Source organism: Podarcis melisellensis (genome assembly GCF_964234715.1).
Source record: "Podarcis melisellensis genome assembly, chromosome: 5".
Taxonomy (NCBI): Eukaryota; Metazoa; Chordata; class Lepidosauria; order Squamata; family Lacertidae; genus Podarcis; species Podarcis melisellensis.
In genome coordinates, this window is record NC_138537.1 from 28,672,739 (window position 1) to 28,912,891 (window position 240,153).

The following is a 240,153-nucleotide window of genomic DNA, read 5'->3' on the forward strand; positions in this document are numbered from 1 at the left end:
TGCAGTGAAAGGACATGCTTAGGAAACAGGTGGGAAACATGTGTATATTGACACACAACAATTGCACGTGCATATATGTGCATGCAGAATAATCGTCTGTGATGTCACAAATGTGATGATCTAAATGAGGGGCTGTGCAGACATTGTGTAAAATATTGCCATGCTTAAAATATCTTTAATGTGCATTGTAGGCATGTGTGCATTACATGATAATGTGCATTCAGTGCTGGGTGCAGGCACTTTTTTGGGGGGTGCTGTACACATCACGTCATCCCTGTCCCACACTAGCTTGAAAACTATATGTACAGATGACACAGATAGTAGCTGCCACTTTATATTATGTTGTTGCCTGAAAGTGTGCACAATTGCAAACTTCTGTGCACAAAAGCATGCTGCGAAAAAATGCCCCCTGTGTATTTCAAAAGTTATGTGTGTACATAGCCTGAGAATGAGGCTATGAACCTCAATGCATTTTACAAATGGAATATAAGCAGCCAGTCTGAAGCAAGTATCACTGAATTCAACAGAGTTAATACCCGGTAAACTATTCATGGGATTGTATTCATGCGGATTGTAATAAATTGGGTATTATGCCATATAATGCTGTTCTTGGGTGTGTGGGAAAGAGAGAGAGAAAAAATGTTCTGAGTGCACCCAGCTCAAGGGGGACAAACGATTAGTAGCTTAATGATTTACTGGCAGAGCACACAGCACACACACACATGCTTCTGGCAACAAAGTAAGTGTCATCCCCTCCCCAGGCTTGTGCTCTGAGCTGGACTCTTAGAACAACAACATAACCATGTCTCCACCCACACTTAAGTATGCTTGCTTGCACAAGCAACCCATGACTTCTCCTACACAGAAATTGCTGCTGTGCCTGTCTCTTCATGTCCCTCCTGGTCCTGGGGACCACAGAACAGGGGGTTCTACCACTCCCCCTCTCAAGAACCATCACTTCCTCTGTTCCTGGCACATCCTGCCCTTCCTTCAGCCCTGGTTCCTGCCCCGCCTCCTGCCCTGCCTCCCCTGGCTTCTCCTGCTCAGTCTCTTCTCCTCCTCCCAGCCCTGGCTCCTGCCTTGCAGGAGGCACAAAACCCTATAAATCACTGCCCCCTTCCCACAGGTCAGCCTCTGGCCCCATGGCCTCTGCCACCCATTCCTCAGTGACTTGCCAGTCCCTGTCAGAGAATGGATCTGCACCTACAACTTGAGGTTTCCTAGGTGACAGGGACTGTCAAGAAGACCTCCTGCACTCCAGAATTTAACAGGTTCAAATATTTTAGCTTGCAAACACACCTACCCGCCCAAAAAATGTCGCTACCTCTCATTTGCATACCTAACCTGGGGAGAAAACAGCAAAGACCTGATGAGGAGAGCGCAGTAGAGGTTATATTTTATGAGAATCCTCCAGAAAACAATCTCTCAAAGGACCTGTTGATGGCATTTTACCATTGTACTGTGGAGAGTGTATTAACTTATGGTCTGTGTGTGTGGTTTGGGAGCTGCACGGCCAGGGGAAAAACAATGCTGTCCAGGGTTGTAAAGACTGCAGAGAGAATAATTGGGTGCACTCTTCCCACCTTAGATCAAATCTATGCTGCCAGGTGCCATAAGAAAGCTGCAGAGATAGCGCAGGACAGTGGGCACCCCAGAAATTATCTCTTTCAGCTTCTGCCTTCTGGAAGAAGGTACAGGGTTATAAAGACCAGGACTAGCCGCCTGAGAAACAGTTTCTACCCAAATGCAATTCTGGTTTTAAAGACAGTATAAGGAGTCTCTCTTTATAGGAGTATATTGTATTTTAAAATGGGGTTTCAGAGTTTTTAGGGGGTTTTGAATGTCTTATGTAGATTTTTCAATTTCATTGTTCTGTATGGGACAGTGACAATAAAGATATCGTATCATAAGCCATATAAATGGGGCCACTTCTAAATTGGCTATTATTATTATTATTATTGTTATTATTATTATTATTATTATTATTATTATTATTATTATTATTATTATTATTATTTCATTGTTCTGTATGGGACAATGACAATAAAGATATCGTATCATAACCCATATAAATGGGGCCACTTTTAAATTGGCTATTATTATTATTATTACAAAGCCAAAACGGTGGGCTTTAAACTCAGCAGGATGGTCCAGATCAAATTTTCCATTTCATCCTTAAGCCTGTTCGATTTGATTTCCTCTACTTTAAACTATAGCACTATGTTACTGTGGTGCTAATCCTTTTTCCTGCCTTTTACTATCCTGAACCACATGAGTCAAAGTGCTGTCAGAGGGTGGGGGGGAGGTGAACTGAGGCACCTTCGTTGATTATCTAAAAGGATACCGGTGTTTCCAGCAGTTTGGGCATAAATTAGAATAACCTGCTGAGAAAGAGATTATTTGTCTTGAGCGCTAGGTGGATAATAGAAGATAATGCAGAAGAACTGGGCATTTGCTACCTATTTAGGTATAAAATGCCAGACAGCTTGCTACTGGACTCACAAGAAGAGGATCAGGTGGTAGTCCTGGGAGCATATTAGTGTAGCTTGGCTTGAAAGATAAGTGCATTTTTAGCCGATGAGTCTGCCAAAAGGACTCCTCAATCCAGTAAAAAGTGATTGTCAATAAGATCCCAAGGCAGCATGATTTCCACTTACTTCTCATTGATTTTTACAATCAACACTATAATCAGACCATTAAAAAGAACAGGAAAGGATGAATCAAGGTAGCTTTTCCTGGCAAGTGTTCTCTAAAAGAACAATTGTGTGAACTGCAATTCAACATGCTCCGGTCTTAATTCCCATATTCTAGAATATGCCCTAAAATAGTCATAATGGAATAAGTTGTGATCTAGCATTTCAAGTAATCAGCTGGGGTGACCTTTACAGTCCCTCTCAGTGATCCAGAGAGGCCTAGCTTTTGAGGAGCCTAGTCACAATTTTAAAATGTTTTTTAAAAAGACATAAAAGTGTGAGTGGTTTCTTGGAACTAGCATATGAGTTATAATGTCTTAAGAGGTATCCAAATCAGTGCCATTTTGAAAGTTTCAGTCTGCCATCTTGATTCAAAATGTTGTCCAAACATAGAACAAAACCAGCTACTCAATCTTTGGAGCCATCATGCTAAATTTGGTGATGATAGTTTAAAAGGTGTCCAAGTACATAGAGCATAGATGGACAGGCAGACAGACAACATTGCAATATATATTAATTAGCACTGTTCTGGCATTGCGAGTTCTAGATGGATAGTGTATTTTGTAAGTTTGGAACCCATCGTGCCCCAAATTGGGTGAAGTCACACCAAAGTAACCTTTTGTTTCACCATCTTGATTCAAAATGGCACCTGGCATCTAAACATTGACAAAGACTGCTACACGCACCTCAGAAACCATTGTGTCATGTTTGGCAGCAATATATTGACAGGCAGCCGAACCTGTGCCAAAAAATGGGTGAAGTCACCTCAAAGTCATGTTTCGGTCTGCAATCTTGAATCAAAATGGTGCCTGGTATCCAAATGTCCATGAAGACCATGGGTCCCACCTCATGCTGAGTGTGGAGACAATAGAGGCTTCCAAACTCATAGAGAACAGACAGACAGGCAAATGGACAAACCACTTTCTAAAATTTATATAGCTGACCATAAGTTTTTGTTGTAATGTTTATACTTTAGTAAGCCACTAAAGAATCCTTATGTGGCAAATAAGTAATAAATAGAATAAATCATAATATAATAATTACTGCCTTTAAATCTTGGGGAGGGGAAATTGAAACCATGGTATATGGGTGATTCTGATAGTAGCCAAAGAGAGAGACAATCTTGAAAAAAGGAAAATGCCAAAACTGCTGCTTTGACCCTCAACAAGAGAAGCAGAAAGAAATATCAAGTTAACCTCGTGCTAAGAAACTAAAATGATAGATTTCCCCAATAGCAATCCCTTTTGCATTCCACTTGAGTTTATTGTTCAGATACCTCCTTTCCCCACTGAAAAATTGTACAATTTGTTCTCCCATATATACCTGTGAATATGCTTTGGACGTTGCCCCAGGATCATTTTTCTTTATAACCACCTTAAAGAGTTGCCTTTCAGTGCCGGCCATGGATGAAATTGTAAGAAAGGGGAGAGAGACTTTGAATTTCCATAATAATTCTCTCAGTGTTGTATGTTTTCTCAACAGTTTTGATTGGCAATATTGCAGTACATCTCACAGATTGCAAAAAAGAACAAAAACTTGTGAAACTGAACCTGTGAAAAGGAAAGGAATTTATGGCATGAATCATTTTTTAAAAATGGCTCAAAAGGCAACCTTTTCATTCAATAGTTACTTAGTGAGGGTCCACAAATCTGTTGCAACAATTCATAATATTGTCTAAGCCAGGGCTTATTTTTGGCCAGAACTCACCAGAACTCAATTCTGGCACCTTTTTTTTCTAGAAAAAAAATAGCACTGGTCTAAGCCAAAATGGCAGCCTGGCCATTTTGATTCCAAAATCCTTGCTTGGAGGGAAGCTACCAGGAATAATGTATTGATCTCTGGATGCTTGCCGCTAGACAGATTAACCTCCAAGGTAATTAAATAATGTAAGATTTGGGTTTCTTTCTCACCCAAGACCTAGGTGGCTTTGAAGCAGGAAGTGGTGGCAGCCTCCTTGTGCATAAATTAGATTAAGCATGCTCCAGTCTGGTTTTACATTGCAGGCCATCTGTAGTGGCTCTGTCACATCCCTGTATCAGCATCTCAATTTTGTTGTATCTTTTGGGTCCCCAATATAAGATATACAGTATAGGTATACCTTCATTCTTCCTGTCAAGGATAAGAAGCTGATTCACAAAGCTAAATATGAAAGTCAGAAACTTGAGTCCATCCTTTCATGCTGTTGAAACTGCCTAAATTTCTATGCCAATGCCATTTTCACAGTTCATTTTCATGGAAATTAACCAGCCCTACATGGAATGTTTTCCAATACTGGCAACATCCTAGTCACTGATATCCAAGGCTGCTCTGAGGACAGATAAACAACACAGTTGAGTTTCTGAAAATTTACACAAGAGGTTCTCATTCTCACTGCGTTTCTGACTTTCTCAAGAGAGTTACTGGCAGTTATGAGATACAGACATGAAGCTAAGGAATACAGTAAGTCTAGGATTAAACTGATCTCAGAGAGGCTTCTGTATCAGAAAGCCATGCCCTTTTTATTTCAACAACAGCAAGCTATCGAGACTTGGAATAAAACCTTCCTGGTTGCAAAATATTAACATAATGCAAATGGATTGCATTGACATACCCTCCTTCTCTCCCCTCCCTGCCAAAAAAAGCAAAAACGATGGCCAAGGAGGTCTCAGTTGGAAGCAAGTCTCTGTGTCTGTCATTTCAGTTTGCATTTTACAGGAAGCCTCAGATATAATGGTTGTGACAAGCCATTGCAAAAGGAATAAGCCATCTCTCAAACTTATTAAAAGGAAGATATTTATCTTCAGCATCATGCTAACTAATGAGACATGTATTCCCACCCCCCTCCATTTTTAATTATATGCATCTGGGTCACTCTGCTCAGAGATTTCAAATTAGTAGAAAAGTTTTACTGTGGAATTCTCTGCAGACAGAAGAACAAGCAGCGCTGGTCCTTCCATTTGGTAGAGTGAGGCAGGAGATGCTAGGTGCTGCAGGGAATATGCTGGAGAAGCCTGTCTTTCTGACCACTGCCTGACCACTCCATCTTTTGACATCCTTGGATCATTCCAGGTTGTCCAATGTGTGTCTGTATCAATTCAATCTGACAGAATCCCCCATCTACCCAAACTGGTTTGTTATCTTAGATTCAGCTGGATCCAGTGCACAACAGTAGCCTTGCTTGTTCCTGAATGGGGTTTGGATCTGGCATAACTTTTTGCCACCATTATTTACACTAGCTTGTTTCATTCCATCTTACTGCATATATAGGATTACTCCCTATTTCAGGAAAATATTTGTCACTTTCGTTGCTCAATCAAATAAACATTTTATACTGCTGCTGAAATTTTCCCACTTCTGTGCATGCCCAGATTCCAAAAATTGCACCTGCACAGAAGCGATTTTCGACATCTGGGCATGCACAGAAGCAATTTCCAGAGCTGCGGAAGAGAGTCCCCACATTGCACTGCGCCGGTTTAGCACAGCACGCGGGGACTCGCTGAGAGGGCGGCTCGGTTTGGGGTTGGCTCATGGGCCAGTTAAGCGACCCTCATGGGCTGCTTCCAGCCCATGGGCCTTAGGTTGCTGACCTCTGATGTAGTCTGATCTCCCAAAAGCTGTGTTATGTCTATCTTCTCAAAGGAATGTTGACTGCTTTCCAGTAACATCTAGCAGTAATTGTGTGAGCAGCAGCATCAACAGCAGTGAACTATTATACTCACTAAAAGTAGCTGCACATTTGAATGGCTAACTAAACCATTTAAATGGATGTCAAAACTGGAACATCAAGTGTACTGTGCTATTATGGTCAGAAGGTACAATATGTCTTTTCCACAGTACAGCGTGAGAATGGTCTGGGTCACACATCATTGTAAGCCAAGCTGTGGCTTACCAGAACCATGTGGATATGTTGGCTCCCTAGCTCATACCTTAGTCCTGCCCCAATGCTCCCAAACATTTTGTCATGCCCCTGAAAAGAAGCTTCCAAAAGTCCAAGACATGTAGTAAAATGGCCATGAACTTTGGTGAATTGGCCAACTGATTACGAACCTCCTTGCAATGGGACTGGAGGCTTATAAAACATGTGCTTTAGTTGGGTTCCAGAACTCAAAAGTAAAAGATGAGTAAAAGGGGTAAGAGAAAGAATTGTGGTCCATTGAATGATCCACACACACCCCTTGGAAATTTTAGAGACAAAACCATATGATTCTTCAAAGTTTTATTACTGGAGACCCTAGTATCAAATTATTATCTACCATATTTTTCGTCCTATAGGATGCTCCGTCCCATAGGACGCACCTAGTTTTTTTGGGGGGGAAATAATTTTCCCCCCTTTATTTCCCCCCAAAAAACCAGGTCGGGGAACAGTGGTATGGCGGCGCTCCGCCTCCCCGCTGTCCCCCGAGCTTGTGTGGCTGGCCCTGGGGAGAAGTGCGCTTCTCCCCAGCACCAGCCTCCAAACCAGGTCGAGGAACAGTGGGATGGCGGCGCTTGTGGGGCTGGCCGATGTCTGCCTGAATCGCGGGGCGCTCTGCTTCAGGGCGCCTGTGCGCCGGGCGGCAGGCTGCTATCCGCAGTGTGGGGAGCCCTGCTGGAACTCCCGCGGGCTCCCCAGGCTTGATGATAGCTTCCTGAAGCCTGGAGAGCGAGAGGGGTCAGTGCGCACCGACCCCTCTCGCTCTCCAAGCTTCAGCGAAAGCCTGTATTCGCCCCATAGGACACACACAGATTTCCCCTTCATTTTGGAGGGGGGAAAGTGCGTCTTATAGGGCAAAAAATACGGTATTTATGTCTTACGTAATGAAGCACAAGAGATCCTATGACCTTGTTGGAGTCCTTCATGCAGGGCAGGAAGAATCTGTCAATTTTGCTTTCTCATTTTCCACTCTCAGTTCATCCTATTTCTACACCGGTTTCTGAATTTGTGAGAATTTGTACATTTTTGTGTGCATTTCCCCCAATATACACAACTTGGAAAGAAATTGTCTCTCGTATAATGCATTTCCAGGTTATTTTCACCAATAGGTGTATTCTTGTGCACACTTTTCCCCAATGCATAACTTTTGACCACATTTTTGAGTTGGAAAATGTCCAAGCAAAACCATCTAGCCTACAAATATTGGATTTTTAATATTTGTTGGATGGATATTTAACACTGACTTTTTTTAATTCGGTGTGGTTGTTTCTGTATATGTAAGCCATTTTGAAAGGTTTTTATCCTTAAAGGTTGCTTAGAAATATTAGAAAGAAAGAAAAATGAATGCAATACTAACCATGTCTACTCATAACAAAGTCCAGCTGAACTCAGTGGAGTTTACTTTGGGGGAAGTAGGGTTAAAATAGCACCCTTAAACTTTAAATTCTTGAGAGTTGTCAGGAGATGACAGATTGATGCTTATTACAGATCTCATTGCTTTTGCATCATCTTCTCCACAAGTCATTAGATTTTTCTATTTAAAGAAGAGAGAGAGGGGGAGGATAATCTCAGTGTTTCCCATCCTATCATTGTTTGTTTGTTTGTTTGTTTGTTTGTTTGTTTTTGTTTAGAGCAACAAAAACAATGAAAATGAAAATATGTTGCAGTGGGGACAACTGTGGAGGTCACAGCAATAGACATATGACAGCAATAAAACAATTTTCTTAAATCTGCCAAGACTGAGCATTACATAAACCCATTTCCTCACCAGTTATCTCCTGAGGGAGCAACAAGCAATTTTAAAATGGCTGCACTAAAGTTAAACAACTACACAACAAAATAGTGACTTTATGAAGGCCACTGTGGAAGAACTTGTTTCTACAGTTGCTAACACAAACAAAATAATGAGGCCTTTTCATTTCATTCCCTTGAAGGAATTGATATAAAAGAAAGCTTATACAAATATTGGGTGAACATACCGGTATTTTGCTTTATCTTATACTAGTAAAATGTTTCATGGTACTCATCCAAACAACATGAAGAGGAACAAGAGAGTCCCAGCTCGTACCTTCTGAAGATTTGATCTTAAATATTTATTAGTTTAAACTTTATTAAGAGCTATAAATTATAATGGGTATATTCTATTAATTATTGCTCCACTGATAGTTTACTTCTGGGACAATCATGGCCACTCTCTCTCATTTGTAATAATGGTGGAGAGTAATGGTTTTATTCTGTTGTTTCTGGAAGATCCAGTAGTAGTTCAACAATATCTTGAGGGCCACAGATTTCTAACTTGTTGTATAGAGCTTAGTTTACTTTAGGTGAAGTAAAAACTTGGAACTACTGTGGTATTTGCTTTCAAGTAATGCTTTGTGTGTGGGTGTGATTTTTATAGGGACCACAGAACGCTGGTAGTTGAGAGAAACCATGATCTCAATTAATATCACCCCCTTTTGCCATTAGTGAGATGAAGGTAATTTTTTCCCATTGGTGTTAAACATCCCTTCCCCACATGCTCTACATGAAGGCTTCCCTGCTGCTCCTAGGATTACATTTTAATATCTGCTGATGTGACTACAAGCCACACAATCAACGTAACATGCAGTTGGGCCCTGAATGAGTCACTCTGACTATAAATTAAAACTTCAAGGGCTGCTTCCAAGTGCTGCTGTGCCTGTTCCAGGCCTCTTGAACTCTGAGGGAAGTCAAATTAAGAAGGCCGAGGGCAGCAATCCCCAGAAATCACTGAATGCCAATGTTCTTTATTAAGCCCCTGACCACCCATGAGCTCGTCAAACATAGTGATAAACTGACGGTACATCATAATCACCTTGACGCTAAGCGGATATTGGTCCAGTTAATGCCTAGATGGGACACCCACTGATTACCTGGTGTGCATTGTACTGAATTCCGTGATGGATGAAATGTGGGGTGTAAACATACTTGGATATTTTAAAAAGTCACCTGTTGCCAAAAGCCAAATATTCATAATTCCTCTAATACAATGCCGTATAACCTAATCTCATGATAGCTCTATGACAGTTATGGAGAACCTGTGGCCTTCCAGGTGTTGTTAGCTACAGTCCCCTTCATCCCTGACCTTGGGCCATGCTGGCTTGAGCAGAGGGGTTGTGAAAGTCTAACAAAATCAGGTGGGTCACACCTGTTGTACGTAAGTGATGGGCTTGACATTCAAACAGCTTTTGAACCGCATGCTGCCTTTTTTAAAAAAGAGTTTGCTGTTCTGTATTTAGCATTTTTTAAGTGTGACCAGATATAATTTAATGTTTGCTAAATCAACTTTTTCCCTCTTTCTGCTTTTAAGCGCTAAATCTCACCTGCTATTTTGATCAATTTCTAAACATCTGCGGAAACAACTGTGTGTTCAATTACCTGAGTTGGACTGGAAAAGAAGCTGGCAAAATAAAGATTCACTTCAGGTGTCAAACTCAATAATCAGGAAGGTAGCATCTGGAAATGCTTCTTTTGCTGTCTTTTACTCAATAAGAACCATTTCAAATGCAGCCAGTAAAAAAAAAATACATCAAGGCTGGCCATGTGGCTTCAACTAATATGTACAAATCTGACAACCTGCATTTTGGAGCTAAATCTCCATGTCAATATCTTGGTCAATGAATTGTCAGAGAAATTTTTTTTGAACAGGGATGAGAACTTGTGGCCCTCTCCAACTCCCATCTCCTTATACCAATGGCCATGGTGTCTGAGACTGATGAGGTTTGCAGCCCAGAAACATCTGGAGGGCTGCAGGTTCCTCATCCCTAGGTTTAGAACCAGGTGCTGCTAACTAATCTCCCTCTGTTCTACTGCTGCACCAATTGCTTATACCATTGAAAACCAAAAGTTTTCCATCAGGAACATTCGTCCTAACTAACCTACAATGGCAGACATGATCCAGAAAATAAATAAATATTAAGGGTTGTATTTAACTAAGTCCTGCTCAAATTAGACCCCCTAAAATTAATCAGCCCAAGTTCATCATGTCCACTAACTTCAATGTGTCTACTCTGAGCAGGACTAGTATTGCACACCACCCTATGTATTTTGAACCTAAGTTAAGTTAGAAATAGCACCAACTTTTTGGAATTAGGGGGTTTGTTTTCCTATGTGTGAAAACTTTTACCAATTTTAAGCTCAGTTAAGGTAAAGGTAAAGGTACCCCTGCCCGTACGGGCCAGTCTTGACAGACTCTGGGGTTGTGCGCCCATCTCACTTAAGAGGCCGGGGGCCAGCGCTGTCCGGAGACACTTCCGGGTCATGTGGCCAGCGTGACATCGCTGCTCTGGCGAGCCAGAGCCGCACACGGAAACGCCGTTTACCTTCCCGCTGGTAAGCGGTCCCTATTTATCTACTTGCACCCGGAGGTGCTTTCGAACTGCTAGGTTGGCAGGCGCTGGGACCGAGCAGCGGGAGCACACCCCGCTGCAGGGATTCGAACCGCCGACCTTTCGATCGGCAAGTCCTAGGCGCTGAGGCTTTAACCCACAGCGCCACCTGCGTCCCCTCAGCTAAACCTGTCTCCAAAGTTCTGGTGAGTTTATCTTAATTAGCTCACCCCAGTGTCAGACGTTCCCAGTCTTCACTGACACTGGTCTCCTTCCGACTCCTGCAAAGTAAGTTTGGAACCAGAGATCATGACAGATGAGCATAATAGAGAACTGATGGAAAGCTCCTGTGGACAGGACGAACATTAGGAAATTTGAGGTGACCAGCACAGGCAGCTGGTTTTGAGTGTCATGAAAGGGACAGCAAATGTTCGGGTTTTTAAATGTATCATCATTATATTTTTACTGTCGGGGAGAGGTAGACGCGATTAGGATTTTTTTTGCTTCAGATGCCAAAATACAATGGGTGGCCTTGTGCACTAGACACAATAGCTTTGAAGGGAACATCATTTAGAGCTCTGTCTCAGGTGGCAAAATATCCTGAGCCAGTCTAGATTTTCACCCTAATCTAGAAGTCTGATTTTTCTCAGAGCTCTCTGAGAAATCCCCAAAAGACCAAGCCCATCTGATCTGAGATGTGGAGATGTGAAGTTGGGTTAACCCCCATTACTAGAGTAGCAAGACTTATATCTGAGGAGACAGACAGAGGATTGTGCTGTTTATCTCTCATGGAAATAAATGAGATTTCAAAGTGCTTAACTCATACGACTTGATCTGATGTATGTAACATCAGAAGACATTTCAGCTGAATTCAAATGGAACTTATTTCCTAGCGAGCACACAGCCTACACTATGTTAGATAAAAATACAATTGTGCAGTTTGTGCAGTACGAGGAAGAGAAATGTCATATGTTTTTATGCTGAAGAACTTCAGCGTAAAATAAAGATGCCCACTCTCAATTCCATTTATATTGCAAAGGGAAAATGATACAACGCTGGGAACAATTTAAGAACTGCACAATAAATCAGTCAGATCCTGTATGAATAATGCAAAACCTTTGGAAATGTCATCATGGAATTACATGCTGAAAGAAGCAACATTGTTTGGATTCCTGATCTCAGGGTGCAATAACAGATATGATGTTATTCCAAATGTTAAAACACAGCACATTTGGAGGTTGGCACTCGCTTCTGGGCACCGACTTTTAAATCAGATGTAGAACCTGGCTAGCCCAAGACATTTTTTCTACATAATGACAAGGTGGCACCCTTCTCTATTCCAACTGGATTGCCAGTTGAATCTGATTTCAATACTGGTGATGCAGTAACTTCCTCCCCTACACCTGAGGGCAGCAAGCAGGCTGTGTGGTGTGCACAGCTCCATCCTCTAACAGAAGGGAAAGCTTGGACTCATGGAAAACAGTTGGTGGGCTGCCACTGCTGCCTGAAGTGGTCACCTCACTCTGCCTAATGCCTGGGCTCACTCTGGTCTGGAAGATATTAGAAGTTAGTTATGAGAATCACAGAGGCAAAGGATGTGAAGAAAAGAAGCCAGGTATGTTTAAATTAAAGAAGAGAAAATTAAACACATGTGGCATTTCAAAAAATTGGCATCTAAAAGAAGAGGGAGAGATGGTCTTCTGCGAAAGATTAGAAGGCAGAACCAATTGTTGGTTGATCTCACTTCTATATGAAGAGTGTTACTTGCACAATATTACCTGCTCTACATCCTAAGATTCCTGGGCAAGTGATAACAATTAAAACACAATGTTGAAAACAAGGTACAATCACAAAAATGAAGTGGGTCCTAAATATATACTCTCGGATGTCAAAAGCTAGGGTAACGAGGTACATCCTCAGCATTCCCCAAAAGCTGTATAATGAAGATACCAGATGTACCTCTTTAGGGAGGGAGTTCCACAATTTAGGAACTGCCTCAGGGAATGTCCTCTCCTGGGCCACCGCAATTCAAGCTCCTGAGGCTGGTGGAGCAACCATCTGTGGAGAAGGAGGCAGTCTTTCAGGAATTTAGGGCCTGAGTCATTTAGAGCTTTAAACACTAACATAAGCACCTTGAATTGGGCCCCAAAACAAACTGGCAACAATTGCAGCTCTTTTCAAAACAGGGATTATGTGAGAACTAAATACGGAACTGCAACCAGCAATCTGGCCACTACATACTTTACTCAAAAGCCCCTGATGACAACTCCCAGGTACCAGGCAAGTGGTAGAATTCCTCCCTTGATATTTTTTTTAATCTTCAGCAATAAATCCAGGTTAATGCATTGCAAACTACAGGATAATGCAATCTATAGTGCTTCCCTCTTATACACCAAACCTTGATTGCTCTTTAATTAAGTCAGTTTATGCAGAGTCAGCCTTTGTAGAATGAAGTTCTCTAGAGAAGCCTGTCAGCAGATGGTGCTGTTATTACAAGTGTGTTGGTTTTAAACAAGAGAAACAGACCAAGGAAATGACCAAGCACTGGAGTGAGGTGGTGGAGGAAGTAGGCCGTTAACCTTTAAAAAGAAAAAGTTTTGCACAAACAGGAGACATTACAAAAAGCGCCCAAAGGCACAAGACCATTCGAAAAAATACATCTTGATTGGAAAGTCTTGTTACTAAAAGCTTTGGAATGCTAAGGTCCATGCTAGCAAATGGAATGAAGATTTTAGAATGCTTGTTGAAAGAGAAAACAGTGCTAAAAAGACAACAGAGAAGGTGCCTGTGATATGCAGTGGGAGAGAGTTCCAATGGGTATGTGCCACCAACTTAATGTGGAATTCCAACATCATGCAGAACAGATTTCCAAGATAGGATAGGTATCTGTTGGATGCCCTTTCCTGCAGAGCTCAGTGATCAGTTGGGTATGTAGGAGATGAGATGGTCTTTTAATATTGCTGTGTTGATGTTTATTGAGTGGTTGTATGTTATGCTTTTATTTGTCTGTTCTGTCCATGTTGCCTAGGGATTGATTGATTGAATGAATGAATGAATGAATGCATAAATAAACTCTTTTTCTTGTGTACAGTGTGTATTTTTGGAGATGCATGGGCTCACCAGATATCAAAGCTTAATTGAGATGGTCCTTGTTTTGACCACATCTGTCAGGTTTGGAATCAGAACACTCTACACTATCAGCATTTTGGGTAGGAGCTTGTTACATATTTTTCTCAACTGGTTTTATTTTCCTGAAGGTAACATTGAAAGGATGCTTTTTCTTCTTTTTAGGAAGTTATAAAGGAAAGTTTCTCTCTCTCACAGGTCTTTTGCTTTAATTTACTTACTTTTAAAATAATAATAATTGCAATTGCTTTTCCTTTGAAAGAGAAATGCTGTCCTAAAACTCCCACACACATCTATTTCCATCAGTTTTGCCTCAGGCTATTTACAAGGGTGAAAAAATACTAATAAAGTATGACTCTTGCTTTGTAATTATGAGGGACAATGGTTATTTCTGAAAGTTTTCCGTTCCAGACAGAATGGTTTCACACCCACACATTGAATACGCATTTGAGGCCCATTAAAAAATTGGTGGATAACATTTCAGGCCTTGGCTGAAATTGTAAGCGAGTCTCGCAGGTGAAGTTAAAAGAAATCACTATGTTTTGAAAGAGCATGTCTGGTTTTTTCCGAGAAAGAGTGAGGGCTAATATTGGTACTGGCTCCCTATTAACTGTGGTTAACAAACTTGGAAGGGAGTCGCACCTGTAGGCTAAACAAAGTTCTCCTTAAGCTAGGAGATGGGAGCTCTTTGGCTTGGTTGGCTATTGTTCCCTTGTTTAAATGGAAGCTGATCAGGAGCAGTGATTGGCAGTACACAGAATCGGATGTTCTGTGGGGGGATCTGGTCCTACATGGTGCTAGTACAACCCCCTCCCAACCTTTTTAACCCCTATTTTATATTTTAACACTGCGTGGTCTTTGGAGCAGCACAGCGCATATCAGCCTGATCTAGAGACCATAGGGCAGATTAGGGCTTGGAGGTCAGAGTGGGGTCAACGTACAGCCCTAATTTTCATAGCTTCTCTGAGCACTTTTCATTTGTAGCATGCAGCATTTGGAAGACAGCAGAGAGGCAAAGAGATTAAACAACAGCTGCCGTGGGAAGGCAAAGCCACCTACTGTTTTGTTGTGCCCATTAAGAATATATAGTTTAAAAATACATAAATTTGTCCCATTAGGAAAGAAGTCTCCCCTATGTATGCTGTACGCAGTGCTCAGTGCGACACTTCAGTAGCTCACATGCTGAGCTGCTTCTTGCTATCTGTACACCCAAATGGTTTCTGAAGGAAAGCTTCAATTAAAATGGTCATTTTCAAGGACACCTGCTGGTGATCACCACATAGCACTGGAAATGGAATTATTAGAGTAACTTCACTTTCCCTCCCATAGGATTCATATGCAACACTTGGGAGTCTGGAGAATTTTAAAATGTCTGAATTGTTATTATGAAGGCCATATGTCCTACTTTAATGAAGACATTCCTCTATTTGAAGAGTTGGCAGAAGACAGTCCTCTGTGTGAATGTGTCCTCTTATTTGAAGTCCAGGTTAAAGTCCAATCTAGTTTAAAGATGAAGAAGTATAAGAAAGGAAAACAAGGACCTTAAAGCTGCCCATCAACCATTGTTGCTGCTGCTGCTGCTGCTGCAACACATGAATTAAGGAAATAATGACAGCCCCTCAAATAGAGGACACCTTCAAGTAGAAGACTGCCCTTTGCCAAGCCTTCGAAGTGACTAAAAGCAATAATAAAATGCAATAAATATGATATAGACAATCCAAGTTGAATTTAATCACCTGGACAGAGGACTGAGCAGGTACACAGATCACCTGGTCACTGTCTTCCATTGTGAAATGTATTTCTATTTAAATTATAGTAATTATTTCTTAATTTCTATTGATACATATAATTTAACACATGCTGATTTTGTGCAAATCTGTGTCCTTTTTTGGCCCCTGCTTTGGTGATGTGCTTCCTCTTTTTTGATGATGCATAAGTGGCCACCCTACATGTTATCAGTCATTTTATACATGTAGATAATGTCTGGTGTGCCTCTATTGGCCATTTCAGGTCATGAACCTATCCAGATTCTTTTAGGTTCACATTTAGAACAGTCCCTAAAGCAGCTGCCTCTGTAATGTGCACTTACTGTAAACAACATTCAGTCTGAGTCTAGGGTTTGCTCTGCCCAGCTGAATGACTGTTTGGCATGAGCTCAATGATAATTGCACCAAGCCTTCTGATAAACTCAGACTACAACAATAGCTTAGTCACATGCCTCCATGCTACTGTAGTCGGATGTCAAGTGATTCTCCTGGCTCTCGTTCCAGAAGCAATGGCACTGATTCCTCCTACGTGTATGTAAGAATTGAAGCTTTATGCAAGGCTTATAACAATTCAGGCCAGGCAGCCAGCACAGATCAGCAACGGCACAACTAAAAGTTCAAAAATGACACAAGGAGTTCAGGACCAGACAAATGCTGCAAAGATGTCTCAACAACTGATTATGCCCCTCTCACTGGCATTTAAAGGGAAATCTCTCCCAATAAGTCCAGTGCGCTTGGAGGAATGCACTTCTCTGAGTGGGGCTGTGGTTCTGTTCCCAGTGGTGGAGATCATGCTAGGTTTTATTTTGGCAACAGGATGTGAGTCAGCAGTCCAGCCTCCCCTCCTGATTGGTTGAAGCCTTCCTGTTTCTATGGAATCCTTCCGCTTCTTGGATGGGACCTGACAGGGAGCCAACCAGACTGCCTCATGAAAATACTTCAGCATTTTAGTGTGAATTTCTCCCAATAGAAATAGAGTTGTTTGTAGTTTTGATGAATATAACACATTTTGTTATGTTTATTTTCACCAATGTGTTTATTTTTATACACCATTTAACCTAACACATGCACTTTTGTACACCTTTCTTGGCTGGAGAACTGCAGTGCAAAATTCAGAGAAGTGTGAATTATGAAGGATGGAAGTGTGAATTGGATGCATTCAGCTCCAAATGCTAATTGAATTGAATTTCTACCCCATCCCTACTTCCAACTAATATTTCTGAAAGATACTGGGCATAAAAGGTGTCAAGCGTAAGCTAAAGTTAGATACCACCAAAATAGAAGGTGCATCTGTGTCTCCGCCCCCCCCCAAAAAACCTTTAAGTTAGAATCTCCTCCATCATTTCTCCTTATTAAAACATGGCAGCTTTTTAGTGGAAGCTGTTATCATAGAGCTTTCTTTTTAATCTATTTCAGTTTGAATACTGAGTCAACCCTCTTTGAATTCAAGTGTGCCCGGCACAAATCAAGCTATGTTGCAAAACATGTGCCATTACATGGACTAGTAAAAGCTGTAGCGTTGGTTTGATATCCCTATGATGTAGATGCAAATTGAAAATTTCACCAAACACACAACAGTCAGTTCTTATGGGCATGAAGATTCTGTTATCTTACCCTTTATGAAGAGCTCTTGAGCAGCTAAGTGTTCTGGGTCATCTTTATTGAATGAAACATTAATGCTTTCTATAAAAAGCTGAGTAACAGGACGGAGATATATTTTTCGGTGCCTTAAGTGAATCCCCTAATAGGATTTGCTGTTTTACAGCTCTTTGGAAAGCAAACATGCAAATCCAGTTGACGAGAAGTTGTTTCTTTCTCTTCTTCTTACAAAGCAAGTCATTCTGATCACGTAATGCAGTTGAGAAATTCTAGAGGCGGCTCACAAGTGCATTGATTTAATATTTACCTGAAACCTTTCATCAAGGAGAATAGAGACACTGCTGGGCATGGGGACCTGGGGAGAAATCTGGCATCGTCCGGGGCTAGGTGTGGTCGCACACTGATAGGTAGGAAGTACCAAAACCGGGAAGCAAATTAGCGCTACTAGGAATGCCTTTGGGATTCATCTCTCCATCACCACTGCTGTGGACTTTTCAGTGCCTCTCTGTTTCTTTCCTTATTCTACCCCACCCCTTCTTTCTGCCCCCCTCTCCTTTCTTAGCTCTTTCTGACTCTTTGTTGTGCATTTTAACTTTTTTAAAACTTCACTTGTCCTCCCCTTTTCTTGCCCCTTTAGTGATCCTCTTGCTAACCAAAGCTCCCCTTGACCCCCTTGTTCTCTTCCTTTCACCTCTTCCTTGCTTGCCCCTTTAAGTCTTTCCTTGGGTCATTTGTTGTTGCTTATTTTTCTCAACAGGGCCCCATTGTTTGAAGCATGCAAGAACCTAGTGCTGTGCTGTATTTCAGGAGAATGGTAGTTCAGGAATACGATTCAAGAAGATGTCTAGAGAACGACAACTCTACAGTTGAGATAGGTGGTGTATGTTTATACCTTGGGTCAAATGGAGCCAATGGGGCCGGAGGGGGGGTGTCAAATGCAGCCCTGCTGACCCCTCTGTCTGGCTCTGCTTCACACCCAACTTGTGTTCTTTTGATTGGCTAGAATATGTTCTTAAACTCTGATGATGCTTCTTGCCTGCCTGGACGGTGGATAGAGAGGGGTGTTTAGAAACTAGCCTTCATTGCAAAGGTGACATTTACAGTCGTTGCTCTACTCCCTTTTAACTCTGGACTCACACACCATTGGAATGTGGTCCCTGGGAAAGCAGCCCCTGGGCTGAAAAACTCTCCCTATCCCTAGTGGTTTTTTTGTTTCTTTTTAACAGAAGAGAGGATATCAAAAACACTTCTGCAAAATTCAGATGAAGAAAACTCTCCCCACACATGTACGGTACCAGTTTAATCATTGGTTATTTCCCAGTTTCTGGTTATTAAATGAAAACCAGCAGTCAGATGGGGGTTTTGAAAAGGACTGAGCAAATTATTGAGTGCATCAATCACTGGTAACAGAGCCTGTTTCAATCTGGTATTTAGCTGTTATCCAATGATACTTGGAATGATTCCCATGGCTGTGTATATTTGATGGATGCACAAAAACAGTGTCATGGGTCAAAGTCCTCTATTAGATTTTGCCCCCCCTTTTAACCCACGTTGCTCGTGATCAGACTGAACAGTTTGCTTCTTCTCCCCACCTAGTTATTAAAAACATTGTGATATCGCCGCTGCTGCATTGTGTGGCAAATCACCGTTTAAATCCAAGAAAATAATTTGCAATGTCATGTGGGGAAGGGAGGAATCCTGCTGTGTCGATGACAAGATAAAAATGCATTGTTCTTGCCATTAGCCATAATACCAACAGCCGTAACAATAGATTTTCAATTTCAAATGATAAGAAAGCCGCAGAATGAACGTTAGGCTTACACCCACTGAATATTTCATTAAGCCAGGAGGTGGCCCAAGGTGTGTTCATCCATAAATTTTTGTTTAGCTTTAACAAATGCCAGCACAAAAGAAGCTGCCTTTTAAGCAGACTTTGGGTCATTATTAAGAGCTCTCTCTCTCTCTCTCTCTCTCACACACACACACACACACAAACACACACACACACACAGAGAGAGAGAGAGAGAGAGAGAGAGAGAGAGAGAGATTCCATTGGTCTTATTGCAATAATTCTGGGGTAGGCATGTCTCACACCGCTTTAGGCAAGAAGACAAGTAGTGGAGTAGATCTTCACTGTCACCTCTGCCAAACATAGTGCTGCAGGTCATTAGGTGTTTTTTCAAACTCTGCCTTTGGGTAAGATGGCAGATGGCTTTAGCTGAAATCTAAGTAATGAGAGCACTTCTTTTTTTCCCCCGGGGAGAATTTACTTCCAGTTATTAGCTAATCCTCCAAACCATGCTGATATTTGAACATAGAGTACCAGGAGTAATTTTGGCTGAAGCTACAGAATAACGATTAAAAAACCCAACAAAAAAGCACAACAACCTGTTTTTACATTCGCCCTTACCAGCCAAATTCCTGGCCCCAAAAGATAATTTTCAGAAATGTTGGCGTGCTGAATCATTACCTAAGATTTCTGCAACCAACTTGTTTCTGCTACTTTGTATCCAGTGTAGGCATCAGGGGTGCCAACATGAATAATTATTAGGGGGCCCAGGTAAACCCCCAACCACGTAACACGGCACTCCCCCATTTGAATGGCAATGTGCAGCAACTTGGGGGGACGGCCCCCTCGAATACTTTAGGGGGGAAGCTTGAAGGTACCTCAACCCCTAGGTGTCGGCTCCTATTGTAGCCATCAAAGTCAAAAGTTACAAATACAAAGCTGAACTCTCATCACAATCTGAAACATGTCAGTTAGCACCCTATCTAAGAAAAGCTGAGGATGAAAATTTAAGAACACCCCAAGAGAATAGCTGCAATACTTCTTCATTGAGCAAGGGGTTGGACTTGATGACTTTCAAGATCCTTTCTAAAGATCTCACTGCAGAATTTTTCAGAAGTAGTTTTGCTTGGAGTGCCTTGCCTTAGGAAGGGAGGTTCGTCATAAAATGTGAAAGACAGACATGTCTCTGTAAAGATACAGGGATGTTGTTGTTATTATTAGTAGTAGTGATAATAAATTCGATTTCTTACTCTCCCTTCCTTATGAGGTCCCAAGGTAGGTTACAACAATTTTTAAAAACAATATTAAAAACAGTTGGAACCTGTTAAAATCCAGAGAAAGGGGTGGATCCTAAATTATACATCTCAGGTGTCAAAGGTAAAAATGGTAAAACATCTGATGGAAACTACATCATGAAGGTGCCAGATACACTTCTTGGGGATTCCACAGTTTAGTGGCTTCCATGGGGATTTCCTTTCTCCAGCTGCCACCCCTGAAATTCTGAGAGTGGGGGAACTGCCATGCAGGTGGTCCTTTGATCTTAACTCTCAGGAGGGGTCTGTAGGAGAGAAGACTCTTTTTCAGATATTTGGGGCCCAAGTCATATGGGGCTTTTAACGCAAGCTCTAAAGCACTGCTATTATGTGAGGATAATTGTGCCGACCACATGAGCCATCCCTTTCTGTTCTGTTATTTTAACACTTCATGGCGTTCAGCATGGCAAATACTTACGTACGCACCTGTCACATGAAGTGTGAATTGCCCCCACGCTTCCCTGCAACGCTGAATAAAGAACAGGTACTAATGTCATCGCTGGAAGTGCACGTATGCCATGTACTGTGTAGCCCAAAGTGCTTTCCTTCAGGTGAATGTTAAGCTGTTCTTGCACAAGCCTCTTGTCCGTTCCTAAATTAGCGAGGTCACTAAGCCGCATTACATGGTTCATAGGCTATCGGGCTGCTATTTTGGTGGCCAGAATAGAGCTTCTGCACTGTACACTCAGCCAGCACTGCTCTGATTCCTGCATTTTACAGGTTTTCTGCAAGAGCCTGCTAGTCCAGCATCCTGATCTCACAGTGTCCAACATGATGCCTGTAGGAAACCTGCAAGCAGAACCTAAGCACAAGAGCAGTTTCTAGCAACTGGAGTCTAGAAGCATTTCTGCTTCCAATCATGGAGGCAGAGCATAGACAACATGGCTAGTAGCCATTGCTAGCCTTATCCTCCATGAATTTGTCAAATCCTCATTTAAAGCTGTCCAGAATTCAGCATCATTGGTGATCCAGCTGTGCCCCTATCTGGACAGGGGTAGCCTCTGTTGGAAACACGCTCGGGAAGGCCACCAACTTCCCAAGGCACCGGGGCATTTCTCCGGTGGTCCTCCCTGGCCGTAAATCTCCCTCATCCGAGAGACCAATAATAAGCAATCTCTCCCTCTTGAGAGGAGCACGATCATCTTCTGGCATATCATAGCAGAAGAAAGAATCAATCGTAGTTCTAAAACTACTTTATTTACAGTCTATATATACAGAGAATCCATCAGCATGACTGTGCTCTTTGAGCACTAGTACAGAAAAGCATCACATTCAGAAGTGAAACTAACTTCCAACAGTACTGAGACTTCCTGTCTCACGCTCTCTCAAGACACTCACATGATATATACAAAACATAGTGCTACTGCTGGAGCCGCATGGATGGATAAAAATCCTAACAGCCTCACCTGTCTTCTCTGCTCTGGTAACCTCTAAATTAGATTACTGCAATGCTTTTTAAGTATGGCTGCCTCTGAAGACATTTTGGAAACTTCAGCTGGTACAGAATTCAGTGGCCAGGTTACTCACTGGGTCAAGACAGTTTGAGCATGTAGTACTGGCCCAACTTCACTGGCTGACAGTTAGTTCCTGGACCCAATTCACAGTACTGGTTCCGACCTATAAAGCCTTAAAAAGCTCAGTACTGCAGGACCACAAGGACCACCTCTCCCCATAGGAACCAGTCCAGACCCTGCAACCATCACCTGAAGAGGATGTAGGTTAGGCTTGGCCATTGTGAATGAATGGCCCAAGGTCATCTCAGCTAAATGGCTGAATGGAGGGTTGAAACTTGGTCTCCTTATCTTTCCTCCAACACTTTAGCCAAATGAAGTCTGATATTTTCTGAAGTTCTTTCCAGAGAATATGAACTTATAAATGACTGTAAATTAAAGCTGCGTATACTCCGGCAATTACACAGTGTCGTTTTTATTTCTTTATTCTTAGCAGATGTGTTTTGAATGAGGAACAACCTTGGTGACACCCCGAGTGTAAGGAGTTTTCGTCTGGTGGGAGGAAAATTCAAAATTGTAAAATGGATGGCATTTAAGCCCTTGCAATTTCATCTCAAACAACATGATTTTGTCTATTGAAGCACATCTTAAAATGGCACTAACCCATCGTCTTTTTATCTGCTAATGGATGGTAATGTCTTTGGCGCTGGTGTACTTTGTTGTGTGTGGGATTTGCAAATGGTGACAAATTGAGAGTAGTGTGGGAAGTGCTAACCCCGCTGACCTCTAGTGACTGAGACCCTTCTGCAAACTCAAAGTTTGCTCAGTTGTATTGATATGTTAAAGGAAGTTAAAGTAAACTTGTTTTTAAACAATGGATTCTGCAGGGAGATGCTCATTCCATTCTAAGCCAAGTGAAAATGTGTGTGGTGTCATTTTCAGTTGTGACTCTTCCAAAAACCACCAAACTGCATTACACGTAAATCACACTTGCATAAACACTGGTCCCGTTTTAAAGTTTTCAGTCAAAGCTATACATAAGCCTTTACTGAAACTGTAAGGTGGGATTAAGATGGATCTGATTTTGTTGTTGTTGTTTAGTTGTTTAGTTGTGTCCAACTCTTTGTGACCCCATGGACCAGAGCACGCCAGGTACTCCTGTATTCCACTGCCTCCCACAGTTTGGTCAAACTCATGCTGGTAGCTTCGAGAACACTGTCCAACCATCTCGTCCTCTGTCGTCCCCTTCTCCTTGTGTCCTCAATCTTTCCCAACATCAGGGTCTTTTCCAGGGAGTGTTCTCTTCTCATGAGGTGGCCAAAGTATTGGAGCCTCAGCTTTCAGGATCTGTCCTTCCAGTGAGCACTCAGGGCTGATTTCCTTCAGAATGGATAGGTTTGATCTTCTTGCAGTCCATGGGACTCTCAAGAGTCTCCTCCAGCACCATAATTCAAAAGCATCAATTCTTCTGATTTTTATCTTGCTTAATTAAGCAATTTTTAAACAGCTCCTGTTCTTCTGATATTGCAGTAATGTTAACTAACTTGTTTTCATTTAGTGAAATAGTTCTTTCAACTTGGATTACTTGAATTCCAAAATGCTTCATGAGTAGCTATTGCTTAACAAAGTAGACTCTTAAATACTTCAAAATGTATAGAAGTAAGCAAAGCCCCAGCACTTTTGAGATTATCTTCATGTTTTAAATTTATTGAATCTGTGACACCATCCCAATCTTCCATATTTAAATAGCCACAAAACAGAAAACACCAAAACTTGGCATTTAACATTATTGGAGTATATTCATTCAGTTCAGCATAACAGGTTGAGGGAGAGAATTTTGGAAGCTAGTGATTCCACTAAAGCAAGGACATTTGACCTATTAAGATGTGCAGAACTTTACACAGAAAAAGACTGTATAGACTCTAACAAATCTTCTATTAATACTTGGCAATTTATGGCTGTGATGCTATTTCCAACTGCCTGGTAGTAAGCCCCATTGAACTAAATGAGACTTTACAGTAAGCACAACTAGCTGATTAAGAAAAGAAAGTATGTGGAAAGGACACTCTAATCAATAAAAATGTTTTCCAGAATATTGTATCTCATTCCAAAAGCACTATTACATTACATGGAAGACAAGATAGCAAGAGGGGACCTTCTCCGAGTGCCCCCTCTATAATGAAATTCAGAGGTTCTTCTACAAGGAAGAGGACATTTTGGGCAGTGCATTGGTCGAATGCTCACCTTGAAGAGGCTCACCTGTCATCATGCAATGAGTCAGCTCAGCCCTTTCCTGGAATAACCTCTCTCAGGGCTTTACATTAGCCTATGCCAGCAGACAACATAAGAACCTGGACCTGAGTTGTCTTGGCTTCAGAAATGGTCCAGATGTCTCCAAAGTAGAGCTATTTGCCTCAGACTGTTTCTATTTTCTTACATTTGTAGCCAAAGCAGCATTCACACAGTTCCTAGGTGGTTACCCAGCCAGGCATTGAGTGGACAGGAACCTACTTAGCTTCAGCAAAATGGCGGCCTCAAATCATAGCCTGGAATGCATGGCCCATCCAAGACTTTTACAAAGCCCTACTCCATACCACAGCTAGATCTCTACCCTTGTTGCTCTGTAACCTAGTAATATTGTCAAAGTTGATATAAACTGTAACATCCTCATTCAGGCTTAGGAGAGAAGCATTACAATACCACAGGGCTTATCTATATGTTTTCAGCAGTTAAGCTGTCCAGAAGTCAGATGGATTTGTCAGTGATGGATAACCAGCGGGGACAACGGATGCCTCTGGCTCATTACTAGAGTAACCCTGTCATCAAAGTTTAATCAGGTTACGATAATTTACTGACACTAAAAGAGCATGCTGTGGTCAGGAACAAACTCTCTCAGGATGACCAATTGGAATCCGTCCTGGCTTGGATGCCTAGAAACAATACCAATTGTTTTTGAAAAGTGTCCCTTGTTGCCATCTGTATTGATGTGCTGGGCACTGCACATGTTGAACGCAAAGACGTAAGTAGGTAAAAAGGGAGTCATCATAAATATGGCTTCTCCATATTCTTCCACATACTTCTAGTAGGTTACTTGCCCTTTTTAGTGTGTCATTTTAAGTGCTTATTGAGGAATTGAAACAGTGGCTTCATAGTATGACTAATACACTATCCATTCCTGGAGGCAGTAATTAGCACTGTAATCCTGTCTCAGAAACTGGCTTTTAGTGAAATCTTGCTTTGGTCACATCTAAAGTGGCAGTCCATAATAAAATAGGAAGATTTTTACTTTTCAGTGCCAATTCAATTGTGAATTTCCTCTATCTGTGCTTGAGGATGCAGCCTTATGGACACGTTCGATGCTAGCAGTTCGGTAATTCCAGGAAACCAAAACAAAGTGCAGTTTTGAAATCAATGTTTAAAATCAGTGTAGTTTTGAAAGGTTCAGTTTGCCACCTTGATTCATAATGGTTTCCAATTGTATCTAAACACAGAGGGGGGAAACTACTCCTTGATGTCCAGGACATTATGCAATATTTAGTTAAAATGAGTATCATTTTGAAAGGCTCAGTCTACTATCTTGTTTCAAAATAGCATCTAATTGTATCCAAACATAGAAACAACCTGCTCCTTAATCTCTGGAACATCATGCACAACTTTGTTTCGATATATTAAAAAGTGTCCAAATGTATAGCGGACAAACTTTCCACAATACAATATATAGTAGATGTAACTTGATTTCCCATATTTATGCTTGAGGATGCAGCCCTAGATCATAGCAATCAAGACTTTTTAAAATTCATTGATCATAAACAGTGCCTTGATCTGAATCTAGAAGATATAGTTCACACAGTACAATCTCTGGAGAACTGGATTAACAACCTCGGAGAGACTAGTCTCTGCAAAGAGGCAAATTACCATGTTTGGCATCAGCTGAAACCTTTAAGGACATCAATGGCATGGAAAGGTATGCACTCTACATCCATCCACTTTGAAGACAGGTATCATTATGGTGTTGGTGTCCACCTTCAGAGGAACAGTGTGAGCATGGAGACCACTCATTGCTCATCTTCAAGATCTGAATGCAAGTATTATTATTATTTGTGTGCTTTTTCATTGGCTTCTTGAAGGCATTTTAAACTAAATTCAAATCCAAGTGGGGTAAAGACACTCCCATCAGAAAATACAGTATCTTGGGGCGGGGGTGGGACTGTAAGCATAAAAATATTTCCCATTTACCAAAAAACTAAAGTTGAACCTACATCATCATATTTATTAGAAATACTTTGGCCATATTATGTGTTACGAACAAGCAATGTACCTGGAAAAATAAGCCCATAAATAAAATCAGTACCATTTTTAAAGCACGTAAGTAGCTTTTTGCAATTACAGGGAAATGTGCCGCCTCCATTCATCATGGCACAGCAAAGCAGCTGAAGTTGAACTTTGCCTGCCAGACACCGAAAACCAAATCTTGAGATCACAAACGCACTCATTAAAAAATGATTGCAGGCTTGCACAATTTATCAAAAAGCTGAATTGTGGCCCAGTAGCTAGAGTATGGGAACAGCTATTTGAGAACTACGGGGAATTCTGACTCTTAAAGGCAGGTCTACCCTACAAACAGACATAGCAGTTTAAATATAATGCCTTTCCTCAAAGAATCATGTGAATTGGAGCTTGGTAAGGGTGCTGAGGTGGCGCTGTGGGTTAAAGCCTCAGCGCCTAGGACTTGCCGATCGAAAGGTCGGCGGTTCGAATCCCTGCGGCGGGGTGCGCTCCCGCTGCTCGGTCCCAGCGCCTGCCAACCTAGCAGTTCGAAAGCACCTCCGGGTGCAAGTAGATAAATAGGGACCGCTTACCAGCGGGAAGGTAAACGGCGTTTCCGTGTGCGGCTCTGGCTCGCCAGAGCAGCGATGTCACGCTGGCCACGTGACCCGGAAGTGTCTCCGGACAGCGCTGGCCCCTGGCCTCTTAAGTGAGATGGGCGCACAACCCCAGAGTCTGTCAAGACTGGCCCGTACGGGCAGGGGTACCTTTACCTTTACCTTTAAGGGTGCTGAGAATCCTCTGTTGGACCCTTCCTAGTATAAAGAAAGGGAATGTGTTGTAGGTGAATTTCTTGCTGAGACTTGTAGTTAAAAACATAACAAAGATTTGGGAGGAACAAGAAAGCCATGGCAGTGCACAAGTAAAAAGACATCCCAAATTAGCTTTTAGCACTGATGCAGAGGATTCTTGCTGTCCAATGGCACTTTTGTTTCTTAGAGAAATAACTTAAAGGTAAAGGGACCCCTGACCATTAGGTTCAGTTGCGGATGACTCTGGGGTTATGGCACTCATCTCGCTCTGCAGGCCAAGGGAGCCGGCGTACAGCTTCCGGGTCATGTGGCCAGCATGACTAAGCCACTTCTGGTGAACCAGAGCAGCGCACGGAAACACTGTTTACCTTCCCGCTGGAGTGGTACCTATTTATCTACTTGCACTATGATGTGGTGTCGAACTGCTAGGTTGGCAGGAGCAGGGACCGAGCAACAGGAGCTCACCCCGTCGCGGGGATTCAAACCTCCGACCTTCCGATCGGCAAGCCCTAGGCTCTGTGGTTTAACCCACAGTGCCACCCTTAGAGAAATAACTTAGAAAAAAAAAACACAAACCATCCATATTACATTTTGTGCTTCTTTTGGACCTAGCTTCCTCAATATGAACAATTCATAACAATTATGAACGGGTGAAATCTTGTGAGGAAAGCTGCTATTGTATGAGAGCAGTCAGCAATGTTACAGATGGAGATGGCAGCTTTCGTGACAGCAGGTTTCATACCGCATGAACTAAAAAAGCCAGAGAAATGGAGAAAGGAAAGGGGATGGTAACATGCACATGATCCAGCAAAAATGAAGCACTTGCTTACCAATCACATTAACCGCAGCTGGTTTTTTAAAAAATATGTATAAGGGCATTTATTTGTGCTTTTGTGGAAGAATAAAAAATAGAGACTGTGAAACAGAACGTGTGAAAGATGACTGCAAAGAAGCTGTGTTGCACAACAAAACTGTTTGCTGTAGCCTTGCTGGCAGGTTCCAATGGCTTTTGTGTTGAGCAGCTAGAATATGGCTATGACTTCTGGCCATAATGGCTATTGGAGGCAATATGCTGTGAATCACAGGTGGGGAAAGTGCTGTTGCACCCAGATCCTGCCTCTGGTTTCACATGGGTATCTGGTTGGCTCATTGTGAGACATTGGGACATTGACCTGATCCTACAGGCTCTTCTTATGACTTTCATGTTTCACATTAGGCAAGGCCAGGTGAAACCCAGCCACTTGCCTTTGCGGGTTGGGGAGTGAGACCATGCCTTCCTTTCCTCCACTCGTTTGACCTCTGATGTCACCAGATGTTCGTTTGATGAGCCTAGCATTCAAATAGAGGATATGCACATAAATTTCAGTTCAGATAAACCCACATTGCACAGGTGACCCCTGGATTTTATTCTGGAGATGGATTTTGCAATCTGGGCCTACTACACACACTGGATTTTAGGCACTTACAAATGTTGCCCCACATGTCAACATCCACATGCTTTTTGTCATTTCAGTCAGACTGAACTGTGCCCAAATTTCAGTCTAGCAGTTTTAATAGTTTTGTCACGATCTGAGTTTTCAGGCTTTCGGAAACATCTGCCATTGTTAAGAAACTGATAATTAAGTTGCAAGAATGGGAATCCAGCTGCAGCATGGCTTTTCAAAGAAAATAAGTCTCAAAATATTGGCAGTTCTCTGCAGGGCATCTCTCCCCCCCCCCCTTCTAAATGGGAGCATATATTGAATATATCCTATTGTGCAAAGCTTTAAATTGTTGCCTGCAGTCCTGTCAGGATCCCATTGCATGTCACAGAAGTCCCAATGGCTTCAAATGATCGCAAAGGCTATGTGTGCAAGGGCTCAGCAAGGCCTGTGTTTTTCTGCAGCTTTTATTGGGTAGTACCGATATGGCTGCAATAGAAACAGAGCATACACCAAGTATTGAGTAGAATTATACAGCACATTCAATAACAATATATCACAATTTACACTATTTACATTGAAAGAATTAAACAAATCTACCAGAACCAAGGAACCCAGAACAGGATTTTATTTCTTTGGGAAATAAAAGCCATTTGGCATTTGTATTCCACAACTGTACTATAATTAACTCTTTCCCCTCTCTGTCCTCCTTTATTCATATAGTACAAAATGTAATGTACTATAATTAAAGCACCTAAATGCATATCCTTCAACATTTCTCTGATGAAAATAGGGATGTCCCATTCCATAAGGATGATTTTACTATTTATACCCCACACATCTTACAGCCACTCTGGGCAGCTTCCAACACATATGAAAACATAATAAAATAGTAAACATTTAAAAAACCTTCCCTATATAGGATTGCTTTGAGACGGCTCGGGGGTCAGATAACTTCATACCCTCCAACATTTCTCTAATGAAAATAGGGACATTCTGAGGAAAAGCGGGACATTACAGGATCAAATCAGAAACTGGGACGGCTTTTCTAAATCAGGGATGTCCCTGGAAAATAAGGACACTTGGAGGGTCTGTAAGTGTAGCCTGACCCCATGCGTGCTTATTTGGAGGTTTGGGGGATCTGAGTTCAGTGGGGCTTTCCCCCCTCCCTGTTACATACAAGGGCTGAGCAAGATACCCTTTGCTACCTTATAGTTTCATTCCTACACACATTCATTTCATATCATTCATCTAGCCAATTCTGCCCACATTTGACAAAGGGCCATAATCCTTTTGAGCTAAATGGAGAATTGTGGTGCCCGTATTTATTTATTACAGCTATATGTCGCCTTTCCTTCATTTTGCTCAAGGAAATTGTTACGGAGGGCTTGAAAGATGCACCGGTTAGGAAGACAGACAAGAACTGTATTGTGTCTCTCTCCAACAATAGAAATGACACCCAACTTCATCCAGGTACAACTAAGTCCAGTGCCTCCTAGTTTTACACACACACACACACACACCAGCCAGCCACCCAGTTCGGGCATTTATTATTTATACTATATTACATTTATTTTACCACCTTTTTTTCTGCCAATGAGCTCCAGGTGGTGTACATGGTCCGTCCCCCCCAATTTCATCCTTACAACAAGCCTGTCAGGTAGGTTAGGCTAAAAGATGGTGAGCTGCATAACTGAGGATTAGAGGTGCAGTCATACACTGGTATATTCAACACGTGTACAGCATTACACAGAATCCACACTCCATTTTCTCAAGCCCTTTAGTCCACATGTCGACTTAACCACGTGTAAAGGTAAAGGTAAAGGGACCCCTGACCATTAGGTCCAGTCGTGACTGACTCTGGGGTTGTGGCACTCATCTCGCTTTATTGGCTGAGGGAGCCGGTGTACAGCTTCCAGGTCATGTTGCCAGCATGACTAAGCCGCTTCTGGCGAACCAGAGCAGCACACGGAAACGTCGTTTACCTTCCCACCGGAGCGGTACCTATTCATCTACTTGCACTTTGACATGCTTTCGAAATGCTAGGTTGGCAGGAGCAGGGAACGAGCAACGGGAGCTCACCCCGTCGCGGAGATTCGAACCACCAACCTTCTGATTGGCAAGTTCTAGGCTCTGTGGTTTAACCCACAGCGCCACCCGCGTCCCTTTAAACCACATGGAGTCATTCGCAATAGACTTGTTCATGTTGCACTGGACACAGAGGCACAAGATCCCTGTACACAGTAACCTAAAAAGAGCATGCTGGATCAGGCCAATGACCCATCTAGTCCAGCATCCTGCTTTCACAGTGTTCTCAGTGTTCTCACTGCTTTCACAGTGGCCAACCAGATTCCTGTTGGAAACTTTAAAACAAAACCCACATACGAGAACACTCTCCCTTCCTGTGGTTTCCAGAAACTGGTTTTCAGAAGCATTACGGCCTCCAGCTGCGGAGGCAGAGGATAGCCATTTTGCCTGGTAACCATTGATGGCCCTTATCCTTCACGAGTTTGCCTCATCGCCTTTTAAAGCCATCCAAGTTGGATGCCCATGAGTTCTAGCATCAGCAGAGAAACTTTTCACAGCCCCCTTTCTCCATGTCACTTTCACACACACACATCACAGAAGTGTTTGTACAAAAGTGTGTACACTTGTCGATTTGCACGGCTCAGCTATTGTGTATACAAGCACGACGACCGCACACTCACTGAATGTTTGCATGTGAGTAATTGTAAAACTCACTGCAGATGGTGACAGCAGCCACGAAATTAAAAGACGCCTGCTTCTTGGGAGAAAAGCAAAGACAAACCTAGACAGCATCTTAAAAAGCAGAGAGATCACCTTGCCAACAAAGGTCCGTATAGTTAAAGCCATGGTTTTCCCAGTAGTGATGTATGGAAGTGAGAGCTGGACCATAATGAAGGCTGATCGCCGAAGAATTGATGCTTTTGAATTATGGTGCTGGAGGAGACTCTTGAGAGTCCCATGGACTGCAAGAAGATCAAACCTATCCATTCTGAAGGAAATCAGCCCTGAGTGCTCATTGGAAGGACAGATCCTGAAGCTGAGGCTCCAATTCTTTTGCCACCTCATGAGAAGAGAAGACTCCCTGGAAAAGACCCTGATGTTGGGAAAGATGGAGAGCACAAGGAGAAGGGGACGACAGAGGACGAGATGGCCAAACTGCGGGCGGCAGTGGAAGACAGAAGTGCCTGGCGTGCTCTGGTCCATGGGGTCACGAAGAGTCGGACAGGACTAAACGACTAAACAACAACAAATTGTAAAACTGTCAGCGAGCTGCTGCACGCCCACTGCAGGCTCGTCGAATGTAACGCTTAAACACCCTTAAGGAGGACACTCGTACATGCCTACAGGCTCCTCGCACGTCTCAGCGTAACGTGTGAACAGCCCTAACCATAGTGGCTGACCCACAAGGTCACACCCAGTGAGCTTGGAGGCCCGGAGTGGGGATCTGAATCTGGGTGTCCCACTGGCCTTCAAGCTCTTCCCTCAGCCACCAGCAGCCTCCAGAGCGGCTCTTGGCGCCAGAAGCGAGCGACTCCCATGTGGCTCCTTCTGCCTCCTCCTATTCGCGGGAGGGAGAGCCTGAAAAGGAGGCGGGCGCGGAGAGGGCGGCAAAGGGCAGGGCTGTGGTGTACCGCGTACTAAAGGCGGCCAAGTAGGACGGGGGGAACTACCAGAAGTGGCGGAGCGCTGTCTGCCTTTGCGTCTCCTCCTCCCTCTGCGGAAGAGCATCCCGCCCTGCTAATGGCTGGGAATTCCACGCTGAAGGTCCCTTCGAGGTAAGAAGGCGCGCTTTCCTCCGCGCCCGAGCCCACCTCTCGCTTCTTCCCGCTTTGTAGCCCTTTCTGCCGAGCTGCCTGCGCGCGGGACCCTCCCTCTAGGGCGCCCGAGGAGGAGCAGCAGCAGCCGCCGCTGGATCCGCTGCTGCCCCGTGCCCTCCTCCCGGGGTGAGGGTGGCAGGGTTGGGGAGAAGCTCGCCTCCCTCTCGCCACTCCTGGCCAGCAGCTCCGGAGGAGGGTTTGACTTTAAAAACACGCAAGACACGCAGACACACACACACACGCACGCTCGCTGAAGTGCTCAAGTGTCTTGCGCGCTGCCTGAGGCGTTCTTCAAGGGCGCATTTGGAGATCCGTGACCGAGACCAGCTTGCGAAGGGACGGTAAGGGCTCCATGCGTTCATGGGACAGTCGCAGGAGTTGTGCTTGAGTGTGTGTCTGTGTGTTTTGTGCAGAATGACGAGCGGGTGTGGGGGGGGGGGGGAAGCATCGAAAGCTCGGCCATCTTCCGAATTTTAAACTAGCTGCTGCCCAACTCAGCCTTTCCTTCCTTCCTCATCTCCAGCGCATAAATAAGGTTCTTGCTGTTCGCCTGCGTCGAAATCCTTCCTGAACACGCGAGCGAGCGTTCACACACGAAACACCCAGCCTGGCATTGCAAGTGGGACGGTTCATGAGAAGAGCTGTGTTTCATTCATGGTTGATCATGTTGCTCATAAATGCAGGAGGAAGCTTTGCTTTTCAGAGGCTTGAGGGAAATGTGACTCTTGGCTGCAGAGCACGTGGAAATGGAAGGAATTCGGAACAGTTGAGCAAAGCCGTGGTTGTTACATGTGATATGTTTGTTGAGAATGTTCTCTATGAGGAGGTGAGCCCTCCAGGAAATGAATAATAATTAGGTTGGAAAATTGCTTCTTGCCTTGCATGAGGTATCAGAGAATACAAGCAGTGGACAGCTTTCCTAGTAATACGTCTTTTGGGGGGGGGGGGTCTGTGATCTTCCTGCGAAATTATTTCCATGAATGGGATTGGCTTTCTCCTGGAGGACTCCTTTTGAGACTGCTCTAATGATATGCCCATGTGCCAGAGTGAAGTTAATGTGAATTTTGATGTGCTTTAAAACTGGGCAGGCGAAAATGACAACACCAAACACACACCTGAAATGCCATCAAGTTCTCTTCTTGCTTTCAAGTCTGAGCGTTAAAAAAATATGCGAGTGGCATTTTGGTAATAGGAACTGATAGGATACTACCCTGGCTATTTATCTGTGCCACATTTTTTATTGGATGTAGAAACCATAAGCAGCATTGCTCTCAAAAGCTAGCCATCGCCATGTAAACAATCTCTTGTGTTGAGTTTTAGTAGCACACACATTCCCAGGTGTGAAGGGCACTGCAGCAATCATGTTTTCTTGGGGATCTAAGGGAATGCATGGTTTAATGTGTCATTCAGAATTAAGCAGGTGGAAGTGATCTAGGTTTTCAAAGTCAACATCACAGAGTGTCTCCTTTTGAGTATTTTCTTAAAACGACAACACCCTTGTGATTTTGTGATAATCTATTTTTCGCCTTAAATGTTTTGTGCAAATAGTATTAAGGACACAGATAGGAAGCCAGGCACTTTCTAATGCATATAAAATGCAATGTTAATGTTCATTACCGTTTGTTTTGTTCCACACAATATATTGTTGCTGGCCTACATACATCTCTCTCTGACCTACATACACAGGTTGTGAGCACAACTGCTACAAGAAGCAATGGATTTATGGTGTATCCTTTTGGCTAATGAAACAGTTTTCACTGCTTTAGGCTAACCCAGCTCATCTAGCAAATATATAAAATCGTTATGCAAGGTTAATGGTGTCGTGGAGGTGCGGTTAAAAATAAACAACCGGACATCTTCAAGCCTCTTCATCCCTTCTTAATGGACAGCATCTGTCTCATTCATACACACTGCAAGTAGCTGAACAGAATACAAGGGCAGCAGTCCTGTGTGTTTTGCAAAACATGTCTCATATTTGAACAGCAGAGGGTGTAAATTAAGAGTCAGTTTCCACTGTGAGAACAAAACTGATAAGGGGAAAAATGGGATATGGTTGCTGCAGGCTTTTTAATGGCTTCCTTTTTCAATATGATTTAGCTTTTTCATTTTGACAAACCAATATTTGAAAAGGCAGTTTAAAGACTAACAAACTGCATTTGCTTATAACCAGTGAGATCTCTCTTTCATCATTCCATCACAATTCCTTAAAGCGAAAGAAAATTAGCTTTGTAGTAAAACAACTCCAGAGGTAAACAGAAGATAAAACCATGAGATGCCTATAAAGAGCTCAAGGAGGCTGTGCTACTATGGATTTGAGAGATTATGTTAATATTGCTGTTAATCGCTAGCTTGTTAATAGGATCAAGAACCTTCCCACTTATTTCAGATTGTAGGGAGCCCTAAGCAAGCACTATCTCACTGGTGTATTTATGTGTGTTTTGTGTCCATGTCTGTGTCTGCCAAAGCACACACATGCCTTTGTTGTGCATTATGGTTTTAGCACATGCACTGTGTGTACACATGAAAAACATAATGTATGCAGCGAGACTGAGATACGGCATATTGTGCTTATTAACCACTGTACTTCAGTTCAAATCTCAAACAGCTGTACAGTGGTACCTCGGGTTAAGTACTTAATTCGTTCTGGAGGTCCATTTTTAATCTGAAACTGTTCTTAACCCGAAGCACCACTTCATTTAATGGGGCCTCCTGCTGCCACCATGCCGCTGCTGCACGATTTCTGTTCTCATCCTAAAGCAAAGTTCTTAACCCGAGGTACTATTTCTGGGTTAGCGGAGTCTGTAACCTGAAGCGTATGTAACCTGAGGTACCACTGTATTCAGAGCCATTAAGACTGCAATCCTATGTTCATTTGTCTCAGTGGACTCAATGGGGTTTATTTATGAGTAAGTAGACATTATGGAATTTCAGTGCAAGGCTGCAATCCCAAGAAAAACACTTGCCAGAGAGTAAGTCCCGTTGAACTTAGGGGGACTTAATTTTTAAGTCCCACCAATTCCCATGAATCTGTTTAAGGTTAATGTGCTAGTCCCTTTCACATCATTGATGTCAGGTTAGGGGTGAGGAACCTGTGACCCTTCAGATGTTGCAAGACTACACCACCTCTTATCCCTAACCATTGGTTTTGCTGGCTGAAGGTAATGGACAACAACATTTGGCTACCCCTCCCTTAAGTAGTAGTTGAAACAATTTCTGGCACGAGAAGGTTGTTGTTGATCAGGCTTCTAGAATTCTGCATTCTCTCATCTATGTAGTTTCACTCCTCGACATTACTGAAATTCACTTGAGTCACATTTAAATTTTACAACTTCCTGTGCTTGCTGTCATAGAAAAAGTGCTTCTACTTGTCTTGGCAAAAATGTAATTGCATGATAAGCCCTAAAAGTGAAACGATTCATCTCCCTATCCATGCCCCTTTACGTGAAGATACCATATCACTCTAAGGCAGTATAAAACATAATCGGATCCACAAATCAGTAAAGTTGCAATAATTGGATTTAAGCAACTTGTGTCTGGGTGTTATGACTTGCTGCACCACCTGGAATGTGAGGTATAAACTGCTTCTCCAGAGCAGTGTCACAAAGGATGATTTTATTAAACTGCTGCTGCATGAATGTTGTGGTAGCATAATAGACATAAATCGCTGCCAGGGAATTAAAGTCCTTAAATCTTACCGTGTTTTTTAAGTCAGCGGAGTAGGGACACTGTCCCTGTCACACAAGTATTTTATCCGCCAAATCCTATGCAAACATCCTTGCACTAGTGCAGTATCACAAAAGTATGATGTTGCACGGGTGCTGTGACATATCCAGCATGTTGCACAGATGCATTAACACTTGGGTTGGGCTATTTCTTGGTATGTGCGCGTTCCTCTTATTTATATTATTTTATGCATATTTATTTTGATTTGTATGGAAAGTGTGCAATTTGGTTGTGCACTTTTTGATGTTTTATTTATTGTTTATGACTACTTTTGTTATGTTTGTAATTATGTGATTTCCCCCCACGTTGCATGCCACCTTAAGCATGGTTTTTACTGGAAAGACAGCATTCTAATAATAATTTTTTAAAAAGATTGTGGTGTATGTAAGCAACTTGCGACAGAGCACATGCAACTGTGGAACTGACAGGTTGTGCAAAATTTGCACATATTAGATATTGGGGGCAGGAGCGGCAATACCTAGCACAATCCTACGTCAACAGGTACAAAGAATTTCTAGCTTATACAACTGCAAAGATGGGCCCTCCAGGTGTGATTGGACTTCAGCTTCCATCATCTGTGACCACTGATCATGCTGGCTGGGGGGGGGGGGCTGATGGGAATTGGAGTCCAGTGACCGCTGGAGAGTCACAGGTTCCCCATGCCTGTCCTACTGGAATGTTGCAAGAATGTAGAGCCGAAATGTAACATTTCAGAGCTGAGACAGAACTCTGGAGGCTGACTTACTTGTACCATGCAAGCTGGTGGCCAATACCAATAAGACTGGGTTCAACAGATATAGACATAGTTCTTGTCAGCTGCTTCTTGGTGTCATTTAACTCAGGTGTATTAAGATAATCAGCTGCTCCATAAATGGTCATCATGGCAGAATGAGCCAACAGTTTCTCCCATTTGTAGGTTAACTGCCAAGCACTAAGCACCCAGTTGTTAAGAAATTACAGCTAAAAATGCCATTTAATCGTGGCCTCACTTTGCAAGCTCTGGTAAGTGGCTCTTTCCAGCGTGCCTCATAAATCATACTTAATGATGTAGTGTTGTTAAGTCCCTTTTTCACAACATGAACTATAAGAGCAATTTGTTGTGAAATTGATTAATCACGGGAGAGCATATAGCCAATTGTTGGAGCAGAGGAGGTAAATCAAGCTTTGCAGCATTTGCTTTTAGAGGTTAAGCACTGAATGCTACCTTGATTTAAGTAAGGTATGAACTAATACATCCAGATCTATAATTTAAATAATTTATTTAATTTGGTGCGTAAGCTAAAATAGATATTCATTTATTTAACATGTTTATAGCTTACCCTTCACCTGTTCCAGGGGTTCCTAAACTCTGGTCCATGGGCCACCTGTGGCCTGTTGCCTTGGTTCAGGTGGTCCATGGCATGTCCTTGAAGAATACTTCTGATCTGAATCCTGTAATATTCTATGGAATTCAAATAGCTATAATGTCCCTTAGTGTCCTGAGCTGTTCATAAGGACCTTGTTTGTGAGGACTGTTGCGTGTCATAATGGAATGCATATCTCTCTTGTCCATTGCATATCTTTTGTGTCTGTTCATTTGGGGATTATAGGGTTCACTTGTAAAGCATGGCGTTGCTCCTAAGGCTCCTTGGGGAAGATGGGATTTTATTGCCAATAGGTAGGAGTAGCACGAGACCCTTAACCTCAGGGTTGTGGGTTTGAGCCCCAAGTTGGGCAAAATATGCCTGCGTTGCAGGGGGTTGGACTAGATGACTCGTGGTCCTTTGCAAGTCAACACATCTTTGATTGTATTATTCTATGTTGCGTGTCTAAGGGGCTCCATGGCTTCATGTAGCCTACCAGCAGAGCCTGTGATTGGAAAGCAGTGTCTATATTTGCAGTAGCCAGCCTCAAAGTTGCCTGGGAAGATCAAGTGATTGCTAAAAACCACTCTAAAAATTGTAGCTCTGTGTGAGGAATAAAGATTCCTAACAACTCTCAATACCCTTAAACTACAGCTCCCAGAATTCTTGGGGAGAAGCCATAAAAGTGCTGTCATAGTGCTTTAGATATATGGTGTGAATGTGTCAAGAGAGAGAACAGAATGGCAGAAAGAGAGAGATAAAGGAATGCTTTGCTTTGGCCCTGCCCAGAGTTTGCTTGTGGCGCTCTTGAGAGAAGAAAATGTTGCCCACTGCTGGCATTAGATTGCCAAATAGTCTGACCTGGTGTGGCAGCTTCCTATGTCAAGCATTTAGAGCCAGCAAAACTATTGTTCTATATCTGCAGAATCTGGGTAGGCAATAACTTTCTCTCCATGTGGCCAGGCTTGTGCTCTCAAATTATTTTATTCCTATGGTGTTCAATTTCAACCCCATTATAAATTATAAAGAAGTGGGATATGCCGGAGGCTGTTTTCTTAATGGAATAATTGCCTGTGGCATCAAACCGATAACAAGCTGTATGTGTAGAGTTTAGCTTGATAGTTTAGGAGCAGAACTGCAGGTGGTCATAGAAACAATATCTTATTAGCTAGGAATGCATAGATAATCAGAGTGCAAATTAGAGGCAGGTGTTCAGTTGTTGTCCATCTTGCCTAGGTTGCATTTTGTACTGACCTCTGGCCTCAGCTGTAGGACAAAGAGATTGCAAAGGAGCTGAACACTGTGTATTACTTCCTTTGGATTTCATTGTGGAAGATAATCCACACCTGAAGCATTTATTTCCGGGGAGGGTAGCTGAGGAACTGAAGGAGAAGTGAAGAGACATGAAGTTCTGGGGCTTATAAGTAGACTACAAAATTAACAAGTCAGTGGATCCAGATGGCATCTACCCAGGGTTCATAAAGAGCTGAAATATGAAAATGCTGACCTTCTAAGAAAAATATGCAGCTTGCCATAAAAATTGGCCTCGTTGCTGAAAGTCTGAAATGTAGCCAGCATAATGGCTGTATTTGCATGTCATGATACGTTGCAGATCCTCCTAGTGGTGCAGCAATAAAACTGATAGCACATTTGCAAAGCTAAGCAGGGTCTGATAGGGTTTCAGATTGGATGAGTATTGCATTGCGGGGGGTTGGACCAGGTGACCCCTGTGATCCCTTCCAACTCTACCATTCTATGGTTTAAAGGTGAAGGTAAAGGGACCCCTGACCATTAGGTCCAGTCGTGGCCGACTCTGGGGTAGCAGCACTCATCTCACTTTATTGGCCAAGGGAGCCAGCATACAGCTTCCGGGTCATGTGGCCAGCATGACTAAGCCGCTTCTGGCGAACCAGAGCAGCGCACGGAAATGCCGTTTACCTTCCCGCCGGAGTGGTACCTATTTATCTACTTGCACTTTGACGTGCTTTGAACTGCTAGGTTGGCAGGAGCAGGGACCGAGCAATGGGAGCTCACTCCGTCATGGGGATTTGAACCACCGACCTTCTGATCGGCAAGCTCTAGACTCTGTGGTTTAACCCACAGCGCCACCCGCATCCCTCTATGGTTTATTATGCGTTAATTTATCATGCCTGCTTTGCTCCTTCCCATTCATGTTGGGAAGCAATAAACTGTCTTAGCCTTATGTGTGAACCAGGGGTTGTGGTTTGTTTTACTCCCAAAAAAACAAAACAAAAAAAAACCCACCACCAAAAACGTGGTAGTTCTTGGTTTACCAACTGTGGTTCATTTGAGCAGAGCAAGCTACAATCTCTGGTTTGGATGTAACACTCAGCCGGTGATCATGGCTTGTTTTCTCTGCAGATGACATCTTAAGGCAGCCCTGTTCAGGGAAGTTTTTAATCTGTGATATTTTAGTGTATTTCTGGTTTTTGTGGAAGCCGCCCAGAGTGGCTGGGGAAACCCAGCCAGATGGGCGGGGTACAAATAATAAATTATTATTATTATGAGTGGGAAGGAAAGGGGAAGAGTAAACTGATCACCATTGCCTTGTGCCACAGTTTATGTATATTGGGATGTGCTAATCCAGCCAATGCCAGCTTTTTAAAAGGGATATATGGGAATCCATGAAATTACAGGTTGGTTCGCTTAAATGTTCATTCCGGGTGTATTAGTGGGAAGCATGATTAAAGATGAAATTACTAAGCATACAAAAGAGCAAAATTTGCTGAGGAAGAAGCGGCGTAGCTCTGCAGAGGGTGGCTCGATGAAATTGTTCACTCAGCATGTGGCCACATTGAAAAAACAAATTCCATGCCAGGGATTATTAGGGAAAGGGCTGGCAGAAAAGCTGCCAGTACCATGCCTTTATATAAGTTTGCGATGCAGCCACGTTTGGAATGCTGCATACACTTCGTTCAGCCCATCCCCAAATGATGGTATAATGTTCCAAAAAGAACAAGAAAGGATCCCCCCCCCCCAAATGATCCAAATGTCCTCCATGAAAAGGCTGCAGCACCTGGGGCTTTTTTTTACATTTAAGGAGGAAAGTGACTCAGCAGGGGAGGAGATGGTAAATGTTTAGGAAAAATTGGTTGGGGATAACTTTCCCCCATCCCCTGTCTCATAATGCTAGGGATCATCCAGTGAAATTGAAAAGCAATAGATCCAGGTGAGGCAAGAGAAAGCGCTCCTTTGCACAATGCAGGCTTGATTTATTATGGGATTCGCTTTCGTATGCTTTGATTTCCACTGGCTTAGAGGGATAAAGGAAACTCATGGGATAAAGGAAACTCAATCAACAGCTATTAGTAATGATGGCTTTGTGCAGCCTCCAGACTCAGAGGCAGTATACCACTGAATACCTGATGTTTAAGATCAACAAGGCAAGTGCTCATCTGCTTTCAAACCCAGCTTTCAGGCTTCCTGGACTGAAACAGCAGGGCTCTTACATTTAGTCTCATATGAATATAGGGCTGATGTTTTAATTTTGTTGTTGTTTAGTCATTTAGTCGTGTCCGACTCTTCGTGACCCCATAGACCAGAACATGCCAGGCACTCCTGTTTTCCACTGCCTCCCGCAGTTTCGTCAAATTCATGTTGGTAGTCATCCCTTAGAGAGAGTTCAAACTCAGCAACATTAGTAAAGAAAAACATTTTAAATATGTCACAACACTACCATCAGATGGCACTGTAGAGTTCCTTCTTTTGCCAACGTGAATACGCATTTTCCTGAATTTTTTTTTTATGTGTCTAGATCCAGCCCTGCTGCGCTGTGTTAGAGGAGTCAGAATAGGTTGTGCATCAGTGAATCTTCTTTCTATCGATTTCAGATGGCCTCACTGTCCTTTGTGGCTTTCCACCTATGCCAGTACCAGTTGAAGGCACAGAACAAGTTGAGCAATGTATGTTTTGTTGCCGTTTCTAGAGTGATACATATTATTAAGCCCATGAACACACCTGGCTCACCTTACACCTTTGACTGAAGGAGGAATATAAAAGGCTCTTGATCTTCTTTCAAGAAATGCCAGTGAGTTAAGGCTGTGCTTGCTTATTTTAAAAAAAGATCTGATAGCTTGTGAAGCTGTGTTGAAACATACGCAGCCAGAGCTATTTGTAATCTTGACATTTTAACTTGGAAACACCATTTCTTTTTAAGATTATGGTGGAATGGAATTTTTAAGATTTTGGTGGAATTCAAAATATGATTGATACACTCAGTTGGTTAGAGTGTGGGGCTGATAACACCATGGCTGCAGGTTCAATTCCCCTGTAGGACTGCTGCATATTCTTGAATTACAAAGGGGTTGGACTAGATGATCCTTAGGGGGCCGTCCAACTCTACAATTCTATGATTCTATCATAGTTAGAAGGAAAAAAAGAAAGTGTGGAGCGGGACATTGACTGGCATGGAGTTGCACCACTCCTTATTTATTTGTAACATTCAATATGAGCTGCTTGTCAGCCCCCCAAAAAGACCCCAAGCCATCTTGCATTGAAAACAACAACTCTTCAACCCCAAGAAAAATCCCAAAAGATCTGATGTTCAGGTTTTACTTGTGCTCTATGGGTCATATTTGGGGTCAGAATATTAGTTTTTAACTAATCTTTGCATGTGCAGGGGTTTTCGTCCAAACCTCTGGAGAAGATTTCAAGGTGGTGCAGGGACCAGAGAAGAAGTTCTGTTTCAGCCAGGCTGTTACTTGCCTGACAGTCCCAGGTGCTTCATTTTATAGTTGCCCTGTAAAAGAGGCTTTCTTGAATATGTTTGAAAATCGCATTGCTTAATCAGTCACACGGGCTTAGTACTGTTTCAGTTCTGTTTTAAAAAAAGCAAAAAAGCATCCCTTTTAATCCAGAAGTATGCCATCAAGATGAGGTCTCCCTTTTTTATTTAATGAAATAGAAGCAGGCATTCAGGGCCTGGAAAAGAAAGAAGCAAAGAATTAGTGTTAAATTACGATTACAATGGCACAACTTTTCTATTCAGTGTTCTCTGTTCTCTGTGCTTTCCAAGATGATGTGTAGCTGAAAGGTGGTATTTCAGCAGGTGTAGAACTCTGACAAAGACAAAATGCTTCTGCAAAATCCCATTAGGAGCACCTAGTGAAGGCAATGCTACATTTTTTAACAGAAAGCTTGTGTAAAGGTTGGTTTAGCCTTGACCTGTAATACCAGAAGGGCATATCTTTTTATTACTTACATTCTCTCAATTAGACCACAGACGTACCCTTGAGAACAAGCGTACAAGAGCTGTAGTCTGCGATCTTAAAATCTTACAGAATTGGGCCGCAGCTAACATTTACATTATGCATGGGATTCACATCCAAAACAAATCATGAAAACATTTGCTAGAAGTATTTATAGCTGTCATTTTACTAACCATCTGTGCCTTCACGGGAGTATACACATGGTTAGGAGCAAACAAAGCTCATGATAGCGGTCGGTCTTAACTTTAAAATCACAAATGCAACTGCGGAAACACACACATTTCATTTATCCAGACCTCAGATGTCTATATCATAGAGTCGGTGTGTTATAGTTTATAGTTCTGGATATAAAATTGAGAGACATGGGTTCAAAACTTCACGAAGGCTGCCATCATAAACACCTTTCCTGGGGATTAAGTCCCACTGAGCTCAGTGAGACTTACTTCTGAGTAAGCATGTGCCAGATTGCACTGTTAGTCATAAAACTCATCCAGTAACTTCACCAGCCATTATCACTTAGCATAACCTACCTCACAGGGTGATGTTGTCTTATATCAAACAATTTTATCCCTAGAAAATGAGTTTGTTTTTCTAAGCTGGGTCTCCTACCAAGCCACCTGGAACAATTTGCTTTCCTGAGAACAGAAAGAGGAATTCACTTTGAAAGGTGCTTTAGATAAAACTCTCATAAATAATTTGTTCTGCTTACAGCATACATTACCTTAAGCTGAAACAGTGCATGAGTTAGCACACTAGCTTCCCTCCACCCCTTAGATACCCGAATTTACATTCTGTTTTACCTAAATAAACCTTACCAGGGACTTTCAAAATTAATATTTTATTTTGCCCTATGGTTATTCGGAGGCTCTTGTACTCAAAAAAAGTCTACCATCTAAAAAAATGATTTGGTTTTGATACAATGCAGAGGAGAGAAAACATACTTCCCTGCATAAAATAGAACAGACATGCATAGGTCTACTTTAATTTTACTCATGACTGTTGGAATATCCAGCAAACCTTGTTCATGTAAGTAGAAAGAAAGTAGTGTTTCCTTGGAATGAGGGACAGTGGAGACTGTGGTGTCTTTATGATATATGATTTATTTATACATATATACAACCTGCAAATCAGTTTGCTCATACTTTCTGATAATGTTCTGCAATTGCTGCAACCTGAGGAATGCACTCAGTTTAACACTATGTGGCTATTATAATTCTTAAGGCAGCTACTGTCACGGTCTACAGTTTTTAATCTTTTAATTATCATCCATAACCTTAGCATTTCAAAGAAGGAACATTGCTGCACTATGAAAGGGGATATCTTGATAAAGTCAGCTACTGAATCCCAGTGAGAATAGTGCTCTTTTAGAATTAAAACCAAGATACAATGGATCTTGCCCTATATCACATGCATCAGCGGAAAATGAGATTGAGAAACAGCACAATTACTTTGCAGACATGGAATTACAATTTCAGCTGAGTTCACTGTTCTAAGAACAGTGACGAGTTCACATCTACAGACTTCTGAGGGTTTTATAAACCCAGTTCCGATGAGGGTCTTATAAGGCCCAGTTCCAATGTAATGGGGAACAGTGGTTTTCCACTGTATTAATTAACTATGACAGGTTTTGAACTCTTGCACTCGCCTTTTCCCACTTTGCCTTCTTGCAGGTCAGAGGAAGAGCTTATAAGCTTTTGTTTCCAATTCCCAGGTCTGCTTGCACAACTAAACTCCTCCTGTGGGACAGTCCCATTGCATGGACAAACTTCTTTGAATTACACCCACTGATTTTTCATTCCAGAGAAAGCTGTATCACCTCAAATATGTATCTTTTATTGGATAAATTATATTGTGTTTGCATTGATGAGTAGTCTGAGACAAAATAATTCCCTGCCACTATTCTCTAGTTACAGTATCTGGAGAGGAGGAGCAATGCTGTTAGGATCCAGTGGAGCAAACAAAGAAATAGTTTGTAGTGAGTTTGAGTTTGAAGTCAGAAGCAGAGTGAGTTGAGAATTCAGAGCTATGATTTTTAGTATTTTTTTTTTGCTATCTACTTATTTTGTACATCAAGCAACCAAGAAAACAATCTATGTGGTCATTTCCCCATCTTTTGGAATTAAGAACACACTGTCTTAAGAATTAAGAACACACATGCAGCTAATCACTGCCTCCAAACATCTGTCTAGCACTTTAGGCACCACTGCTGATTCAGATGGAACAGAGAGATAGAGTTGGATATCGTCTACATACAGTACTGGTGACAGTGCACTTCAAATCAGAGACAGAGAGAGATTTGTAGAGCTGGAAGGGACCACAAGGGTTATCTACTCCAACTCCTTCCAGTACAGGAATCTTTCACCCAACTTGAGGCACGAACCCACTGCTCTGATATTAATAGTCTTGTGATATACCAGCTGAGTTATCCTGACTGTGTCTCCTGATGACAGCTGCCAACAACTATATGTAGACAGTAAATAGTATGAAGGACAAGATGGAACCCTCTGAGATGCCATAGGAAAGCTCCCATGTCCTTGAACAGTGCCCATCCATAACTTCTTCCTGGAAACAGCCCTTGAGGTAGGAGCAGAACCACCCACAACCTCCAATTCCTTGATACCAAAAGCTGCTGAGAAGCTGAGAAGAATGAGCAGGGTCCCATGACCAGTTCTGAAGCCAAACTGAAATGGACCCAGATAATTCAGCCTCCACCAAGCATACCTGAAGCCACCTTCTTGAGTATCCTGACCCAAAAGGGGATGTTTGCCCTTTTGTTAGAGAAAATATACAAAAGCATGCTCTGCTGGTCTACAGTTCTGCATTAAAAATTGTTGGATATGATTCTCCTACAGCTTTTATTACATTACATATAATTTTGGCTTTAGGACAGTGATATTACATCTTGTTATATATAAGCATATAATAGCAATACTATAATTATGTCACAGATGATTAGATGATTGCTTTTTGAACCTTTGCAGGATTATAATTATGCCAATTATGCCAATGGTGGAACTATGTATTATGAGATGATAGGTTCAAAGTGTATGACTGACAGTCACCCTAATGCAGCAAGAGAAATCTGCAGTTGAAAGTGGGCTTCCGCACACAAATCTTCCTACAAGCCACTCCACTCAGTGAATGGTCAGCACTATCAGTACTGGCAATGGTGACCAGCTGTTGTGGAAGAGAGGGAAGCAGATGCCACGCTCTGTTCAAGTGGCCATTGGGTCTCAGGCATCTGACATACAATCAACAATGTCACTGTTTGTGTTGATGGGTTGGGGTCATTCTCTCATCCCTTAACACTTATCATGGTCACAGCCCTACCTGACATTCACACTTTGAAGTTTGCATAGACATCTACATGCATAAAGCAAAGTGTTTTGTTTCCATTCACATGACCCAATTACCTTTGTTTTTCAGTGTGCAGGTTCCTTGGATTAAGCCTATGTATGTTGGGTTTCATGCATACATATCCCCTATGCATGCTAAGCCTAATGCAAGCATAGGCAAACTCGGCCCTCCAGATGTTTTAGGACTACAACTCCTATCATCCATAGCTAACAGGACCAGTGGCCAGGGATTATGGGAATTGTAGTCCCAAAACATCTGGAGGGCCGAGTTTGTCCATGTTTGGTCTAATGCATAAGCAAGGGTCGGGATGCAATTTCCCACTTCATATAGGATTTGAGATCAGTGTTGATGTGTTCACAAAATATAGGTCTTTTTTTTGCAATCCTTCGGGTACAAATTGTGGCCTTCCAATATTAATGCTTTAAATTCTCCTTGGGACTATTTAGTTTCGGATTATGCCATTGACTAGGAAGCCTATCTTTCTCTATTAGATACTTTACATATTATATCTTTCTTTGCATATTATATCTTTCTTTGAAATTCCACACTTTGTGATGCATTTATGAGAGATTATTGGGGACTGGAAGTATGAATGATAATATAAAAGATAGCTAAGGGCAGCAAGTGTGAAGCAGTGGACAAAAAAAAAAATCTAATTGCATGAATGTTGTACCATTGTGGTTAAAGTTGCCAGCTTTTAAGACAACATTTACTATTTAACAAGCGTTTGGAATGAAGAATATCTTTGACATCTTTGACACTTGTCAAAAAGGGAGTGTCATGAATAAATATGCAAAACTAACCACAACTTCCTAACTGGGTTGACATTTATGGTAATCGAAACAAAATACAAAATTAAAAAATTCCTTCCAGTAGCACCTTAGAGACCAATTAAGTTTGTTACTGGTTTGAGCTTTCGTGTGCATGCACACTTCTTCAGATACGGCTACCTACCTGTAATTAGATTTATGGTAATGTTAGCAGTCCTAAGAAGGATGTGCCCAAAATTGAAATGCAGAATAGGAGCTTTCATTATGGTCAGCTATGAGGAAACCATTTTGAGCAGCCTTAGCCAATCTGGTGCCCTCCAGATATTTTGGACCACAACTCCCATCGGCCTCGGCCAGTTTTGTAGTCCCATGCATCTGATGAGTACCAGGTTGGCGAAAGCTGATTTAGAACATTTTGTCCAGAAACTGCTCAAAGGGCCAACAAACTGCACCTACACAGCTTCAAGTCAATCCTTATTAAGAGAAGATTGACTCCACAGAGTGGTGTTGTAAAGAGCTTGGTTTCTCAGCTTGCATGAACAAGTCACATTGGGCGCGCATTGAGAGTTGTTTGTCGAAAGAAAGGAACACTTCCATTGCTCACACAATTAGTCACAGCACTAAGAGCAGCAGGATACTTACTTATCCCCATGGCTAGAGAGCCTAGATAGCATCACATTTTTCCAGCGGTGTTAAATGAGCAAGGATACAGATTGCTTAATCAGGATGAGCAATAGGAAAGTGGATTCTTTATCAGCAAGGGAAGCTGAGCCATGGAGACTTTGCACATCATAATAAGGGCATGTGATACTAATTCCAGTGATTTGTCCTAAATGCTCGAAATACACCATATGTGTACATGTTGCCTCAACTGGTCTTACAACAAGCTTGTGAATAACCTTTCTAAGTCTAAGCAGTGATTTCATAAGCGTTGGAACTTGGCGTGGGAATATCCTCCTTGGGTCTTGGGTCTTACCTGTGAGGTTACATTAACTTGTGGCTGACTGGTACACCAGCAGTGTAAAAATTAAAAATGTTTTGTTTGGTGGTAGCCAATAAATAAGCAGGGAGACAATATACAGCCTTGTCGTACTCCTTTCCCAATTTTGAACCAATCAGTTGTTCCATATCCAGTTCTAACTGTAGCTTCTTGTCCCACATAGAGATTTCTCAGGAGACAGATGAGGTGATCAGGCACTCCCATTTCTTTAAGAACTTGCCATAGTTTGCTGTGGTCGACACAGTCAAAGGCTTTTGCATAGTCAATGAAGCAGAAGTAGATAATTTTCCCAGTACTGTAGTGATGTATGGAAGTGAGAGTTGGACCATAAAGAAGGCTGATAGCTGAAGAATTGATGCTTTTGAATTATGGTGCTGGAGGAGACTCTTGAGAGTCCCGTGGACTGCAAGAAAATCAAACCTCTCCATTCTTAAGGAAATCAGCCCTGAGTGCTCACTGGAAGGACAGGTCCTGAAGCTAAGGCTCCAATACTTTGGCCACCTCATGAGAAGAGAAGACTCCCTGGAAAAGACCCTGATGCTGGGAAAGATTGAGGGCACAAGGAGAAGGGGACGACAGAGGACAAGATGGTTGGACAGTGTTCTCAAAGCTACCAGCATGGGTTTGACCAAACTGCGGGAGGCAGTGGAAGACAGGAGTGCCTGGCGTGCGCTGGTCCATGGGGTCACGAAGAGTCGGACACGACTAAACGACTAAACAACAACAGCAAAGCCAATAAATAATATGAAGCCACAATGTTTCCTTCAGGGCTTGTGGTGGGCATTCCCACCCACCCAGTATACAGATTGCAAGGCTTGAGCCTAGGCATATTAACTCTCTCTCTCCCCCACCCCATGTGTCATGCTCCCATTTCTGTTCAGCTCCCCTATGGCTGTTATCGTTAAAGAAAAGAACACATTTAATGCATTCACGAATTTAATATTGGGAGTGTTTTGGCCCTCGGGCTCTTATTTTCTCACTTTCTCCAGTTGTTAAAATGGATACTAACTTTTTAAAGAGATGGCTTTTCCACAAAATTGTTTCTTACATTTAAAAATTGCAGCCTGGATATGTTCTCGTGTTGTCAGAACGGTGTGGGAACGTTTGACTGACAACAGCTTGCGCTCCAACACTCTTGCCGTTGCTGCCAAGGGAAAGGGCAGTAGTAGAGGATTTGCTTTGAATGCAGAAGGTCCCAGGTTCTGTCCCCAGTGTCTCCAGCTAGGGCTGAGAAAAAATCCTGTCTGAAACCTTGGAGAACCTCTGCCATTCAGTGTGCAGATAATACTGAGATTGTTGGACCAACGGTCTAACTCAGTATAAGGCTGCTTCCTTTGTTCTTAATGGAAGAGCTGTGTCTGTGTGCACATGAGACTGCATTACTGGATCAAAGTGCCAGGCCTTGGAAACTGGCTCATGGTCACTATTACAGTTGTTAATTTATTTTTACCCAAGTTTGTGCCGTGTTCAGTTGCAGTCCAGTCCAGCGTTGGATGTTCATACAGAGAGCCTGCTAGTCACAAAGCAGAAAAATGAGGATGCATGAAGAGGAGCGTCAAAATTCTGCACTTCTAATTCCTTCGGAGACCAAAGATAGCAACCCTACTTCACCTTCAGAGGGTCTTAACTTTTGTCTCAAACAACTCATTTGGCCCATATCTTATCATATTATCTGCTGTACTTCTGGCCAAGTGGAAGATGTATCTGGATTTAGAAGTTATATAGCCATGAGCTTCAGCAGTGCAAGATATATCTCATTCTCCAGTGACCCTGAAAACAAGAGATTTAAATGTCACTCTGATCTTCAGACTGAGATGTGGCCTGCTTCTTTCAGTGTCACTCACAAAATACACTGACATTTTGGGTTTTCTGCTATCATATTGCTCTATCACTTCATATTAATGCAAACTTTTCTCTTTTTTTCTTTTCTTGACTTGCTGTTAAATGAGTTCATTTGTTATTTAAATCTGTGGTAGAAATTATCGGAGCCAGAGGTAGCCAGCCTTTCTGGGCCTGTGGAGACAAACCCAAGAAGCTATCTGTTGGCTATTTCAATGAGAGAAGGGGTGGGAAAGGGTAGCCCATGGGCTCTGAAGAAGGTCTTTGTGGGAACATATAGGCCCACAGAACCTCGTCTGCAACCCCTGTGCATATACACGATGGCAGATAGATGACTGTTTGGCAACATACCTTTAAATGTAATATAATGCATGTTTTGTTTCTTCATATGTACCTCTTTTCAGTTAGTTTGTAGCAGTGCTTTTTCTGGGCGACACACAGGGGTATGCATACCCCTAAAGATTTTGTGGATCTAAGTTTGGCCTCATTGAGGGGCAGTATTTCAATACGAGTAGGAAAATGAGAGTAGCCCTAAACATTTTTTTTAGGGGGGGAAAGCACTGGTTTGTAGAATATTAAACTACAAGAAGCAGCAGCAACACATCTGCTCGTTGGTTGTCTCTGCATCAGTCCTATGGATTGACTTAAGCAGCAGTGGCACAATCCCTCAATTCCACTATAGAATAAAAAGTTTGATCCCGATCTTAGAGAGATAGAAAGACATTTATTCCAATCTTGGTAGCTTTCTTGGCTCAGGATTCTGTACAAATAGTGTAGGCTCTTAACTGCCCATTGCAAAAGGGTACCTGTCCAGTTCATATACTTAGCAGAAGTATAATAAAGGGGGGATCTGCCCTGTTGCAAGGGAATGTTGCCCCTTTAAACCAGTATTAAACCACTTAGGAGTTGCTGTGTCAGACCCAAAACCCACATAACACCTTTTAATTTTTATCCTGTTCTGTTCTGTTCCGTTCTGTGCTGCTTTATTACCAAAGCCACTAAACTGTTAGCTGTAAGCCAGGGCTTAATGTGAAATAGCAGCATTCTGGTTTGCACTGCTCATTTGTTTCCACCGGCTCTTCCCTTTGAGGAAATAAAACAGAGTGGCGGCTTAGTGTTACGTGTGAACCAGCACTCATTTTTTTTTTTGTTTCTCTCGTAGCAGACCATGGACAGAAGCCAATGTTTATTTTGGGATAACAGATTGTGGTTTCTCTGAAGGGAACAAACCATAACGCTTGTTCACAAGTAATGCTAAGTTCTCCTGATCTCCCCCACTCCCCGCTTGGTCTGACATGGAGAGGAGAGGGGTGGGTGCAAATCATTCATAGCAATCCATGATATATTTTAAGCCATGGTTTACTGTTACATGTGAACTGGGCCTCAGCAGGCCATTTTATAGGATTGAATCAAATATGTATATGTTTGAAATAATGGTAGAAAAAATCAGAGTACTAAAGAACAGATAAACATTTATTTATTTATTTATTTGGTGACTTGTATTGTTGGAGCGTGTTTGTTCCTTGATTATGGTCAAACAAATTCATGGTATTTATCATCTTTCCTCATAGAAAAGCAATTCATAACTTTTTTAAAAAACCTGTATCGGCTTATATTTAAGTGTCTGTATGAACAACATACATTTGTGTCAAGGTAAAAAGAGCAAGTAGCTGTAATGGTGGTAAAGTGTGACACTGAAATTCAGCATATTGGACTGTGATAAGAAATGTGAAACATTTCTCACAGCCTAAAGACAGAAAGTGTTGTGACTACCACCAAGTCTTAAAGGCCAAACTAGACATTACGGGGGCAGTTCCGTATGTTTACCTATGGCACTGTTCCAGTCATGTAAAAGGTGTGATAGTTTGGTTTTTTTTTAAAAAAAGGCATGGCCAGGAGAGGAGTACAGAACTAACCTTCCACTTTAGCCCCTTTTAAAGTGTTTTAAGGCCATTTCCAGAATCTTAAAGTTCAGCTGAGGAGAAAAGCACTTGGCAGACAAGCTGTGGGGAATAGAGCTGCAGGAGGTGGAACCATTATGAACTTGTCCACACACCCCATTTTTATTTTAAAACTGAATCTCATTTTCCTTTCTACGTGTGGCTGAGTTCCATATTAAAACAGGTGGAACTGCTGCTATGCCGCCAAATCACATCCACACCATATGCTTAAAGCACCACTTTAACAGTCATGGCTACCCCACAAAGAATCCTGGGAGCTGTAGTTTGTTAACCATGCTGAGAGAAAGGAGACCTCTTGCGAAACTACAATTCCCTGTACTCTTAGCAAATACAGTTCCCAGGATTCTTTGGGGGAAGCAATGGCTGTTAGAGTGGTGTAATGATGCTTTAAATGAGTGGTGTGGACATAGCCCTTGTTTGGTCTGTCTCATTTTTATTTTGTAAATGGAGGTTGGTTTGAGGCTTGGGATTGCTACCGTAGTGGGGCGAGGGAGGTATGGCGGTGGGGGCAGATGTCATAGGCGAAGGGGATTGAGATACGGATATGCTCGTACCCCTTCTAATCTGCGCCCCATCCCGAGGGACGAAGGTAGGGTGAACAAGGATTACTCACCTCCGTCACTGGTGTTGTGCAATGCCAGGTCTATAGGCAACAAAACCGCCACCCTGCGAGACTTCTTCACCTCGCACGGGGTTGACCTGGCTTGTGTGACGGAGACCTGGGTGCGCGAAGGGGAAACTGTTCCATTACGAGAGATGGCGCCCCCGGGTTTCTCTGTCCTCCACCAGTCGCGGACTGTGGGCCGGGGGGGAGGGGTGGCATTATTAATCCGAGGAGATTGTTCTTTCAGGGCTCTACCGTCGCCATCGATCCCCGGCATTGAATGTGTTGGCCTAGTGTGGGGCTCCGAGGAGAGCTTGGCTGTCTGGCTGGTGTACCGGCCACCTAGCGCACCAGCAGCCACCCTGTCAGGCCTGCTGGAGGCGGTGGCCGGCTGGGCCTTGGAGTTCCCTAACCTATTGGTATTGGGGGACTTCAACACCCATGCTGATGCCATTCCCTCCTCACAGGCACTGGACCTGGTGTCTTCCATGGCGACACTAGGGCTCTCCCAGTTTGTGTCGGGCCCCACACATCAAGCAGGCCACACGCTGGATTTGATCTTTGGCGCCGGTATAGATGTGATCATGTCTCCTCCAATGAAGGTGCCATGGTCTGATCACTACGCACTGAAAGCCAGGATTGATTTTCCACCCCCACCCTGCTTAGGTGGTGAGCCAATCTGGGCTCGCCCGCAGAGGCTGATGGACCCTGATAGATTCCGTCAGGCCTTGCGGGACCTTGCTCCCCCTGGCGACTCATTGACTGAGCTGGTTGAGAGCTGGAATATCCAACTCCTAGCAGCCATCGATGAGACCGCACCTAGGCGCCCTCTGCGACCCCACAGAAACCGGGCTCCCTGGTTTACCGAGGAGCTTCGGAAAATGAAGCGGGACCTCAGACGGCTAGAGCGAGTATGGTGGGGTGCCCGTGACGGAGCCTCAAGAACATCTTATAGGGTTTTTATGAAAACCTACGAGATGGCAGTGAAGGCCGCTAAGAAGTCCTACTTCTCGGCCTCCATTGCCTCCGCTAGCTCTCGCCCGGCGCAATTATTTAGTATAATTAGGTCTTTAACGTCCCTTGAAGGACAGCCAAATTTAAATAACAATTCGGCACACAGCTGTGAGGCATTTGCGAGCTTCTTTGCGGAGAAGGTCCTGTTGCTCCGCCATGACCTCCCTGCCAATTTGGATACAATAAAGGAACTGGAGGCCCCTCGACTGTCCTCGGGTCCAGTATTGGACCACTTTGACCGGATATCCCCAGCCGATGTGGACAGACTCCTCCAAGCTGGAAAGCCCACCACCTGTCCCCTTGACCCGTGCCCGTCTTGGCTGATTAGAGCATGTCCAGACGAGGTGCGGGCCCCCCTGGGGGATATCATCAATTTGTCCCTTGGCACTGGGATATTCCCAGGGGAACTGAAGGAGGCAGTGGTGCGTCCGCTCTTAAAGAAAACATCATTAGACCCTTTAGATCTATCCAATTACCGCCCGGTTTCGAATCTCCCATTCCTGGGTAAGGTGATTGAGAGAGCGGTTGCTGAACAGCTTGGTAGGTTTCTTGATGAAACATCGGCTCTCGATCCATTCCAGTCCGGCTTCCGTGCTGGTCATGGGACCGAGACGGCTCTGGTCGCCCTAACAGACGATCTCCGCAGGCAGCTGGATCGAGGCGGGTCGGGGCTGCTGATTCTTCTGGACCTGTCAGCAGCCTTCGACATGGTCGATCATGAACTCCTGGACCACCGCCTTGCCGACGTGGGAATCCAGGGCACAGTCCTTCAATGGCTGCGCTCGTTTCTCTCTGGTCGGGGACAGAGGGTGGCACTTGGGGGGGAATTGTCATCGCGCCACTCCTTGGTGTGTGGAGTGCCTCAGGGTGCGATTCTCTCCCCGATGCTTTTTAACATCTTTATGCGCCCCCTCGCCCAGCTTGTCCGGAGTTTTGGGCTGGGTTGCCATCAGTATGCCGATGACACCCAACTCTATCTGTTGATGGACGGCCATCCTGACTCGGCCCCAGATACACTGACCAGATGTCTGGAAGCTGTGGCTGGATGGTTACGTGGGAGCCGGTTGAAGTTAAATCCTTCTAAGACAGAGGTCCTCTGGCTGGGACGGAGCGATATGGGACTGAGGGGGCAACTCCCATCTCTTGCGGGGGTGCAATTAGTGGCAACATCGTCCGTTAAGAGTTTGGGTGTAATCTTCGATAACTCCCTCTCTATGGAGGCGCAGATTACAGCTATAACAAAGGCGGCATTTTTCCATCTCCGCCAAGCTAAGCAGTTGGCTCCTTATCTCTCTCGCCCTGACCTAGCCACTGTGATCCACGCGACGGTCACCTCCAGACTGGATTATTGTAACTCGCTCTACGTGGGGCTGCCCTTGAGACTGACCCAGAAACTCCAGCGGGTGCAGAATGCCGCGGCGAGACTCCTTACGGGGTCTTCGCTGCGAGATCATATCCATCCGGTATTATACCAGCTGCACTGGCTCCCGGTGGAGTACAGGATCAGGTTTAAGGTGCTGGTTCTCACCTTTAAAGCCCTATACGGCCTAGGACCCTCGTACCTACGGGACCGCCTCTCCTGGTATGTCCCACAGAGAAATTTACGGTCTGCAAATAAAAACATCCTAAAGATCCCAGGCCACAGAGAGGTTAGGCTGGCCTCAACCAGAGCCAGGGCCTTCTCGGCCGCGGCTCCAATCTGGTGGAACGCTCTGTCACAAGAGACTAGGGCCCTGCGGGACCTGACATCTTTCCGCAGGGCCTGCAAGACAGAGCTGTTCCACCAGGCCTTCGGTCAGGGCGCAGCCTGACCCCCCTCCTCTGGCAATCGGCAATCTACACAGAATTTGCTTGATGGTTGCCATTAATTTGATTTTAATTTGATTTACTTAATTTTTATAATGAATGTTTTTAGAATGTCGGATTATTTTGATTGTTAGCCGCCCTGAGCCCAGCTCCGGCTGGGGAGGGCGGGATATAAATAAAATTTATTTATTTATTTATTTTATTTATTTGGCTGGGGAGAGGGAAGTTGTCATTTCCCCCACTTCCTGATTTCCTCCAACAAATGATCCAACTATCACGGTAGTGAGTTTGACTTTTGCCGGCCATTGCAAGTAAGGATTTGGAGACTCTGTTGAAACATGGTGCCAGAGATGAGTCAGAGCAGCTGAGAATAGCTCAGCCAGCCGTGGAAAGCTCAGCATCATTATAAAAGAAGTCAGAGAAAACAAATGAATGACTAAGATGAAAAGCATTGGCAAGCAAGACATTTTGCTGCCCGAGGCAGAGTAGCAAATGGTGGCCCTTCCCTGCCCATTTTCACTCAAGGCCAATCAGATTCTTTCTGCGCCTGAAGCAGAAAATTCTACAACTGCCTCTCCTGCTTTCTTGCAAGTAAAAATGCAGTTATGATAAATAAAACCACCAGCTGTTTTCTGGCCCTTCGTGATACCAAAATCAGCAGTCTAAGGTGGTAGCCTCACTCTGCCTGGTGGTTGGTCCAACCCCCACCTGGAAAGGTAAGATGATATGCAAGGGAGTTCTGTGGAACAGATAATCAAAGGGCTTTAAGCTTGAAACAAGTATTTGAGAAAATTAATGAAGGGGCATAGGAAGAACAGAAGTTGAGCTCTGCTGGATCCAGCATTATGTTCTCACAATGGCCAATCGGATGCCTAGAGGAAGCTCACAGGCATGGCAGGAACACAGAATCACTCCTCCCCATTTGCTCCCCAGTGTATCAGTATACAAAGGCATTCTGCATCTGATACCGGAAGTAATATCCTGTACAGCCATCATTGCCATTGATAACCTTACCCTGGTCCATGAATCTGGCTAATGCCCTTTTAAAACTATTGAAGTTGGGGTAGTGGATTCCATAATTTAACTATGTACAGTGTGAGGAAGCAATTCCAAAGAACTTTGCTGACTGGTCTGAAGTTCTAGCGCTATGGGAGCTGTAGAAAAATAAATAAATACAGTGGACGCTCGGGTTACGAATGTGATCGGTGGGGGAGGCACGTTCGCAACCCGAAGCATTCGCAACCCACAGCACCACGTCTGTGCACGCACGGATTGTGATTCGACACTTCTGCGCATGCACAAAGTGCAATTTAGCACTTCGGTGCATGCGCAAGCGCCGAAATCCAGAAGTAACCTGTTCCGGTACTTCCGGGTTCGGCGCGGTACGCAACCTGAAAACGCACAACCCAAAGTGTCTGTAACCCGAGGTATACCTGTATCTGCTCCTTAGTTCCCCTCTCACCCCACCCCCCATGTAAACTTGCTCTCCAAATACTCCAAAGGCTAGGAGCAGAGCATCCTCAAACAACGAAAACACAAAGAATGTGGGCAGAGCCCTCTGGCAAGAGCCACCTCTGCAGGTTCATCGTGGACGTCGTGTGACCATTATGTAGCAACCGTGAGTGTATGGGGAAAGTGCCACCCACAGCACCAAATCAGTGGAGTGGGTTTGATGAGGGCAATGATTTATAGATTTGTTCCATGGGCTGCCATCATGAGTTGCTAATCCATCAGTAGCAACATTTTATGACTGGCGTCGGCTCTGCATGACAAGCTGCACCTGAGGATGATAGCTCTGGACTGTCCTCTATGTCTGCAAATTCTGGATTTCACGCTTGCAACATTGTTGCACCACACCACATTAACAATGATGAGGAAAGCCTGCTTGGGCTCTCTAGTCCAGTCATTCCCATTGCACTTTTTGTTGTTGTTTTGTCTCTGAATAGCTGTACAGTAATTTGTCTTTTTTCCCTGGTTGTGAATCAGGGGACTGGGATGAGGCATAGCAGCTTTTGCTAACCTGGTGCCCTCTGGTGTTTTGGGACTATGAGCCAGTAGAGCTAGCTGGCTGGAGCTTGATTGTAACATTAATCCAAAATATATACCAGGTTGGCAAAGGCAGAAGCACAGCATGAAGTTTGTTTGTTTTTATCTTGGAATCTGTCAAGCTGAATGAATGCTGCCATTCCATATCAGCTGCATCCCTAGAACTGTGCTTGAGGAGGAAGAGAACACTTAATTGTATTGTTGAAGGCAGACAGATGCCATTATGTCCAGCTAAGGTCTTTATTCTCAGTTTTTAAAAGGCACCAGGGAGTTATTTTAGAGCATACTTCCAAAAGCAGCAAAATGAACCAGTCAATAGACTTGCGCTGCTAACCTAGAAAACAGCAGGGATTGAAGTGATCTGTGTTGGGTAGGACTTAAAAATGAAGCCATATTTGATTTATTTATGCCAATGAGTCACTGAATGATTTTCTCTCTTCAGCAACTTTGAATCTCCACTGATGTATGAAGTTTCAGAGCACCAGAGCAGTGGCACAGATAGTTCAGGAAGCAGTCTTGGAAGCTCGGTCACAGCATGTAAGAAGGTAACTTGCATTATTTTTAATCAGATTGCATTATTAAAATAAACTTTGCATTATTAAAATAAGCTCACGTTATTCTTAACCAGCAGGTTGACTGTACTGCTGAGCTGTTGTCTCAATAGTGCTTGAAGCCCAAGCTGTACGGTAAATAAAAAATATGAAATGGAAAAATCGGCATGAACATCTGGATATGGGCAAAAAGGATTGCAAGTCTTGCATTGGCTGGATATTCCAAAAATGTTTGGTGTCTTGTGTTTATGGACAGCCTGATCTTGCTGTGCTCCTTTTGCTGTAGAGACAAACTGTGGCTTGTGCCAGCGAAACTCTCAAGAGCAAATGGTTCTAGGAAAGTGAACACAGATGCTCCACCACTGGAGTTTCTGTGACTGGGTGTGGACAGAAAGGGTAGACTTGAGTTGAAGGGATGAATTGCCCACTCCATATATGTCTGGAACCTCTGAGCTGAATCATACGTAAAATCAGCTTGATTGGAATGGGTCAAGCATTAAGTGTACTTACCAGTGATAATATTCACAGCCGTTAATCTTCTATTTTCAGTTAGCTGAAGTAAATAAGATGGAAATTGATTTCCTGCAGATATCCTTCTGAGAAAAAACTTGCTAAGTGGGAAAAGCTCCAAATGTAATTAAGATTTAAGATTAAGACAGGCAATTGAGCTAATATCTCAACTTGTACTCCACATTTCGAGTTCAGAAAATAAAAGCAAAAGGAAGCAAGGCCAAATAGACACGTGGCAAACTATGGGTGAGCTCTAGAGCACATAGGGATGTTGGGTTCCTTGCACCATCACTTCCCATTACATGCTAAGGAGCACCCATACCGCATATTTGCTTTATTTGAGTCAGGCAATGGATGAAGCATTTTATTAATTTTTTTGTTTTCTTACATTTATATTTCACCTTCCTTCCATCCATCGTGAAACCTAAGACAGTGTAGATGTGGTACTCAGGTAAGTCTTCAGTCTGGGCACTGACCAGACTCGGGCCTTCCTAGCTTCAAGGTGGTGGTGGCTTCCTATGCCTTCATGTCATGCGCTGGACTCACGTTGCTCACGTCCAGGTGCAACCAGAGAAGATCAGTGGAGGGCAGAATCTTTCTCTCATTTGGCAGCTTCTTTTAAGACAGCTCAACTGAGAGCTATAATAGTGTCTAAGCGAATCCTCACAGTGGATTCAGGTTATGAGTCATATCTGCAGCTAGCTTTGCTTGAGACTGAGAATTCCATTTTTTAAAAAAAGCTTGATATTGGTCTGTACTGTTTTGTTAGCTATCTACAATTTGTCAGATACTTGAACAGATTTTCTGCTGACCCATGCACATCTCTGAGGGCTTTAGTTTCATTCTGACAATATGAGGCCCTTCTTAAGTTCTCCTGCCTGCTGAGGTGAGCTGACTGGCTTATCGGAGAATGGCCTATTCCGTGATTTTGCCCTACGTACAGAATGCTATTCCTATTTCAGTTTGTGGTGACTGATCCTCGGGCCAGTGTTAGAAGCGATGTGAAAACCATTCTATAGGACAAGCTATAGATCTCCAAGTCCCCCATACTAGACCTTACCTGTAGATAGTTAGTTGTATTCATGCAGGTTTCCTAAATTTCAGTGCTAAAGATGTTGGCATCTTAAAGCTCTTCAATCTCGATTGAATTTTTTTCCAGCTTTTGAACATTTTAACAAGCTTCAAGTCTAGTGGCACTGTGGTCTAAACCACAGAGCCTAAGGCTTGCCGATCGGAAGGTCAGCAATTCGAATCCCCGCGACAGGGTGAGCTCCTGTTATTTGGTCCCAGCTCCTGCCCACCTAGCAGTTTGAAAGCACGTCAAGTGCAAGTAGATAAATAGGTACCGCTCTGGAGGGAAGGAAAACAGTGTTTCTGTGCGCTGCTCTGGTTCTCCAGAAGCGGCTTACTCCTGCTGGCCACATGACTTGGAAGCTGTCTGTGGGCAAATGCAGGCTCCCTTGGCCTATAGAGCAAGATGAGCGCCGCAACTCCAGAGTCGTCTGCAACTGGACCTAATGGTCAGGGTTACCTATAACTTTACCTAACATTCCAAAGTGAAACATGGACAGCATTGCAGGGGACTGAACTAGGTGAGTCTTGGGATCCCTTCTGAATGTACAATTCTATGATTTGATGCTCTGGGAGAGGAACATTCTAAACCCACACTGGGAGCACATACATTTCCTTATGAGGGAGATTCCCAAGCTCCTTTTCTGTATTTTACAGGCAAAGCATGGAAACAGCAAAATGTGGCCAACTTTGACCCCTGTTTCAGTGTGGGAGACCCATTCTGTTTTTACTGCAGCCTCTTGACAGCTCATTTAATATTCTTTGTAACCAAAAATAAATATTCCAATCCACATAAATATGATTCACCTGCATTTTGACAATAGCAGGAATTGATGTAAATTGAAAGGGTTATTATAAGATGTGTTAACATGGGAAACGTCTCTGAGTCCTCATCATAATCTATTACAGTCCATCAGCTTCTCTCCACACATTTTATTAATTTAATGGGTTTCTTTCATTCTTAAAAAAAAAAGTAGATTTATCATTTGCAATGGACTGGCACTGGCAGAGAATAAATTACACATCCCATCCAATTCACTTTTTTTAGCATTTGATTAGTTATTCCTGACATGAACGGTGCCTTTTAGGCAGCGTTCAAGGTGCCAAAGATCAGTTCACGGTCCCCATTTCAAAAAATGCTGAGAACAAGCCACCAAGCTCTCGTCTTGTTTTGCCTGTTTTATGCTCATCTCTTTTTGATGAGCTTTAATTAACTATAGCAATTAAGACATCCAGGCAAAAACATGCTGCTGTCTCCTGTGTGGAGCAGAGCCCCTTTAGAGCTCCATTACATATTAAAGCTGCGATTCTATACTGGTTTACCTGGGAGTAAGCCCATTGAATTCAGTGGGACTTACTTCCAATAGACATGTGTAGGATTCATCTGTAATATTAGTCACTTAGAGAAAGATGAGGTTATACTGAATTTATGGGCTGCTTTCCCTCCCAGGCAAAAGTATTAAGTTTTCATTGCATGTATTGTTAGATACTGTTTGTCTTCACTGATTGACAGTTGACAACACACTGGATAATGGTGACAGTTTAGTCTAGACAGAAGTGGCAAAGGGTTTTTGTTTGTTTTGGGGGGGGCAGTGGAGACATTGTCACTTAGACTTCTCAGCCATGAATTCTCTTAACGATCTTGGAAAAATAACATTATGGATACTCAGTTTTCTGTTTGTGGAATGGGAAGATAATGGCCTACCTCATACAGTTTTTGAGAGGGTGGAGATGGGATTTTGATCATGGAATCATAGGGTTAGAGGTGTCCACAAGGATCATCTAGTCCAAATCCTTCCTCTTAATCAGGATGTCACCTTTCTCAAACATTTCTGAAATGCCATTGCATGCTCAAGGAAGCAGATTCCAGAGTCACCTAAGCATCCCATTTCATTGCTTCAACTACAGTACCTGGGATTTGAAATACAAATAGTATTTCAGCAGGAACCCCCCCCACACACACACACACACCTTTTCCCAGGTCTTCTGAAAAAAGCATCTCATTCAACTGATCTATTAATATGAAGAGAGGAGTTAAGGGATTATATTGATTATATTAAGCAAACCAAGACTGAATCAAGCCTTTTCCTGTAGGTTTATGTCAAGGTTCGGCCTTTGAGTTGTTCAACTTTGCTGGTTTGTTTGAGATAGGGAACCATTCTGCCTCAGAAATAATGAAAGATTTTATTTGGATGCTCATACTCAGATGGGATTGTTCTACTGATCTCTCTTGAAAAACCCTTTCTTGCCTCAAACAATTGTCTCAAATTTTTGTGGTTAAAAATCCCCGGGGTGCGATGAACGCGATACTGTTTTGTGCAAAAATGCCGACAGTGGAAATTAATTATTTGGTTAGGCAATACCATCGTCAATTTGATATAGTAAGCCTTACACTCTAGATAGCTTTAAATGGGGGAATTGTTGTTGTTGGAGAAGCAGTAGCAGCAATTGTTCAACATGCCCTTCTGTTTGAAAACCTTTTATTGGACCATAAAGGCATGGCAATTTTTCAGAGTAATATCAGGACAATAACAGAGCAATGCTAACAGTGAATGACACCACTCAGCCTACCACTTCCTTCCAGAAGATAAAAGAACCCTGAGTCTGAATTAGGGGGAGGGCTTTAGCTTAGTGGAAGAATAACTGCTTTGTGTTGCAAAGATCCCAACTTCTCATGGTAGGGCTTGGGAGAGGCGCCATATCTAAAGCCCTGGAAAGCCACTGCCCACTGGTGTACATAACAATCTTGAGCCAGATGGACCACTCTCACTTACCTGAGAGTGAGCCCCATTAAACTGAATGGGACTTATTTCTGAGTATACATGCACAAAGATTGTTCCTGCTTTCTGGAGACAGGAGGAGGGCTGCCCAAAATACATATGTTTCACCAGCTCGTATTCTCTTGACATTCCCCTCCATCCCTAAAGAGTCAGGTCATTTTGTTCAGTCTTAGCCAAGTGTAGGTACCCTGAAGGCAATGAAGGACTGAGACGTGGTGGGAAGGCAACTTAATTCCTCCCTTCTCCGCTTCACCTTAGATAACCTTAGTGCAATCTGATTGCCATTCGTTAAATATCCTTGAATCCTCGTGGAACAGTTCCACTTGGGAGTTACCTGCGTATTACTGGCGGCAAAAATAATCTATCATTAGGGTGCCTAGGGTGGCATTTGACATGATATGAAATGATGGGGGTTGGCTGTGCCAATCATTTTCACATACTCTCTCAACCTTGATGTCGAATGTAAGGCAGCACTTAGATTTAAGCTGCTTGGAATTAATATTCTTAAACAAGCCCCTCTAACTTGCTTCTGGATCAGGCTGATGGCTGTCACCATCAGGAATTCACCCAGCCCTGTAGCACCAAGGAACAGTCTCAAAGCAACAGGGCAGCAATTCCTTCCCATTGCATGTTTAAAAACTGAATACCGTATTTTTCGCCCTATAGGACACACTTTTCCCCTTCCAAAAATGAAGGGGAAATGTGTGTGTGTCCTATGGGGCGAATGCAGGCTCCTTGGCTTCAGCGATAGCAACGCCATCCTCCTGCAAAAGCACACAAAATTCCCCCACCTCCTGCAAAAGCACGCAGAAGCCGCACGCTCTTTAAAGGGTGCGCGGCTTCTGCTGGCTTTTCTACGAGTGGGGGAGCCGTGCACCCTTTAAAGAGCACGCCGCTCTTGGGGGCTTTTCCCCGAGGAGGGACAAACGACTGACTGGCCGTTTCAGTCCCTTCTCCCTCCTGGTCGAAAAGCCCGCAGGAGTCGCGCACTCCTGTGGGCTTTTGCGGGAGGTGGGGGAATTCCGCCACCTCCCGCAAAAGCAGGAAGAAGATATTGGAGTAGCGCACAGGCTGCGTGCAGCCTGTCCGCTGCTCCCAGAGCTGCGGGGGGGTGTCATATTTTTTTTCTTGATTTCCCCCCCTGAAAACTAGGTGCGCCCTATGGGCCGGTGCGACCTATAGGGCGAAAAATACGGTGTTTCACATATTTTGTCCCAAAATCTGATGTGTTGTGATCGAGGATGAATATATATATTTAAAGGGACGTATTCAGCTTAGTTGGCTATCATGAAAATCCTTATAATTTTATGTAAACGGCATTGTGCAAACGGTGGGGAAATACATCTATTTTTCATTAGGATTCCAGTGTACCAGGTAAAGACTGTGTATGCATATTAGCATATTTTGCAAATAAAAAAAGTTGCCAAGAGCGGATTCAAGGAGCAAATCCCATCATTCTTGCATCATAAACTGCTTTATTATAATGAAGTCAAACGACTCAGCTCTCCTACGCAAACAGGTAACAAATAACCTCATCTTATTTCCATTACCATGATTGGATGAATAGCTGACCAATTATCTTCCGGCACTTACTCCATGTTGATTGCCTATTTTAAACAGGCATTCATTTACATGAATTAACACATGTAGGTCCATGCAAATTGCTGCTTCCCTGAAATTAAGCTAAAAACATTGCTCAGTACAGACACTTGGAGGGAGATAATGAATAGCATTATGAAGTGTTTTTCAGTAAGTGTCCCTGCTGTGGCTGTTACTCCTTTAGTTAAATCAAGATTAGAGAACCTGTAGCCTTCCAGACGTTGTTGTCAAGCTATAGCTCCCATCATTCCCAGTTGTTGGCCATGTTGGCTGGCGTTGATGGGTCCAACATCTGGAGGACCACAAATTTCCCACTCCTGCTTTACACCATAGGACCATATATACTCCTATGTGGAAAGGCAGACTTTTTTCCATGGGTGGGGGAATGTCATTTCTAGTGAGAAACTGATTATGAGAGCTAATTTTGCTAAGACCCCAATATACTGATGTGGTATCCGACAAAATGGCCAGGTGGAAGTTTCATAATTATTTTGCATCCATCTCTTAATTACCATGCTGCTAATGCAGCAAAACAATGCAGGAGGAACTTACTAGTTACCGGTCTCTACAGCCACAGCAGGCGCTGTGATTCTCCAGCGGTTTCACTTCACCCCTGGAGGCGCACTCCATTGTCTTTCGAGACAGACAGGTGTGAACAATAATAATCTCTTAATTATATCTATGTACATGGATTTCTCCCCAAACTATTATTTCATACATTTCAGATTTTCCCATGCCAATTGATAGTTCAGGAAGGCTTTCAAATCAATCCCTGCCCCCTGCTGTACTCCAGACAAAGTGAAATGCATGAGAGAGACAGTTACATCCCTTTATGCAAACAGCAAAGTCGTTCTCCAAGTTGTGGATTCTTGTGTAACCAAAACACTGCAGCAATATATATTTTTATATTTTTTAAATATATTTTTTTACAGGAACCATTTGCTTGTATTATTTGTATTAAGCACGAGTCATCCCGATAATTTGTGCCAAAAAGAATGATTACATGCTTATTAGTTCAATTTATTCAGTGGGACGTACTTCTTGAAAAGGCATATATAAGATGTGCCGTGAAGCTGCTATGCTACCTGTACTTACCTGGGAGCAAGTCCCATTGAATTCAAAAGGATTCCAGTGTTCAAACGTATAATTGCCTTCAACTAGTGAAATCCCTACAGAGAATGAACTTGCATCACATTGTTTATATCTTACTAGCACATAATGTGCAGTTCATTTCCCATCACAGTTCATGCATATGAATGTTTATGTACATTTCCAATCACTTTAATATGGTGTTATTTATTGTGCTTATTTTCAAAGGTGGCAAATGGCATCCCATTCACATTACAGAATCAGAGCCTAGAATAATAAGTATACTTTATTACAATATGCTTAGCACCAAATATATGTGTGGTGTCACTGCCTGCAATTTTGGGCTAATGTCACCGTTTTTTAAAAAAGAGGCATTTCAATGAAGCGTGGCTTTAAAAGGAGGGAAACCCATTTTAATGCAAAATGAGAAAATCCCTTGCATAGAAACATATAATGATCTGGAAAAAAATGATTTAAAGGTGTTAATGCATAAAAAAGTTTTGTTTTAAAGAAACAGGGACTGAGCTCTCTTTGCTTAGTTTGGGTTTGAAAGTGAGCTTGGGTAGGCTCCACGTTTGTGCTAAGAAAAGCCTGGCCAAGAAGTTCAGTCCTTGAGGACACAATGAGTTTTTGTTTTGAACACTAGCCAGATGATGGACAAGCAAGGCTGAAACATGAGAAAGATAGAGCTGAAAGCAAATGAAACCATGGTTTAGTAAGCTAGGAATTTAACATTATGCTTGCACATTTGCCCTTCTTCCCCATCCCTCACTCCTTCCATGGTTTTAGGTCTCGTATAATGATTACTTTCATTTTTTTATTACATCACAAATGATGTAGAAAAGAGTTTTAATCTTGGATTGTACGCTACAATCTGAAACCATGCTAATGCCCTAATGTAGTTTGAAGTCCAAGATTAAACCACAGTTTCCCATGTCAGGTGCTAGTTTAAAGTAATCACAATGAGGTGTCAAAGTCAATGTACAGGAATTGAAGGGAAGGAGCAAGAAAGGAGCATGCAGGCACAATGATTGTTCCGAGTTGAATAAACCATGTTTTATTAAGCCAAAATATTGTTGCATTCAGATGAGCCCAATGGCAGCGTTCAGATACGTGAATTGTGCTAGTCAGAGTTAAGAACCTACATGATGGATTGAGCTTCCAAAGTGAAATTTTGGAAAATAAGCCTTTAAAACAAAGTTTGACTTTACACCACCAGTTTTGCTGGTGTAGGTTCTGCTGGGTTGCCACATCATGTCACTGAGCTGCAAGAGAATTGGATTTTCTCTCCTTGCCCTGCCTCACCCCATCCCTTTGGGGGGGGGGACTTACCTCATTAAATTGCTTGATGACTCAAACGCAAAATTGATTTGAAAACTTCCATTGATGCAGGCATCCAGGCTTCATGACTTTGAAGGAAGGAGGACTATGAAATCTTGTGTTTCCACAGGTTCTCTGCAGTAACAGCCTGCTAGAATCAACAGACTACTGGTTCCAGAATCAGAGGACACCATGCCGGATTGGCATCGTGGAGGACAAGTTGGAGAAGAACTATGCCTCTGTAAGTCCTTGAGCGATCCGAACCCTAGCAGGAGAAGAAATGTGCAGTCAGAACAGCGAATAAATCGTAAAACTGAAAATGTATTGGCTTGTTGTTCGAAAACCACTGCATATTAGCAAAAACACAGTCAACTATTTAGGCAATCAAAAATGAAATTTCACAACTCAACTGCATGTTTCTGATTTCTGCTATCAGTGCTGGCTTACATGAGATTAGAGGATTACAGGGCAGGAGAGGGAGTGGCAGGTGAGATTGATCTCAAAAGAGAAGACTACCCAGAGTAGAAGGGGAAAGGTGTCAGTAATGTGGCTTTTGTTAAGATGAAACTTATATAGTATCTTGGCCGCATTCAACTTTTAAAATGTTACTTTTAGGGCTGCTTTTCGTATTGCATTTCTCCTCTAATGGAGGTTGCTCTGTAGAGCAGGCATCCCCAAACTCGGCCCTCCAGATGTTTTGGGACTACAGTTCCCATCATCCCTGACCACTGGTTCTGTTAGCTAGGGATGGTGGGAGTGGTAGTCCCAAAACATCTAGGGGGCCGAGTCTGGGGATGCCTGCTGTAGAGCGATGCATGTTTATAACCAAGTATAGAGAAATTGTAACATGAAGAATGGTTATTTGGCTAGAGAGCTAGTTAAGCAACCATAGGTATACCTTTGCAACATTAATATTGGTAAAGAGAACTGTACGTAGAACAGAATTGACTCTTCCCAGATTACAGTACTTATTTAAAGATGCTTTCCTTGTGCAGGGAGGGGGAACCTGTAGTCCAACTCCCTTAAACCCCAGCCAGCATGGCCAATGGGCAGGGATTATGGGAGTTGTAGTCCAGCAATATCCGGACTGCCACACATTTCCCACCCGTGTCTTTAATGCTGTGTTCATGCTATCTCTGAACCACCATCAGTAGCAACTATGGTTACTATAGGAATAACTTAATAAGGCATGCATTTTGCTGCCCACTTTTTAATCAACAAGAACAATTTGGTTATAATGGGGAGTGGAAGCAAGCTGTGCATCCCACAGGTCTGTTTGTGTTCTTACATTGCTTTCAAGCATTGTTCCTAGTACTTGGCATGCCAACTGAGAATTAGTGGTGTGTGTAGTTACTTTATCTTGCAAGAGTGAGTATGAGTCAAGCTACCCTTTATTTTTTATATTTTTTTTTTTAAAAAGCTTTGCATCTTTGGGTCTTTGTTTCCTCCCCAAACCTAAGCTGTTATTACTAGAGAGGTATTTTTAGTTTAATCCCTAGCTCAGTCTTTAAAACACCTTAATTATATTCTGCCAAGGAAGAAGAATAAGTTAGCTGGAGGTTAAAAGCGTGGCAGTAATAAGCCACAGCCCTTTCCCAAATATGGTACATCAGTGAACACAAGGCCTTTTAAACGCGTGTCATCACGTGGCCTTCTCATTAGTAAATGTGAAGGAATACAGCCAAGATACAAGGTCCTCTCTGTTCCAACGTCGCACATGTCCCTTATTATTATTAGATCACAAAATTGTTTACTAGCCCATCTGCTTCACACATGCCTGTGTTAATCATTTGCTGCCTGTAACAGGGAGAAAATACCCAAATTGTGCAAAGCTTCCCTGACTCGTCGCCTAGAGACAGTTCTTACCTGCTTAAGTGGCCAAGCCACAGCTTCCGTATAATTCTGGGTTGTTTCCGCTAGCAAAGGTTCTGTGTGTCTCATTCCATGGTGTTGTGGCAGTGGTGCTATCCTCCCAAAGCTGGAGTGACTTCATGTCAGCAAAAGATTCTCTCCTGGGTGTCTGTAAAGGAGAGCCCATGGCTACGGCTCAGCCTGGCCCCATACATAGTCTCCCGTCCCAACAGATGATCAGGGTGTTGTTTACCTGCTGTGCCTGTTTCTGTCATGCAAGACAATATATATATGCTTGGTGTGGTGATTAACAATATCAGGTTAGGAAGGTGGAGTAAAGGTATAGAGTACTAAGTGATCTTAAAGGTAAAGGGACCCCTGACCATTAGGTCCAGTCGTGACCGACTCTGGGGTTGCGGTGCTCTTCTCGCTTTATTGGCCGAGGGAGCCGGTGTACAGCTTCCGGGTCATGTGGCCAGCATGACTAAGCCACTTCTGGCGAACCAGAGCAGCGCACGGAAACGCTGTTTACCTTCGCGCCGGAGCGGTACCTATTTATCTACTTGCACTTTGACGTGCTTTTGAACTGCTAGGTTGGCAGGAGCAGGGACCAAGCAACGGGAGCTCACCCCATCGCGGGGATTCGAACCACCGACCTTCTGATCGGCAAGTCCTAGGCTCTGTGGTTTAACCCACAGCGCCACCCGCGTCCTCAGAAGGGGGAGACTCCACTTCAAATGACTGCTCAGCCAGTGAATTCCCTTGCTCCCCTCTCTCTCACACTTACTCGCTAGCCTGCTGAACAGAGTTGCTATGAGGGAGGAGGAAAATATTTCTCCCTGATCTTTGTTGTTGAAGTTTGCATTAAAATGTAAATATTGCAAACTCTAATACATAAGTAATCAAATAGTGCTTTCATACCCTGCTTCCCTCCCCCCCAGTCACCCAGTGTGAAAAGGAAAAAGCTGTTTAGGACCAAATTGCACATTATGCTTAACATATATCGGGGGGGGGGGGAGAAGTTCTTCATTTCTGCACAGATTTAAATCTGTGTTGTTTAAATACAGCCTCAGTTGTTATTGGGACCATAAAATGCAGAAATTTGGCTCTTCCTTCCCCAGCTGTGACCCCCCCCCCACACTCCATAAAACTCCTGTCCCCAGACTATGTGAGTTAGTAAAAAGGTTCCAACTGGCCCCAGTGGAGGTTATTTTACTAGCCTTCATAGCTGTTTAGGAGAAAGGCAATGTTAGAAACTGAAATATGAAAGCTAGGAGCTAAATGGCACCATAAACCTAGGTTATGGGCACAACAACAGAATGTCTAGGCACACTTTTTTACAACGAGAATACAAAGCTGAAAATGAATGAACTGCAGCTAAAATCTTATGTTCATTTTTCACCTGGTCTAGTTCTCATCTGAAGACTGCAAAAAAAGCAATACTTCTCCTGCTGTCCCCCTAATATTCTTTTGAGGATCCTATCTCCAATCTACAGAGAGTGGCTGGAAGTGGAGAGGCAGAAAAAGGTCCTCCTTTCCTTCCAGTAGTGGCAGTTTCAATTTGAAATCTTAGGCGCAGTACTGTACTCAGAGCTCAGAAACTGCCCATATTAATGAAATTCCCTGTCGCAAAACACAGCTAGAACGATGGGAGTTTTGAATGCTGGGGAAAGGACAGTTTTTAGCTGGTATCATAGATGGGAACAGTACTATTAACAATCAGGTTTTCCCTTGTGCCTATAAATAAAGAAAGTTGGAGGTGTAGCTGCCTTAAGCATAATGCAAAGTTTGACGCCTAGTTCTCCTCTCAGGCACCTTAACTGCTGCTGAGTCTGGACAGAGCCAAAGTTACTGCTGCGTTTCCCCTTCCTCACTTCAGGCCATGGCTTCTGTTTAAAAACAAATGGTTATCTCATAAGGCTTATGGAGAGCAAATAGATCGGCACTGCATAGACGTGCCCTGCTTACCAGACAAAAGATATCTCTTGGGCTGTTGCAGCACAAGTCCCTGCCATGCTTAAGTGACAACTCATGAACTGGAAGCTTATGTTTTATCTGTTTTAATTTATTGTCGCCCGACTGTGTTCGGGATTGTGGGAAATATCCCAGCTGATCCAATAATTGCTATTCTACCGGGTTTGTTCTCTTGCTCGTTTGCTCTTGCCTGTTACGGGTGTATTTGGAGACCACTTTTGACAAATCCGCTTAGTAATAAATAAATAGGAAACTTGCAAAAGTGCTGTTAGAAGAACTGGGCATATAGCCTGGGACTGGCAAGGCTGTAAATGATGCTCCATAGGGCCAGGTGGTTGATGCGGAGCATGATGGGTATTTGAAGATGCTGCCTTTACTTTGCACCTGTGATCTATCACAGCCCTTAGAAACGGAATCCCCAATGAGTCTTCAGCTTGATGTTGCTTATGCATTGGCACAATTGCTTGCTATCATGAGTCCAGGGTTTACTGTGACCCAGATGACGTCAGGTAGAGAGAAATGGTGCCTTGCTAATCATTAGCATATTGTACAAAAGGGTAGCAGATGGCTTGCATGACATAAATATTTATTGGCATATTTTCTTTAAGTTTAAATCACAAGTGACAATCAATTTAGACCGAAACCAAAAAGGAGTAATCCTTAATGAGAAGAAAACATTTACAGCTGTTTCTGAAGCAATGAAATCCGAAGAAAGGGACTCTTGGCAATGCAGCCAAGTAGTTAAACTAAGGACAGTTTTTAATGTGCCTATAAAGCCACTAGGATATTATTTTTCTTGCAGGCTCTTGAAATATAATTGGCACTAAGTGTCAATTACATTCTTTTCTGAGCACTTTCCAAAATGTGGCAAGACACATAGTGGTGCTTCTTGAAAGTAGAGGGAGTAGAGTGGGAAATCTGACCAAATCTGGTGTGTGTTGCATTAAGGCAGCAACTTCAAAACCTTCCTAGGCCAAAGAGAGTAAACATTCAGAAAGCTTTTAACTATTTAGAGCACTTTCCTTTTTTTGAATTGTGGATGTGTTTGCTGCCCTGGGCTCCTTCAAGAGGAAGGGTGAGCTATACATGCAATAAATAATAATAATAATAATAATAATAATAATAATAATAATAATAATAATAGCCTTTGCCCAATCCAGTGTCCTTCAGGTGTTTTGGCTAAAGTTATACCACTAGGACATGGAAATCTGCATCATGACATTTTTTTCTCCCCAAAGGGCAAACATTAATTGGGTGAGGAGGAAATGGTTAAATGCTTTGTCAGACTTCTTCTGTCAAAAGGAGAGCTATTCCCTGCAGCTGCCATGTTTTATCACCCTAAGCTATCACCCTAAGCAGAGGAATGGGGAAAGGAGTGTGACAGCAAGGACCATGTGTTTTTAGAATGTCAAGAGACGGGTGGCAGGAACGAGGGCATGACAGTTTCCATGTACTTCGTAGGATATGGTAACAAAAATGAAAGAGAGGAGAATAGCTTGCAAACCAGTTGGCATTACCTAGGGTTGTCATATTTAAAACAGTGAAAAAATTCCGGGCAGAAAAGTTGTTGAGCTTTTTTGGGCAAATTCACAAAAAAAAATGCCAATTTTGAACTATTTTTATGGGAAAATGGCAAAAACTGCACTGCCAACATGGGCTGCTATACATCCAAATTTTCCTGGAGATTTTTTCTCCAATTTCCACCCAGACACTGCTGCCGACTGCAATATTCCAGATATTCCTGGAAAAGTCCAGATGTATGGCAACCCTACATTGCCTGCTATTTGAGATGAATAATGTTCTCTCCAACTTGCTTGAATCATAGAGTCAGCCCCTGCAATGCAGAAATATGTAGCTGTCCCTTATGGGGATCGAACCTGCAACCTTAGCATCAGCACTCAAGCTCTAATCAGCTGAGCTATCCCGTCTGAAGAATGCATGTAGGTGGTTCGTTTCATGCAGCACTCACCTCTCACACATATTGTCTCTTTCAGATTTGTTGAGCATAAGGTGAGGCGGCTGAAACTGGCTAAGTCATCTAGTTAGCTAGCAGAGGAGGAGAAGCCTGTTCTAGAGATAACATCTACAGTGTTGCAGGAAATGATCTTTACAATTTAATAAGTAACTCTATTGTTCTTATTTAAAAATCATTTATTAACAGAGAAAACAGTATACCATCAGGTTACTCGTAAGAGTGTAAGAGCAAGCTGTTTTGCTCTCAGCAGGAATGTTTATATTCCTATGGTTCCTGCAATTTAATGAGCAGGTTAAGAAGTAAATAGAACAATTCAGGGAAGGGGGATAATCCCTCGGTTATTCTTGTTTTTATTACATTGTTGTCTTGTGAATTTCATTAAGAAATAACTCCAAAATCCACAACAGGGCAATACCTTTATTAGGAACAACCAAAACGTCAAAATAGTGGCATGCTTTGGAGTTCTGCAGAATTCTGTATTAGGCAAGATGTTATGCAGAGCTGGAGGTAGAAGGATAAGGAAATGTCTTATGACATTCAAAAAGTAGGCCTTCTCGGGAGTGGCACCATTCTACATGCCACAGAATGTTCATGAGTCAGAAACTGGTTCATTTTAAATGCCCCCTGAAGTCTTGGTTGCAACGTTCTGCTATACTTATGAATCTAGGTGCATATTATGAATCCTAGATGCATGTTGCTATGATACATGTAGTTTATTTGTGGTGATGATGATGATGATTTACAGTGGTACCGCAGGTTAAGTACTTAATTTGTTCCGGAGGTCCGTTCTTAACATGAAACTGTTCTTAACCTGAAGCACCACTTTAGCTAATGGGGCCTCCTGCTGCCGCCACACCACCGGAGCCCGATTTCTGTTCTTAACCTGAAGCACTATTTCTGGGTTAGGGGAGTGTGTAACCTGAAGCGTATGTAACCCGAGGTACCACTGTAGTGTTTAAACATCTTGGGAATTCTGCCTATTGAGCCTATTGAATGGAATATAAATATAATTAAATAACTAGCAAAGAAGTTCAAAACTTATGCTAGATGTTGTAGCCATGTGACCAGTTTATAGCCTCAGTTCCAAACTGCAGATTCCAGACTGAATAATAAGGGAGCAATCCTATTGCAAGATTCATTGGGATGAGTGGGGTTAGGATCCAGTGGGTCTCTGGCTGAGCTTTGCTGTCCCTCACCCTCAGCTGAGCCAGAAATATGCTAGCATATCTCCCCCATCTTGGCTTAGCTGCTTCAGCTGAGCCTGGTGGATCTTAAGCCTGAAAATGGGGCATTTCAGTGGCATGGTGGGGGCAGAACAAGAGTCAGGAGACTTAGCCTGGATCCTATCTGTTCATCTCAGTCATGTGACCTGCCAACCCGGTCTAAGATATGTCAGCAAAAAAGGTGGTGTAACTCCAACCGCTATCTGTTTTTCCGAGGCACGCTGCCTTAGTGCTTCTTATGAAGTCTTTTCAATGGTGCTTCTAATGTTTACAGGGTAATAATATTAGCATTCTCCTGTTGAATTCCGGATGCCTCCTTTTATGGCAGGACACTCAGAGGACCTCAGTACTCTAGACCTCCAAGCTCTATATACGCAAGTGTTCTCTCCACTTCCATATTGGGAAGTGATCCAGAGATCCTGTTCCATGGTGCAAGATTCCATGGGGGCATCAGAGCCCCCTTCGTGCGTATCTGTTGTCCTTGTAAAAGTACATGACTGCACAACCGGAGAAACTTGCAATAAATTAAAACGGGTCACATCAAAACAAGGTGCCAAAAGATAATAAATATCCCACTTGAGTGGCTCTTTTCCTGTCACAATATACAGTATTGTCTTGAAACCCCATAACTGAAGTCAAGGTTCTGGAAGTGCTTCCAAGAGAAACTTCAAAATGTCTCTCGTTTCCTCATTATATTTTCAGTTCCATCACCGTGAGCATGATTTTATGAGATGAATGAAAGGCCATTTAATCCAAATGTTTTCATTTCCACTCTCTGTAGCTGTTATGTGTATGGTTTTCCCCCTGCCAACGAGGTTTTGGCATCTATGAAAATTACCATGAGATGCACTCCATCAATTTCTTCCAAATAATTAGTCTGAATATGTTCCAGTGAGATGGGTTTCATTTTCTGTAAATATTGTGCCTCTGTACATTTCTTTGTTGACATGTTTTGCTTAAATAAGTCATCCTTGCATTACTTGGCATTATGTAGTCTCTCTTAAGAGCTATATTCCTATCCTGGAATACGCAAAGCTCATGGGGCACGGGCATCTTTTTTTACCTATCAATTATCTACAACTCAGGGTTGAGTCACCTGTGAACAATATCATATAGCCATGGGACTAAAGACACAGTTTCAGTGATAATGTGGGTTCTGTATAAGTGAGCAGTGGTGAGAAAATGGCAAAGTCCTGCCAGTGCATGGGGGCAGTTTTGCATAAGATTGTGCCTCATGGCATATTCATATGATCATAGAACGATAGAATTGTAGACTTGGAAGAGATCCCAAGAGTCCAACCCCATGCAGTGCAGCAAACTGTGCTCACAGCTACCCCTGGGTGGGCTCGAACCTGCAACCTTCAGGCTGTCAGTCAGGCATGCTGACCTTTTGAATCCCCGAGTCATGGTAAAACTTTTTAGCATTTTTGGAATTCGGAAGTTGAAAAATTCAGCTCACCCAAATGGTCACGAGTGATGGGAATTGTATCTTAAAACATCTGGTGTGTCCCAGATGTTAGGGTTAGGGAAGAGAAACAGTAACTTGAAGCTACTAAAGGAAGAAAAGATGGTCACACACAGTGCCCATATATGACACTTCTGTATACTTGTATACTTCTGTAGACATTTGATGTACATATATTTTTAAGTTTAACCATAAGAGGGGTCCGTGGTATACAAATATTCAAGCCATATTGTGGTTATTAAATTGAGATTAGTTCACAGTTTCCCTTTTCAGACACAACAGGAAACTGTAGTTTAAAGTATAACCAGACCATGGTAGAAGTCCCAAAGCTGATTTGCCAGGCTGATTTTCAGCCTAGTAAATCATGGGCTATTGAGCTGAGATCATGATGTGTAATTCGTTGTTGGAGTTACAAAAAGTTTAGAATTCCCATGCTCTTTAGTTCTCACCTTATCAGTGTTGTTTCTTCTCCATTGTTCTTAAACCCCTATAGATATATGTACGTTCACACCATTTTCTTGGCTCTCTTCATGCATTTAATTAAATAGGTTGTTGCCTCCAAAATCTCGTGATATTATGAGCTATTTCATTTTTAAGCAGTCAAAACTACCCCCCTTTTTTAAATATAACAACTGACTTTTCATCAAAATTAGGTACTATTTTAAAACCTCCTCAGTCAAGCTAAGTGTGACAGGTGCAGACTTTGCCTGAAGTACAAATGCTGACGTACTGTGCCTCTGGTGATTCAGCTGCTCTCTGCAGTTTGCCTCAAGGTTTAGGCACTGTCTCCTGATGACAATCCTCTGGAATATGAGAGATGTTGATATGGTGTATCTGCAACATGTAGCTAGCAACCATTAATGCTGTGAGCTGCCTTGGGTCCTGAACATAAGAAGAGCCTTCTGGATCAGGCCAGTGGTCCATCTAGTTCTGCATCCTGTTCTCATGGTTGCCAACCTGTAGGAAACAGGCAAGCAGGACTTGAGCACAAGAGCACTGTCCCCCACTCCACCCCTAGTTTCCAGCAACTGGTATTCAGAAGCATTACTTCCTGGGCTGATATCCACTGATAGTCTTATCCTCCATGAATTTGTCCTATTGTCTATTTAAGCCACCCAAGTTGGTCCCCATCACCGCCTCCTGCGGGAACAAGTTCCATAGTTCTACGTACTGTGTTAAGAAGAACGGTGTAGAGCAGGGTTTCCCAAACTTGGGTCTCAAGGTGTTTTTGGACTACAACTCCCATCATCTCTAGCTGGCAGGACCAGTGATCAGGGATGATGGGAACTGTAGTCCTAAAACAGCTAGACACCCAAGTTTGGGAAACCCTGGTGCAGAGGGTCTAGGAAAAGCGGGTACCGGCCTGCCGTCAACATCTCTGTGGCCTCGCCCCTTCGTCTCCTGAACATAAAGTCTGCTAGATGATTCTGACATTGTTTAGCTGAATTATAGTGCCTGCACACTGCTGCTATTTTGTGTGTGTGTGTGTGTGTGTGTGCGTGGAGGGGAGGAATACAGGTGCACACTAGAAATGCAGGCATGCGTCATTAAAGTGAGTTAACTGCCCTTTTAGTGTACAGACTTTTTGTGGTTAGGAAAGTGACAGGGGAATGCGCTGAAAAGTATGAGGTGAATGAATGATTAGCAAGACGACACGTAAACACCCCACAAGCAAATCAGGATCAATGCTCTTTGTTGCAAATCAGAACGAATGCTCAATAAAGTTTGGGCGTAATCTAACCACTACATAAGTTTTGTGCAAAGCTCATCAGGATGGATGCTGAATAAACAGAGCTTCTGGAGGTGGCCCTTTGGTTGAGAGAATCACAGGGAAGGTTCTTACTGGGTTCAAGTGAACGTGGTTAGAATCCTGCTTCAGACCTTCATGCTAAGCAGGTTGGGGAAGAAGCTGGAATGTGTGGGGACATCGTGGGTGGGCTTGCATGCTCTCTCCTCACTGTAAGGGCACGTGTATGTGTGTATTGTAATGCCTAAAGAAGACTTTCAGCATACTAAAATATTTTTTTTTTTAAAAAAATTATTCATTTTTCAAACACATAATAAAAAACAAACACAACACAAAACAAAAACATACACAACATTAAACATATACCAACTTCCCCATACCACCCTTTTGCTGCATCCTTATTCCACAATTCTTTAGCAACCCTTTAGTCAATTTATCTATTTAGTTCCCTTTCATTAAATCTCCTTAAACTTATTAGTTACAGCTGTAATTCTCTACTTCTTACCCCTTGACATATTAACACTCCTCAATTTTACAACAGTTTTTAAGATATGTTTTAAACTTCTTCCAGTCCTCTTCCACTGTCTCTTTCCCCTGGTCTCGGATTCTGCCGGTCATCTCTGCTAGTCCCATGAAGTCTGTCACCTTTGTCTGCCATTCTTCCAGAGTAGGTAGTTCTTGCATCTTCCAATACTTTGCCAGAAGAATTCTTGCTGCTGTAGTAGCATACATGAAAAAAGTCCTATCCTTCTTTGGCACCATTTGGCCAACCATGCCCAGGAGAAAAGCCTCAGGTTTCTTAGGAAAAGTCCACTTAAAGACCTTAATTTCATTATAGATCATTTCCCAAAAGGCTTTAATCTTTGGGCAGGTCCACCAAAGGTGGTAAAAGGTACCTTCAGTCTCATTACATTTCCAGCATTTATTATTGGGCAAATGGTAAATTTTTGCAAGCTTGACTGGGGTCATGTACCACCTGTAAATCATTTTCATTATGTTCTCTTTTAAGGCATTACATGCCGTGAACTTAACACCAGTGGTCCATAACTGTTCCCAGTCAGCAAACATAATGTCATGACCGATATCCTTTGCCCATTTAATCATAGCTGATTTCACCGTTTCATCCTGTGTATTCCATTTCAACAGCAAGTTATACATTCTAGACAAATTCTTAGTATTGGGTTCTAACAGTTCTGTTTCTAACTTTGACCTCTCCTTCTGAAATCCTATTTTCCTGTCCTGCTTAAATGTCTCATTTATCTGATGGTAATGTAGCCAGTCTCGAACTTTGAACTTTAGTTTCTCATAACTCTGAAGTTTAAGCTTCTCACCATCTTGTTCTAGGATTTCACAGTATTTTGGCCAATTAGAATCCATATTAAGTTTTTTCACCGCCTTAGCTTCCATTGGTGACAACCACCTGGGAGTTTTACTTTCCAACAAGTCTTTATATCGAATCCAAACATTGTATAATGCTTTCCTGACAATATGGTTTTTGAAACTTTTATACACCTTTACCTTGTCATACCATAAATATGCATGCCAACCGAAGTTATTATCATACCCTTCCAAATCCAAAATGTCTGTATCTTCAAGAAGCAGCCAATGTTTCAACCAGCAAAAAGCTGCCGATTCATAGTAGAGTCTTAAGTCCGGCAGGGCAAAGCCCCCTCTATCTTTTGCATCAGTTAAAATCTTAAATTTTATTCCAGCATACTAAAATATCACAAGACAAGCCACACTTTCCAACATGTGGGTGTGTAGAAAGGGGTGCAGGGTTTCTTTTTTAAAGTCACACATATTAACCCCCCCCCCAAAAAAAAGCAAATTTATAACCACAGCTGTGTGAAGAAATCAGTTTGTGTGAGGTGTTGATATGAGCTATAGCTGGATCAGAATGTTACACATGTGTATATAACATTATATCCTCAGAAATGGATCAAATAGACATCACATGTGCTTTGTGTATTTCTTAAATGATCTAGTAGCTAGGAGAATTGTCTAGCTAACCCTTACTCTCAGGGAATTTTACTCACAGGGATATTGTTGTGAGATAAATTATAAATAATATGATAGTGAAGTGAAGCGTGTGCTAAAACAATGGACTGATTTTAAAATGTGGGTGTTAAAGTTCAGCTATGGCAACCTTTCCCTGAATTATACAGTGGCATTTAAGGTTTCAAGAGCATATATTTAAGTTGTCAAATTAATTGAATTGATGACTTTAACGCAGGTGAGCAGGTTGACAAGTGTTGATGATTCATGACTCGCAGAGGATGCTTATAGCTGCTGTTTTTACAGACCTTTGATACAGTATGCATGTGTTTAAAAATAGGCAAAAAGTGTGGAAATAATAATTATCACCTCAGCAAAGCCTAACACCACCAGAAAGGGCAGACAGATCTACAAGGCAGATACTACAAGCTTGTGGTTGTAACACTGAGAACACGTCTCAACGTGTCTCATTGAGATTTCAGAGATTAAATGTGATGTTAAAATGAAAAAATAGTGACTGTTAGCAAATCATGAACCTTTCTCAGTTGACTGAGACAGACCCATTGGCACCAACAGAGTATAATAAAATTCTTAAATTTAGTCACTAAACTACCACTTCTGTACTACATCTGACAGTCTTAAGTACACACTAATTATACAGTAAGTACACAAGAGGTTTCTAGAATGTAACACGTGTCCACAGGTCCTTGTAGTGTGTCCTGTCAGTGACTCCTAGAAAGATTAACGGGACATTATGCATTTCTGTTAAATTACAGAGTTCACATGTGTAGTACCTTAATATCACAATGGTGTTCATTTATAATCCCAAAATCAAAACAAATAAATTTTAAAATTCAGCATATTCCAGCAAAGCTTTAAGATCCAGTTTTCAAACAAATTGGAAATATTTTGCTGTCAAAATATGTACTGTTGGCAGGAAAAGGTCCAGTATTAGATGCTGTTGTAATACCGAGTTGGGGGAAGTACAGAAAAGAAAAAGTTGGATGTATACTATTGAATAAGTTCCGTCAGTGGGTGCAGGGCAACTGAAAGATGTAATTCATAAATGCACACATTTTTACTTGCTGTCGTTGACTTGGTTCATGGCTTCAGGCTGAAAGAGAAAGGTGCCATTTTGGCTACCTTTCTCCTCCAAACAAACAAGCAAACACTGCAAGGAAAAAGGAAAGGGTGGGGGGACCTTAGTCCATCAAAGAGAAAACTCACATCCAGTCTGAAGTGGTACAGTCCACTCTGCCACCTAAGTATTCTAACAGCGCATTCTGCTGCATGGGCAGGGCTGGTTCACATATAGCAGAATCCTGAGGTGATAGAATGGAGCATACCATTTCAAACTGGAAGTGAGGAGGGAGGTGCCTTTAAAAAAAGACCACATTTCCCATGTAAAAACTTGCTGCAAAGCACCCCCACCCACCCCCAAGGTTCTAGACCAGCCCACTTCCCCTAGTACTAGTTTTCTAGACGTGTGTGCGTGTGTGCGCACACACACATGTGTGTATATTTATTTGGTTGCGAATCATTGTACTTTTGTCCATTTACTGTATTTATTTTTCCGGATTCGAACTATAAAATGGTGATTTTCTTGAGAGTATCCCTAAACATTTTAAAGAAAAAAAGCACTGCATAAGCCTCCATTTCTGGAAGTTGTTGGTAAATACAGTTAGGGTCAGCATTGGCAAGAAAAGTGGGTGGTAGGCATAGAGGAGCATGGAATAGGGTGGCCAATTGAACATCATCTGCCCTCAAAAAAAGGAGGGTTACAAGAGGGCAGCTATTTGCATAAAATTTGCATATGGAGATTTATATGTTTCAGTGCAGATTTAGAAAGGGTTGCTTTAATTTAAATAGAAATGCTGTACATCTCACCATAGCAGGGAAGAATGACCAAGTCACCTGTTTGCTTGCTTAGTCTGCTGCCAGCTGTCTTCTGGTGATGGGCAGCTTCAGGGCTCCTGTTCTGCTTTCTAATGGTTTTTTTAAAAAAAACCTTTAAACTGGATGCAGTCCTTCAAAACAGAGGACTGCCTTCTGTGACTTAAGACTCCTGGCCATCCTAGCAAGGAAATAAAACACATTAGAGGAAGCAGGAGCTGTAGAAGCCTATGTGAATCCCTGAAGACTCGTCAAGAAATCTCTGGTTTGAAGACTGCTGAAATGGTTCTCTCCCTTTAGGTGTTTAAACTGTCAATGGCAGAGGTTTGATGGACCCATGTGGGGTGGGTAGCAGGGCAAGACTAGGCAGAAGGGAACGGTGTGGGTAAAAGAATCAAATACAAGGTAGCGTAAAAAACCTTCCCCATGATTAGATTTAAGCAAGCTTGTGATATATAATTACTGCCTCAGATGATTAGATTATGGTTTAGGCATCTGAAGCAGAAGGGAGACTTCAGAGGCAGAGGTAGCAGGCAAGACAGGAGATTTATACCTCTTTTTATTACATATAAAACTAAGTCACTAAAGTTAACAGACCATTTTTTTCAGTCACCTTTCTTTTTTGCAAGTGGCAAGTAAACGTTTCACACATGGATCTCCAAAGTTGTGTGTGCATTTATTTGTATATTTCTTTATTCAGGTATTTAGGTAGTTCGCAAAATGACTCACCACTTGTTTTGAGCATTTAATTGCAACACCCAGTAGGGCAGTAATGTTATGGAAGTCATAATACATTGTTAACAGCTGGCTGGTGTTTTAAGACTCCTTCGGAAACCTAGGAGGTAATTCTTAGAGTTTTTAAATAATTGAACCTGTCAACACAGTCATGCCAGAGGTTTTAGAACCTTTTCTTCCCCCTTTTTCAAAATGCAGCATAATTGGTTAGCTTGAACTGGCAGAACAAAGCCCAACATAAAATGTATGATGGAAGTTACTGAAATAACAGTCACCTTTAAGTCAAATCTTATATAAAACCAACCATGCATACCTTTGGGAAATTGTTACTTAGGCTACTGATTTTTTTAAGTGTATGGCAAAAATGAGGTACCGGTAGGTGTTTTTCTTACAATATTCCTGGTTTGTCTAAAGTGGTCTGCTTAACTGCCTTCGCTATAGGTCTGGTTCATGTCAGTAAGTGGGTCAAACCGGTGGGCGCAATCCAAAATAGACGCTTGAGTTGATACAATATGAAATCATACTTTAGTGATATATGCATGAATTATACAGTAAGTCTCCAGCTTGTATTCTCCCTTCCCCCTTCTGCATTTGCACCCGAGGACAGGAGATTTCAAGCTGATATGTAAGCTTTGGAACAAACGTCAGTTTCCCATTTAGCCTGAATGAGTGGAAGACCCGGGTTTGTTCAAAGCGTTGTTTGAACAAGATTAAGACAGCATTGGCTGTGGCATGTGTAAACAGCACCACCGTCTCGCACCCAGAACTCACATATCACAAAGAAAGGCTGAACTGGTAACCACAAATATGTGTCAGTCAGCTTCCAGAATCCAAAAGGTCAAACAAGGGGGGGTAGAGGGGGGTCGCTAGGCTAGCTTAGTAGCTCTAAAAGAAGTAAAGGTGAAGGACATTGTCAATTTTTGCCTTGAACATCAAAATCCTTGGGTCAGCCATGGAACATCCAGCCCAAATGGCTACAATGCCTATCTTCTGTGGCATAACTTTTATTAATACAAAGAAATATCCAGGGGCAGTTTTAAAAAATAGCACACCAAAGCAGCTCATCTTTATGCTGTAACTTCTGGTTTTCATAGCTGTGTTGATGGATGCATCGTTGCTTTTCCACTTGTACACTGTGGTGTCCCAACATAGCAGGAGTTTTGAGGTTATTCAGCATCCCTGCCTGCCAAGGTTATGGTTTTTATTTTCAAACGTGACAGCTTTATTTCGTGAAGCCACTTACATTTAAAAATTAGTTTTAACATCTCTTTTTTTCCTGTATTGCTACCAAGTTTTCAAAGTGCAGAAATAGAGAGAACAGATTGAAACTTTTTTTTTAAATCCTCTGTTACTAATTATTTTCTTTTGGAATGGAGGAAGGCAGGTTTTAGTTCAATTTAGCTGTTCTTGCTCATACCAAAGCTTCTTTGCCAGGGCCAACACAAGATGCTTTGTCATCTGAGGAGAGGCAGACCAGCTACATCTGCCTCCTTGTGGGGGTGGCTCCCATCATCTCCTCTTCCTCCTTCCCCCACTGCTCCCACTTTCTCCTCTGCTCCTCCCACCTTGTGGCCTTTGAGGTCTTATCTGCCATGTCTTATTTGGAAGAACATAGGGCCTTTTCTCAGAGCAGCACATCGTGGGCAGGGTAGCTTTGGAGAGTGCCTGCCTGCAGTGACTGACACCTTTGTGGTTAAAGTTTGGCAGTTTAGTACTATTTGCCATCATGAGCGATACACAAACAGACCTGCTTCAGGTCCAACTCGCCCGCAATGTTCCGTGCTGAGAAAGGAACCTCCTGAGATCAAGGCAAGGCAGGCAAGAACAAGCGAGCTGCCACCACATTCCTGTAACTTCCAAGTGACAGTAGCATTTCCAGAGAGAGAGCAGCAGCAGTCAGCCAATCGGCTAGCCAGCAAAACAGCAGCAGGTGATGCTGCAGGCTTGTGGTAGCAAGTGGATGGGCCTGGGGTGGCACTAACCCAGTGTCTCTTCCCATCTGCTGCCTGAGGCAAGGGGCTCAACGTGTGTGCTGCTACTGAGTTTCTGGCAAATTATTTCTTTCTTCCGAGTTGAGGAAAGAGCATTCAACACACTGCAACCTGATTTATAAGGACTGTAGAGTCTTTGTTCTGAAAGTTCATCATTGTGGATGGCAAAAAGGACTTGCTGGGTCATTCTAGAACGAATGTCCAAGGGAATTATGATGTTTCTCCTTGCAGGAAATGGCTCTTTCAATACTCAGTCCTACTTGCTTTCACCATCTTTATGAGATTGATATTCCAGAGGTCACCTAACTAACAATGAGCACATTTACTTGGCAGTACCTTCCATTGAAACTGGCACTGTGAGTTAAATAGGGCTTGCTGATCAGATGGTCAGCAGTTCGAATCCCCGTGACGGGGTGAGCAGCTCGGTCCCTGCTCATGCCCACCTAGCAGTTTGAAAGCACATCAAAGTGCAAGTAGATAAATAGGTACTGCTCCGGCGGGAAGGTAAACGGCATTTCCGTGCATGGCTCTGGTTCGCCAGAAGCGGCTTAGTCATGCTGGCCACATGACCCGGAAGCTGTACGCCGGCTCCCTCGGCCAGTAAAGCGAGATGAGTGCCGCAACCCCAGAGTCGTCCATGACTGCACCTAATGGTCAGAGGTCCCTTTACCTTTACCTTCATTTATTCATGATCCTTTACTCAGTGTAAATATTTCCCCCAAGAATCCTTTTCAGTCACATGTTGCCCTGCCAAGCTCTCTTCAACTTTTACACCTCTTTGCATAGTGACTCCTTGCTTTTGTCCTTGAAGTGCCCTTCTCAAAATGTGCCAGTGATGCTGCTTAATTGGATGGATGGATTTAGTACCAAGACACAGTATGTTGCCTTCAGTGGAGTGTGAATGAGAGAATCTGAGTTCAGCAACAAACTTAATCCTGTTCTCCAGGCCAGCTGGCTGGTGTCTATTACTTAAGAGGCATAGATAGCTGTTTATCTGAAATGGGTGACCTATATAAAGGAAAGACTATGAAGCTACTTTTGTGACAGACTTCCTGCCTTCTCTTCCTGTAACTCAAGGTTACAGTTCCATCTCCCAGGAAGCAATGATATAAATAGACTGCAGTAAAAGCCATAACCCCCGTATGCTAACCTTCACCTTTGGAACTTGCACACGGCAGGTTAAGAAAAGCCTGTCTTCCTGCTTCCCAGTTTTCACTTTGGACTGTTGGGTTTAAATGCAAATTTGTCCTGTTCTGGAGACAGGGCCTTTCTGAAAGTTCAGTGTTCCCTTTAAGTGGGGAAGTCTTTGCAAAAGCAGGTTCCTGCAGCTGAAAGCTAGGATCAGAGTCAATGGGAAACCAAAGGTAAGGCAAGAGAAGCAAAGACAACTCAACAAGGCTGCGGTCCTGTTCATGTTTACCTAGCAGTAAGCTCCATTAAGTTTGTGAGACTACAGGCAAGCAACATTTTGGGTGGCTTTCCACATTACTGAGGGTTACTTAAACATCAGATGAGAAGATTTGCCACAACATATGCATTCAGTAGATGGCCTTAGTCAAACCTTTGTCCTTTACATTTTCTTATTTGTTTATAATTTTTTATGTACAAAGATTCATATTCTGTTTGATTTACAGATGTTTCAAGGTGGCTCACAATGGGAAAAGATAATAAAAGATATAATAGGCATAATAAATTAAAAAAAAATACAGTAGCCAAGAGCTTAAAATTAGTAACATACATAAATTCGCAGACAGTTTAAAAAATCCACAGCACTAATCACAAACCAAGGAGATGAGAAATCTTTAAAAGGACAACTCAGATGACATTAACATCCTGGGAGAACAATCTTTGCCTTTGCCTGGGAACTGTAGATTTTTAAGTGTGCTCAAAGCCGGATACCCCTTTTCTCCGCATTGGGCTATGATTTTCATAGTGGTTTAACACTCAGACCCTCTTTCCAGGTAACTCATAAAAAAATCCAGACGTCAGTTATATTAAATACATCATCTGTTGTTAAAATATGATTGCAAACAGGGAAAGGACACAGGAAGTAGCATAAACATGGGATTTAAATTATAGGGGGAAACATAATTTTTCACTGAATACAGATGTAAGAAAAAAATTGGTGCAAAGTTATGGCACAGCGGTATTTAACTTCTGTAATTTACTGGAGCGATAAATAAATCATTCACAAACAAGTTGGAGGTGCAAAAAGGAGAATGGAACATATTAACATATGTGATGGACATGTAGCTTTGTACAAAAATACTGGAAGGTGGTTAATAGAATAATAACAAAATGGGAAGTTTTCTTGGATTCAGTATTGATATTTCTAAACTACATGTCACCTGTCCTAAAAAAGAACATAAGTAACTTTCCTCCTATTTGTTAACAGCTGCAAAGATGGCATTGGCTCAAAATAGCATCACAAGTTGCATTACCCGCTCCCTGGAAAAAAATGGCTTAATAAAGTTTGGTATTTGGCTCTAATGGCAAAAATAACGGTGTTTAAGAGCAATAATGGCAAGTGAATATAGAAATCAGTTGTGGGGAGCGATAAATAAATCATATTGTCAAGAAAATATTTAACCACCTGCAAAAACAAATCCAAGTAGGTTTAGAATTCTCTTAGAAGAAATATATTCTGTTAATTTAGATTTACTTGCAAATTATTAGGATGTGAAATATTAATTTTTTTCTGGAATAGAGTTTTGTTGATTATCAGTAATAATTGTCAAAAGATGAAATTTTAAAAAGAGAACTCTGAAGAAGAGAAGAGGAAGCTTTGATTTGGCTCGTCCGTCTAATGGACAATGCAGGAACAGACATAGATGCAGACAGTGCGAGGAAGCAGAGGAGAATTGTAATGAGAGGAGAGAGAAAGAAAGGAGAGCCAAAGAGCAGTGAAACAGCTATCCTGTTGTTTCTGCAACCAGGAAGCCGTGGCTTCTTCCAGGAGCCCAGCTGTATGAGAGGCTGGTCCTCATTTCAGTCTCTTTTATTCCCTAGTGCTGGAACTAGGGAGACTTTGTGTGCCTAGTAAGTAGCCTGAACCCACTAAAGGCATCTTGTAATTGAATTGACCTGCATCTGGTCATGTCATCGTCCTTAGGGGATCAAATGGAGTCTGACTCATCTACCCTCATCAAACACTCCAAGGCTCAGCACAACATAATAGACCATGTTTGTGTTTTTGAGAACCAGCGAGAGGAGATTTGGCATCTGGCATCCTAGGTAGGAAAGGGGCTTGGCACAGGGCATGTGGTACTTAACTTCTGGCAATCTGGCAAGTGGAGGCTTGGTGTCAATTATCAAGGCACTACACAGCCAAGATTTATCAAAGACTGCAGACCCTGCACACATCTGCTCTCTTGCCTTTTCCCTATGAATTTCAATAAATCATAAATGCAATTCATTTTACTTGACAGGTCTGTGGCTCGGCACTTTGATGCCCATCAAAATGATTGGGGGCTGTTCTATAGGCTAGGGGAGCAGATGGCTCCAGTATAGCAATTTGCTGAAGACACCGTTTTGCATCATCCTAAGAGACATCAGAAATAAGAACTGTGCTTCATTTTCGGAAATGAAACACTGGAAACTAAATTGGATAACACTTGGCCCTCTGCCTTTCTTGAGTGATTCCTGGGGTTGGATTTTGCTTTCCCCAAAAGGAAGATAATGCAAAACAACATTTTCATTTCTAGCCTTTAGCTGACTCCAGCTTCTGCAAAAGATGTTTGCCCAGACGCTGAAGGAGCTCAAGGGAGCAATGATTTTGAGAAGCTCAGTATTCAGTTATGATACTGTTGGGAAATCATTCTTATTCTAAGCTATCTTCCCCCACCCCCCTTAAAGTATAAGATCATGCTGTGATCTCCCCCTACCATGTATCCAAATGAATTCAATTTGCTTCCAATCTGAACCGACAGAATTGAGATATGAAAATGAGTTGGCGAATGCTCCGCTTAGCTGGATGCAGTACAAAGGAAAGTAACATGGTACCAGTCAATGTGAGCACACCATCATTTGGCTCTACCACCTTGGTGCCCCCCAACTGTTTTGGAGGACTGGCCATCAGCTGCCTGGGAGGGTACCAGGTCAGCACAGGCTGGGCTAACTAGGCATGACTGATGCAGACCTCTGTCTCCATTAGAAATGTGATGCTATATTACTATAGCAGGAGGTGGCGATTTGAACCATGGAAGAGATGGGTGGGAGAAAGCCCTAGACTCTTCTCCAACTTTATCTTTGCTTTCCACCTTAAACCTTCCTTTTCCACACTGCAAAGCTCCATGCCTAGCACTACCCACCTTTCGGAGGAATTCATTTGTCAAATAGGCAGTCCACATTTCCCTGTGTCTATAAAACTGCAGTCCTAACTGTGTTTACTCAGAAGTAAGTCCTATTGAATTCAATTAGGCTTACTCCAAGGTAAGTGGGGTTAGGATTGCACCCTAAATTTTTAATTCTATCTCTGTTTACAAGATACCAATTTCAGTAATTACCATTGCAGTATATTTCATGGTAGTATAGAAGTGAAATTATCAGTAGATGTAAGTTTTAATTCAGAATCTGAACCTCAGCCTTGAGGGACTAGAGAAGTCTCAATACCACTGTTAAAAGAAACCATGACATCTTCAGAAAGTCCTTCCCTGCACTAATTTGAACAGATAAATCCATGTTGCATACTATTTAAGCAGCCAATTGACAAATATATTATGTGATATTGCAAGCAAATTTATTGCCGGCAGTAATTTTTTTGCTGTTTCTTCTTACACTGAACAGAAATACGTATCCAGCAATTCAGATATCAATATTTTAGTAGATAAAACACAGATAACGTGAATAAATTATTCTATCTTTAGTGGCATTCTAGATCCTGGAGCTATGCCTTTCAGCTTTCCGTAAACTAAGATTTGGTTCAAAATGTTACAAAGAAGCAACATAAGCAGAAATGTAAATGTCTTGGACCTTTGCTTTCCTTCTGAATACCAGAGATGGGACTTATTTCAGCCATGGTGAAATCCATGGTCTTCAGTCATTTGTTCTGAGTTTTTAACACTTCCTGACATTTGAACCAGCTTTGCAGTCCTCCTGGGTTTTGGCACACAGAAAACAGTAGGTTTTAATTTGTAATTTGGTTACCCATTTCTAGATTATCACATAAACAGGACTTCTAGAATTCAGTAGTACCTTAGCACAATGTTGAACAGGGAGGGCAAGGAGAAAAAGAAGAGAAAAACACTTAAATGTGGCCTGCTGAGTAACTACAGGTTAGCAACCTCTCAACAGGATCTATCATCCACTGGAGCAGCCTTTATAGCTGTCATCAGCCAATGATCTCCGTTATAAAAGTACAGAATCTATTTCTGTCCTTTTATACCGGAGATCTTTGGCTGAAATGGGTACACAAATGCACTTCAATGCACAATTTCATGTATCTGATTCAATATCATTTTAGGTGTGCATACAGTGCATTTACTAGATTAACAAACCGAATGAAAAAACAAGAAATGAATTTATGTTTTCCCTGGGACATAATGAAGCATACATAATTATGCTTCACATTTATATAGTATTTCGGAGTGTTCAGAGTGTTCAACTTAGCCTGATTAATGTGCTGCAGCCACAACAACAAAATTTTTAAATAGCAAGTAACATCACCATCATCATCAATGCCCTTGCTCCTGAAATTGTCAGACGACCACCACCACCACCCTAATTTCCTGCTTATGAATTTTGGAAGGAAGGTTGTTTCCATTTAGCTCCAACCTACCCACTTGATCAGGGATACAGTATCTAATAAAATAAGGACATAATGTCCCCAGTCCAGGGAAATGTTCTTTTAGAGCAGACTAGCTGGTGCAGTTACTGAAATGAAAGCAAAATCAGCAGACTTCCTTATTTGTTCAGAACACAAACTGATTAAATGTAGAACTGAATATAGAGCCAATATAAAGACAGAAACTAATAATCTCTTTTTCAAACTAGTGGATCTTCCAGACCAGAACAGACCAAAGCTTTGGTGCACCTGTAACCCCCACAGCTTCATCCGTAGCATGCATCTATCTTTACAAAGAAGTATATGAAGAGGAGGCACACCTTGAGTTAACATGAGTAACAAATGACAAGGTTCTACTGTTTTAAGCCCCAAAAGTCTGTTGCTTATGAAAGTGCCACCTGTTGAGTTAATAACACGAAACTTTGTATACATGATTTACCTGATGAGATTGATCAATGTGCCAAATTTCAAACCAATCTGCTAAAAAATTACCGCAGGTTAAAAATGTGTGTGTGTGTGTGTGTGTGTGTGTGTGTGTGTGTGTGTGTATTCTGGAAAGGACTGTTATTTAATGGCAATTTAATTGTTTCACCAACAGCTCACTGCACTGTTTCCTTGGAATTGTCACATGTGGATGTTTTTCACAGATTAGCAGTAACAGAGAACAGACTTTTTAAAAGCCCATAAAAGAGGATGTCCTTATGAACAATTCATTTAGTACCGCATCCAGTACACGTTGTAAATAGAGCTGTGTTTTATAGCTGTGGGGTATCTTTATAGCTTTGACATTTACATTTTTAACAAGCAGCACTTCCTGGAAGTTAGCCTCACAGTTACAGTGATGTGCACCATCCAACTTGACTCATATTTTAGTATATTTAAAGGGAATGTTATGTTGTTTATCCCAAAGAGTTACATAACTAAGGCTTGGTGAGGTGGGGTGGGGAATAAGCTTTTAAAAAGAAATATAAGTTTTTTTGGTTTTTTTGCCCTTTCTTGATTCTTCTTAGTAGGGTTGAATCGGGCCATCTGCTATGCAACCTGTTATGCAGATGGCCATGTTTTGTGCATGTGATAAGTTACATATTACACAGGCTTGAGTCAGTACTAGGTTAATGCACAACCCAATATGCAACAAATTGTTGCCATTGCTGCATTGTGAATGGCATACATCTTTTTCTTTGCCCTGCAGAAGCCCCTCCCCTTGAAGTTCCTGTAGCTTCCTCATTAGCATGCTGTGATCTGCCTGATCATTGGTTTATTCTTTTGTTGTATATGATACTCTCTTAACACCATTTTGCTGTGGAATGTCCTGCCTCACTGAAAGGTATTGGGTGAACTGACTTTCAGATCCTTTCCCACCATACAAGGCTATGGTTCTGTGTCATGTTCTAGCATCATTAGCAATGTTCTGTCAGCTGGTATTCTAATTGTTCCAATCATTTTTGATGCGGCAAGGTCACTGCAAAGCAACTCTTCCCTTTAGTTTTGCTTTTTTGTTAGTATTGCAAAATATGAGTAACTATGCTTTCAGGACCAGGGACACGGACAGGGAACTTTGAACTCTCTGGGTGCTGGTGGGACTACAACTTCCATCATTCCTGACCATCAGCCATACTGGCTAGGGCTGATGGGAACTGGAGTCCAATGACATCTGTAGGGCCACAGGATCCCAGTGCCTGATTAGGGTTTCCATGTGCGAGTGTGTATGTGTGCAAACCAAATTGTGGAGTGACTCTCTATAACAGCTAAGCATATCTGGTTGTTGGGGATAGTGGGCAGGAACTTTTCTGGTGCTGCCAAAAGAAATTGTCCACAACCCTTTACTGTTCTCCTTTCAGCCGGTAGTCAATGCTTTACTTTTCAGTGGGGATTTTTCAGGACTCATTTTTTGCTGCCTTTCTCTCTGTTGTTTGTCTACTTTTAGCATCTTAATAGATTATTCATGTGTTTAGCTTATTGTTTTCATAATATGCATGGCGTCAACTGCCTTGAGTTGAGGTATATTCGTCCGCGTGTTTAGAAAGTCAGAATATAAATTTGGAAAACAGATAAACAAACTCCTTTCTTACCTACTATTGTGCCGGGTGAGTTGTGGCTCTGGCAGTGCACACCATTGCTTTGACTCAAGCTTAGGTCTCTCCTGAGCTTTGTATTGGATGATCCAGCAGCCCAAACATCTTCGCTGCCTATAAACAGCTCTCAGCAGATACAGAACTTTCTCCCAAGGTTAAACAGGCTACTGGATTGTCTTGTGCAACACAAAGGAGCCTCACCTGTTTGAGGTAAAGTGACTTGCTCTGATGCAGCACATCAGCTTGACCACCACTTGCCCAGTGCAATGATGACAGAGAGAGAGGGAAGGTTCTGCTTCGCTCCTCTAAGGCAGTATTTTGTGTCTTCAAACAGCATGTGGCAAGTAGGATTGCCTCATTGTTTGTTGCAGAGTTGGTAAATTGTCTTTGCCTAACTATAAACCATGCTTATGAGGCTAAAACTTGGGATCTGGTTAATATTTCGTAAAATATACATCCGGCTTGATGATTTATTTTTTTTTATAACAAACCAACCAACTCTGAAAGCTGTTTACAAAAAGAGTAAAACAATGAAATCATCAGTATTTATTTTTTTAAAAAAGATTAAAAACAACTATTTTAAACCTTTTGGGGGGGAAATCAGTGGTAAGTTAAAAGCCAAGTTATAACCCACAGCATTCCACATTCTACATGTCTAGGTAGGCTTGCTGAAATAAAAATGTTTATCATATGCACCAAGTAATTAGCTTCTCCCAAACACCCAGGAGTATACAGAGACTTCTTTTTCATTTGTGGTATTTCATAGATCATAGAATTGTAGAGTTGGAAGGGACTCCAAGGGTCATCTAGTCCAACCCCCTGCATTCTAAGAATCTCAACTAAGGCATCTATGACAGATGGCCATCCAATAGTGTCATTCAGTGTATTGCTAAGGAAGGATAATGGGAGGAGAGTTTAGGTGTAGAAGTACAATACTCTTCCCCTTTCTCCATTTCATGTGTTTTCTAAAGTGAATTTTTTTCCACTGTAAGCATTTTGAAATTGTGTTTCCAGCTCTCTGTGTAATTTGCTCTTTTAGAGCAAGCTTAATTATTCTCCTGCAAAGGAGAATAAGGACACCCTTAAGGGGAAGTATAAGCATCATTGACTTTCCAAATTCCGAAAGAAAGAAACAAGGGGGGGGGGAAGCTGCCATTAGAAACACTGCAATATTGATTTCTAAAGAGGCCGAGGAAATATTCAATTATTATAAGATGCACCATCGGATGGTAGGAGGGTGAAGGAAGAAAGCAGTGGGCCATAAACTGGCCAGCTTTAGCATGCTTATTATGGGAAGCCCCTTCCCAAGAAAGTACAGCACAATGAGAACTGAGCATGCTCAGTATCCAAGGAGTGTTTTCTGGGTTTTTTTGTAAGGGGGGGGATGGGGTGTGTGTGTTAGAATATCCTAGGAAAGGCATAGCTCACTGGACAATGCAAAAAAAATAAAACTAATTTGGTTTTCTATGTTCCAGTTTAACTGAATACTTTATTTCTTTCCAGTATGATTCTCCCAAGTGATGAACCACTTACCTTTGACAATCCTCCCTTTCATGGCAGAAGCTGATATGTTGCACAAATTGTTTAGGAAAAAAATAACCTTGGCTTTATTTCTGAATAGTGTCCTAGATACTTCTGTGGGAGTTTCAGAATCTTATCTGCTCTTTTCCTTCCTTTCTTCCTCTCCAATTGCAGGTTTGCTTTGTGAATCTGGATGCGCATGAAGGTAACTGCAGTGATGAACTAATGAAACAGGCAAGTGCTTTGCTAATACACACAGTATGTGCAAATACAGAAGTAGCTCTTGCTACTCACAGGATAGTCAACAGAAAGACGAAGAGATGTCTCAACCGCTACCCACCTCTGAGAGGGGGAATAGAAACACTGCTTTGAAACTGCCATGTATAATTACTGCAATTCAAATAGAAATACAATTTGTCTCACCATAGTGGAAGCACACCAGGTGGCCTGTGAGCCTGCTCAATCTTGGTGGTGGGCATTTTCTAAGCTCCTGCTCTCCTTTTTATAGTTTGTCACCTTTAAATCAGACTTGGACTGGACTGTCCTCAAAGAGGAGACACCTTAAAATAGACACTGTGCTCTGCTAAGCATGAAACATGGCCACTCTACAAATGCATGGGGCGTCTTTGTGAAGAAAACTTATTATTCTAATGTAAATAATAATAATAATAATAATTAAAAATTAAAAAAAAAACTTTTTGTTTATACTCCGCCCTCCCCAGCCAAGACCGGGCTCAGGGCAGCTAACAACCAATAATAAAAACAAGTTGATTAAAATACAATTTTAAAAAAAGTTTAAAATACAACATTAAAATATTAGGATGTAGCCTCTTCACAGGAGGAGAAAGGAAAAAGAAAGAGGGGGAGGGAATCAAACTGATTCTGAGCCAAAGGCCAGATGGAACAACTCTGTCTTACAGGCCCTGCGGAAAGAAATCAGATCCTGCAGGGCCCTGGTCTCATGAGACAGAGCGTTCCACCAGGCCAGAGCCAGTGTTGAGAAGGTCCTGGCTCTGGTTGAGGCTAATCTAACTTCCTTAGGGCCTGGGACCTCTAGGGTGTTGCTATTTATGGACCTTAAGGTCCTCCGTGGGGCATACCAGGAGAGGCGGTCCCATAGGTACAAGGGTCCTAGGCCGTGAAGGTCTTTAGAGGTCAAAACCAGCACCTTAAATCTGACCCTGTACTCCACCGGGAGCCAGTGCAGCTGGAAAAGCACTGGGTGAATATGCTCCCATGGCAGAGACCCTGTGAGGAGCCCCGCTGCAGCATTCTGCACCTGCTGGAGTTTCTGGGACAGCTTCAAGGGCAGCCCTGCATAGAGTGAATTACAGTAGTCAAGCCTGGAGATGACCATTGCATGGATCACTGTGGCCAGGTCGGGGTGGGAAAAGAACACAGAAGCCAAGGAGTGAAGGGGCCAGATGCCCATCCAGGGTTCTGTGCCCTGTATTCATCTACCTGTCTGGCAACTTTGGTTTGATAAGGGCTCTTACTGTCAATGTGAACGGCACTTTCAAAGGGATGCCAGTGACTGCTTTTTCTTTCATGTTTGATAGCATGCCTAGATAGAGAAGTGCGGTTTGCCTCTCATGCTCATGTTTCTTGTGCTTCAGAGGTTGATCGGTATCTCTCCAAATCTCCCGAAGCTTATCAGCTCTATGAATGTACAGCCTCCCAAAGAGAATGAAATCATCCTGCTGAGTGGATTGACTTCAGGGAGCCTTCAGGCTGGTTTTGAAGTACCCCAGGTACGGTTCAGTCAGTCTTTGGGAATGCCTCAGTGCTCTGGTTGGATGCTCAAAGGGAAAATGCCAGAAATACAGCAGGATGCGTTCTAGCTAGCTAGTGTAAGAGACACTCGTGTATAAAAAGAGCGTGGGCGTCTTTAAAAAAAAAATACAAATACGCATTTAGATTGATTTACTTTGAAAAAAATGGATATTAGAGAACAAAAACAAAACTTTCCCGCAAACACTCACACATACAAACTTAATAATTACATTGTTTTATTATTTCCTAACCCTCCTGAGCTGATGCTGAGGAGACAGATAAGGAAGAGAAAGCTCCTTTATGTGCATGGGAGTCCATTGCGTCCATTGCATTACAACCTATAAATGTTGTTGGTGCTGGTGGTGTTGTTTTGTTGTGGAGCATAGCTAGGAGAAAATGAAAAGATTTTGATAAAAAGTTATTTCTTTTCCGTTTAATTGCATCACTGGAATTTGGGTGTTGTTGTTCTTCTCCCTCCAGTGTTCTTGGCTGGCAGATGTCTGTCTGGTTCAGTGTGCAAGAGGAAACAGAAAGAACAGCGCAAACTGCATCATCTTTGAAATAAACAAGTTTCTGATTGGGCTGGAGCTTGTGCAGGAGAAGCAGCTGCACATCAACGCCAGCATCTTAAAGCCTGAGGACGACACTAACTGCTCTGTGTCCTCAATAGAAGAAGATTTTCTTACAGCTTCTGAACACTTTGAAGATGAGAGTGAGGCCGACGAATATAAAAACGGTAAAATCTAGCTGGCTGAAAGTGAATCTGTTACAGTCTGTGCAGTCAAATACATAAGGGCTTGTGCTCATGTAAATACCACTCGGTGTTAATTGGTGCATACATTTAATTGGCGCTTGAAAGCAATGAAATTAGAGGAAGATCCAAAATCCCTCATGCCGTTAAATACCATTGCTCGTGAGATGGAAAATGTGGTCATTATACACGGTGATTGCACACTTCCTCTTCATGCTACTTTGGCACGTCCACTTTTCAGGACACGATGGCTGGTTTTCTAAAGGCTAACATGTTGCTTTTCATTTTACAGGTCAGGAAAAACTGAATGTCACTGAGTCCTCAGCAGAGTTCAAAAAGCACGGAGGGAAAGGACTTGAAAGCTTACAGTGCAAAAATCCCAGGTTGCCATTTGCTCTGGAAGCGAATTGTATTAACAAAGACAGCGCAGCTCCTGCTAGGATTTCAAGCTCATCTGATGAGGACTTGAACGGAGAGCGTGAAGACAGTGTTTTGCGAATTGTGGACAAAGCCAATAAGCATTGGAAATCTGGTATAGCTGGGAAATCTAAGCCATCCTCTAATACTGATGATCTGGAAGACTCTTCCAGAGGTGATACAGACAATTCTGATGAGTTGGAAGACGTGTTGTTGGCCACAGCAACCAAGGAGGAAATTATTTCTCTGGATGATGCAGCAGAAGAACAAGACGTTCGTTTAGACACCCTGGATTGTAGAGATGAAAGAACAGATAATCCCCCCATGCAAAATGAACAGGCCACAGCAGGTCAGTTCGCTACAAATTTGGCAGAGTCGGTCCTGCAAGACGCGTTCATCAGGTTGTCTCAGTCTACTTTTACCAAAGAGGCTGCCATCAGCATCTCTGCTGGTAGCTCCTTAACTCCAGCTGCATATGCAGCACAGGATTCGATGGCTTCGCGGCCATGGAACGAACTCCCCAAAATTGTCATAGTTCAGAGTCCAGATGGCGCAGAAAACGCATCTGAATGGCCTGGATCTAGCTTACCAAATTTGTGTCCTTGGTCTGACGTTGAGCATCCCCGTGAAGCTGCAGACTGGTTGCAAGACAACAGTGGAGGCACTCAAAGTGCCTTGGAGGTGGCTTTGGCCTGTGCCGCTACAGTCCTTGGTACCATATCGAGCCCACATGCCGCAGAGAAGCTCAAAAGAGAACAGGAAGCCGCGGACTCTCAAACAATTTCTAATGAAGTGTTGGAGGAAAATTCTCCCCAAGGCGTCAGTAACAACCCGCCTGTGGATTACTCATTCCCATCTGCCCTGTGTGGCATGACTCAAGTAGCGAGTGCTGTTGCAGTTTGTGGTCTTGGTGACAAGAAAGATGATAAGTATCCTGCAGCCTCTGGTGGACTCTTGTCTGCTGCAGAGACGACGGCAGCCATCACTCTTCACTGTAGCATAGCCGTAGGGAGCAGCATGGAGAATCTGAACAATAGCGTTGCACAAGCATTATTCAAAGAGGCATCCTTAGTATTAGCCAAGCCTGAAACGTACAGAAACCTAGGCGACTTTATGGAATCTGTAAATGGGAAAATTGTCCAGGCTGTGACAAAGCCCTCAGTTCCCCATTTGGAGGAAGTGATTGTTGATGAACTTGCCCAGAACTTGTCCAATGTTATTCTGAGACACTCAGTGGAAGAGGTCAGGAAGAAGCAGCTAAACACACGATCTGAAAGTAATGTAGACCTTAGTACCCAAGATGTTTTTATTGCAACTGCCAATAAGCTGCTTTTTGATGTGCTGTACTTCACTTGTAAGAAAATGAGCGATATCACACAGCTCACTGAGTCTTTAAGTACTTTTGCTGAAGATAATCTTAGCTGGCAGGTAATGGAGAGCCAACCAAGGGAGCCTACAAATGATCTATTACAACCATCTCCAGATGACTCTGATAATAAGCCTCCTAGTACTTTTTGTGGCACTAGCCCTAACATTGATGTTGTACCCACAACAAAAGACGTCAAAGAGGAAGTTGTGCTGGAGACCCGGGAATCGGCCCCACCTCGTGCAGCTTCACCACCTAGGGTTAATGCCCATAGTTCACCTTCTGGAAAAACGTCTCCCAAAAAAAGGTATTTGAAAAGAACTGCAAGAGAGTGCTACAAATCCATACATCCCAGTAGCAGCAATCATACAAAGAAAGAACTCCGGTCGTTTACCGGCAGAGAAGACACAACGCTAGCCAATGAATGCAGACATGGCATTCAGGAACGTCCATCTTCCAACACTGCGCCAAGCACAGAAAGTCATGAAAAGCGTGTGTGTGGTGACACACGGCACAATGAAGCCCAACTCAGCCTCCCCTTATTGGGTAATCAGGGTTTGTTGCCTTCCCAACCTCTGCTACAGTTGAAGCATCCAGCAGATAAATACTGTGTAGCAGATTTTGCAGAGGAATTGGCAGAGACGGTGGTCTCTATGGCAACGGAAATTGCTGCCATTTGCCTTGACAATTCAAACGGCAAGCAACCTTGGTTCTGCGCGTGGAAAAGAGGCGGCGAGTATTTGATGCCCCAAGCTTTGTCATGCCGAACCATGAAAAGGAAGAAGGAGGCACAGTCCAGCGGATCGGTCGTGAGAAAGCATCGTCCGCCCAGGCTTAGTGAGATCAAGAGGAAAACGGATGAGCACCCTGAGCTAAAAGAAAGGCTTATGAACAGGGTGGTGGATGAATCCATTAACCTTGATGACACACTGGATCCATGCAATAGCTTTGCCAATGAAGTAGCTGCTAAAATTGTGAATTTGGCTGAGTTCTCTGTGGCTGATAATGCTTGGCAAAGCCCAAACCACCCTCGAAATAGACTGCACTGTGACAGATGGAGCAGAGTCAACGCATCCAGCTGTGAAAGCATTCCGGAGGAGGACTCCGATTCCAAAGGGTCTGCAAACACTTTGGGTCTCACAAACACTTTAGGGCAGCCAATAAGCAGGACCAGCTCTGTCTCCAAACAGTCCAGCTGCGAGAGCATTACAGACGAGTTTTCAAGGTTTATGGTCAACCAGATGGAAAATGAAGGTCGAGAGTTTGATTTACTACTTGACTACTACGCTGGGAAGAATGCAAATAGCATCTTGACTTCTGCAATGCAACAAGTTGCCAAGAAAAATGGCCACCTCAATGTGAGGCCAAGTTGCCCATCCAAACAGTCCAGCACAGAAAGCATAACAGAAGAATTTTATAGATATATGCTGAGGGAAATTGAAAAGGAAAATAGAGAGAATGTGTCTTCTGCTAGGAGTGCCAAGGACTGGAGTAGCAATTTATTACCTCCTTCCCAACGCTCACCTTTTTGTTTCAGACAGTCCTCGATGCCCGATAGCAGAAGCTCAGCTTCTAGGCTAACAGTGAATGTGCCCATCAAAGCAAATTCATTAGACGGCTTCTCTCGCAATGGCCACAGGGATTCTTTAAGTGTAGAGCCAATCAGCACAGCTTCCTCTTCAGGGCTTTGCAAATCAGACTCTTACCTGTACCAAAGATGTAGGACTGATCAGGCAACCGACATGCTGATTCATGAGACATGGGCGAATTCCATCAAAGCTCTAATGTGCAAGAACAAAATAATAGCAAATGACGCAGAGGTTTCTGAGCTTGACCAGCATCCTCACGGCTCCCCACCGCATGTTCAACAGTATGCAAACAGGCTGGCTGCTAATATTGTTGAAAGCGGGAAGACTTTAATTGTCCATCACCAAGATTCTGCAAACAGAGATCACGCAGCAGACAGCAGCCATGTCCCAATAGGGATGCAAAAAAACTGTAAATCAATAGGAGACAGAATAGATTTAGATGTGAAAAAACCACATTCTTCATCCCCTGGATTTTTTCCTACCAACCATACAAGCTGTTCTGTATGCCTAAGGGAAGTGCCTTTAATTCAGATAGAAACAGAACAAAGAGAAGACCTTGACGAAGTCTCAGAACCATTGGCAGAAGTTAACGTGGCCTCTGGGAAACCAAGGGGGTATCTCAGCAAACAAAAACGTGCGGAAGCAGATTCAGGAAGGCACCTCGATTCCTCAACAAACAGCAGGTAAGTTTTATAACTAGATTGAAAGCATGGGGCCCTGTGCCTGATAAACCTGTGGAGCACCACACATCTCCCCATACGCAGAAATGTAGGCACGTGCACGCACACACACACACACACACACACACACACACACAACAGCTCCCTCCATCTCTATTCTGCTGTACCCCTTAAAGCTGAATTACGCTTTTCAAATCTAAGGACCCTAATTTGCCAATTTGCATATCTTATGTCTTATGCTCCCTCCCCACTCAAAAAAAGTTAAATGTCATAACAGAATCTGTAACTGCATATGACACATGTTTATAAGGCATGAATACTAGAATCCTGCACTTACTTGGAAGCACTGAACTTAATGGGGCTTATTTCTGAGAAGGCATTATAAAATTGTACTGTAAGGAAAGCCATGATGGGCCATATAGCTAGCCAGTGCATGAGCAAAGGTTGCAAAACATACTTTTTTGCTCTTCAATTTTGCTTGTGATCTGGAGCATAATCTCTACTCCTCAACCTTGCCAAAATAATCTGTTACATTCCCCCTTTGTAAAGATCTGGCTGGGCAGACACTCTGTTATTATTGTAAATACAATTACCACTTAGCTGGACCTCCATTATGACTAGATCCCTACTAAGTCGTTTATATTAAGTTTAATTATCAATTTATCCCTTTTCCAATAAGCTGCTAGTAGCTGTGGATTCTGAGGTGTGTTGCCCTGCCTTGCACATTTCTTCTTTGAACTCCAAAATCACACAGACTTGTGAAGGCTAAAGAGCTCTAGGTTTCATACTGTGCACAGATTTAAGACTATGGAAATACTCCAGTCACCACCCACCGCATATTAGATATTGGAGGGCAAGCATTGCTACCAGGAGAAGAACTTGTAAAGATGAGCTCAGCTACATATAGCAAGAAATAATGTTCCTGCTTTATGCTATGTTCCTTCCCTAGTCTTCTCCTTTTCTCTGCCCACTGAAGCACATTGGACTTTGATTTTGCCAGACAACAGATGTAGAAGGAGGATGGGTGACAGGGACCAGAAGGGAACGGATCAGAAGATGCAGCAGTGCAATCCCCATGTTGCAAGTTACCAGCCTTGTTGGCGGCAAATTCCATATATGTGCCCCCTTTAATATCCGAAAAGGCAATAAAAATCTATTAGCTGGTGGTGTTCCATGACTTGCAAAAAATAAAGTAAAATAAAGAATGGTCCAAGTGCTTTGGTTGACTGATACAACAGTGCTTAGGGGCAGGAAGAATTTCCCCAGAGATTTCTCCTTGCTTTATCAGAATCTTTCCTTTCCTTTCCCCAATCAGCTTGACTATACGCAGCGATCCTGAACCTCAAGCTCCCAAGGAGGCCAAAGCCGTGGAAGAGTTTCCAGTCCCTCCCAGCAGCAGTGACGAAAGCACAGGTAGCAGCTGGTGCCAGCTGGCAAATGACGAGGACAATCCTGAGGATACAAGCAGCTATTTGCAACTCAGCGAGAGATCTATGAGGTAACCGCATGCCCCTTTTGAGCTGCAAGGGGTATAATCACCAGCATAAACGTTTTGATTGTCATTGGCTCAGAATGAATGTAGCTTGAGTGTGTCCAAAAGAGGACTAGCTTTCATACGGTGCTGCAGGAGGCCTCATTAAGTATTTGGAAACCATGGAAAGAAATTGCCACCCAACCCTAAGCAAACACTTCCTGTTCCTGCAAGGATAACACCATCTGAGAAGCTAATTTGAGTCAATCATGGCTCATTTGTCAGTTCCATCTGGGTCATTTACATCTAACACTGTTGCATTCAGTTGTCATTCTCTATTGGCGTGGACACGATAGAAAACTAAGGACTGGACAAATTACTGTAGCAGGACTTCTTTCTTTCTTTCCTAGCATCTAAGTATTATCATATCATTGCAAGCTCTTAGAGTCAACAGTACAGTTTCAAGATGGGAACTGTAGGTCCATATAGATTTGTTATGATCTTGAAACTGGATTTAGTAGAACTACTCAGTCTGTAAGGAGAGAAAAGCCCTGGAGAATCCAGTTCTCTTTGGGCAATTTGCTTCATTGCTCATCAGGTGTTTCAGACTACTCAAATCTAAATCTCTGCTGTCACTGCAGCCTAAATGTAATTGCCAAATTCACCACCACTCAAAGTCATTAGTTGTTTGAGATCTCACTGTAGGTCATCTGTTCCAAGAAGTCATAAATGAGTTGAAAATCACTATTGAGATCCCACTGTTGTTTTCAGTCTTTGCATGATATGACTCACAGCCAGTGTGGTGTACTGTTTATAGTGCCAGTGTAGGGATTATGGGACCAGGGTTCAAATCTCCACTTGGTCATGAATGTGACCTTGGGCCAGTCACTGCCTCTCAGCCTAACCTACCTCTTAGGTTGTTGTGGGGATTAAATAAGGAGGCAGAGAACCACGTATGTTACCTTGAGCTCCTTGGCGGAAAAGATGAGATATAAATGCAATAAATTGATTTTTTTAAAAATCTTGTGTTTGAGGCTGGAGACAATAAGAGGCGACAAATTATAAAAAACACGGCAAGACATCAAACATTTAAAAAATTCCCTATACAGGGCTTGCCTTCAGATGTCTTCCAAAAGTCATATAGTTGTTTATCTCCTTGACATCTGATGGGAAGGTGCTCCACAGGGCGGGCACTACTACAAAGAAGGCCCTTTGCCTGGTTCCCTGTAACTTCACTTCTTGCAGTAAGGGATCCACTAGAAGGCCCTTGGAGCTGGACCTCAGTGTCCAGGCTGAACGATGGGGGTGAAGGCACTCCTTCAGGTTTGCAGGGTCGAGGCCATTTAGCACTTTAAAGGTATAAGTGTACTCAACATTATCTCTGGCTACACTGTGATGAGTCTTAGGGTTTTATATAATATGGCAACCACTTGATGACACAGTATCAAGTGATAATTAGCACATATATGAAGCAGCCATCATGACTCAAATACCACCAAATGTTCACATCCCCTGACATCACTTTCAGGACGACATTCTGCCACTCAGCAAGTGATGAGACATCAAGCGATGTAACCAGACTTTACAAAGCATGTTTTGCTCTGAGCTGAAATGAAATCTTCATTTTGCCTTACCAAACAGCTTAACACTTGATTCTTTCTCTGTCAGTTCATAGTACCAATAGATGTGTAACTGTTGTGTATTGTTTGACTAAATACGTCCCCATCTTTTGTGTTGCTGGTAACAAATTGCTGAGTCAGGCAAGAACTGTGTGCCCTTGTTCTGAGAAGCAGAAAAGCAGCCGCTCTGTCTGCCGCTTTGCTTAACAATGTCTTCAAGTGCATGCTGGTGCAGACTGGCATTAATACTTAAATTTTTGCATCGTCAGCAATGGCAACAGCAGTACCACTAGCAGTCTTGGCATTATGGACCTGGAAATTTATCAGGAAAACATGCCATCTTCTCATGCAATTAAGTAAGTAGCTGCTAAGGTGACCTCTGATCTTGGGAAGCGCTGCTCCATTTCAGCTGAAAACCATTCACATCATCCAGAATGTGCCAAGCGACTTCATTATTCATCCAGCTGCTCTCCTTTCTTGCTGCCGCTTTAACTCCCATCAGCGATGGTTACAATACAAAGTTAGCTATTTCCATTAAGTGGTGATCAATTATTTCCATAAAGTGGTGTCCACATTTTCCAGTTGCCCGCCACATTCACACTTAATTTCATAGTGTGCTCCAAAGTGCAGATTAGCTACACTTTGCCCTCATTCTCTAAATATACTGTTGCAAATGCTAGGTGTGAATTTCCCCCTGAAATGTTAGAAGCCAGCAGTTTCAGTTACATATTCAGTAATTGCTATCTCTGGCAAGCAGCCATCTCTTTCTGATATAAACAACTGCCTACAGCAAACACAGGCCCTGGTTGAGCAGCACATTTGTTTGTTTATTACGAAGGTTCGTACCCCACTTTTCATTCAAATGATTTACAACAGGTTGTAATATATATATAACTATAAATCTCATGCACATGCACAGCCCAGCAACCTTTAGTTTTCTAGCTAATGGACAGGGCCAGAACATGCCTTCCTTTGGGCACCCAGCCCCAGGGAGCTAGGCATTGAATCAAAAAATTCATTCCAGCAGGGAGTGGGTTGCAAGGTTGCTTCTCTGACCAATGGTTTGGGCAAGGCTGGTCTGACAGACTTCCTTATGGGCTCCGGGCAGTGGGCAGAGACCTTAGTGAGCTTGCCCTAAGGTCTGTGAACCCAGAACAAGATGAGCTGTAGTTCAGGGGCACAGCACATGATTTGCATGCAGAATGTCCCAAGTTCACTCCCAATCTGGGGCTGATGGAAATTGTACTCTAACATTTGGAGAGCGCCATTATGGCTTCATGGTACAATGGCAATGGCCTTCCAGAGTTTCAGACAGAATCTGGAGCTGCCTCGTGCCAATCTGGAGGGGGCCCAGTTCGGTTCAGGAGCTGACCAGATTGGGTGCACAGCCCTGCCTCTTAGGTTCCCATTGGTTTTGCTCCAGGTTTGATTGACAGCTGCGTAGATATTTTTGAAAGGGAAGGGGGGAAGATCCCCACAGAATTTTTGATTCTCAATGTTCCTAAAAATATTTTAAGTTACCCTGAGCTCAGTGAATACAGTGGGAGCGTAGATACACATTTTCTGAAATAATATCAACTTGATATCCTTAAAACTGAGTACTGATGCTTAAACCTCCTGTCTATAAGGTTCTGTGACTTATGAGATTTCACAAGATACTTCAGTTTCAAAGGGCTTTGCGTTTGATACCTTGGTAGCAAATGATAAAAACATAAAAGATCCCTTAGTGTGAATTGCTGATACACGTACCCCAAAAGCAAGTTCATTTTATTTTATTTATTTATTATTATTTTTTAAGTGTAGAAATCAAACTGCTGCGTCTCAAGTCCCTCTCTGAAATCATTTCAGCTTTCATGAATGGATGTCAGGCCATGTTGCAAAGTTATATACAATAATCTTTTCTTGTTCTTTTTCTTTCTTAAGCGAATTAGTAGATGAAAACACATTCCACAACAAAATGCCAGAAAAGGTAGAAGGTAAGTTGTATGTCGCAAAACAGGGTGTAGGAACTCGTTTTGTTTTGCCTGCAAGCACTGGGAAAATGACGGTGGCATTCTTTCCTCAGAATGTACTTCTGGCTTATCCACCGGAACAGCCAATGGGCAAAAGGATCTCTTGGTGATCAACTTTGACCTGGAACCAGAGTGCCCTGACGCAGAATTGCGTACCACCCTTCAGTGGATCGCTGCATCAGAGCTTGGGATCCCCATGATCTATTTTAAGAAATCTCAGGAAAATAGAATTGAAAAGGTATGGCTCTCTGTTGCAGGAGAAAAATGATGGCAAATGTGGGGTAGCACCCACTGACAGGCAGTATTTGAAAAACTAAGACCATCATGTTTTCTTGCAATAGGTATTAGAGTAACATTTTAAATATACTGCCCCGCCTCTAGTATTTTTATCTATTATTATTGCATTTATATCCCACTTTGCCTGCGCAAAGGTCAAAGTGACATACAATATTCTCCCCCTCCCCGTTTATCCTCCCAACAACCCTGTCAGATGGGGTTTGCATAGGGACAGTGACTGGCCGAAAGTCATTCACTAAGCTTCACTATTGGGTGGGAAGAATGAAATACAAACCTGTGGCAGAAAAGCCATTCAGGAATGACCTTATAATTTGAATGCCACTTTGTGCCACATTAAGGTATCGCAAAAACCTGTGCAGTCACAGTTGTGGGGCACAGGGGTCCCTGTAAACTAGGCTTGCTCTAGTATCTCAGGCACTGAGACGCATAGCAGGAGTTTATTTAAACAAGGGCAATCAATGTGGTGCCCTCCAGAAGCCCCGGCCAGCATGACCAATGGTCAGGGGTAATGGAAGATGTAATCTAAGGACATCTGGGTACCATGTTGGGTACCCTCAGTTTAAGCCATCTTGGCTCGTGAAATTAGATGGGATTAAAATGTTTTGTATAAATAGATATGAGCAGCAAGTGGGACTCCTGCTCCCTCTTGCCTTCAACAGGGATGGAGCAGGTACTGCACAAGGTCTTGCCTTGGATCCTATGAGCTGCTGTGTCAGGACAAGAGCTCATAGAATCAAGCCCTGGATCTTTAAAAAAAAGTGTGTGAGAGAGAGAGAGTTGGTATTAGGTACAGCTGAGGCATTGTTTAGTATTTTCTAAGGCAAAATATTTGGGAATCTTCAGCAATAATTTAAGCTGCATTCAGTAACAACTGCCGAAATTGTGTCCCATTATAGAAACAGCTGTCAGCTTTGCCATATGCCTCTGCAAATACTTTAACCAATTCCTAAAACACCCCAGAAAGTGATGAAACACATCCTGCCTGAAAGCCTGCCCTTGGAAACAGCAAGCCTAGCTGAACATCTTTAAAATATGTGCTTAAGTTTTAAAAGACCACATGTAAATGGCAAATTGTCCTGCCAGCTACGGAGGCACAATATATTTCCTCCCTTGTTTTCAAAGTGGAGTGATGAAGCTTAATCAGATATTGATTGTGAAAAGTAAAAAAAAAAAGAAAAAAGGAGAAAGCGCTAATTTCCATTTGCAAACCAAGAGCCTGGGTGTGTGGTGTGATGATGCTTTTCGTTTCAAATAATAACAAAGCACAAAAGTAGACAGTATAATATTTTCCCCCAGCTGCCTGGAAATCTAAAGGAAGCTTTTTAAACACACACCAACACACAATTGGTATGCAGTAAAATCAATGCATTATTGTTCCTTCTAGATTTGACTTCTAATGACAATGAGTTCTGGGCATTTTAGAACCCCTTCAAACTAGGATGTTTTTGCACATATATTCTGCAACACATCATTAACACAGTAAGAGCTGCATTAGTGGCAGATTTATACAGGATAACATTCCGCTTTACTAGTTCCGTGATGCTTCCACAATGCATCATTGTTATCTGGAAGGACACTCTTGCATTACAGCACAACAAAAGTGGGAGAGGAAATAAACGGGAACGTTTGTGGTATAAAAACTTCCAGGAGTTCAGCAAGAAGTTACAGGACCCAGCCCTGATTGGAAATGGAACAGTATGTCTGTAGGCACAAAGCATATTTAAAACAGAATTGTGCATAACTACCTTGGCAACATCATGAGCACAAATCCTCATGAATGCACAACAAAAAATAATGTTTGGAGGGACCCTTGAAGATTTATGGGTACTCTACTACTACTACTACTACTACTAATAATAATAATAATTAATAATAATAATTTATTATTTATACCCCGCCCATCTGGCTGGGTTTCCCCAGCCACTCTGGGCGGCTTCCAACAAAATATTAAAATATAATAGTCCGTCAAACATTAAAAGCTTCCCTAAACAGGGCTGCCTTCAGATGTCTTCTAAAAGTCTGGTAGTTGTTTTTCTCTTTGACATCTGGTGGGAAGGCGTTCCACAGGGCGGGTGCACTACTACATACACACAACTCTAGTTCTTGTAGCCACAGGCAGGCAGAAAGGGACTTCAGTGATGATGCTGGTGGACCAGCTACCACATGTACAGACCCCTTCTACAAAGAAAATGCAACGTGCATGGAGAGAGGACGGGATGGGGGCGTTCCCCTTCAGGCCTAATTTGAGGCATTTCTGTAGGGAATACGACCAGATGATCTGGTGTAATACAGATTTCTCTGGTCTGCCCATTGTTCAACCACCTCACTCCACTACCTGAGTGGAAATTTTCATGTTGGTGCTCTAGGTTTGCCTTTGGGTGTTCTTTCATGTAACAATGCAACACAATGAGACTGAGGAGTAAATGTCTATAATATTGGCTGCCTCTCTCCCCCTTCACCTTCCTTTGGAAGCGTGACAATTTGAGGATTAGATTCTAAGTATGCTGCCAACACTGGGGCAGCCTGAGCACAAAAGAACTCTTATTTGAGACTCCTCATTCCCTCTGTCCCCCATGTTCAGGTGTGCATGCGCCATTGCTCAAGTAGTCAAAAAGCACCACTCTTAAAAAGGAAGAAATATTTTTTTAAAAAATAGGGGAAAACTCCTGGGGGGAGTCCAAGACACCTAATGAGAATGACATGTACTCAGTTACCATGGAATCCTAACTGTTTGCCAGGCAAGGGGGTGGGCAGAATTGGAGGAGGAATGGAGTTTCCAGGAGGAGAGCAATGCTAGTTTGTAACCTGAACGGGATCTTCCACCGTGCAACATTTTGTGCAGAAACCACCGTATTTACTATTTGCATTGTAAATTCCTAAACATAGCTTGCCTCCTATTCTTAAACCAAAGCTTTTCCCTCAGGACTGCTTCATACAACCATTTAAATATCAATTGATTTCTTATTACTTAGTTACTTGTCAATTGATCAACAGCTGATTCCACTCAGAGGTTTTGCTGTGGAGGTGGCAGGAAAGATCAAACATGATTGGCCTGTGGTCACAGGATATTAGAGTTGGAAGGGACCCTGCTGTCTAGCCCAACCCCTAGCAATGCAGGAATATGCAGCTGTCCATATGGGGAGTGAACCTGAAACGTTGGCATTATCAGCAACCTGCTCTAACCAACTGAGCTGACTCATTCCCACACGCACAAGTCCTCACTTGATTCTGTAGTCAATGAGTGATGAACAATTAGAGCAGTGTGTGAGCCAACCCTCCTGGATTCATATAGTTACAGTGAAAAGGAGAGAACCTAATTGGATGAAACCAACTCTTATGAGTAAACATTTTTTTCCCTTCCAGTTTTTAGATGTTGTGCAGCTTGTCCACGAGAAGTCCTGGAAAGTGGGCGATATCTTTCATGCCGTGGTACAATTCTGCAAACTCCATGAAGAAAGCAGAGAGCGGACTCCGAGCCTGTTTGACTGGCTACTCGAGTTGGGATAAGAAACCTTGTTACACTTGTTTTCATTTTTAATCCATTTTAAGTGGCAGTGATTTGTGAGTGGCCCTCTTTTTCAAAACATCAGCACATAGAACTGAGCAGAAATGCACAAATTCTGCCATGGGTCTGTTTTAGAGCTGTGCACAGGAAAGAAAGTGATGGGTGGAAAGGAAAGACCCGGAGTATACAGTTGTATCACATGGGGAACCATGCGTTGGAGGTCAGCGGCGTGCGCATTTTGAATTGACATTTGTGGAAACCGGAGGAAAAAACAACATCTGCTTCCCGCAATCAAACATACATACATTTCTGTCGGCTATGTGTATTGACTGACAGTGAAATCACACAGTAACAAAGGCATTTTTAAAAGAGAGAGAAAGAGAGGTTAGTATTTGTCGTTTGACTACACTAGCGGTTTGCAGAATTGCGAGGCAAACGAATACGTAGGAGGATATGCCTCTCAATGAATTCTGTGTAATTATGTTTTCAAATTACTCCAGAAGAATAGAAAGAGGAGCCTGAGCTCTTGAACTGTGTCACAAAGAAGCGACATTCGCAAGCTGTTGAAATTCCTTTTTAAAAGCTGTTCGCCATTCGGCAGTCGTATATGTTCTGCTGAAAGGAACAAAATTCAGGTTGGCAGGTTTTCATGCAGGTCTTTAAAACTCCTTATCGTGTTGTGTTCTTTCCCTGCAGTTTTCAGAGGCTCTGTGCTCCAGTGAATGCTAATATTGGACTGCTCATTAACAGATTTGAGTCCCACACACAGCTTTACTAGCAACTCGCTGTGAGACTGTGGGCAGGTATTGGCATTTCTAAGCCTCCCCTTTCTTTCACCTGGAATAGTGATTCACATCCTTTGTAAAGTTCGTTGCAATCTGCGAATGAACAGTTGCTTTTAAAGGAATTCAACTTTACTACTCAAATTTTACAAATTGATTCTATGCAGATTTATTCAGATGCTAAGTTCCACTGAGCTCAACAAGCCTTACTCCAAGTAAGTGCTCATGATTTACAATCATTTGGTCTTAACTGCTGCCCTCAAATTGGTTTAGCTTAGGCCAGCCTCATAAAGGATGTGACTGTGAAAGTTTTTTATCCTAGAGGGAAACACCAAAGCAAGGGAAAAGGGGTGCCTATTAGGCAGGAATATTTCTTCAAACTGCCTCAAGTATTCTAAAGAATGTGAAAGAAAACTTTCCTTCAGAAGCAATCTTTAAAAACCTGGGCTCCAAAATATACTGAGCTGTGGTGAATTGTATTAGATAGTACTTCTGAGAACAAGTTTCTCCTTTTTCATTATTATTTTTATACTGATAGAATCATGTGATTATCAACACTTTAAAACTAAAATTTTAATGAGGTTAAATGTTTGGGGTGCCTGTGATCTTTTTATTGCATAAAAACTTGCCTGATTGTTAGTGTACATTCCCAATACCCTGATTTTCAAATAACTAGTAGTTTTTGCACCCATACTTAAAATGTTCTTTGGCTTTGGCCAAAATGACTGCTTTTAATTTAAAGCCAGGAAAGGGAACTGTGTTGCAATAAAAATCTTCAGCTCATTACCCACTAAATATCTCTATTCCAAATTGCCAATATCCTTTACTAGCATCTTTGCAAAGCAGCAATTCTGTCATTTGCTTTTTTGAAAAACAGAATTTCAACCGTTTGGCCATATACAGATTCTGCCTGTATGTTCCTGAAGACTATGAAAGACATCTCTTATTTTCATTAAGATAGTATATGATTCTGTAATGTGTCCAAAAGTAAATTATCTTTTTACACTATTTTTGCAGTACTTTTAAATAAAATTATTAAGAGCCATAATTGTCACCACTGCTTCTGTTAAATCCGCTTCCACCCATGCCTGTTCTTTCGCAAAGGTGACATTTGCCAGCATATTAATCTAAGTGTTCAAGCGACTTTGCTGACTATATAGTTACTCCACAATACATGTAGAGGAGTAAAGGTCGTGGTTAATAATAGAAAGGCCAATGTATAATGCAAGCACTAGCTTTGGCTGAACAGCACCTGGGTCCACTCTGGAGATGTGCCACAACCCAAAAAGCTTCTCAAGGCCAGTGTGCACTCAGGACCTCTCAGAAAACAGTAATAAAGTTATGGAGCATTATAGATTGAAATTATACTGTTGGAAAGGTTATTTATTTTTAGACCAATTCCAGTTAGTTGTGTGTTACACAGACGTTTTGCGGTGGTAGAATAAATGTTTACAAGCACAAATAACATAGCTAACATGTGAAAGTGTGATGCAATTCCTTTCTGTATGCTACTTTTTAGTATTGCAGCCTGACTTGAAATAAATTTATGTTAACAGTCTGTGTCCTCTTTGCCTTTGTAAAACCTAATTTTGAATTAGCCTTTCTACACAGTAGAGAGGACATAAAGTATTTTCATATAGTAGCTCAGCAAGAAAAAGGATCCGTGTGTGACATCAGACAAAAATGTATTTTACAAAAGTTCTGAATTGCTGTGAAATGCATTCAGTACAAGCTGAAGGGAGTACATGGAATTGGAATGCCAACATACCCTAAAGGCTTCAGTTTTCAAAGTAGGTGGTCACCTGTAGCTTGAAGATTGATGGAAGGCCGCTAAAAGTACATAATCCAAAGCACAAATATCTCAACATTTAGCAGAAGCAGGCTATGAGACCAGAATTCTTAATGTGTGGATCAAATAGGGAAACATGTATGCTCAAAAATGTATCCCAAAAGACTACTTCTGATGTATGCCTTCATCTGAATTGGAAGCCAAAGAAACACTGAACTGCGCCTGGAGTTTTAATCTTAAATGGATAGACAAACAAGCTTTTAAAGAGGGAAGCGGGGAGCATTTGAAGTTTTTTCTTTTTAAAAAGAATAGTGAAATATCAATTAATTTTTATATAAAATTAAATCCATATAATTCTAGATCGAAACTGCACAGCTTGTGTCTCAACAGGCCCACTAAACATAGCAACTTACTCAAAGGAGGCTAATTTGTAGCCCTTAGGTGTTATTGTACTGCCTCTTCCATGACCACTAGCCATACTGGCTGCCACTGATGGGAGACTTAGTTCAGTGACTTCTGAACTCCTGCATTAGGGGGTTGATAAGCCTGTTTTATGTGGGGCAGCAAACTCAGAGTTATTAAACACCCCATAATATGTTGTTGGTGGACTACACTTTATGGACCTCTTTAAGGTATTGACATTCTAAGCCATCTCTCCTAATGCAGCTGCACCTCACAATGCTGATCTGGCCACACTCAAATTAATAGGTGCATCTGAGTTAGAGGAGGTAACATTTCTGATCCAGAATAACAGGTGCACATAACAAAGTGCAAGCAGAGCTGGATCAGAATAGAACTGTCAAAAATTGGGTTCACCAAAACACATGTCTGAGGCTCTAGCAATGTAACCCCGAGTTCAAGGTTACCTCGCCTCCAATAGGGGGACATAAATACTGTAAATGCCAATAGCTTCAAAATATTATGACGCCTGCTCTGCTACAAAAGTTTTCTTTCTCAGGAAATGTATCTTTGCATATTTCTGAAAAACAAAGCTACACTTTCCAGAGCCTAAAGGTATTGTGCATTGCTCTGTAGCAAATACCAGTGCTTTGCTTCATAGGAGATCACACCTAGCACTTCCACAGCCTTCATGGGAGGTAAACCATGCATAATATCAGAGACTCCTTAGGATAAAGCTGAACAGGGAAGTCAGGCTAGATTATATTTCAGTTCAGTTGACATTTTCAGGGCAACACAGCAAATAGGCTCTCATACTGGGGACACTAGGAATTCAAAAACACCAGTACCAAAGCAGCATCTGGATATTCAGGTATACACACATGTTGAGGCAAATCACTTTAATCACTTACTGCAATTAAGAGGACAAACTGGATTGGAGAAAAAAAGAAAATGGATGTGAAACAACAGGATGAAAAGCTGTGAACTAAACATCAACAAATCATGGTTCATACATTCGCAAAGGCTTGATTTAAAAGGTGTGAGCCCCTCTCCTCTATGGTGCAAGCTACTTCTCCAGTGTGGGTCAGACAGACCTCTTATTGAGACCCAATTTTCATGTAACCATTCCTGCTCAAAGTGGCAGATCACATGAGCCAGGCTTGAGATTCGACACTCAGTTCAAAAGGGAGGGGTAGGACTTTTGCAACTTCCCCACCATGACACAATAGTACCACTCCCAAGCTAAATGCATGAACCCATGCAGTGTTTTACACTCCAGAACCTAGATAATATATAATATTTTTATTCATATAGCACAAAGGAAAAGGTTAAAAAGTGAAGCATCTTATGTAGCAGTTGAGAAAAACATTTACCAAATGTTTGGTGCATACCCACTACCATCCATTATGCTGCTTCTTAGTGTGTGGCCTGAAGTTTAGGAACTAAGTGATTTACGCTGAAGCTTAATATTGCATTTCAGATACGGTTTTTTAATATATTGTTGGTCACTCTAAGGCTTCAAGATGGAAGAGACTATAAGTCCAATATGTAATAAGTTGTTTTTTTAAAAAAAATGATGAGTAAATGTAGAGCTATATGGCAGCTTTTAATTTTTTTTTTAAAAAAAAGTTTTAATAAGCACTTTCTTCAGAGGTTTCAGACAATACTTGAATAGACAGTTTTAATATATGCTCAACTGTTAATACTACATAAAGAGCTGGACTTTTATAGTGTTTTAAATATTTTTATTAAATAAAAATTAAGCATAGTAAAAATTATCCAACCAAATGGAGAGGCATTCAAGTAAGGCAATGAATTGCTAATAGGATCACGGTGCTCCCCCCCCCTTTTCCCCACCCAACTGGCCTAAAAACCATTACAAAGAAAACAATGCCACTTGTCGCAACTAAGTCACTAACACATATATCAATGCTATTAGAGTAGAACCTATCACATAACTAGCTAACATTGCTAATTTCATGAGTCCAGGAAATAAGTCTACTTCAGTAACATTTTTAAAAAGGCAAAAACAGAAAACAGGTTTTTGAAGGGCTTAGTAGTTATTGCCTGTATAATAAGCTCCTCATATAAAAGCCACTGGGAAGTCGGGTCACAGATTGTCCTCAATTAGCGCCATATCCTACATGTATTATCCTTGCTACCTAGAAAGAAAAGTAACAGATTAACATTTCAAATGTCATTCATATATCTATAATATAAAACTACAGCTTCCTGTTATTTGGGGCAGGAGATATTTCAAATACACCCCTCGTTCATTGGCAATCTTGTCTTCCAACTCTGACGCAGTTGAATGAATTAGAGTTTAGCAAATGACACTTTGCAAACTTCTCTCCTTTGAAAGAATGAGTCAACTGCACAGGAATAGAACACATGCTTTGTACATAGAACATCCCAAGTTGAAGCCCAAATATCTCTAGATCAAAAAAATTCTCAGGTAGGAAGACTGAGAAATTTCCATGCTTGAGATCTTGGAGAGGCACTTAGTTTTAGAAAAGACAGAACTACTGAGCATAAGGCAGTTTCATGTGTTCTGGGCTTTTAATAGGAACCCAACAGGCATACATTCAAAAGGTGCACCTTTTCTCATCACTAAATCTCTGTGCATCCCATGAATATTTGTCTGCAATGCTGTTGTTAAAGGCATAGAGCTTCTATCAGGAAAAAGGTGCCAACACAGATTGCAACCTACATATCAGTATCTTCCAGTGAATACGAGGCCAGCATCTAAGAATTGCCAACCTAACTTTTGAACAAATTCTGAACTAGTTGTGTTGAAATGCTGTAGAAAAGGCTTCTTAAATTTGGCTCTAGGGTTACAATTGCCTTAGTAATGCTGCTATGCCCCATTCCCCGCTTATTGCAATGTTGTAAAAACACCTCCACTGATGAAAGAGGAAAGCACCACTGGAATCAATGAGATACTAGCAAATAAAATGTATATAGCACAGGAAAATGTATTTAGCTGTTCAAATTTGCAGGTTGCCTTAATGCATCCTCCCAGTGAAATTTTAAAAAGTGGAACCATATCTGTTTGTTGAAACTTCTTGTTCAATGGCTGTCCCATTCCCCCACCCCACTCTACTTACTTAACCAACTTCTCTAGGCCAGCACACCGTTTTGAAACAATTCAACTAGTGTGTAAAAGCAATATGCTACAGAAATAACTGTTTGATCCAAGTTTTCAACGGAATTGGACTGAATGAGGTATGACAACAGAAACCAGGAAACTGTCCTTATTTGACATCACTTTAGCATAAACAAGTAGAAGGACAATTTTCAATATAGCTGTTAGTTACCTGTAATGATTATATTGCCCTTGTAATTGAAAGCACACGAAAATATTTCATCAGTGTGGCCTTCTAGTATTTGAATGCATTGTCCTGTCTGAGGCTCCCAAAGCCGAGCTGTTTTATCTGAGCTGGCTGTAAGAATGCGACTCCCTTGAGGATTGAAACAGATCTTTTAAAAACAAAGAAACAAGAATTATTTTTTAAAGAGCCAAGGAAGTGGCATTACTAATCTTAAAGCTTGTCCACCATGGTTCACGCAGGTTTGCAGTGTCTGGGACAACAACCCCTGAATATATTCTGTCTTCGTTTCTATCTACATGGGTAGATTCAGAGGCTGGAGAGGGCTGGTCAATAATAAACCCTCCAAAGCAAGGAGCTTTTCTGCCTTTCATCTTAAAACAAGGGTCATGTCACACATTATCCTGTGAAATACTTTATCCTGTGAAACACTGTGAAGTACTTGATTCCAAGTAGACAAATATTCACAAAGTGGCTCAATCATGGGTGGCTTCTGTGAATAAACTGTGGTTTTAATGCTAAACACGAGCCTTTCAAAAATTATAATGCTATACCATATTTTATATTTGGGATTACATTTCTGAGAACTAAATAGTAACTTATGAAACATTCCCAAAGAAACAACAGCAGAATTGCTATTGTTATTCTCAGTTCCACAAGCCAGCACAATGACTTAAAGTGATCCAAGACAGTAATCAAGGAGCTTGCTCAGGTAGGAAGGAATTGCCACCTCAAGATAATAACTCTGGGATTATTTAGGATTTATTTGTCAAATTTGTATTCCACCCTTCATCTGAAAATCACAGGACAGTTCACAACACAAAAATACTAGATAAAAACACAAAATACATGATAAAAACAGAAACAAAAACAAACCAAGAACCCCCGTCCCACAAACACATTTAAAAGGCCATAGAATATTCAGCCAAAGGTCTGGTTATAGAGAATGATTTTGCTTGGAGCCTAAAGATATGCTGCGAAGGCACCAGGTGAGCAATGGAGAGAATAATGAATTACAGTTAACTAGTCACATATGCAATGAGGAGTTCAGTAGCCAAATATCATTGTGACATTAATATTCAATTAGCGACTAGCCTCATGTTTGAAATAAACATTCCAAAAATTTAAAATTCTTTCTCATCCACCTGCACCTTTATTCAATAATTTCTGCCCTTTTCTCTCCTTTACCAAATAGGTCAGTTTAAATCTAAATGTTACTCTGGAGGTTCCTTGCAGGCCTCCAAAGGCCTTAGTGCATCTCTTTAGTGCATAGATTCATGAGCCACATGAACCGATTCTTGAAAGCAGTCCTTTAACCTCTACCTATTTCTGCCTCTCAATTTAGGGGCACATCTGATAGCTGAATCGTGACATTTGTCATTTCATATGTGCACAACAAATGGGCAACATTAATGAAGTACATATAAAATTGTGGGATGTCATAGAAATAACTTTAAAAAGAAGGAAGGAAAATCCAAAGACAGGCATTCCAAAACCTTACATGGAAATTGTTTTGTATTCTATTTGAATAGCTTTCTGCTTTTTAAAAAAGTTATAGAATCAGTAGCAATTCTTCCTTTCTTATTGAATCTACAATGTTTATTTATTTTATGTAAAATAACTATAATTACTACTACTCTTGAAGCTTTTGGAACTAAAAAAGAAATTGGAAATTTTAATCTGCAAATATAATTTTATCCTTGCTATATTAGATTCATCATATCACAGTGCTGCCAAATTTCATCACACAGACACTAATATTTCCTTTAATCATCCAAACAGATACTGAACCTGTCACTGCTCTCCAAAATTTAAATGACAAAACAGAGTATCTAGCCAACAACACTGCCATAAATCAGGAAACATATGTATGGGCTGCCTTCATCTTGCTCATGCAGTATGGATTTAAGAACAACTTAAGCATCTGTCTTTAACATATATATATACATTTATGCAAATATTCTCAATTTTTTTACCAGCAGTACAGAGAAATAAAACAACAGTCACCTTTGAAATTTCTCCTCCGTGGCCTTCAAGTTTTGATATACATTTTTTTGTTTCTGCATCATAAACTCTTGCTGATCCTTCAGTAGAAAACAAACAAAACAATCATGAGTTTAGTATAGGCATTTACCTGTTGTGCTTAAACACATCTGCAATTTTGTCAGGAACCAGAGAAGGCAAATGTTAGAAATGACTGGCTGCAACTCAAAGCCCACTGATTTAGAGTAGGGATGGGTGAATCTGTCAATTTTGGTTTCCCTTAAGTTTCTCATTTTTCAAATCTTAAGTACAGTTCTCAATGTTTCAGTATCAGTTGGCAGATTTTTTTAAAGTTCTCATGAAAATTCATCAGCCTTTCCAAATATATCCTAATATACACATTTTTGTATAAAATTTCCCCTAATATAATGCATTTTTGCAAAAATATATTCACTAATATAACATAATATTATTTTCAACAAAATATGTTTTTATATGTACACTTTAGTATATGCATTTTGGTTGGACATCTGCACTGCAAAATTCAGAGTTCAAATTTTGAAAGATGGTTGTGTTTACATACTTGTATTGTTTGGGAAAGTACAAATTAGGTGGGTTTGCCTTGAAATGTAAACTGAATTGAATTTGTCCCAGTCCCTATATGGGAGTAGCTACCATTGCTATGCATACTCTTTCACTATAAACTTTTGATGTTCTGTGGTGGTCACTGAAAGCAGGTTAAAATTGCATGGTCTTATGAGAAGGCGGCACTCATACGAAAATGGTTTGGAAGCTTCTAGATTCATTAGACAGATCCGATATATGAGATAGCTTGGGGCAGAAGACTGAGTTAAATATCACAGCCCTGTGAGAAAGCTGCCAAAGAGCACATCACATAACACATAAAAAATGGCTCACTATATGGATATAATCATTCCTTGGTGTTATTATAGAGGTTTTCCACAAGATTGGCTGTATTTAAAAACTTAGCCAGTTTCCAGAACAAGCATTCACCTCACCAGAGTTCCTCTCTTAGAGGATTCTTTCTTTGCCCTCACGTGGAGTCATCCATGATGCACAGAAGGAGCTACTGGGAGTTGCCATGTTACCCCTCAAGAGATGCTCTTCAAATCAGCTGACACGGGATGAAGACATTTTAATAAAAAAAACAATTTCACCTACCATCAGCTGAGGCAGTTGCAATACGCTGGCCAGTGTAATCAAAGCAAACGTCTAATACTTCATCGTCATGGCCTGTTAATGTTGCCACACGCTTGCCAGTCAGCGCGTTCCACAACTGCAATGTGGACAGAAAACAAAATTGCAGGCAAATAATGACAGGGAACCCAAATCAGCTTCTTTATTTATTTGACTGAATGGCTTGCGGCCTGTGTAGCTAGTCAATCACTATTCGTTCTTTCATATGAGCACACAGATTTGGCAGAAAGCAAGGTTAACAAATATTTTGCTTGACGTGTTACCAGCACAAGCCAGATATCTCCTGGAATTGATTTCCATGCTAGCAGCTTATTCACAGATTCAACTCTTATGCCAATAAAGGCTAGAAAAGAAAAGAAAAAAGAACTCCCCAGAAGTCAATAAATGTTGGTGTTTCTTCCCTAAACCAGGCTAGCCTATAGTGTTCCTCTTATTTTCTGTATTTCTTTCTTTTGAAGTGTGATATTGCAAATGAACTGGTGGGGCATTTTTAGAGATAAGCTTTGGGGGTTTTTTTAGAAAGACAGAATGTAAAGGAATTGGACTTTACTGTCCTGGACTGTTTGTCTATAAAATGGGAATGCATCTTTTTACCTGTCTGCTCATTTGGGGTTAATGTGGAGTCTTAGCTAGTGCCCCAGGACTAATAAACTATCAAGGCATAGGGTCCACCATTGCTGATGTGACTAACTGCACACCTGTCTCTAGGGGTGGGAAAATTAAAAGCTCCCAGCTTCCTTGTTCCTGCAGCCCAGATCTGGAGGGATCAAATGACAGGGAGAAGCTATATAAGCAGGTGGATAGCCAAGAGGTGGGTTCACCAAGCAGATCTCAGGTGATACGCAGAGATTCTGGAGAGTTTGAGAGGAAGGCTTCAAGGAAGAAAGGCCTACTTGTGAACAAGGAATCCTGCTAAGAGCCTGGTGAGTTGAGATCGTTTTGGTTTAGGCAAAGTGGATCACATTTAACTAATTTTGTTTTTGCTCCAAATGAAATATTCTGGTTTTCTGCAACCAGCACTGAATGCATATTATCAGGCAGTGTGTATATGCCCTTTGTCTATTATTTTAAAGAGATGTAAGAGTAAACCTACACCTTTATTCTGTACCTGCTCTGGGGGAAAGCTAATTTTCCCCACATGCCTTCATGCAGGCCAAGAAGAATGTATTCCTGGATTCAGACTTACAAATGTATGGGTTAGTCAATACTATGATTATTTTTCGTATACTACTGACAGCAATAAATCAGGTTAATAGGGATCCAAGTATCTTACCATGCATGTTTTGTCCATTGATCCAGTGATTATAAGAGTGCAGTCCCAGTTGAACTGTGCACTACTTATTTCTGCACGATGGCCTATTAAAGTATGCATCCTCCTACCAGGAGAGAATAAAAAACATATTATATGCTTGATTCAAATATAAATGTATTATGCAAAGGGCATCTATAAAAAGAAATAGACAAAATGCTACAGGTTAAATCTTTAATGTTTCCCCAGTCATTTGCAGTGCAATCCTATGCATGCTTAAAGGTAAAGGGACCCCTGACCATTAGGTCCAGTCGTGGCCGACTCTGGGGTTGCGGCGCTCATCTCGCTTTATTGGGCGAGGGAGCCGATAATGAGACCAGCATGACTAAGCCGCTTCTGGCGAACCAGTGCAGCACACGGAAACGCCGTTTACCTTCCTACTTGCACTTTGACGTGCTTTCGAACTGCTAGGTTGGCAGGAGCAGGGACTGAGCAACAGGAGCTCACCCCGTCGCAGGGATTCGAACCGCTGACCTTCTGATCGGCAAGTCCAAGTCACAGTTCAATGAGCTGTGCTCCCAAATAAATATACATAGGATTGCAGCCTTTGTATTACAATATGACCTACACGTGCAAGTCTACGTAAATCTTCAGAAGCCTCAGATCTGATTAACACAATTTTCTGTGGAAATTGTTAAGGAAATTTTTCCAGTGCTTAATCTTTCCACACATAAGCACACAAAAATGTTTGTAAGTGATTGCATGCCAACTGCAAATACAATATTAGGCAGTTGACAGTTTCAAAGCTTTGCATATGGTTACTAAACACAAGTAAAATAAACATGCTAAATTAGATCACTCTCTAGGGCATCGGAGGATTTTCCAATGCAAACTAGAAATTTTCTGATGCCAACTACTGTAATTAGAATTAGCATCAGAAAATTATCCAGTGCACATTTGTACCCATATAATACACAAGGACACATGGTGGGTACACATCTGGGAGTCTCAGCTGGTTATGACTCCCTAGCACCTGTCCACTGCATGTTTAGAAATAGTATTTTTCAACCTAGATACAATTCAGCTGCACAACAAGGCAAAAAGTCTAATTCAAGTATTACTGGTTATCTCATAGATAATCAAGAGTGGACAATTACACAGGCAGAACATATAAAGTCACAGGGCAATAATAGTTCACTCTTGTTGGCAGACCAATTCTGTGTTACAAAGATGTCTTCAAATGTGACATGAAGAGTGACAGCATCAGCTCCGCTGTGTGGGAACTCCTGGCAGATGATGAGACAGACACTGAGGTTGGGTATCCATAGCAGTGAGCAGAGGAGGAATGACTGCTGGGAGGAGTGCAGAGAGAAAAAACAAGGTGGTGCATCTGCATCAGCACAACCAGACGCCTTCAACAAAAACGGGTCTCTCCTGTTCCTACAGCTACAGCAGGCGCTGCAACCTTCCAACAAACTGACCACCCCCAATAGTACACTTCTCCTTTGTCTCCGAGACAGACAGATGCCAACCTGTTGCTACAGCACAAAAGAACTCTAGGGTGCTGGTTTTATAGCCCGCTATATTGTTCTCTATATAAATACATTAAAGAGAGTTTTGAAGCCACATGGGCAAAGAAAAATGCTTCACCTGATGCCAGGTGATGCACAGGTGGGCAGTTCCATCTACCGGACCCACTGAGGGCAGGCTAATATATATTTCACTTTGAAGAAAGTGTGAAAATTAGTTGTCAATGACCATTTTAGATCCTATAGGTTAAACCCTAGAAAACCTTAATGAGTATGTATACTGCAGAGAATGTAAATCAGTGTGTTTTTGGGGTCACAGAATAGTCATCACTGCAATTCAAGAAACGATTAATGAATACCACTGCAGTCATACCACTCTCTCATGCATCCATGTTTTTGTGTTTGTGTGTGTACACAATCAATCTTTAACATGTGTATTCATGTGTTTCCTATGGTTCAGTGCTTTATAACCTATACAACCATTCATGGGTGTTCCCTTATATAATAAGTGTAACTTGTGGTCCTTCTTAGACTGCACATAAAGGTAAAGGGTAAAGGGACCCCTGACTGTTAAGTTCAGTTGCGAATGACTCTGAGGTTGCAGCGCTCATCTCGCTTTACAGGCCGAGGGAGCCGGCGTTTGTCCACAGACAGCTTCCGGGTCATGTGGCCAGCATGACTAAGCCGCTTCTGGTGAACCAGAGCAGCGCACAGAAATGCTGTTTACCTTCCTGCCGGAGCAGTACCTATTTATCTACTCGCACTTTGACGTGCTTTCGAACTACTAGGTTGGCAGGAGCTGGGATTGAGTAACATAGAGACACCTTAATTAATGGTCGCACCAAATGAAAACATCATAAAAGCAAATATTCTGAAGGGAGGGAAATTCCTATTTGCTTGTGGTAATTTTTAAAAAAATTACATTAATGTTCCCAAACCAATTACACTATTTAATTCATATCATGTATTTATAATTATATTGACCCTTCAACGATAACTTAAGATGGGAAATGAATGTTATTCCGGGCTCATATAAGTTATTACTGATCATCATAAGGCTTTTATTGTTTCCACTGTATCAGTTTGACAAAATGTTATTCAGATGCATTAGTTTCATGATATTGAATACGCCCATAGTTTCCCATTTGATGGACCATTGGTCTAATTCAATATAAGAAAGCTCATGTCATGATTATTCAGTGCAAGCCTCCCAGGGGAAGAAACAAAGGTCTAAGATTAATATCACAATATATATCCTCCACTGCTCTGCTATAATATCCTACATAACTTGGCAACACAGAGAACTATTATCTTAGCTCTCTGGCAGATGGAGCTTTGAACTGTTGGTAGGAAGAATCGCAGAGAAGCAATATGCCTAATTTTCATCTTCCTGGTTTCTAGAAGCTTATTGTTGCTTGAAATGTATTAAATACGAACAAATAAAGGCAGATTTATAATTTGAACAACTCTTAGAGCCTGTATAGAACTATTTTAAGAGTTCTGTAAAGCATGAAATAAAACAAGATTTAAAATAGTACCTGCCCGTGCCAACATCCCACACTGCAACTGTATGGTCAAAAGAACCGGTGATGATTCTGTCTCCTGTAGTATTAAATGATAATGCAATAATCTCTGCAGAGTGCCCCTGAAGTTATAAAAAGAAGGTTTAAAGTTTAAACAAAGATCTTTATGTAGAAATAATCTAGGACAGGCATAGGCAAACTCGGCCCTCCAGATGTTTTGGGACTACAACTCCCATCATCCTTGACCGCTGGTCCTGTTAGCTAGGGATGATGGGAGTTGTAGTCCCAAAACATCTGGAGGGCCGAGTTTGCCTATGCCTGATCTAGGATTTATAAAGATGTACAAACTTTAATGATTCTGTGTTTTGTTTTCTTTGTTACTATTATTTTATGGAAAGCGATCCTGAAAAAAAAATCCTCCCAGTTGTCTGTAAACATACAACTTTATGTTTTATTCAAAAAACCTTTCCCCCCCAAAGATTCAAAAAAGAACATAGAAAATCCCAGTCTGGATGGGCAAAGTATCATGTAATGTAAGGTCCTGGGTCACTTCTAGACAAGCTGCTTATTGAGCATTCAGTCTCAGTTGCTTTCATGGAGGTTAGACAGTCAGCTATTATACTGAGCATTCATTCTGATTTCTTTGTGGGAAGGTTAATTAAATAACACTGATATCTGGGTTCAAATCGTCACATTCAAATCATGAATCTCACTCAGTGACCCTGGGTCAGTTACTGTCTCAACACTAGCCTACCTTACACAGTTGTTATATATTTTTAAATATTTCCCTGACCTCCTTGAAGGAAAGGCAGAAGAAAAATGAAATTTTAAAAATTGAGTATATTGCAGTGATAGAAATACACTATTATCCAAAGTTTGTGCAAGTTTTTAAAAACTGTAAAGCAGCAAATAGCAATACCTGTCTACATGTATTTGTGATATTATTAAGAGAGCTCTCTTCAATCTTACAGGGTATATTATAACCCCTTTATTTGTAATCCCAGGTAATAATAGATCTGAAAGCAATTATATAGTGCCTTTGAGTGCAGGAGAGGTTTCAAAGAATATTACCAGTCCATTTTAATTAATAAAGCAGGTCATTCTACCTTGTAGTAGTAAAGCCACAGAATCTGGAAAAAGTATGTTATTTAGGCTGCAATCCTATTCACACTTAGCTGGGAGGAAGCCCCACGGAACACAGTAGGATTTCCAAATAAATATGCATAGGATTGCTCTGCACTAAAGATTTAATGGTTTTTAATTAGTATCACAGCTTTCAGTCTTCCTTTATGTTTGCTTAATGCATTATTTAGCTACATAAGCTAAGAGTTCTGCATAAATTCTCGTCTCTGAATTTTGCAAATGATAATTAAGAACTGCTCTTTTAATTAAGAACTGCTCTTTTAATAGCAATTTCACAAAAAAAACACCCAAGTCATCACTAATAAGAGCTGCAACCCACTGTTAATCTGACTACTTCTTCTCCAGTCTGTATGTCCCATAATTTAGCTGTGGTATCCATACTTCCAGTAGCAACCAATGTACTTTGAAGATTAAATGACAAGCACACCTGTTAGAAAAAGAGAGAGAAGGAAAACCTTTATTAGAAATTCTTGGGTTTTCTATTCTCCTAGGTACTGGTCACATTCACAATATGTTAGAGTGAGACAGTAACTGTTTCTAGTCATTGCCCCATTGACTGTTTATAGGCCTGTAAAATAAAACATGACAGCCATATGATCATAGCTGGTAATAAACATTCACTCATTTGAATCCTTGGAATATTTTCCTTGGGGTACAGGAAGGAATTTTACTCTCACAATTAGACCATGTGGAGGAAGATTACGGTAATAAAGCAGCCCATTCTACCTTGTAATGATAATGCCACAGAATCAGGAAAAATATGTTACAGCAAACATGGAGCTACCACTGCTCCATCTCCATATCTTCACTTAAGTAGGTACAAATTATCGTCCCAGATTTTTTTGAGAATAGTAGCATGTATTGTGACACTTGTTAGCATAGTTTCACTGAGAATAACAGAGAAAACAACACTTAACTTTAAAGTGGTTTTTAAGAATTAGATTGTTCTATATATAGTGATGTTTATTCCAAAGCTCCTGTACTCACTATTTCTGCTGTGTGTCCCCTAAAGGTGTAATAGCACTTTCCTGTGTCTACACTCCATAATTTGCAGGTCTTGTCAAATGATCCAGTCGCAATCTTGTCACTAAATTTTAAAGAATGAAACAGAGTACAAGGGGAAAGTAAAAAACGATTTACAGAGAAAAATTAAAATGATTTGGATGTAGAGTACCAAAGAAATAATGTGCTGAGGCCATCTAGGGCTTTAAAGATCAAAGATTCTGAAAAGTTGCATACCCATACGGATTATTGAAAGCAATTGCATAGACCACATTCCTATGTCCTTCCAGAGAACGTAACTCTTCTCCTGAAGCAGTGTCCCAAAGTTTGCATGTTCTGTCATAGCTTCCAGTGATAAAACTAGAGCGGACAAGAAGAATGGAAGGTTTAAGAAACATTTCTTCCCTATTCCTCACCCCACAATTTAAGCCACTGCTGACTACATTGCTAAAACATCTCAGAGGGATCAGAAAAAATACAACTTGTGAATTGACTCTACTGCTTCTAAGTTCCTCTCAATTCATGATATTTTAAAAAACATGTTGGGTTTTTGTTGTAATTTACGTATTTCCCCTGCTCCCCATCCCCTTTCACTTTTCTCAGTTGATTTGATGAAGGATCAAAGACCAGACAAGAAGAGTATAAGGAGAACAACTGGGGATTTAATACAAGGGGAGGGAGGCAAAACAAGAGCTATCTTACATTTTCCACTGTCATTTTGCTGTTTTTTCTTTTACAAAATAAGAATTGTTAACTAAATATGGTGGATTTTGGCATTTCCAATCCTACTAATTATCTTAGTAACCCTTTTTTGAACCAGAATCTCAGCAGAGGAAATTATAGACTGTAAAATACTATACAGTATTCAGTTTATATTTAGATAAGCATTGGTAGATCATGCATAGTTTGAATTTAAACACCCAAACTTACCAAGAACCTGATTTGTTAAAGGCAACATTAGTCAGTGGCAATATATGAGCCCGGAGTACCTGAAATAGAAAATAAAGGTAATATAATTTTCTTTACATTCCTAGGTATTTGCCTTCACAAATCTAAATATTTAAATATTATTTTAATTGATGGGAATGGCTAAACTATAGTTAAGCACTTTTAAGTCACATTAATCTCAGTAGTGTTGTTTTAAGGATACATTTATTCCTATTGAACTCAGTGGTGCTTTGGAAAGACTGGGCCCATTTGGATTAAAACCTTATGCTACAGCAGCATGTTGTATCCATGACACATTAAAACTCCTATTAAGTTATGTTACGACAGCTTGCTACTATGCTGGGAACACTACCACCAACAAAAAAAACTTTATTACCCAGGAAACTGCAAAGAAAGGTATAGGTTTACACCAACTCTGTGTCTTCATTTAGGAGGTGTTGCTGGCAACTGCAATGTGCTATGAAGTGGAAGCAACACTAGTCCTCTTTCCAATTACACTTTGCATACCCCTAGTTATTCCTCATACTCAATAGATTTGTGCAGTTTTTATTACTGCACAAGAAAATCACTACCAGCAGCACCAAGGATGGGAACGCTCAGACCTGGGGGGCCAAATGCAGCCCTCCAGACCTTTCTATCTCACCCTCAGGACTCTCACCAGGCCTCACCCCTTCCCCTGATCAACAGCCCAGATCTGTAGCCTCCTTGGGTGCTTTGCCTCGCTGAGATACTGCTTCTTGTCTGCCTAGGTGAAGGATTAACAGATGTATGTGTGGATACAGAAACCTGTTGTTATTACATGGCTAGAATGTAGCGTGCTGTACAAAGGAAAGAAGCACACTGATGGCTCTGGATTCCTCATCCCTGCTTTGTCACAATTCAGGTAAAGTCAGTTTTTTCTGTAACTTTCTTGTAACAAATCTTTGAGTAATTAACTATACAGGTACATATCCATTATTCCTTCTCCCAATACTATTAAAAACTCAGATATTCAAAGCTCAACTGTCAGAACTGGATCCATGCCTCTAGGTGAATTAGTGGAAGGTACTGTATAACTCTTAAAAGATTTATCTACAATGCCTGACTTTGACAAAACAAAAGGGGATATAGATTTGGAATTATGAAGTACAGTGGTGCCCCGCAAGACGAACGCCTCGCAAGACGGAAAACCCGCTAGACGAAAGGGTTTTCCATTTTGGAGGCGCTTCGCAAAACGAATTTCCCTATGGGGTTGCTTCACAAGACGAAAAGATCTTGCGAGTCCCCGCGGGGTTTTTTCGCTTTCCCCCCCCCTTTTCCTAAGCCGCTAAGCCGCTTAACAGCTGATCGCTAGAAGCTGCTAGACCGCTGTAGCGCTAATCCGCTAAGCTGTCAATGGGCTTGCTTCGCAAGACGAAAAAACTGCTAGACAAAGAGAATCGCGGAACGGATTCTTTTCGTCTTGCGAGGCACCACTGTAGCCTGTCTGTGGGGTCATGAACCAGCTGAATTCAACTTTTTTTTTTTAAATAACAAAACAGCAGTCAGATTAACAATGTGAAAGTGTGGAGTACTGCAATGACATTACATTAGTCTAATCACCTTTTCAAAAATAAAAATAAGCCAGTATTCAAGGAGCTGGTGTTAAGACAATGACTAGAAAGAAAAACTATTTCTGAGACCAACTGTATGAAAGCACTTAAAAACTCTTAAAGTCGAGCACAAATAGTGAGAGAATGTGAGAGATACCGCTTCCTTATACATATTATCAACAGCAGATTGCACCAACATTGGATCTGTTGATCTGGGTAGAAAGACAGAACATATTCTCAAGCATGCATGAGATGTTTTGTGAGTGTACCTAATCTGACATATTTTCATCAACAGTCAAACTCACCGCTATCTTTCCACAAACAGCTTTTTACTGGTCTGCAACATGGAGCAGCTCAACCTTCGCAACCAATTCCCCACCCCACCCTGCAGCTGCACCCTGTTCTGAAGCAGAAAACAGCCTTATATTGCTATCCAAAGGATACAGATCACTTTTCACTGCTTGGGGAAAAGGGGGGCCATGAAAGAATCAGCAAAAAAGAAAGCCTCTCCCAAACATTGACTAACAGCTTGAGTTCAGTGTTGTGCTGTTCTTTAGAACCATCATATCCCCAAATTTCAGCAACAGACTGTCTGTCAGCTGGCGCTCTAGAAGAGACAAAGATCCTCATGTGTAGATAAACCTCATGCTGCTAGATGGAAGGTAGTGTGCTGTTCTTAAGAGATCTATCCACACTCTTTGACATCAAATGCAGATGAGGAAGGGACATCAGTAATAGCTCTGGTTCATATTTAAATCAATTTTTTCCACACAGCTATTCTACACAGAGACCATCCCTTCATATAGTCTTCCTATGATTTCCCTCCCACCCTGCCATACAAATATAGGCTTTCAGAGAGCCTGTGCTGATTGTAAATCAGCCACGTAACCACATAATGCAGCAAGGATATGTTCATCAAGCACTGCAACTTATTTTCCAACATGCTCGGCTACTTGTATGTATTGGTCAGCTCCCAGTGCCAGTCTCTTTCAGCAGAGATAACCAAGGGAGTGATGAGTGAGCTCCCTGGAGAGGGCTAGGCTCTGGCTGAAATCCTCTTTCTGAAAATCAGCAGCAATTAACTTGCTGGTTAGGTAACTCAACACTGCCATCTGGCACGGTGAAAAAGGTACTGCAGCTTGTGGAAAAGCTACTGAAACTGACAACAGACAAAACACCCCCAATTCTACCACCCACAGGAGTTGTGGTTGTTATTAAATGTATTACCTGCCCTTCATCAGCAGGTCTCAGGGTGGGGTGCAACAATTTAAAACCCCATTATAAAAACAGTTAAAAACAACGTGCAGTCACAGAATTGGAACTGTGTGAGAATTAATATATTCATGTGATCTGTTGTCAGAACAGAATATTAGGTAAAAAGCCCCAAACCACTGCACTCAGGCTTGGCCTTCCATATGACATTTCCCCTGAGCAGAGGCTCATGGGACGCAGAGGCAGTGGCAGTGCTGTAGTCATCAGGGCAATGGCAGTGAGGCTGGAAGAGCTCCAAACTAGCCGAAATGGCCCAATAAGTTTATTGTCACCACTGGGAGGACATCACTGCCTTCACCCCACTCACAAGTTACCACTTGCTTCTACTTGTGCCTTTACAGAGTCTGTGGACTAGGGCTGCACAACCTGAGAGGCACCAACCTGAATGCAGCCCATATTCATGCATGGTGTTCCACTAGGAGCTTGATAAACCTGCTTCTTCTGCCAGCCAGGAGCAGCAGAAATTGAACTCGAGGCAAGCCACAATACATTGCTAACTGGCATTCTCTGGCAAAGTTGGACACAACCAGCTCAGGCCTGCTTATCCAAACACAGGAATCACCAACATGTAAATAACTACGTTCCTCACTCATAAACTGCTTCAGTATACTCTAACATGATCCTTAGAGTCCATATTCAAATAAACAACTAAAATCTGCAATGAAATGTTGCTGTGTATCCTTGAAAGCGTGCCAGCCAGCCCTGTCCTCCTCCAGAATACTCCATTCCATCCCTACAACCTAGTTTCTATTATCCTCCCATAACATTCCATGGCTACAGAGCATGCTCACTGGATTGTATGAGGGTCTACAGCAAACATCTGTTTATGCAGCATAAGCAGGCTGATATCTCCTTTCTCAGCAACCCTGTTTTGGCTCCATTTCTGCCAGCTCTCACAATGATCTGAGAGCAGGACAGTTTAACCAACAGCCATTTAAAACCTCTAGTTTCTGTGTATTTACATAACTGAAAGCAAGTATCAGAAATTGTCTCATGGCTCTTACCTTAAAAAGATAGAATTTGTGGTCCACCTGTTGTCCTAGCTTCTCTTGTAGTCGCAGTATTAAATGTACAACCTGGTCTTTACGTGATGCTGTGATGAGAGGTTCTGCCTTTCTTATATCTGCTACTAAGGCTTCTACATCTGTACTAAAGTAGAATAATGTTTAAAGATATTAAAATACAATTTTCATCTCCTGAAGTTAAGAGAAAATAAAATCCTTCTGTTGCTTTTATCAACCAGGATGAAAGGGGGAAGGGGAGTCATTTTGATATTTTCCCATGTGCCAACCACAGAGATTATCCTTCAGAATAGGGGCAGCGTACCTGTGGGTCTCCACAGATGTATTTTTCTTTTCTTTCCATAAAAACAGATGTACATTTATTTACATTGAACTCTATGGGACTTACTTCTGAATAAACACATAGAGGATTGGACTATGTCACAGAAGCCTCAGAGCACACTGTTGGAAAACAAGCCCCCTCCGGAGTGGCTGGTCTCGGAGCTTGTTTACCGGTAATCTTCCTCTGGCTGACATCCTGGACAGACCAGGGAGATTTTGATAGGCGACATTTCCCAGTGTGGGAAATGCACACCCCCTCCCTTCTTGCATCCCAGGAGGGAAAAGGAGATAGTCAGAGAGTCTATTTACATCTTGTTTATTTCTGACTTTACAGCACTACAGAAAACATGTCCAATCAGTTCAGACTTCTTCTAGCAAGAGAGTCAAACTTCCTTTACATACGCAACAGGAAGGTTTCATATTACACTCTTCACAAAGCTCTGAGAAGCCCGTGAACTTCCGGGAACATTCTTTCCCACAGCTAGTGACATCATGTGATGTAATCAAGCTATCAGTTTGCAGCTGCGTTGCTCTCATATTCTGACACACACATCAGTCAGGAAGATAGATACAAAATTTCTTGCCCCCCCCCCCAATAAAAAGTAGACAGCCACTGGAAATTCCTGAGTTCACCTAGAAATACCCAAGTCCAGGGTCAGCTACTAACATAATCCACACCAATTGTAAAAGTTTTTTTTTTAGGTTAGGCCTTGCATCTTTTGAGTATAAGACAGGTTTCCCATTTTTCAGTCATTTTATTTACAATTTTAATGTTTTCTACTTGAATGTGATTAATTTTGAATATTCTGTATGTTTAGGTCTTTCCTAGTGATTTGTTCCTAGTGGCGTGCTCTGGTCCATGGGGTCACGAAGAGTCGGACATGACTAAACGACTATACAACAACAGTGACTTGTTCATGCAGGTTTAAAACAAGTGGTCATCTCTATTCTGTTGCTTGAATTTAAATAACCTCAGTGACAGCACTCATACCTGTTTTTTGTTTTAATTTCAAACAACATGCTAATTTGTCAAAAAATATCACATAGTCTTAAAAAGTTTACTTTGGCATTGTGTTTCTCAGGGTTAGTCATGGGAGGTAAGGAATTAAATTTCTCTTTAAGCTAAAAAAATAAATATTCTAAAAATAATCTCAAAGCTTTTGGTATGTTAAAAGCACAGCAGCATCATAGGGAACAAATATACAATTTACAAAACTAGATCCTGTTTGTGAAGGATTTCTGTAAGGATAGCCTCAATGGTGAAGGATGTATATTCCACTAAGGAATAACATCCATTGAACAAATTGAATTTGCCAGTATGTTTTCCATACAGGTCACTGACATGCTCAAGGACTACATTTGTTAGGTATGCTAGCAAAAGTATATTACATATAAGATGCTGAGTTGGATCCAGATGGAAAGTTCAGTTCCACTGAATGCTTTAGTTCCACTGAAATAAATATAGGACTTAAAGCTAGCCATCATGACAACCTTATCCCAATTATTTCAAGGGGACTTCAGCATAATTAATCTAAATCTAACCCAATGTCTGTTTTCTGAAACATTTCTTTGACATATTCAATTTAGCCCAGGAAAGCTCCCAGGATCAAGTCTTAATTGTGGCTTTGAAAGACGCCTTTTGCATGCTCCTGCCAGTGCACACCAAGTAATCAAGGAAGAGGTGTGCAAGAGAGGTTTACAACAAATATGAACACCAAAGCCAACATATATCTTTATATGTCTAATTCAGATACACTTTATGAATGCTGGAGATCTTCTTACAAGGCATGAAATGCATCTTATATTTGTTACTCACATATATCCCATTGTGGGAATACTATGTTTTAGAACATAGGAAGCTGCCTTACACTGAGTAAGACCATTCATCCATCTAGCTCAGTATTTTCTATGCTGACTGGCAGAAGTTTTCAGAGTTTCAGACAGAGTCCCTCCCAACCTCACACGGAGGTGCCAGGGATTAAACCTGGGACCTTCTCCTTGAAAGGCTACAGCCCTTTCCAAAAATGCTGTAACTTCATCAGTTGTGAAATGGAAACCACACACCCCTGAATTTTCAACCCTATGAAGTTTTCATTGAAAGTAGCAGCCATATTGCTAGATATGCCATAGGAGACAGGATTGGGCACTAACACCTCAATCTTAAATGACTGTACTTGGAAGAGGATGATTTGACAGCATGATTGTCTTATTCAATATGACCAAAAACACTGCAATACATTTCTTAGCTGTTTAGCAGATTTGTATATATCAGTAAAGTTGTTCTGTGTCAATATCCAGCAAAATATAATACTCACGCAGCACTGAGATCCAGTAAATCTATAGATTTGGTTTTCACTTCCCCACCTTGAACATATTCCAAAATAATGCCTTTGAAGAAGCAAAACAAGACAATTATTAATTCAGTGTCAAGCTAGGTTCTGATGGCACACAGAAGAAGAAGAAGAGTTTGGATTTGATATCCCGCCTTTCACTCCCCTTCAGGAGTCTCAAAGCGGCTAACAGTCTCCTTTCCCTTCCTCCCCCACAACAAACACTCTGTGAGGTGAGTGGGGCTGAGAGACTTCACAGAAGTGTGACTGGCCCAAGGTCACCCAGCAGCTGCATGTGGAGGAGCGGAGACGCGAACCCGGTTCCCCAGATTAGGAGACTACCGCTCTTAACCACTACACCACACTGACCTTCCCTTCGATAAAAAAAATCCTATTGATTTCAGTAGCAACACATCTAACTTAAACCATATAAGGGAGCAGAATCAGGCAGACATCTTGACATTTTCTATAGTGACACATGGTAAGACACAGGTCAGGGGCCAAAGAACTGTGAAACTGGATGCGTATGCTAAAGACTCTTTGAACTTATGGTCTTCAAAGGCAACCCCCATTCCACATGACAAGCTGCTTTTCAAATGTGAAGGGTGTTGTGATATGGCTTGAGGATTTCCTGTTCAAAGGGGAAATGCCCAAAATTCCACTGTCCATGTACAAGCCCACACAATCCTACATCTTCTCAGATGTTCCTCTATGTGCAAAGGATTCCCAGTCACTGAAGCAGCTCTTTTGAACTTCAGCTAGTCTTCACATAGAAAAAATAAATACTGACTCTTATAACCAATGTAATTATTCATGATACACACAGAACTCTGGATCATCCAATAGAACACCACATCATTAATTTATGGAATTCTCTGGCACAAGATAAAAAATGAGAACAGGAAAACGGCCCAGGAAATAGCAGAAGTGCTCCTGTAGATGAAGGAGGAAGCTTTGCTAGTGTTTTGTTTTTGTTTTTAAAGAAAAAGGTAGACCAACCTTGCTAAGGCGAATGAAACATAAAAAATTTAAAGGCTTTGTAAAATAGGGGGCGATAGTTGTAACTCTCTCACTAATGATGTTACAGATACAATTCATGTACATGTAACTATACACAACACAGGAGAAACTCTAGTTAGTAAAAGAATCCAGTTTTCCAGCAACAAAATTAAGTGATGCAATATGTGATGCCCCTGAAACAGAAATGCTTCTTTTAGGAATACCAGTGTGGTTCCTGCTACAGTTGAGTTACAGTAACTTGCATAAGCCCACTTGTGTTTGTCCATGGCAAAGGCTCAAACACTTTAAATGGCTATTTGCTGGTCTGAATAATTGACCTGGGAATTCAAAGCTTGCCCTTAGATGGTCATGGCCATCTAAGACTGATACTTTCAGGTTACTGTAGTATCATAGGCCAAACAACTGATAGTATAGAAAAGCAGAAGCTACTTCACCAACTTAATTTACCAGTTTGAGATCTTCCAAATATAAAAGTAAATCTGCAAAATATGACACCCTGTCTAATATATATAACAACTGAGATATACATAGAAGCAAACTGACTGCCACATTACCTTTATTGCATTCTGTGGTAATCCAGTTACAAATAATTTGTGGATTCTGTATTAGACTAATGCTTTGATATTAGTCTGTTGTTCCCTATAGGAAACAGTATGATATAGAGTATACCATTATTTGGCTTATGGCTGAATTGTCAACATTACACAAATGTTTGTAACACTAGGGATTTAGTAGAATGCAGCTTTACTTCAAGTCACCTCATACATCAATTCATAAGTAATAAATCATTTCAGCTGACAGCAGCTATGGCTTTTTATCTACCCATGGTGCACAACCATGAGCCAAGTACTTTGTGTTCCTACTGCCTGTCATATGCTAAAGTTATCTTGGTTACCATAAGGTACTTTTAGTTTAAACTCCACAACTATTAAATGTCAAAAGCCTATGCACTGACTTCAGCAGAGTGGTCAATGTAACTGTCTATCAGAACCATCTAAATGTCATCCTAGGCAACCACAAGATAAAGCTGTCACAGATAGAAAGGGTCAGACAAATAGGGCCCAGTTATTTTATTTATGACATTTATATTGCATCATTTCTCCACAACACTGAATGCAGCAAACATGATTTTCTTACCCATCTTATCCCCACAACAACCCTAAAAGGTAGGTTTGGGCTGAGATAGTCACTTGGAAAGCTTAATGCCTGAGTTGGGATTTGCACCTGGATATAATAAACTAGCACTCTTAACCATGACACCACTCTGGCCCTCATTGTGCATTATTCCGGTACATCTTCAGTGTGGGGGACTCATACACAAAAGTGCATTTCAACGGGGTAAGTTCCATCTTTAAGCACTTGCAAGTGACTTTTCTTTTTGAAACCCTTCCTGCGTTTGCCTTTGATTCCCCATTAACTATTAATTTAATTTCTAAAAAGCACAAGAACATGTTTGAAAAAAGTTTCCCCAAAAGAGTAGGCATGGTTACTTAAGAGTTAAGGAAAAGGCACTCTGCACAACCTCAGATAAACTATGTTTCTATTGTTGTTGTTATTTCACATTTCATGGTCGAGGCTGCAATCCTGTGCTCACTTAATCGATTTTGCTTGCTTGCTTGCTTCTTTAGAAGCACTACTACGGAACAAGCTCTCACTGAAGACGGAACGCAACGGAGCTTCTTTTCCATTCAACAGACCTGCTGAGCAAATGGGTTCCGGGGCTCCATGTTATATGTTATATATGTTAACCCTTTCTTCCCCGACTCCACCATCCCCTCCTTTCAATCGCCCACGCTTGCCCGCCCCACGTAAGGCTTCCCCGTCGTCATTCCCCCGCTCCCCATCTTTAACATTGACCCTTCACACTGCCCTGCCCTGCCCCATTCCGCACCCGGCGGGTAATATCGCAGCAAGAACCGCTTCAGCTTCATCTCGTCCCGGGCGGCCGAGGCCTCCAAGCCGGCGCCGTTGTCATAGGAACCAGACAAACCGACGCTCTCCGCAGCGCGCACGCGCGGCCCGCGACTACCCCCGCCCCCTCTCCTCTGCCGCCCGCAGCTACTCCGGCTCCGCCCTCACAGGGCTGACTAGCGGGGGTCGAGGGGGGTGCATTGTGCGCGAGCGCCGTGGGAGCTTGGCGCGCTTTTTGAGCCCGTTGCTATGGCAGCAGGGCGTGAGGGGATAAGTCACCTGCTTCCCGTTGCCTCACAGTGGGGTTTTTTTGGGGGGGGCGGCGGTGTTGTAAGAGGAATTCGGAGAGGAAACCGCGCAAGAGGGTAAGGGAGGGGCTTGCATTGCGATCCTATGAACCATTATTGCGCCTAAGACGGAAGCTGCGGTGCGCGAGCCTGTATTATTGTGCTTTGTCCCCACACAGCCATAGAGCCCTCTGGGTGACTTTGAGCCTGTCATTGTCTCCAGCCTGCCCTACCTCACAAGGTTGTTGTGACGGAGAGGGGGGAGGCTCTTGTTGTTCTCCACCTTGAGCTCCTTGGAGGGGAGATAAATGTAATACAGTAGTACCTCAGGTTACATACGCTTCAGGTTACATATGCTTCAGGTTACAGACTCCGCTAACCCAGAAATAATGCTTCAGGTTAAGAACTTTGCTTCAGGATAAGAACAGAAATTGTGCTCCAGCGGCATGGCAGCAGCAGGAGGCCCCATTATCTAAAGTGGTGCTTCAGGTTAAGAATAGTTTCAGGTTAGGAATGGACCTCCAGAACGAATTAAGTACTTAAAGTACTTAACCCGAGGTACCCCTGCAATAATAAAACGAATTATGACTCCAAAGGCCCAGCTGACTTCAATGAGGCTTGCTCCTAGCTAAATAGAAGTAAGGTTGCAGTACTAATAAGGTAAAGGGACCCCTGACCATTAGGCCCAGTCATGACCGACTCTGGGGTTGGGGCGCTTATCTCGCTTTATTGGCCGAGGGAGCCAGTGTACAGCTTCCGGGTCATGTGGCCAGCATGACTAAGCCGCTTCTGGCGAACCAGAGCAGCGCACAGAAACACCGTTTAGCTTCCCGCCGGAGCAGTACCTATTTATCTACTTGCACTTTGACATGCTTTCAAACTGCTAGGTTGGCAGGAGCAGAGACCAAGCAACGGGAGTTCACCCTGTCGCGGGGATTCGAACCACCAAGCTTCTGATTGGCAAGTCCTAGGCTCTGTGGTTTAACCCACAGTGCCACCCATGTCCCACCTGCAGTACTGTAGCATGATCCAAACCAGGAAGAAGCCCCCTTGAACTCGACAGCATGTGCTCACTAGGAAATGTGTAGGAAGGAGCGTAGCCCAGAGATACTTCAAATGGTGCAGACAGCTTTGTGGGTGTTTTTTAGAGAAGAGCTTCCCTCCTGCCATCACAACAGTGTGTGCAAAATTTTAGCAGATGATGCCTATTACATTCTGTTCAGTTTCTGTTAATTGATTCTCATGGGAAACTTGCAGATTCTGGCTTCAAACAATTAACTCAAGGCAGTGTCAATTTACTCTTGGCAGAAAGCCCAGGTCAGCTTGACCTAGAAACTGCTTACTCTGATTGGTTAACGACCAGCATTCAACTCTTAACTAGGGATTGCTAGCTCAGTTTGATGTGAGGTGTGTTAGGAGTAGAAGTGCTGTGTATGGTTTTGAGAGAGAGAGAAAGAGAGGATTTATTTTGCTTTTATTTGTATGCAGAAACTCTGCTGGTTTTATTTTCTCCTTTTTAATAAATCCTGTAAATAGTTATTCTGAGTCTAGCTGACTAGTCATTACTGCCGCAACTAGCTTCTTCGCTGTGCAGGAAAACTCTGCTACGTTTGGGCTAAAGCCAATAGGGCTATGCCTGACACTTCAAAGTTCCAAGAGGTTATGGGTATTGTGCTGCCAGCCTGAGTTGTGGTGGTGTCAGCATCAACGGCGTTGGTTCCAGTAGTTCCAGAAGTTGTTGTTCCTGGCTGGTTCCTGACCGTGGTGAGCTGGTGACGCAGCGGACAGAAGGACAACAGCTGCAGCGTGTGAGTGCTGGGTGCTGTGGTTCCTGTTCTCTCTCTCGGTGGTCGTGAGTAGCTGGTTCCGGGTTCCAGGGACATCGCTCTCAAGATGGCCTCACAACCAGTTCAGATGGCTTTTGAGCGTCTGAATGACTCCAATTACTTGCTGTGGTCGGAACGCATGCAGGCAGTGCTGCAGAGGGATCGTCTCTGGCAAGTGGTGAGTAAGTTTCCTGCGAAGCCTGATGATGAAGACCTCGATAAAGACCAAAGAGCAAGGGCCACAATTGTCTTGGGGCTGGAAGATTCCCAGTTGCCGTATGTGAGGGGAATCAAGACAGCTAGAGGTGTGTGGCAAGCACTTAAAGAACTCCATGTGCGTGAGACAGCGGTTTCCAAGCTGTTCATTCGCAAGGCATTGTACAAGGCAATGTTACAGCCTGGGGTTACAATGCAGGAACACCTACACAGTTTACAGTTAAAGTTTGCAGCGCTACAGGAAAGAGACTGTGCGTTAGACCAGCAGGAGAAGGTGGCTATTATTTTGAGTTCTCTCCCGGAAAGCTGGGATAATTTAGTTTTGTCTCTAGAAGGCATGCAGGAGCGTGATTTATCCGTCAGTTACGTTACTGGGCGTTTGATTGAAGAATGGCAGAAGAGGCAAGAAAGGTCGTTGGCTGCAGAGGCTTGTACAGGCGGGCGGTTTGGAAGGAGTTCTCATGCCGTGCCAGAGGTGAAGCAAAAGCAGCGTACCAGTGAGGAGTCAGCGTTTGCTGTTAGGCGTTGTTTCCGATGTGGGTCCTCAGCGCATCTAAAACGACAATGTCCGGAGTTGGTCAAGTCTCAGTGGCCGGTGCAGGAGCAGAGACGTGATCAGCAGCAGCAGCAGCGGAAAAAGAAATTCTTCAAACGAAAACAGTCGGCTCAGCTGGTGACCGCCGAGGTCAAGATTGCTGATGAGAAACAAGCTGTCTGGGTGGTCGATTCGGGAGCTTCTCGGCACATCGTAAATTCAGATGAATTGTTTGTTTCCAAGAACTCAGCACAGCGCAGCCAGGTGGCTCTAGCAGACGGAAGTACTTCCGAAGTGATTTCAGGGGGTGCAGTTTTTGTTCCTTGTCTTCGTGAATGTCTGCAAAATGTACTGTGTGTGCCTTCATTAAGGAGCAATCTGATGTCTGTAGATTGTTTGCTAAAAGCTGGGTTTAAAGTGTATTTTGAAGGAGACAGTTGCATTATTAAGAAGGCTGGTGAGATTTTAGGCACTGCTAAGTCAGAGGGAGGCTTGTTTTGGCTTAAAGCAGGATCTCAAGTTGCAGCAGTAGTCAGTAAATCTCAGCCTGCAGTGAATAACAAAGCTATACATGACAACTGTGTGCACTTATTGCATAGGAAAATGGGGCATGCTTGCTGGAAAAGTGTACTTAAAATGTCTGAATTGGCTGATGGGGGTAATTTAAAGAGTTGTAACAAGTACCTTGATTGTAATGTTTGTAAAAAGGTTAAAACCCACAGAGTCTCTTACCCCAGAAGTGACAGAGTTAGTGAGTCACCACTACAGCTGGTTCACATGGACGTAATTGGTCCATTTGCTGTAAGCAGGGGTGGATCGCGTTTTTCACTAACAATTGTGGATGACGCCACGCGTTACTCTTGGGTTTTCCCCATGAAGAATAAGGGTGACGTGTTCACTAAGTTTAAAGGCTGGGTGGCATCTGTGGAAAGATTTCTGTCCATTAAACTCAGAAGGATTCAGACGGACAGAGGTGGTGAATTTATGTCAAATGCTTTTAGAGATTGGTTACAAAAGCGTGGCATTGGGCATAGAAAAACGAACGCTTTTTCCCCAGAGGAGAATGGCGTTGCAGAGCGAAAAAACAGATCTTTACAAAATATGATGTTTGCCATGCTTGATGATGCTGATTTGCCCATGTCTTATTGGGGGGAGAGCATGCTCACCGCGTGTTATCTCCAAAATAGGCTCTTTCATCAAACAATAGGTACAACTCCGTACTTTAAATTGTTTCAGAAAAAACCCAAAATTGACCATTTGCATGTGTTTGGATCAAAAGCCTGGGTATTAATTCCAAAACAAATGAGAAAGAAGGGAGATCCTAAGACCAAACAGTTAGTGTTTGTGGGTTACCAGGAGCTGGGAAAAGGTTTCCGCTTTGCTGAAGGGACAAATGGCATTGTGATCTCCAGGAATGCCAGTTTTTGTGAACATAGTGGCTGGGAGAGACTACATGCCAATACTGAGGTTTGGTTTGAACCTTCCCAGGAGCTTCATGACTCTGAAGGTAGACACAGGGAGTCAGAGTCTGAGGGGGAGGAAAGTTCAGATAAGAGCTCTCAAGAAAGTGGAATTAGCCAGAGACCAGTTGCTAAGCAACAAAAGAGAGGTCGTAGTTCTGAAGAGGAAAGTGGGTCAGAAGAAAAATTTTCTCCCAGAAGATCTAAAAGACAAAACAAAGGAGTGCCTCCAGTGCGTTTTTCTCCAGATACTGCAAACGTGTTTAGTGTAATTGCAGAGCCCAAGAGTTTTCAAGAGGTGTTAAAGTTACCAAAAGAGGAGGCAGAGCTCTGGAAACAGGCAATGGAGGAAGAGATGTCCTCTCTGAATGAGCACAAGGTCTTTACACCAGTAGCAGCGCCTGAGGGGGCAAAGATTGTAGGCTGCAGGTGGGTGTACAAACTTAAACCTCTGGTGACAGGAAAGTACAAATACAAAGCTCGTTTAGTGGCTCAAGGATACTCTCAGAGGCCTGGAAAAGATTATGACGAGACTTAGGCCCGGTTAGGACATATCTAGGGTTGGAAGTGTGCTGGGCCCAAGATGGCAGCTGCCTAATTAGTCAGCAGAACAAAATTAAACAACTACTGACTACATACAGAATGCAGGATTGCAAAGGGGCAGTGGTGCCTATGGATCCAGGTTTCATAAAAACACTTCATACAGATGAGAGTCCTGAATTTGAACATCCTGATGTATATCACTCTGTAATTGGAAGTTTATTGTATCTAGCACAGTGGTCCAGACCTGATATTAGTTATGCAGTAGGCATATTAAGTAGGTTGGTCTCAAAACCCACACTAAATGCCTGGAAAGAGGTAAAACAAGTTCTGAGGTATCTCAAACAGACAATTGGCTATATGTTACAATTAAATTCTTCAGAGGATGAAATGTTGAGTTGCTTCTGTGATAGTGACTGGGGAAATTTGCCGGATAGAAAATCTGTCACAGGACTGGTCATAATGGTCGGTGGAGCTTTAATCAGCTGGCGGTCACGCAAGCAAGACGTTGTAAGTGTGTCATCAACGGAATCAGAGTACGCCGCATTGAGTGAATTGTGCAACGAGGTGATTTATTTCAAGCATTTGTTAGCAGATTTAAATGTAAATTGTGGAGAACCAGTACAAGTTTACATTGATAATCAAGCTTGTATAACTTTAAGTAAAACAGAGGGTTTCAAATCACGTTCTAAACATATCTCTGTAAAATACCAAAATGTGCGTTGCTGTGTACAAGACAATATAATCACCTGTACTTATGTATCAAGTGAAGAAAATGTAGCAGATGTGTTAACTAAACCATTGGCAAAGGTAAAGAACAAGCGAATGTGCAAGGGTTTAGGTTTGCTGGAAAAATGATCTTCTACATAGGTGTATTTGATGTTAATTGTCCAGCAGAATCTGTGAGGGGGTGTTCAGTTTCTGTTAATTGATTCTCATGGGAAACTTGCAGATTCTGGCTTCAAACAATTAACTCAAGGCAGTGTCAATTTACTCTTGGCAGAAAGCCCAGGTCAGCTTGACCTAGAAACTGCTTACTCTGATTGGTTAACGACCAGCATTCAACTCTTAACTAGGGATTGCTAGCTCAGTTTGATGTGAGGTGTGTTAGGAGTAGAAGTGCTGTGTATGGTTTTGAGAGAGAGAGAAAGAGAGGATTTATTTTGCTTTTATTTGTATGCAGAAACTCTGCTGGTTTTATTTTCTCCTTTTTAATAAATCCTGTAAATAGTTATTCTGAGTCTAGCTGACTAGTCATTACTGCCGCAACTAGCTTCTTCGCTGTGCAGGAAAACTCTGCTACGTTTGGGCTAAAGCCAATAGGGCTATGCCTGACACTTCAAAGTTCCAAGACATTCAAGGAATGATCAGGTGCTACGATTAAAGGTGTGGAGGTTTAAAAGTTGTGAAGAAGGAATGTCAGAAGTTGCATCTTCTGTATATTAGTGCTAGACAGGTGGAAAAGTAATCTTTAAGCAGTTTACAGGGATGCAATAAATCAGAATCATAAAGCGAAACCAGTTAAAATGCCTGTGAGCCATGCATCCAAGCTATCGGGGCCCACCAACAGCGACTCCCTCCAAAGATATTGGTGATTGGGCAGGAATATAAGGCAGTCCTTGAAGTATCCAGGGCCTTGTAAATTAGTACAAGAGCTTTGAACCTGGCCTGGTAGTGTATTGGCAGCCAGTGCAAATTTTTTAGTACCAGAGTTATGTTCTGGCAATGGTCTGTCCTCATTAACAGCTGCAGCATTTTGTAACAGCTGGAATCCCCAGAACAGGCCCAAAGGTAGCACCACAACAGAGCACATTGCAATAATCAAGCATTGAGGTTATCAGTGGAATTGAAGTGTAGCAGCCCTTGCCCCACCCTAATTATTTAAATGCTCTTTATCAGGATCACAAAATTCCATATAGAATTTATTAATCTCCCCATCCCCAAGCACCTGTCAAAAACCTAGTTCCTCTAATTTCAGTTGTGACAACAAAACTCACAGCTGCCTCTACCAGTAGAAAGGGCATGATACTAACCATTACTATGCCTCCAAACAAAGGGGAATGAAACAGAAAAACCTCAAGCACACCAAAATCACTGGAAAGTATTGAGACTTTCTGTAACTGCTGTGGGGTTATCTTACAAGAACAAAGTATTAGTTATCTCAGAAACAGTACTGTCTAAAAGAGAATTGATTTAATATATCTTTCTGCAGCTTTGGAGAAAATCAGCAAGTTTGCAGTGAAATAGTTCTGCAAAAGAGCAGTGACGGTGTACTCTTTCCTTCAATTATCAATATTAATTAATCCTGATCAAATACCCAAATAAATATTGGTGGTAATCAGTGAACCTTCAAAGTATTCATATTGACAGTATGAACAAATTTATATACTGTGGGAAATATATGCAGCAGTGAAAAAGGCCAAGTTGTTTAAAACTTGAAAAGAAAATTAACATTATAAGTCAACACAAATATTATACAGGTCAGAGTTTAATAAAACACCACATTTTCAAAGCATTCTTATGACTACCTGCTGTTTACCCTTTGAAGATGAATCTTTTATGCTTCAAAGTCAGGAAATAAGATACAATAGCAGAGGGTTTTTAAAATACTTTGGGGGATAAGAATGCTTGGCTTTTTGAATGGGTTTGTTTGTTTTATTTTATTTGCATTGAAGAATGAAGTGTTCGTTTAAATGAAAAAATGCTTCTAGAGTGTTCTGATATGCACAATAGTATTGGTTTGCAATCACTTGCTGGTTCATTTAGGATTAATTCACACTAACCAGCAGAGGTGTTTGCTGGGAGCACATTGGTTTTGGCTGTGCAACCATCATAAAGTGGGAAAGGAAGTTGTGGGTTTGTAAACATGCAGCAGAGACTTATTAGGAAGGTGCATCCATGGCTTCTCATTTGTCCACTCGATATCACCATGACTTTGCAGCAGATATGGGGAACCTATGACCCTCCAGATGTTGTTGGACTATCATCAGCTCCAGTCAACAAGATCAAAGAGGATTAATTCAATCATTGGGTCATGCTGCAATCCAGCACTCACAGATTGGAAACCCAGAATGAGGCTGGTTGATGCCAACCCGCACCCTGCAGTACTGCATAATTCTTTTAGGCAGCACTAATTGCCAGACACAGGCAGACCAATCTTTGACAAAGAAATCAGCTGTTTTCCAATGGCATGCCACCTCTGATCGAGCTGCTGCCAGCAAGAAGATAATTAAATTTCTACATATTAGTTCTCCCTTTTGGATTTCTGGGATGGATAGTATAACCAGTGTTGGGCCAGGAATCTATAATATGCTCATTTACACTTCAAATTAAGCTAAAGACGGAAAGCCAAATAATTAATCTACCATGTTTTCTCTTGATACCCGAAACAGACATTGTCTGAGACCTTGGTTCTATAGACAAAGTTCTACATTGTGGGTAGTATGCAACAAGTGACTTCGGCAAACTTTTTTTTAAAAAACAACAACAGTTCATGCACAGCATATAATTATAAGCAGGCTTCACTTCTAGGCAGTCCTAAGTGGCTAGGTAGCAGTTTTGTACTTTGGTACATGCATATTTACTGCTCGAAAATCTAAGACAATGAAGAAAGGCTGAAGGGAATGATTTTTCATTGAAATGGGAAAGAGAAGCCTAACAAGACATCTTCAGGAGGAGGAGGTAATGAGTAAAAATACAAATCTTGCATATACCAATGATCCCTTACTGTATTTACAAGGAAAATACCTTATATTCTGACATCTGTCCTTGGTAAAACTCTCTCCCAGTACTCAAATATAAAATAGGGACTCCAGCAGACCCCCTTTAAGATTTTGAGGGGGCCTATGGGAACAGTGATCAAATGATGTAGAGGGGGGATTAAGAGGTTCACTAATAACATCCATAAACCCCATCCCTTGACTCGCCCAAGGTCACCCAGCAGCTGCATGTGGAGGAGCGGAGACACGAACCCAGTTCTGAATCTTCTGGGAGTCGCAGGTAGGCAGAGTGCTTTGCACTCATGCCCAGCTTGCAGGCTTTCCACAGGCATCTTCTGGCCACTGTGAGAACAGGATGTTGGACTAGATGGAGCATTGGCTTGGTCCAGCAGGCTTGTCTTGTGTTCTTCAAACATTAAAAGCTCTATATACCTAAACCTACAAATCTCTCTCTTGCTCTCTCTCCGTGTGTGTGTGTGTGTGCGTGCGTGCACGCGCGCGCGCATACATGTAGCAACATATGCACAATGGAGCTATTATTCATCTAAAAAGAATGTCCAAACAAAGGCCGCAGTCCAGAGATAACATAAGACAATAAGGCAATAAGACAACAACTTTAAAGTTTTGTAGAGTTCTTTTTATAATCAAGCAGTATATAAATTTTATAAAATAAATATTGCAAATGAGTAGTACACCTGATAGCAGCAGCCTTTTGCCAATGACAGTGATCATCACCATCTACATCATATGACAGACTTGTGAACTTGACCCAGTGAGGAACATTAGACAGACACACACACTTATTTATCAGTTAATCACAAAATGTGAACCAGCATAAGCAAACAAAGCATCTTGGATGGTGTGCTCCATTCAAAAAAATACTTGATACAATATGAATCAGTTTTTATTATTCCAGAAAATCCAGGGATTAGTGGTCAGCAAGCACACAACAATGTCCAGAAGTATGATTTCAACCTAGTTTGGTTTTTTTTTTACCAGGCTCTGCCTCTTGCTTCATTTCAAAAAGGAAAGTGTGACATCTTATTGAGTTTTTTACTGTAAAAAAAGAGAAAGAATAAATAGGTAAGCTAAATTTTTCCTTGCTTCCATACAGCTCTCCTGTCTTATATACCAAAACTGAAGAACCTGTGTCTTCTAGATATTAGTGGTGGAGACCCCTCAGCTTCCCTCACCATTGACTATACTGGCTGAAGCTGAAGACAGTTGGAGTCTAACATCATATGACATGATAGGATCCTCTAGCTGCCCTATATCTATAACAGTGCAATCCTAGGTTTGCCTGTCAGAAGTTAGTCCCACTCAGACTTACTCCCAGGCAAGTGTGCACAGGATTCCAGCCTTATGCTGCTGTTCCTTCCTATTGGAGAAGTGAAGAATGAAATGTTTCATTTTCACAGTGTGGCTCACCATCCTTAAGCACAACTGTGATATTATAGAAACCTCCCATAGTTAATATTCTGACAGGCAAACTTAGGATTGCACTGTTATAGATACAGGGCAGCTAGAGGATCGTATTATTTGCTTTGCCAGGGCAACCAATTCCTTCCTCCTACTGACCTCAACAAGCGGAGCTGTTTCTTCACCCAAGGTTCTCTGGGATTTGCGCAAGCTTTCAAGCCACCCTTAGTGTGAAATCTAGAAAGAGCAAAATTAATTATCAGTTTTAAAATAACATAAACAGTTACAGTCAGCAGAATAAAGCAGAAAGGTCACATCTTCTAAGATGACAAAATCAGCATGCTGTTGTGGGGGGTCCTTTCTCAGCCCAGTGTGTAGCACTGGGTTTGCTGCATACAGAGCCTATTAAATGGCAGTCAATCACCATAGTATGGGTTGAAGCTGTCGGCATTTTTTGTGTGTGTACAAACTAAGGTGGAAAGAGATCCTCCTGAAACCAACGAATGCACAAAAAATAGGGGAGGTGAAGAGGAATGGAGTTGTGTCATGCATTGTTAGTGACAGCATGAAAATTTAGTGCACTTTGCATGGAAAATGTGAGACAGGAATGCTCCCTGAGATTCTCCTGCAAGCTTTGTTGCTTGACTGTTTTCGGTTGCATTCAACTGAAAAGGCTTAAAAGCTACTAAGCAACAACAACTGAAGTTATGTACAGTGTAACTAAAGTTGTGTACACTACGGATAAGAAAGCAAAAATACTGATATCAAAAATAGATACTAAAAATAGCTCAGCTACAAGCTCTGACCTGGGTTTGGAGAAATGCCAATTTTTGTACCATCTTAGGTTTCTCAAGTTCTACAGGGTTTGAGAACTATGGGATCAAAATAATGTTTCATTGTGGCTGCTGGAAACACAGTATTTGAAGCATTTTGGAAACCTTTTTTGAGCTAAACTCCTGGATGATTGGGCATCATCCTTCATTGATACAAGTAATTGTTTCATTTTGTCAACTCACATGACAGCGTTGATGTCACAGACTTCACTGGAAAGCTGTTCTGTGAATCCTTTGATAATCCGGCGAGGAAGAGGCGTCTTGGTATAGGAAAGACAGCAATCTTGGTTGCTTTGGGCTGGAGTGAAGAAGAAAAAATATACATTGATTAATTAATTTAATTCATTACTTGGGCTTTACCAGCAGGTCCCAGAGCAGATTACAAATATATATATATATATTAAATTAGGCACAAAGTAACATTTTCATCTCTATCACTGCCTTTCCTAGTGCACATATTTTGGATCAGTTTGCTATCAGATAGCAAGCATTTCCAATAATGTTCTAGACTATTCTTCATTGTTGAATGCCCAAAAGTTGGTGAACTAGTACAACATCCAGTTTAGCCAGTGGTCAGGGAAGACGGGAAAAGTATTCCAACAGCAGATGGAGACACAAGGTTGAAGTACACTATTCCGGACTAGTCTGTCTTTCCTTCTTTCCTTCCTTCCTTCCCTTCTTTCTTTTTAAGCCATTGGGAATCCTCCTATCTTCCATCTTAATTTTCAGGGCACATACTTCAGCATCACAAGGGGTCCTGGAGCAGGAGGTATGCAGAAACACCACTTACCTTCACACATTCCCAAGAGTAGCAGCAGACCCACCAGAACAGCTAAGGGCACATTCTTCATGTTGAAGCCAGTCATCGTGATCACGCTGCTGCTTATGTGCATCAAAAGAATCTGACTTCAGATGTGAGTGAACTAGCTTCAGTCAGCTTATTTATAACACCTGTTCGAGATCTCTGGCAGTTCACCTAAGGGCGTTTGTTCCGCTTTGCAATTATGGGGATTTCCCGCTTACCTACTCTAGTTAGCTGATTTTATAGCATTGTTTGAGTGCTGGTTAATTAATATAGGGATGTATGTGCAGCCAAACAGAAGAGGGAATAGATCCTTTTTGTGACATCACCATTCACTGACCAAACTCCTGAGGAGTGGTAGCTGCAGGAAATTCCAAAATACTATTTCCCAAGTAGGAGGGGGAAAATCATGCACATTGTGTTAATTCCCTGGAATATCAAGTAGATGTTAGGGAACTTTGGAGTTTCCCCTCCTCCTTTTCCCCATCATTTTTCTACATCATTTGCGTTGCCACAGCTGGGATACCAGAGATTGTCAGTGAATATTAGAAACCAATAAACAGTAGTATTCAGCTAATTTTGGGAATATGAAGGGAAAATACAAGCTGCAGAACTGTGGCAGAGAAGGAATTGACGGGTTAGCTTATGCAAAACAGCGTGGCTGGGCTGGCATAGTGCAGAGCCATTAAGGAACCATGGGGAACCAGGTGATGCGCCATTAAGGGTTGTTGACAATGCACCCCCCAAGGAGTGGTCAGAGACAGGAGAATTGGCAGGTTGCCAAGGTGACAGGGGCATGATGTCACAGGAAAATTTGTGCCTTTAGAAAATTTAAAGTTTCCTGGGAAAGAGTGGGGCAGAATTCAATGAGCTGCTGTGGAGGTAAGAAGCAGGAACAAAGAGATGGCACATAGGATGGCTCTGAATGCAGTGCCATGTGATGGGGAAGGCCTAGCTGCTCCTGAGGTGAGGATGCTGTAAATTCTGTACTCCATCTACACTCAGGTTGTAAATAAACCATATTTGACAGACACTGCCTTATTTTGCCTTGAAGAGACACAGACCCTTGTTCAGGGCCAAGACTCCTGGAATTTCGTGCACTGCTTGGCAGAGATTGGGGTGGCTTGTTAACACTGGTGTTAGAAGTGAGATCTGTGTTTCCTAGTGGAAAGGCCTAGGAGCAAAGTGTGTCTGACCTTTGTCTTCAGTGGCTTGAGAACAAAGGCAACTCTCTCCAAATGGCGATTTGCAGCTGAATACCATGTGATCTAAGTTAGGCTCATAAAAGAGCCAGCTGAGATACATTACTAGTTAACTACCAACTTGTTAGGCACTTACTGGGAGCTCTTAAAAGGTAAAGGTAAAGGTACCCCTGTGCGTACGGGCCAGTCTTGACAGACTCTGGGGTTGTGCGCCCATCTCACTTAAGAGGCCAGGGGCCAGCGCTGTCCGGAGACACTTCCGGGTCACGTGGCCAGCGTAACAAAGCTGCATCTGGCGAGCCAGAGCCGCACACGGAAACGCCGTTTACCTTCCCGCTGGTAAGCGGTCCCTATTTATCTACTTGCACCCGGAGGTGCTTTCGAACTGCTAGGTTGGCAGGCGCTGGGACCGAGCAGCGGGAGCGCACCCCGCCACAGGGATTCGAACCGCCGACCTTTCGATCGGCAAGTCCTAGGCGCTGAGGCTTTAACCCACAGCGCCACCTGCGTCCCTACTGGGAGCTCTTACTTAGCTTCAATGGTAATTTCCTATGTTAAACCTTAAGCAACACACATAAAGAATCATTTTCCATTTCAATGTACAATTAAACAATTATTGTTGTTGTTTAGTCGTGTCCAACTTTTCGTGACCCCATGGACCAGAGCACGCCAGGCACTCCTGTTTTCCACTGCCTCCCGCAGTTTGGTCAAACTCATGTTAGTAGCTTCATGAACACTGTCCAACCATCTCGTCCTCTGTTGTCCCCTTCTCCTTGTGCCCAACATCTTTCCCAACATCAGCGTCTTTTCCAGGGAGTCTTGTCTTCTCATTAGGTGGCTAAAGTATTGGAGCCTCAGCTTCAGGATCTGTCCTTCCAGTGAGCACTCAGGGCTGATTTCCTTCAGAATGGATAGGTTTGATCTTCTTGCAGTCCATGGGACTCTCAAGAGTCTCCTCCAGCACCATAATTCAAATGCATCAATTCTTTAGTTAACAGCCTTCTTTATGGTCCAGCTCTCACTTCCATTACATCACTGCTGGGAAAACCATAGCTTTAACTATATGGACCTTTGTCGGCAATGTGATGTCTCTGCTTTTTAAGATGCTATCTAGGTTTGTCATCACTTTTCTCCCAAGAAGCAGGTGTCTTTTAATTTCGTGACTGCTGTCACCATCTGCAGTGATCATGGAGCCCAAGAAAGTAAAATCTCTCACTGCCTCCATTTCTTCCCCTTCTATTTGCTAGGAGGTGATGGGACCAGTGGCCATGATCTTAGTTTTTTTATGTTGAACATCAGACCATATTTTGCACTCTCCTCTTTCACCCTCATTAAGAGGTTATTTAATTCCCCAAAACTTTCTGCCATCAAAGTTGTGTCATCTGCATATCTGAGGTTGTTGATATTTCTTCCGGCAATCTTAATTCCGGTTTGGGATTCATCCAGTCCAGCCTTTCGCACGATGAATTCTGCATATAAGTTAAATAAGCAGGGAGACAATATACAGCCTTGTCATACTGCTTTCCCAATTTTGAACCAATCAGTTGTTCCATATCCAGTTCTAACTTTTGCTTCTTATCCCACATAGAGACAGATGAGGTGATCAGGCACTCCCATTTCTTTAAGAACTTGCCATAGTTTGCTGTGGTTGACACAGTCAAAGGTTTTTGCGTAGTCAATGAAGCAGAAGTAGATATTTTTCTGGAACTCTCTAGCTCTCTCCATAATCCAGCGCATGTTTGCAATTTGGTCTCTGGTTCCTCTGCCCCTTTGAAATCCAGCTTGCACTTCTGGGAGTTCTCAGTCCATATACTGCTTAAGCCTGCCTTGTAGAATTTTAAGCATAACCTTGCTTGCATGTGAAATGAGCACAATTGTGCAGTAGTTGGAGCATTCTTTGGCACTGCCGTTCTTTGGGATTGGGATGTAACACTGATCTTCTCCTATTCTCTGGCCACTGCTGGGTTTTGTTTTTGTCCATGGAGTTTTCTTGGCTGGGATACTGGAGTGGCTTGCCGGTTCCTGCTCCAGGTGGATCACATTTAGTCAAAACTCTCCACTCTGACTTGTCCGTCTTGGGTGGCCCTGCATGGCATAGCTCATAGCTTCTCTGAGTTATTTAAGCCCCTTCGCTACGACAAGGCAGTGATCTAACATTAATGCCCTTCCCAATTCACAGTACATTTCAGTGTTGCTTAATACGTATGTTTTAAACCATCTGTAAAATGAAAATAAGGTTGGAGCATAAGTGCGATGCTGCAATGCAGAAGGCTCCTTCATGGACTCCTGCATTATAGACTTCACTCAGTGGTGGGCAAACAAGTACAGCTCCCTCTGCAGAACTTAATGCCCAGGCAGATTAGTATGGGAAGTTGTATGGAGAGCCAGAGTGGTGTAGTGGTTAAGAGCAGTAGACTCGTAATCTGGGGAACTGAGTTCGTGTCTCCGCTCCTCCACATGCAGCTGCTGGGTGACCTTGGGCTAGTCACACTTCTCTGACGTCTCTCAGCTCCACTCACCTCACAGAGTGTTTGTTGTGGGGGAGGAAGGGAAAGGAGAATGTTAGCCGCTTTGAGACTCCTTCGGGTAGTGATAAAGCGGGATATCAAATCCAAACTCTTCTTCTTCTTTCAGATATTTTGGGCTCAATTCATTTTGGGATTTATATGTCAGCATAAGCACCTTGAATCAGGCCTTGAAGATAATAGCCAACCAGTGCAGTTCTTTCAAAACTTGTGTTATATATCACTGTCCCACAGGTTCTACAAGCACCCTGAGTGCTGTACTTTGTACTAGTTGCAACCTCCAAACCCTCTTCAAGGACACCCTATGTAGAAGTTATGACAGTATGGATTACTGTGGTCAGATAATCTCTGTCCAGGAGTGGCCATAGCTGGTAAAACAGCCTTAGCTAGGAAATAACACTCCTCACCACTGAAAATACCTGGGCGTCCAGTGACAGATGGTTCTAGGACTACCCAAGCTCCTACCCACTCCTTCAAGGGAAGTGCAAGCCCTTCTAAAATAAGAAGGAAGTTACAAATCAGTTATAACTTTGTTTAATTAACAAATAAAATTCCCAACCCTGATTATGCCCTGAGATTATTGTTTCGGCCACCAAACAAACCTTGTACTCCAGGGAACTTCCATCTTATGCTACAAGATTGTCAGGGCGTGGAGTGTTCATTTGGAAACCCCCAGTGTAAATAAATGCAAACCAAGGCAGAATATTCCATTCAATCACCCAGGGTTCTTTTTTATTTAATCCCCCTAGTTATAAAGGGAAGAACAGGTGGAGAGAAGTTCACCTTTTCCTCAGCCTCTCATAGAAATCCAACTTCCCCTTTCTTCAACCAAGCTACCCCATGGTTCCAAAGCTCCCCTGCACCTTTTTTCATAACAAAAGCACACATACATTGATTGCACTCACACAGTTGACATTACTTTGGCCCATAGAGACAACTATGTGCATTATTCAGACTTTAACTGATTTGTTCAGACATTCTCTATTTTCAAACTTAAGTACCTAGACCTTCCAAATTAGTCACCTCTTAGGTCTGCTGTAATATGGATATTCCAGTCTCCTCTCAGAAGCCACAGAAGAACAAAGGCTAAACAAGAAGCTTAAGCTTCTTGTCAAATTTAGGGGTTGAGATCTATTGGTGTTTTGACCCTCACTACTAAACAAACAACTCAGACTCTCAGCTCAATTTCTGCCAAAGGCTTTAATAGGTAAATCAGAACTGCACATAGGCAAAGTACATGGCTAAGTGCAAGTTAGGACGTTCATCCAATGAGTTACACACCCCTTGAACCTTTCTTTTGAAGAACAGGGCAAGCACAACTTCTAGCACAGCAAACAGCCATAGTCCCAGGACTAGTCATGTAAATGGGCACTCCTTCAAGTGAGTTTGGCCATGTTCTCGACAATGGGCATGCCAGCTCAGCTTCCAGTTTACTCTCAATCACTTCCCTGGTTCCACACTGACTGGAGGAGGTATGTGGTTTGGAGTATCTAATGACACAGAGGCAGAGCACTCCTCTGTCAATCTCCTTGGTCCCTCCTCTGGGTCCAGCTCTCCAACCTCTGGACTGCTGGCCATCTTCCTGGACTCACACATTTCTTGGCATCCCAGTTTCACATTCCCCCTAGGAACCTTCCCATGGTCATCCAGTGCTGGCTACCTAAGCTCTCATTCCTCCTCAGGATATGATCATCCCCTCCATGATATCTCCACAGAGCTCCTGGCAATATTTATTATCATTATTGTTATTATTATTAGTAGTAGTAGTAGTATTAATCCAATGTAGCTCTAAGTAACTTGTTCTGTCAGTACAAAGATTTATCCTTGAGCAGCTGAATTTTCCTCCTCTCCTCTACCCATGTACCCCTAACTCTGTTCAGGGGGACAGACTGTTCTCCAAACCCTTTAGAACAGATTTGAGGAGGGGGAAGTGGGCACAAGGGGGAAGTGGGAACATCCCATTGCACAAGCATACATCACTGTGCTGATGAGACAGACTTGTTGAATACCGTCCATTGTTATCTCTGTGGGAAATATATTTTATATTTGCTTACACAATTGCAAAGGGTTTCTTATCATTACTGATTTCCTTTTCATTACATGACCTTACAGGTGCTTTACTATCTTGAATGGTTTATTTGTGAACATTTTTGGCGGCAGCACAGAAGACTTGAAGCCACAGGCTAAAGTCAACTGATTCCTCTGATTCTGGAGTAGGTCAGATGTACAGCTTGTATAAAACTGGCCAGGCTCCATTTCTCTCCACCCACAAAAAGTGGGGGATTTTTTTTTGTTTTGCCTAAAGAAAGGAAGGATAGAGCCAATGAGAGTCAAATGCATTTTATTCATTCTGTAGATTTCCTGCATTTACAATGCAATGTAACCTTACGTCAGTTTCTGTTGCCACACTCAAAGCTATTATAAAAGAAAGAAGTGGGGGAGGGGAAACTCTTTAGCAAAGCAGAGACAAGGAAGAAAGAATTGCAAATTGGAAGGGAAAAGTCCAGAGCGTAACTTCCGATTGCGAGGGCTGTACTGCACAAAGCAGAGGAGGAAGCTGTTCCTCCAATAAAGCCAAACTGGAGAGAAGACACACGAAACATGCTGCTGTGTGTTGATGTAATTTGGAACAGGTCCAGCTCCCTCAAATTCTCCTCTGTGTCTTTTCAAAGGGCCCTGTCATGTCATGCTGGAAAGCTTAATCCCTAGCACTGTAATGGGTTGGCTTAACACAGCGTACTTCACAAATCTTCTCTCAGAATTTCCTCTACAGCAGAGCCAACATTTCTCGGAAGACATTTTTCTAAGGTTTTTCTTTAGCTTTTCTTCCCCCACCCCTGAAAAAGAAGGCCACTTTGCTGTATCCTCTCAATGTTCTTTACCAGTTTAACCTCCGCCTCCACCCTCATGGCTGACATTTCTCCCCACAATGCCCATGAATGAAGATAAATACGGAGCACTGTGGAGAATGCAAAATGATGGCCAATCTGCCAAGGCAGTGCAGCAGCAGAGATATATATATATATATATATATATATATATATATGCTTTCGTAGATTTTCACGGGTACAGGAATGCAGGTTTTGGTGTCCTCGGGTGTCTTCCCGTGGAAGACACCCCAACTTTTACACGGGAAGACACCCGAGGACACCAAAACCTGCATATATATATATATATATATATATATATATATATATATATATTCAGGTGATCACCTAAATGGCAGGATTCTCTCATTTCTTGTTCCAGGAGGAGGCTGGTTCATTAGAATGAATGGGGTACCAACCTCAGTTTGCCCACACCTAGTCCCACTTGCCTGCTTTGTTACAGCCATTCCAGGGCAATGGCAGTGGCTATCAGTTTCCCCTTCCTTAGTCTCATTGTTGCAGGAAGGGGGGATAGGGACAAAACTAGAATTTGTTGGCTCTGCCTCCAACTGCCACCTTCTGATGCCACCTGCTGTTGGCCTCCCTGCCTTGCACCCTACCAGTCCCGGTGGGCACTAGTCACCACTGTTTGTACCTTGCCTCGGTTAGCAAGTTGCCAAATAGCTGCCTTCCAGCAAAATTTGGCCCTGGAAAACCACACAAGCCAAGTTTCACACGAATAATAAAATAGAAAGGCAGGGGGCGGGGGGACTTCCAAGCAAATGCCAGTATGTGAAATATTCACCACAGGTCTAATCTTAACATGTTCCTGCCCAAACCAAGGCTTTAGGCTATGCGGTGTGGTTGACTCGTCTGTCCCTTCAGTGCCAGGACCTCCTCCCACATCTCATTGCATAATTCAGGAAACATTTATTTGATACTCTGTGGGGCTGTGCAGCAACGCAGCTGTTCTTGTGTTAGGAAAAGTTTGCCTTCTCCGCTGCTCACCAACAGCTGTAAAATGACAAGTACTCCAACTCCCATCATGACCCAAGGTCAGGAATGATGGGAGTCAGTCCAGCAATATCTGGGGCACCCAAAGCTTCCTGTCCCTGAATGGAATCCTGATGTGCATGACAGGGACATATCTGTGTTTCACCAAACTACCTAACAACCACTCTTGATATACTAGCCAGGAAATGAAATCACTTTCCAGAAACAAAACGTGGAAGCTTTATTCACACAAAAGGCGAGAAAATTAGACATCCATATAACAGAAGAACTACATTTGAGGATATTTGTCACACTATTCAGTGACAATCTAGAAAGGTTGATAGATGGAGTTCTCTATTGCAAGCCTTACTCTTTTCTATGACATACTTATCCTATCTTAGTTATATTCTCATATTTACAGAAAGCAAGATAAGGCAACTATAAGAGGTTTAACCTGCGTGAGCTCTCATTAATTTTAACGCTTTGGGAAACAGCCAGTCATTAGCTATCGCCATAGAGAATTCTGTTCATTATTGCTTCCTTTCACGGCAGTTGACCCCATTCATTCTTTCGTCTCTTCACGGTTGTGTCTGTTATGTTCTCAGGGTTGCCCGTCCTTTTCCTGCGTGTGGTTTAATGAGGTGGGTGGTAGAGATGTGTTGGAGATGCCCTTTCTCAATCCGTTTGTCATAGTTGATACTGGAAATCTATGAAACCAATTTTTCCTCATTCAGGAAGACTACAGAGTTGCATAATCAGAGTATGGCTCCCTAGAAAAGTGTGTTTGGAAGTACAGTGGTATCTCAGGTTAAGAACTTAATTCATTCCAGAGGTCCGTTCCTAACCTGAAACTGTTCTTAACCAGAAGCACCACTTTAGCTAATGTGGCCTCCCACTGCCGCCGCACCGCCAGAGCATGATTTCTGTTCCCATCCTGAAGCAATGTTCTTAACCCGAGGTACTATTTCTGGGTTGGTGGAGTCTGTAACCTGAAGTGTATGTAACCTGAACCGTATATAACCCAAGGTACCACTGTAATTACCAAAATGGTCTCTGGTTTGGAGCTTGTCAAAGGGAAAGTGACCATCCAAGACTCTCTTTCTCTTATCCCAGACCATCAACCAGGCAGACCAGGGCTGCTGGGAACTGAAGCCCAACTTCTAGAGGGCAACACATTCCTCAGCCTTGCCTTATATTAATGGCCCACACTTGTTCCTTTAAAGCAACAGAGCCTCTTTGAGACATGATTGGATCTTTGCATTTTTAAAACATTTAAAGCAGTCATGTGTGTGCATGAATCAGGCTGGGGGTGTGCTGCTGGAAGAGGGTACCTTCTTCCCTTGTGTTGCTTTCCTGATGTGAATAGCCATAAAAACTTGTCCAGCAAGTGAGATAGTGGCCTGTGCATGCCCTCAGCTGCAGAAACCAGGCAGACGGAGCCTTTTCCGTCAGCTGGCGGGGGGCGTGGCCTGCCCTATTTAGGGCCGGCGCAGAGGGGGCTCACCCTCTTTTCGCCAGCTAGCCCCCATGTTTTCGTTTGTGCTGCGGTTTGTATTCTTTTGCTGTTGTTCGCTCACTTGCTTGGCTTACGCTGTTTTTCAGTTAATTTTGTTGCAGGTTTTATCTCTTGACGGCTGCTTCTACCTGATCCTCGCTCCGTTCTTCGCTCCACTCGTCGGCCAGTAAAAGGATCCAGTCGCTTCTTCGTTTTCCCCAGCTGGCTATCCCACACGTGCCGGCGTGTAGTGCTTTGTTTAGCGGAGGCAGCTAGCCTTCTGATTGGCTTCCAGATTCGGGGCTTTGGAGCTTCTGCCAGCTGACGTTCCACCTTTTGCTGCCGCAAGGTTTTCCTCAGCTGAGCCAACTAGCCTCTCGATTCCTGCCGCAAAGCAACCGCTGGGGCCGGGGAGCGCACGTGAGTAGCGAAAAAAACGGGGGAGTCCAGGGGATCCTTTAGCAACGCGTGGGCGGAGGAAAAGGCTGGTTGTGTGCTACTTGCCGCGGATGCTAGCGAGAAGCGGTGACGCGGTTGCCTGGTGACAAGCTCTTCCCGGTAGCCACTTTAAGTGACCACATGGCCAGGGGGACGGCCGCCATTTTAATAGAGGAAATTTCCGTGGGAGCTCTCCTTTAAATCAGGCGGTGTTGTGCGCAAGCAACTCGGCCAGTGACGGGTCTTTGATTTAGATGGTTTGTGAAGCGACAGAAGGGGGAGTGAGGCGTGTGTTTGTTCTGCCTTTAACTTGTGTGTGGTTTATTATAATTTTGCCGGCTCCAACCAGGCAGTAGTAGCAGTCCTTTCCAAGCAGGTTGCACGGTCCCCAAGGGTAGGTGCCCTTCTGCGTTCCTTCGTTCTCCGGTGTTTAGAACTCAATATCCACTTCTCCGCTAAATTTGTGCCTGGTGTAAACAATGACATCGCAGACGCCCTATCTCATTTTCAGATGGACCGCTTCTGCACGTTAGCACCGGACGCACATCTGCTTCCTTAGCCGTTCCCGGAACATCTGTGGAGTCTTGGGGACCAGAGTCTTGGGAACCAGAAGTGATTCAGGGAGTATTAGCCTCATTGGCGCCTTCCACTTTAAGATCTTATAAGAAGGCTTGGTCGGAAGCAACGCCCCTCCCGTCAAGTCAGAGGTTTTATCCTACTTAGTATACTTGAGATGCTTGGGCCGCGCCCCTAAAACCCTCAACCTACAGGCTGCGGCATATCATTCTTTTGCAAGGCGGTATTTTTCTCTTAACCATGTGCCGATTTTGTCATACGGAAGACCTTAGAGGGCTGGCGCAGGCTGCAGCCCCCAAGCTGCGATATGAGGAGGCCAATATCATTTGACATCCTTTTTCAAATTCATAAAAAGTTGAGAATGGTCTGCTGGTCGAAGTATGAGGCGCGCTTATTTTCAGCGGCATACTCCATCGCCTTTTTCGGCGCAATGCGGGTTGGTGAGGTGGTATACGAAGAGGGTCAGTGCGGTTCCTCCCGGGGTTTGCTATTAAGTGATGTTACGCTTTCATGGGAGGATCTAGTTTTGCAGATACATAGCTCCAAAACAGATCAGTACGGGAGGGGGCTCTGGTTCGGCTCCTGGCAACCGGAAAACCAGGCCCGTGTCCAGTTAAGGACACCAGGCGCTTCTTATTTCTGAGGGCTAATTCAGCAGGGCCACTATTGATCCATGCAGATGGCTTACCCCTGACGCGTCACCAGTTCACTCGTGTCATGCGCTTAACACTGGCAGCATGCGGCCTTCCCCCCGCAGATTTCGCGGCGCACTCTTTTAGGATAGGAGCAGCCACCACAGCAATGCACCTCTCACTGGTGAGAGGATTAAGGACTTAGGCCGCTGGAAATCGGATGCTTACAAACGCTATGTTAGAAAAAATTTATGACGGCTCATCTGGGGTTAACTGACCATGGCCTGTTCTTTCAATTTTCTTACAGGAGATATGGGGGTGCATGTCTGGATAATCGGGCACTGCATTGTGCATTGGGCCAGGGTCCGCGCCATCAATTCCGGTCTCGGGCCGCTCCTTGGCTTACTGTCTGACATCACTATATCCTGGGTCTCGGAGGGGAATGCGCTGGGCCGAGATGCTGCCTGCAATTAAGGCCAGAGCAGCAGCAGAGGGCCCCCCCCCAGATGCTTTACTGATACAATTAGGAGAAAATGACCTAGCTTACAGAAAGGCAGTTGATTTGCAGTGGCACATATTTAATGACTTTGAGGAGCTTAAGGCCGCTTACCCGAACATCACAATTATTTGGGCCTCGTTGATGGAGAGGCGGGTCTGGAGAGATTGCAGGTGCCCGATAGCCATGAATAGAGCTAGGAAAGCCTTGGACCGGGCGGTGGTGCGTAGAGTGGCAGCCCTGGGTGGGAAGGTCATTGAACACCCGGGCATACGTTTCAGCTGTGAGGCCCTCTACCAGTTTGATGGCATGCATCTTTCGGATGCTGGTAATGATGTTTGGCTGATGGATATAGCAAAGGGGATAAGGGATTGGTTTCAGGCATGAGAGTATTGGCGGCGAGCGATTGCTCGTGTGGCGGTTAGGCATTGGTAAGAAGGGGTTAAGAGGATGTGGGGGGGAGGAACGCCATCACCTCCCCCCAGTGAACAAAGGGTGGTCCAATAAAGGACTCTGGGGGGCGTGGCCCTGTCCAAAGCCTATGGAGGTGTGGGCCAAAGGCACTCCCCCGAGTGGTGATCCGGGGGAGCTCCTAGTTGACGTGCTTCAGCAGGAGACTCCCGCTCTATGGTGTTAACCCTTCCCCGTGTCTCCAGCAAATGGACTGGAGCCGGATAGTCGATAGGACCAATGCGTAAGCCAATGCCTCTCATTCCTGAATTCAATAAAGTTGTGGCCTAATTCACCCATTTAACCTTAAATTATGGTGTCTTGTGTCTTTATCCTGGTGGGCGGCGGGAACTCACCACGCAAAGCCACTTCCGGCCTGCCCAGGAGGTGGGGTTGCTGGCTTCACCCCCACCCCCACGTGAGCGGGGGCTGGTTTCAGCCCCCGCGAGAACGGGAATCCTAGCCGCATCTCCCCCCCCCCCCGCCAGCCAATCGGCTGGCTGGGGTGGCGTGGCCTGCCCTATTTAGGGCCGGCGCAGAGGGGGCTTGCCCTCTTTTCGCCGGCTAGCCCCCACGTTTTCCCACCCTCCCTCCCTTTAGGTAGGCTTTAGGTAGGCTTTTAGGCTATGGACTTCAGTCTGTTGCCGCAAAGGGCATGGTAGGAATTTTTCCCAATTGGCAATTTACAGCCATTTGGTTTTTCACCTACCTCGTAGCAACTCATCACAACTCCTCAGCATTGGCGGTTAGGCATTGGTAAGAAGAGGTTAAGAGGATGTGGGGGGGGGAGGAATGCCATCACCTTCCCCCAGTGAATGAAGGGTGGTCCAATAAAGGACTCTGGGGGCGTGGCCCTGTCGGGAGCCTATGGAGGTGTGGGCCAAAGGCACGCCCCTGAGCGGTGACCCGGGGGAGCTCCTAGTTGACGTGCCTCAGCAGGAGACTCCCCCTCTATGGTGTTAAACCTTCCCTGTGTCTCCAGCAAATGGGCTGGAGCCGGATAGTCGATAGGACCAATGCCTAAGCCAATGCCTCTCATTCCTGAATTCAATAAAGTTGTGGCCTAATTCGCCCATTTAACCTTAAATTATGGTGTCTCGTTTCTTTATTTATCCTGGTGGGGGGCGGGAACTCGCTACGCAATTGGTTCCAATCAACACAAAGGGTGAGAAGACTTCTCAGTGGCTAAAATCTTTCATTTCCCCTCTTAATCTTTCCTCTTACAGCACTGTGAAATATAACTGAAATGGACAACATAGCTTTCCAGATTTTCTTTTCAGGAGGGTGGAATATAAATACTTTTATAAATCAACAAAGGTTTGTAGTAAAATTAAATAAAACATACCGTAAAGGTAATCACATTAACATTGTCCATTTTGCTTTTTCAAGCAGCAAAATGAAATTATCCTGGGCACGGTCTCTATTAATTGGGGGGGGGGCCTCACACAGCAGATCTCAGATCTTTCTTGCAAATTTTACATGGCTATTTCAGTTTGCCATAGCCCTTCCCACATATTCTACTCCACGAGAATCCATGCTGAAAGCAATCTCGCCGTAGATAAGTGTAGATTCTACCCAGGTCACAGTCCTAGTTTAATGTAAAACTATCATACAGCATGCCTACCCTGGGCTTTAAAACAGGCCAAAGGTCCCTTTTGTTTCTATATATTACCTCATCAGAACTTCATTTTGTATCTCAACTTGCTTGCACCTTCTCCCCCTGATTAACAAAAAGCAGGAGCCACTTTGTAAACAGAATCAGAATTAAAAGATCCTTGTCATATGTTTTTCATTTCCTTTGAGAGGAGGATGTTGAAATGGAGCCAGTTTTTCAAGGCGGTGGTAGCTTTCGAAGTTGAAAGACTGGAGTAACAAGAACAAGGCACGAAAGAGACTGCACCAAAGTATATTAGAATAAAACAATCCACAAGATTTAAACTACAAGCACAGCCAGTGGAATAAGAAGTGCCGAGAGTTAACCTACAGCAAAGGTGGAAACAGGATCAGGAATTCGCTATATTTGAAAAGGTTTGACTTTGTCTGGATTTTAAAACATCCGAAATCCAGGATATGCACTGGCAAGAAATAAAAGGAAGGCAAAAGGAGAAAAGTTAACTCAATCATCTGAAGAAAGCAGAGAAGTCTGTAGTTCTGTGACCAGCCAAAGGACTTGAGAAGACAGCATGGGTAACTACATGATAAAGCAAAGTTATCTCTAGAAACTTTAGAAGAGATATGCTAAGATAGACATAGCTAATATGGTGAACTTTAGACATTGTCTAAAGACTACCATCAGGATTTGGAGTCTAGCAGTATCTGGAGAGTACCACATTGACTATTCTCATGTTAAGAGAAAATGAAAATTCATGGTATTAATGGAGTGTTAGACCTGTGGGCAGAGTTTCTTTCCATCCATAAAAACCCCTCTTTGTCTGAAGTCTATCTTAGGGTGATCGGGTGAAAAAGCAGGCTGGCAAATTCAAAGTTGTGCAGTTAAAGTAACCTTGGTGCTCGAGTGCAACAAACCCACTTCCAGGAGATAGATAAATATTGAAAGGAAGGGGGTGGGGAAATTAACTGGAAAGTTTGGTATAATGACTGCTTGGTAGTTGTATAACCTCCCTGTAAACAATTTGGAATGAATGTTCAGTGCCAGGTAATTTGGATCCACCTTAGTGGTTGTGCACTACTAACTTTAGAAGGGGTGATTCCAGCAGGTGAGGCTTTGCATGACAAGTCACACCTCCTGAAAATCCCTCATTGATATACCCATAGCTACTCTAAGCTCCTCTTTTTCACCTGACCACTCCTAGTCTCTATGGGAATTGCAGATGAAGTAATTTTGATTAAGATTTGCTGGGATTCCATCTGTGTTTACAAGAGAAGAATAAGCTATTTTGCAAAGCAGGTCGGAAACCTCATCCAGATGAAAGAGAGGCATGTAGTAAGAGCAAACAAGTCAGGTCCAAGTCATACTAAAGCCAAAAATGCCTACAGCAGAACCGGTCCACCCATGAGGCAAGATGAGACAAGATGAGGTGCCACTGGTGGTCTCCCAGCCCCAGGGAAGGACTAATGGGTCTGCCCTCTGAGGTTTCCTGGGCTCTCCATCAACCTGGCATGATTCAGAGCAGCCCCATTCTCCCCACAAAACCTGCCATGGCAGACTTTGACTTCCATTTCAACCATAGGGTAAGGTTGATTTGATTCTCTTCCCCCTTGTTCCTGGTGTAGATCTTCACTCACCCCTTTTTCCCTGGCAGGCAGAACATTTTGTCGTTCACCTCAAATGCCAAAATGTCTTGGGCCAGCCCTGGTCCACAGTCCCTTGTTCTTATTTTGGGGGCAGGTGTAAAAACACTGATCAACCTTGCTTTTGCTGTTGGGTTCTTGCTATTTGAATGGTTTTAATGCATAGCTTTAAGCTGACAGTAATTCACAGAACAAGCCATCGGCCAGAACCTCTTGCAATTCTTCCTTCTGCTATTCATGAGCAAATCTGTCAATTTCAGTTTCTCTGTTTCTAATTTTTCCTTTCTTAAATTTAGTTATACACCTATCTACATTTCCAGTTTGTGCATATGTAATTTGAAGGACCTTGTGAAATTTCATCAACATTTTCGTGCTAATTCTACTAATATACATGTATTATTATGCCTAATATACACACTTTGCAAAGCACTTTCCCCTAATAGAAATCATTTTTGCATGCTATTTTCATTAATATAAGCATTTTATGCACACTTTGCTTCAGTACTGTATATGCATTTCTGTAGACATTACTTGGCTGGAGAACTGCATTGCAAATTTCACAAAAGTGAATTTTTAAGGATGGCTGTGTTTGGTTTACGTATTGTTTCAGAAAGTGTGAATTAAATAGGTTCACCATTAAATTAGAACTGAATTTCTCTACATATGATGATATACTATTTTTTAAAAAAACTAGAGGGTTCTAAGCAGTAATATAAAGATAATATTTTGGGGGCTGGTAAAAAAAAATGCCAATCATTTGTTCCTCATTAAGTGTGCATCTACTTAGAATTGCTATTGTTGTTAATGACTTTCTAAACTTGCATGATCATTGAAGGTGGAGGGGGCAATGTAGTCACTTTACTGATATTTGCCACTAATCTGGTCTGTGACCGTTTAATAAAATTTGATTTGATTTGATATTTGCCACGAAACAAGGTTTGCCTTATCCAAATGCTACCTGGATTCACCTGCTTCTGTATAGACACAGGCTGAGTTTTCTCCCCCTACATCATTTTGCATCCTGTGTGGTGCTTTGTTTTGCAGTAAAAGAGCAAGCTTTCTTCTTTATTTCCCTATCCTAAGGATGTAAAGGACTTCCACATAGTTATGTATTTATTTCTGACAAGCAAGTTAAAGCCACCGTAATAAATACCTGGAGAAACTACACTAGAGCCTTGACAATTTCAGAGGAAAGTCAAGCTGGTTAATAAGTAAGAGGCATTTTAACACAGGATTCTCATAAGGTTTTGAGCAGATGTGCCTGTGGATCTCAAAGAACAGCTGCAAGCTTGTGAAAGGTATTGTATTGAATACAAATGCAGGACAGAATCATTTGTACTACTTTAGGGCTGTGTTTTTTGTGCCTTTTCAACCTTGACCATTGATTCAGGCTCCATCTGAGTAATAGTAAATAAACAGCTTTGCTGAAAGGGTTGCATAGAAGGTTTTCCAGCCTAAGAGGGGAGAGGAAGGCTGAGGTTCAGACTGTGCATGAGGGCAGTACATAAGTAATTGACTCTATCAGTATATACAGTGTTTAATGTTTGTCGTGCATTTTGCGGGAGTCTTACAAAGGGCCTTTCTGGTACAGTCAGCCCAGGGCATGTATATGTAAAATCAGTGCTATTTTTCTAGAAGAAGTGCTGGAACTCACCATGAACGCCTCCCTTGTTCTCTTATAATGGCAATGGCGCCCACCTGAGAGGTGCTGGAACTGAGTTCTGGTGAGTTCCAGATGAAAAAAAGCCCTGCGTAAAATATAAAAATGTGACTGTGGGTGTTGACAAGCCCATGAATAGGAACTTGACCAGGGCTTAACTCTTGGCATAGCTGTTGTGCACTTGAAGACTTAATAAAAAACACCACACATGGTTAGAGCATCAGACTGGGGCCTGAAGGACCAAGGTTGAAATCAGCTATGAAGCTCACTGGCGTTGCCTTAGGCTGGTCCCTGTCTCTCAGCCTAATCCACCTCACAGGGTTGTTGTGAGGATAAAATGGAGTGGGGAGAAACACCACTATGAGCTCTTTGGAGGAAAAAGTGGGATATAAATTGAATAAATAAATAAATAAATATTGACTTGCTTTGTATTTGGGAGTAACCTGCTTCGTTGCCTGGGATGCGGTGGGTGGCTTGATAATTTGACTGCGAAACCAAACCAGGGAGTGTCCAGCCATTTCCACTGTGCCATTTTCTTGATGAAATGCCAACTTGTAGGGGTAACCATACCATTAGTCAAAATGAGGCAGGTGCCTCAGGTTGCAAATGCTGGAAGCTGTCGCAAGGTGTTGGGGGGCAGAGAGCTATGTGCCCCTAAGCCTGCTGCCCTCAGATGTATTACAAGTGAAAGCAACAGCCCTTCTGCAAAATGGCTCATTGTGCATTTTTCAGTAAGAGTCTCTCCCTTCCATCTCATGCTTCCTTGTATTTTAGCTGGGAAAATGACAGATTGTTGGAGGAAAATGCAAAGCAGTGAATGGATTTTCCCCACCTTGATCCTTTGCATATATGGCTTCTTCTCCTTGATGAGACCATCTGAGGCTTTCTTGACTCCTTATCTTGCTGGGCCTGATAAAAACCTGACTATTGATGAGGTACAGTGGTGCACATTTTATTCACGCTAAGGTATTCAGTCATATGTCGGGAGTGAATTACAAATGGGGAAGGAATTTGTTTAACCTTATAAACAAAAGGTAACTTATTATTTTCTACAGAGAACCGTTACCTTCATCCCACTTTTTATAAATGTAAGTTTAGATACATGTACTTCGTTAAGTTTTATATTTCAGGGTCTGTGGAACTTCTTGCCACAGTAATTCAGAGTTCCTCCATGTTTGCCATCTCTTACACCTCCCGAAGAGACTGAAACCTGTTGGACATACTACCTCCCACAATACATTTCTTTTTTACTTCTGAACATAATTTCAAGGCTTTCATCCTGATTTTTGTTTATTTTTATTTTGTTTTGGTAACAAAGCAACCTGGTCACACACACAGGCCCACAGTAAACTCACAGCAAGCAAGTTTTGTCCCACTCCTTTCGAGGACATTACTTTCTGTGGCTGGCATTATTAAAGCTCCAAGAGAGCAAGGTATATTATACTTGCAAGTAAAAGAATGACTGAAAATGCCCTGTGTGAAAAAAAGAAATGACAGCAATGAAGCATCAGGCATCATGTGTGAAAAGATCAGCTATCAATCTAGCTCTGGAATGCCAGTTTGGAATTAAGCAAAGCAAGTTGCTGCCCATGTGTTGTGCCTAAAGAAAGGCCAGGCTGTGAATGAGATGGTGAGCTAGCCACTAACTGCTAGCAAAACTTGAATGGGAGAGAATAGGGGACTGAAGAGACAGAGGAGCTGTTAGAGGAGAAAACAGGCCTTGGCTACCAAAGTTCGCCTAGGGTCTCCACCGTAAAATTATATTGTAGTTTCAATAATTGCTTCTATATTTTTCATGCCTTATATTTGTTAGCCTTTCAATGTTACAAAATTCTTCCTTTTCCCTTCCAGGTGACGCAGCACGTTTTCCCTGTTTGGACGTACTCCTACTTGGCTCTACTAATCCCAGTATTCCTGATCACAGACTATGTACGCTATAAGCCTGTCATTATTCTCCAGGGAGCTAGTTTCCTGATCACCTGGCTGCTGCTTTTATTTGCATATGGTGTGCCTGCCATGCAGCTGGTGGAATTTTTCTATGGCATGGTGACTGCCACAGAGGTTGCCTATTATGCCTACATATACAGTGTTGTCAGTCCTGACCATTACCAAAAAGTCACTGGCTATTGCAGAAGCATCACTCTCGTGGCATCCACCATAGGTTCCTTGCTGGGCCAGCTTCTAGTCTCTCTGGCCCATGTCTCTTATTTTTACCTCAATGCCATAACCATGGCCTCTGTCTCTGTGGCCTTTATGTCTTCATTTTTTCTACCCATGCCTCAAAAAAGTATGTTCTTTCATAGAACGTCTTCCCCAGAAGTATCCACCGGACCAACAGATAAGGATCCACCAAATGTCTCAGGCCAGCCAAGCCACCAATGGGATCAGTGTGTTCCAACAACATCATCCGCCAACTTCCAGAATGTGCCAGTAGATCAACTGCCCAAAATAAAAGAGCAGAATCGCTTTCTGACCGTGCTTCTCCAGCTCTGTAAAGACTTGAAGGAATGCTATACCACAAAGAAACTCCTTTACTGGTCAATGTGGTGGGCACTAGCCACTGCAGGATTTAACCAGGTTTTGAATTACGTCCAAGTACTGTGGGATGCTAAAGCACCTTCCCATAGCTCTCAAGTGTACAATGGAGCTGTTGAAGCCATAGCAACATTCCTGAGTAAGTTTCCCTCTTAAAATATATCCTGTATGCAAACAACCATGTAAATGCACTTAATTCCCCCATTCCCACGCAGCATAGGAAGGTGAACAAGATAACCAGGTATGAGAAATCATAAAACATTTTCCAGAATCCCACACGCCATCTAGGTGTGGTGTGCATAATGTTTTGGGGCACGCAAGTGGCTCCATTTATTTCAGTGGAGGTAATTTTCACATGCAGCAGTGAAAATGAACAGATATCTGGGGAGGGGAGCTCTTTGTGTACATCAGAGATTCCATAGTCATAAGAGATAGATAAATTGGAGGGAACAAATTATTTCTGCAGTGAGTTTGGTCCACAGCTCACAACTTGTGCCTATCTAGAAATGTGATGAAATGTCTGATCACATAGATTTATTTATTTAGGTACTGCTATTGTATTTGCTTTCTGTACAACTATGCAAATAGATGACTTGCGGCTTATACAGCGGTTATGCTCTGGAAATACCATATTGGCCTGAAAATAAGCCGCACTCCCCCCCCCCCCAATTCCGATTGTGAAAAGTTAAAGTGCGGCTCATATTCACGACCTTATACAGCCGGCAAAGCGGTGCAGCTCCCCCCCCCCACAACCGAGAGCGTGGGGCAATGGTGCCCATCTCGTCCGCAGCTCCCAAGCCTCCAAATTTTAAAGGTACGACTTATTTTCGGGCCAAAATCATGTATAGTCAAAACAACCCTTTGTAAACTATAACCTTACTGCACTCTCCCAAGGCCACTACAGACTCTCCTTGCACCTGAGCGCTGTCCCACATGAGTGCAATGGGGTGGAATTGTCAATGGTTTCCCCCCCTCTTCCGTCCACTTCCAATGTTTTTCCTGCTCTAGTTTGTCCCATAATCTTTAGGACTTGTTGCAGAACAATGTAAGATACTCTTCTGTAATTGTTTATTAAATCTTATTCAGTTGAAGTATTTTTGTTCCCCTTTAGGAGAAATGCTTTAGGCATCTTACAGTATTATTTTGTATCTACATTTTGAGGGAAATAGGTTATTTTAAAACCATTTTAGCAAGGCTTGAGAACCTGCAGAACAGGGGTGGCTAACCTGTTACTCTGGAAATGCTGATGGATGCCAGTTCCAGCCATCCCTGATCATTGGCCATCTAGAAAGCCAAATGTTAGCCACCCTTGCTGCAAGTGCATAGTAGTCTAAAACTTATCTCTTTATCCAGGTTCAGTAACATCACTGGCTGTAGGATATGTGAAAATGAACTGGGACCTTACAGGGGAGATGACGCTGGGAATCTTCTCTGCCCTGGATGCAGGTTCCCTGCTTCTGATGCATTTTACCAGCAACATCTGGGTTTGCTATGCTAGCTATCTAGTTTTCAAGGCATGCTATATGCTCCTTATAACCATAGCAACGTAAGTATATATAGGCATAGTATATTAGGCCAATTTGTTATTGTTTGGGCCCTTTATTACAGGAAGGTTAGATAAAGCCAGTGAAAGTAAGAAACATTGGGGAAAGGGAAAGGTTCAGGGGCATACCCTGTGAGACATAAAAACTATTGAGAGGGAAGGGCAGAACTCTCTCTTCAAATATCAGAATGGCTGTCATATAGAAGAGGACTAAGACCAGTTCTGTGCTGCAACAGTTTAAGTGTAAGAGTGTAAGAGCCGTTTGACAATTGCTATTCCAGCCACACATCAGTGTTGCCAAATATACACCCGCATACCCTCCATAGGCCTGTAGTTGATACAGTTCAAACCTGCTGTGAATAAAATAAACAGAGCTCGTGTTCAGACTAGTACTTATGCACAGGTTTAAGGCAAACGTGGGATGTGATCTCTTATCATAATAATGAAACTTTTGCAGGCCTCTTCTTGCTCCCCACATTTCCTGAAATCCTATGGTAATCATAGAGTTGGAAGGGACCCACAGGGTCATCTAGTCCAAACCTCTGAAATAAGCTATGTGCATGGCGGAGGTTTCCTCACCCTGATTGTCTGCATCCATTTCACACAAGTGTGTGCACATTTTGCCAGGTCTGAAAAAACAAGTCATCTACACTTATAATGGTGATATCAACATTCTAAAATAAGCTCAATTTTAGTTTTCAGATTGCCATCAGTCTCAGCATGGAACGCTATGCCTTAATGTTTGGATTCAACAACTTTGTAGCACTGCTAATTCAAACTATTGTGACCGTCACAGTGGTGGATTCCAAAGGACTGGGACTGGATATTGGGACTCAGGTAAGTTGTAATGTTAATGCTGTATTGTGGGCACTATTGCTAATTCAGTAACATTTGCATGCTTCACATATTTGCAACAGGCAGCACTCAAATGAAGAGGCTTTTTGTTTTGTTTATAAACGTCTGTTTATATAAATAACATATGCTTACACATCTATAATGTATTTCTACCCCATCCTTTAGGGCAGGTCTATGGGACCTTTTTGTCTTCGCAGGTTGGATCCTTTTCAGGATCTACTTTGTAAGCCAAATTTGACAGGTAGGCGGGGTTGCCTACCTATCAACTGCATAATTCAATAAATGATGTGATGTGATTTGGTGCTTTGAATACCGTAAGATTCCACAGGAGTGTCAATTTCTAGTTTGGATTCCTTAGCATCATCATCATTATTAATATACTACTCTTCATCCGAAGATCACAGTATAAATCATTTACAGTATAAATCATCTAAACTTTAAAAATAGTTAGGTTACAATCATTTTTCTCTGTAAGCCCCAATAAATACAGCAAAACTTTCTTGATAATGCATAGGATTGCACTATTAGTGAAATATACAAAACATATTTGGGAATTTTACAAGTTAGCCAGGAGTAACTCTCCACAATTCACCAGAATTTTAACATTAATTGCCAAATTTTCACATCTCCTTGCTTGCAGTCTTTGGCTCATTTGTTAATACTGACTTTTTAGTCTTGTTCAAAGTTGCTCAACCAATCACTGAAACAAGTGCCCCACCCAAACAGGTAACTGCTAACAAGCACTTTTTTCTGTGGTCCATAGATTTCGAGAATTGACTGTGCAGGTTATGAAGTTCAGATCAGCCCAGTTTTTACGCTCAGGCTGGAAGGAGCATGCTTGATGTCTGGCCTAGATTAACATTCTACCACTCCACCACCCAGATCTCCAATGAATAATCCGTCTAAACTGGCAAAAGCATAATTTTTAAAAAAATTCTTGTTCATTATCTCATTGCACACAGCAATTTCAGTGTGTTGCCTTCACATCAGTGTGCATACACACAATACTGGCTGTCCTCCAATTCCCCAGTGACTTGATATTCTGTATCCCTGGCTGGATTGGCATCAGCACCTGGTACCCTTGGGCAGCTGCCAGGACTCGCTGCCAACGTCTGCACTAGGCCTTGTTTAATTTTCTTTCTGGACCAGCACACCAAACAGTGGCAGGTGGCTGGATCTTGTCACCATTTTAATTTCCCCCAATGCCCTCAAACTAGCATCACTCTGACAAATTGTGGGATTTGCCTTGAAGTAACTGACAGCAAAGCAGAGGTGAATTTTGTTCATCAGTATGTAGCATTTGGATGGCTTTCAAAAAGATAAGAGAGATTCGTGGAGGATGTCCCACCTCCTCTGACAGAAGCAGAATGTCTCTGAATACTAGTTGCTGGAAACTGCAGGAGGGGACAATACTACTGCGCTCAGGTCCCTGTGTGTTTCCCATAAGCATCTGTTGTTGTAACATATGGTCACTTGATATGCATTTTCACAATTATGGTGTAGCGACAAAGAGATGGATCATTAGTGATCTTCCAGTTCTGAGGAAGTACATTCATGATAGAACTGGATGGAGAGAAGAATCAACTTCCCTAATACTGGGGTGAAGCTGAGGACATCACATGCTTATTTGCCTACTTCAGCAAAATATAATCCTTTTAAAAATGCATTATGCTCTTTTCATACTGTATCAGTGGATTTTGAGTTTCAGTCTTCAAAATATAGATTTCAGTGCTTTGGCTTTCATGTAATTGCAAGTCATTTTTGACTATATACTTTATATTATGGTATTTAAGTTTCTTGTGATGATGAAGTAAGAGGACTGTGTGATCTTATGCATCAAAATTAAGTCCTACCAAGTGGATTGGGCCTTATTTCCAGGTAAGCATGCATAGGACAGCGACCTAAGGCTAAACATCTGCTGGAGCCAAGGAGCTTAGGAACATAGCAGTGCTTAGTAAACAGTAGGTATTTTAAAAATGGTTGCAAAAGCTCTACGACTGAAGCTAAGTTTTTTCAAAAAGCTGTTTGACAGATGTATTTTTTCACTCTGCTTTCTTGCAGTTCCTAATATATGGCAGTTACTTTGCAGTGATAGCTGTGATTTTCCTAATCAGAAGTATTTTTACAATAACATCACTCAAATGCCAAAAGGAGTCAAAGGACCTGGTTGAAAATCTTCAGAAGACTGAGGCAGAAGAGCAGAATGCAGTCCGCTATGACACAAGACTGTGACTTTAGCACCTTCAGCAAAAAATTACCTGAGAATAAAGCTCATTTTGGGGTTTGTTCATCCACACAATGTTAATCAAGGGGGAGGAAGAAATGGAAGCAAACATGTTTGGTGCACCATTGCATTCCTAGTCATTTGTGAGCCAGACAGCAACTGCCTGGAGCATCTTTCAATTCCAAATCATTTTGCCAAGTCATGGCTGTTTATTTTTTATCAATCGCATTTTTCAATTTCAAAAACAAAAATAGAATTTTGAATTTTGTTGGTCTGAATCTTTAAAAGTTAGGTTTATCATGTTTACACAACTTATCGGATTAAAATTTCCAGTTTTGGTCCTTGTTCAGCATTCCTTAGTATGCTAAGTTCACATTCACCAAATGAAAGGTAAATTATGGTTTGTAAGTCACTTGTTGCATGAGGTAAGTCACATGGTAAACATTGAACTGGCACTGAACATACGGCACAAATAGGCAAGAGGGTTCTGGACTATAATCAGGGCCCTTTGGTGCTACACATTTGTAGCTCTGCCTCCCTCTTGAAACTTGCAGCCTTTTTGAAATCAGGTGAAAATATTGTTTTAAGAGACTCGTGGGTCCTCTCCGATTTTCTGCTGTTTTGTGTACTTGCTGGAACTGCTTTGTTAAGCAGCATATATTTCAATGTTATTTGCCATAGTTTTATTGTGATTTGTTTGGATATTAGTCATCTTGCATACTCATTAGCTGAAAAAGCATGAAAGGAATGGCGTAAATAGTGTGAATATTAAGTATTCATACTATTTGCAAGAACATACCCTTTCATTGTTTACCGTATTTTTCGCACCATAGGACGCACTTTTTCCCCTCCAAATTAAGATTAAGACCAGTATCCCTTTTTCTTTTTTATAAAGACAATATTTTAAAGTGCTAATTGAGATTTCAGACCAAATACCCCGGTGCAAACATTTCACAAATTTCATCATTGCAACTGTGCCAATCCACAGTGGCAAACGTTAAGTATTGTTGAAACACTCATTAACCCAGTCCTTCATCCATAATTAATATTCAGGTAACCCGAGATTTGTTAATCTGCTATTCAATGCGTTCTAGGATTGCCACCCCAACACAAGCAATAATGTTACAGTTACATGCTGCATCTATTCCCACTATATAAACTGCATTTCACGCCCAAAGCAAATGACCAAGCCTAATCATGTAACTGTTTATCAGAAATTCAAAATAATGCTTGAAGCATAGAAAACAAAGTCAAGTTAGTATGACATAAGAGCATTAACATCAACTTTAAATCAATAATTCTAAAGATGTTTATATTATATTAAGCAAGTTCTATTGTGATTATGCCCAATCTGTAAGTACATCCATACTAAATATTGTAAAATTCTAGAAAAAGTACACTTGCTCTATTTTGAAGGGAAAGTGAGGCAGAAAAGCAAGAGTGCTGCTCATTACATTCTATGTCCAGGTGAAGGCATGACTATTACCTATTATTTCCCCTAGGCAGTGCAAACGTTAGTGACTGGTGGATAGAAGGGTTAAATCTGCATGAGGAAGAAATTACAAATCTCTTGTCCTCAGCTATTACTTCAATGGAAATTGCAGCCCTCAGCTGCTTTACAGCTAAGCAAATTGGGAGACCACATCCCCCATCACAGCACTCTCATATGATGTTCGTTTTGAGCTCTGTGGTCAAATGTGTGAAGTCTGCATTTTGGTACTAATTTTTGCTTTCCATTTCCTGATTTGAAAATAGGTATGTGAGCGTGACAATCATACAAGGTAGATATTTTTTAGAGCTCCCCAGAAGTTTATGGTGAATAATATAATGGGAGCTTGGTCCAACTTTACATAAACTGATATTTTCTGGCCAGTTTAATTCCTTTATCTCACCCTCTTTTTACCCTCCTCATTAAGAAGAGTTCAAATAAGATGCAGCAAAAGCAGTACTGGGTGGGGTACATTTCACTGCCTTGGTTTTTTTTTTTTTTTTTTGGCAAGCAAAAAACTGCATTACCATAGTTTAGCTAATTCTTGTACAAAATATTCTGTCTGCTTTATAAGTCAACTCCCTTGGAAAGTCTCCATATTGAATAGCTCTCTCCAAAAATAATGTTCATACTGCTTTTTGAGCCTATGTAGAAAGCAGCACCTACCATCTCACACCGTTAAACTAAACGAAAGAGAAACAACTGTATGCCAACTGTAGTAAAATACAGAACTTTTGTTTATTACCATTACAGAAGCTTAGAGTCAACATATTAAAGTAAAACCCTCTAACCTTCAATGAGTATTGTACAAAATACACAGGATATGTTGAGCAAACTGCTGCTATGATTCAAGTAGTCACAAACTATCGCAGCAGGTGTCTAACCTCTAACAAGGCCTATTAAGTTCTTGCACCCTGTCATGGAGATCTCAAAATAAGTTTAACAGAAAGCTCGGGCAACATCCAACACTCTGGTTCTGTTAATGCAGAGTTGTCCACTTCCAGAATAGAACTTTTTCTTCCTCTTCCCTGCAGTTTTCTGCATGCCCTCAAAATCAGCTCTGGGTTGGAGGACTCTCCAGAGTAGATTTGGGAGGCATGGAGGAGAGGAAAGGGAAGGGAAGGCCTATTGCACAAGCAGAGTTCTGCTTGCAGTGCATGGGATACAATCCTAGATCAATAAATCAAACAATGTGTGTCCCACCAGAGTGGGATTCTTAAGTAGGTTCTGTACTGCCCATCTAAAATCAGATTAGCTATAGTGTTCAAAATAATGACAGTTTGATATTTTATTTGATATTTTCCATGAGCCACAGAAATGTCTCATGAGCTCCAGAGTAAAGAAGTGGGCAGCTCACTGAAGACAATGAGTATCTTAAGTGAGATACTTCAAGACAACAGGGCTCATTCCTTTCCCCGCTAATCCCTTCCCCATTCCTCGACATATGTAGTTATTACAGAGCTTTCCTTCCTCACTCAAACAGTCTCCGCCCTACTCCTGCAGCTCATTGCAATGAAGTGGGACTCACAGTTTTCCCCTCATGCAACCTGATTTGTAGATGGCTTCTCCACTCTACTGCTCAGGTGGCAGCCTCTTTACACACACAAACACCTTTTGGATTCCCGCCCCCCCCCTCTGTTTTCCTCTCAGGGCTCACTGTGTCATCTTCTCTTCCCCCTCTTTCACACAAACTATCAAAGAGGAAGTGACACGTGCGGCTGACTGGTCTTGTGACATCTGTAAACCTATATAATGTTGTGCACAGGCTTTATTGGCTGATCACCAGGAGATTTTTCAACATTACCCAAAGCAGCTGTGGAAACGCATCCTGGAAGGATTCCTAAAGATTTAACAAAATTGGTTAGTGCAAATGCCGACAAAGACAAACATTTTTTTTCTAATATTTATTTTTTTCCACCTGCAAACTGTAGCAAAACATGATCAGCTTTATTATGCAGACAGGTATCCCTCTACATTATAGAGAATTTAGGCATGTATAAATAGAAGAGCTCTTTAGGAAAGGAAAAACACTTCAAGAAATGAATAAAACCTTCAATTTTGAACTCATAACTCCAAACAGCAATGGTTAAAATGATGTAGGCCATTCATTCCAAGAGATACGACAGCACCTTAAAGTGACTGATCTATTTCCCCCAGTAACGTTTTTCACATAACAATGTGTTAAAAGTTACAAATACTGATATGCACAAATAACTAATTCCTAAGGAAAAAATATGTACAGTACTGCAGCATAATGAATGTGGTATCTGCAATAACTTATTAGCCAATTTTAAAATACATGATACCATTAACATTCTCCTGCCAACGCACAGATAAAAAGATGTTTCCATGGCCCCTGTTTTGCACATTACCTGGTGTTTCTTGGTTTTAATACACAATGCAGGCTTTTTTATTTTTTTTGAAAGAGTTCTCTTGTGTTTAAAGCTAAGATCAGTGAAACAAGACAACAGTGCAAGAGGCGCAGAGATGTTGTGTGATCACATAAGAGTTCTTTTAGGTAAAGTGTCTATAAGGCTATAAGAAAGGATTGGTTGATGAGCTTCCTGTTGGAAATTGCCCTGCTGGTCCACCTGCCTAAAGAAAACAAAAGAGAAGTCTCACACAAAAAGCCATATGCCAAGCATACCATCTGGACAAAACTTAATTTTTCCATTTCCTCTAGATGGGCCAACTGCCTATAATACATTTTTAGCAAAGGCACAAGAGGAAAAGAGCTAACAGCATAGAGCAAATGTACACAGATGACTGTGTAAAACAGGATGGGGAGGTGAAAGTTTTACTTTTTTGTATCCCTTTGGAATCAGCTATGACTCCAAATATATAAAATTGCAAGCATCAAGAGCATGGCCCCCTGCTCCATCCCAACTGAACTGTCTCATGAATCCAAGTCAATAATGACAGAAAAAGTTACCCCCTGATCTAGACTACCATATCACCAGAGCTCACTTACCATAAAAGGATTACTAGATACTCCAACAGCTGTAACTTGCCCAAATGGGGTTACTACTGGTTTTGCCTGTCCAAATGCAGCAAAGCCGGCTCCTTTGTAATAAAATATCAGAAGTTAACTTTAGACTGGTAACCAAGTATCACACTATGCATATACTCTGCTCTCAGCAATTAAACTCAATAAAATATCTGATCCCAATCTAAACAATGGGACTTAATCACTTAGTTGATTTGCTTCCTACTGTAGGTTTCTTCAACAAAATCATGTCAATTAAAAATACAACTTGAACTGCTCTCTGTGCGCTCAGAAGGGTTTACTACAGGCTTCCCTCAACCTCGGCCCTCCAGATGTTTTGAGACTACAATTCCTAGCACCCCTGACCACTGGTCCTGCTAGCTAGGGATCATGGGAGTTGTAGGCCAAAAAACATCTGGAGGGCCAAGGTTGAGGAAGTCTGGCTTACTACAACCATCTTAGTATCTCTTGTGCCCAGTTCTTTAACGCTGGGATCCTAGGTGTGTCTGAAATATAAAAATACTAGCTAGCAAAGCCTATGGAACATGCATCTTTTTCTGACATAAAGGCACATTCAAACTTCATGGTATAAAATTATGCGTAAACTAAGTTTCTACTAAATCATACAGTAGTATATTTGCAAGATTCTTTAAGTGAAAAGATTCAGAATATCATCTTGAATACATTCCCTGTGTTTGTTAAGTAGCAACTTAGGTGTAACCTGGTTTTGCTGGGGCCAAACACAACTTATTTAGAAATTATAACACTCTTTTCCTTATAAAAGGAAAGGAAGGCTGACAAAAATTCTTTGCACAATAAAAACAGCTCATGCTAGTAGAATAAATTTCACAACAATTTTTTCTGTGCCTAAGGACAAAGAACATGGGAATATAAAATACGCTGCTCAGGTGACTCTCCCCCACTCTCCTCCCTGCACAAACGTTTATACCACCAGTGTTATTCTGAAGCAGCAATGTAACATTCAATTGATGTTACACAGGATAGGCAAATTCTCTTGAAATAAACAGTCTCAACTTCCAATACATTCTTAAGCTCCTATTGTATACTCCCATCAGCTAAAACAAAATGTAACATGCAAGCATTTACCATTTGGTTGCTGAGTGAAAGCAGCCTGAGGAAAGGCTGCCTGGGCTGGGAATGCAGGCTGCTGGAAGTTACCACTAAAGCTAGTAGGAAGACTGTATGAGGCAGTTGTTCCAAATCCTGCAGGCATGCTCATGGATGCTGTGCCAAATGTTGCTGCTGGTAAGGGAAATGTAAGCATTCAATTATTTTTGAGCTATGATTTTTCTGTGAAGTCACGCATATCCTCAGAATCCCTTATGAAGCAGCCAGTCGCATGGCTAGCCTTAAAACTATTAAGCTTCTGGATTTTCTAAGAACACGGCCAAAAAATTTGTTGGGCCTGTTCTTTTTGACAACATAACATTTGCCAGTATCTCTGCCTAGATATTTCCATTTTTTTTAAAAAAAAACAGAACATGGAAACTAGATATAACAGGCAATCGGGATGTGATTTCCAGTGAATACAAGATAGATGGAAATTATTTAGAGGGGACAAAAATACAAAACAGGCAGCTAATTTCAAGATAAAAGGGCAGGAAAAAGCACCTAATTTCAAAAGTGTAATGGAGCCATTTAGCTCAGTAATTCAAGAGCATTTTCAGAAATAATTTAACAAGGAAAGAATGAGCAGAAAGCATTAGAACACTGTTGCTGTTCACTGAGGTGCAAACCACTATTAAATTCTGTTCAATACACAGCAGTTGTCAAGATTCAAGAGCAGCTTCATTGGCTACCTCAGTGAAATTTGTACTCTGACAACTGATCTATCTGCCCTTTCAAACTGATTTTTGAGGGAGGTGCTACTCAAGGAAACTCTTAACCCGGGTCACAGTAAAGAAAAGAAAAATATTTTTCAGTGGCAGCACGCATGTGAAACAGTCTAGTAATTAATTTATACCTAATATTACTAGACATAAAAGTCACACAATAATTTCTAGAACATTATTTTACTGAACCAGGAACTATTTTTGCTTTATTTACAGATTTAGAATGACGCTTCCAAGGAATTTGTTGTTGAGATCTGGCACAGATTTATGTCATCACATCCATCAATAGTTATGGCTAGCCAGGAAATACATGGCATAAGAGTTAACGGAAGGGAATTGTGGAATAAGGAGGCCACACATGACTAGAAAAATAGACAAGATACAAATAGTGCACTGACAGAACTTACACAAGCTACTATTAGCAGAGAGCATACTTAATAGTGAAGCTTGCTAAAACAGCAAAGCCAAACACATTGTGGCAAAATGGTTTGGCGCTATGACTCATTTCACTTGAGCTACTATGAACACAAGCTTCAAAACTCCACTCATTTTAAGCACCTACTAATGTGACCATGGACGTAAGATAACAATTTCCACTTACAATCCTAAACGCACTTACTTGACAGCAAGTCCCAATGAAATAAATGGCATGTACTTTTGAGTATGTGTGTTTAGGAGCGAGGTGTAAAATGTATTAACATTTACACCGAGTAATGTCATCATGTATTTCAGGTGCATCACCATCCATGCCCACTCCATTTCAGAATATGGAAGGAGGGTTGAAAAAGTCGTACATGCAGAGAAACCAGTAACTGGCAATAAGCTATCACAAGCAAATGGACAGTTAGCCACATGAAGCTCATATAAAATGTGGCCACCTACCAAAGTGAGCCTGAGGAAATATATGAGAGTGCATTGCTCCTGAGAGGCCTTATGGGAAGTCACAAAGAGACCAGACAGTGTCAAATGATTTATAAACAACTTCTCGCAGAAATATTTTTGCATGATAAAATAGCCAGTATTAAAACACCATTTAAAAATTCAGAATACTTCATAGATCTAACTATGTGCAAGTCACTTGTCAAATTCCTTCCTCTAATACAAAAGCTATAAAAGTTTTAATGTGCACAAGGGCCCAAAAGCCGCAAGGATAAATGTGTAAATTTTCTTGCATACATTATATATGTTAAATGAACTACAAAGATTAAGTGTTCTAAAAGTAGCAACACAATGCAAATGTCTGAAACACAAATATATAAACAATTCAAATTACACTTTAAAAAGCAGGAAGTGGAAGATTTTTATCTGGACTTATCTATGTTCCCTGCTCCTAATTGTCTGTCCAAGATTGATAAAGCTACAACAAAAGCACAGACGTCTCCCCACTTACACAAACTTGACTTACATGCGACTGTGTATATGCATGACACTGGGAAATAATTAAATAAATTGATTTCAACCACAAAAAGGTGTAAAGAGAGCAAAAACAACCTGAAAAAGAGCAGGAAAACTACAAAAATGGTGCAAAAAGAACAGGAAAATGGCTAGCAATCCCATGAGCCTTTGCACCAACCTATGAGGCCTGTGGAAAGTTGAGTTTGAGAAAGGAGGTTTGTAGGGAGGTTTTTCAAGGGTTTCCAGAGGTTTAGACAGTGTTTACAGGCTTCGTAGATGCTGCTCCCCACTCTATGCAATTTCACGTATATGTGTGGTCCCCGGGAACATAACCCCCGCATAAGTGGGGAGACGCCTGCATTTGATTTCATAAGAGCTTAACTATATTTAGCATGTTAGTCTGCCTCAAAGTTAAAATTCTATAGTACCAGAAGGTAAACATTAATTGCTATCAAACAAATGCATAGCATGTTTTCTTTTTCTAACCTGTTGCTGCTCTGCTATTGGTTTGGAATGGGTTCGTTGAAGGTGCTACTGCGGCTACAGGGGCAGCCACAAATGGATTTGTGGATGGTGTTGCTGAAAAATTAAGAATGGACATTTTTAACACACTATACATCCCTCAAATTGCCTATCAAAAGAAAACAGTATGATAGCTCTTATGTTTAAGACATATTTTTATCATTTCCTGGTTAAAGAGGAGCCTGGCACGGCTAGGCACATTTGCCTTCAAGATGTAGAGCATAGCTACTGGAACAGGAAAATGGGGTCGTGCAGCTGAATCTCTCAAACACAGGTTAGCAATATGGCTTAGTAATGTTTTACAATACCTCCAAATTGAGCAGGAACGCTTGATGACGCAGGCTGTGTCTGTGTATTAGCACCCACTGGTACTGTTCCAAAAGCATTACTAGAAATAATTCACATTCATCAAGATCAGAGTCAGTTACTTAACAATTAAGACACCTACAGCTAATTACTGCATGTGAAAACATAGGAGGCTGTTAAATCACATGAGGGGGGGGGGGAGTTGGTTCCATTTTGTTCAACTTAAAGCACAAGTCAAAAGCTAACTGGTGCTAGATCAGAATTTGTTTTCCCCGTTAGCCAAAAGCAGTCATAGCTGTATAACAAAATAAACTTAGATACGGTTTAAAGCAGAAACTTGCACTTCTAGACAGTTACAATAACAATATATTTAATTTCTTTTGACATGGCTAGTACCAAGTTTTGCAAACCTCTCTCTATGAAAAGATTTGAACCAATTATGCCATTGGTTACCAATAAAAATATTCATACAAATGTCTTATCCCTGAAAACAATTTAAAGCAATCCTAATTTTATCCCGGAAGTAAGCCTCACTGAACTCAACAAGACTTAATTCCAAGTAAATGTCTATAGGAATGCAGCCCTAAAGCACTGAGAATACTGGAAGTGTTTTCCCCTTTTGCCAGAATATTTGTTACATTTTTATTTTTCCTACTTTGAGTTGGTGATACTTATAGCTTGTTTGAAACCTTTCATCTGAGTAAACCTCTTCATCCTCCCACTGAAGCCGAAACTCCCAATGCAACTGCAATTTTTAAATGATGGGTTTTCACAAAATGTCTGCACTTCAAAATTTTACCATTCCATTTTTTTGCCATTTGTAAACATGACTGGTTTACAACAACTTCTATCAAGAAAGAGTACCTGCTAACATTACTGGTGGAAGTATAGGCATTACTAGAGGTTGCTGTGGAGCTGAACACACTGTCTAATTCTGCTAGAGCTGCATACTTGTCTGAAGATGCACTTGGCTGGCTTGGGGCTGACACAGTGGGACCTGCTGGTACTGTATGGGCAGCACCAAAGCCACTTCCTGGCTCACTACCACCTAGGAAGAAAGAGACCAGATTAAAAATTCACAGAGTAAATTTCTTTAAATTAGCAATAACTGAGATGAATTTTTTTTGTTGCGCAACCTACTATTAGAGAGTTGCAACCATGCTTTTCCATTTTCTTTAAAATCAGAGAAAGTCATGCTCCCAGCAAATGCAAACCTTCTCCTTGGCAGCATTAAACTTTATTCAACATATTGTATCAAACCAAACCTTGTATTCACCTCATTTTCAGAAATATGAACATTAAAAGAGAGTCCCAAGTCAGGAGCACTTTCTGAAAGTCACACATGGACATAGGCTGACCTGTTCAATGTAATACAATCAGCTCATGCAAGACCAGCATACATGTTAGGAATGCCATGTGGATACTTGCTATTCATATGTAAAACCTAAGTAAGCAGATCAAACACTACCTCCAAAATCGCTGTGGTAGTGTGAGAAAAGTGAATAGTCACTGCATGTGAATGGCTTTTCACATGGTAACAGCCATTCAAAGTAAACCCTTTTCTATTTAATATCTAGAAAACAAAAAGATGATCAACTAAAGATATGAAAAGAAATTGTGGCAAACTCCAGCATTACACAAGCAGGCTTCTGATTATGTAACAGGCCTTCCTTCCTTTCCACCCTGCTCCCTTCGTCTGCTCCAGAGCGTCCTTGAATGCTCCAGAGCAAATTTGGGAGGCTTGCAGAGAGGAACTAGAAATCTCATTGCATAGTGGTGTTTCTTCTGCTGACACACGAAAACCACTGGATTTTGCCCTAATAAATGTGCATCCTTTTTTGTATCCATGTCTAGCATATTGAACAAAGAAAATGAAACCTACATACCCAATAATCAATTACACTGCTTCCATCCCAAACAGTTCAACACCAGTTATTCTCTGTAGTGTTAAACTTCTAACATACTGAAAATCTTAAAAAGAGTACAGTTAAAGGCTGTAAATTTTTGGTTAGGATACGTTCTATAAAATATAGTGGTTAAGTATCCCACATTCACAAGCCTTTGAGTCCTTAACCTCAATTGGAGGGTGGATTCCTGAAATTACTGAGCTTTATTTTATAAGTTAATATCCTGCACATTCCATCAAAGGACCCCAGGGCGAGTGTATCCAATGCTGGTCCTACTCAAAGTAGACCTGCTGAAATTAATGAATATGCCCAACATGGGTCCATTGATTTCCATAGGTCTACTCTGAGGAAAAACTTAGTTGGACACAATCCACTGTTTGAGAGCCCAATGAGATCAGGATGAGGCTTCTGCTAGTTTCCTCATTGTTAAGAGGCTTTTTCCTAGCTTAGCTGCAGGAAATAAAGAAACCAAATGGTTGCAGAGCTGGCCAGGGCAAAGCTGATATTAAATACTAACAGTTAACTTGTACTATTATCCTTTATTTATTTATTTATTTATTTATTTATTTATTCACCACACTCCTCATACAAAATATCAGGGCAGTGTACAACAAGGTCCACAAACACAAAAAGCAGAAGGCATAATAAAAGGAATACAGCAATTTTATATTTTAAAGATATATTTATAACCCTAAGCCTTTTTTTTTTTTTTTGCAAATTGCTTATATATCATAATAGGCTAATAGAGTATTTCTGATTCTTAGTTGACCCATAGTTCTAAGTTAATGAGAAATTTATCCCACAGAGGACTTTGAACTTATTTTGAAATACTGTACTGCATTCCAAACACCTCCTTTATTATAGATGTTCAGCTTTAGGCATATTTCTACTTTATTTGAAACTCGATAGAATTTATAAGGGTATAAGAGACCCAAGAGCCAGTGTGGTGCAGTAGTTGTAGTGTCAGATTAGGACAAGGAAGACCTATTCTGCCATATCCCCATTCAGCCATCAAGTTCTCTATCTGATTTCACAACCCTCTTTCTTTAATTGATTGATTGATTGATATCTGGGTGTCTTACAAAGTTAAAATTACAATAAAACAATTTAAACAACCCAGCTCACAAGGTTGCAATGAGAGGCAAGGGAGCAGGATCAAGAGATCCATCTATGCCACCCTAACCTCCTTGGAAGAAAAGAGGGACAGAAACTCTGGAACACTGGAGCACATGAAGTCAGCTATTTCTGGAAATTGCAGTTTTGGTGCACAAATTTCTGAATGATGGTGACCATTCAGCAGCTGTTGTGAATGGACATTTCTACTCTGGCTTTTTAAGCTTGAAGGGAACCTGGCTGGATGGCCCCTTGTGAACTTTAAGGCTACTTTGCCTTTCAAAGGGATGAGCTATAACTGCAACACATAAATCTCCACAAGTTCATTTTTATAACTGCATCAGAGGGTTTTTTATGCATTGTGGATCAAAAATACATTGTGACACTTATACAAAAATAAGCAGGGAAAGTAGAAGAAAAGTCTTCAGTCAAATCAACTGAGTCATCACCTATATACACAGTGACATAACACCACCAGATAACTGACAGAATATAAATGGTGCTCTGGATCCTGGTGTGGTTGGAGGACACAACTGAATAGAGTAGGGACCACTATTGCTGCACTAATTTTCCTTTTCCAGATCCACAATGTTTGCATGACTGCCAGTGTATCACATTTTCAAGCAATAGGCTATCAGTTTATATGGTGTATAGCATTCAGAAACATTTTAGGTAAACAATCAAAACATTTAAATTTCATCAGACTTTATTTTTAGTTTTTATTTTGCTGTCTATTGTTTTTTCATTTGTTTTAATAGTGGTTTTACTGTTCTCATTTTTTTATTGTATCAAGATTTTAGGGGGTTTGGGGTTTTTTTTAATGCAAACTGCCTTGGGAGCCCTTAAGGGGGCCAAAAGGTAGTCTATAAACCTTTCATAAATGAACATAACAGAACACCACTACTGCCAAGATAAATAGTGTAAGAGAACAGGTCAAAGAATAAGAATTAGTACCTTGCCCTGTGCTGAAGATATTATCTAAATTAGCAAGAGCTGCATATTTATCTGCTGACTGGAGGTTCGGTTTATTCACTGCAGCTTTACTGGCTGCAGTTGTGTTGCTCTGAGAAGCACTGAAGGCTCCAAAATCAGCACTGGAGGATTTGGGGAAGTTATCAAAGTGTGCAAAGTTAGCATTCACTGATCCAGCGCTCCCACCTGTAACAAAATAAGTTAAACATGATGGATACTTTCAAGCTCAATGAATGTCTCTTCAAATACTATTGGTGGCCTTGTGCGGATATGTTTAAAGGGTCACAAATTTCAAGAAGCTTCTCCTATGGCCAGGTCTTCACTTGGTTAAAATAGCCGGTTTTTCTTTCCAAAATCTAAAAGCCCTAGCTTACCAGTGCTATAGCAAAGTGCTGCAAGAGTAGGTGTCGCAACAAGGCTAACCTCAACGATTCACATAAGCAGCAAGTATTTTAATATTGTATCTCCTGCTGCAAATTTAGTTAAATAAGAATTCCTTTGACTAATCATACTTTGATTATTTCTGACAGGGAAGCAGAAATATCAAGTTAAGAAGTAAACACAAAGGATCCTGAGGCTTTACTGTGACCTTAATTTCTTTCTCCCCAGGGACTACTTTTGTGGGCACCCCACATCCTATTGCTATCTTTGACGAACAAAGATAGCTGAAAGGCGTAGGAGTGAGCACCACATTTTAAAAATAAAATAAAATCCACATCAGTACCTGTGACAACCATGCATTTAATGTTTACAAATTTAAACTGAAAGAGATTCCACTCAAAGGCTGCCACCAAGTGGTCCTTAACTACTGACGAATATCTGATTCCACTGGTGAAGGTAACAGGATATACAGCCTCCTTCCTCACAAGAAACTGCCATACATCTTGGGTGACCTGACTCATGACAACATTTGAGAGATCAGTTTGTGTGGGTTCTACAAAATTTGTCATTAAAATTTCCATCCTTAATACCTCAAAACTCCAATTCTGAGATACTGACCAGGTTTTATATAGCTATCCTTAAGTTATTAGATTCTCATAAATGCTGATAATTCAGTGACATTTTCAATTTGCAGGAAAAAGAAAACCATGTTAACTTTGCCTCCAACTGTTTATATTAGGAGGTCTCAATCAAGTGCTGCTCTAGTAAACTACAAGCTAACACCTTTTAATTCAATGGCTAATAAGAAAAGCTTGACATGAAAATGAAAAAAAGAAAGAAAGGAATTGTAAATGAAGTGAGCTGAGTTTCCCACCTTGGTGGAACTTACTGCGCACAGCCTGGAGAGGGAAAGCGGAAGTAGTAAATTCACCAAAACTGCAGCTAGATGAAAGCGTTCTGAACGCTGGACAGCCAGAAATTGTGTGAGGGGTTAAAGTTAACAAAAGGGAAAAACAAAATTTTAAAAGAAAATCTTAAGACAACACACTTTAAAAGGGAAAAGGAAAAAAGAAAATAAGTCAGCCATAGATCAAGACAAGCAAACATTATACAACATGACCGAAATTAAAGAAAAAGCAAAGCAGTAGCCCTTACACATGAGATTTTTTTTTCTTTTCGTGATCGAGTAATGTACTTGTGTTACATTAAATTAGTTTCTTCTCTAGTTGCAGTGTATTTATCACCAACTTCGAATATGGAAAGCAGTATTTTTTAAGTTAGCCAATATTCTACAGTGCCAACAAACACGACACAAATATTTCATGTGTAGGGATAATTAAGAAGCTACAGGGCAAAAACTTCATGCGAGAAAAAAGCACAATCCACACCAAACAAAAGGCAGCATTCATTACAGGTTTCCCCAGAGCTTCAAAGTGTGTGTGTTAAGACAACTAGATGAAGAAAAGAGTTAAGATATTCTAAATTGTGTCCAGATTAGTTTACATTAAGAAAGCTAACAATGTTAGAGCATTTCTACCTGTATTTTGGTGCTGAAAAGCAGACTGACTTGCTGTGGGGAAACCACCAAAATTACTCGAACCACTAGACTGTCCAAATGCATCAAAGTTTGCAAAACCTGCATTTGCAGAGTTCTGCGCTGTAAATTGCAAATGAACAAAACATGTTAATGGTATGAAAACAAAAAATAGGTCATAAACTGAATCAGATTATGGCAGGCTTTGAGGGTAGCAAAGCTGCACCTCAAACATGCCACTAACATAAATTGTCACTTATGAAGTATGCGACAAATAATTTTGAAAACATAACCTCCAAATGGGAATATAGTTATTTCCATGGGATCTGTGCAAGATACATAGAACTGATGTTTGTCTCTCATGCTGGTCCGCAACACAGAAAAGATCACTTCTGCTGATCACAATACCTCCAAACACACATTTTTTGTATTGATAATAAATAAGTTGCACTTTTTTTAAAATACAAAAACAGCTATCAAATTCCAGCTCACACAATTTGGAGTTCTTTTAGGATGTCATCATATTGCAATACTATACTCCTGGTCTCTGTTGGATAGAGTGATGGGCCACCTGGATCTTTGTTCACAGCTACTATGACATCCATTTAAGATAGCTTCATCTTGTATCATGGTGATCTTACAACATTTTGGCTGACGTACAAAGCAGGCTGCAAGTTCTGTGCACCCAAGGCTTTTGGTGTTTCTTGAACAGAAAATATCCATGCCACAAAAAAATAGCTCTTGAAACTGTGAAGGAGTTTCATAAGCATTGTGCAATATGCCATGGAAAGTCAGTAACCCCACTGGGTATACACAAGCCCCTTGAGCTCACCTAAGGTAGCTCTCTGGGTCCTGGCCTTTGAGAAGTTACTGAGCCGTAAAAGAAGACAAGACAGCCAATATAAATTTTAAGAGAAAAATCCAAAAGGAAGGGCAAACAACACTGTCAAATATTGGGCCAAAATTAGGATTTTTAGTATTTCCATCACTTTACAATATTGAGAATGTAAGGCAAGTAACAAAGTGCACACATTACAAAGTTGTCCATAGACGCAACAAGGTTAATCAAAGTTTGAATATATTGTTCCTATAATCACTTCCAGAAGCATGCAATCAAAGAGTTAACTAGTGAGTTGAAACCACTCTGAAATTCAGCACCTCTTTCTGTTGTTCCTTTAGACTGCCAGATCACAGAGGTTCAGTAACAATAGAAAACAGAGTTCATAGAATTCCCATCAGGGCCTGGACTTGGAAAACTTTTATCACCCTTGGCACTCTCAATTCTAGTTTCTAGCCCTCAAAGCTTTTCTTGCCTCTTCCCTTCCATCAATCAAGCACCATTGCTTCTTTCATCAGTAGAAAGTATCCAACTTTATTTTCCTTTGGTTCCTGCATTATTTGTTACTCCTTTTGACTGCCCTGACTTTTCATAAGTCTGATATGCACTCCTCTCTCCTTCTGCAACAAAGCACATTATTCTCTCCTCATGCATAATCTCCATTTATCCTTCCCTCCTGGTTCTTCTCTTAGCTCATTGCCTACTCTGCTCCTTTCATCCAACCTCCTTGCTTCTGAGTCAACACCTCAGGGGTGTTGGGAAATGCATGCAAGCAGTGGCCAGACCCAAATGCGAGCCGTCAGACAAGCATTCACTTATAAATTTGTACCCAATTCACCTACGATCCATATATTTAATTTCTCACACATACACACAGAGAGAATGGAAGAGGAAGAGGGAAGTCCTGAGAGGGAATTCCCAAGAATCAGCATGGGATTAGAAATCCCAAGCAGTTAGTATGCATTCTGTGCTTACTGCTTACTTTCATCCAGTGATGAAGAAGCTTCTCTTCCTCTACTGACAGCACAGAAGCAGAGCAAGCTGCTGGAAGAGGGACAGAGCAATTCTCCAGGTCACCTGTCTCCCTCTGCAGTCAGGACATATGAATGAAACAAGCATGGGATTGGGCCATGCAGAAAGGATCCAGATATGATATAGGCCCAATCTGGCTCAAGGTCTGGCAGCTCTCCACCCATTCTGTAAAGGCCACTCACCACAGAATGCCACACCAATACATTTGCTTAAAACGCAACCAATAGTACTCATTTCCCATACATAACTATTTGCATAAACAGAAGTGAACGAATAAATTGAGAGCTGGTATAATATATTCAATTATACAAACTGTCAAGTGCTTGATTATCAGGCTACTCAGTATGTTATCCTTTCAACCTTCCCTTTGCAATATATGAATAATGACCTACCTTACAAGGTTGTGGTAAGGATTATTGAGAGAATGTGTGCAAAACACTATGAACAATTTAATTGTAGATTTGGTATTCCATATAAGCTATACTACCAGTACTAAATTCTCAATTTATGATCCTAAGATAATATTGGAAGGGCCAGATGTTTAAAACAATTAATAGTGCACAATTTCAATAACTAAGGTTTTCATAATGGTGAGGGAATGCCATTTTGCCAGTTATTTCAGAATTATGACAGGCAAATCAGTCCACTTTTTCAGACTAAGTTTCCTGCTTACATTTAACAGTAAAGGGAAAGTGGCAATTTCAGTTTAACAGCTAAGTGGAAAATTTAACCATTCTTATTGAAGCAAATTGGGTAAATAGTTTTTTTAAAAAACCAAACAAAACTATACTATGTGCATTTGTAGGGACTGGATTTCAATATCAGTTATCAGTAACAAATCCAGGAATGGAAAAGACTATTACCTGTATGACTGTTGAAATGTGCAAAATTAGCAAAATTCGCTGTGGCTGTGGAATGAGGAGCAGGAGCAGCAAATATGTCTGAACCAAGGTCAGAGAGAAGATCAAACTGTTTCTTTTCTTGTGACTGTCCTTGAGATCGATTTACAACAGGAGACTGTAAACAACAAGTTAAAGTTGGCTAAACAAACATGAAGAGAGATTAATCCAAGGTTTTATTCCTGATGTAGAAGGACACACCATTTTACTTTTCACCCAGATCAAGTTATTCTATCTGATAATGCACTAAGGGATCTGTGCAACCATTCCATCCCTCCAACTCTCTGCGAGTAGAGGAAGGTTTTGACCTGGCACAGAAAGAATAACAAAGTTGGTGCCAGGAATGCCTAGCTGGAGAGAGCATTCCACAGACAAAGGTCCACTGCTATAAAGGCCCTTTGTCATCATGCTCTGAACCTCTCTCAGAGGGGGTAACTGTAGGGCCTCAAATATTGACTTAAGAGTATGGTTGGGTTCATAGCAGGAGAGGCATTCTGTTAAATATTGGAGTCCTGAGCCATGTAAGGCTTTGCAAGTTTAAATGAGCATTTTCAATTAGGCCTGGGAATATACAGGCAGCTAATGCATCCAGCCAGAATAGCAGTTATATGATCCAAATATCTGAGAGAAGAGATACGAGTGCTGAGCAAGCAATAAGGCTGGCTGAGATTCAGCATGGCTAAAAGAAATGAGAGTAGGAGGAAAAATCAGAAATTCGGGAGAACTGTGGGGTGTGAAAGAACAGTTTTTGCCCCTCTACTCACTTGTGTAGGTGTGCTCTTATTTAAGTGCAGTGCCGGTGCAGACTCTCCCAGAAGAGATTTAAGTGGCTTGACTTCTGGAGTACTACTTGTACTACTAGCAGAGGAGCCAGATATAGATGCATGGACAGATGCCACAACTTTTGCTTGTTCTGGTGGAACATACCTAAGACAAATATATATTACAAATTTAATAGACACAGTCCCAATATATCTTGTTAGCAGAAAGAGAACCCAAAGTTACTTTTTCAAGCACTATAGCAGGGGTTCCCAAAGTGTGGTCCACAGGCCACTGAATGAGCTTCATTCAGGTGGTCTTGGTGTGACTGTGGATTTGTGGCTGAAGATGGGAGGTGGCAAAGTCATTCCTTTAAATACGTATATTGATTTCTAATTGTATATTATGGCTTTTATTTCTTATATTGTATTAAAACTGGAATTCTATGAAATTCAAACTGTAAGAAAACACTGTAAGAAACAAAAGCAGCAATAAAAATAAAATTAAATATCATATAGCATCTAACACAGTACATTACAACTGTTAAATTGGGTAGAAAAATCATTAAGCAGTCTGTCAAGAACATCGGCAATTTTCAAGTGCCCCAGGAGGTGGTGAGGTTGGGAACCACTGCACTATAGCAGCTTACAACACAAAACAGCCGCCATGCAAATGCAGTTTCAACAAATCTCCCCATAGCAGTCTTATGACAAGAGACCCCAGAGTAGAACAGTTATTTCGCAAGACTATTTCAATTCAATTCCAGTTAAGCTACTACCAGCAGCTTAGAATCCTACTAGAATCCATCTCAAATACTCTGATAACTTGCCAGTCCTGGTCTTAAGAGTATAAGGTAATGAATGAATGGAGGCAGTGGGCAATATCATCTAGCAGTTTCAAGTACAATTTCTGTAACTGTACAGCTCTTAATGTTTATGTCAACTGCTGCTAAGGTGCACTAACCTCAAGAAGAGCAAATCAAACATGCTGCACATTTGGGAATGTGTTATAAAATTTACAGTATTTTGGCAGCATACTAAACTTTAAGGAATTCATTGAATGGTACACTAAACAAACTAAATTCTCAATTAATGCTACTGGCATTTTTAATCCCAAACTGAAGTATCCCCAAGGTCTGCTCATACAAGACTGTTTCCCACATCAGTGTCTATTTCATTGAGGAAAATCCAGTGTTCATTGAATATACAGTAAACCTGTACATCTCTTTAACTTCACGTACACCTACCAAAGAGTATGTTTTTGAAATGTTTTCCACCTTTGTGGAAGCAATATGTATGTAATAAATTATTTTGCCACATAAGTAGTGGGGAAAGGAAGCTGTCTCATGCTACAGAAGACCACTGGTTCAGCTAGCTAGGTTTATCCTGGCTGGGAGGGGCTCTCCATTGTTTCAGAAGGGAGACATTTCCTGCTTTAACTGGAGGTCATAGGTAATGAACCTGGGGCCTTCTGCATGCAAATCAGATGCTCTACCACTGAGCTATGTCGCTTCTCCTCCAAAAAGTCCCATCACTGGGATTTGAATTTGCAGTCTTAACCTTCCTCCAGCTTCTGTCCAGTACCTACAGTACTGGCTTAGTCAATCATAGGCACTGTCAACAAGCCTGCCTGAAAGTTACTGCAGAAAGGGAACGCATGCTCCTATGCCACAAGAACTGCTTCCTGGCAAATTTTCCTTTGTCCAGTCTTACTCTCAATACTACCTAACGGATCGTTTTAGAATACCCTGCTCCTTGTGGTCAGGAACAATCGTTTTGTATTCTTTGGGAGAAGTGCCAACCCTCATGCTAGCCCAAGCCCAATGAAACATCATCATAATAATGGAGAAAGGAAGTAGTTCCAGGGGCCCGAGAGGAATAATCTCTAAGATAGTGATCAAGATTTGGCAATTAGAAATGAATCGTGGGAAACTATCTTCCTGCAAAGCATCCAGACAAAGTAAATAACAATACAGATAAGAGCATGTATATACTTAAATGATAGTTATACTAGCAAAATTAAGAAACACCAATTTTAGCAACAAAAAAAGTTGTTTTAAAATACTAGCAAAATAAGGTGTGTACTGACCATCTTTTCTTTTCATATTTTTCTTGTAAGAATTCCTTGACCTTTTGAGGATCCCTGAAGTCTGGAATTGCTGATGATCTATCATCAAATAATCCTAGCCAAATCTGTTTACACACCTTGTGGAGGAAACACAATACAGTATTAGGTTAAATCAATTTCAACTTGATCATTTAATTCATATAAACAGTGCAGACATACACTTACCAAGGAGCTAAGTCCCACTGTGTTCAACCAGGTTACTTTCGGAGTAAGCATTTATAGGTATGCATTGAGACACAGTAATCTGATCCTGCTATGCATACCTGCAAGGCATTTAGCTCCTCTACAATAGTAACTATTTATATCAAGAAGCAGAATAAGCATTGTGCTTAAGAATTTACTCGTGTGCATATCAGTGCTTTTCATAAATCTCCATCCGTTTTATGACAGTGTAATTGTTTAATATAGTATCACCAAAACATGACATTCAGTTATTCTTATCCTGCATTTCAACCCAAACAAAGGCCCCTAAAACAGTATACAACAGGTTTTACCCCAAATAAAAATCTGCAGTTTACAAATTACATCTTTGAGGGGTTTTGTTTCAAACCTTTACATACATTTCTGTAAAAATGCATCTAAATTTTTATTTGTAATTCAAAAGACCTTGAATGCCTAAATTAATACAAATGGTTAATTGAAAGATGCATTCTAGTCCAATATATATAATTTGGTACAAAAAGGTTTCCGAAACAAACCATACAGTTTCCAAACTGGTTTTGGCTTTCTAGAAGAGGATGCTAGGGGCCATTTTTTAAAAAGGACACAGATTAGGTGTTGAGGGGAGCACACAAAAGCCTTTTGACATCACAGAATCACCTCATGGAAGTGGTCTGTAAGAAAAAATGTGTGTTTTTTGTTTTTTTAAAAAAAACTAAAACTTTTTAAAATAGATAAACTTAAAATTGGGGACACAAAAGGCCTTTTGGCATAATGGCAACACATAAGGAGACCCACAGGACTTAAAATATTTTTTTAAAGAATGTATATATTACAGCAGGTGGCCAAGTGGTTGCTCAGTTCATTGTGATAAAGGTAAAGGTACCCCTGACTGTCAGGTCCAGTCACAGACGACTCTGGGGTTGCGCGCTCATCTCACTCTATAGGCCGAGGAAGCTGACGTTTGTCCACAGACAGCTTCCAGGTCATGTGGCCAGCATGACTAAGCTGCTTCTGGCGAACCAGAGCAGCGCATGGAAATGCCGTTTACATTCCCACTGGAGCGGTACCTATTTATCTACTTGCACTTTGACATGCTTTCAAACTGCTAGGTGGGCAGAAGCTGGGACCCAACAATTGGAGTTCACCCCGTCACGGGGATTCGAACCGCTGACCTTCTGATCGGCAAGCCCTAGGCCACAGCGCCACCCGCATCCCATATATTACAGCAGGAGACCAAGTGGTTGCTCAGTTCATTGCAATAGGATAGGACAATTGTTGCATAAAGCTGAATAAATGTGTTCAGGGATAAGGGCATCTATTCCCTCCTAGCAAATGCAAAGAAACTGGGATTTTGCATGCAGATTGTTGTTGCCAGTCTGCATTTAACAGCAATGACGAAAATGAGGACTCCCATGGGTCACCCTGACTAATATAAACCAGGAAGTTGGCCAGGAACAGCTAGCTGCCTAAGTGCAGGCAGGCAGGCAGGCAGGCAGGAAGGCACAATAATTTAATTTTCTTTCTAGAAACAAAATATTAACACTAAGCTTAAGAAAATTCTCAATAGGTTTTTTGCAAGTGAATGGATAATACAGGTAGAGAGCTATAAGCTGTATATATCTCAAATCCTAGCAAAAAGTGAACCAATTTAAATTAAAGCAACTAAGTTGTTAATGTACTGAAAAGCATGCTTTGATTTATGAAAGATTCCTCGTGTGCACTCCTGCTATTTCCTAGAAAAGACACTTTCCACAGTTGATGCAAGTATGGAATGACTGGAGTGCCAATTTAGCTTTCATTCAAGATGCAACTGCACATTACTGCTTATGCAGCCTGGTTAAAAACCTGTATCCCAGTATTTTCAACCTTATGGCACAGAGCTCATTTGGGTAACTTCTAGTTAAAAATAGGTGGTCTGATACACAATTACAAATAAGTCACATTTCATTCATCTGTAGACTACTCTGTATGAAAACCATTTGGTAATAAAGATAATGAACATTTCAGAATATGCCATACAATGAATGAATAATGTATATTTTGCAGCAGCCAATTACTAGATTTACAATTTGACATAGCAACAAAGCAGAACTATAGTACTGTACAAGCGAAACTTGCCACAGGAAGGATTTTGAAACGGTGTTCCTTAGTAAGCAAGCAGTAACTTGTATTCAGTAAATACCCTAATTCCTTTGTCTTAGTCACTGATCTATTGGCTAATATATGCTTCCTAGAAATGCAAGAACTGAAAGTATTAGTCCAACACAATTTTAGATACTCCATAAATAATAATTGCACTTCAGTCAGGAATTACTTGCTTGGCTGCCTTTATAAGACATTTAAATATTCCCTCTATACCACTTTCATTTTACTTGATTACATTCTATTCTATTTCTACAGGAACTGCCTCACTCCTGTTTTGTGAGCATAGTAATTCATTATGGCACAGTATCTCTTCATCTGCAGCAGTTTATTCCTTTGCAAATACTGTAATGGGAACAACTTTTGTGTATCACACAATAAAAAATATTAAGTAGACACAAATAAATTTATCAAAATGTAAGAAGGTTGTACTTGTCAATTATTTGTGTAAGGAATTGCTCTAAATACCACAACTGCTTACAGAGACCCTTTAATAGTTTCTGCATCTTTCATCGGTAACTTATGACCACAACTGCTCATATTACATTTCCGATAAAACAAGAAAAATATAGAGAAACAAGAAAAATATACTGATTAGCCTGGTCCCAAGAGGATATAAATGCCCATTTATTTCTCACCACTTTGTTATGGGTTTAAAGAACTGATCTCCCACCCCTACCTTTTTCCTCCACTTTCCTTTTGTGGCTTAATAAGTGCCCTTCTCTCTTTTTAACTGATGTGAGCTGCTCTGGGAGACAATAACTAATAGAAAAAAGGACAATAATACAGTAAACAAATATGCAAACTTTAGGGAAGCTATGCTGATGTTGGCTCCCACCTATGATAAATTCGTATAGCGTCACAACTAGCTTACACATACATCATAGAGGCATCAATATTTGTAAGAATTTGTATTGCAGAAAAGGTTGGCACACGTAGCCCCGGTCATCCTAGATATAACATAAGTTTGAGGGAGATTACTACACCAAAGGGTCAAAGCCTTGAAACATTAAGTTTAGTGCACTACAGAGGACAACCCTCCCAATGAAGACCATGCCACCTTACACATGGGATAGACTGTCAGACTATGAGAATTCTATTGCCCTAATGCTGCAAAAGGTTTAGGGTTAAAAGAACAAGGCCTAAGGAGCTTTGGTTTTATGTGCTTCGTCCCATTGCATCAGGAAATTAATAACTCCAATCCTGTTATGTAGCAAAACAGAATCAAAACCAGGTTCTTAATCCCATTTTGAAGGTTAAACACCAACTATGTTTGCCTGTTTAGACAAGAAAAGTATGGATTGGCACAAGTGATATTCTTTTATCTTCTAATCAAGCATAATTATGTTTCACTATGCTCTACCAGAAAAACTAAGTGCTATAAACCCCTTTCTAAAAATAACTTTTAACTGATTGCCGAAGAATGGAAAAGTTTATTGCCAATGTAAGTTAACTATATTCCTCAGCAAGCAGATGACCTGACTGAATAATGTAAGATAGAGTCATAGGCCAGGCTCCATCCATGTGTATTAGCTATCACCTACTATTTTTTTAACTATAAAGACCTACAATTTTATTATTTATGGCGTCTTTATGGCATTCATAAAGTAGTTGGGATACCCTGCTAATGCCTAAATGAAGTACTCATTTCATGAGATGCCATGTGTTCAGTGTCAAGTATCAAAACATAGTATTCCCCTAATTTATGCCAAATTTACTTAGATCTTTTACAATGCTGTTAAGAGATTATTTCTAGAAGATTCCAGAACCAATGCCTGTAATCTGATAACTATCTGCCTTCACAACAGAAGACATGGGGCAAATCCCAGTGCCTGAACTAAATTTTGCAGGAAGGGAGTCTGAGGAACTGAGGCAGATAGTGGCTGATAAGAGATGAAGTTCTAGGCCTAAAAGACAAAATAAAAGCTGACAAATTGCTGGGTCCAGATGGCATCCGCCCAAAGAACTCAGATGTGAAATTGCTGAACCTTTAACAAAAATATGTAACTTGTCCCTCGTAATCAGCCTCCATACCAGAGGACTGGAAAGTAGCCAATGTAACACCAATTTTTAAAATGGGATTTAGATGAGATCCTGGAATTACAGGCTGGTTAGCTATATCTGCCCTAGGAAAACTGGTGGAAAGTATTGTTAAAGATAAAATAGCCGAACAGACAGAATAACAAGGCTTGCTGAAGCAGCTTTAGCATGGACAGAGAAGAGTTTTTCTCCTCTCATAACCAGTGTTAGAAACTGGAATAGAAAAGCTAGGAGCCAAATGGCTCCTGGGACCTGGGTTGTGGAAGCAACACTTTTTATTTATTATTTTGATAAGCATGAATTAATACGCAATTCACACAAGTGACACATTGTTAAGATCACATTTTTAGCAGAAATTGTTAATACCTGTTTATTTTTGTGTTTACAATAAAAATATTGGTACCATACTTCAGCTTTCAAAACCCTCTGCTCTTTATTGTTAAACTCCTTAACATATTGTCTGTCCTTAACATAGACTTTGAAGTTTCAAATCACATACATTTCAGTAATCCCTGAATGTCAGCCAGGCACAAAAAAATGGCACCCAGACTTTTGGAGGTGCTCGCAAATGGAGACTCTTTAGGTGCAAAATGTGCCTGGCACCCTGCTAATTTCAAACCCTGTTCATAACACCACTACTCATGGACATCCACTGAAGCTGAACCCTGGATGATTCAGGACAGATAAACAAAAGTATTTCTTCATACTTAAACAATGGAACTGGTTCCAAGAGAAAGCAGTGATGGCCACCAACTTGGATGGCTTTAACAGACTATTAAGATAAGTTCATGGAGGACAAGGCTATCAACAGCTGCTTGTTCTACAAGTTGTTAGGAATTGCAGGTGGGCAGGTGTTCCCAGGCTTCCTAAAGGCACCTGCTTGGCCAGTGTGAGCAGGATGCTGGACTAGACAGGCTACTGGCCTGATTCAGCAGGCTCTACTTAGGTTCTTCTTTCTTCCAGGAATTTCCATTTTTATATTACAAAATCATTATATTTTCTGGTAATTTCAAAGATCCCACATGCAGCAACTTCTTCCTTTCTCCCTATAATTAACATATGGCAAGTTACTGCTGCACTGTGTAAAATGGATGGGAATTAAGTGGTTTGAGGAAAGACCACTCATCTTTAACAGTCAGCTCAACCCACACTGAAAAATGTACCACTGCAGTATTTTGAACAATAAACAGTTTTGTAGAAGAAAAAGGAAAAAAGAGTAACAAATACAATTGGCACAAGGCTATGAGACATCATTCCTGCTGCAGAAACCAATTTGGAGGGGTCTGAAGTTTCATAGTTCTCAAATGCTTTTTTTTTTTTTTTGGCTACATACAGCAAAGAAAATTTCCATTCTCATTTTCAGCATGGGAGTGGCTAACCTTTTCTGCCTCGGGGGCTGTATTCATCCTTGGCCATCTCTCTAGGGTGTACATGCTAGTGGGTGGGTTTGGCCACTCTCCCTCACACACAAGATACACCCTCACACACAGCCCTCAGTTGGTCCACAATCAGCTCAGGATGACGGTCACTGCATCCTCCCCACTGATCAAGTGATCAATCTGATGATAATTTGCCATTTCTAATACCCATCAGGGTGCTGGGCAGGGGGGTTATAAATCTATGACCATCCTGCATCATGTCTACTTAACACTCCATTTTTACCAACACCAAAATCAGTGTGGTTTATAGGGCAGAAAAACTTGCTTGGGGACTTCATTAGTCCAAGAGTTAACCATCCCTGAATTAAAGGCTTCTATCTTCTTGTACAATGATAAATCACATTCATTTGAGGATTATTTATTCCCTTAAAAACAAGTCTGTAATACTTACTTCATTCCCATGTTTCTGCAGAAATTCTATTTCTTGCTGTGTGAATGTGGTCATGGAAATGGACTTCACTCTGTGAGGTGGATTTAAACCTCGTCTATAAAACAAGAAAATTGAAGGAAGTCATTCTAGAAACTTTTCAAGAAAAAAATAAAGTTCTACTATACCTTGAAGCTACAATTGGTCAAAGAAACCATCCTAGCTCTGAAGAATCTTAGGCATGAAAGAAAATTGCCTTTTTCTAAGTGTTAGTACTTGTTTTGGAGTACTTATCCAAGAGCAGTGAAAAACTTAGACCTAATAATTTTAGTTTAATGAATTTAAAATTTTACAGGAATCAATTAAGAATATCAGATCTCAATTCCATAGCCCTTTCTCTTAAGGACATAAATCTTTTGAAGGGACTAAGTAACTGGATGGTTTAAAGTACTTTGTAAAGATACAGATTCACCTCGTTGCCTTGAATCTGTGACATTTTCTCCCTACTATTTACCTGCTTAAGATCTGGAAAGCTAAAAGTGTTAGATAACCTGAGGTTTTAAGTGTTTGATGTCTTACTGTGTTCTAATTTTGTTGGAAGTCACCCAGAGTGGTTGGGGTAACCCAGTCAGATGGGTGGCACATAAATAATAATAACATCATTGAAGGATTTGAAATTAATTTAAGTATCGTATTGCTAGCATTGAAGTTTTATTGATTTAACAGATTTTTCTACTCTAAAAATGCACATATGTCCAAGAAATTGATTTATTTAAACTGCTTAATATTTCAAAAATCTCTAAGCAATATAGTCTAATAAACAAGCAAACAGGAAGAAGTTTACTTGTTCCACCTCCCTCCATATTTGTCTCTTCAGACTTCTTAAAATCAAACCTGTTCCTTAAAATGGGTGTGACAAATTTACGGTCCAGACACTGTTGAACTCCCATCATCCCTTGTCATATCGCACATGGTCCTGTCTCAGTTTGAGAATGGTTATGCTAATTTCAACTGCAAAAGTTCAGCAGCAACCTTGCCACTGCTATAATGTATGAAATAGAACCCAAAGGTCTGAAAGTGAGAGAACCAATGATTCCTGCAAGTACTAAATAGGAAACTTCAGCAATACATCTAAGCTACACCTCTGCATAAGGATTACTGCAGCAAGGATTAGTGACTCAACGGAAATAGTGATATGGTTAAAGTTACTTTCATGTGTACTTGTAATAGTAAGCTAGTAAAAATCAATTAAGAGTAAACTTGTGAGTATACAATATAAGTACATGGTGTTGACAGCAAGTCTTTTTACATATAATTTTTATGGAGAACTTTTTACATCCACATGTGTCTAATTATGGATGGCAAGTGATGGATTCCTTAAACATGGTCACACAGGGAGCACTATAACTTTGGTTCTACAAGTTATTTAGCATAAGACCTTCCAGTGACTTTCTTTACTATACACTTTAAATTGGATATCCAATTGTCAGTTTGGAACCTTCCACACAAAGCACATATTCAACCTATGAGCTCCAATCTAGAAGCAGGAGTCAACAGTTCTGATCCATTTGACAAGTGCCGTACCTTCATTTTAGTAACTGTCACAGCAAATCAAGCTCCATGTGCAACACCATGTGGTTGAACAAAACAAACCTTGCAAGGTAAAAAGGATAACATGCTGGAGAAAACTGCAACTGCTTCAAAATGATGAGGGACAATTTGCAGAGTTTGCAAACCATTTGTACAGCAAGTTTGATATTAATTGGGTTACGAAAAAAGACCAAAATATTCTAACCAAACAACTGGCATGGTGAACTCAAATCCAGAGGTTAACCAGTAACCATTAATCTGTTTCCTGTTGTAAACCCTCAAGGCAAACTTTTAATGTGCTCAATAAACTCAAGCCCATGAAGGGAACACTCAGGCAAAAGTGTATCAAAAAATAAAAATGCATCTGCAGAGTATTTGTCAAGCTTTCCCCACCCTTTTTACATACTTCCTGGATTAATATCACAATTGGCACCTGTCCACCTACTCTAAGGGAACTTGATCAAACTAGCAGACAAAGTTTGCATCCCTCCTCCTAAAGACATAGCCCACTTTATATACAGAGAGAATGTGCTCGTTAATACCCTCAATTTTTGATTACCGATATTTCTCCCACTTTGAGGAAATAAAACCCACCCCTTCTACACTTAAGGGACGCTGGAAGATTCAGCAAGCCCCACACCATCTATCCTCCACCACATCAGCTTCCTTCTTTTCTTTCCGGGGATCTCTTCAGCCTGGTCTCCCAATTCTCACCCGTACCCGTGCGCAGCCCTCTTGCACACCGTGTGCCCCTGTCACTCGCCTGGAAGACCCACGAGCAACCCCCACCCCACCCCCGCTCTCTGCCCAACACCACGCGCCCCATTCCTCTCAAAGGGTCTGGCCCAGCAATGATGGGGGAAATGAGAGGAGAAAAGAAAAAAGGAATTCCCCCCCCACCGCAAAGTGCCCGCAGTCTCGATAACGCTTCAGCCTCTCCCCACCCACCAACCCCCCCCTCCCCGAGACCGCTGCCAATTCCCATATGGGATCAGGAGCGGGACGGGGTGGGGAGTCTTCACCCCCCCCTCCAGCCCCCCTATTTCTCCTCAGCTCCACCACCCCCTCCCTCCCATCGCCTGCTTAAAGCTCTCGATTGTTTCCTCCCGCCTGGGAGGAGGTCAACCCTTCCTCCTCCTTCCTTCCTTTCTTTCTTTCTCTCTCAGTGTCTCTTTTTTCTCTACGTCTCCTCAACTCTCCTCTCCTCAACTCACAGGATGCCGGAGCAGGAGGTACACACGAAGCTGCCCACCGTCATGTCGGTGTAGGTGGGGCCGCGCTGGTCGCAGTCGAAGCACTTGCGGTTGGGCGGGAGGCTGCTCATCTCCCTCAGCAGCTTCAGGTGCTTCTCCTCCTGCTTCCGCTTGGCGCTCGCCGCCATGGCTTCGGAGGAGGCGGCCGGGTAGTGTGTGTGTGTGTCCGTGAGCGCGCGCGGAGGTATAGAGGCCGCTCCCCGGGCTCGCTCACGCCGGCCGGGAATGAGGAGGGAGGCCGGGACCCGTCCGGCTCCGAGACGCCCGTGAGGGGAGCGCGAGGGGGACGAGGCTTGGGCCCGCGCCCCTGGCGCGCGCGCGCAGCCCCAACTGACGGACCGACGGAAGGAAGGGAAGGAGGGAGGGGGGAAAGGGAAGGAGGGGGAGGGGAGCGGCGTCGGCCCTCGGCGAGGAGGACGGGGCGGCTGAATGACGAGCCGAAGCGGAACCTGCGCGGCACCTTTTCTCTGTAGAGACAAGGAGAGGAGGAGGAGGGGGGGAGCGAGGAGGAGGAGGTGGAGAGCAGCTCGGCGATAAGCCGCCGCCTGCGCCCTGAAGGCGCCTGACGACGAGCGCCCCCTCCCGCATGGGAGGATTCTTTCCACCAGCGGCTCCTTCCCCGTTCTGTCTCATTCTCTCCCCCCACCTCGCCCTGTGGGAGATGCTTACCTGGCGTGACCCTGCAGGCGGTTAAAAATAAGTAAATAAGAAAGGAGAAGGAAGAGAGGGGGCGAAAACAACAACAACCTGGCCCGGTTGCAGGGGGAGGTGGCGAGAAGAGGTCAAAGAGAGAAATGTCAGTTAGGGAAGGGATGGAGACAGATGGGACAACTGGCGGCCAATAAGCAGCAAAGGATTCCCCCCCCCCCGAGATTTTGCCCCCGCAATTTTGCCCGATTTTAATGAAATATTTGACCCATGGCATGTCTAGTCCATAGTTCCTAGCTGTGGCCTGCCAAAAAGGCCCCCAGCAGGCACGACACGGTAGCTCCATAGCCCTCTCCGCGGCTGTTTCCCAGCTGCTTGTATTCAGAAGCAGGCAGGATCCGAAGATGGAGGCAATATATAGCCACTCCGCTATTTCGTTGGTAAGGTAAAGTGTGAGAGAGAAAAGGGTGTTTGTGTGTGTCGCACCCACGCACAGCGAGGATGTGTTCTGCGAGCAAACCACTACTAGGCAGCTCTTTAAATCCACTGGCCCCGATCCAACAGAGTTAATCAGTATGCGGATCAAAGCAGTGCCCTAAGCAGTGCTATCCACGTTCACTGTTGTTGGACGGTGGCCTGAGTGCTTCTCCAAGTAAGAGCACTGGTCCATCAGGGCATTGTTTACTTCGACTGACAGGAAGCACAGCGAGCTCCGCTTATCAGCAGAGGCATACCAAGGCTCCCTTGTGCCCTTGGCAAGGAGATATCTCGGTCTCTTGCATCCTTGCCAGAGGAGCCGAGCCAGAATAGAGAGGTGCAATTTTTGTGCTCCTGTGGGTCCACACCATTTACTGGTGCCAACCCCTGGGTATGCCCCTGCTTTTCAGGCAACAGAAAGGAAAGGATTGGTCTCATTGGTTCCCAGAGGTGGGAGCTGGGGGCAGAAAGAGCTCATTGACCTGTGCAAGCCCCGCAAGCCCCACAAGCTCTTCTGTCCCATTCATTCACTGTTTTTGCTAGGCTCTGTGGCTTCCTTCATCTGGCCCCTTCCTTTTTACTACTGACCCCTCCTGGGTGTGTCTTGAACCCTCATCCAGGAGGGCTGCTTATGGATTTTGCAGGCATTCTGCTCAGATAAGTTGCCTCCCTCCCTTAAGAATGCTGTGTTACAGAACTGTGGCTGTGAACAGATGAGGGCATTTGAACCCCTTCCTGAAGGGGTTGGCAGAATGAGGTGGTGCAGGGGTGTGTGGTGCAGGGATTCCACCCCTATGGCCATGAGTTCAATTGGATCGCTGGAGTTCTAGTGGAGCAGTCCAGGTGGTGGCTTTGGCAGCATTTTCAAGAAGATTGGGGGTGGGTGTATTCCATTTTTAGTTTCTGCATTTTCTGATCTCCTTGGGCTACGTACATATCATTCAGCAGCATATCTACCCGCCACCCCGCCACACACACACCAGCGCATAACTGGTGTGTAGAATTGCTCTCTAAAAGCTCTCCATAGCTAATAGCAGCTTTTAGAATTAACATTTACTTTCACTTTAAGAAGCTAATTCAAGGTTTTAATGCCACAAATGCATTCCATTTTCAGAATAAAAGCATGCTTGGGCATGGGTTAATGTTTTTTGAAAGCTATGATCAGCTGTCATTTTCATTTCTAAATCCCTATGTGCATAGCACAGTGGCAAATATATTTTTGCATGCTCCATTGGAATGCTTGGTCTTGCACAATTCTTGTTCATTCCAGTGAGAGATGCATACACAGTAATATTCCAGTAGAAATTTGCAGAAGCACAAAACAGGCAAGTAGCAAAGGGGAACGTTGTTTGAAACTGAGTGAAGCCTTTTTAAGAATGTGTTGCAAACCAACATTGCCCACTGGAATGCAGAACTTGGACATGGTCATAAAACTATACACAGTCATGAATTCACTGAGTAATCAAGGAAGATGACACAATCTCAGTTTTACTTCCCCTTCAAGGGAGATACATTATCTTCTCTTCCAAGTATGGGAATTCAAATAAACAGAGTACAAAGGATGAAGAACTGGCCTCTCTCCACAATGAAAGGAAAGCTGAAGACAGTAGCTCATGTGAATCATTGCTACATATTGATTAATCTTTTTTTCAAACAGATTTAATCAACCAAGAGGAATTTTAAGTAGAAGGGGAAGAAAAATGGGATGCAAAGGTTAACATGTTTGTTGTAGCTTTTTACTCAGTTCCATTAATGCTAAGCATGCCTGATGAAATTAGCAGATATTTTTAATAATGGATTTTGGAAGTAATGGAAATAGATGACTCTAGAGATTGGGATAATGGACTATATTGATTCTTTGGGATACATGAATAAATTAAAAGCAGATTTTCTTCCTTTTTTGTTCCTTGTAATATGAGAAAATATATACAGCTGGGTAACTTTTGAAAGTTGTTGTGACACGTAGATGTTCAGAAGACAGAGTCAGTACTAGCTGTTATATAACTCCTATTTATGAGTTAATTTTATGCTATAGGGGAATCTGAAATGCAGTGTTGGCCTAAATTATACTAGCATTTTGTATTGTAGAGTTCCCTCAGTACTCCACACTTGCTCTGAACCTATGCAACACAAGGTCTAACAGAGCTGTCAGCACACCATAATGCATGAACTAGTAGAAAAAAATATGTACCACAAACATGTTTATTAGCAGTAAGGGAAACTGGTATTTTCAAAATCTTAGTTTCTTAATAGTTCACTCATTAAATCTTGTTCTTCTAAAAGGTAGCATTCTTGCACACATAAGAAGTGACCTTTTCTGCCTAATTGCTGCTAATAGCATTTTCTGCTTTCTGCTCCCATTTTGGAGAAGAATAATCCCATGGCTTTCTGTTCTCAGTAAACCCATAAAGTTTCCGCAGGGCTACACGTGCAGCCTCTTCTTCAGCTGCTAATATTGTTTCAGCAGTACCTTCTGCCAGAAGCTTCTTATCACTGAAAAAGAGGAAATACTTTTATGAGAAGTCTTAATGAATTAATACTGTGCATACAGATAAAGGTAAATAAGGTAAATGACCCCTGGGTGGTTAAGTCCAGTCAAAGGCGACTATGGGGTTGCAGCACTCATCTCACTTTCAGGCCAAGGGAGATGGCGTTTGTCCACAGGCAGCTTTCTGGGTCATGTGGCCAGCATGACTAAACCGCTTCTGGTGCAACAGAACACCATGATGGAAGCCAGAGTACACAGAAACAACATTTACTATGTACCGTATTTTTCGCACCATAGGACGCACCGGACAATAGGACGCACCTTGTTTTAGAGGGGGGAGAACAAGAAAAAAAATTCTCCCCCTCTCTGGGCAGCGCCCCTTCAGTGAAGGTGTGTTCAGGCGGCTACCTTGGAAGCCTAGAGAGCGAGAGGGGTCAGTGCGCACCGACCCCTTTCGCTCTCCAGGCTTCAGGTTCCTTTTGACCTGCTCTTTGGGGCTGGTGGGGGAAAGCCCACCACCAGCCCAAAGAGCAGGTGGGGAGCAGTGGAAAGGCGCAGCGGAGAGGCTGCTGCCATAGTCGCGCGTCACTTCTCTAGCTGGGAGAGGGTCACAGGGCTATGGCTTCTTTAGCCCCGCGCGCGCTCTCCCGGCTGGAGAGGTGATGCGCGGCTATAGAGGTTCCTGCCATAGCCAAGTGTCACCTCTCCAGCCGGGAGAGGGTTGCGGGGTGCTTCTTTAGCCCCGCACGCACTATCCCGGCTGGAGAGGTGACGCGTGGCTATAGAGGCTCCTGCCATAGCCGCGCGTCACCTCTCTAGCCGGGAGAGGGTCGCGGGGCTATGGCGTCTTCGCTCCATAGGACGCACACACATTTCCCCTTCATTTTTGAAGGGGAAAAAGTGTGTCCTATAGAGCGAAAAATACGGTATATATGATAATATAGAAGGAATCAACAATACTACCTTCATTTTTCCTAAGTTGTATGTCCAAGTCCCTATGGGCCATGTGATAAATATTCACAGGCAATTCTAATTCACTGAGCCTCAACTTACATGCTGTGTAACAAGATCTAACAAATTCAGAATGAAGTCCAGTTAAGTACTTGGCAGGAAATAAACAACAGTCATGTTTATACAACCAAGAATTGAATTTGTAAGATTACTCCAAGCATTCAGAGAAGACAAGGAGATAGGAATGAACTATAAAACAGTAGTGATAACAAAGCCGATAGTAGGACTAAGACAAAAGCTTGGTTATGTAATTAAATTCTCTCCTCCTCCCTTTTAAAGATTAAAAATACATCAGACTAAATCTGAGGCATTCACAGCAACCTAACATTTTGACATTACACTTTCTGTACTGACATTTCAAGGAAGTGAACAGTGAATCAGGCTAAAGAATGCCAGACAAGTCTCCTCCTGTCAGAACAGTCTGACACACATTTCTTGTACAACTGCCAAACTGAAAGATTTATTGGTACACTGATACCTAACATTTTTGGAGAGTGGAAACTAACAGAAGCATGTAGCTTCTTTATAAGATGCATCTCACACCTTAGCAAAAAATGTGACTAGATAAAAAGCCAGTTCTGATTATCTTACCAACTAAGTGGGGTAGAAGTGCCCGCTAGGAGTGCCAATGCCACATCACAGGCCCTAGCAGATCTACTTGTGAGGGCATCACATTTGACTCACCAATATGCCATGGTTGATTCCCAGATTACATTGATTGCATGGTCAGGGCTTAGGCTGTGATATATTTCATGCACTGATTCAAATGCAACATCCACACATACAACCTGTGGGCCTAGAAGCAGGACTGGTATGATCTCACAATACACAGCCAGTAAGGTCATTCAAACCAATCTCAGGTCTTACTAACCAATACAATCCAACGAAGTACAAGGGCAGTACAGTGCTAGCTCCTGACTGTCGAGTTAGTCTTGGTTCTGGAGCAGACACATTCCTCTTGGCCAATTCCTCCAGCAGCAAGCCCATTGGGTTCATAACATTCCACATCTCAAACAGATCTTTTCCTATCATTTGAGGAATAAAGAAGTCCTAAATATAAAAATGGAAGAAATTTCAGATGTCAATTCACTTTGATTCCTGGTATGTATTTTTAATTGATGATGATTGTTACAAAGAGCCATGGTTATAAATGTATCTTGTTAATTCTAATTGTTCAAAGACAGAAAAACTTGATAGCCAACAGGCTGGGAGTAATACAGAGCACAGATTAATATTTTAAAATAAATATTAAGAAATAAAAACATACAATCCTTTAAAGTCAAACAGAACTGTTAAGGATTACATGACCATGGGTTGTATCCAATGTTGGTCATATTCTGAGTAGATCCACTAAAAATAATGAATGCATGACTAGCCTGCAGTGAGTAGAACCTTGCTGGATACATCTCTGTATTTCTTGCAAAGGCTAACTGCTGATACATCATTCTGTTTATGATGAACTAAGTACGCCTCTCTCAAGACACTTCACAATCAAGGACATTTTTTTATTTACATATTACAGTAATAGGAAAAAGTTTCTTGTAGATTAATGCAGCTGAGATGAACATGTTGCATCCCTCTTTGGGGGACAGAGAAAGCTAGTCATTACGATTTGGTGCCTGTTCCCACCAACTGGCCTGCATGCAGATAAAGACATCAAGCATACAAGACAGCCTGCTAGTTACATCACATGTTCTCAGAAATCACCCACTAAAAGGACAGAGGTAGTTAAGCTAGTGGTCCTTCTGACCCCTGAAGGCAGTACAAAGACCCAACCACATATTTGTGAAGTGCCTTGCCCCAAACTCAGGCCAGAGCCCTATTTATTGCAGTAGTCAAACATGTGCATGCTGTAAGCAGACTAATAAACAATGCCATAACACTATTCAAGTTCTACTAATATAGCTGGATATGCATGCTTTGTAATTAGCAGTGGGAGCTCTCCAGTTTTCAGATGTGTGTATTAAATGTACATATGCAGGCCTTTGTCTCTTCCAAACCTTAATGCTTCATTTAACATTTTAAAAATAATACATTTTAAAATCCCTGTTAGTATTTTGTATACGTAATCCAATTCTCAAAAGTAAGTTGGAGTGATATCAATGCATGAAAGCACCACGCCAAAAGACGACTGGGTCATAGAGGTCAAAACACTGTACCTGAATTATTATTAATATTTGTATATCCATAGATCTCAGGGCAGTTCCCAACTACAACTTGGGTAATACAGTAATATATAATGTAATATAGGTTCTGTTTTCTAGGTGCAACATTGGTTTTCTTGGGCACAATTTACAAACACTCCTGCCATAAGCTGCTTGCAGCATTGTTTCTACTTCAATCACACACATGGAGTTAAAGCTAAGAGCATGGTTGTAGGAGATTACACACTATATGCTTGGGCAGCAGAATGCAATTTATCATTCCTTTAAGTGTTATGACAGAGAGCACTGTAGTCCTGGATGGGTGCCAAAGAACTATTAATTACGCTATACATAACAATGTTATATTGCAGAATAACTTACCCTCACAAAGATCTCTGTTCTCTGAGAGCCACTACTTTGAAGCAATGCTCCTATTACAGCAAAGAAAGTCTTCTGAAGCACATTAGGTGGCACAGGAAATTCTGCGCAAAGTGTGAAGTCTTGTAGAGACAGGTTTCTGGCCAAATAAGACACTAATTCCTCACTGGTAAGAAAGTTAACAAGTGCCTCAATGCCAGCTTGTGGGATTTTTGGATAGGCTTCTTCCAAGCATCGCGTGAGGTAAGATCGTGAAAAAGAGATACCCTTCAGAGAAAGTTCATTATTATCCTTGAGATTAAGGGCAATTGCTTCTTTGTCTAGTCCCAGTTCTTGGCGTCTCGACTCTTCTTGTTTAATATAACAACGGTTAACAAATGCAGTTTTGAGGAATTCCAATGAAAACTTCTCATGTAACCGGTGGCTAAAAGCCTGTATTTCTGCATGGTAATCCCAGTTAGGTTTCTCAGAGCTAAATAATGACAAAAAGCAAGAAAACAATAATGATAGGCATTTGAATGGGATGGAGAACCTGTGGCCCTGCTATGTTGTCGGATTACAACCCTCATTATCCATGACTATTGGCCATGCCAGCTGGGACTGATGGAGTCCAACCACAGATTGTCCACCCCAACTCTAGCTGATCATTCTGAACTAGATTTTACAAAACAAATATTACATTCCCAATTGTTCCATCTTTTGTTTCTGACAGTTCAGGAAAACCTTGAGTGCAAGAATGCAAAGCTTAATAAGGCATTATGCCCAATAAGACAAGTTATTTGCTGTTAGCTTAAACATTTTGGGAAGAGAGAATCTGATGAACTTTGAATGGTATTACCCATAGTCCCTTAATTTCAATGGCTCTACTCTTATTATGACTTAGTTGAATATCACCCACTATCTTTAATTATGTAAGCTTTAATTTACTGTACATTAATTTATGCAAGGGTAAACTATCTAATGTTGAACAAAGTGGCGAAAAGGCAGGCATAAAATTCATGTAGAAATCAAATGCTTCGGTCTGGTTTGCACATCCTGCTAAGCCAAAGTGAAACTATTGTTAATCAAGCCATTGTTTATTAAACAAGGACAAGTCACCCCACATACAATCAAACAGATCTTGGCTTGTTTCATGCGGTTGGCTTGTTTAACTCCTGCCTACTTTGCACTCCCTGTCAGACATTCTGAAAGCCTTTGCAGTGTCATACTGCTGGAGTTGCCTCACTGTGACACCATGCCTCTTCCCACAGATCAAGAATAAAAAAACCCTCTCAAAGTCAAGCAATATAGTGTTTCTTAACCTTTTCCTTCTATCACTCTGCTCTACTTTGCATCCTTACTTTGAATCCTCAACATGAGTCCTCAGCAGGTATTTAACTACTAGCTAAAATGTAAGTGAATGATGAATTGCTTTATCAGAAATAATTTTTTACTTTTACTCCACAATGCGAGAAATCCATGTATTTTTCACTATGGTCAATAGTTACTTTCAAACTAAAATTTGGAACACGTGTGGCAAATAAGTCCAGCTTTGCCAGTTGGTATGCCATTTGAAGGGCTGACTACAATTTTTTAACTAAGTCAGTTTTTATAGATTATACTCAATTCCAGTTTTACCTATCCCCTCATTATAGCATTTGTACTGTGATGATTTGTGGCTTTTTTTATTCTATGTTGTGATGAGCTATGGTTTTGATTGACTGCACCCCCTTCAACTAACTAAATAAATAAATAAATAGACAACTGACCAATTGTGTTGCAGATAACTCAGTTTTGCCCCCCCCCCCACAAAGCCACCCCCCTAAAATAAATCCCAGTTACACCCATGCACTCTTATAGGTATGGGGAGCCTCTCATTTCAGACACTATGACAGCCCTCCTTCCCTACCATTTTTTAACCAACCAGTATCAGGCTGGCACTTGCCCTGGTGCCTGCTGAAGACATTCTTATTTAGGCAAGCCTATCCGCGAGTTTGGAAAAAAAATTGTATGAGTATTAATTTACGTTATCATGCTTTTTAACTTCCTGCATGTTTCAAATTACGGCTGTGGAGGTTTTAGAGATACATTATTTTTTCGTAAGCAGCCTTGAGGCTTCTCTCTCTCTCTCTCTCCCCCCTACAATCAAGCGGTAAATTGTTTTTTTTTAAAAATGAAATTAATTAATTAAAATAACTAAAAATAAACACTCCACAACTGGCCGCGGCAACCCGTCTCGCTCGCCAGCCCACCTCCTCAAAAGAAGTCACTTTGCAAGCCCGGCAAAGAGATAAGACGGGGCTGTTTGAAACAGCCTGCTTTGGGGGCAGGGGCCAAAAACCCTGCCATTCCCACGTTCCTTTCTTCCTTTCCCGAGTTTCTGACACGCATCCCGCCAAAGAAACCCTTTCGGCTCCTGATTTCTCCTGAACCCCAGAAGCAAGCGAAGGCAGCAGCCCTACTCGGCGAGGGACGCTCGTTAGCCGACGGTCAAAGCTCTGCCTTAGGGAAGGAGACGTGCGGGAAAGGCGAGCAGCCCTTGTCCCCGCTCTTTCTAAGCCTCCGTCCTCCCAGCAGGCAGGCAAGCAAGCATCCTCCTTCCCCCCTCTTCTCTCACCGGGGCCTCGGGGTCTCGAGCAGCCGCTGCTGCTCCACATACGCGCGGACCCAACGCTGCTTATCTCGGCGCGGCTGAGGGCGGAGCGCGACGCGTCCCGGCACGGCAGAGAGTAAGCGGTGGGAGCCCTCAAGGAACAGAGGCCGAAGCAGCGCGGACGCCATTTTCCATCGAAGGGAGGAAGGCAGGGAGGGAAAGGAGCGGGGGACCAGGCGCACCGGCCGCCCCGCCGTACGGAAACAAGCGCTGCTTCGTTTTCTGTTCCGGCCAAGTTCGGGACTGGGTTTCCCCCCCCCTAGCTGTAGAAAGGTGAATGAGAAAAGTGTAGGGCAGGTTTGCCCCTACGATCAGGTGAAGGCGAATGACGTGTAAATGACGTGTGGCCACGGTGGTCCTCATCTGGACAGTTTAGCCAGTGTTCCCGATGTTCTGGTAACCTCTAGGTTGCATCCAGGGCCGGATTTAGGTTTGATGAGGCTCTAAGCTACTGAAGGTAATGGGGTCTATTATATGCCCAGCTGTCCTTGGCACTGGCACTGACTGGTTGGATCACTGAAGGTGGTTTGGAAACTTCAGCTGGTGCAGAATTCAAACGGCCAAGTTGCTCAGTGGGGCAGGATGGTTTGAGCATATTTCACCGATCCTGGCTTGACAGCTCTGGCTGTTAGTTCCCGGGCCCAATTCAAAGTACTGGTTTTTACCGATAAAACCTTATACGGCTCAGGGCTACAATATTACAAGGATTGCCTGTCTCTCTCCATAACCCACCTGGATCCTAAGATCATCTTCTGAGGCGCTTCTTCGTGTGCCTCCTCAAGAGGTCCGGAGGTTGATAAACGTTCTATGGCCTTTTAAACGTGTTTGTGTCTTATCGATTTGTTTTTGTTCCACTATGTATTTTTTGTTCTTATGCTGTGAATTGCCATGTGATCTTCAGATGAAGGACAATACAGAGAAAGAGGCCAGAAATCTGGGCTTAAACTGGGCAGTTCCAGATTTATAATCCTTCTCAGCCATAAATTTATTGGGTGGTCTTCAGACTGTCCTTATCTGTCAGCCCCGCCTACCTCACTGGGCTGCAGTGAAGAATGACAAAAAACACCAGGTGATGAATGTAAGCCTTTCTGAGTTGTTTTAAGTAAAATTGTTTGATATAGAAGGAAGTGGAAAAGTTTTGAATAGTTTTTGGGAGTGTGGTTATTGGTTTGCTTTTGTTTGTTTTATTATGTATTTTATGTTCTCATTTTGTGTATTTAGGTTGTGAACCACGCTGTGATCTTCAGATGAGGTCTTATCTTCAAGAACCGTTCCAGAGGATAGCATTGCATATCTTGTCTGTAATGCTATTTAACATCTGTATGAAGTGATTAGATCTGGAGCACAGTGTACATTGATGATATCTCAACTATTTCTTTGTTAACATCTGAATTGGGAATGGCTGTGTAGGCCCTGGATCGGTGTCTGGGTGCTATTGCTCTCCAACATAAGTTTTAATCAACTCTTCTGGCCTTCTCATCACTATTACCTTGAGATTCTATTGCCTACATCATTATTAACTGCCTGAGATTCTAGGCAAAGGCCTATCTTAAAAGGTGCTTTGTTTTAATCCCCAAACTCGTGCTTTAGTTACTTTATAAGGGCTTCTAACAAATGAGTCAGCAACTTCTGAGAGTTCCCGAGTTCTTTATGAAAAAGTTTGTTTCGATCCAAATACATTACGTTTGGGAGTAAAATGTGCATCCAATTTGGCCAGGACAAATAGTCATGGTCTTAGTTTTCCTCAGCCAAAGCAAGTAATTTACAAATATTGCACAGTTCTGCTACAGTGCTCCCACAACACAGCTTATTAACTCTTTTTCTTTCAGCCATAAGCAATGGCTTGGTTCAAACAACATGGTAAGCTAAACTATGGCTTACTGGGACATGAATGTGTAGACTTGTGAAGAGGAGCTTGCAGCTGCATTTATCCTCCTCAATCTTTCTTCCTCCTACCCCACACTGAGCTCAGTCAAATGTGTTGTTCAGGCCCAGGATTGTTAAGCTCTTTCGTCACTAACCATTATCTGTAGCCAAGAATAAAGCATGACATGCAAACCAGGCCAAGGGCTGCAGATGTTAACTGATCTGTCTTTCACACCACAGAGTAGCTGTATCATTATTGAGTTTAGTCACTAGGTAGCAATGGACTTAACTCTTATGAATGGAGTCAGGCAATTCCTGTCCTGTTATTACTGGAGAAATGTTGTAAGGTCTTGTCTAGCTTCCATGAAAAAGAATGAAACAAAAAATAATGTGTGCTTCTTTCTCTGCTTCTCCCATACATAACTCTCACTAGTGGTGAAATAGCTGAAAGTTCACATTATGGGCGGTATCTCACTTCACACACTACTTGAAAAATGGGGTAGGGTGATCAAAGAAACAACATGACTTAGTTGCAAAATTTTACTCCCACCTTTCCCTTCACTCTTAACTTTAAGAAAGCCTATTACTAGAACCTATAAGCATATGTAGAAAATCTACTATTTGGTTCCTTTGCCAAGCTATTTGCTCTGCAAACACCTTCATCCACTATACTTACTCACTGCTGGTAACACACCAATTTGATTTTGTATAGGGATAACTCCAAACACAGTTCTGCCTGATGTCTTTTGGTGCCTTCCACTTTCAATTTGGAAACTAAGGGTGAAATCCAGTGATGCACAGGATTTCCACTTATGCAAGAAGACTTCATTTCCTTCCTCCTGCAGCCTATCACACACACATTTGCCTACTCCCCAACTCTTCAGATCTGATTTTGAAGGACATGGGGGATATGGGAAGACAAGAAGCAGTGCATTGTGCAAAGTGGCTATCCAGAAGTCCATTTGTGCCTATCACACTGATATTTAAGCAAATTAGCATACACCATTCTTAAAGATTTCAGCACTCAGCTCACCTAGCTTTTACTCATAAAAGTATTTAGGAGCAGGGCTTAATTCCACCCCACCCCCAAATAAATACTTTTCATGTCCATTTTTTATTTGCCCAAAGAAGACATATATTTTAAAATCCAACACAAAGTGTATATTAATGTAAGAAAATAAGAGTTGTGCAAATGGCTGAACTGAATAGAAATCTACGAGCAAGCAAAAAAATGCAATCAATAATGGGAGTGGTGATTTTAGATGCAGTATATTGATCTAGACTGAGAGATATAAAAGCTTTTTTGTATGCTCCACACATCCAAAGGGCAAAAGGTACAGTTAATTGGAAAAATAAGAAATTAAATACTGCTTTGGGCTGACTTTTATTAAATACATTACATTGGTACTTTGTTCCATAATCTTAAGATCACTCATGGACAGATTTGCTTAAAAACTATCTTTTTTTTTAGAAAAAACATTGCAAAATTAAAGCTCAAATACATCTTACACACACCTCTGGATAATCTGCTGACTTATTTTAGCAAAGAATGTATTTTAGTCAATATGTACATGTGCTTGAATGAGAGATACTCAGGATGCTTTTTAATCTGCTGCTCTACTACCTGAAATTTGGCTAAAATAAAACAAGTGCAATAAGGTGAACTATAAAGGTGCTACATTTAATTATGGAATAACAATGAGAAACCATAAGTTAGGCCATTTTGCAGGTAATTCCAAAACCCAGTTGTTTCTTTCTACACAAGAGAGAACTGTCTGCAGTACACCTTTGTTATCTGGAGGCAATTCCCTTTGCAAAATAATTCAATGCAAATGTACATGTCATGCAAAAGGAAGATAATAGGATGATACAACAATTCTGAAAATATATACACAATCATCCAGGCATCCCTTTAACATTGTAAAGTTATGTTACAGCTGTTTACTGTGTCAGAAATATCCAGTGCATGGATCCTAAATCACCATACAATTCAGAGAATGAAACAAAGGACTTTGCAAATTCTCTATATGTTTCTCCACTGACAAATCTTCTGAAGTACTGTGACCATTTCTAGCGCCGAAACCAAAGCCAACTATTTAGTAGCCAGAAAGCTACAGTAATTGAGTACATGATCATTTCTCGTTTAGCACGCTCTTTGTTTTCTTCTTCCAGAAGTTGTAGACGACGATTAAGTTTAATTATCTAAAAAAGAAAAAGGAAATGCATTTCAATTTTAGTGCTTACTATAAGTTTACTAATTATTTCAAGACTTTTCTCGTTCATGTACATGTACTTCAGATTTGTATCACTTCTCACCCCAAAAGTCTGCTCACATGGGGGACTTAGTAATGGAAGTCTGCAGTTCTTGTTAATACAGTAGAATATTTCTGTACATTGATGCCACACACATGAATTCCAGCCTCAAAACCCTGGCTCTTTATACCTATATCAATGCTGGGTTTAGAAATCCCTACTTCTGGCAAATTCACTGGGATTTTTTATTCATTTCAGTTTCCATTTCTGATTTTTGTCCTTCCACTCTACATCTCATCCTTTTTAAATGCAAAAAATGTGTGGGCTGGATCTCTCATTTTAGAGGTGGAGAGTCTGTGTGCCAACTTTGATAGGTATCCAGCTAGGACAGAACAAAACAGGAGCATCTAAGCAGCATGCGCTGGCACCTTACTCATTCACACTCAGCCGTGGTTTATGATTTACTATGATATGCAAATAGGCCCAAATATCAATATAGTATAAATAAATCACAATACAACCAAAACAAGTATGTAAAGCAAGCAAATCAATTCAGCTGCTTAAAACCAGTAAAAGAGAATAGAAACCTAACAGAAAAATAAGATACAGAACATACAAAACCGAACAGATTCCATTCTGCATGGTTTGTTTGTTTGTTTACCATTAAACTAAACCTTAAACACATTGACTGCAGCCACACCTCACCCCTGGATATTTTCCATTCATGTAGGTTCTTCTTTCTCAATTCCTCTCCCATCAATCATGTATGCACTATTTAGTTCCTATATATTATTAGTATGTTTCTGAGTTGAGAATGCACAAAGTTTTATTCATAGACATATTAACATTCAAAGAAAAGAAATTGTATCATCATGCCACAGAAAAAGTTGTGGTATTCAGACTTCCAAATTTAATTTTGTCCCCCTTTATCTTATTACATTCTGCATTGACTAGACTGGCAAGAGGCATACAAACATCCACTATAACAGTTGAAGCATTTTAATTACCTGTCGTCTTAAAGAAACAGCATCCACAACAGTGACATCTTCTGGTGTTCCCTCAAATGTTGTATCCATATTTGAAAGGGTATATCTATGAGATAAAAAACAACCAAAAATATGCCTCAAATGGCACACATTTAACTGCACACGGCTGGTCTTTTGTGCACACATGGGGTCATTTCAATTTCTCCATTATCCCTGTGCCCTCTGAAAAGCAACTGCTGAAATTCAGAGGCCTTTCCATAGCTGTATGCAATGCAGGTTGAGGGGCTACAAATGGGAAAGGAAATAAGTAGATCCTCTCAGGTGCATATAGGAGTGACCATAGTATACATCTGGGCATATTTGGATTCCATTCAAAATATACAATTAACTGTTCTTTAGATGAAAGGGGGGGAACCAACCATTTTTAAGTGCTTTCTTGACTATTTTCCTACATACATAGATTTTCTATTTAAAGAAACATAACCTTGGCTGAATTCTCTCTAGCCATTTCCATCTAAATGTAGAACTGTATTTGGAAGGGACCACAAGGATCATCTATTCCAACCCCCTGCAAAGCAAGAATCTTTTGATCAATGTGGGGCTCAGACCCATGCCCCTGAGATTAAGAGTCTCATGCTGTACTGACGGAGCTATGATCAAATATTGTCAGTTTTTATGTATAAAGTGCTTTTCATAATGTCGAGTACATCACCGGCCCTGGGATTCCTGATAAATTTCAGGAGTTTCAATCAAGTTTCCCAAATTTCCCAAATAAATTGAAGCTGAAGCCTAAAATGACAGAGGAATTATGTGTCCCGTGTTCTCATGTCCAGTAGGTGGCAAGACAGCCTGTTCTGTATGGGGTTGCACTCCCTTGGAAGGAGCAGGTCCACAGCTTGGGGGTCTGCTTGGATTCAACACTGCTACTAAAAGCTCAGGTGGCTAGGAGTGCCTTTTCCCACCTCTGGCTGGCCCACCAACTATGGCCCCTTCTGAACAGTACTCCATGCTCTGGTTATTTGCAGATTGGGTTGCTGCAATGCAATCTATGTGGAGCAGCCCTTGAAGATGACTCAAAAACTTAAATGTCTCCAAAACGCAGAAAGATGCATACAAAGACCATCTCTGAATGCCTATCAGTTTATAGTCTGTGCAAAGAATGCCTTACAATGCAATCCTATAAACATCTAGGTCCAACTGAGTTCAATGGGACAAAGTTCCAGGAAAGTGGAAACAGGACTGCAGCCTTAATTACAGAAGGACTTGTGATGTTCTGCAGACAAAAGCTACTCAAAACCTTTACAATATCCATTAAAAAATATTATACCTACTTATGCTAACAGTTTGTGGCACACTGATGGTCTGGAAAGGGATATGAGGAAAGATAAATGAACCAACTCCTTTTTACTTTACAAAGGTTCCCCTGCCTCCAGGGGTTATTCTTGCAAAGTACTAGTTCTGCCCTAGGTACCACAAGCTTTTATTCTCTCTTTTTCTTTCTCCACTGAACTCCTATATGAAAAAGCTTAAAAACTGCAAGTTATATTTGGGCACTAGGTTTCATTACCCTCAGACATACAGTTCTCTAAATGCACAGGGGAGCCCTGCATAATCCTTTACACAATAAGATTGTAAATTATTTCCTTTCTGTAAACCAGCAGGAAACTTTTATATTAAATGCGCTCCATTCTCCTTCTGTAAACCATGTTGGGCATATTTTAAAAACCAAATATTGCCAAACCTGTTTCTTCAAAGTCCAAATCAATTTTCTAAGGTTGAATAGCAAAAAAATATTTTTTCCTATTTCTGTCAATAGTGAAACAAGTTAAACAGTTTTACAGTCCTATGTCCACACCAGGGACTGGAGAGGGAGAAAACAAAACTTTTTAAATGCATAAAGAGAATAATATTTTAGTTGTATACAATGAGATCCAAGTAGACTTAGTAAAAGGAACATAGGAAAGGAGGGAGAAGGAAAGCAGTCTGCACCACCATTGGCATTATTTAACAACTTTTTGATTTAACTTTAAATTTCTATTTGAAAAACTACTTGGGGTGGAATTCAACATGATGCTCTTCCAATCATTCCGTCTGTGCAAGCATTTCAGCTTGCCAGTCAAAATGAATTCCTCCCCTTGTCCCCCCATTTGTTGTTCCATGGGTTCTCCTGATCCACTCAGAGCCAATTAAGGGGGGGAAGAACCATTGCTCAAGCAGAAGTCTTTGTTCAGGGCTTATAGAATCATAGAATTGCAGAGCTGGAAGGGATCCCAAGGGCCATCTAGTCCAAACCCCTACAATGCAAGAACCTCAACTGGATCCATCCAACTTCTGCTTAAAAATCTCCAATGAAGGAGAGTCCGCCACCTCTCACGGGAGTCTGTTCCACTGTTGAACAGCTCTTACTGTTAGAAATTTCTACGATATTTAGCTGGAATCTCCCTTCTTGTAACTTGAAGCCATTGGTTTGGCTCCTAGTCCCCGGAGCAGGAGAAAACAAGCTTGCTCCATCCTTCTGTTGACAGATGACAGGTGAATCTCACCCTTTCTCTCTCTTTAATTCTGTGATGAGTTATGTACTGCAAAATTTGTTGGAGTGTTCACCAGATTTTTAGTTATTTTAAAACAGATTTCGAACCTGAACTTGGGTCTTATATTGAATGCTAAAATCAATGGGAAATGAATCAAATACTTTGATTCTAAGATTCAGCAGGCATAGAATCAGCAGGCATAGTACAATGAAAAAGAATGTCAGTGAAAGGGTTTTAAAATTAATATAGAAACCAGCAGTTAGATTAGTATACATAATCACAGCCTGTTTGATAAAAACGATTATATATCAATTAATAGCAGGAAGCAAGCTCTGCTGAACTCAGAGGGGTTTACTTTCAAGTAAAGTTCAGGAGCAAGCTAGTCTCAGGTTTTCAGAAAGCTGAATATAGACTAGAATGGCTAACTAAGTGCAAATTTACCTGGCGTCATGATGAGGATTAGAGGAAGTGGCAGCAGCAGACCCACCACGTAACACTGGCCTAGGGCAAGTTTTGTAGATAGGAGACACAAGACAGAAGAAGAAAACAGGAAAGACAGAGAAAAGAAGCAGAATAAAAAACCAGAGACAAAAATTGTTAAAAAAAATTCTTCTGTTATACTGAAATACTACAAATATAAACCCTGGTTATGTTTTCAATATATTCCATTTTATAAATACTAATTATCAATGTGCGAAGGGAACTTAACTATTTGCTTGTTGCTTTTCCAGATACAAAATCTGTGAAGAAATGTTGGAACGCTTACACATTATTTGTTTCTTAAAATACTGATCTACTGTTCTCTCATATAAAATAATTAGGTGGTGTACAACAAAATACACAAAAACTTAAAATACCACGTAAAATCATCATAAAAATGACTGGCTCACTTTGGAAAGTGACGAGGCCTGTGGACATATAAAGTCCTTCAAGAGACACCTGGAAATTAGCAGCAAGGACACTACCAAATCACTGCTGGAAGAGTATTCCACAGCATGCAACTGCTCACAAAGCTTCTGAACATGGGATGCAATGCTTCTCCATGTGATCTCAGTAACTGAGCTGGAATATAAGAGCTCATGCTGTCCTTACAGTATTCTTGACTGAAGCTGTTCAGGGCTTTAAGAACCCTGAAGGTGATGCAGTAGCATACAAGTAGCCCATGCAGGTATTTTATGTGATTATATAGTTTTAAAACTATATAGAACATTTTCACCCATCTAAAGTACGGTCAAGGTGCAATCATGTTAGAAGCTAAACTGATGTTTTCCATGCAACAATTCAGTGTGCATAACCACAACTAAAGATTTGTCAAAGGGGGCCTAAAGTGACCATAAATCATAACAGAACACTGTGGCTGTTTATTCCACAGCTGCTAGGGTCTAAAATTATTTTTCCCAATAACTTGTTTTTTTAAAAAATGTTATATTATGTAAGACTACTGGGTGATAACTAAAGTTGAGTGATGAACATCTACTCAAGCAACAAAACTGCCACTTCCTCTTCTCTCCCTGCTCTAACAGTTTTTAAGCCTACACATTTCCCCTGAAAACTGGATTAAGACTATTTTGAGTTAAAAAACTGTTTTCCTAAAAGAAAGATATCAATGAGGAAGAATCTGCACAATAAATTATAATCATGCACCATATTTATTTTTGTGCACTTCCTACTACTTAGGGACTAGTTTCTCAACAAGATAATCGGCTGAGTCCATATAGGTTATCTTGCATTCCTATTCTATAGCCTCAAACAATCTGAGTTCTGCAGTGTGTTTCAAATTGTACAACTATTAACTTAACAGCATGTACATTTATTTCCCAGCTCTTAGAGAAACATTATTTTGCCTAGTAACTAGCAGTCCTTGATTTTAGTTACTTACAGCCTGATCTGCTGAATATGTAGTCTTAAAATAAGTCACATTTTGTTCAATGGGACTCACATTTTTAAAAATATACTCTGGGGCAGAATGGCTGCAGTTTATTTTTATGTGTGTTGTTCACACAGTTTATCTTTATAGAGTTGTTTAATTTTGTTTTGTGTCTGAGATGGAGTGTTTCTATAATTTGTATAGACAAAATGACTGGAACTCAGAAAAAATGTAGGAGGAAGGAAAACAACTGTAACAACAGGGGTACAGTAACTTACTGCCCTGAGTTGACCCATGGAAAAGGTTATTTCTGCAACCACCACAATTTCGACTTAATTCTCCTGTATTGTCTATGTTTTTCCAAAGAAACTTGTCATCGCTATTTCTCTACAATCACGAGGGATGAAAAATATGTTCCCACAATGAAAGAATAAACAAAAAATCCTGTTCACAACTCACTTGCAGATAGGTAGCCGTGTTGGTCTGCCATAGTCAAAACAAAATTTTTTTTCCTTCCAGTAGCACCTTAAAGACCAACTAAGTTAGTTCTTGGTATGAGCTTTCGTGTGCATGCACACTTCTTCAGATACCAGGTATCTGATACCAGGTATCTGAAGAAGTGTGCATGCACACGAAAGCTCATACCAAGAACTAACTTAGTTGGTCTTTAAGGTGCTACTGGAAGGAAAAAAAATTTTGTTTTGACAACTCACTTGAATACTTTTTAAATTGGCACTCAAGAAGCCATAAATACCCCATGTTCTGTTGGAAATGACAAGACCAGGGGTACAAACTGCTGTTAAAACAGAAGAATCCTGTTACATACCTGACTTTTTTTAGACCACAGCTACTGATCAACTGAAGGTTTTGCACTTCTAGTAAAAACCAAATACAATAACTGTATACATCATACATCAACAGTGTGCTGCTATCTGAACAAGACCAGAGTTCATTCTTCTTAAGTTGGAACTGCACATTGTAAGAAATGGTGGCCAGTTGAGAGCTTCCCTCCAACTCTCTGCATAACATGAGACACAGTCCATCCTGTGTCTCAATTCCCTATACTGAGTGTTACCAAGTGTCTACCAGCAATGGCCAGATATGGAAAAGAAAGGTGGGGTACAGAGAAACACAAGGTAATGACATCAGAACATGGGTAAGTTGTAGTGCATTATACTCAACATAAGTGGAAAAATAGATGGCATTCCATTACCAGGTTTAATATTTTATAGACTTAGGGAGATTCTAAATATACATGACCATTGCTTGCCAAGGTCATGCCCCAAGGGGGGTCATGCTATCTGGCAAGCTGCAATGCACAAATAGAATGACTGGAAGTGTGCGACATTGAATTCCACCCTAAGGTTCCATCTCATACTATCATCTCTCACATAGTACTTTTCACAGATATATATTTAACCCACCCCAAAAGCATTAGTCTGCAATAGCTATTGACTGGCTGTTAATATATGGGAAGAAGCATAATTACAGCAACCAAAAAAAGTTTAACTGGAGATGCTAGGACAGGGGTCAGCAAACTTTTTCAGCAGGGGGCCAGTCCACTGTCTCTCGGACCTTGTGGGGTGACAGACTATATTTTTGGGGGGAAATGAATGAATTCTTATGCCCCACAAATAACTCAGAGATGCATTTTAAATAAAAGGACACATTCTATTCATGTAAAAACACGCTGATTCTCAGACCGTTTGCGGGTTGGATTTAGAAGGTGATTAGGCCGGATTTGGCCCCAGGGCCTTCGTTTGCCTTACCCGTGTGCTAGGAGCTGAACCAGAAATCTTTGGTATGTGAAAGCTACACTCTACAACCGAGCTATGACCAAATTTTATCTTGAAATGACGTATTGACTGAATGATATTGTTCTGCATTAACATACTAATGACCACAACCTCATAGCAAATAGTAATGCTTCAAGTAGCACATTCAACTATGACTTTAAGCCCCTATGCAGCTGCTCAAATTTGTCCCAGATTAATATATGCCTTAACTGACTTGAAGTTTCATGTTCAAAATTCAGTATTTATTCCCTAAAGAAAATAAGACTTCTTTGCTTACAAAATGAAATTTTAATGAGTTCTCTCCAACCATGTGTGTTCAAGTGTCCCCCAGCAGCCCTCCAATGTGCCCCAGAGAGTTAGAAGATCACCCAGAGCATTTGGGAGGCATGTGGGGGAGAGTAGAAGGGAGGAGGACCAGAAGCTGAATTTCATTGCTGCAATGGAAATATGCTTGTAAGACTTCAGATTTCACACACTTTAGTTTAGAGGTTTAACAAAAAAAAAATTGTCAGTGTAGTACTAAGACTTGGCCGTTGGTCAATCTAGCGCAGTACTACACTGGCTGGCAGTAGATCTCCCAGGCTTCAAACAAGGGTCTCTCCCAGTCCTGCTGGAAGATACTGAATATTGAACCTGGAACCTTCTGTATGCAGATGCTTTACCACTGAGCCAAGGAATCACCAACATGATGCTTATTTTAGGTATTAAATGGAGTCAGATTTTACAAAATATGCAATGGGTTGGATTCAGGTTCAGTCATGCACAGACTGAAACCAAGGAAACTTACATTAATCATGACTAAGAATGACTAAGTCTGGATCCAAACCAATACACAGAACCTAAGATGTATTAAAGGGGTCCTCTCTTGTGCTACAGCCTGTAAAACATAAACACCCATAAGCTGCAGGTAGTATACTTTTTTGTAATTTCTTAGCCACTAAAATAAAGGATTCTTAAAAATGAGAGATAATCTGACCCCTTTTCATTATCCAAGCTAAGGTAGAGAAATAATAGGCAACATGAATAGGAATAGTTCAGTCTAGTGAGTACTTTTTCACTAACCTGGGCATATTTACTGATGTCCCTATGATAACATACTTGTGTGTAACTTAAGTATCCAGGTTATAAAATGTTTTTCATGCACAGCACCTTGCTCACATGGGATAGTTTGAACCATACCAAGTTAACTCTAAAGTGTTGGTATTTACCAAGGCATTCCCATATTGGGAATGAGGAAGTGGGGTGGGGCAGGGAATTGAGGAACAGTGAAGAGTTACTTTACCATAGTATTAATAGCAATGATAAATTCTCAGCATTTCAATTCATTATAGTATAACATGGTATAGTTATGCAAAACTGGTAGGAAAAGGAACCAGAAAAATATTTTGAAAGAGAAAACCAAAACAGAACTAAAACCAGAAGCTTTAGGAAGAAGAACAAAGCCAAAACTCAATCACTGAAATAAGTATTGTACTTACACTTAAATAAAACATACCTTTTAAGCAGTGAGAATATGCTACCAAGGCCAATAAAAGAAAGAGTATAGTGTGAAATGCTTTTTAAAAAAAGACATTATTTTGCAGCCATGCAAGTGATGCATTTTCCAAATTTCACATTCATACATGCAGGTTAGAAAAGTTTCATCTGACAAAAAGGTCTATTGAGAACTGAAGAAAAAGAGAATGTTATCCTAGATTTTGAAAATGAACATTGGCAACAACTGCAACGAGAGTTTCCAATAACACTCAGGTTCTTACGATTAATATAACAAATGAAGAAAAAACCTGCTAAATAGTTTATAAAATGTGAGAACTCACTGATGGGATAAAAGTGAAAGCTTTTGTTTCCCCCCAATAAAAATGAAAAAAGTATATTAAAACTTTCTATTTAAATTTGGGGAAGTTATGTGTGCATATCTTTCTGGTGCATGCCAAATTACTGTTTTACTTTGTGTAAGGTTTTCTACTTGCAAGATTTCTAAAGCAGAAAATATTAAATAAAAAACAAACAAAATTCCTCCTGACAGTGAGCAGCCCATGGTAAGGTGGTGCTTCACACATGTACTGGAGCTTGACAAACTCTTAGATCAGGATTACTACCATAGAAGTTTGAACATACAGAATCAATTATTAGTCTTTTAAGGCAGTAGGTTTAGGTTTGCTTCCTCCAACCACCCTTGGTTTCAAATTAGTACAAAGACTTGAAGGAGGAAGAGATTTAAGGCTTTGCTTCCCCACTAAAAGCTCCTTTGAACTGGCTTTGGAAGAAACTGCAAACTGAGGATTCTGCAGTTATCTGAACCCCAACCTAGGCCCTTCACATTGTAAAAACAAGTTATGGCAAAGGAAGTGAACCTTTCATTTGCACAGGTGTCCTCAGCACCCCCAGCACCTCTAAGAGGATCACAGGGGCTATGGCTGCTAAACAAAGAAATTTATTTGGGTAATATTCTCTAGTATGGCTAAGATTCTCAAAAACTAACACAAAAATATTCCACTAGCAGAATGTGACAGAGGAGCAGGCATCTGATCTGTAGTCTGATAAGAGTTACATAAACAAGAGAGGGTCCAGACACAACTGGGTTAAAAAATGTAATTTATAAGAAAATAACTTATTTTGGTGTGAAAAGGAAACAAAAAATGAATAAATACCTGGCTCATATGTAAAGCAGTCTTACAACTTAAATTGTATAAAAATATTTGCACACCCACCTCCAATTAACTGGTGGATTGACAACAAAGACTCTGTATTTTTTTGAAAGAGTCTCTCCCCCATGCAGCAGATCTTAAGAACAGATTTTTTTCCAGTTTCTGTCCAGAGCTACTATATGACTTGCCTTTCAATGTAGGTTTTTCTTATCACAATAATCAGAGGAATTGCAGATAGGACTCAGCTGAGATGAATGTCAATAAAAGCCTTTTCATCTAGATTCCCCTCAATATTAGTGGACCTTGAATTTTTAGTTTATTAAGGCCATTTTGGGATTTGTGTTTAAAACATTTCAAACTCTCAGTTGCGTTCAAAAAGAATAAAAATTCTCCCACTGAAAGCAAGAGGATTTAAACAATCAACTTTGTCTAGAATATGAAGCTATGTTTGTAGCACTTTGTTGCCCTTCTGTTCTTGGATTTCCAATGAGTGAGACTGACATTTTAAGTCACTGTTTAGTTGTTTCACTCTTGACCAAAGAAATAAGACAACTAAGCTCCATGAAATGTGAAGTTTGGAAATGTCATTCGCAAATAGCAAAAGCAAAAAAAAAAAAAAAAAAAAAGAGTTAATTTTATTTCATGTAATTTAAGCAAACCAAAACCAATTAACTAGGAAATGAAAGGGAAGTAAAAAGCAGTAAACTGGGCAGAATCAGTGATGGCCAATCACCTGCGATTTTCATCCAGCACATCCAAGACTTGCTGGTAAGCCCTACGGGTAGAAGACTGGATAAGCGACAATATGCCCCGAGCAGAGTAAAGATTAGATCCATCTTCAGAGAACATTTGGGGTGGACAGACACGAACCTGTTGAGGTGATGGTGTCACACTGCTTGTGCAAGTGTAGCAAATGAAGAGAGAAACACTAGTGTCAGGTTTCAGATAGGAAAAAAAATCATCCATCAACCAACCCTTTTTGAAAAATTAAAGCTGACCCCCATTTTTTCTTCTTCCTTCCCCATCAACAGGTTAAAAACCACATCAAGGAAATGTTAGTGGGTATCTTGTGAACTGACTCTTGGAACCCTTTATATGAGGCAAAATATCAAGGATAATGGCTTTGATTCATTGTGATCAAAGAATACTAAAAACCAGAGGCATGATAATAAGCAGGTCTATATTAAAAACACAGGACACAACAGCACTCTTTAGCAGATAGCAAAGACAGATTTGGATTCACTGTATGCCAGAATCATACAATGCAGATCACAGCCTCAAATATATCCAAGTTACTCAGAGACTGGAGGAGAGTATGTTGAAAACATCCTGAAAAACAGAAGCCTATATAAAACAAGAGTGACATAAATATACTAGTTTGATTGATTGTTTTTTGCAAATACAGGGCTGTGTGAAAAACATGCAAATATAGGACTACAAAAGAAACATGCAAGATAGCAAAAACACTGGTGAAGGCTTCTTATATCCCAAATATTCCAATAAGCAAAAATTTCTTTTAGCACTTATCCTGAAAGCAAGAGGCTGAGGATTAACCAAAAAAATTGCATCAAAAGCACACATTGCCTATAAGACAAATGAAAGTGCAATTCAGCACCATCTATATAAATGGGAATTTTGCAATTCACTTCAACAGGATATTGATTAAACTTTTATTTTTCAAAGGTCAATTCTGAGAGAGCTATTGATCCCAACCAGATTTCAGAAAATTACGCATATGAATAGGCAAAAGTACTAAGCAAAATCTTCAAAGCTTGTAGTATTGACCTTTTTTGTTTTTGTTTTAAAAGAAACATTTCTCCCTTTCCACATTTAAGACTGTTCTTTAATTTTGAGGTTTAACTACATTAATCAAGATTTTACCATTTAGTCTGAACTCTGCCTTACTAAGAGCAGGAAGAGAAGCATTACGGGTATAGCCTTTTAAGTCCTTCTGAATAATCAGTTCATGACACAATCTGGGTACAAGCCAACAAGCACTTTGGTTTCAAGCAAAATTTTAAATAATTATTTTGAAATGAACCTGATGAACTAAGAGGGAATCCATCAAGGGATTGAAAGGCACTCACGCCTATCCTCTGTTTAAGAGCAAAACAATTATATATAAAATACAATTTTAAAAAATCCTTATTGAATGTTAGAAAAATACAGAGCTTGTGGAAAGAGAAAAGAAAAAGCAGTACTGATAACCTGGAAATAAAAACGTTTGGGCCTCAAAAAAAAACCCATACACATGTAGTGTCCCCATATAATTGTCTGCCAAGCCTGCTGTACAGTGCGTATATATTATATAGAAATAGCTCTGATGAATACACTCAATGCACCTTTAAAAATGACTATATATAGGTTATATATTGTAATTATATCCTCACACATAACCCTATATTCTCACAGGGAGGCTATGTCTGTTGTGCTTGAAATGGACAATTATTACTTATGTTTTACACAACCAACAAATAAGAAAGGCTATTCTCACAATCCTGAATGTATTTAAATAAAACGAAACCTCAAAGAGTTTTCAGTGGAACTTGCTTTCAAGGAAGTCTCATTAGAACTGCAAACCTCTTGTACCTTGTTACTTCAGCAACAGTAAAATGCAGATTTTCGGATATGAAGTTCTGCAAGTAAACCAAAAACAACTATTCTAGCAAACACAAGGCTACAAATTAATATTGTTCTATGATCCTGATGTTTTACTAACTAACTAACTAACTAAATAAATAAATAAATAAATAAATATGAGAGAACAGGTCCCTGTCTCAGCAAGCCTACTACCTAAAATGGAACATTGGGTCTCTTACTGTGAATAGGACCTCAGGTTGATAAGTGAGTTGGCCATGAAACGTGATTTGTCCAAAATATGGCCATGTGACTGATTTAACTGACTTCGGCTTCTGAGAACCTAGACAAACAAAATATGACTAGGGAATCAGGATGTCATACTGAACCTGACACAGAGAAGAGGGGGATTTGCTGTGATTAACGTGAGTGGCCTGGGATGCAGCGCGTTCTCATGAATGGCTCACTTACCCACTTGAGAAGAAATATACCTAACAATATATTTTTCAGCTAATATAAGCTGAAATTTGTTTTATTATTTGCTATCTTCACATACCAAAAAACCAACTACAGTGGTATCTCTGGATTCGAATGGGATCCATTCCGGAGCCCCGTTTGCATCCTCAAGCGAATGCAACCCGCATCTGTGCGTGAGCGGGTCGCAATTCGTCGCTTCCATGCATGATATCATTTTGAGCATCTGCACATGCGCAAGAGGCGAAACCTGGAAGTAATGCGCTTTGTTACTTCTGGGTCGCCGCGGAGCACAACCCGAAAATACTCATCCTGAAGCTACTTCAACCCGAGGTATGACTGTATGGTGGTCAAGACCTGCTGGGACTGATTCTATGACTGAAGAGGAAATCCTCTACACCAGAGATTTTCAACCTTTTTGAGTCCACGGCTCCCTTAACCAACTACATTCTTTCTGTGGCACCCCTATGGGGCTCAGAAGCCCATTTATGTCACCCCTTGCCTGCAGAACTGGACCCTCTCACCCTTTTTTGAACACCTTCCCCTGTGGAGTGTTCCCTCAGCCTCCTCTCCTCTCCCCTTGTGAGTTCTCTGGACTGCTGCTGCTGCGGTCCCTGGTATTTGACCTGCCCTGCCCCAAAGAGAGGTGCCTCCCAGAGCCTGCAGAGCCTAGAGCCAGGGCTGCTGCAATAAAACAGGTGTGCAAGCCTACATTGAAAGACCTACATTGGCTCCCAGTATGTTCCTGAGCACAATTTAAAGGGCTGGTGTTGAGCTTTAAAGCCCTAAACGGCCTTGGTCCAGTATGCTGGAAGGAGCATCTCCACCCCCATCGTTTTACCTGGACACTGAGGTCCAGCACCGAGGGCCTTCTGGCGGTTCCCTCACTGTGAGAAGCTAAGTTACAGGGAACCAGGCAGAGGGCCTTCTTGGTAGTGGCGCCCTCCCTGTGGAACACCCTCCCACCAGATGTCAAAGAGAACAACAACTACCAGACTCTTGACATCTGAAGGCAGCCCTGTTTAGGGAAGCTTTTAATGTTTGATGTATTACAGTATTTTAATATTTTTTTGGAAGCTGGCCAGAGTGGCTGGGGAAGCCCAGCCAGATGGGTGGGGTATAAATAATAAATTATTATTATTATTATATTATTATTATTTGGGAGGCAGAGACATGAGACGGCATCAGAGGAGGAAGGGAAGGGAAGGAGACAGAGGCCGGTGTTGCCCAAGGGCACCTCTGACCATCATTCAAGGCACCCCAGGGTGTCACAGCACACTGGTTAAAAACCACTGCTCTAAACCTTACCAAGGAGAAGAGCTAATTGATTGCAATGGAACTTCCTCATAATGTATAGGATTCGACTACAAGTAGGTTCGTTGAAAGAAAAAAACCTGACTGATTCATCTACCATCTGCTCGTGAACTACATTTACTGCTTTTATCGCCACAAAAACTGTCTTCAGGGACTCTGTGCAAGGCTAGTTGTGTATATAATGTCTGAGAAAATGTGGTGCTAAAAACCGAAATCAAAGCTAAGATACACTCAAAAATCCTGGAAGCATCCTGGAAGCATCTGTCCAGGATTTGAGACTGGAATATTTCCTAACACTACCTTGAGAGGATAGGAGCTGAAATGGGACCTTCTGCATGCAAAGAATGCACTCTGGTGAGCTTTCCCCAGGTTGTGTGATAAGATGCATATTAGGGATCAAACTCTTATTTACAAATTTGGGGATGAAACTATTTACAAAATGGCAAAGGGGAAATAACAGACAACATTCATAATGACATCACGAGTAACATAAACCCATAAATAATTGTGGGAAATTCAGGAACATGTACAAAATCATATTCAGCTTAAAATCTGACAACAGTTTCTCATTAGCTATGATATACAGTCACTTCCTCCAGCAAGTTCAAGCAAGAAGCTTCAAGACTAGCACAAGAAGGGTTTATTAAAAAATTTATGTCTCTCCCCTTCCTTTATTCCCTGTATCAAGTTAGTGGTCTAAGAAGCCTCAGCTTTTAACTATCAATAGGGAGAGACAGAGGAACAATAACTTAAAGAAGGCAAACTTCCCTACAGTATTTCTACAACTAATAATATTGCTTATACCAGTGCTTTTTTTCTAAAAAAATGTTTAGGGGTACTCTCATTTTCCTACTCATACTGAAATACTGCCCCCTCAATGAGGCCAAACTTAGATTCACAAAATGTTTAGGTTTATGCGTACCCCCCCAGGAAAAAAAACACACTGGCTAAGCCACTTATGTAGAAAGAATATATTTGCAAATAGAAGTTATGCATTGTCATATTTTTCCACCCTGATTATGATACCTATCTGGCCTCTGGGGCCACCTGATATCCTTGCACTGGCCTAAAATTTGCATGCATAAAATCCAAAGTGCATAGGTCTGAACAGTGCAGTCAATCCACAAACCAACCACATGGTTCAGCTGATATGTGTTCGATTTTGCACACACATATTTCTACTACGCTCACGTAGGATTAGTATGCCAGAAACATACAACCTTGTCCTCTCCACCAACCACTGTTTATCCCTAAAATTTGTACTCAAATTTTATAGTTAAAAACTAAGCAAAAATATGCTCCCAAATTCATTACAATACTGAAAAATTTTCATATTCCGTTAATTTGTGTCTTAATTACAGGTGGAACCAAGCATACAGAATATTTAAAAAATATCAAATCAGACAATATAGACAAGTCTCTTAGATGGCAATGCATTAAGTACACACTTGATATATTTAAAAGTGAATGGTTATAATTAGTGGTCAAGCTTACATTTCATCTTTAGCTGTGAAGGGTGACTGGTACCTTGGCATTTTAACTCTCAGGACAGTTTCAAGACTGTGACTCCACTAATCACAGTTGTTAATATCTTAAAGAGGGAGCAACTTTCTAAATAATTGGAAGGTCATTAAGGCAATCATCATTACTGGTTATCACTTCTTGTGCCTAGTTATTACTAGTCCTCAAAAGCATTTGAGAATCTGTGTATGCTCAAAAGGTTATCAGGAAAGCCACTACATACAGTTGTATGGCAAGTGCAGAAATGACAACATATATTGTTCCAAGAAGGCAGATGAGGAAAAGGAACCAAGCCAATTCCTCTTCTAGACATGGTAAGGTTTGGCACAGAATTTTCTCATTGTTGCAACAAACATACTAGAATGTCATGTCACAGTTCCTATGCTAGAATGTGGAAGCTACCCTGTGCAATTTCACTTGCCATGCATGGCCACAGTTCCAACTACTAACATGCATATGCACCCTCCAAAAGAAAGAAAAACACGTGTTTGCCAAAATGCTGCACAACAGCACTTGAAAGGATGACTATTTATACACTGTTAGCTTCTTTGGCCACAATTTCTTTTTTTGTAGAAAAACAGGAAACAAATTGAAAATGAAAACTGGAGGCAACAGCCTGGAAACTCAGAACTGAGAAGGCAATGCTATCAGTATACCACATCAAGCAACACCCTTAAAACTCCATGTAAAACTCACCACTGCAGCACTAGAATATCATCCTACCCTTTTCAAATGCAAGTGGGATTGGCTGCAGATAGATTCAGGAAAGGTCATATACCTTAGCTTGACACTTGGAGGACATAGTTTATATCCAACGACCACTTACCCTTTGAATGAGTCATCACAGCACCAACCTCACAAAAAGGCCTCACAACAGCAGCTCCAACAGTGACCTACAGATAGCTAGAAACCCTTCTGTGAGACCTTGAACTCCTAGTCAGCCTTGTGATAGCATATAACTTCAACTACAGAGGAGACAAGGAGTTGTTGTTCTAGCTATTTCCATCTCCCCACTTTCCTCTCCTGCCAACAGGGGACAAGCAGGAAAACAGTAGGGGAAAGTGATTTCTTTCTTCAGGCTCATAGCTGGAAGCAAAATGAAGTGTTTACCTCACTACAAGAATCTTAATTAAAAGATACTGATCACCCCATAGTCTTAATAAATCAGCATTTATAAGTTTGTAATAAAGACCCACTATGTCCTTTGCATTGCATAAACAAAGACGATGTACTGTATTTTTCGCCCTATAGGACGCACCTTTTCCCCTCCAAAAATGAAGGGGAAAGGTGTGTACGTCCTATGGGGTGAATGCATGCTTTCACTGAAGCCTGGAGAGCGAGAGGGGTCGGTGCGCACCGACCCCTCTCGCTCTCCAGGCTTCAGGAAGCTCTCTGCAAGCAGTGGGAGAGCTGAGTGAAGTCGCGCAGCTCTCCCACCGCTTTGCGGAGAGCTGCCTGCACCCAGAAGCCTGGGGGGCACTGAGCTCAGCGCCCCCAGGCTTCGGGCTTTGCGCAGCTCTCCGCAAGCAGTGGGAGAGCTGCGCAAAGTCACACAGCTCTCCCACCGCTTGCGGATAGCAGCCTGTTCTGGGGGCTGGGGTTGGGGGAAGCTTGGGTTTCCTCCGCCCCAGCCCCGCGCCTGGGGGGTGGAAATAATTCCCTTATTTCCCCCCCAAAAAACTAGGTGCGTCCTATGGGCCAGTGCGCCCTATGGGACGAAAAATACGGTAATTAATTCTAAGCATGCAGGCAGCAGAAGATTCAAGTAGATCCAATAACAATTTGAAATACTTCCCTTCACACAAATCCACTATAAATGTATTTTAGAAACAAACTTTCTTTATCCTATAAAGAGAGTTCTGGATCCAGACTAAGTTAGTGACACTTTAAAAGTAAAGGTAAAGGGACTCCTGACCATTAGGTCCAGTCGTGACCTGGGGTTGTGGCGCTCATCTCGCTTTATTGGCCAAGGGAGCCGGCATACAGCTTCCGGGTCATGTGGCCAGCATGACTAAGCCGCTTCTGGCGAACCAGAGCAGTGCACAGAAACACCGTTTACCTTCCCGCCAGAGTGGTACCTATTTATCTACCTGCATTGCATTAGGTGGGCAGGAGCTGGGACCAAACAACAAGAGCTCACCCCGTCACAGGGATTCAAACCGCTGACCTTCTGATTGGCAAGTCCTAGGCTCTGTGGTTTAACCCACAGCGCCACCCCCACTGAAATTAAAGGAACTTATATCTGTCATGACTAAATTGCCCTCTGTTTCAATGGAGCTCAAGTGTCACTTTAGTCTGGATTCAATGCAGAAAAAGAAGGAACTATTAAAAATTATCATACAAAGTGTTAAAGAACATTTTCACTTATCCAGAAGAATTACACACACAAAAAGTGCTAGTTAAAAAAGGAACAGAAAATGATGCATTTCATGTGAAGATATACAGTCTGATATATAGCTTGTCATAGCTTGTCCTATTTGATTTTGGGTGATATCCACCTGTCATTTTAGTGAAGTTCATTAAATTCAACTGGTCTACTCTAAACATGACTGGAGGGTATCAACCTCTAGCTTAATATGTACCAGGAGACTTCCAAAGATGTGTTGAACCATTATGATAAACACACAGTTAAGTTGGCTGTTTAACAATGCAATCCTATTCATATCTACACACGAGCAAGCCCCACTGAGTTAATAGGGTCTTACCCCCAAGGTAGGGAGGTATAGGACTGCAGCCAAAGTTAACACATTTTAAGCTGATCCAGTGATGCATTTGTTTGTTTGTTTTTAAATTAAGAACAAGATTTTAGCAATATGTACATATATAAGGTAAAGGTAAAAGGACCCTTGACCATTAGGTTCGGTTATGCCTGACTCTGGGGTTGCGGCACTCATCTCGCTTTACTGGCCGAGGTCATGTGGCCAGCATGACTAAGCCGCTTCTGGTGAACCAGAGCAATGCACGGAAATGCCGTTTACCTTCCTGCTGGAGCGGTACCTATTTAACTACTTGCACTTTGACGTGCTTTCGAACTGCTAGGTTGGCAGGAGCAGGGACCGAGCAACGGGAGCTGATCCCATCACGGGAATTCGAACCGTTGATCTTCTGATAGGCAAGTCCTAGGCTCTGTGGTTTAACCCACAGCGCCACCCATGTCCCTATATACATATATACTGGGGGGGGGGATACCAAATGCTGCTATATGAAGACATTTAGCAAATGCTGTTTTCTGCAGCTGAAAAAATGTTTTGAGAACAATCACACAAAATTTACTTCATTAATAGTTAGTTATTATTTCAACAAACAGAACAAAAAATATTTGGAAAGTCAGTTGTAGCTGTGTAAGATTAAGTAACTTCTCTTTATAAAGAAGATAATCAGTTGAAAGGCATAACCTATGCATGAACTGGTAAGGAACACATGAAGAAGCTTTTTCTACAAATGTTGCATGCACCAATAACCCCTCTACTCACATTGACTCATTTCTCATCAATTGACCATTTTGACGATTTGCGTTTTCACTCATGGAGCGTTCTCTTTTCAGTCTCCCAACTGAGCGAACCTGCAAAACAAAGTGGGGGGGATACGTCTTTCACCACTGCTATGGCATCAGTATCCAGCTTTACCTAATATCAACAACTGAACCATTTTCATTTTTAGTAAAGCAGAAAATGAATAAAAACAGTCTTCCTGGATGGTGACATTTTGCCTGATATTTTGGAAAGTAAGGAGAACAAAGACTCCCCTCTCTTGCATGTCCCCAATTTTTAAAATGAGGAAAAATTGCCAATTTTTCCTCATTTTAAAATGAGGAAAAATTAAGTTTACCAACAGCTTTTGAAATTAAGTTTGGTTTAAGACAGAAATAGAGAACCATTGGGTCTCTAGACATTGTAGGATTCCCAGCTCTCATCAGCCCCAGCAAGCACAGAACATCAGGAAAGATGGGAACATATACAGCCCTTCCACTAAAATTCTTATGCCAGATTACACAATAATAAAATACAAATGATTAGGATGCAAATCCAAATTATCATAAAAACCTGAAGACCAAAAGGCATTAAGTCTTATAAGCCAGATAAAAGCAATCAAGATAGCCCAAATTATGTCTAAGCAGCCTGGTACCAAAAATACAACTAAGTAAGCACCACACAAAAAAGTGCTCTGGGGGTATCTTTGCTTTCAACAGGGAGTATTAAAATAATATACTGTATTCTACAAAGCAGTAACCTATTTTATAGTACTGGTCTGAACTGGAGTATAAAGCAATAAATATTTGACTTCTCTTTTGACTTATTAAATATAATATTGAAACAAAACATAATGAAATGAAAGGCATAAAGAATACTAGCCTCTTCATTTTGAGGAGTCTGAGTAGGGGCTCGCTCTAAGTCCAGGAAATCTAGTGGTCGTTCACTGAGTGAAATAACACGGGGAGGTGTTTTCAGTGACAGAGACTTGAATGGAGTTGACTGGAGAAGATCTAGATCTGGCGGCCTGGAGAGTGGAATGTCTTCACTATTACCTGTAAGTTAATATTAAGATCAAGAACATTTTACTAATAAATTATTCAAAATGGCTCGATGGGTAGACTGCTGGAGCTGGGTAAAATCAAGCTCAAATCCCATATGAAGTATGAATTCACTGGCTGGTCTTAAGCAAATCACACTCAAATTCATATGTAAAAATAAATTGAATGGGTGTGAAGTCTGAGAGCATGCTGCTTTATCACTTCTGTCCACCTGAAGGCAAACATACCTGCCACTACAATCCGCTCTGGAACCTGCATTGTTACACTGGCATTTGGAATCCCCCCTTCATGAGCACTGTGTTCAAGGTCAGCATTTGGTGGAGCAACCTTGAGCTTTTCCGGAACTCTCATTCTCTGATTGATCCCTTCAGTATACTCCATTTCATATTGAATTCGATTCATTTCTGCCATTTCGGCAGCCGGAGATGGGAATGCTGTCGTGCTCATCCTAATATGAGATAAAACAACCTGAATTACCCCATCAGTAGTAAAAAGAAACACAACATGGGTTTTGATCCACAGTAAATTGAAGTCTTCCACTGTTGGTAGAGAATGCGTTTCAAGTCTATGTAACGGTGGATGTGCAGCACAGCCATTGTGTATAAGATGCCCCCGATGATTTAACATTGGAATTAAAATTTGCATACACCTGCTTTACTGCTTGCTCCATGTGAGTAGAGAAACAAGCCACATAGCCAGTTATCCACAGTTTCTGGTTTTGATGCAATGATAAAAAACATAATTAATTAATGGCTTTCAAACAAACCATGATATAAACCAAGGTTTAAAGTTGGCTTTCATATCTTGGCTTGTTTGGAAGCCATTAACCATAGTTCCCAGTTCAGATGCAAAAGGAAGCTAGAGTTAACCATAGCTTCGTGTGTGAAGGGCAAAGCAAAGTGAAAGCACAGGAGCTGAATGTGGGTGCATGAAACTTTTACATATCTTTGCACCAAGATATCAAAGCCTTATTAAACAGAAATTTGTTTGTGCAAATGTGGCCAATTTATGCCAACCCAGGGCAACCATATTGGAGGCAGATGGTAAAGAGACCAATTTCACAAATATTAAGCATACAGGGAGCAAAGAGAGCCTGCAGGTGAGCAAGTCTCACATTCTGACCTACATTTTAAAAAAATGAGGGTTCTGTGTCTCTCTTCCCTCAGCTTCACCCCACACCTTAGATTCTTGCTTCAAGATTCATGAAGCATCTACAACCATCTAAATTAAATAGTACTAATTATTCCAAATGAGTGCCTAGCTCTGGGTAATTTATTTTAAAGACATATCTTTCTAACAGGCAAGAACAGGGGTGATTAACCTCTCCTCCTTAACTGCTATGCACATACAAGTAAAGGAGAAGGGGCTATGTGCCTGACTGCCTGTGTCCTTTGCTGTGTGGGGGAACAGTGTGCAGGAGACTGTGGAATGGCCACACCTTTTTGACCATACCCAACTTTAGAATGTGGCTCCCAGAAGGGCAGCCAAGGGTGAAAGTGGCCCTTGGGCCAAAAAAGCTTAGCCACCACTGGCCAAGAACAAAGCACACTTTTGAAGACCCCAGTTTTCTGATGGAAGACAATGCAGGCCATATCAGCATTCTCCATTCTCAAATAATGAGACTTCTCCAAAGCCAATCAAACAAAATTAACAGTTCCAACCTGTATGCATTTTACATTCACCAATACAGATTCATATTAAGGATTCCTTAACATTTAAGGCAGAAACAGCCAACACAGAGCCCTCCAGATGTTGTGGGACTCCAACGCCCAGACCATTGCCCATGTTGGCTTAGGCCAATGAGGTGTAGCCCCACAAAACACCAAAATTCCACTTGTCTGCTTGCAAGTATGGGCTCTAACTACCAAATGTTTACCTGTGCTGCAAACTGAAGAATACATTTCTATTGTTTCTTTCATTATCCAAATATCTGTGAAAAGGAGGCAAGGCCCCATCTTTCCCTCAAGTAAGGGAACACATTAGGCTAGATAACAGTTTTTTAAAATATTGCAATAAACAGAGATAAAAATACCTACAAGAGTCAATCTTCTATCTGCTTCTACAAGCACAAATTCAACTCTACAGCTTTCACTAACCTTCCTACAGGAATGTCACTGCTTGATCGCTTGCTCATTTTGTTGTTTGCTTGCAACGTTTTAATATCACTACACTGCAGCACTGTTCACTTTACGTAACAGTATCCCTAAACAGTGGAACTTTTGTACATAAGACAGCATGACAACTGCTTTCGAGCTGTAAAGGGGGGAGGGAAAAAAAGAACAGAAAACAGCATTAGGCATATTACATAATTAAATATTTATTACCTATGACATATCTAATCTGTACCCATCTATTCCGTAATGTGAGCTCAGTAAGTAAATGTCAGATATCTTCCATATACTTAAACTTAGGAGGCTTCGTAAATGCCAAATTTTTAAGTCCCCAGTTCTGATTTTTACAAGAATGGAACTATAATTAAACAAATGTACTCTTGAAGGAGCAAAATATGCAATCAGATGGCAGTTGCTAAATTTAAACCATCCTAAAGAAAAATAGATTGTGTTTGTGCCTATCTAAATATAACTACAACAAAGCAGAGACTACTTGGTTTCTAACGCTTGCTTTTATCCTAGGCTACATGGCAAGCAGATCCAAAAACAAGACAGGGAATCTGCCTACTTAAGCATATGGTTTATTGCAAATCTCACAAGGGTGAATAAGTATATGTGGTGGGAGTTTAGAAATCAGAATACAACTAACCACGCTGCATATGTTGCAATGTAGCAAGAGATATTTTGCTGCCATACAGAAAGGTGGGAACAATTATGACATGAACGTCAGCATGTTCACACTTCTGTAAAAGGGCTCAACCCCTACTGAGAATCTTAACAGGTGGAACAAGATGAGAACAAAGGACAGCATAGATGAGGTACGTGTGGTCCGACTTTGATAGCAAAGGCCAAGAATCCAGGGCCAATCCCTTCAACCACTGAAGAAAGCCCAAAGAACCAACATTAATCCCTGTAAGCCTTGTGCACCTGTGGATGAGTGTGTCAGGTTGAAGCACTCTACATCGGAAACATCTGGAGGACACCTGTTTTGGGAAAAGCCAGTGGAACTGCTGGCACATGCAGAAATCAGCTTTTGGCATAAAAGCACTGCTGAAAGTTGTTACCCAAATCTTCAGGCAACAGAGGAGTGTCTGACCCTCGGCTCCCAACACCAGTTGCTGGGATTCCATAAGTGTGGAAAGTGCTGCGGTGCACCGATCCCGCTTACAGGCTTCTCATGATGACTCCTTTGAGAAGAGGAAGCTGGATGAGATGGGCCTTTGGCCTGATCCTGCAGGGCTCTTAAGGCGCACCAAAGACGTGGTTTGCAATGTTTAACGGCCTGAGGGCAAGGAGTGTAACAGGTTCATAAGGCAAACTCTGTAGTAACAGTTCAGGAGAGCCCAAGGCAGGATCGGAGCAGAGGTCTACCCAATTCAGCACCCATTTCCTCAACGTGGCAAGCTGGGTGCTTTGACAAGAACCTTCAGCACATAGCATGTAATATATAGCATGTAAAGGCCTCTTGAGCATAGAAATTACAGCCATAGCCGAACTGAGAGGTGGGGAAGGGTGGTGGTGGAGAGACTCTGGTCAGAAACCGAGAAAAGCGCAGTAAGCCAACAGGTTCAATGGGTATTTTTTTTGGAGGGGGGGGATTTGACATGACAGTAACAAAGGCCTCGGCGACGGGGGTGGGGGCGAGGAATAACGGCAACGGCCGGGGAGGCGGGCTGAGGCAACGATTTGATAGGAACCTGTGTGGGCTGAGGGACCGTTATTTATGAGGAAGGGGGTTCAAAGATGGGGCGGGAATAAAGCCCCCCCCCCCGCCAATGCTGAGGGAACCAGGCGCAACGGCGGTTGGACTCGGGCATCTGCTCGGCGGTGGGAGGTGTGTGCGCTAATTTCGCAGCTTCCTCCCCATTCCCGCGCCCCCCCCCGCCACCGCCTCCTTCTGAGGGGAAGGGAAGGCCCAGACCAGCACTCTCTCCGGTTCTCACCCTGAGGCCAACGGGGAGGCGGCTTCTTGGGTCCCGGGTATCCACTCCGACCGCTTTGGTCTCGGTTCCTCTCTCTCTCTCTCTCCGGGGCCGTTAGCCAAAGGGCATCCAAGCAGCCCCTCGCCTACACAGCCCTGGAACAGAAGCAACGAAACGAAACAAAAAAAAAAACCGACCCCGATTGGCCCCACAGAGTTGCCGTAACCGGCGGGGGGAAAGAATGAGCCGTGACACCTCACGTGACGGGAAAAGGGGTGGGGAGGAAAAAAAGGTAGCCGGCAGGGGCTGAAGGTGCAGCGGCCATCTTTACTGTGGTCACGATGCTGCTTCGGAGGAAGCAAGTACCGTGCTGTGGATTCATTTCCCTGCTGCTCCTGGCGATGCAGCGTGGTTTAGGTGATGAGACCCATGTGCTGTAAAAGAGCCCAGGCCCTTATATAAGTGTGGGGGATTTGGGTCATACGTGATGCTCAGCTTCAGTTTGCTGCGGAATTTGCAGATAGGTTTTTTTGATACACTGGCGGCTGCGGGCGGCGAAGACCTAGATATTCAGGGTTAAGAGCGGGGAAGGGAGCTAAATATCCTGCTAAGGTTTTGTTGTTTTGTAGATCCGCCCCACTTGCTTTCAAAGTAATATATCTTGTGCCCTCAAGCTTTCCCAACGTCAGGGTCTTTTCCAGGGAGTCTTCTCTTCTCATGAGGTGGCCGAAGTATTGGAGCCTCAGCTTCAGGATCTGTCCTTCCAGTGAGCACTCAGGGCTGATTTCCTTAAGAATGGAGAGGTTTGATCTTCTTGCAGTCCATGGGACTCTCAAGAATTTCCTCCAGCACCATAATTCAAAAGCATCAATTCTTCGCCGATCAGCCTTCTTTATGGTCTGGCTCTCACTTCCATACATAACTACTGGGAAAACCATAGCTTTCACTATACGGACCTTTGTTGGCAAGGTGATGTCTCTGCTTTTTAAGATGCTGTCTAGGTTTGTCATTGCTTTTCTCCCAAGAAGCAGTATATGTATATACATGCGTTGCACGTTCGCATGCTCAGGGCGCTTCACGTACATTACAATCCTACGATAAAAGGTATATCAATTTTTATTATTTTCCAATATTGGAGTTAGGGCTGTGAGATTCGGATCAGTGCTTTCAATCCGGTACACCCATACTTGGGAGGAAGCTCCACTGACCACCACGAGAACAGGATGCTGAACTAGATGAGCCACTGCACTAGCCTGATCTTATAAACTTAGTGGGACTTACTTCTGAGTAGACTAGCCTAGGATGGTGCTTTTAACCATTATGCTCAGCGAGTGGGATTTCTTGCCTTGCTCTATAGTTCCACCCAAACCCCAGAAGTATGATCTTAGGAGATGTTTCCTTTTAACTTCCACAAGCATAGGCACACTTCAACTAACTGTAAAATGAATGGCAGTCTTGTGTCTACTCCAACTGAATTTAATGGGGCTTAGTTACATGTACGCTTGCATTGTGGTTACTGAATTACAGTACATGTATTCCTTTTGGAAATTTATCTGCTTGTGTATTTATAGGTTCTTTTTCAAAACATAATTCTCATGGATTCCCTCTTACTTTCCTGCCAATCTTACTTTCCTGTCAGTCATTCATTTTGCTTCCACACAGAATAAGTAAAAATAAGAGGGGGGGCATCTCATTGTCTTTAGAGATTTTCTTGTACCCAGGTCTTGTTTTGAGTGAGGCACTTATAATCAAACCCTTAAAAAGAAAAGGCTGGCACCTGCAATTTCCAACGCCACCAGTACAGCCCATTTTGCAGGCAAAGAGGTTTATGACTGCTGCAGTGCTGTCCATTATTATTAGTACAGGTTAGGTGAGGCAGAGGCTGGTTTGGATTTCCAGCCAAAAGTTTTCCAAATAAACTACTCAGATTGCAAAAAAAAAGTCATGTTCTTTATATTGCCCCCTGCCAACCCAAATCCAGCACTCAAATGTACACAAAAATGTTGTGCTCTATTAACTTGCATGCAGCCAACCTGCACTTTTAAATGTTTACAAGTACCATAAAATCAAAGTTGCCCAAGGCTGCAGCCCTATGTACACTTGCTAGAGAGTAAGCACCCTTTAACTCAGTGAGACTGCTGAGTCACATGCATAAGACTAGGCTGGTAGTTAAGGGATATCCAACCCATAACCATTGGTAATCTATAAAGAACTCCCTCCTTTGACAATTCCACTGATGCTGCTGAGTTGGGCTACAATTCTTACCATACTTGAATCCCATAGGATTTACTTCTGAGTTGTTAGGCACTGTTTGTTAACTAGCTGATGAATCAGTGTGTTTCAGATACGTTGTTGCATACACTAGATAGTGAGAGTCAAGTACATTAGCCAAAGCTAAAAGAACCTGCTAGTCTTTCCCTGTGATTGAGCTTCCTAAAGTTCTTTATCAACATAGGGCAGCAATTACAGGTGCTTCCAGTGATCTAAGATGCTAACTTTCCATAGCTTCCATGTGATGCAAAACTCCATGTAAACTGGATAAAGAAAAACATGCATTGAACACACAAAGGTTCTTTATTGGGTACTAGCAGCCTTATACCTGATGCTGCTCAGGAATTCCAAGAAACAAAAAAATTGATGCAGTTTTGACGTCAGTTATTAAAATCAGTGCAGCTTGGAAAGGGTTAAGTCTGAGATATTGATTCAAAATGGTGCCCAATTATATCTAAACATAAACAAAATCCTGATTCTGGATCTCAGGAATCATAATGCAAAATTTGGTTATGGTAACTGAAGAGGTGTCCAAATGCATATCAAACAGACAACCCCCTTTCCAAAATAAACAGTAGGTGCTGTACATTTTTTTATTTATGGGAAGGATGGGAAACCTATAAACATGCAATGGTCTACTTGTTTTAGGGTTGCTTATTAGCCTGCCCTGGGATCAACTTTGGAGGCTTTTTGTAGGTGTTCAACAAATGAGATACAGCAGATGGGAAGTGGGGAAAGAGCCTTCTTAGTGATCGTGCCTCATCTGTGAAATGGGAGCATCCAGGGAGGTTTTGACATCAAGCATAGGCTTCCTCTGTTATCTCCCATCCCTCCATCCTTTAAGAAATTTAAACTCTTAGAAAATTGGTTTGTATGCTGTTTTTAATTTGTATCTGCTATGTTTTCATCTTTTATTGCATACAGTATAAGCTTTCCTTCTAAATTTTAGTTGTAGTGTGGCATAACAATCTATTCTCTATGAAACATGTATTCAGCCAATAGTTAACATTCAGCTAGATATCTGGGGCCTAGGAATTTATGTCCTTTTCCCATGCATCTAATAAAAAGTCACTTTAAAAGAAGTTTGTGTTTGATTGATTTGTGTTATTGATAAGAGGCCAGAAAGAAGAATATAATTCAAAAATCTGTCCCACAAGACATTTTATTTACTACCAGAACATTTGCATTGACACATCCGATTGCTTGCAGTTACAGAGCATATGAAGTGTTCTTGCTCTACCAT

General features: G+C 41.7%; 7 protein-coding genes and 1 long non-coding RNA gene across 43 annotated transcripts; 3 read left to right on the forward strand and 5 right to left on the reverse strand.

Moving 5' to 3' along the window:
- The first annotated feature begins 31,842 nt into the window (after positions 1 to 31,842).
- On the forward strand, positions 31,843 to 108,703 carry SPHKAP (SPHK1 interactor, AKAP domain containing). Of its 4 annotated transcripts, none has more exons than XM_081910289.1 (12): positions 31,843 to 32,277; positions 57,453 to 57,555; positions 66,061 to 66,171; positions 92,332 to 92,391; positions 93,774 to 93,908; positions 94,411 to 94,666; positions 94,974 to 98,736; positions 100,049 to 100,231; positions 102,093 to 102,179; positions 103,747 to 103,799; positions 103,889 to 104,073; positions 107,496 to 108,703. In XM_081910289.1, the coding sequence occupies exons 1-12, from the start codon at positions 32,243 to 32,245 to the stop codon at positions 107,637 to 107,639; spliced, it is 5,115 nt and encodes a 1,704-aa protein (XP_081766415.1). In that variant the 5' UTR covers positions 31,843 to 32,242; the 3' UTR covers positions 107,640 to 108,703. The 4 variants fall into 4 exon arrangements, with proteins under 4 accessions (XP_081766415.1, XP_081766416.1, XP_081766418.1 ...); XM_081910290.1 differs by having other exon boundaries at positions 93,807 to 93,908; XM_081910291.1 differs by lacking the exon at positions 31,843 to 32,277 and adding an exon at positions 32,529 to 32,660.
- Positions 108,704 to 112,600: 3,897 nt separating this feature from the next.
- DAW1 (dynein assembly factor with WD repeats 1) lies at positions 112,601 to 134,122 on the reverse strand. The gene is made up of 13 exons (XM_081910589.1): positions 133,959 to 134,122; positions 131,033 to 131,105; positions 128,379 to 128,523; positions 124,514 to 124,572; positions 123,821 to 123,943; positions 123,569 to 123,668; positions 122,901 to 123,008; positions 121,454 to 121,560; positions 118,411 to 118,513; positions 117,102 to 117,216; positions 115,944 to 116,020; positions 113,925 to 114,087; positions 112,601 to 112,769 (listed from the first exon to the last, which is right to left on the reverse strand). The coding sequence occupies exons 1-13, from the start codon at positions 133,996 to 133,998 to the stop codon at positions 112,735 to 112,737; spliced, it is 1,248 nt and encodes a 415-aa protein (XP_081766715.1). The 5' UTR covers positions 133,999 to 134,122; the 3' UTR covers positions 112,601 to 112,734.
- On the forward strand, positions 134,102 to 170,130 carry SLC19A3 (solute carrier family 19 member 3). 4 transcript variants are annotated; one of them, XM_081910473.1, is made up of 7 exons: positions 158,479 to 159,476; positions 161,774 to 161,839; positions 162,976 to 163,136; positions 164,053 to 164,875; positions 166,090 to 166,282; positions 166,975 to 167,116; positions 169,196 to 170,130. In XM_081910473.1, the coding sequence occupies exons 2-7, from the start codon at positions 161,797 to 161,799 to the stop codon at positions 169,364 to 169,366; spliced, it is 1,533 nt and encodes a 510-aa protein (XP_081766599.1). In that variant the 5' UTR covers positions 158,479 to 159,476; positions 161,774 to 161,796; the 3' UTR covers positions 169,367 to 170,130. The 4 variants fall into 4 exon arrangements, with proteins under 4 accessions (XP_081766602.1, XP_081766599.1, XP_081766600.1 ...); XM_081910476.1 differs by lacking the exons at positions 158,479 to 159,476; positions 161,774 to 161,839 and adding an exon at positions 134,102 to 134,343; XM_081910474.1 differs by lacking the exon at positions 161,774 to 161,839 and having other exon boundaries at positions 158,480 to 159,476.
- CCL20 (C-C motif chemokine ligand 20) lies at positions 143,177 to 146,348 on the reverse strand. The gene is made up of 4 exons (XM_081910640.1): positions 145,604 to 146,348; positions 144,997 to 145,111; positions 144,140 to 144,217; positions 143,177 to 143,617 (listed from the first exon to the last, which is right to left on the reverse strand). Exons 1-4 carry the CDS (start codon positions 145,704 to 145,706, stop codon positions 143,581 to 143,583), a joined length of 333 nt encoding a protein of 110 aa, XP_081766766.1. The 5' UTR covers positions 145,707 to 146,348; the 3' UTR covers positions 143,177 to 143,580.
- Positions 170,131 to 172,161: 2,031 nt separating the features above from the next.
- Positions 172,162 to 198,989, reverse strand: AGFG1 (ArfGAP with FG repeats 1). Of its 24 annotated transcripts, none has more exons than XM_081910443.1 (15): positions 198,426 to 198,989; positions 195,646 to 195,739; positions 189,433 to 189,548; positions 187,350 to 187,512; positions 186,550 to 186,703; positions 183,820 to 183,939; positions 183,157 to 183,246; positions 181,884 to 182,087; positions 178,861 to 178,957; positions 177,912 to 177,991; positions 177,568 to 177,660; positions 176,569 to 176,616; positions 174,941 to 175,096; positions 173,819 to 173,910; positions 172,162 to 173,442 (listed from the first exon to the last, which is right to left on the reverse strand). In XM_081910443.1, the coding sequence occupies exons 1-15, from the start codon at positions 198,590 to 198,592 to the stop codon at positions 173,383 to 173,385; spliced, it is 1,734 nt and encodes a 577-aa protein (XP_081766569.1). In that variant the 5' UTR covers positions 198,593 to 198,989; the 3' UTR covers positions 172,162 to 173,382. The 24 variants fall into 24 exon arrangements, with proteins under 24 accessions (XP_081766569.1, XP_081766559.1, XP_081766548.1 ...); XM_081910433.1 differs by having other exon boundaries at positions 174,941 to 175,093; positions 178,774 to 178,957; positions 198,426 to 198,983; XM_081910422.1 differs by having other exon boundaries at positions 178,774 to 178,957; positions 198,426 to 198,983.
- A 2,784-nt stretch (positions 198,990 to 201,773) lies between these two features.
- On the reverse strand, positions 201,774 to 208,405 carry MRPL44 (mitochondrial ribosomal protein L44). Its single transcript, XM_081910550.1, has 4 exons — positions 208,207 to 208,405; positions 205,614 to 206,082; positions 203,960 to 204,138; positions 201,774 to 202,082 (listed from the first exon to the last, which is right to left on the reverse strand). The coding sequence occupies exons 1-4, from the start codon at positions 208,368 to 208,370 to the stop codon at positions 201,911 to 201,913; spliced, it is 984 nt and encodes a 327-aa protein (XP_081766676.1). The 5' UTR covers positions 208,371 to 208,405; the 3' UTR covers positions 201,774 to 201,910.
- A 113-nt stretch (positions 208,406 to 208,518) lies between these two features.
- Positions 208,519 to 209,705, forward strand: LOC309369648. The gene is made up of 2 exons (XR_014168221.1): positions 208,519 to 208,699; positions 209,464 to 209,705. It is a non-coding gene; the product is annotated as an uncharacterized lncRNA (long non-coding RNA).
- Positions 209,706 to 211,473: 1,768 nt separating this feature from the next.
- Positions 211,474 to 236,889, reverse strand: MFF (mitochondrial fission factor). Of its 7 annotated transcripts, none has more exons than XM_081910559.1 (10): positions 236,661 to 236,889; positions 235,540 to 235,595; positions 234,703 to 234,859; positions 232,834 to 233,054; positions 232,428 to 232,600; positions 231,549 to 231,637; positions 222,923 to 223,081; positions 216,320 to 216,379; positions 213,369 to 213,453; positions 211,474 to 212,310 (listed from the first exon to the last, which is right to left on the reverse strand). In XM_081910559.1, the coding sequence occupies exons 3-10, from the start codon at positions 234,738 to 234,740 to the stop codon at positions 212,179 to 212,181; spliced, it is 957 nt and encodes a 318-aa protein (XP_081766685.1). In that variant the 5' UTR covers positions 234,741 to 234,859; positions 235,540 to 235,595; positions 236,661 to 236,889; the 3' UTR covers positions 211,474 to 212,178. The 7 variants fall into 7 exon arrangements, with proteins under 7 accessions (XP_081766685.1, XP_081766684.1, XP_081766683.1 ...); XM_081910558.1 differs by having other exon boundaries at positions 235,540 to 235,644; XM_081910557.1 differs by lacking the exon at positions 235,540 to 235,595.
- Between the last annotated feature and the right edge of the window lie 3,264 nt (positions 236,890 to 240,153).

Coding starts and splice junctions, on each gene's coding strand:
- SPHKAP (XM_081910289.1), top strand. CDS start 32,243: ATGGCTGGGAATTCCACGCTGAAGGTCCCTTCGAG. Junction 94,667..94,973: donor GGCCGACGAATATAAAAACG/GTAAAATCTAGC, acceptor TTCATTTTACAG/GTCAGGAAAAACTGAATGTC. Junction 100,232..102,092: donor CTCAGCGAGAGATCTATGAG/GTAACCGCATGC, acceptor TTGCATCGTCAG/CAATGGCAACAGCAGTACCA.
- DAW1 (XM_081910589.1), bottom strand. CDS start 133,998: ATGAAGCTGAAGCGGTTCTTGCTGCGATATTACCCGCCGG. Junction 123,009..123,568: donor GGGGACACACAGCAGAAATA/GTGAGTACAGGA, acceptor TTTTTCTAACAG/GTGTGCTTGTCATTTAATCT. Junction 114,088..115,943: donor ACGGAGGAGAAATTTCAAAG/GTGACTGTTGTT, acceptor TGTTTTTAAAAG/ATCTGTTTCAATCCTCAAGG.
- CCL20 (XM_081910640.1), bottom strand. CDS start 145,706: ATGCACATAAGCAGCAGCGTGATCACGATGACTGGCTTCAACATGAAG. Junction 145,112..145,603: donor ACTCTTGGGAATGTGTGAAG/GTAAGTGGTGTT, acceptor TCTTCACTCCAG/CCCAAAGCAACCAAGATTGC. Junction 144,218..144,996: donor TGTGACATCAACGCTGTCAT/GTGAGTTGACAA, acceptor TGCTCTTTCTAG/ATTTCACACTAAGGGTGGCT.
- SLC19A3 (XM_081910473.1), top strand. CDS start 161,797: ATGTGCCTGTGGATCTCAAAGAACAGCTGCAAGCTTGTGAAAG. Junction 161,840..162,975: donor CAGCTGCAAGCTTGTGAAAG/GTATTGTATTGA, acceptor CTTGTATTTTAG/CTGGGAAAATGACAGATTGT. Junction 164,876..166,089: donor AGCCATAGCAACATTCCTGA/GTAAGTTTCCCT, acceptor CTCTTTATCCAG/GTTCAGTAACATCACTGGCT.
- AGFG1 (XM_081910422.1), bottom strand. CDS start 198,592: ATGGCGGCGAGCGCCAAGCGGAAGCAGGAGGAGAAGCACCTGAAGCTG. Junction 183,940..186,549: donor ACATTTCAACAGTCATACAG/GTAATAGTCTTT, acceptor TGCAATTTACAG/CGCAGAACTCTGCAAATGCA. Junction 183,247..183,819: donor TTTTCAGCACCAAAATACAG/GTAGAAATGCTC, acceptor CTGGCTGTCCAG/CGTTCAGAACGCTTTCATCT.
- MRPL44 (XM_081910550.1), bottom strand. CDS start 208,370: ATGGCGTCCGCGCTGCTTCGGCCTCTGTTCCTTGAGGGCTCCCACCGC. Junction 206,083..208,206: donor CTCGAGACCCCGAGGCCCCG/GTGAGAGAAGAG, acceptor GTCATTATTTAG/CTCTGAGAAACCTAACTGGG. Junction 202,083..203,959: donor TACTTCGTTGGATTGTATTG/GTTAGTAAGACC, acceptor CCTCTTTTTCAG/TGATAAGAAGCTTCTGGCAG.
- MFF (XM_081910557.1), bottom strand. CDS start 234,740: ATGAGCAAGCGATCAAGCAGTGACATTCCTGTAGGAAG. Junction 231,638..232,427: donor AGACTCCTCAAAATGAAGAG/GCTAGTATTCTT, acceptor TTTGTTTTGCAG/GTTCGCTCAGTTGGGAGACT. Junction 213,454..216,319: donor AATCCTCATCATGACGCCAG/GTAAATTTGCAC, acceptor TTTATCTCATAG/ATATACCCTTTCAAATATGG.